Below are 270,652 nucleotides of genomic sequence, written 5' to 3' on the forward strand. Positions count from 1 at the left end.
AGGGCAGGAACCTGCATTGAGAAGGGTTTGCAGTCCAATTCTAACTAGGGTTATTCAGCTCTTTGCAACAGTGGAACACAGTTCAGCTCTCATAAATGGCCATACAGCTGCATGCAGAGAGCACTGCCAGTGGCCATTTTGGGGACAGTGCCACAAGCAGCGGAGTGCCAGAGGCCCATTGCCACTACCAGCTACCTCTGGTAGAAAAGGTAGGCAGGCAGCAGAGGAGGGGTGGGCAGGGGGAGGAATGGGGGAGTTTCTGCACAGGGAGGGAGTGGGCAAGAGGCAGAACAAGGGAAGATGGGGTGAATCTCAGCAGCATCCGCATGTATTGTACCAGGATCTTCTCTACCCTCGACCTTACTCTCCGCAAACAGCTGGTGCAGATCCAAGGAGACCCACTGGGGAAGTGGAAGCTTGACCTGAAGTAAGGGAACCAATGTTCTCCTGCATTGAGAAGTCTACTCAGGTCTCTAGATCTATACATAGAGGCAAAGAGCTGGAAACAACCTCACGCTCCTCTTCCACACATGCATTTTACACGAATTAGCTGTGTGAACATGGCTTATTCTCTACTGTAGGGGTACCGAAACCCCGACCGGGGGGCCATTTGTGGCTCTCGGGACTCCCATTCCAGTCCGCAGGGAGCCCCCAGTCTCCAATGAGCCTCTGGCCTTCAAAACACTTGCTGGAGCCTGTGCTGGCCCAACACAACTGCTCTCAGTGTGAGGGTGACTGTTTGACCTCTCGCGTGAGCTGTGGGATGAGGGCTCCCTCCACTGCTTGCTGTTTCACATTTGTGATGCAGCAGCGGCAGCAAAGGAAAGGCTGGCCTTGCTTTGTGCAAGGCCTTTTACAGGCCTTGAGCTATTGCAAGACCTTCATTCATTCATAAAAGTTCACCTTTAATATATTCATTTATGTAAACTTATGTAAATATATTCAAATTTTAAATGTAAATTAATTCTTTTTTTCCCTGGCCCCCAACACAGTGTCAGAGAGATGATGTGGCCCTCCTGCCAAAAACTTTGGACACCCGTGCTCTACTGCTCAGTGTTAGGCCTGGAAAAACAAAGCTACATACTCAAGTGGCCATCTCAGTTCAGGCAGAACACTCACCAGTTGCTCCCGCACTTCCTTCAGGAAGGCAATTTCAGTTAAGAGAGACCCAATTTCAGTCAGAAGTTTTTCTTTAGACCTAGAAAAGAGAGGAAGAAGAAGCCTAAAACTACAGACACAGTGATGTGTAGTGGTTAGAGCAGCAGGTTTATTGCGAATAGCTCTGCATTCTGATCAAATATTTACTTTTATCTGTACGTTGCCTCTTGCTATCCACTTATCACCCCAGATGCTTCAGTACAAAAGGGCAGAGGAGTTTCAGGGCACTCCTCTGCCTTTCCAATAATCTCGGCTCACTCTGTCCCATGAATAGTTCAACAACCCACATGCACAGATGGTCCTCGATTGAACTTGAGAGAGTTTGGAAGCCAGCATAAGTATGATAGCCAACATCGTATGCATGATTGCCAACATTCAACAGCCATGGGACTGAGCAATACTTCAGTTCTCCTTCCTGCCCTTATTTATTTATTCATTTATTTCCTGCCTTTCTCCCAGTAAGGGAAATCAAGGCTGCTTATAAATCTAAAACATAACAATAATACAACATTAAAAACAATTAATAGGCTGGTTTAGATTCACAGCTGTTCCAATTTTCTGCTCCCAAGTCAGGTGAGCGAACTGGATCAGTTCCAGTGTATCAGGCCCAGGTAAGTGGGCAGGATATAACTTGCATGGGTGCTTCCAATTTCTTCTTCATCCCCCCCCCCCCCGGCTCTTCCCTGATGGATCATCCATTTAGCACTGACAGAAAAATCATATCAGATAACATATCCATATCTAGCATGCAATCTACAAGTGGACTTTCTGGATTATATACAAATGTATGTATTCCAAAGAGAATCTTTCAAATGCCAACTATTTTGGTTGGCAGCCAACTAAGCCCCATGGAAAGGGACCATGCTGTGGACCACCTGTTCTGTGGGCCACTTGAAAAACAATAAGCATGGCTTTTTCATGTATCAGGAATGACCGGCACAGGAATGTTGTCACTGACCTCTTGCAGTCTTCCACGCTGTTATCTTTTTCTGGAAAGCAAAATGGGTTCATCAGTCAAAAAGCTGCACACATACACCTTGCTCCATGCTTGCAGCTCTGCATTATCTCTTAATTACTTTCCTCATCCAAGATGAGGAATGTAATTGGAGTCCTCAGAGTACTGCTACCACCACCACTACAGAGTAATGAGAAAGGTGTCCCTAACAACCTACTGAGTTGCTCCATCAATAGAACATAAAGACCTAATTAGTTGTTGGATTCCCTCACTGCCACATCCCAAGGGCTCTATTCAGCCCTCCTCCTCCTTGAACCCTCTGCCACCTCAGATGGTGTTGGCCCCTTCCTCTTTATTGACCTTTTACTCTCTCCATCCAACATGCCTCAATGCCTCTATGGTAGTTTTGCTGGAGTGCCTCATTGATATCTGATGCTCATTGTGCCCAAGACTGAACTTCTCATCATCTCTCCCAAGTCCTCCCTTCCTAGTCTACCTTCTTTATCTGTTGACAGTGTGGCCATCTTTCATCAGGCACAGGCTCTTTGCCTCCCCCTGTTCCCCACATACAGTCAGTGGCAAAATCATATCACTTCTTTGTGTAAAATATTACAAAAATATGACCCTTCCTCTCAATTCCCTCCACAAAAACTCTGGCCCAGGCCTTGATCATTCTCTGCTGCAGTTACTGCAACGTTCACTGGTCTCCCACTGCGTCACTTCAGCTCCCTCACCTCCAGCTCATATTTTGCCACCAAACCTACCCACCTCTCTCTTTTTCTTCAAAACGCCTCCTTTAACCCCTTCATTGGCTTTCAATCCACTTTCAGATCCATGATGAGGACCTCATGGGAGACTTTGTCAAATGCAGCTACAGTACACCCAAAATATTCAGGTACCGATATGAATGATAATTATGGCTACTGGCTACTTTGCTACTGTCTTGTTCTATAGAACTATTATGTGCAAGAGAGAGAGAGAGAGAGAGAGAGAGAGAGAGAGAGAGAGAGAGAGAGAGAGAGAGAGAGAGATACCTTTATTCTGCTCCTTCAGGAAGAGAACCTGCAAAAGAAAGCCAATTCTAAGAGGGCTCTTCCTGTCAGACCAGCAGAGGAAAGCAGGTTCCCTATTTCATGGCCAGCAAAGAGAACAACAAGCCTTCAAGGCTCCCCCGTTGCCCTTCTTTGCAAGTGTATTAGTGTGCTAAAGCTGCTTCATCACCCCCCTCCTTGTCCATCCAGTGGTGAACTGGAGGGGAGGGACAGCAATTCTGCTTCCTACCCCCTTACCTGGAGCTCCTGCATGGTGTCTCTGTGCTGCATTTTACTGCTTACAACAAATAGGAAGAGTGGCGCATGTTGGGAGTTCCAGGTAAGTGGGCAGGACTGAGTTGCTGAGTTGCTGAGTGCCCACTTGAGTTGCTTTTGGTGTACAGTGTCTTGTCCTCTGTGTTGTTTCCGTCTCAAATGATGAGGAGGAAAGGAGCATGCTGGGAGCTTATGTTCCACTCCTCCCATTCATCTGAAGCAGAAGCAAAGTGAGGGATGGAGGCTGTGTGCCAAAAACAGCTCATGGTAAGAGAAAGCATGGGAAGGGAGGCACAGGTGAGCTCCAGATCACCTCTTCCTGAATGTGGATGCTTTCAGTGCTTTCCATAGGTGGGAAGCGATTATCCGATTGCTCTGGTAGCACTGCCCCCTTTCTTCTTCCAGGGGGAAAGATAGGATGGGTCCTAAATTGCCAAAAAGAGTCTCAGTGCTCTGAACACATGCAGGGCGCCCTTTCAATTTGGTGGAAAAGGTTGTGAGAGATCTGAATCCTTGGGGAGGCAGTGGAGCCAGCCATGCTAGGCCAATGGTCCAATGATCAAGATAGACAGTGTTATGCGTATGCATTAGAGTAACAAAGAAAATGGATCTCACAAGCAAAAATTCAACTCCACAGCCTGGTCAGCCATGAGCAACCTGATGTGGCTGACACCAGCAGTGGATGGGAGGGGCAAAGGGATGGCAGACTGGGAGTACCCTTCACTCCGAGGCTGCCACTGGCTCCGTCCAGCCTGCTGCAGATGTGACCCACATTGGCTGCCTGCTTGCTCAGGCAGGAAAGGGATCATGCACTTCCTTACTGTGCAGTTTCCCCAAACCCGGAAGAGCAGGACTGTCAGTATTCTATAAAGGGACTGTGCAAACAAGTGGAGCTCCTTCATGCATGCAGCCCCTTTAAATAAAACCAGAAGTTCTGTACATCCAGTTTTGCAAAGCCATGTGATGGAGCACAGCAAGCAACTTTTTTTCTCTTGCACACCATGGCAGAAGCAGCAGCAGACCCAAGACAGTATTGGGTGGCATCCTGCTCCCGCTCAACACAGGGAGAAAGAAACGGGGGAGGGGTGGAAGAGGAAGATGGAGGGTAAGTTAAGAAGGAGATGTTTCACTCAGTGACATGGGTTTCATTTCAGGAAGGAGCAAAGACTATGGGGTGAAGCCTTAAACAGACAACACGCAATGCAATTAGCGCTCACAGCAGTTTTCAGCTGTTGGTTTTCTATCAGCACCTTCTTCAGCTGAAAGACAAGGGAGAAAGCAAAGGGTTAGGAGGTCTTGGGACATCTTTCTGTTTCTCTCCCTTTGGGCTCTGCCTGTGTGACAAGAGCTCACTGCTAGAGCTAAGGCACCTGGCGATGTAACAACCCAGTTGCTGGCTATGCACTATTTTACTCACCCTTGAAAGGAAGATCAGAAATGTTACAAGCGCATCATCTCATCCATATTTGGGTTGTAGGAGATTTTGTTCTGTTACTCCATTCATTTTTGGTCTGAAAAACTGGGGTGCCACCCCAGACTGTCCCAACACCTCCCCATTCCAGACTTCCTGCTACTTGCAAAATCTCCATCATAGTGAATGGCAGTCGGTTATTGTACTCCATTTGTGCTCTTGATGCTCTGTCATGGCACAGCAGTGCACTTCCACCTTTTTTCTTCAGCCATGGCAAGTTTCCAAGGAGTCCATGCAGGTACCACCAGGCCTCCTGGTACCATTCTAATGTGCATGCCACATATTCAGTAGACGTTTACATGAGACATGTCTACGTGAGTGTCCCTTTCCGAACATCTGCTAAATATGTGGCATGTACACTAGAGTGGGGGCAGGAGGCCTGGTTCTATGTATCCCTCCCTTCATAGTGTGGAAGAGGAAAAAGGTACAACAGCCTGTTCAAGCCTCCTGCACCTAAAGGGATCAGTGTGGCCAGTGAGCTAGCTGGAGGGGTTACCTGCCTTGTCTTTTCCAACAAGACTCTTTTAGCATGTAGCTTGCTATCCTAGGTTGACTTCCTTCCACACCTCCCTCCCTCCCTCCCTCCCTCTCTAGATACACAACTGGGCAAAAGATTCTCTGTCTCTCTCACCCAAATACGTAGTTCCTTCACTAAAGTTTTTCATTTCCTCATAACCACATGCCTGGCAGAGATCTGAACAGAGCTCCAAGACAGACTGCATAAACAGATGCCTTGGGGTTTGTGAGTTCCCTCTTGCAGTTGAGCTTGATGGGTCAATGGTGTCACAGTAGGAGGCAGCCTAAGGCTGAGCAGGACAGTGTCTGAAATCATCAAGTGGAATCAGAGGCATAAATGGAGGTCTCACTCACCATGCTTTCCATTCTCAGTGCTCTTTCCCTGGAAAAGAGAAGTCCAGCTGTGAAAAGAAGGCACTTGAAAAACATCCCCCCCCCCCCGTCTCCTGGGATCTGTCTCTTTTCTCTTTCTTTGCTCAGGCTCCATCAAGTGTGAATTTCTTAGGGTGCAGTCCTAACCCCTTATGTCAGTGCTTTCCAGCACTGACATAAGGACAATGCAGCACCGAAGTAAGGAAACAAACATTCCCTTACTTTGAGGAGACCTCCTTGAGTGACACCCAGCTGCAGGATGCAGCACATATCCCATTGGCACTGCTATGCCAGTGCTGGAAAGCACTGACATAAGGGGTTAGGATTGCACCCTTATTGTTATTACTGTGACTGGCATCCCAATTCTATTGGAGGCCCTTGGTGGAGGATCTCCTGATCCGCCATCATAAGTGCCACAGCAAATGCCAAGCTGTTAACATGCACTACTGAGCCACCAGTGCAAATAGCCAGAGGCTCTATGCACAAGCCTGCAGCTCCCCGACACCCCATCAGAGCAGGTAAGGTGGCAGTTTGGGGGAGAATCAGGGTGGTGAACGGGCTGAACTGGGGGTGGAACGGAATGGATCTTGGCAGCAGCACATACCAAGATTCTATCCCCTTTTCCAGCTTGGACCCATCCCCTGATACTCCTCTGACTTATGCCAGTTAGAAGTCCAGGGAGACCAATTTTCTGCTTCTCAGAGCCTCTTGCTATGCTTGGCATGCATCCAAAACATGCAGCAAGCCTTGGAAACTCTGAAAAGTCAAAAGAAGCCCCAAGAGACATACCGTGGACTGGCAGCCAATGGCTCATGGACTGGCGACTGGTCCTTAGACCACACTTGCATTGCTCTAGACCACCTTTCTCCTCCACAATGTGGGTTTACGTAGCAAAATAAATTTTTAAAAAATGCATGATCCTGTGTTGCTTCTCCTTTTTGATAGTTAACATGCACACAAATGGGTAATATATAATGGGTCTGCTGAAAAAGTTCATAAACCATAAAGTGGATGTCATTCCTTTCTCTAAGGATCGTACTCTTAACTGTTCTGTGGAACATCCTCCTAGTTTTCCACTTACCTCTCCGAGTTCTTGTCACTCCCACTGTTGCTTTCATGTTCTTTACTCATACAGGTATACTCCATCTCTGGTTGGGACCTCCTCTCCATCTTCTAAGCACCACAAAAAGACAAAAAGATGTCTAAGAACATCATAAAAGAGAGTCCACTTCTGGGCACAGTGCCAGGTATCCTGCACTCAGTGTGCCAAACTGAATGTGATATAAACCTCTTCTGTTGAATTCATCTTGGATTTAGATCCTCTGTGATGCTTAAGAATGTTGGCACTGATGTCTATTATTGGGCTTGCAGGATCATGCCTGACTGAATTTTGGATCCTATGCTTGCTTCAGCCCATTCAGGCAAATGTTGGTTTGGCTTTTGAAGTAGCCATACCTACTGCTACTGCTACTGGAAATTTGAGTTTTGACCAAACTGGGGGGATTTGCTTAAAGGGAAATACTCCAAAATTTAACTGAGGATATTAGAAGAGCACTATAACAGGTAAAAAGTAAGGTAAAATGCATCCTCCATCTATTAAAAGCTCAAACTTTTAACTGCTGTTGAAAGTATAATGTCACCCAGTTGGAACAAATATTTTCTTCTGTGTCAAATAAATAAAAAGTGCTTTGCTTTCCATATTTATTTATTTTTCACATTTTTATACTCCCTTTCCTCCAAAGAACTCAGGGTGGTGTACACAGTTGCTCCCCTCCTTTTGTCCTTACAACAACCCTGTGAAGTAGGTGAGGTATCATTCCTCTAAGTACTCATTGAGGGGACAAGAGCTTGATGGCTGAGCCGGAAGATACCCTTGGTTCTTCAATGAGCCGAAACGCTATATGAGCCACAAGAAAGTGGAGAATGGACTGGACTCTGCCTGAAATGCCAAATACATTTTCTTGAATTGTTCACTGATTGTTTTTGGAATTATATGTTTGTACCGACCCCTACAGCAGTAATTTTATTGCATGTTGAATGCTTCTCCTCTTGACTTTCAGTATGTTTGTCTGATACAGGAAGAAAAGGGCAAAGTTTGCTAATCAGAATGTAGTTTATTAATTGCATATCTTGTCTTGCCTAGAGCACTGAATCTGAAAGATGTTATTAAGTTATTCTAGAGTTGAGGATTGTTTAGGTTTGGTTTCCAGGGTGACTACATTTTCTCGCTGGACTTTTTTGTTTCCAAACTTGCTGTGTAGGAAATTATAACTCCCAATAAATACAATTTTAGTGTGTCCCAGAGGAGTGACCAAGAGATGTGTTCTATGGTATTTGTTTTCAAGAGACCAGGGCAACAAAAGAGGAGTTCAGCAGAAAGCAGCCCAGCCAAAAGCACTTTCTATGGGTTTGAGAAAAGGGTATATATCAGTCAGGTGAAATTAGTACCGCCACGTATAAAAGACTGCCTATTCCCAAATAAACCTGCTTGCACATGGAGATAAGTGTCAGAGGCCCTCTTCTGGGTACCTCAGCCTTCTGAGGTGGATGGCAAACTGAGGCAGAGGCTGATTAATGATGGTACCCCATCTCTGGGATTCTCTCCTCAAAGGAAATCACCTGGCACCGACTCTTCTGTCAGATGGTTCTGTTTTAATCCAGTCAAAATGCTGCTGATCTGTTTGGATGTTCTTTGCTGTTTTTAATAATAATTGTTACTGCTTTTTAATTAGCTTTATTATGTTTTCATTTGGTTTAATTTTCAAAGCTGCTCTGGAAATTTCAGTGCAAACTAAAGGACAGGTAATAAACAACACTGAAGTGGATCAAGCTTTCTTCTGCCCAGAACAACTGAATTAAGCCACTGAGTAGGTGTTCTTGCCCCTACTGCTTCCAGTTGGTACAAGAGGCTCTGATTTATTAAGGACGCCTCCTACTGCTGTAGGGTAGGCACCAAACCTGTGAGAAAACTCTGAGAAAGAAACCAAGGTCATAATTATTCTGACCCACATATTGTTCAGAGTAAGCAGAGTAAAAGGGGGGATTGGACTTTAAAAGTGGATTGGACAAGTTTCTGGAGGAAAAATCCATTATGGGTTACAAGCCATGATGTGTATGTGCAACCTCCTGATTTTAGAAATGGGCTATGTCAGAATGCCAGATGCAAGGGAGAGCACCAGGATGCAGGTCTCTTGTTATCAGGTGTGCTCCCTGGGGCATTTGGTGGGCCACTGTGAGATACAGGAAGCTGGACTAGATGGGCCTATGGCCTGATCCAGTGGGGCTGTTCTTATGTTCTTATGGGTGTTTCCTGCAACACAACAACAGAGACCTGGTTGTGTTTCAGACATCTGGATCTACTTGTGTCCATTTGGCATGCCAAGTCCATTGACAGCTCAGCTAGTTATGAAAAAGGCCAGACATTTGTGTTAGAGGTTGGAGCATGATGCTCTCCGAGGTGATTCGCAGTGGAAGTGTGGGTAATAAATCATGAGGTAGCCTATCGCATCTAGAAAGGAAATAATCTAGGGAATCTGTCTGGAAGAGCAGCGTGGAAGTTTTCAGTCTTGTTTGGATACCATGGGCAGCATGATATTGCCCATGGATAAACCACATGCTCATTCGGATGAGGGCTGTGTTAGGAATGAAGGAGGAGCATAGGTTTAAAAGGGAACAAAAGAATTTAACCACAGAATCATAATAACTATATACATCACAACACTATTTAATAACACAATTTCTATGCCACCTTTCACATCACAACAATTTCACTTTGGGGTGAATCGATTATTCCAGAATCTCATAACCTTACCTCCTAGAAGATTATAAGCCTATAACCTTAACCCCCCCCCCCCCCGAGCAGACAGTATAAAAAGGAGTAGGACAGACTGGGAAGGGGATGGGGTGGAACTCACCAAGTACATGCTATGGGCTGGTGGAAGAAAGGATTGGGCTGTTAATCTATTAATCTATTTACCTAAACTTACAGAATTACTGCCCAAACTTATCCCCCACCATTGGTGCCAATGCAGCTGTGCTAATGGAATGTGAGCTGCATCCAGTGGGGGTCTGTGATCAGCTGGCAGGAGGTATGAAAAAATATTTACTTACCCCCCCATGATAGGCTACCTAATTGCCAATGGCTCACCACAGAGCTATACCAACCATTTTGCTGGCATAAACCTGAGGAGAGAAACAGGACAGGGCAGCTTGATAAAGAGGGGATAGGATCTGGTGCATGCTGATGCCGCTGATACCCCCTCCCTGGCATAACTCTGCCACCGATGTGCTGGCACCAATAGAGGCTTGGGAGCTGCTGCTGTGTGCACTGCCCTACTGCCTGTTTGCGGCAGTGGTCCAGCAGCGCGCAAGAGCGGCCCAGCTTTCGGGCTGCTGGAAAGCACCCTTTGTTACTGGACCACAAGTTCTGTGCAGGGCAACCATAGGATTGGGCCCTCAATTGACTTAAGATGGCATCGGTCATATGGCAGTCATATAGATATATAAATACAAGCTTGTCTATAGGCACATCATCTGTATGAGCAAATGCACTCCTTTTTCTTTTATTTTCTTTCACAGTGTACTTTAAAACATGTTGCTTGCTAAAGAGGGAAGAGGAAGTAGCGAGTTCCCTTCCTCTCATGATAAATAAAGTCTCTCCCCAACACACACACTTACATGCCCTCCCCCTTCAACTCGCCTTCAAAATGTGTCTGCGTTCCTTTGGTGAAAGCGGCAAGCAAATGGGTGTGTAGAAGGTGCAAGAGACAAAACATGGTTGTGAATTGCAGTGGCGGAGGCGGCGCTGGTGGGAGAGTGAAGAAGAAGAAGAGCGGGTAAAGTCTTCATAGCTCTTGAAAGGGACCATTTAGTAGCTGAACATCTTCAGCCCCAGCTTGCCAAAAAGCAGGATAAGCATGGCAGTTGGTTGGTTGCCACAGCAACCCCTCAGGGATAATGGAGTCCCAACATTCTATTGATGGGGAGAGCCAAGAGAATGTTTGGGAACCCTAAAGAAACCACTTGAGGAATCTCCTCTTCCCCCCCCCCAAGAGGTAAAAGGGAAAAGAATGTAGAATTACACTTAACCTAGAAAACAAGCTGTAAGCCTGTCTGCTACAACATGGTCTCAACTGCCCTTTGAGTTCTGCCCTCAAGCTCTCCTGAATTCTTCAGCACAACCAAACAAAATCAGTTGACAAAACATGAAAAATGAATGCACATCAAATTACACAGCAACTGGCACATAGAATACGAACACACCTAACAAAGGCATGGAGGTATCAGCTTCCATAGGCGAAAGATGAGAAACCACTTCCTGGTCCATGGAAGCTGACACCACCATAAATGACTCTTAGCTACTTTAGATGTAAAGCACAGGAAAGGATGACATGGACCAGCTTAGAGGTTAGACATGAGCTTCTCTAAAGGTAGTAGTTGTATCTACATTAGTGGCATATGCTACAGCCTCACCTGTAGAGGAAAGATCTTGAAAGAGAAAAAACACACTGAAACCAGGGTGACCAGATCCAATGGAGAACACAGTGCCTATACCTTTAACCATTGTGTAGAAGAGGGAATTTTGACAGGTGCAGCTCAGCATGAACATAAGAAGAGCCCCACTGGATCAGGCCATAGGCCCATCTAGTCCAGCTTCCTGTATCTCACAGCGGCCCACCAAATGCCCCAGGGAGCACACCAGATAACAAGAGACCTCATTCTGGTGTCCTCCCCTGCATCTGGCATTCTGACATAACCCATTTCTAAAATCAGGAGGTTGCGCATACACATCATGGCTTGTACCCCATAATGGAATTTTCCTCCAGAAACTTGTCCAATCCCCTTTTAAAGGCGTCTAGGCTAGACGCCAGCACCACATCCTGTGGCAAGGAGTTCCACAGACCGACCACATGCTGAGTAAAGAAATATTTTCTTTTGTCTGTCCTAACCCGCCCAACACTCAATTTTAGTGGATGTCCCCTGGTTCTGGTATTATGTGAGAGTGTAAAGAGCATCTCCCTATCCACTCTGTCCATTCCCTGCATAATTTTGTATGTCTCAATCATGTCCCCCCTCAAGCGTCTCTTTTCTAGGCTGAAGAGGCCCAAACGCCGTAGCCTTTCCTCATAAGGAAAGTGCCCCAGCCCCGTAATCATCTTAGTCGCTCTCTTTTGCACCTTTTCCATTTCCACTATGTCTTTTTTGAGATGCGGCGACCAGAACTGGACACAATACTCCAGGTGTGGCCTTACCATAGATTTGTACAACGGCATTATAATACTAGCTGTTTTGTTCTCAATACCCTTCCTAATGATCCCAAGCATAGAATTGGCCTTCTTCACTGCCGCCGCACATTGGGTCGACACTTTCATCGACCTGTCCACCACCACCCCAAGATCTCTCTCCTGATCTGTCACAGACAGCTCAGAACCCATCAGCCTATATCTAAAGTTTTGATTTTTTGCCCCAATGTGCATGACTTTACACTTACTGACATTGAAGCGCATCTGCCATTTTGCTGCCCATTCTGCCAGTCTGGAGAGATCCTTCTGGAGCTCCTCACAATCACTTCTGGTCTTTACCACTCGGAAAAGTTTGGTGTCGTCTGCAAACTTAGCCACTTCACTGCTCAACCCTGTCTCCAGGTCATTTATGAAGAGGTTGAAAAGCACCGGTCCCAGGACAGATCCTTGGGGCACACCACTTTTCACCTCTCTCCATTGTGAAAATTGCCCATTGACACCCACTCTCTGCTTCCTGGCCTCCAACCAGTTCTCAATCCACGAGAGGACCTATCCTCTAATTCCCTGACTGTGGAGTTTTTTCAGTAGCCTTTGGTGAGGGACCGTGTCGAACGCCTTCTGAAAGTCCAGATATATAATGTCCACGGGTTCTCCCGCATCCACATGCCTGTTGACCTTTTCAAAGAATTCTATAAGGTTGGTGAGGCAAGACTTACCCTTACAGAAGCCATGCTGACTCTCCCTCAGCAAGGCCTGTTCGTCTATGTGTTTTGAGATCCTATCTTTGATGAGGCGAGAAAGGTGAGAAACAAAAAAGCTGCACCTGACAAAATTCCCTCTTCTATACAATGGTTAAAGGTATAGGCACTCTATCCTCTGTTGTATCTGGTCACCCTGGGCTGAGCAGGACACAAGCAACTTGTAGCTGGCATAAGAACCAAGCAACACATAGCTAGCTGATGAGAAGCAGATAAACTTCATCTGAGCCCAGCAGTTCCCATACCTGAAGGCCAGAAAGCTGGTTGTCACCATATAGGAAGTGGGCCTGAAGAATTAGAAAAAACCCAGCCAAAAAGGGAAGAGTGTAGATAAGAATGAATGGGTGGCAATGTAACTGGGATCACCATGTATAATGAGTTCAGGGGCAGAAACTTGCTTGCTGGTATATCTATGTAGAAATACTGAAGGCCTGCCCTAGACGGGGCAGAGACTTGCCTGCCTGCTTGCCCACTGTACAGCTTTGTCTCTCTTCTACAGAATAAGCTTGGAAGCATTCCAAACATCAAACCTGTTGCATATTGATTTTGCCACACCAGGATGAACCACACACACACACCCTGGGGGCTTTAGCAACTTGGCAAATACAAGGACAGACTGATGCTTGCTGGAAATGCTGCTAGGGACTGCAAACTTTAGTTTACCATGCTGAAGACCCAATGGCCCTCAAGAACACTGAAAAAGCTTCACTTTCTGTTGTATGGAAGTCTAGCCGTAAGGCCTGAATGACTGGCTATTTTTGAGGATTGGTTTTTCCATCATTTTGTACCTGAAGTAGGAGGGTACTGCTCTCAGAACAAGCTGCCCTTCAAAATCCTGCTGATGCTAGATAATATTCCTGGTCATACACCTTTCTTTGATTATTTTCATGCCAACATCTGGATGCGGTACTTGCCTCCCAATTCCACATCCCTGCTGCAACCTATGGACCAAGGCATCATTTCCTGTGGAGTTTGGTCACACAGGCAGTGATTGCTACAGTAGGGACACTGAGCCAGTTCTGGAAAGTGTATGATATATACAAGGCAGTCAGTAACACTGATGCTTCCTGAAGATTTCAATTTCCAAAACGAAGGATGTGCGGAAGTACACTTGCTCCCAATTTGTCCATAACTTCCCTGGATTTGAGGAGGTTGTGGCAACAGTGCTCAACAACCAGGTGGATAAGTGCAGGAAACTATAGTTGGATCTGGAAGAGGAAGATTCCCAGGAACTAATAGAATGCCACTTTCAACAGTTATCTAACACTTATTTGATGGAGCTGGACAATGGAGGATGAGATCCTGAGGAGGAACATAAGTCTGAGGAACCCAAAAGGTTCATAATCAAGGAGCTGCCAGATTGTTTCAGTTTGACTAAGAAGACAGGTTCCGACCCTCAGGACCCAAACATCAAAAGGATTAGCAAGGTATCAGCAGAAAAAAGCAACTGTGCAGACATATCTTGATTGCTTTTTTAAGAGACTGGAGGAGAAAACAGCAGAACATGAAAAGCTAGTGCAGCCTCAGCAAGCCCTGTTAGCCCACTTTTGAAGAAAAGACCACACAAGGTGGAGAACTTGTGCACACAAGTGCATTGCAAATGCATTCTTTTGTATTTCACAATATTCACAATAATGATGATGATGATGAATAATATTTATACACTACTTTTCATTACTACAAAAAGTAGTTTGCAATCTTGTTTACATAGAATAAATAATGCTTTGAGTATATGTAACCTAACATGTAAAGGCCCAATTCTATCCAGATGCTGCACCAGTGTCCATGTTGCACCACCAGGTGAAGGGGCTTCTACACCAGTGGGGCTGTCACACTGGCGTATCTCAAGGATAGGACTGGACCTTAATGCAGCTGGCTGATCTGGGTTCTTTTAAGGATGGAATCTGAGAGAGCAGGGACTTGAAACAGCTTGCCCTATAGACACACAAAAATATGTGCAATGCAATAATGGGTACATTCTAGTGATTTCACTGGGGACATGCTAAACTCTCTCCCACTGAAATCAAAGGTAAAGGAATTGTTAACTTTGGCTGGATCACACCCTAAGATGTGCCAAGCTTCAGATTGATCCATGCACATCATATCATACACCTGCTGAAATTATCTCAGAGACCAGGGGTGCCCAAACCCCAGCCCAGGGGCCACTTGCAGCCCTCAAGGACCTAATCCAGCTCACAGGTAGCCCCTGGTCTCCAATAAGCCTCTGGCCCTCTGGAGACTTGCTAGAGCCCATGGTGGCCCGACATAACTGCTCTCAGCTTGAGGACAACTGTTCAACTTCTTGCGTGAGCTGTGGGATGAGGGCACTACTTGCTGTTTCACATCTGTGAAGCAACAGCGAAGGAAAGGCCGGCTTGCTTTGTGCCTTTTATAGGTCTTGAGCCATTGCGAGACCTACATTTATTCATATATTCAATTACGTAATTTAGTTAAATTTATTCAAATTTGAAATGTAAATTAATTCTTTTTTTTTTCCTGGCCCCTGACACAGTGTCAGAGAAATGATGTGGCCCTCCTGCCAAATACTTGACCAACACGCTTGCCAGTTACCAAGACCACCATCTTGTCTTTTTGCATACCTATAATAGTTTAGCACTCAGAGGCAACTGATGGACTAAAGGATGAGGCAAATACAGAAGTGAACACTCATGCCTCCGAGAATGAATGAAAGAAGAGGAAAGGAGAACAGAAAGTGTTTGTACTACCGTAGGCTCCTTCACGGTCAGATCTTGTCAAAAGCAATATCCAGTTAACAGAGAAAAGTCCACACAACGATTCCCTGTCTAAACACTCGAAGGATCTAATACCTGATGAGGTGCTTGGCAACCTGTTCTAACTCTGCATGACATCACACATAACATCATAAGGAGAATCACAGACAGTGTAGCAGCTTATGCACCAGTCTATGGAAACAAGGCATGCTTGCCAGATCTACCTGCCTTTCACATCTGACAAATCGTCTTCTAGTTTGATTTTCCTACAAAGATTTTTGTAGCTAAAAGCACTGATTTCCAACCCATTCCTATTCTTGGCCAGCCTGCAGGGCACAGCAGCACTAACATAGCCTCTGCTGCATCTTGCAAGCCAGCCAAGGACCACAGTGTGACAGAGAGGTGAATAAACAAAATTTTTAATTACCTACTCTGCCATGCCATGACCCCCTATGTGTCTACTTGGCTCTGCATCAGCATTTTGGCTGGCACACCTCTGAGGTGATCCAAGCAGGTGAGGTGAGGCCAGACGGGGGAAACAGGGTATTGGTGAATAATAATTGCTACCAATAACTGCCCCCTGCCCTCCTTGACATGCTTCTTGGAGGCCCCGATCACCGATCCTCCCTCTCCCTGTTCACTTTCCATTTTCCAAACCAACTCACCTCCTCCGACAGTGGCTGAACACTCCAGTGGTGCATGTGGTCACCAGCCTTTTGCCCTGGCACAGGGTATTCCAGAAGTCTCAACCCCAAAAGAGGATCAGGCACCCCAAAATGTAGGACATCCAATAAAAATGTAGGACACGACAAAATAAAACCTAAAAACGTATGTATTGATTTAATGTGGTTAATTTAAACACCATATTACTTATTATTTAATGAAAACTATATCACATTTAATTTATTACTTTTAGGGCACAATCCTAACCAACTTTCCAGCACTGGCATAGCTGTGCCAATGGGACATGTAGGTCATCCTGCAGTTAGGTGGCACTCACGGAGCCCTCCTCAAAGTAAGGGAACTATCATGTACTTTGCCCTAGCACTGGGACCCACAGTAGCCAACCACAGTGTTTTCCAAAGTGTTCCAATGTCTCCAGGAAGCCCACCAATGGGCTTAAGAGGCAATGGTCCTCTCCCACTGCTGCTCTCCAGTAGCTGGCATTTATTTATTTTTTAAAATGTACCCCACCTTATATCCAGAGACTCAGGGCAACTTACATGTGGCAATTAAAATAATAACAATATAAAATAGCAACACAGAGCAACTAATCCACCATAAGACTCATAAAAGTCTTCTGGAAAAGGCACCCAGTTAGTGGCTATCGACACATCTTGTGGCCATGTATTCTATAAGTTAAGCAGTCAGGCTACAGGGGTTGCTTTTATTCTGCTCTTTGCACTGCAGAACTTTTGGGAGGGTGGAGAAGAGAGGGTTGTGGATTTAAATCAGGGGCAGACAGGCACTGAAAAAGGCTCTTCCAGACCGTCACTGGTCATGTGAAGGTTGCAGTCCTAGGAGTGCAGTTCCATAGTCTAGCTAAACTATGTTATTAGTAATGAGATTCACAGCATTGCAGAAGAAGAACATAGGAAGAGCCCCACTGGATCAGGCCCAGGGCCCCTTGAGTCCAGCCTCCTGTATCTCACAGTGGCCCACCAGATGCCTCAGGAAGCACACAGGACAACAGGAGATCTGCATCCTGGTGCCCTCCCTGGCATCTGGCATTCTGAGGTAGCTGCCTCCCAAAGCCAGGAGGCTGCAATACCTTAAGACGGTGCAGAAAAAATTTCACACAGTTCTCCGTGGAAAACACAGTAAGGTGGCACTCAAGGTTAATCAACTCACATTTGCCCCAAAGGCATCTCTTAGAGCCCAATCCTATGCATGTCTACTCAGAAGTAATTCCCATTAGAGTCAATGGGGCTTACTCCCAGGAAAATGTGGATAGGACTGTAGCCTAAGATCCCAGTCCTATGCATGTCTACTCAGAAGTGAGTCCCATTAGAGTCAAAGGGGTTCATTCCCAGGTTAAGTGTGGCTAGGATTGCATTGCAGCCTTAGGCTGTAGTCCTATCCACACTTACCTGGGAGTAAGCTACTTTGACTATAATGAGACTGACATCTGAGTAGACATGCATAGGCTTGGGCTCAAAGAGATGCCTTTGGGGCACAATCCTAAACAGGTCTACTCAGAAGTAAGTTCTATTGTGTTCAATGGAGCTTACTCCCAGGAAAGCGTGGACAGGATTGCAGCCTAATTACTTGGAAGGACCTAGTGGAGAGCCTTCTCCAGGGCAAGGCGATGCACCGAGCATACGTAGAAGGGGAGGCACAGCGCGAGCCCCGGTTACCATGGGGACACCGTTGCCGCGGTAACGGAAGCAGCAGGCATGCGCAGAAGGACGGGATTGGCGCGTGTACCCGTCCGGTCGCTAGGCGACCGCGTTGCCTCGGAAACGGAGGCAGCGGCAGGCGAGGCCTGCATCGGAGCGGAGCCGCCGCGATGAGCTCCGCCGCCGGCCCCTCCGAGGCCGAAGCCGGTGGCGAGGCCGATCCGGATGCGGAGGGGGCCGTGGGCCCCGGCGCGGCTGGCGCCGGAGCGACGCCGCGCGTCAGGGCGCCCAACCTGGCCTCGGAAGACCCGCAGGAGCGCATCGCCGCCCGCCGCCTCCGCATCGCCGCCCGCCTGGAGGCCAAGCGCAGGTCCGCCGGGGCGCCTGGCGGGGGCGGAGGAGGGGGGCCGAGACGCTGCCCCTGCACAGGCACCCCGAGGACAAGCTGCTGCCCGCGTGGCCCGCCCGAGGCTGACTGGGGGCAGCAGCGGATCCCCGCCCACCCGCTGGCTTGAGGGAGGGGAGTGGTGGGCTGGAGGGGCAAGGCCCACCAACAGCTGGCCCACCACCTCAGGTACCAGCAGGCCCAGGGCTGGCCCTACTCCCGCCCCTGGTGGAAGAGCCCACTTTGGATCCCCCGTCCCCTGTACGCCAACCTGGACCGCCAGGTGGACCTCCAGTGACACATTCCCAGAGCCAGAGCAGCACAATGCCTTTCGGGGTCATCGCTTTATGACCGCCGGCTCATATCCATGGCAAGGGGCACGGTCCTGACCAAGTTTCCAGCACTGGCATAGCTGTGCCAGAGGGGCGTGTGCTGCGTCCTGCAGTTGGGGGCAGTCACAGAGGCCTCCTCAAGGTAATGCAGTGTTCCCTTACCTCGGAGCTGCCCTGCCCTTATGTCGTTGCTGGAAAATTGGTTAGAATTGCACCCAAGGTCAGAGCAGTGTTTGCCTCCTGGATCCCATTTGGGGTCTTGGAGAGTTGGATTGCAACTTCGGAAGGCTCAAGGGTTCCAAAGCACCCCAGGCCTTTGCGCTAAGGATATACAGAACCAGTCTGGTATCAACTTCGGGGAACCCTTGATGGTTTCTAGTGTGGTCCAGGATGAATGTACTCAGGACAAATGTTTACCTATTTTCTCCACCCAGAGAGGCCCTTGGAGAAGACCCTGATGCCAAAAAGTTGGTGGAGGAGGAGCAGAGTAGGAGCCACAAACAGATAGAGGAGAGCAGACAGGTTAGGACAAAATGAGGCACCTGCAATGGACAGTCTTTTAAGTACCGTTCCGCTGTTTTGGGTTATTTTTATTTATTTATTTATTTACAAAGATTATACTGCCTTACCTGACCTAATAGGGAAGCTCAAGGCAGCTTACAATATAACAATAAATTTATACAAAACCAACAACACATCATTCTATCAAAACAATAAACATCTTAGCAGTCCAGCAAACTATGACAACACAACAATTATTGAACAGTATGTCATATATCAAAGTGTTGAGTGTTGCTCAAGGTGACCACTCAGTGACTGTGCAAAACTGAGTGATGAACGGTATGTGCAGCCATCAACAGAGGCTACAGTTAGAGCCTCTATATCATGTCATCCCAACTGAAATGTAAGTCTTTGCAGTAGAAGCCCATCACTGATTCCATTGCAAATCATTAAGAGATGAGATAGTAGGTGTCATGTTTCCATACCTGAATCAGTGTTTCATTTACTCTGGAAGATCTTAGCAAGCATGTGTTTAAAATCCTGCTCTTTCTTGCAATTCCAAATTCCATGGTGCTATGCCTTTCTTTGCTCCGGTTCCAGAGTTGAACAGGGTTGCACCGGGTTGCACCTAAAACTGAGAGCCTTTTCCACAACACAGTGTTTAATCTGGTGAAGTCTGGTTTGAATATTACAGTTTGGTTAGTGAGAGCCAACTGATGTTGAACTTGGACCTGGAAGATCCAGGTTCAGCATGAGACTGTCTCTCAGCCTCACCTACCTCACAGGGTTGCTGTGAGGACAAAAAGGGGAAAGCAACCATATACACCACCTTGAGCTCCTTAGAGGGAGGGTGATATAAAAGTGTGAGAAATAAATAATTATTATAGTGTGTTTACAGTTCGCAAGAAGCAAACACCTCTGGGCCAGAGGAATTCAGACTCACAGCAATCTCAAACATTTGAAAGGCCACACATACTGTTAAACTTTTCGTTGATGCAGCAAGGTATATTGCCTCAATGATGTTATGTCTCCATTAGCTTCACAAGATGAATGATTAATCTGTTTCTGGTATGCTGTTCCTTATCTGTTTAGAGGCTGGCTAAGCTGCTGCTTGATGGTACACAGCTTGTGACGAATATCCAGGTGGCTGCTGATGCTCGGGAGGCACACAGGCGGTCGGAGGAGGAGGAGCTGAGCAGGCAGAGGTAAGTGTGAAGTCCAAGTATCCATTGGCATTGTGGAGGATTTGGGAAACCTGCAGAAGAAGGTTGAAGCCACCTGATATTCAGAAACCTGCTTATCTAGAAAGGCCCAAGGTGCAAACCTGATATTTGAACCAGAGCAAGGGAGGCTGGAGTATGTGTCAGCAGAGGATCCTTGTGAGTCATTGGGCGCAATCCTAACTGGAGGCTGGCATAACTGGCCCGGGAGGGTCACAAATGTGCTGTAAAGCGCACCCGTGCCGACACAAGCGGCAAAGATAGGCGTGGGGGTGTGTGGAGGAGGCATTTCTGGGTGGGGGGAGGGTGAGTGATGGCCAGCCCCGGGCAGGTGCACGAGGAGCCGGGGGCAGGGCTGGAACCTAGCGGTTATGCTGGATCCAAACCCCTGTTCCCAGGGAGAACGGAGCGGCTTCAAGCCGCTCCGCTCTGCTCGGACTTGTGCCACCTCCAGAGGAGGTGCAGGTCCAAGGAGACCCATTGGGGCAAGCAGCCCTTACCCAGGGGTAAGGGGAAGAGTTTCCCTTTGCCTCTGGCTGAGCCGCTGCAGCCAACAAAGCTGCGTTGGATACAGCGCAAGCCTCCTGGCTTGCCTGCTCCAGTGCCGGTTTGGATTGCGCCCGTCGTCTGCCCCAGATTTTCACGCAAGCTCAGCTTGAGGAAATTCTCTTGCACTGGCTGCTTGCAGGGTTGAGAAGCTGGAGAATGAAGCCAAAGCCAATCAGGACAAGTTTGACGAGATCACCTCCAAGTGGGCTTCTGCCAAAGAGAAGACCATTCCTCAGGACCTCTGGGATGTGCTGAATCTGCAGCAGCAGCATTGTGCAGTGCTGATTGAGGAGAAGAACAAGCTCATTAGTGAGTTGCAGCAGGTGGGTCCAGAAGTGCTGTAGCAGAGCTGGAGCAGGCCGGCTTGGCCACCACCCCCAGTAGCTTCTCTCTCTCTCTCTCTCTCTCTTTTTCTTTGCTGTGCCTCTGCAGGCATTGTAGCTTTAGTGGTACTTGAAGTGCTGATAACTTTCCCAGTGGTCAGCTTCTGTAAACCCCATTTTTGTCTTTAAATTACACAAGCAAATGGCCCTACAACATGATATAGGGTCACTCTTTGGGAAAAGAAATGACAACCAGCAGGAACCACCCCCTGGGAAAGTAGCTAGCACTTCAGATATTGCTTCGATGTCCCTGCCCACAGAGGCACAGACCAAAAAAGTTTAAAATAAGAGAGTGAGAATTCAGTTTGCATTTGAACACATTTTCTCACTGGCTCAGCTTGTGCTGACTTTGTTTTCTCATCTGGGATTTTTGCTTCTGGCCCAGATAAGAACTGTGAAAGGTGGGGTTGGGTATCAGATCAGCTCTCCCATCTCTCATCTAACCTTTAACCTTTCCGAGTCCAAGCTGATGCATGTTTACTCTGAAGTAAGCATCATTATAGTCAATGGGGCTTATTCCCAGGTAAGTGTGGATAGGATTGCAGGCTGAGTTGCTGTTAACTTTGCTAGAATTGCTTGAAATTTGGACTCTAGTAAATTTTAAATTCTGTTGATGCTGTGCACATCCCAGCCACCATGTCCTCAGTTCTGCTGCTGGTGGGGTGGGGGTTAACCTTACCTGAGTGAATGCCAGCCTGAGGGGTGGGGGGTGCGGGGAGCCCTGCAGAAGTTTTGGCTGTGGGCACATCATTAAGAGTACTTCAAAATGTATTTCTACGCTATTGAGGGTCACAGCTGTGTGTGTGTGCTCATGGGGAAGCACACAGCAGGTGTGACTGAGGATAATGGAGCTGATGGTTGCTGGAGTGTTCATGCCAAGGAGTGTGTTTAGATTAGAAAATTGAGAATGAAGTGTTGTGGGTCTAAATCTACAACCAGTGATGGGTGAGCCCCCTTCACCTTGATTTGGATTTGTTTTTTATTTTAGTGGGAAAAGTGTGTCTGTTTTCTGAGATTCTCTCCTAAGAATCATAAGTTTGTGTATGCTGATTGTGCTGTTTGTGAGCATCATCTTTTTTTGTACGTCAAGTTTTCATTCGGTGGTTTAACAACATATCTATTTATTACAGTCCAGTCATAGGCACTCAAACTGAGAACAAAATCTAAAAAAAAAATACAAAAAAGCCATAGTTCATCTCAGCAGAATAGCATGGTCAAAACCCCCCAATTTAAATGATATATAGTAAATGCAAAAACAGCAGTAAAATGTCAACAGCCACTGGAGTTAACCAAGTCCTGCAAATGCCTGACAGTCCAATTGTATGCATGTCTACTCCGAAGTAAGTCATATTATAGTCAATAGGGCTTATTCTTAGGAAAGAGTGAATAGGATTGCAGCCTGAGAAGCTGAAGCTGAAGAAGGAAGAATGTATGTTTAACTGATGACAGGAGGTGTAAATTGAGGAAGCTGGTCATCTTGAGCACGTGTGCCACACTTGGAAAGCCCTGCTGTGCACACATCCTCCATGAGAACCAGTGCGATCTAGTGGTTGTTGTGTTGGATTTAGATGGAGGAAACCCACATCCAAGTCCCTGTTCAGCTATGAAGCTCATTGCGTGACTTCAGGTTGGTCACTGTGTCCCTCAGCCTAACCAACATTACATGGTGTTTGGTGAGGATAAAATTGAATGGACATTCTCTGAACTTCTTGGAGCAAGGGTGGGATGCCATCAGGTGAGGGGGGGGGAACAGACCAAGCAGTAGCATCTCCCTTGAGGATTAAAGAGTAGGGATGGGCATGTTTGGGGAAAAGGCTGCCAAATAATGTTCAATTGAAGGCTATGCATCTGTTGTTGAGTATACTTTTGTGTGATGTGTGCTGTTTACACAGCCAGGGCAAACTTTGAAAATGAGGGTTTACACTGGCACGGCAAGTATCTGCTCTCAATGTATAAGAGCAAATTCAATTAGCCCTTCATAGCGTGGTGGAATCATGTCCAATTGTATTGTGCAAATTTGACTCTCTAGGAGCTGAAGAGCAAAGATGACCAGTACGTAAAAGACCTCAGGAAGCAAACAGATGACATTAATTTGCTGCTGGAACGAATGGAAGAGCAGATCCGAAACCTTATGAGAAACTATCGCCGAGAACTTTTGCAGATTGAGGTATTGTTTTCTGTGCTCTCCCTCTTCGAAACAAAGCTTTTCTCCTACAAAGGTAGCTCTTTTTTTGTATCTATGTATAAGTGGTTAAAACAGAGAAGAAAACAACATTGCCTCTGATTTATTTTTTATTTGCTAACAAAGTAGATTAAAAAGGCCATAACACAGATACTAAAAATGTCAAATACAACAGAATTGAGAACCAAGAGCATCAAATCAGTTTTACTGTTCCCACATGTAACTTGACTGTTGAAAAACAGGCAATAAATGTCTGTCTCTGGAGAGGGAGTTCTGGATACCACCACTGAGAAGGCCCTTTCTGTGCCAGGGACCAGACTGAGGGTCCAATCCTATCCAACTTTCTAGCTCCAGTATAGCCACCGTACAACCCTTTGGTAAGGGAATACATGTTCCCATACCTTAAGAAGGCCCCAGTGACTGTCCCTTCACCACAAGATGCAGTGCACACAACTACATATTGGATAGGATTGGGCCCTGAGGCGGCAATCCTTTGCACACTTTCCTGGAAGTAAGCCAAGCTTAACACAATGGGGCTTACTTCTGAGTAGACATGCATAGGATTGTCCCTAGTGAAGGGGACAAAGTGCTAACACCCAATTGTATTCCCTCCACCAGCGCCAATACGGCCGCGCCAAAAAGGTACAGCCACTGCATCCTGGGGGTGGGGGTGGGGGTGGGTCGCTGACCTAAGGGCAGACAGGAGATAATTTTTATTTAACTTCGCGTAGGCCCTGGGTCTCCCTATGGGTCTCCTGGGACATATGCTGCCTATTTTGGCAGCATATTTCTGAGGAGGAAAAAGGGCAGGAAGGTTTAAAAAGGGGGGATAAGATCCAGTGTGCACCATTGCTGCTAGATCCACCACCTCCTGCCTGCTCCCTGCCCCCTGGTTCCTTCCCCTCCCCACCCAGAAACATCCAGTTTCTCCCTCGACCCACCCCCACTGCCAACTCACTACCACTGGCAGACAGTGGGCTCTCTGTCTACCTGTGTGCACATCTGCCAGCCATTGTTTTTGTGGCCTCATTCTTCTCACTAGTAGAACCTGCTGGTGGAATGCATATTCCACCAGCAGAGCCAGCAGGAAGGATTGAGCGGCAAATCATGTGCCTAGCCCTATCTTTAAAGCAGGTGGGAGAAGTAACCCCACTCCTAGACCACAAAATGGAAAATGCATTCAGTACACGCTTATGTTTTTACCCCAGACCTGAGTCTTGGCATTGCAAACAGATTTTGAGGCTGAGCTGTGGGTCTAACAAAACCCTCCTAGCTTCCCTTTCCTGACTGGGATGGGAGCTGCTCACATCAGACATCTTTTGCAGAAAGCTTTTGAATTGGAGCGCCGTGATCTACTAACAAGCAACAAGAAGAAGTGGGAGCAAGGCATGGCGACCCTCAACAAGCAAGAGGTGAGGGGCCAGAGGGAAGCAGCTCCTCAGAGAAGCCTTTGGAAATGACATGTGCACTCTGGCCCTGCTCACTGACTGATTTGCTTTGCATTATGCCATAGGAGCTAAGAACAGACCTTATGCGGTGTGTGTGTGTGTGTGTGTGTGTGTGTGTCAAATTTTGCACTTTGTACTGAGATTAGTTGAAGGCACTTGGGTCTGTGTCATTGAGGTCTTCTGTTTCCTGTTTCCTTCTTTCCAGCCTTTTTGAGTTGGGGTGGGGGGAAGAGGGGCAGTTTAGGGCAAATACACAAGGCTGTGACCAGACTTCAGTTTGGTGAAATCACGTGGCCAGCCGGGTTCGAGCATGCTCCACAGCCAAGCAGCACCTTCACCTTCATGTTCCTGCTGCTTTCCCCTCAGCTGGAGTTCATGATGGCCCGCCTCAAGAAGGTGGAGGAGTATGAGCGGGAGCTGAACCAGCTGCGGGTGCAGGATGCTGAGGAGTACAATGTTATCAAGATCAAGCTGGAGCATGATGTGCAGGTATGGAGCAAGAAGAGCTCAGAGGTCCTGCTTGGAGAATAATATGGAGGTGATAGTCTCTTCTGGAGAGAATCCCTTGTGAAGGGTCTTTTGTTTGTGTGGGGGAGAGAACTTGGCAACAGGGTAGTTCCCTAGCAGTGGGAGTGCCTGTAGCAAACTGCCTGTTTGAATGCATTTCAGGGTGTGCTAATATCCTTGCACAAAAGGGGGTATCCTGAAACCTCCTTGGGATTGTCCTGTCCCATGTGATTTAGGAGTCCCTTCCCAGATTCCTCAATGGGGGACAGAAGCAATTAGAGTCCCAGTTGTACCACAGTACCCAGTAGGAATGGGATGGCCAAGTTGGGTCTGGAAATGTGAAAGTTTTTATTACATTTGCCAACTTGAACTTCCACATCTCTCTCTCTCTCTCTCTCTCTCTCTCTCTCTCTCTTTAAATGCATATCCTGCCTTTCCCATTCTGGAACACATGCCCAAGGCTATTTATAAAGTTCTAACTCTAAAATTAACAATGTATAATATAATTAATGGAAATGATAAAACCATTGGGGAATGACTATTCTGCACTAATTGCAGCTTCTGAACCATCTTCAAGGACAGCCCCATGTTACAGTAATCTAGTCTTGATGTCACTAAGGCATGGACCACCATGGTCAGGTCCAATCAACTCAAGTATGGCCGCAGCTGGCGCACCAGTCAAAGCTGAGCAAATGCAACACTGGCCACCACTGCCACCTGGCTTTCCAGAAAGAGTTGTTGTGGGTCCAGGAGCACTCCCAAACTCTCATTCCTGCAGGGGGAGTGCAACCCCTTTCGGAGTGGGCAGATGACTCAGGACCTGCATCAAGTATATCCTGACCAGGAGGATCTCTGGCTAGTGGTGGACCTTGTGCTTCCATTTTAACTTATCCCTTGTTCCTTTGGCTGCCAGATCTTGGAGCAACAACTCCAGCAGATGAAAGCTACATACCAGCTGAACCAGGAGAAGCTGGAGTACAACTTCCAGGTGCTGAAGAAAAGGGATGAGGAGAACACTATCATCAAATCCCAGCAGAAGCGGAAGCTCAATCGGTAAAGGTTCTATATGCAGTCAATGCCATCTGGCAGGATTTAAGTCTGCTGTCTTTGATGTTGAAAAGCTAGGGCCAACCATGGTTTCCCTGCATGTCTGGTAATGTTTGGTAATATGGCATGACACACAACGCAAAGGTGATGCACTGTTTCTGCATGGAAGTGCTGTCTGTGTAAGAAAAGCCTAGTTTGTGAAGCTAACCTAAGAATGCAAGATTCTGGGAAGGATGATGAATAAATTTTTTTTATTTATTAAGTATTTTATTTATTTATTACAGATATAGGTAAGGAAAATGGGTTAGACTTTGGGCAGGTACTACACAGATTACACATGTGAATATGGCCCTAGATTACAACATGCATTATTCAAGAAAAGAAAAGCAATCAAACGACTGAAAAAAACACGATAATCTTCAATACAAAAGCTATCATATTTGCCATTATAAAAATTTAAATTTATCTGAACACTCAATATTGTTTAACTGAAATTATCTATCGAATCATAAAAAGGCTTCCAATATTTTCTTACTCTACCTAAATCTCTCTCTTTCATTCTTTCTGTTAAAACTTCCATTTCTGCTATTTCATAAATTTTGTCTATTAAATTTTCTCTAGTTGGCACATCTGTAGATTTCCATTTTTGTGCAAACAGTATTCTTGCCGCTGTAACAATATGTACAATAAAGTATTTTCTATATTGATCTTTAATTTTTGATGTCACATTTAGGAGGAATATTTCTGGTTTGAATGGTAATACACAATTCAATATCTCTTGCAAGAATTTATGTATCATTTTCCAGTATTTCTTTGCTTTTTCACATGTCCACCACATATGATAAAAGGTTCCTTCAACCTCTTTACATTTCCAACACTTATTTGATGACCCAGAATACACTTTTGCTAATTTCTCTGGAGTTAAATACCATCTATAAAACATTTTATATAAATTCTCTTTAAAAGACACTGCTTTAGTTATCTTAATATTTATATTCCAAATTTGTTTCCAGTCGTCCATCGATATATTATATCCAAAATTTTTTGCCCAGCGCACCATTGCATCTTTAACTATTTCATCCTCCATTCTTATCTCCAGGAGAAAATTTTACATTTTTTAAAATATATTTCCCCTCATCAATCAAAAATATTTTATCAAAACTTATATCTTTTTCATAAAAACCTATTTTTTGGTCTTCTCGTAATCTTGTTCTTATTTGCATTTCATTCCACCAGTCCAATTTTATTCCTTTCTCTTCTAACTCAAACTTACTTAAGGTCTCTCCTTTAATATTCAACAGATCGTTGTATGACTTATTTTGGTCTTTTTAAATCCAGTTCGGATTAGTTGCTATTTCAAGCGGTTTTATCCATCTGGGTAATTTAGAGTATATCTTGTATTTTATCTGTTCCCATATCCAAATTAAAGATCTTCTTAAAATGTGTTGTCTAAAATATCCATGCTGTTTGACTTTATCATAAAACAGGAATGCGTGCCAGCCTATTTGTAAATCATGTGCTTCTAAAATTAAAATTTTGGAATTTAGTATGAGTCCCCAATCTTTTATCCAGTTTAGGGTTGCTGCTTGATAATATAATTCCCAGTCTGATCATCCAAATCCTGCTCTTTTTTTATCCTCTTGAAGTAATTTCCGTCTTATTCTCGGTTTTTTACCTTGCCAGATGAATTAGGATGGAACTTTCTCATCCATGAAGGGTTTTAGATGCGCAGAGGATACAGCTTCCTGCTGAGTCACAGCCCAATTCTGAACTGCCCAGTGCTTGGGGCTGCTGCAGCGCCAAAAATGGCTGCCGCAGCATCCTAAGCACTGTCTGGGCAGCACTGGTGGCTCTTTGGGGGAAGGGGCAGTAAACTGGCATGCACTGTTTAGGATTGGGCCCTCAGACCACTGCTTGGTCAAATTCAGGATTACTGACTCTGTCTGGCCTTCTGCATGCCAAGGAGGTGCTCTGCCACTGAGCTATGGGTGCCTATTGCAGCCCTGGCTGCCATCCTCAAATGCTGTCTGGCTGACTTCCCTGCTTCTGCCATAAAGCCCCTTCTTCCTTCCTCAGGCTGCACGATGTGCTCAACAATCTGCGAATGAAGCTGGCCAAGCAGATAAAGCAGTGCCGTGAGGAGAACCTGACACTAACTGCTGACTACAAGCGGATTGTGGAGCAGTACAAGGACTTGCAGAGAACCATGAGGTGAGAGCTGTGTGGGGCAGGAAAGGTGGAAGGGAGCATGTGGGGAGCCCTGGTGACTTGGCCCAGCAGGCAGCCCTTGAAGTAATGCAAGGGCTTAAACCTGCTTGGAGTCTGCGCACTTTCAATCAGGAATCTTGTCCCCTAAACCCGCATCCAGGACAAGAGAGGAAGACACTGGCCTTACATCCTAATGAAGGGGAGAGCAATCTGTCTGTGCTTAGGGGCACTCATCTCCAGATACATTAAAAGCTTTGTCCAAGAGTGAGAGTTTTAAAGACAGAGTCAACTGGCAGCATGCTATGTGGGGCTGCCCTTGCAGACAGCCCGGAAGCTTCAGTTAGTTCACAAAGCAGCTGCCAGAGCACATGACTTTACAAGTTGCCAGTTTGCTTCAGGGCTCAATTCACGGTACTGGCTGTGACTTTTAAAGACCTAAACAGTTTGGAGCAAAAGTGTCTCCAGAACTACCACCCCTCCATAAAAACCTCCCCAAGAACTCTGCTTCCTCACCCCACCCTCCTCTGCTGCTACCTCTGTGAGCTGGATATTCATGGATAGACTTTCTCGGTTGTGGTACCTATGCTCAGGAACCAGCTCCCAAAAGAGGTTTCCCAAGCACTGTTGCTGCCCATCTTTAAACAATTTTGACTCGACTCTCATTTCCAGATTAGTGTGTTAACCAGATTGAAATCACTGCGGATACCTTTATGTATTTGTGCTGCAGTTGTAGTTCCTAAAGTATAAGGGATTTTTGTAGCTGTATTATATTTTTTAAGTTGTTTTTTGTTGATTTTATTGCATATGGTACTCTTTTAACTATTGCTGTATGTTGCCTTAGATGTGCTGTAGAAAAGTGGTATACAAATTAATGCATCACCAGCTTCAGCCTGTGAGGAAGGGGAGATCTAGACTGATAGACTCATCCAGGGGCTGGATGCCAAGTTTGCCAAGTCTCGCCCAGTAGGGGATGCTCTGGCTGAGAGCAGCACTCAAGGGCCTCCGGGTGCTTGCCCAGCCCTGGCATTTGGAGATCTTTGAACTGATAGGGCCAGGAACTGAACCTGGGTTCTTCTGTATGCAAAGCCTTGCTCTCCTCCTGAGCAAAGGCTCCTCCTCAACAGAATATATTTGAATGGCCCCATGAGGCTGCCGTCTTACCTCTTATGTCTGTTCAGACTGGATCTCCCCTCCAGTGTCTCTCCCACCACATCTGCCAGAGAACGTTTCAATTAGAAGTGCTGGGACCTTCTGGCTGCACAACTGGTGTGCTTTCACTGAGCTGTGGTTTCTTCTCAACACCGCAGTTCTGTCCCACACTGCCCAGTGTTGAAAGCAGCTTCCAACCTTGAATGAAACGGCTTTTTACCATCCCTGCCTTTCTCTTTACACAGACACTTTGCTATTCTGGATGCCCAGCATTTCCGGGATGTGTGGCTGATGAATGAGGAGGAGGCCAAGGGGCTGATCCGCAGAGCTCTCAATGCTGACCATGTCATCCATGCCCAACAGTTAGGTTTACCCTGGGAGGAGCCTGACAGCTGGGTCCTCCGAAATGTGGGGCCTTTTGTGTACCAGAAGAAAATGAAATCGGCCTCTGAGCTGGCCCGGGAGGTGATGACCCCAGAACGTAAGTCAGGCTTCCTTCCAGTTTCTTGCTGTGATGGCTGTGTATATTTTGTTCTGGAAGCCACATAAGTAGGGCACTCAGATTCTGTGATTAGAGGGAGTTGTGTACATAGAATTCTTTCAGTGTGCTTAGTTTTTACACCAACTCTTTTGATTCCGTGATTGCAAAGAAATGGAATATCTTTGGCAAAAAAGAGAGTGGTGGAGTGTGATGTAGTGGAGGGTGGAGAGCAGTATATGTGGACCTTTGTGTGCATTTCTCAGCAACAGAGGAGAGAAGTGTGCCTTTTGCTGGATGCTTTGGGATATGAAATTCTTCTAGCAAAGCAATCCAGATTCTGCTCCGTGAAAAGCCAAATGTTGCAGTTGATGTGCCCTTAGCAAATGTAGACATGTCCCTTTTACATCGTGAGTTCTGCTTCTGCTCAACAATTGGAGTGGCACAGGACTACACAGGCCACTTAAGCCCGCCCTTCCCTTTGCCCACTGGAAAGCTCTCCTGTTCATTCCTACCATTTCACTAGATAGTGTGTTTTTATTCAAGCAGATTTGTGAAGCCATAAGAACTTTAAAAAAAATTAAGGCTGAGATTCTCAGGAAGTGGAACCCAGCATCAGATTCTGAACTTAGAATTGTGGGATTCACACAACTGGATCGTGGCACTTGTCCGCCCTTTCCCAATGAAGGTTGATTCCTTGGCTGGCCCTCCCTAAGTAGCGTGGAAGACTGTCTCTTTTAAAGAAAAGGGGACTAAGCAAAAGTGTGAAGGAGAGCATAAGAGCAGGAGTGCTCATCAGTGTGTCTCCCTGGCTATCTTTGCTGTGTTGTTGCCTCCTGATGTGCCTCTTTCCTGCAGCATGTCAGTCACCCCAGGAGGTTGCCTCCTCACCTAGGGGCAGCCCACGAGAAGAGAGAGAAGCAATCCCAGAGGAGGAAAGCAAAGATGGAGCTTCCAAGGAGGCTGCAGATCCTGAGCGTGAGATCACAGCGCCGTGGCCGATTTCAGCCCGGACTCTCAAGCGCATCCTGGAACTCCTGTGTGACGAGTCGGTGAGCCTGTGGGGCAGGCTGGGTTGGTTGTTGACTGTGACTGCTGTTTGGGGCTGTGCCCTCGCCCTGCCATCCCCTCCTGAGCCCCTGTCCATTCCGCAGTTCCTCTGTCTTTGTGGCTCTGTACCCAGAGAATCTCTTGCCTTTTGTCTCCCTCCACTGCTAGGGTTTCCTGATTGAAAGCAAGCTGCGGGGCCTCCTCCAGCCTCTGGAGAAGCACGACCGCACCCTCATGAGCCTGGATTCCATCTTCATGGTGAGTTCCATTCTTGTGCCACTGTCAGCCAGGAGTGCTTTTGAGACAGATAGATCCCAGACAGATGGTCTCAGGAGAAAGCCCACTGGCAGTGCAGAAGAGCCAGTAGGGCATAGCAGTTGGGGTGCTGGGCCAATCCTACTCAGCCAAGACACCCAGGTGATGTTGGCCAGTCACCATCTCTTGGCCTAACTGGACCCACAGGATTGTAGTGAGCTCAAGTGCGGGTGGGGAGAGAACCACCTATGTCCGCCTGAGCATCTTGGAGGAGGGAGGGGAGTTGAAATCCTTGCCAAGCTTGATTTGGGGGCTCTGCCTGAGGTTGGCTGCCTCCACCCATTAAGGCCCTTTCATTTTCTTAAGTGATGCTCTGTTTTGAACTCTGCAAACAAGATGTAATTATCTCTCAAAAAGAGAGCTTCTTAGAAGTCTATCACATGCTCTAACGTGACCAAGAAACTGACTCACCCCCACCCTCACCCCCAGGCTGACTGGTGCTTATAAGGGCTAATGCAGTTCTCGCTGGCTCCTGTTGAGCTCTGCAGGACAGATGTCACAAGATCCAGTGAGGGGCACAAATAAGAAAGGACAAGGACTGCTTCTTGCTTCAGGTGCAGGATTCGCTGGTGGCAGGTTTAGCCCACACACACACACACACACACACACACACACACACACACACACACACACACACACACACACACACACACACACACACACACACACACACACACACACACACACCCTTCAGTGTGTGCCTTTGCTTTCTCTAAGTGAATGGCCTTTTTCCTTTGCAGAAAAAGGTGAAGTACATCCCTTGTAGAACATGTTGCAGTGGGGCTAAAGCACACTCCACCCTTGGTTTAGGCCCCACTGATGGGGCTTCCATGGAGGCAGAGGAGGTGCAGTTTGTACAGGAATACTCTACCCTAGCAGTTAGCAGGCCCTCACTCTCTAGAGTTACACCCATGAATCGAAATGATTGGCAAATATATGAGCTACTCAACATCATTTCTTTAAGTTAATTCTGTTCTGCTTTTCCTTTCCCACAGCCCCCCCCCCATCAGCTTACAATATCCTAACAATAGAAACCTTAGTACAACCACGCACCTTTCTAGCCTTCTTTTCCAAAATGGTGCTGCTCATATGCCTTTGCCAAGGGTCAGCAAAACTGTGGCTGAAAGGGAGGATGGGTTGCACTGTGTCCCCTTGGAAATGATGCTGCCACAAGTATTCAGGAAAAAGGAGAGCAGTGGGGGGATTTTGTATCTGTTTGCTGCCTCTTGCCTTTCAAGCTTTGCAAGATCAAATTGGAAAAATACCATAGCGGTCCAGTCCATGTTACTTTTTGATTGTGTGAAAGAGCTGAAACTTGTGGTCCTCATTGCTGCACTTGTAGCATGCTATGCTGCAGGTCTTGCTGCATTCATAGTTAAACACAGTTATTCTGTGAGTTAAGCATTCTCATTCTGTAAGTTAACTCATTCTGTGAGTTAAACACAAAACCCAAACTTGGGAGCGATATGAATGCACTCCTTTGGCAATTATTCTGGCCAGGGGCAATGGACCACCCAGGTGCTCCTGTTTTCCTCAGAGTTGAGGCTGACCAGTGCGGCTCACCCCTTCCCCAGCTACCCTGGGAGGTGCAGTGCAGAAACTTGCCCACTTGGACCTGGCATTGACCAGCAGACTGAGCCTATGGGCTTTCTCCACCCCTTCCTAGGCCCTGTCGATTGATAATGAAGATGATGTCTACAAGATGGTGTCATTCTTCATGAATTTCAAGGCTCAGCAGGTGACTTCTAGTTTGGTAAGAGGTGGGAGTGGGAGGGGATTGTATAGAAGCATTTAAGAATTGCCTTGGTACTCAGGCGGACTGTCTCAGTTTCCTGTCTGTTTAGCATAACCAGACAGCAGTTCTGGGGAGACTCACAAGCAAGGCATGGTGTGAATATCCCTATTCAGATGTTAGACACCAGTAGACTTATGCCACGTCCACTTCTCTTTGAACATGTCCTTCTCTTTCTCCCCTTCAGCTCCTTTCACTCCCTTGTTGGCCTGGCTCACACGTTTTGGCTCCTTTGAGCCATGATTCCTGGGGTAACCAGCTTCCCTTGGAGAGGACTGGTAGAATTGAACACATGAAGCTTCCTCCTGTGGAGCTGGACCCTTGTCCTGCCTACAGTGACTGGCAGCAATTCACTTGGGTTTCAAGCAGGCTCTTCCCAGCCCCGCTTACAGATCCAGGAAGGTGAACCTGGACCCTTCTCTGTGCAGAGCAAGGGCCTCACCACTGACTACGGTCTTTCTCCTGGTGTGCCTTGTGTCTCTCAGGAGACAGAGGAAGTGGTGGATCCAGGTCCCAAGGAAGCCCTTCCAGATGCAGTGACCACAGAAGAGAAGGAAGAAGAGACCTCTTCAGTTCAGCAAGAAGAGGATAGAGCTCCCCTGGGCCCAGTTGTGTCTCTTTCTGCCATACAAATGCACCCCAATGACATCCTTCAAGCTCTGAAAGCCTTTGTGCAAGAATTCCAGGAACCGAGGTAGACTGGCAGCAGAGGACAGGGATGGTTTTGGAGGCTGGGATGTGTCTGAAGGGGCCTTGACCCTGAGTGGTTATAATGATTGGGGGTGGGGCCCTGGTGCAAGCGCAGGTGCCTCCCACCTTTGCTCAGGGCAAAATGGTAAGATCTGCCACCACAAGGACAAATCCAGGCTGAGGAAAATGCAGAAAGCCTCCCTCCCAGGTACATGGAGAACTCCCAGAAATCTATGTTGTAGTCACTACACACTACAATGTAGTGTTTAGCCAGTGGTCTAGGAGGAGGGAATGTGCCAACTGTAAGGTTTGATGAGGTCATTGGCCAGTGTGATTGTGTATTTCACAACCACCTGATCATCCCTGCCTACCCTCCGACTCTGTCAGTGAGCTGGATTGCCCAATAGACTGGTTTATGCTAATCTCAGCAGGTGTGCGGACTTGAATCCATTGCTCTTGCTGGGTCCAGATGTGAAGGTGATCAATCCACAACCTTTCTACCTGACCATGCCATCTTTTAGTGCTATGTTTTCAAAGTGCCTCAGGAAAGCTCTTTTGTTTTGAACCCTGTGCTGGGGTTTATCCCAGAAGAAAGAAGGGGGAGAAAGTTGGGGGAGCTCCATCATCCCAGTGGTTTCCAGCAACCCTGAGATTGCTTCTGAGCAGCCACACAATTCTTCACCTAATCCCAAATTGAGACTAAGGGAACAACCCCATTTCCCCCACCATGCAAAATTGGCAGGGTGCATGTGCGAGGATTAAACAAGGATGCCTTGTTGGCTGGGTTGGTAGAGTGGTAAGAAGGCACCATATTTTTGCTGGATGTCCATTCCTCTAAGCAAGTCATTTCTTGACCCACACATCATTGGTGTTTGAACAAGACACGAGTGATGCTTATTGACACACCAGTGCATTTTCCACAGAACAGACATGTGGTGACTCCTTTTGGAGTTCGCATGCTGGATGTGAATTGGCCTTGTCTCCTGCCAGTGGCTCCAGGTGGTCAGGTTGACAGAAGGGGCATTCACAGGAGACTCCTTCCCAAGCATTGGCGTTGGGTCTGATGCAGGGGAAGGTGGCCTGTAACAGGTTTTAGCTTCAATTCCCAGCCTAATAGGCCCTTCTCCTACAGGGAGAAACACCCCATGGTGAAGAAAGTGTGTGAAGAGCGGGACAATTCCAAGGACTCAGAGTACTGGGATGCACTGGCCCACATTATCCCAGATGGAAAGCTGAAGCTATGGGATGCGCTGGTGGCTGGCTTGGAGAAATATTAGTAAGTGATGGCACCCAGCGGCTCTTGCACTTCTGTTCAGAGGGCAATTTGGGGGTGTTATGGATCCCTGTGCAGGAGAATGGGTGGAGCAGGCTGGAGTCCAGTGGCAGAGACCTGCTCTTGGTTATCAAGAGTGCACCTTGTAAAGATGTTTGTACTTAGGATGGCTCCTGATGGTGAGATGGTGAAGTGCTATTGCTTCAACTGCAGGGGTAGTTGGTCAAATCCTACTGAGGTTTCCTGATTGTAGCCAGATTCAGAGCACAAGTGCAGAGGTGCTTGGATTGGTTTGGAGTCTTGCTTTTCTTTGGCTGATTTGGCCTTTTTTGAGTATATGAGGAAGCGGAGCTGAACCTCCCTCACTCAGTGTCTGCTAAGTCCATCTGAGTTTCTCTAAGGGCTTGGGATCATTGCAGAAGGAACCAGGGATGTCTCTTTGGGGCCCAATTTTTGTTTCCCTTCTCCCATTCCTGTCCAGCCACATCCTCACTCAGAGGGCAAAGCTGATCACAGAGACAGATGGGCTACACCAACAGAACTCGGAGCTCAGGATGCTGCTGCACCAGTATCTCCACTCCCCAGTGAGTAAAGGGATGAAGACCAAAAGGAGAAATGGAGCTGCACAAGATGGGGTGTCCACGTTGGGGGGAGCTGTGTTCTGGGAGGCAATTCCAGAAACAAGGAACAGCAAAGGAGGAAAGGTGTAATCTGAAAATCTCAGTGTTTCAATACTACTTGAACTTCAGAGTATGAGGAAGCAGGGCAGTTAGGATTGGGGAGTAATGCTTGTCTCACCATGTGTCCACAACCTGGGATGATTGGGTCTTCACATGGTTAGAGCCTCCACATATGAGGCTGTGAGGCACTCCCCCCAAGTCATTGGCTTTCTCATCCAGACTAAGGTGGGGGAAACACTTGAGCATTGCTCATTAAGTCTTTAGGACAGGCTGCACAAGAGTGAGCTCATCTATTACTCTTTCCACAGGTCAATGCCGAGCTGCTGATCCCTCCCACCCATCTGCTGCAGCTACAGATGAATAAGACATGAAATTCTCTTCTGCAAGAAGTGCGGAAACCAGGTTGCTTTCCTAGCATGAGATGCTTTCCTCATCTCTTCCTTACATGGTACATGAGTTGGAGCAATTCCTGCAAGCCGTGGTGGGGGGAGAAGGAAGAGCATACTGAAGTAGGCCACATGTTGGATAACAGCCTCTGTTATGAAACGGTATTCTTGCATGACATAGTCAACCCAGAGATTCTGGCACATTGAACCTGTCTTGTGAATGTTGTGACTTGTCACCAGGTTGAAATTCCAGGCACCTTGGGAAATACACTCTGACATGTTTCAGAGCATTCACAAAAATAGAAAACAGGTCAGAAGTGTTAGTTGTAGGGTCTCTTCCTCCAGAAACCAGACATCTTTCTTACTCTGAATGTGAACCTTTCAGATCTTCCAATAGAGCTGAAGGCAGCTATGGCTCCTCCCACTCATTCCCTTGTGGGTCCCAGATGTGCTAGGGTGGTGGACAACAGGGCTAGGAAGGTAGAAAGGGGGAGGTGCCACAGCTGCCTCCTGTCCCTCACAGCAAAAGTCTGGGAAGAGCATGTCCAGCGTGTGGAGTAAAAGGGGCATCTCTAGGTAGGAATGTGGACTTCAGCAACTCTGGGAGTCTCAGGAATCAGTGGGTATCTTCCCATTGCTCAGCAATAGATCTGTATCCCTGCCTGCCCTCATAGGCATTTGAACAGAAGTATTTTGGAGAAGAGATGATTCTTGGTGTCATAAAAAAGAGGTGACCAATAAAAGGTCAGTTGAACCTTCTTGTTTCTCTTATCTTTCTGCTTCCTGAGGTGACAAGTGACTGGGGACAGATGCCCCAAGCCATTCAGTTGTGGTCTTTGGTCCTTGTGATTAAAAATGGTTTCTGTTCCTCTTGAACCAACCTGTTGGACCTATGAACCAACCAAATGAACAAAGACATGCAGACCTCTGGAAGGGGCAGAGATTAGGGCTGAAGGCAAGGCAAAGCACAGGTACCTGCCCTACAGTGCTGTTGGTGGTTGAAAATGCCCTTTCCACAGGGCATTTGCATCACAGATTATAAATAAGAGTAGACTTTGAACAAGGTGACAAACTGCTGCTGAAGCATCCATCTTTTTGGTGCCTGAGTAAACTGCTAAGAGGCTTTGCTCTTTCTTTGGGTCCCAGAATTCTTAAAAACCTGGAGCCCCCAAATTGTGGACATTGGCCACGTTGTTTGCAGCTGCTTGGGGCAGGGAAGGTCATTTTCAGGATGTCAGGACATGGGGACCTAGATATTATGTAAGGGAAGAGGGGAACTTAGTGGGGGGCTGCTATTTTTGATGCCAACTCATTGTCTTGGTAGCCTGTCGTTCTACTCTGGAGCCCAATGGATTCATTCTTCTGAAGCACCAGGCCCTGCCTAAGTCCACCTCAGTCAGATAGTCTGCCTTTTTCCTTCCATTAGCCCACCTCAACCCTCCCCACCACCCTGAAGTTATTCAGACTCAGCTCCTTTTTGGTGATCTATTTTTATTAAAGAACTTACAGATTTTTTTTTTCTTGGTCCATACAGCAAATTCCAAAAAACCCTGCATGTAACAGTGCACAGAGAACACCCCCACCCACACCAGAACTGTCTCTATGACAGTAGAGAAACAGGATCAATTTACACACACCTCAGGAAAGAAAGGCAGCCAGCAGGCACGAAACTAATCTCAGGTGTTTCAGGGCTGAAGGGCATAGCACACTTGCTCGTTTCTCCAGAGCCCTGTTGGGCTAGACCTGGGCCAATTGGCTTCTCCATCCAGTTCACTGGACCTTCTCTGCTTCATCTCCCCATGTTACAGTTAATCCCCTGCATTGTTCCCTGGTATTTCCTCTGATTGCTGGAGTCCCTATTTGTGGCTGTTGCAGTTACTGTGGCAAGCTGCCTTCTAGATACACATATGTGGGGGAGGCTCAAAGAAAGTCCAGTAGTCGTATTTAATAGACACCAAGGGCTGTTGGCTCATCCAGAAATCACATACTTGTGATTGAGATCCCATAGATAGTTCTTCCTTACATGAGGCTCTGGGTACAAGGTCTGCAGCAGGCCCACAAGAATGTGTTCCACTGATGCTACGTCTGCCCTCCCTGCTCCTCTCCCAAGTGCTGGGAGAGAAGGCAGGAGGTTCACTTCAGGATAGTCTGGAATAGGAGTGATGGTGCACTGGAAGGATGAGGCCTGGCCGCAGTGGGTTGCTGCAGCAAGGGAATGGGACCCCCTCCCAACAGTATACCATTATTAGGAAAAGTATCAGGAATATTTATATACCACCAATGAAATTAGTTTACAAAGTGGTTTATACAGCTAAATAAATGGGTCATCACTTCCATGATCCTTCATCTGCTCTTGTGCCAGAACAGGCTCAACACACCCTTTAGGCCCCAATAAGTCCTACTTGAGAAGGTGCCCAAAATGGCTGAGTGATGGGATTATCGCATCATCCAATCAGATCCTTGGTTGGTCTTCTCCCAACCCTCAGCTTGCTCAGTGACCATTATCCTTTCTTCCAGCTGGGAGCTCCCTTTTCTACACCAGCCAAGCCCAAGAGAATATATGAGAACGCTCTCAGGCTACAGCAGCTTGATGCGAAATTACTCCTCTGCCCTGCCAAATGCCAACTTATTTTGGAAGTTCTGATCAGGGAACCCTGCACTGTCCAACCAAAGCTGTGGCCACTGCAAAAATATGGGTCTTGGTGTCAGAACATCATAACTGGCAAATGTGCGGTTGCTTGCCTCACCAATGGATGATGTATTCCACTAAGCCAAAGGACACAAAAGACAGCAAATCATGTATTGCACAGAAAGGCAATAGATCTGGACTTGGTCACCAGAGACATTGTGGGACCTCTTGCCCCAGCCTGAAATGTTGCCTTTTCATTCAACTCTTTTTCTTGAGTCTTTACCGCAAGGCACAGGGAGCCAGTGAACCTGGCCAAAGATGGGAGAAACTAGTAGTCCCTCTCCTGCCTTCCCATCTGTGTGCGTGCATGTGTGACGTATGCATGTCTGCTTGCCCGCAAAGGGTTTTTCATTATTTTGTTGTAATCTTTACAACATCCCTACAAAGGAGGTCTGTGTTCTTATTCCCATGGGATGGGGAGTAAGAGTGGCAAAGAACAGCTTGCCTAAGACCTGGGCAAGATTTGACTGAGTGCTTCCTGTTTTGCAGCTCAGCCACTTTGCTACATCAATGCACCCCCCTAGTGGTGCAGGCAGTCCACCTCTGTCATGGATATATACATGTTAGGCCTTGGTTAGCATATGAAGCCTGAACCAAACTAAGTTAGTAACGGAGAAGTGGCTAGCAGTTCCTAGCTGCAAGAATGTGAGTAAACAAACAAAAAGATTATTCTCTCTCCTTTGCTGGCCAGAAAGGACAGACAACAAGAATTACAACCCATTGGAATGTTTAACACCTCAGTAGACTGAGGGGCGCCGGAATGGAATGCAGCTATGGATCTCCAGTTGGGAGGGGTAAGAACTAGGAGGGCTAGCAACCAAGCTAACTTTGGGAAGGTTCTGTCCTCAAAAGTTTCTGACTGGAGTAAGTTTCTAAATAAGTATGACGTCACCTCAGTACTATTAGTATAAGAAGTATAATAATGAGTGCCCCAAGGGGTGTGTCCGGGGCTTCTTGGGCAGAGTTTTTGGGGTGCAACATCTTGCACACGGTGAGCTCCGTTGTCCACCATGGGCATCTGGCCTCACAGGTAGCCTGGAGCTAAAAGATCTACAAGAGAAGCTGACTCAGATGAGAGATAGGGATTAATAGAGATAGCCAGTTAGCTTTATTATTTTATTGCTGATACATTTCCTAGATGTTTATGCCTCTAGCATTTGCTGCTTTATGTAACCTTATGTACTTAATGAACTAAAATTGCTTTTACTAAGTTGTTTCATTGTCTGTTGGGGACAAAGGTTCAGAATCCTGCCTAGCCGTTCAGCAAGCTACCAAATACTCATTGAGGTCTAGTGACTTGAAGACTGAAGCTTTAATTGGAGAAAGCGCTCGGTGCCTGCAAGGGATAGAATTAAGCCTAGAGGGTCTCAGTGTCCCTGGACTGAGGCACTGGCACATACAGGGTGGTGGCAGTACTACTGGATGGGGGCCCTTGAGGGCTTTAGGGTTCAAGAACCAGGAATTCTGAGCACCCCAAACCCCCTAAGTTTGCGACAACCTCCATGCATCACCTGCCACTGGTTGACTAGCCATTTGCATTGTGACCAACCTTGGAAGCAGAGGACAGCTTCCTAGCAGCGGCAGGAACCAATGGCTGGGTGACCTGAGCAGGGGCCAGGGAACGCACATTCTCCTCACCAAAGGAAACAGCAGCTTGCATGTGGAGGTGCCAACCTTTCTTAACTACTTCTCTGCTTCACACCTGGGGGGGAGGAGACTCCTGAGTTCCCAGCATCTCATGGAGGGAACTATGGCCTCAGCTATGGAAGTAACTCAAGGGGGAAAGGAAAGGATGGGAGATGTCAAACCCACACAGAACAGAAACGAGCTGAGGCAGCACCTCCTCAATATGAACTCATTTGTGAAGAATGTTCGTGATACTAGCACAGGTGAGTGAGGCCCCCTAGGGCAGTTGAACTAAGAAACACTCCAGGATGTGAGGTTAGAGCCCGGGGTTGAACAGGCTCGAAGCTCCCTCTTCCCAAGACAAAGTAAAACAAAGCAAATTCTGAGTTCCCCCCACCTCATTCCCGAAAGGAAACACAAGGATGCAGCAAAGAGAAACACAAATGAGAGCAGCACCTGAAACAGCTGGACTTGGAAAGGGGGGAGGAGTCCAGCCACGGGGCAGCTGCCTTATGCCCCTAGAAGCTTCTTGACCATGTAGCCAGGCATGGAGTAGAGGAAGAGACCCACCATGATGAGCAGCAGAAGGGCTAGGACAATCTTGATGATGAGCCATTTGTAGCGGGTGCAAATGAGGTACCTGATAGATTTCAGCGGATTTAGGAACCAAATGAAGGATGTATCCGGGCGACTGGGCAAAAGAAAGGAGAGAACAAAATGTCCACACTCAGCAAGTGCACAAATCATTTGTTGGGGAGAGAGAATGGGCTCCTTCAGGCCTTGTCCTGAGCCCCACCACTGTAGGCCTCACATCACCACTAGTGATGGTGATGGAGACAGGTACCAGAGACAGGTGGAAACACTGCTTGCTACTTTTCTGTGAAGGCACAAGTAACTCTTTAACTACGGCAATGTTCTTCAGCTAAGTCTCTGGCTTGCCCATGGCAGCCTTTGTTCTTTCAGGCCCCGACAGGCTGCAAGAGAAGGAAGGCTGTCGAGGCCCTAGTGGTTCGTCAGAAATTACAGAGGCATAAACAGAGCTTCCTTCTGTTACCTGAGATGTTCTGACCAAGGATCTCAGCCAGTGTCCCTGAGGATGCAGGGTATAACTCTCAGGATCACATAGTTCAGCTCTTTGGGAGAGCACAATGTCCAGGGGCGCTGCCCAGACTTCAGACTTTAATGACTTTCCTAGAGGCCACCTGTTCCCAAGCCACTGTTCTCTCCTCAGCCCTCCCCCCACCCCTGCATCTTGCTAGGATATCTAATTGCAGACAAGCCTCGAGTCTGGGATCCTGGCAACCCAATGTTCCATTTTGGAACTGTCATAAAGAAGATGAAGGCCCCTGGCCTTTCTAACCAAGCAAACCAGAGCCCACCCTCATGAATTATAGGGAAGGCATTCCAATGAGGCGGAGTGGTATTTTATTTATTTAAATTTATTTATTTATTTAAAGGATTTCTATACTGCTTTTCTAAAAACTTAAAGCAGTGATACTCATTCTCCTATTCTGCACTGTGACCCTGAAAAGTTGGCAGAAAGTCTCTGCCTGGAAAATTACTTCGCTTGTTTCCTACCCCCCACCCCCATTATTACTCTTCTCCCATCCCAACGTGGGCTGCTATTGTGACACCATAGACAGGAGTAGGCGGAAAAAGGAAGTACCCTAGGCACAGAGCCAGGCCCACTCAGGCCCCGAGAAGCTTCTTGACCAGGTAGCCAGGCATGGAGTAAAAGAAGAGGCCAACCATAAGGAGCAAGAGAACAAGGAGAAGGACTTTCAGCAGGAGCCAACGATACGTGTGCCAGATAAAGTAACGGATGGACTTGAGAGGGTTCAGGAACCAGATGAAGCTGGTATCTGGGCGGCTGGGGCAGGAGGGCAGGGCAGTACCAGGAGGAGAGGGAGAGAGTGAGGATGCAGGGAAGAGAGAGACAGGAAAAATGAGTGGAGTCAATGGAGGTGGAGTAACAACAGAGGCAATTCCCAATTCCTGTCCCACCCAAGACATCATGCTGCTGTTACTGCCCTCTGGGCTGTGACACATGTGCCCCTATCTGAGTGGGTTTCTGCTTGGACATCTTCAGCACCCTTCCCTTTGTTTTCCTGCTACTCACTTGGGTTTCTCCAATGGGTCGGGCTCGTTACGAGCCAGCCCGGCCGGACTTTTCTCGGCTTCCTCGGCTGTCAGTAAGTGAAGCTCAGCCTCCACTTTACCCTGTGGGAATAAGAAAATCACCCTGTTGCTTACCAAAGAGGCAGAAGGAGCCTGTGATTAATCCCCTGCATTTCCCCCTATTTTTGTCATTTTGTGAAGTTTTTAACTCTTCTATGTCATTCAGATACTGTGATAGGCTTTACAGGCAGCCTTTGTTCAATCAGGTAGCCTGTTGACACCTTTAAAGCCAAATTATAAATTTCCAAGTTCATGGGGGGCAGGCTGTTCTCTACCAGTTGCCTGAGCAACCCATTTGTTGGAAGCTCCAAGAGGAGCACCCATGTGCCGAACCACCAAGTGAAAAGGACTGGGGATTCCTTGTTTAGTCAAGGGCAGGGGTGTCCAAACTTTTTGGCAGGAGGGCCACATCATCTCTCTGACAGTGTCCAGGGCCGGGGAAAAATGAATTAATTTACATTTCAAATTTGAATAAATTTACATAAATGAATATATTACAGATGGAACTTATATGAATGAATGAAGGTCTTGCAGTAGCTCAAGGCATTGCACAAAGCAAGGCTAGCCTTTCCTTTGCTGCCACTGCTGCATCACGTACATGAAACAGCAAGCAGTGGAGGCAGCCTTCATCTCACAGCTCATGCAAATGGCCGAAAAGTTGGCACTCACACTGAGAGCAGTTGCATTGGGCCAGCACAGGCTCCAGCAAGCCTCAGGAGGGCCAGAGGCTCATTGAAGACCAGGGGCTCCCCACAGGCCAGACTGGGAGTCCTTGAGGGCTGCAAGTGGCCCCAGGGCCAGGGTTTGGGCACCCCTGGTCTAAGGAATGGATAAAAAGCTTATGCTATTTTGCATGTCTGCCATCTTTCTGGTACGCTTACACATTCCTGCTGTTCAACACATGTGATGGAGTACAATCACAGCTCCATCTGCTGGGCATTAATGATTATTGTATCATTTTGGCAAAAACCCTTTTGGCAAAAACCTTTCATGGGGGCCCCTCAGTATCCACAGGGGATCTGTTCCATGACCCCCATGGATAATGAATTCTGCAGATAATGGGGGGCACACCAGAAAAACCAGAAGTGTCCCTGAGGCCCTCCAGCTGCGGAGTCGGCACCCATGTATATTCAAATCAGCAGATGCCGAGCCCAAGGTTAAGGAGGGCCGACTGCACTTATGCTTTCTTGCCAAGCGTTTTTCATCATCCTGCTGTACTATTACTACCCCCTTTTCTTTTTCCATTTTGTTTAATCTTCTTTTGTTTAGATGTTTAAAAATCTAGTTTCATTTTGACACTTGATCTGTCTGGTTCATGTTCATGGTTAACTCAATTGATTTTTACGGCTCTTCACACTGTAGATGCCACTGTGGGATTGATTTTTAATAGAAACACCTGGGGTTTAGTGTTCTCTCAGGAGGGAGGTTTTCCAGGTGGCCTCCTCTGCCTGGTCTCTATAGCCTGGAGTACTGGCAGTGAAGACAATCTACCAAGGGTTTTATCCATTCAGCTGCTTGTGCAGTAAAGAGAAAGTGGAAGCAAGAAGGGGAGGTGCACATGCTAACCACTAGGAAATCCTCCCATGGGTCAGCTTGCCTTTTCTTGGGAGTTCCCTTCCCTGACAGAGGCATTCAAGGCTGTGCCTTCAAAAGGCATCAGAAAAGATTGACAAAGAGATCACAGATCTCACAGCCACTATCAAAGTCATGTATGGTACAAAGTTGTTTTGAAAACCTTTGCTCCTACCCCGCCTTTGGCACCTTGGTTCTAAGAGTTAGAAGCAGCCACAATCATGGAATACAAAGCCAGGCTGATGTGTCTCCCATTCCCCTCTGCCATGAAGCTGCACATTCCAACCTATGTAAGATGTTTGTCGAGGCTGTCCTTCAACCCCACTCCTCTGCATACCACATGTGCTTCACTCCTGACCTGCTGTTCCATCCCACTTCCTCTGCTACCATTTTGCCTGCCTTCTCCCAGTTCTGTTGATTCTTTCCATTCCAGACCTGGTTATGGGTTTTCCCTAACCTTGCTCTTCCCTAAACAATGAGGGCAACCCTTTCCCACAGCCCCATTACCGTCATTTCCATTTCATCATTCTCATCTCGTGCCAAGAAGGGCCACCAGCCCTTCACCCTCTTCTGCTTGAAGATAGAGACCATGGGCACCTCTATCTCGCCAGTACCCAGCTCCATGCTGCACTGCTTGGCTGTCTTAGCACCACGCGGGAAGCGGTTCAGGTCAAGCTCAATACCTCCTGTGGGAGGAAAAAGGAAGCAATTCTGCTGATTCTTTCAGTTGCAAGTTGGGTGTGGGGGGGGGGGGAGGCTGGACAGTGACAATTACTGCTTAATCTTTCTCACACACTCGTTACCCAGTCCTCTTTACCTCCCCCCATTTGACCCTGTCACCCCTTCCCAAAAATCAATGAAAAGAATCCTGTCCCACTCCAGATCTGTTCTGTGTATATACATTAGCTCTTAAGGAGTAATCCTAAGGAAAGAAGCCTCTCAGTGGTTGTAGTGGTTCCCTGTCCCCAAAGCTACCACAGGCAGCCATCCCTTGAGAGTCTCCTCCTGTCCAGGTACTTAGTGAGTGGGAGGGCTTTGGCCCAAATTAAAATCAGATTCAAAGAAGAATTTACTGAGCTGTAATGTTTACTTCTTATTTGGGGTCAGTGTTATGATCCCCCTAATTTCCAAGCCAAAAAATCTGAATTTGAACGACATCACAATTCCTAACCCATGCAATACGGTAATACAAACGACAGATAATCTCCCATGTGAGTCTCCTAAATCCTGCCACTCATCCCTGGGCCCCCCAAACTACATTTCTGGGCTCTCTCTCTCTACATCCCCCCCCTCTATGGTACCAGTGATGAGTGGCCAAAGCTTCATTACGCACCAAGGAAGTCATCAGCAGAAAAGTGGTCGGCATCCCACACCTGTAGTGTGAGTCGGGCCGGAATCTTGTACTCGGTCTCGTCCCAGGAGAACATAGACTCTTTCTTAGAGATCACAATCTTCTCCTCCGCTGCCAGGTAGTCAAAAGGAAAAATAAAGCGCCAGTTGAAGTTGCCCTCGCCAGTCAGCGAGTGGTAGTGGACATCCGTGTCCTGCTTGTCCTCTTGCTGCCCCTTCAGCCACCTGTGTGGGGAAATCATTGGATGGCGGTCACAAAAGAAGGCGTTTCTGAGGGTGGAAAGACTCATGCGGTATGAGCTACTTCGTTGCTGGAGGGGGGAGCTCCATTTGCTGGGAAGACTCACTGGCAGGGAGATGCATAATGGGAGAGGGCGAGGTACCTTTCACCAAAGGCTATGAAGTCCCTTCCACATGCCACAGACAGGAGGTGGAGGAAGTCCCAAAAGGGATGGGAGGTACGTGCAGAAGCTAATGTGAGAGTGAGGAAATGCCAGCTTGGGTTGCATTTGGTTGTTCCAAAGAATAGGGGCAGCTCTCAAGGGACTGGCTGGCCATGCCCTTTGTAGGGCTCAGACCAAAGAAACTAAGAGTATCCTTTTGCCAAAAAAGAGACAACAATGGAATGCTTGAAAATAATGTTTTGGAACCTGTAGTTTCTCTTTGTTTAAAGGCACACAGAAATTGGAATCGGCTCAGTAGGATTTAAGGAGCAAATTTCATTGTTGATCTCTATCCTCAGACATGTGTGGTTCTGAGGTATCCTTAACCCTTCTGCTATTAAAACAAAGGTCAGATCTCAACATAAAGTCATGTTTAGAACCTGGCCATTCTCAGGTTTTGGGCCCATAAGTTGGGAGTAGTACAAATGTTAGATCTATGAATATTGAGAAATTGTCCTGTCAGAACCCAAAGATGGTTTGTAAATGTGCATGTATCTCAACTCCTCTAGGAATTCCACCTAGGAATGTTCTTCGTGACTTTGGGTTGTATCTCTGAAAATGGACCTTCATCTTGAGGCCAGCAAGAGATTGTCTTAATGAGATCTTTGGTCGAAAAGTGGTGTCTCTACTAGTTCCCCCCTCTCCAGAACATGCAGCAGAAAAGCAAGCTGACTTCAACTAAACACACAGACACACACAACTACCCTTCTCCAGCCATGCCCCTGCACTTCAGGGGAGGAGAAGTGGGGCTTACACAAAGGAGGCACCACCCCCAGGAAAATGCAGTGGGACAGCAAAGAGCAGCATTCTTTTTGCAGGAGGGAGAAGAAGATCACCTCAGGTCACTCACCCAGTCAGATATCCATGCTCCTTTGGGCCCACTGCAAGTGACTATCCAACCCTCTCCCAGGCAAACACATAGCTCAGGCTGGATGGATTGCAGGGCCACACTTAATGTGGGGCAGCATGAAGCTAGCCCTTCCCTCCAGACACTCTCTGTCTCAGGGCAGAGCTTGAGCAGAAGCTATGTGGATGTCCAAACATTCACAGTCACGTCTCCATAGAACAAGCCTCTTTTCAGCCTCATGAAATAACAGAAGGCCCAAATGTGCCTCCTGGGCAACAGACTGGATCTGTCCTTGGCGCATATCTAGTCCCCACTCATGTCTGGGAAACTCCACACTGTTGGGAGGTGTAGTATTGGAAGAGAAATCTCAAGTCAGACAGAGCTGCTCTTCCTACATGGGAAATCTGTGCAGAATTGAGCAGGTCCCCCTAAACATTCTTTTGAGCACTGTCCATGTTAGGGCTGCCCAGAACCTGAGCCAAGGGTCTGTCTGCTAATGCCCCTTTTGGTGAGATGTTCAAGGCTGCAGAGCAGAAGATGAAGAGAACACTCTCACCACTAGGCCTTAACATGGTGCCACCCCACCTGGGGCTGCATGTGAGTGCGCAACAGAGGGAACATCAATTGACCTGCACCTGTGCTTTGTGAGGATTCCCCCTCCCCACTTCCTCAAAACAACTATTTTTGCTTGAGCTTTTGGAAAAAAGTCTCAAATGAACCCACCAATGTTGGCATTCCTACAGATGGACCAGGTGCCGCAATGCTACAATGGACCTCCTGTTTGAACAGAGTGCATAGCAGCAGCCACTGAAATCAGCTCTTATTAGCTCTGCCTGTGAATTGCCGTAAGCTATGGTTTTGCACCTAAGGGACGGTGCCTCCAGTGAGAGACAAGCAAGGGATCCGAGGGGAACTGCCCCGTGCATCCTCCTCCCCTGCCACACCTGCCCCAGGGAGGGGCTGTGCAGTGAGCCCCAGTCAATTACCCCCGGACATAGATGTCTGACATCTTCTCTCCCATCAGGAAAGCATCGTCTTCCAGGACCACCTCATCGGTGTTCCAAATAATTACCCGCAGCTCATACCTGGCCACCCCACAGAGTGGACAGAGGCACACAACAATAACAACAACAACACAGAGAACAAAAGAAGGGGGTAGAACAGAAAAGCAAAGTGTCCATTACTGGTGCCCACAAGGAGGAGACACCCCACCCATGAAACAATCACCCATCCTCTGCAGGGAGCACGGAGCCAGGCGGCACCAAACCACAAGAAGCTCACACACAGAGAAGCTGGCAGGCCGTGGGGCCGTACATACCCCCGGACAAATATGTCACTGGATTTCTCGCCAGTGAAGTAATCATCGTCCTCCAGGACTACCTCATCAGTGTTCCACACTATCACTCTAAGCTCGTATCTGGCAAGGAGGAAGGGAGACAAGGGGTGAGCGGGGGGGTGGGGGGAGAGGAAAAGGGATGGTCATGTAGGTACAGCCTCCCCACAAAAGTAGCGTCCTTTCTTTTAGGACTTTTAGGGAAGATCTTGAGCTTTGGGAAGACAGCTTTCCTGCCCCGAGCATACATAACCTCCTCTGTGGCTATTGCTTCCATGTATGGCTGTAGAAGCAGCAGAAGCCTTCTTAGGATGGAGTTTAATCCATTCAACTGAGATTTTGTGGCAAAATAACAGTGATGCCCACTGGAGCTCTTGGAGCTGGCTAGCATTCGGTGGCAAATTGCCACTGAATGGATGAAGCTGTCTGGAAGGTGGCCCCTTGCTCCACCCAGCTTAGCACTGTCTGCACAAAACCTGGCAGCAACTCTCCAGGATTTCAGGCAGGGGTCTTTGCCAGTCCTCCCTCCAAGGATGAAGCAGAACCTTCTGCATGCAATCCAGGGGCTGTGTCACTGAGCCACTGCTCCAGCAGCCACTGCTGCTTCCCACAGCAACAGGAAGAAAGGGCTTCTCCTAGTTAAATGCATCTAGTCGGATGTATAGAAGTTACTGTGAGGATCTTCAGACACCATATTTTAAAGGGACACATTATAGAGCTGATCCGCCAGACCTCTATTCCATAACCAGATGTTTAAATACATGATAAATCAATCCCCAGAATCAAGGCTGCTTGGAAAGTGGGATTAACTTCCAAACAGAGCAGTGGGAGGGGAGCAGCCTCTCTGAATCCTGGCTGGGGGGGGGGGGGTGCCCATGCTTCCAAGTTCCAGGTGTGTGACCCAGTTTCTCTTGAGTTGTTTTTAAGCTCAGGTCAATTTACTACCTAAAATTGTTTCATTATATTTCAATATGTTTCATTACATATAAGTATCATCCCCAGCAGCTACTCTACACTGTAGTTCACAAATGCTGAATATATGGATAATAAACAGAGAGAGAGAGAGACCCACCACCACTAGCAACACACATACTCACTGAGAGGTAATTCTCATTGCCATTTTTGAGAGGGCAGAGTCCCAACTGAATGGGTTCCTATCCCAGTTTCCCTACATTCCAATTCATGACTGAACTGCCAGCAAATGGGTCTTCACAGTTACTTGAAAACGGGGTCATTCCAGGACATAAGGAGCAGCTGTCTCCAAATTCACTGGAATATTTGCAGGACCCCAATGCCCCACCATGCTGGTTGCCAACTTCATTAAACCAAAAAGGCCAACGAGAAGCATCCCTGACTCTGCATTGCTTCACCTGTTACCAAATTCCACTCAGAAGCAATTTTCATGTAGAAATGTGGTAAGGTGCCATATAGCCCTAGGATGATGATCTCAACAGATCTATATAGCCCTCGCTCCTATGTTCATGGTCTCATGCCTATAAGGCTTTATATCCAGAGAGCCCAGATGGTTCCAGCAAGTCCAGCATCCTGCTTCTCACAGTAGCCAAACCGAGGTTCCTGGGAAGTTCACATGGAGCAGCAACCTTCTCCTGCTGAAGCCATCTAAGCAAGTGACCATCACCACATCTTGCAGGAGTGAGTTCCACAGATTAATTCTCTGTTTTATTAAGAACTCCTCTGATCTGTCTGCCCTGTATCTACTGACCACCAATTTCCTGGAGTGACCCTTAGTTCTAGTATTAGGAGTATTAGGAGAGAAAAAGTTCTATCTATCTGTTTTCTCCAACCCTATATACTTCTATCACACTCAGCATGAGCTAGAACTATCATGTCCACACTAACAGCACAATCCTGTATATCTTTACTTATAAGTAAGTCTAAGCGTGTTCATTGGGGCTTACTCCTAGGAAAATATGCATAGGATTGCCTTAGTTATGTTCTAAAATTAAAAGCCCAAACACTTTAACCTTTCTTTGTAAGCAAAGCAGTCCAATATTTAAGTCTCATATATCTTGTATGCTGCTTTTATCTGTCCATCCTGTTCCATACAAGACCAGCACACTTCCTGTTCTAGCCCTTGCTTCTTCACCTGCATGTATCCTTACTCGCTAGCAATCCATCTCTACCCGTCAACTATACACCATCCAATTTATTCTCCCTCCCTTCTGCTCCTGGAAGGTTTTCAAAGATTCCAGTATACAGGGTTCCAGGCCTTAAGGACCTGCCCCAGGTGGGCCCCTCATTCCCAATCCCCCTCAAGCCCAGGACAAGGCATTACTTCTTTGGCTTCCTTGGCGAAATGTCAATGGCGGGGCCTGGTGCCGGCATGTCCATGGGGAACATGTCCACCCACATCTCTAGCCGTCCCTGCAATGAAAGACCCAGTTAGAGGCTCCAGAATTTCCTGAGGTGCCCTATGTTGGCTTTCCCCAATCCAGCTTCTTGCCACTCACTTCATTTTGGGTCCCCAGTGTATCCCCAACCCCTTCTGCTACAATAGCTTCCTCCCATCTCAATGACAAGAGTGCTGCTGACTCATAAGAACATGAAAAGACCTCCACTAGTCTCTTTCGTTCAGCATCCTGTTCCCAACAGTGACCAACCAGATGCTTCCAGGAAGGCCACAAAGCAGAGCATCAAGTGTTCAGTCGTCTGCTTCCCCTGATGCATGCCCTCAAACATACTAGCTAACATGGCTAATAGCAACTGAATGACATTCCTTTCTCTAAAGGAATGATCTAAGCAGAAGCTATCATCGTATCTGGAACCATCCAAGTCAAGCAGTGTCAGGAGACTGGTGTGAAGAAGGATGAGATGGGATGGCCTGGAAGACATCAGTACTAGCTGGACAGTAATGCCATAGCAGGATTTCTGACCTGGGGTGGGGGTATGGGGAGCAAAGGAAGGGGCACTCGGGCAGACAGAGGACCCAGAGATGTGCAAAGCCCTGGTTGCAAGGTGAGTCCTCCACACCTCCACACCAGTCTGCTCCAGTGTGCCAGATACCTGTTCGATGCCTGGTTTGTCAGGGTTGAGCAGGGGCCTTGTTTCCACGTGCTCAGGGACGAGCTTGCAGCCCACACGGGGGATGTCTTCCCAGTGATGTAGCACTGTCAGCGCCAGGTGCTCGTCCGTCTGCTTCTTCTGACCTGAAGACACAGAAAGTGTGGCAGAGACAACAAGGCACAGAGAGACTGAGCACCCAATGCCTACCAGGCCAAGACCACAGCACAAAAAAGTCAACATAACTTGCATTTCTTACTTGAGCCCAGAAGGGTTCATACTGGGAAGGACTCTGAGATCATACAGAGGAATGCCTTGTTTTATCATGCCCTTGAAGAGGAAAAATGTGTTGGGACTAAAAATGAACAAAAACACTGTTGGGGTTTTTCTTCGCCGGTTGCACTGGGGCTGTCCATCCTTCCCTTCACCAGCAAGAAGTCCTGTTCACATGCACAACTTTTCAAAAACATGGCCTGCTAAGACAGAGCTGGGGTGAACTAGACAGCAACAAAGAAAACTAGGAGAAGCTAAAGTCTGTGTTAAGATCAGCAGAATTCTGCAACCTGTATAAGGGCGCAATCCTAACCCCTTATGTCAGTGCTTTCCAGCACTGGCATAGCAGTGCCAATGGGACGTGTGCTGCATCCTGTAGTTGGGTGGCACTCACAGAGGCCTCCTCAAAGTAAGGAAATGTTTGTTCCCTTACCTCTGAGCTGGAAAGCACTGACATAAGGGGTTAGGATTGCACCCTAAGTTGGGCAAATGAAGGGCCCAGTTGTGCCTTTTCTGGAAAAAAATATGTTTTGCTTGTGCTAGAGCAGGACATTAAGCTCGGCAGCTTATGCCCACCCCCACCACCATCCTAGCCCTGTTGGAGATGCTGTTAAGGCCTGCCAAGATTTCTCCCATAATTGCAGACCGAGCTTCAAACCCCATCTTCACAGCATTCATGGCTTGAAACATGGAGTTGCTTTGTTCTTTAAACAAAAGGATAAATCAAGCTTGGATTGACAGCACACTGAATTCTGTACCAGAATCCTGTACTTTCGCAGTAAGATCACAGAACATTGCACGATGCTTACAAGGTTCAGACAGTCCTTCCCCTGAACATACTGACCCTCCAGCTTCAAACCTCTATTTACCATTCTCATCCTCCACTTCAGTGGGGCCAGTGAACACTCGATTGGTCACCTTCACCCTGCCGCCAGGACCGTAGTGGGGCCCATCCAGTTTGCCTTCTTTACAAAGCCTAGACAGGATCTGGGTTGGCTTTTGGGGGTCTCGCCATATATTATAACCATGGCTGTGGAGAGAAATTGAAAGACAAAGGATGGTGATCTGTCGGGCACTCCAATTTTTGCTTGGCCTCTTGGGAGACTTGTGAGTTCCTTCAGTCTTTGCTCCATTTGCAAAGATATAAGCAGAGCAACTCTGAGGGCAGAGAGCAGGAACTCATCTATGGCTGTGGATCCACTGCACCACATCACATCCCATGGAGAGATGGTCTTGCACCCAGTAGAGGCCTTCAGTCAACTTGCCCCCACCCTCTGATTCTAGAATCATTCACTGGTTCCTTCCTCCCTTGGTATCAACCCTTGTGCTTATACATAAGGGACTTTACATGTGAACAGGAGCAAAACACACACAAAGTCCCATATACAGGTGTTGAATGTACAGATGTCAGAGAATAGCCAGTGGGTGTATCAGCATCTGATATGTAGGGGTGTGTGTTCAGGGGTCTCTGAGAGAGAAAGAGAGAGAGAGCGTACCAGCAGCAGGTATAATCTGTTTTCTCTCTATGCCTTCAGAATACATATGGGGAATAACTGTGCTGTCTGTATGATCATATCATGCTGCCTCATACTGACTCACAGCATCAGCTCATCTAGTTCAGCATAGCCTTCACTGACAGGTAGGGGTTGTTCAAAGCTTCAGGCAGAGAAGGATCTTTCACAGCCCAACTTGCAGGAGCCAGGGATTAAGGTTGCAATCCTAACCACACTTTCCTGAGAGTAAGCCCCATTGAATAAAATAGGACTGACTTCTGAGTAGACCTGGTTAGGCTAAACCTGGGATTTTTTTGCATGCAAAGCAGATACTTGAGCATAGAGACCTGCTGCAGCAGGTTGATAGCAAACATCTCCAGGCCTCAATAGCAACCACACTCTGTCCTGAGAGTCAGGGCCAGTCAGGAGTTCTTACATTGAGTAGGTCTTTGTGATGCCACAGGTTGCCCTGTGCTTGCTGTAATATCGGTTCTCCAGATCTATCTTTGTCTCGCCAATCAAATCATCAGAGCCCACCAAGTCCCAGTCGTAGACAGCTACTGTTAGCATGGATTCCATGGGGAATGTGGCTTCAATGTCGAAAGACCTGATTGAGAGGAGACAGAAGTTTGGGGCTGTGTAGGATCCAAAACAGCAACTGAAATGGATTCTCCCATGTGGTGAAAGAGGGGAGTCAGAGCTTGCTGAACGTTAAAAGTTTTAGAAATGGCATGTCTTCCACAAAGGAAAAGATGGGGTGCTAAAATGGACCTATCTTCCTGGAGTCCTGGGCTGATCCAGGATGCTGACACCCAAGATGGAGAATCCAATTGGTTGGTATACACACATCCACACACTCAGCAGTCCAACACAGAAAAAATAACCTAGTTCTATAACTAGCAGTTGGCTGCAGGTGATTTCCTAATATTCTCGTATTTTAAAAAAGAATAATCACAAAAATACAAAGATAGGCTTATCAGCACATAAAATAAAAACTATGCACAGAAGGGCAGAAAGCACTGTAGAGACCATACTTTTGTTGAGGCATCCTATCTTAGCACGTCCAATCCCTGTGTTCACGAACAACTGAAAGCTTTGTTTTCCATGCCAAAGAGAGAATGTGTCGTACAAGAAATGAGTGGTCTTTGCACCGAACACATTCTGTGAGTCCAGGACATCAATATAAATCAATCCCATATTTTATTTAGCTATTCAGTTTGCTGGACTGAATATATTGCCTGCCAATGCTTGGTATAAACTACTGCAGCTGCAGCTAACCAGTATAAATGGGAGTTTTGAACGTTTCCAAATAAACTTTTCTACAGAATAAGCAGAATAAAGTTTAATGGACAACAATTAGAAGACCTTGATAAGCGTGCTTGTGTCCATCTCTAACTTGACAGTAATTAATGACCACTTTCCAATATTTTCCTGCTTTTCTGGCTTCCAATCCTACCAAGGCCTTGTGCGGCACTCTGGCAGTGCAAAGTGCTTTACAGTGGAGAGAAAGCTGGGCTGCAGCTACAAATGAGCAGCAACACGGCACATGTAGCAGCAGCTTCAAAAGCCTCCGTTAGTGCCAGTACATTGGCTGTGGAGGATTGTTGTGAGTGGGGAGGGAGAGAGCAGGGAGAGTTTTGGGAAGGATCAGAGGAGGGCAGGGGGCGGATCTTGGTGGAAACTGTGTGTGCCAGATCTTATCCCCTCTTTCTCAAGCTGTCCTGCCCCTTTTCCCTTCTTGGAGCTACACCAGAAAAATGGCTGGTGTAAGTCCAAGGAGATGCATGGGCAACCAGGCAGTAGAGTTATATGTGCGTTGAGCAGGTGGTTCTCGTTGGACACACAGCATACATTGCTACAAGTTCACATGTGTGCGTGCTCTTCTGGACATCCACCTTGGTACAATCAAGAACAAGGCTATTGCAGAATCATAGAATGTTGGAAAGTATCTTGGAGGTCATGTAGTCCAGCTTCCTGCTCAGTAAAGCATTCCTGACAGGTGGTTGTCCAGCCTCTGTTTGAAAACCTCCAATGAGGGAGAGCCCACTACTGTATGAGGCAGGCTGTTCCAGTGCCAGACAATGCTTACATTCTTCTGCATGTCTAGCCTAATCTACTTCCTTGTAGTTTCAACTCACTGGTTCTAGTTCTGCCATCAGGAGCCATAGAAAGCACGTCTTCTCCTTGCTCTGTCCTTTACTGCAAACCCACCAACTTCAAAATTCATTGGCCATCACTAAATTGCCCCTAGGAAACTCCCTCATCTGCTGCCTTTTAATCACAACCAAAGCTTTGCTGCCTCCTGGGCATGGTTGGGGCTTCCACTCAATGCCGCAGAATGCAAACACCAACAAGGCCACAGTACTCCCTTACTTTCCAAAGATTGGGTTTAGCTGCTTTGAGATATAGTTCTCCTTGTCCTTGATATCCGTCTTCCCCAGCTTAATGGCCACATAAGGGTCAGCTTTGCCATTGATGTCAGCAGGATGTAAATCAGTGGCCTGGAAGGGAAAATCACACAATTAGTTCAAGTTCAATGCATACCATGCCCTAAAATCCCCTGTTACAAAGAGAGGCTGACCACCCCCCAAAACCAGGGCAATGTGGAAGCCTCTGCAAATCTTGCTGCCATTGATGGGTGGGAGAAGGCAACCACCATGGAGATCCTGCTCTATTTGTTAAGAAGGAGCTTTGACAGCCAGTCAGACTTTTTCCACCATAATCAAGGCAGTTGGAATGTCTTCAGCCATCAGGTTGCCTTTTGCCACAGACCTGCCCACCAGTTGTGGACAGAAGCCCACTCTATGCCGCACCACTGCTGGAGGGATGGCTGCTGGAGAGCAACGTGTCCTTTGGCACCGACATCTCCCAGGACACTGGCATGGTGTCTTCTCTGGATATTCTATGCAAAGCCTTTTGCTCCCTCAGTCCTTTGGGCTAGAGGAGTTTTCCCCTTTCATCACTGTTTTGATATTGTGCTGCCGCAAATTTTAAGGTTTTGCTGATCACATTTTTGCTTGTTTCTGTTTATTTATTATCATGTACAGTGAATGCTTCTTTCATTGGACATGTTACTGTCTTGTTTTCATTATTAAATTTTTTTTTCTGCTTTTAAGTTCTTTGAGCAGAAAGATATAAATATAAGTAGACTACATGTAATAAACAAAGGCTAAAGTCAGCGAAAAGGTCTTTTTAGAGAACAGCAGGGCAGATAAAAGCAGTGTTGCCCCTGGAGGGCACACACATCCTCCTATTGTCTCCAGGCCAATGACGGCTAACAGAGTCTGCCTTTATTTATTTATTTATTTTAGAGATTTATATCCCGCCTTTCTATCCACTGAAGGACACTCAAGGCGGCTCACAATTAAAAACATATTAAAAACATAAACTATACATATACAGATATAAAAGACATTAAAAACAATAAAACCATGAAATGCCATGAGAGGAAAGGCTGTGGGGGTTTGGTGTTGGGAAATGGGTTGTGTGCCCACTTTGCACCCCCAATCACTCCGTCCAACTCAGCTTTTCATGCAAATAAATAAAGACCATTGGGTTAACGACATGCACAGAAAAGAAGAATGTGTCGTTTGTGCACCCACCATGAGCAGGTTTTTGTGGTGCTCTATTTGATTAGCAACTACAGTGGGGCAAAAGAAAAAGAAATGAGCATTTGGCACCAGGGACAACAATGTCCCATCAGATCACTTTCACTTCTTTCGTAAAAACTCTTTCTGCCCATGTGGTGAGGAGGAAGAGCAGAGGAAGAAATTGTGTTTCAAACCTAATGTGAGTTGCCTTGATGGCTTCTTAAGCACTCACCCTGACAACATAGACCCGAACCAGCACATTGATGGGATCGTTGCTCGGGATTCCCTGGAACATGCCAAAATTTGGGTCGTATCCAGCCTCCTTGGTGATGTCATCAGGGAGTGGCACTTTGTAGACACAAATGGAGCCCTGGAGGATGGGAAGATGTGTTGACCCAACTAAGATGGAATGGAGGACTTGGCAAGGCAGACAGGCAGCATCTGCTACGTGCCCTCCTTTTCAGGCATCTTTACAATGTTTACTTTAAGAGATCTAACAATAAAAGATATCTGGAATCCTGAACAAAGTGCACCTTTCAAAATAATATTATAACCATCTGATCCACAAATTAATTAGGCTAATGTCATATATCAATTAATGCAGATGCTGATGTACAAATCAAAACAGGTTACACAGTGACCTACTGGGTAGTTTCCTCTGGACCTTTTGTAACACCACCTCTTATTGCTATTAACATCTGTCATTTGTTGTTTCATAACTTCAGTGTGGGACAATTAAAAAAATCAATTAATTTACACAAGACTCTTTTTCAATTTGAAAACAACAACTAAGGACTAGGCCTGCTTTGCACCCACCACTTATCAAAGTCAGCTAATTGGCCCAACCTAGCCCTTCTACTTACCCAGCGATTATCACACATTTAGCACTGGGATCCACTTTTTAGAATGAGAATCTGTCAGGACCCACCGAAAGTGATGTCATGACCAGAAGTGTCGTCCTCAAGCAGGAACATTTTCAACAATCCTAGGCTACAATCCTACGCACACTTACCCAGGAGTAAGTTCCATTTACTGTCATTGTTAAAAGCATATACAGAGTAGCCTATTAAAAGTACAGGTCTGTAACATTTCCCCAAATGCAGTCACATATCGTGAGAACAGCAAGTCTAATCTATTAAAAATAAAATATTGAAATGAATGGGGACCTACCTGAAATTGGCTTGTGACCAACCTAGTGGGTCTTGACCCACAGTTTGAGAAACACTGACCTAACAGTTCCTTTGCCCTTCTGGCTTCACCCACTGGTTTAGCAGCCTCCCTTCAAACATGTCCCCCTTTACCTTTCCTCTTCCTCCCAGCTCAGCCTACAATCTCAGAGGATCCCTCACTGTGGAGCCCCACACAGTATACTGTTTCTGTTAGGATCCCCCTGACTTACCTGTGGGAAACCTGGGGGGAACAGGCTTGCAGGGCAAGAAGTGGGCTCAAGGCAAGGAGGAGGTAGGCCCTGAGGCCAGCTGCAGGAGGCGTACTGGCCAGGAGAGCCAAGAGGGGGGAGGAGCACCAGGCCCCAGCCTTTTTAGCTATCCCAAGCAGGGAAGAGCAGGGCCTGGAGAGGCCAATCAGTCTTTTAGCCCTCCCACGGGGGAAGGGGCAGGATTTGGAGGGGCTGGTCACCAGCATAAAGCCCAACTGGGCCAAGGATGAAGACAGTCTGGGTTAGGCAGCCGAAGGGAGCAGAACCTGGTCTGTCTATGAGCCAGGACTCGCTGGGACCCCAAAAGCCTCAGCAGCTGGGGGGAAGGGCCATGGTGACGCAACCCATTCCCCCACACTCCTTGCTGAGGTCCTGGTGGCTGGAATGTTGCTCCTGGAGACAGAACCTCTAGTGTCCCACCACTGCCTCTCACAACTAAGAGGGCCCCTCACAACCCAGGACCCCACAGTAACCATCACTGAATGTCTCACAGAAGGGAATGGGCAATAGCAAATCTGTAAGAACGTGGCACAGGCTGGCGTGGCATAGGCATCGGATGCTCAGTTTGGCTACCAAAGTCTGTGCCATTCCTCCTCACTGCCAAGAGTGTGCACCCAATCATGGCAGCTTGCTACGCCAGCTTCAGACTCACCTTGAACCTCCCCACAATACGGTCCTCATCTGCTGTATTGTCATCATCATCACCAATCTTCCCACGAAAGAGGCTGAATGTGTGCAGCCAGTCCTCAAAGTTGTCAAAATCCAAATCCAGCTCTTTAGGGTACACCTGGGATGGCAAAAAAAAATCACAGGTTTAGTGAAACTGGTGTTGTCTTTTATTCCAACAGTTCACTGTAATCCCTTCCACTCCACTCATTTGCTAATGTGTATGTGTCAGGGGGAGACTCAACTGAATTGACGGAACTAAAACTGTACCTTCCACAATTGGGGCAACACAGTACAGTGGAGAACTTCTAATTCTTCAGATCCAGTAGGGCAGTGATTCTCACATTTAGCACTGGGATCCACTTGAGATTCACTTGAGAGCCACTGGGATCCACTTTTAGAATGAGAATCTGTCAGGACCCACCCAAAGTGATATCATGACCAGAAGTGACAACATCAAGCAGGAACATTTTCAACAATCCTAGGCTGCAATCCTACCCACACTTACCCAGGAGTGAGTCCCATTTACTGTCATTGTTAAAAGGATATATAGAGTAGCCTGTTAAAAGTACAGGTCTGTAACATTTCCCCAAATGCAGCCACATCCCATGGCAGCATCAAGTCTAATCTATTAAAAATAAAATATTGAAATGAATGGGGACCCACCTGAAATTGGCTCATGACCCACCTACTGGGTCCCACCCACAATTTGAGAAACACTGCAGTAGGGAAACAAGACCAGGTAATTCAGAACTCCAAAATGCTAGAAGAAATTCAGATGAATTGTGCAGTTCCCATTCACTTCCACAGGGCTTGGGCAGGAGATGTTCCCGGGGCAGAGTGCAGAGCCCAACAAGGAGCACACAAATATCTTTTATGGGGGCTGAGAGCTCACCTTCAGCTCATCAATCTTTTGCTTATTCTTCTTCTCAGGGGCTTCTGGCACTTGCTGCTGCTGCTTTTTCTTCTTGTCATCTTTGGGCACTTTGACCTTCTCCTTGGTCTTCCCTTGGCCCTTCAAGCCTTTCATAGGAGAGTCATCAAGTCTGATTTCTGAACCCCCAAGGAAGAGGTGTAGATGAAGGGGAAGGGTGGATGATGGTGGGGAGCAGGAGAAGGTGTGAAGCAAGAAACAGGACATGCAGCCATGACACGCAAGAAAGCTGACAGGAAGCCACTAAACTCTGCCAGTGCTAGGGCTGTCACACTAACAGCTCATTCTGGTTGCCTTGAACTTTCTTACTATGGGATGGATATTACTTTTACCTGAGCTGCCATGGGTTAAGAGGAAATGCACTGCAATGAATGAGCTTGCACAGGTGTAAGTTGCAAGAAAGCTGGGGCTACAATTTAAGTCAAATGAGGGGTACTTTTGTTTCAACTTGGGAGGACTGTCCCTGCTTGTTGCTTACTCCTTAATAGTCGGGCACACAACCCATTCTCAGGTCTGTAGTCCTGAGACTTTTGTGAGCGATCCATAGGAAACACAGCATCCCAGAAAAAGTTGACATTTCTATGGGGAGGGGAAAAGAAACTGGTCACTCTGCTCCCTGCCTAATATTGAAGTAAATGTGGACAAAAGTCTGTACTTTTTTCAGACTCTCTAGGGTCAGAGAGTACGCTCTCTAGGCAGGTAACACAATGAAAAGCGGAAGGAACCCTTGTAGGTCTGCAACTCTGGGCTTCTGTACTTTGGTATATAATCACAGGCCTATGAACACCTGACCAAAACTGGAAGTTTCTAGTGATGCTTGTTGAAAGGCCTCCAGGACACTGGGCGTTTTTTTCAGTGCATCAGGATTATAATAAAAGTGTATAAATTATAATAAAGTTACGAAGTCACACAGTGGTCAAAAGGATTCTCCTTGGGCTTTTAGGAATCTTGTTTGTCTATAAGATGGTGACTTTTTACTGGCTTAGAAACACATGTTTTCTGGGACACTCTGAACTCAGAAGTTGCTCTGAGTAGGGCTGAGAAGGGATGCAAAGAAAGATGGGTCTGTACAGGCTTGCCTGGAACTGAGTCCCAGAGTCAGCATGGGAGCTCTACATTTCTCACTGAAACACATGCTGCCCATTGAAAGCAGCTGCTCATCAGTCTCTTCTGCTTGGCACCATATGCCTCCAAAGTGGCTCTCAATAAATTACAATCACAATATAAAAATACAATGAAACATTAAAATATCTTAATCCAACAACAAATCATAAATTGATTTCCTCTAATAGCTGCCATGCCATCTGATGGCCTCATTCTGAGAGGCATTCTGGGGCAAAAATGGTGGCCTTCCCCAAACTAATAGACACCAAGCGAAGCACTGCTGTCATCATTGGCACCAAACACAGTGTGAAGAAATGCAAAGGCAGTAAATTCTGTGGCCTCCCCTTTCACCAAAGCACCCTCCCACCCACCCCCAAAGTCAGCTGAAAGTTCGATCAACAGAACCTGCCTAGAAAGGACAGCACCAGCCTCAACTGATCAGTCTCTGTACCAAGGGAAGTCTCCATCTGTTTGCTCTTCCCCAGGGAGGGACCCTAACCCAGACCTTTCAACTTTGAGAGGGCCCTTATCCCATTCCAACAAGCCTGACACTCCCAGCTGTGAAGTCTGAGTTTACTCTAGCCAGCTTTCATGGCCTCTTTGCCAATGGTGGTGGGATGGTGACAGTGAGAAGGGGGAACACATGCAGCAATGAAACAGGCTGGGCCCAAACTGGGCTTTTGGGTGACTGGTAGAGAGAAAGAGAGAATGAGAGATGGAATGGTGCACATACACACAGTGGTGATGCCATGAGAAGGACCTACTCTGAAAACAACAATTGTGTCAGAGTCTTCATTTGCACTCATTAAAAAAGTAGTCTGTGATATAACAGTTTCCTCTCCTCAAGGTGGCAGGAGAGAATCATCTTTCCTAGGACATTTGTCAGAATTCAGGTACTCCTGAACCTGAAGCAGCCTCCTGACACACCAGCCCCTGGCTCCCTGGCAGGGCCCTGGCATACATGATGGTGGGGGAAATGGGCACACGGGGGGACCCAGGCTGCAAGTCCATTACAATGAGGGGAAAACAAGATGAACTTGTAGATGATGCTGAGAGAGCTCAGGTGATCTTCAGATTGGTCTTTGGAGATCTGTTGCAGTCAATCAGAAGCAGCATCAGATCAGAACAAGAGCCCTTCTGAAGAGGGAGCTACTTGTCCAAACCAAGAAAAATATATTCTACATAAAACCCTTGGGATTGTAAAGAGAGAGAAGGGGGTGGTCTTCCTGTGCCCTAAAGAACTAAAAATCCCAGAGTTCCTTAGCTCCTGTTGGCATTTTCTAGGGACAGGAACTAAGGAATTCTGGGACATAGTTTTTGAGAGAGGGTGTAAACATAGGGATGCAAATTTCTCTGTTTTACTGGGCTTGGCAGCAAAAGGTAATAGCCAGAGGCCATGAAATTTCAAGGGCAGCAGAAGTCTATCCTGCTGATGGAATGGACAGGTCCCAAACAAGTGCAACGAAGGAATACTCCTTTCTCCAGTGCAAAGAAGAGCTGACAATGAACTCTAGGTTGAGCTGACCTTATCAAAGGTCTTGTTGGTGCACCTGAGGCATACATACATCATGCTGTCCTGGCATGTTTGGCTCTCAATACAAATCAGGGTGCCAGAGACCAGGGGCTGGGCTGGGCTGGGCCACTGTGCACAGCAGCTTCAAGGAGGGGCCAACACATAAAACGCATGTCCTTTGCAGCTGCCAGACCTCACTGGCTCTCTGCCTTATTTTAATTGCCTTTAACTGCTGCATTAAAGTCAGCCACCCCATGCTACAGGGCAGTGCCTGGCCTGTTGGGTTTTGCCTGTGGTGCCATTGTGAAAAGCACAAGTGCATTCAGCAGTGGGTGGGTCTCCACCATGACTCAGTATGCATTCTCCAAATGCTGGAAGGGGGCTTTCAGCATGACCCCTTTGTCCGCCAACTGTCCAAGCATTTACCATCAGTTGTCTCCATGTCATCCTTCTCCTCAGCTTCTGCTGCAGCTGCCTCCTGCTGCCGGAGTTCCTAGAAAGGAAGACTGCAGTGGGACAGCTGGACATGGCAGAGAAGCTTGCGCAAGTGGACAGTCTATCCTGAAGTGCCAGAGGCAGGCTGTCCTCCATGCCACCACACAGCCCAGATAGACACACTTGCATTGTTCCTGGGATGGGGTAATGCTAAAACAAGTGGAAAGCCCAGGTATATCTTATACAAAACCATGACTGGCATCGCCTGCCCATGAAGAGTCATGTGGATGTTAACCTGCCCAGACCTTGAAGGCTCAGGGTCATCATATTCACATAGTGGTCAAAGGGGAAAATGGGATTTCATAAATCTGCTCGGCTGTGCTGAATCTCCCCTCCCCCCACTCTGCTGCACACTGGCCCAAATGTCCACACTGCCCAACTTGAGGGGTGCTTCTTCAGGATTCTTGCAGTGCCATAAACAAGTTGAAGTGTGACTTATCAATCATGCTTGGCCATCTATGCATTCCAGGAGCTGCACTCCAGTTTCCTCTGCAACACTGTAAGCAATCTGGAGACCACCTCTTAGGTCACACACAGCTGTACTCTTAAAGCCACATGCAAACTTCCCTACAATACACAACCCCCAATTCTGTTTGGTTTGCTTGCGCAGCTACACGGTGCTCAAAACCTCACTGACAAAGCTAGTTGGTGCCTCTGAGATGCTTCCGCTCCTCTTGGACACCCTGCCTGTGGCATACACCTGAAATGAGCCTATTCCCAAAGTCTCTCTCCATCTCCAGCCAAAAACTCACCTCTTTCATGGTCTCAATGGAAGCAAAATACTTTGACCACCAGTCAAGCATGCTCTCATCAGGTTCCTCCTCCTCAATCTCGTCACCTCCTCCTTTCTTCTTCTTTTTCTTTTTTTTATCCTTCTCATCTTCTGACTGCAAAGTGGTGGAAGAGAGACAGACAACAGGGGTGGTTAATGGTCCTTGAGTTTGCTGGGCATCTGCTCTTCTGCTCCATCCATAGAACCTTTGGTCTCACAGACACACAGTCCAGTCCTAATGATACCACCATAGCTTAACATCTGCTTATCTGCATTCAATGCTCTGATCCATAAGAATGCCAAAAGTCTAGTTTGCATGAACTCCTAGCTTCTATGTTGCAGCCGAAGCTTCTCCATGGGCATAAGGTACCTGGCAGCTGCCTCCCAAAGCAAAAGAATGAAGCATGAAAACATTCTAGGCAAAAGCAATGGCTTGACAAGGGTACACAAGCATATCTTGTGTGAGACAGAGAGGGGCAGAATTTACTCAGTGAATATGTTTGGGAGTCAAGTTTTCCTGAGATTGTATCACTTCAGATTGCAAGTAGGGGGATCTCAGATGGAGTGCTCCTATATCACTCTCCAGGTATATTGACTCCCCTTCCCAAATTTCCATCTTATTTGGTTTTCCACAGACTTGAAAATATGGGTTTGCTAAATCAGAAGCATTATTTCATCAAAATGTACAAATGCCACTTTCTGGAAGCTCAGTGAAAACCATACTAACTGATGGTGATTCAGGATCAGCTCATCAAAATCAGCTCAGAGCACAACTCAGACACTGAAAATGGTAGCACACAGACATCCAGGAGAGGGGGCACTTCAGTTTCCCAGGGCACACTGCAGCACAACTTAACCATTGTCCAACAAAATGTGTCACAGGGAGGCACCAGTATGAGGCTGCTGGTGACAGGTGGAAAGGCTAAGCTGAATTCCCCCTCCAATTCTGCTACCTTGTTTCCGGGTACCAAAATTTGTGTGTGTGTGTGTGGGGCGGGGGGGTCATTTCAGGGATTTTCAGCAGAGGGGCAAAAACAGAATGAACTTACTGGTGGCACCAACATTCCTTGCATTTATTTCTTTAACCAGAAATCTCCTTACCAGTACACAGCATAGGACTTCTGGGTAAAAGGAGTGCAGCTGTGACACAGGATGCAGTGGCTACAAAAGGGGAGCTGAGGGGATCTCCAGATTTGGGGGGCGGGAGGCACCCCCCCCCCATACTAATTTCAAGCCAAAAGTTATGTTGTGAGACCTTTCCGCTCAGGCATAAGATCTGGTCTCAACAAATCCTGGAAATGTCTAGCTCACTCAAGGAAGTCATTGTCCTTCTGAAAAGGCTTATTTACTTACACTCTCAATCATCACCAGTGGGTCACTCCCACGCTGACAGGATCCCATAATTTTTTAATTGGATTCATGTATTCATTTGAGCTCTGCACTAGACAGGCAGTCAAATTCTCTTGCGCTGAATCAGGCAGGTTGGCGGGCCTATGCTGTATACAGCGCAAGGTTGGGGCTGTCTGAGGCTCAACCTGTGGCAAAAGCCGTAGCAGTCCCAATGGGTCTACTTGGATCTATGCCACCTAAATCGGTGGCACTAATCTGAGCAGCCTAGGACTGTCCCGGGCCGCCTAGGAATGGGGTTAAAATCTGGCATAAGTGCTGAATCCTGGCCCCACCTCCTGCTCCCCATCTGCCCCTGGGAACATCCACTGCATTCCCTCCCCCCACCCTGAAATGCATCCCTCCACCTCTTCCCCACCCTCCCCAGGCCCCCCCGGCCCTCGCGCTAGCCGATTTATACCGAGGGGTATAAAGCTAGTGCCTGCCACTGCGTGAGCCTCTCTGCAGAAGCGCGCATGGTCTCTGGGAACCCAGTGCCTCAGAAACAAAGTGCCAGGTAAGGCAGCGCGAGTTTAGCCTCGGTGCAAGTTCAGCAGCCGGGCAAGGAAGCCAGGGCCCCAGACACTGCCCTTCTCTTCCCTTGAGAAGAGGGCAGCAAACCAGTGAAGGGTTTTTAAGTACCCCTAAACAAACAAACAAGAAAACTATGCAGTCAGACAGCCAGCAGCAGGGTGGGGGCTATCCAGTGTTTTGCATCGAGTGCCACATGTATGACTATATGCCTCTGGGGCATAAGTCATGGGTGTGTCCTCGGTGCAAGGAGCTGCACGGAAGGCGTTCGACACGGTCCCTCACCAAAGGCTACTGAAAAAACTCCACAGTCAGGGAATTAGAGGGCAGGTCCTCTCCTGGATTGAGATGTGGTTGAAGACCAGGAAACAGAGAGTGGGTGTCAATGGGCAATTTTCACAAGGGAGAGAGGTGAAAAACAGTGGCCCTCAAGGATCTGTCCTGGGACCGGTGCTCTTCAACCTCTTCATAAATGACCTGGAGACAGGGTTGAGCAGTGAGGTGGCTAAGTTTGCAGACAACACCAAACTTTTCCGAGTAGTGAAGCCCAGAAGTGATTGTGAGGAGCTCCAGAAGGATCTCTCCAAACTGGCAGAATGGGCAGCAAAATGGCAGATGTGTTTCAATGTCAGTAAGTGTAAAGTCATGCACATTGGGGCAAAAAATCAAAACTTCACATATAGGCTGATGGGTTCTGAGCCTGATGGGTGTGACAGATCAGGAGAGAGATCTTGGGGTGGTAGTGGACAAGTTGATGAAAGTGTCGACCCAATGTGTGGCAGCAGTAAAGAAGGCCAATTCATTAGATCATTAGGATCATTAGGATGGGATCATTAGAAAAGGTATTGAGAACAAAATGGCTAATATTATAATGCCATTGTACAAATCGATGGTAAGGCTACACCTGGAGTATTGTGTCCAGTTCTGGTCGCCACATCTCAAAAAGCACATAGTGGAAATGGAAAAGGTGCAAAAGAGAGCGACTAAGATGGCACCTTCCTTATGAGGAAAGGCTACGGCGTTTGGGCCTCTTCAGCCTAGAAAAGAGACGCCTGAGGGGGGACATGATTGAGACATACAAAATTATGCAGGGGATGGACAGAGTGGATAGGGAGATACTCTTTACACTCTCACATAACACCAGAACCAGGGGACATCCACTCAAATTGAGTGTTGGGAGGATTAGGACAGACAAAAGAAAATATTTCTTTACTCAGCGTGTGGTCGGTCTGTGGAACTCCTTACCGCAGGATGTGGTGACGGCATCTGGCCTGGATGCCTTTAAAAGGGGATTGGACGAGTTTCTGGAGGAAAAATCCATTATGGGGTACAAGCCATGATGTGTATGCGCAACCTCCTGATTTTAGAAATGGGTTATGTCAGAATGCCAATGCAAGGGAGGGCACCAGGATGCAGGTTTCTTGTTATCTGGTGTGCTCCCTGGGGCATTTGGTGGGCCGCTGTGAGATACAGGAAGCTGGACTAGATGGGCCTATGGCCTGATCCAGTGGGGCTGTCCTTACGTTTCTTATGTTTCTTATGAGTTCAGCCGGTGCAAACTTACCCTGCCTGGGGCTCGTGTCTGTGCAGGAGGCCGGCACATGTCTGTGCACCAGCCTCTCTCTCCTTACGTCAGCGTGAAAGTGCTTTATGGCACTTTTGCAACAATGATGGGCTCATGCAAGGGACTTGCGCTGGCCCATCTGGCCATTTGTATTGTGCCCAAAGATACTTATGGTTGCTGCAGGGTTGGCCCAAGATGGCAAGCTGAAACCTTCGCCCCCCCCCCCTTATCTGGTGATGAACCAGCTCCTTATCTGGTGATGAACCTTCCTCCTGCTCCTTGAATTGGAAAAGGAACAGGGAGACAGAAAGAAGAGGAAGTGTGGAGGAGAGGAGAATGTTGGGCTAGAGAGTCAGAGATCCTGGCCTTTGGCCAGGAACTGAGGAAGGACCCCACTCCTCCTTTCCACCTGTCCCAATGAGGTGGGACCCACAATTAGGGATCTCATGAACCTTGACCATTGACCAGCCTGTTACTAACAAGAGGGCCACTATTGCTTGTGTCTTCTCATTTGTGTCGGATTCAATCCTGCTCACCAAGCTCGAGAAACACAATTTGAGCTTCCTTCATTCCCTTGTCTCTTCAAGCCTTTGACACTTGGCCAACAGTCTGAGGCAAAGAGGCAAAGAAGGAAGGCCCATAGCCAGGGAGACAGACCAGGGACACACTACACTTGCTCCCAGTGTGGAAGGGATTGTCACTCCCGAATCGGCCTTTTCAGCCACACTAGACGCTGTGCCAGAACCACCATCCAGAGCGCGATACCATAGTCTTTCGAGACTGAAGGTTGCCAACAACATTCCCTTGTGCCACCAAGCAGACCTTACAATGACATCAGCTGAAAGTAAAAGAAAAGTGTCATCATCACAGACAAAGCCAAGCCGAGCATGACTGCCACTTACCACATCCACCTTCACGACTGCATCAGAGTTCTGCTGCCAAGGAAAGGGGAGTGCAATAGGGAAGAATAAGCAACAGTTACCAAAAAGCAGGAAGCCCACACTTCACATTGCCTGCACCAACCCATATGTCAACATCCAGGTGATGGTGGAAGCCACAAGTACTTTGCTGGCAACAAATGAACAAGAAGGAAAACAAACAGTACAGGTCAGGTGACAGATGCCTCAGGTGGGCAATGAGGCTTGTGCTGATCTTCGGTCAAGACTCTGGGGTGATGACTCAGGGAACCATAGGTTTCTAGGTCTCTCATTATAAGAGACCTGCATGATAAGCAGAACAGGATGCCATTTTTATCACTTATACACCACCATCGTTAGGACAAGGACTTAAAGCAAAAGCGATCAAGCCGGGTCCTTGCCCCAAGCAGCTTACAATCAGCTTACAAAGGATGGGACAGAGTAAGGGATGAACAGGAGCAAATGTCATTACATAGACTGACCTGAATACTGGGATGAAGACTGGGGGACTGAGCAGGGCTTCATAGAAATGCTAGAACTTGGTTGCCCATTCAACAAGACCAGTTGGTGGTGAAACGAACAGGCAACATTTACACCTACGACAACCTCTCTGAACTCTCTGATGCTTGCTTAGAAATTAGCCTGCATTCTGTCAAAGGCTTTGTACAACTGATTGACTGTGCCTAAGATGTAACTCATGTATCCAGTACTAACAAGGCAAATGAAATCCTTGGTCAAAACCCCTTGGTTTCTTGGTGAGCTTACCTCATACTTGCTCATTGGTCCATGTCCCCTCCCCAACTTGAAAGTGGAAAATTTGGGAGTCTGCTAAGCTTAAACCAGACTGTTAGAGCTTCAGGGACCAACTCCTCAAAAAGAGATTGAAAGGAAGTGAGCTAACAGAGTCAGATTGCAAGACAATAGTCAAGTGAGGAGGGATGCCAGTGCCGTCTAGTGAGGACAATGTTGATGTCCTCAGAAGCATCTCTCTGGTGTCAGGGGATACTGCTGGTAAGTAACTTTATCAGTCAGAGAAGTTTCTAGAAAACTGGTTTGTTTCCTTTTGAATGTCCCTCTAATCTCAAGTATAAACTCAGACTGCTTCTCTTCTGTTGTCCCTGTTTTTGGCTTTTTGATTCAATAAGTCAAACCTATTTTTGATTCAGTTTTGTTACACTCAACGGAACAATTTGCCTCCATCTCTCATTACCCAACCAACTGCCACCTAGAGAGGTGGGCAAAAGTGAATGTGCATGTGGGAGGGAGAAGCTAAGTGGAGACATCAGTCCAGGCTCTTCTCTCTCTTTTCCTCTCTCACACAAGTAACAGCTCAGGAGGCAGTCAGCTACCTGCCCCCCTCCCAAGAGAGGATTGAAATATGGAGCCAAACACAAGGCAGCACGTTCTGGCTCATGTTATGTCAGAGTATGGTATATTTGGTAGACATATCTCAGGAGCAAAAGGACCTTAATGGAGGTGAGCCTAGAGTCTTTCAGCGCTCCTTGAGAGAGAACACCGCTGAGGACTGTGCAGAGGACACCAAACAAGTCAGGTTCAATGCTTTGAAACTCACCGCTTCAAGCTTCACCATGGTCTCCAGTTTCTTGACAGGAACCTCTGGCTCCATGTTGACTACAATTTCACCTGCAGGGTGAGAGTGGGGGCCTCCATTTGCCAGGGTCGCATACGCATTCATGAGCTTAGCTGGACAGAGGACAGCAAAAAAAGAGAACAAGCACCATGCACAGGACAGAGAAAGGAGGGGGGAGAGAGAGAGCACACAAGAATTCTTTCAGGAGGGAGGCATCCAGTAGGTGAGACAAAGCCAAAAAGCCTGAAGGGGTGACACTGAGATTGATTGGAAATGAAGTATAGCCCAGACTTCAAAGAGAAATATATTCACATCAGGGAGAAGCACACAAAAACAGTGAGTGCACAAGAACTTTGATTTTATGGACATCCCAAGCGGGGGTGTTAAGTAGAAAATGTCCCAGTTCTAAAAGTGCATGGGGTTTTACACTGAGATCTTCCTTCCATTCACTGAAGGGAATATTGGTGAAAATCCGGTACTCCCCTTGGCGATGGCGCCTATCCTCTATCCTAATCCCCCCCCCCACACAACAGCCTCCTCTCCCCCTTTCTATGCTCAGATTTGTGCCAGTAATATCACTGGCCAGGTCCAAGGAGACCCAATGCAAAACTGGAGGCTTATGGAGATGTAAGGGAATTTAAATCCCCTTTCTCATATGAAGTCTCCTGCTCCACCACCACCCTGCGTGCCTTTTTGGCACAGCTGTACCAGAGGAGTGGGAGGAAGAATAGAACTAGGCTATTAAATTCTGCACTAGCTCCAGAGATAACTCATCTGAAAAACTGTTCCGCAACTCATCCTCCTTGGGTTCCTTTTCCTTTCACACCAGCACCCTAAAGTCTGAGCATTTACAGTAGAGGGGCTAAGAAGCGATTCTCCTGTCAATGTAAGATACTGTTTCATGACATGGCCTCCCTAGGTCCCCCTCCCTCTCGTTGATACCTGCCATGCTCCAGTGCTGAGCCTTCTTATCTGGAGGCCTGTAGATGAATTTGCGTAAGGAGTTGACAGCATGGCTGCCCACAAGTGTGTAACGCCCAAAGGCACGGCAATCCACTACACGGATGTTCAGGGGAGGGTGAAGGAGCTCGTTTTCAGGCAGATCCTGCAAGGGAGCAGAAACAAAACTGGCAATATTCAGATAGATTGGTTGGAATGAGCAGGGAGACAAGAACATGGCACTGAATAAACATCAGTCCTGTCATTATTTGCCAATCCAATCCTGGGAAAGGAGGAATGTTTGGGTATATTCCAAGGATTGGGAAGATGGTGACTGTGATGGAAGTGGATGGAGGACAAAATGGGTTTTCAGCAGAGGCCCTTTCCCCTTTTTCTCTACTTCATTCTTTCTATTGGTCAGACTGGAGTTACTGGAAAATTGGTAGACTTCCCCTGCCACCACCCAAGACTAGAAGTCTAGACAAAAAGAGGACAAAAAGGAGTGCTGGCAGGAAATAGGATTGAGCCCTTAGAAAACTAGGCAGAAACACAGACAAAAATAGGGAGAAATTAGAGATTTTCATTCCTGTGGCTACTGGGTAATTTTGATTGGGTGGATTGATGTAGGAACTTCCAGCTTCCCAGTTGGCTACAGTGGCGATGCTGGCCAGATGTTCTCTGGACCAGCAGGGCTTTTCTTATATTCTTCAATTCTTATGTGCCCCACCTTGCCACTTGCTCACCCTACCACCCTAACTGAGGATGATACTCACCACTTCAAACCATTTGACCAGGGTGCTGAAATTAGGGTTTTTCTTGTAGTTCTGGATGAGACTGGACTGGACCCCCCTTCCAGCGCATTCAATGTCCACGCGAGGTCGATCCACCTGGGCCAAGTTAACGCGTTTCAGATCTCGCAATCCCCAGAATAAGATCTGGTGGGAAGAAGCGCTAGACAATGAGACAGAGCCTACCTTCCAGCAGGAGCAGACAATCTCTTTCGAAATCACTGGGTTGGCAAGACAGCGTCAGTTACCTAACCTGCAAAGGCCAAATCTCCAAAACTGCATGAAATGGGTGCTTAAGAAAATTTTTGAAAGATCACAAAAACTGGTCAGATCAACAGACATCAGAATGAAAACAGATGACTCAAAACAGCAGCAGCTGTGAAATAACCAAAGAATTATTTTGCTTTGCATATAGCCGGTTGCAAATTAGACACTTACTCTTCAGCTTTATGCAAATGAATTCCTATGGTTTGTCTTCACAAGGTATCTGCCATGCTTTTGTTCATGGATCATTTGGGCTATCATATACGTTATTTTAGTTTGGTGCTTCTTTGTTATGGCTAATAGCAAAAATAAACAACTACCGTTTACTTTTAAGAAGATAAAAATCAGCAACTAGATTGACTTGGACCCTTGGCAAGTGTTGCATAACAAAGTACATAGCAGTACAAAATTGTGAGACCTGCACAAACTATTCAGATCAGGGAAACCTTGAAAGTACTTGCACTGATTTATTCTGTTTCTCCTAATCTAGAAGATTAGGAAAATGCCTAATAAACAAGGTGCCCTTCTTGCACCTTCTTTATTTACTTGCACTGATTTATTCTGTTTCTCCTAATCTAGAAGATTAGGAAGGTGCTTAATAAAGAAGGTGCCTTTATTTATATATTAGAAGGTGCCCCTCCTAATAAAGAAGGTGCCCTTGTGGTTTACACAATGCCTGTCTCCCACCCACCAGAAAACTTACTTGGTCCTCCAACTAGCTTTGACATTTCCTTAAGCCCATTTCTGGGCAATAAGAGCTTGGAGTTGCACTCTTCGAAAAGCATAAAAGTGAAACCTCAGGATTTTGAATTCTGAGCCCACCCCTGGAGTATATGCTGGAGGTTCCCGCCATCTGGCAGATTTTCCACTCTCTAAAATCTATACTGCCCCTGTACAGAATCCTGTGAGTTTACAAGGCAGGCTGGAAGATTAATTAGTACAGGTAGCACTAACCACACCATACAATGGCTCCTTTGGAGGTGGGGAAGGACACTGGTTTCAACCACGCTGATGGCTTAGGTGGTGAAGTGTGAGATATTGCCATTTGGATGTGTCCTATGTCTCCAAAAGAGATGTTTCTGAACATGCATTTTCCAGAGAACAGTTCCAGTTACCTCCACTCTGTATTTGCTTAGCACAGGGCGAATCCCCAGAGGCACTGGCAGAATGGGGCCCCGGTCCAGATCTGTGGGGCCATCAATGGTAGGCAGATCTGATTTTCCAGCTGGACCAATCTGGAAGAGAGACAGAGAGCAATTGAAATATCTTCCTTTAGCTATCACTTTTAGCTATAACATGATTACCATGTTGCTTATGTCTGACTCCTTCTCATCCAGATCTCATCAGGAAGGCAAAGCTTTCCTTTCATGCACCTACTTGTTGGAATGGGTAACATTTGCAGGAGGTGAAGAGATGTCTAGAATTCCTGCTTTAAAAAGTAAAACATCACCCAATTCACATGACCATAAAAACATGGATTGGACAGCTTCATGGTTTATCTCTACCTGCCTGAGTTGGAGAATAGTTCCTGAGTTCTGCTAGAGCCTTGGCTGGGTTTCACACTAGGTCTTCAGTCTGCAATTGCCACTATTTGTTCCCTTGTGTACAACTTGACAAAGCAGTTGCCAAACAGCAGCATTTGAACATTTTCTGCATTCCAAGCAATTGCAGCAGCAGGCTGCCTAACATGGACTGGACGCTCTTCAGGATTTCTGGACTGGGACTTAAGGGCTGCCTTTTGCAGATTGCTGCCTCTCACTGCTTCTTTCAAGTATGGTGCACCATTAATGATGAATTACTGATAAATTGTTCTTTAAATGCCCCATAATTAGTCAGTTCACCTTCCTACAGGATGGGGGCTTCAACTACTGGTTTCTCCCATTGTTCCTTTTCTTTCTTTGACAGCAAAATAACACACATTAAAAAAAATAAGAGGAAGTCAGAAATTAAAGTCACACCAAGTCAGTGACACCATACTGAACAGGGAGCATTTAGAGATAGAGCTCAAGGAGGAAGCTTCTAATTAAAGTTGCAATGGACCTTTGCCAAATTGGACTTTTTAATGAGCAAATCTTATAGAAGGATCTTGGCCATGGGGAAAGATATAGCTTGATAATATAGCACTACATGAAGGCTGCAGTAGTAAACATACTTATAATGACTAAGTGCCACTGTGCACAGTGGAACCATGTAAACGATACATTGCTGAAAGTGTTGTGCAGAATTATTCTTTCAATTCTAGCTAACTATGGAAAAACAACACCTCATCCATAGTGAAGGGCTCCAGTGTGAAAGGAAGATTGGAACTCAAGAAATATCATGTGCAGGAAAGAAATTTGAGGGCAGAGAGAGGCAGCCGCACTCTGATCCCTGCTGGCCTCTGATCTTTTAGCAGAAACTGCCAACATGTTTTCTCATATGGCCAAATAAACAAAAGCTACTCTATTTTGGTATTCTCTAGAAAATGTCAAGAGGCAAGTTACAATCTGCAAATGTTACCCCAATTACGATCATGCAGGCTTGTAGGGCCCCTGAGAAGAATGCAGGGGGAGAGACTTCAGGCATGCTGGTAATTTCTCCAAGATGCCAAACGAGGAGGGGGTGACAAGAGTTTCTGCTGAAGGATGGGTTGAGCTGACACTTCTCTCCAGCAGATGTTGAAACCTACATGCCAGGTGCCTGCCATTGTGAGCAGTTCACAAATGTATAAGACACTGATTTAGGAGTCTAGGAGACAAGTGGAACTTGCACAATCTTATCCATGCAGATGCAGGGAGGTGAAAATGTGCATTTAGGTCAAGAGCAAGGGAAAGAGGAGATTACCAGAGAAATACGACAAAATAAGAATATAATTAGGATATTCTGTAGTGCAGAGAAGGCCTCAGCCTCACATGGACAAGAGCATAACAAGGAGGAATTCAACTGACTCAAGATTCTGAGGCAATAAGGAAAGCACCTTGATCTGTGGCACACAAGGATCGGTGGCTGCCAGCAAGGCCTGCCTGATCTCCTCATCATCATATGGAAGCTGAGAACATGGAAATAAGATAGAGAGAGAAAGAGAGACGGAGACAGAGATGGACAACAGATGCCACAGATGTTAAAAAAAAGAAAACCACACTCTCAAACAGGCTGAAAAACAAGCACATGGAAAAGTCACAATCCACTTTCAAAGATAGAGGCAGAGAATGTAGATATTCACATAAGTTGAGATCCTGCCTCATCAAAGTCCCATTCACACAACCCACAAAGTATGCGGGAGCTTTAGCAGAAAGATGCAGCTCAGGCAGAGCTTATTCTGTGTCATAAAATTTGCATCTTGAATGTTAAAATTATTGCATGTATTTTATCTATTTTTATGTATTTTGTTTCATGTTGTTGTTTGTTTATTGTTTTTCTTTTACTATTACTACAAATAAAATAAAATATATGTATAAAAAAAATTGCATCTTGTCCTTCCTCTGAGACACTCATAGTGGTATATCTGAGGGTTTAGGGTTTTGTTTTTCACATTATCCTCACAACAATATTTCAGTCAGGAAGGAGTGCCCATGTCTAGCCCAGAACCACCCAGCAAACTTTGGGCTGAGATGGGTGGTTGGATATGAGGACTGTCCGGTGTTTCAGTGGCAGCAGGCCATGTACACATTTCCCTAGGATCCATTTTAATATTCTGCAGGTGCCAGGGGCATTAGACGTCACCCATAAGCAAACCTGTGGCTGAAAGCTAGGTTAGGCTCTCATTCCTTGGAGGTGTTAAGGAACAAGGTGCTTTTTGCATTCCATTTCTTGTCCCTTATCCCTCCACATCACTGGACATGGAAGGCTTTGAGTCCCAGAGGCGTAGCTAGGTCATTTGACACCCAGGGTCCATAAATTTTTGTCACCCGATATGACTTAATTATTAATTATTAATTATATCGTTTAATTCATTAATTCACTTTTTATACCACCCTTCTTCTAAGCAGCTCAGGGTGGTGTACATGGTTCCTCCCCTTATTTTGTCCTCACAACAACCCTGTGAGGTAGGTGAGACAGAGACAGTAATAGTCATGACATGGAATGAATAATAATAATGACCAGAAAAATAAATGCAGTGAATATTCCCCACAAGCAATGGATGAAATTCTGCATCAAATGGTATATAACATGATGGTATTATTCCTAAAAACCACGATTTCCAGAATTTTGGTCACTCGGGTGTAACCCACCCCCCCGGATGTCTCATTGGCCTGTTTTGAGTTAAGGCAGTGGTTCTCAAACTTTTAACACTGGGACCCACTTTTTAGAATGACAATCTGTCCAGGAACCACCAGAAGTGATGTCATGGCTGGAAGCGACATCATCAAACAAAATAAAATAATTATAAATAATTAAATTAAAGAAAAACAGATAAATAAGGGGACGCCAGCCCTGTTTCACCAAGTGAATTTTGTCTGTAGCCTGCCTGCAATAACACCCCCCCCCCCACACACACACACAAAATCAGTGAGATTTTCAGCCCTCCCCAGTGTCCAGCTTACCAGCTCAAGCCTCTGGTTTATTCTCTGGGGGGGGGGGTGTTGCTGCCTGCAATATCACCCCCCCAACACACACACACACACACACAAATAAAGCAGTGAGATTTTCAGCCCTCTCCAGTGCCCACCTTACCAGCTCAATCCTCTGGTTTATTCTTTGGGGGGGCTCCCTTCTGGAGCATTTGTTGAGCTCCACATTAGAGGGCTCTAATGAGCTTTCATTAGAGGGGGACCATGCCACTAGCCTTGCATTCCTCTTTGCCTGACTTGACCAGGAGCCAAGGCACATTTGCTTACTCGTGAGTAAACGTGACCATGTGGCTTACTTTCGCTTTCCATAGAGTTCAATGGAGGGAGGGACTTACTTCTTGGGTGTTTTGGGGGGGCTGTGAACTATGGCAAGTTCGCCTACTTGCGAGTAAACACGCAATATGGCTCTGTTTCATTTTCCATAGGGTTCAATGCATATTTTGGTTTCTGGTTTTTTGGCCCTAACTTTTGATGGAAAGGAGATATTTCAATCTGGGTTTTTGCATTGCATTCCGCTGGAAATTCTGCATCCAACGGTATATAGCATGATGGAGTTACTCCAAATCTTCATGATGTTAGCAATGTTGGGGCATTTGTGGGGTTACACCCCCAAAGGGTGGTACCCGGGGCGGACCGCCCCCACCCCCGCTAGCTACGCCACTGTTGAGTCCCTTTCTGAATCCTTTTCCCCCTTCAGAAAAAGTAAAATTCACAAAACCCAAACTAGGTTTCATGCCCTAAAGTGAATTATATGAGATGAGTGTGCCTAGTCTTCTCTTGCCTCCAATATGGGTTCTGATGAAACTGTTACCTGGAGAAGTTCGAAGGCAGCCAAGAGGTCCCCAGCAGTGGAATTGCCACGGTAGACCTGGTAGTACTCCAGCTGGGGCGGGAAGCGTGGAGGGCAGTATTCCTCATCTGACATCTTCACCACAGGTTTGGCGAATGTGCGGCCCATGAAGTCAGCCTTCCCCTGAAAGGGCACAGAGAACATCTGGGTTCATAATCGCAGGAGATACCTCCTTCTTTGTTGTCCAGACCACCTGGCTTGCCACTGCTGGAGACAGAGCGCTGAGCGAGATGAAACTCATGGCAAAGGGTTTCGGTTCCTGGGAGGGAGAGTCCAAGCCCAGCCCACATTTTCAAAAACATTAGCATCAATGGGAGAGTCAAACAGATCAAGGCCACCAGATGTGTTTTCCAGCTCCCCCACTGTCTCTCTTCTCCAAACTGTCTCCACCTCACAACAGATGTTCAGCAAGATCCATGTTTTCAGTTTGTCTAGCACAAAAGCAGCATGACCAGTGAAAAACAAGGGGCTTCAGGAGACATTCCTAGGAGGACCCATAGGTTTGGAAGGAGAGGATATGAGCATATCTAGATATGAAACAGCCCAGGCTGTGATATATGCCAAGGAACAAGTCTGTCAATGCAGAAACAGGATGTGACCCCCGGTCTTCTCTTACCACTGTGTCCTGGTCATAGATCTCAATGACAATAATGGGAGGATCATCTCGCATCTCATGGGCCTCACCATATAGTTCCACATTATCAAACACCAGTAGTTGGTCCCAGGTGGGACAAAGAGTCTCGTTGAGGACCTGGAAGGAGATGGGAAGTGAATAAGGATTTTACATCTGCCCCATTCTGAAGCATTTCATGAGCCTTATCAAATCTCTTTCAGGTTCCTACGAAGTTTCTCAGATATTTTGCCCTCAACTTCAACCAAACCCTCCTTCAACCAAACATTAAAGCCATTTCACAGCTGTTTTAAAACATTTCTGGTGGTGGTTATTTTTTTTGTCTTTTAACAAGGCAAAGGATGAATGTATGACAGTACATATATGTTGTGCTTATTTTCATTTGTTTTAAATGTAGACACCCCAGCTGAACTTCAGGGACAGCAGCAAGACTGACAACTGACCTGATGATGAACTTAACAGAATAGAAAGTTAGACTTAATTGTGAAAGGGAAGCAGGAACACACAGCCCTCAGTGTCCATACATTCTGTGTGCAACTGGAAAGGTTCTATGCACACAGGAGTAAGTATGTAAGGCCCTTTCCAAAATATACTGAATATGTGGGCAACAAGGTACGGCCAGTGGCAATTGTGGAGCATGGCCAGCAGATATGCTGCTGCTCTTCTCCACTCACATTCACAGCCCAATCCTATCCTGGGCTGGCCCAGAGCATGCAGTGATGCTGGCACAGCCTCTGCTGCATGCTTAGGGCCAACCAGGGACCAGGCAGAAGTAAGTAATGTAATGGAGATGTAAGAAGTAATGGAGATGTAAGTAAAAAACATTTTTACTCACCTACTCCACTGCTGCCTTATCCTCAATAAGCCTACTTGGATCACCACCAGCTCTTTGGCTGCTGTAAATCTGAGTGGGTCCAAGGGAGCGTGTCAAGCCTTAGCCAGGGGCATAGGATATCAGCACTGCCACTGATATCCACCCCCATCCCACACTTGGCACATCCTGAGCTAGTCCTAAACACTGCTCCAATCCTCCCCCAGAATACTCCCTTTGCCAACTTATCTACCCAGCGGGGACTCTGGAGGTAGTTGGAGCATACTTGGGGTCACCAGCTCTTTGTAGCAGCAGCAGCTGTTGCTGCTGTTGCAGCAGCTGCCACACTAGTGGCACAAAGCCCAGATAGGATTGGGCCTTCAGTATATGGGTGTGAGATCAAGAGTACAGGGCCAGACTGCATGCCTGTCATAACTCATGGGAAGCTCAAAGAAAACCACGTCCATAGCAAAGGCAAAGGATCCATTGTGACTTCCGCTGAAATATTTCATCTGTCTTCATTTCCACTTGCCACCAGAAAGTTCTCAGTTCACAGTGAGATGTTCAGGCAAGGGCCTTTGAAGGGACAGAGCTCCTGCCCCAAGTACTGTCTCCAGAGTAACCATTTTACCTCAGTGCACTGGCTCTGACTGATGAAGAAAACCCGGGCAAAGGGATCGGAGAGGCCACTGCTATCTGCAGCGAACAAGCTCCTGGCCTGGTACATGTGGACTCGCAGCTGGAAGACCTGCTTCTCTGTGCAGGGAAAGAAGCAGAAAAGGAACACTTAGCAGATGGTGAGGAGAGAGGAATATAAAGAAGGGATGGAGATCTAGAAGAGGTGCCATGCCCCAGATTTGAACAGTGGCCATATCTGGATTCAAAAAGAAAAGCACTTCAATGTCTAGGGAGTCCTGGAATCCAGTGGCATAGGCTAGACACAGGCCCCACCACCAGATTAAGTCTTAGCCATTCAGCATCCCCTAAAGTCCCCTAAGCCCAGACAGTTGGGGGGGGGACAGAGCCCTCTAGAGGAGCCCTCAGCCCTCACTCTCAAGGACCCTCTTTCCCCCATGTGGCAAATATAGCAATACCTGCAGCCTGCCCCTTCATCCCTGAGGTAATGGAGCCTGTGAAGACTGTCAAAGTTAAAGCAGGAGATAACCCTGGGAGACTGTGTGCCTGCAAGGGTGCTAATGGCACCAGTCTATCCACCTGCTGCCTTATTGCCATTCTCCTTCTCTGCCAGCAACCCTCAGCCTCACTGGCCCACCACAGGAAGTGATCCCCTCTGCCCCATACTTTCCTCTTCCACTTCCTTAGTGGGCTGAGCCAGTGGAGCAGATGATGGTAGCAGCTAGAGGAGGGCAGTGGAGGTAGTGGGAGAACTGCAGAGGAGGTGGAGATGGCACTGGTGGAAGGACTTCCCATGGAAACCCTGCCCTGTTCATCATGGAGATATCTGAGGTCCTGCGGCTCCCTCTGTTGTTGTTTTACAGCTGGATGTGCCCCTTCCCAGAACTCAAACAAGATATGGGGGTGCTTCTCATTTACAGCTAGGTCTTGCCTGGCCCCAGAACAGCCATTTTCAACCTTTTTCAGCTCACGTCACACTGTCAAGGCACTAAAATTGTCAAGGCACACTCCCAGTTTTTTACTTTCATTAAATTACTGCATTACAATTAATTTTTAATTAATATAATTAATATAATTAAATTATTACATGACAAAGGGCACAATCCTAACCAGGTCTACTCAGAAGTAAGTCCTATTTTGTTCAACAGGGCTTACTCTCAGGGAAGTGTGGTTAGGATTGCAGCCAAAGGGGGGGCATTGGGGGGGAATGTGCCTGTGGAACTTACTTCTGAGTAGACATGCCTAGGATTGAGATTTGGTTGCACTCTTTTTCTCAAATACACGAGCAGCCAATTGGCACTTCTCTCTCCTCCTCTCCCCCACCCCACCCCATTCTACCTCCTCAGACAGACACATTCCCCCATCTCATAATTGCAGTTAGCACCTCTCCTACTGTCCCTTCCCTCACTCCTCCACACCTTCCAGAAGTCCAGAATCACTTGCCTCACATTCTCTCCCCCCCCCACTGCCAACTACCTGCTCCTGTATTTCAGAAAAAAGTGTGACCAAAAGCCCAATCCTAGCCATGTCTACTCAGAAGTAAGTCCCATTATAGTCAATGGGGCTTACTCCCAGGAAAGTGGGGCTAGGACTGCAGCCTCAGAGCACAAGCTGATGCATGTCTACTCAGAAGTAAGTCCCATTATAGTCAATGGGGCTTACTCCCATGAAAGTGTGGATAGGATTGTGGACCTTCAGCCATTCTTAGCTTGGTGGCCTCAGTAAATTCGCTGGCTGGCTGGCTTCCTTCCTACCTGCCTGCCTGCCTGCCCCAGCTCCCTCACTCACTCCGCCCAGACCTCCTCCTGGCTGCCCAGTCAGCACACGGGGCAGGTACCAATGGACTTGATACCCAATCCTAGGCATGTCTACTCAGAAGTAAGCCCCATAATAGTCAACGGGGCTTACTACCAGGTAAACAAGGTTGCAGCCTTCCTCTCGCTTAGCAGTAGGAGATGCAAAGCAGCTGTAGCTGCTCCTTTTTTCCCTTTTTACTGCTTTTGTCAAAGCAGACACTTCTCCTGCACACAGCTGCTGCCTGCTCCCTCTGCCCCACGGCACACCTGAGGCTGCCTCAGTGACACAGTGGTTGAGAAACACTGCCCTAGAACCTTTTTGTACTGCCAAGTTCCAGCTCTGACCAATGTAAGCCAGCTTCTGTAAATGCTTCTGAGCATGTGCAGAGCACCTCTCCCTTGACACTGACTTAGGCCACAAACCTAACCAGGTCTACTCAGAAGTAAGTCCTATTTTGTTCAATGGGGCTTACTCTTAGGAAAGTGTGGTTAGGATTGCAGCCTTAAGCAGTCAACATGGATTGGGAGATTTAGGATTTATGGCTTGCAGATCAGAGGACTGGCTATTCAGTAGTCATGGAGTCCTGAAATCATCCAAGAGATTCTCTTACTGGTGTAGAGGAGGCTGATGGGTGGGAAGGTCAGGATGCCTTGTCCTCTGGGCAGTTTCTTTTCTTCAAAGCCACACGGTAGGCCGCTCAGGAAATCTTTACGCTGCTTGTTGAGGCCCAGCCACAAATAGATCTCCATCTTGGCTTGTACCGTCCAACCAGCTGGACCAAACCCCTTTTTCCCTGGCAACTGAGAGAAGGAAGACCCAGAAAGAGAGAGTGTTCAGCAGAGCTGGGTCTGAGAGCAGACTCTCAACAAGCATCCTTCAGCCCTATGCTCAAGTTCTTAAATCAGCAGAATGTTTGGGCACAGAGTCAAGCACATTTACGATCAAGTGTGCAGGGAAATTTCATAGTTACTGAAGAATACTGAAGGTCTGATCAGATTTCCTAATTGCTGCTGAGATGGTTTTCAACACATCCTCCTGTGCTACTTTCTGTCTTAGGTTTGTTTGTTCTGGTTTTGTGACCTGCTCTACAACCGCTCCGGAATTTTGTTTTTAATTGGAAGGCGGTAAATAATCATTCCTCCGTGGATGGGAAGTTGGACAATGGTGAGATTGGTAGTCTGGCTATAACCTCTTTTCATTCCTGTGCACAGAACAGTTTGGCACAAAACACAAAAAGGAATGTTATACCATCTCCATACTGGGAAATGCTGGAAGCTGCTTATACAAAATCAGTTCCCTGGGCCCACTGAATCCAGCACTGCTTTTTCTAGCAGCCAGCAGTTCTCTGGCATCTCAGGAGAACTGGAGATGCTGTCCAGGATTGACCTGAGACCTTTTGCATCCAAAGCACGCTCTCTACCACTGAGCCTTTCCTTGCATTCTGAAAAGACGTACCTGTTGAATTTCTATAAGACTGCTCTAAAGCGGCACAGGAGCAGCTATGAGCCAAAAGACAGCTGGATGAAAGGCTTCCAGCAGCTCCATACACACCTGCCTTTTTTGTCAATGTGTATCTCACCCCACCCCCGCCATCCCTTCCTCACACATTGGCCAACTGCAGGTCAGTAAGGCCACCTTCAGAAAGACGGTCTTCACTTTTCCACAGTCTTTGCCCATTTCCTCATCCACGATGGAGTAGAGGATGTCCTTCGAGGGAATGCGGGCGTAGGCAATGCGCTTGTTGTTGCTCATCATCCAAATGAAGATGTCGGGGATGCTGTGTTGGGGCTGCCAGTTGACAGGCAGAAAGAGAGACAGACAGAGAAGAGGAGGGGGGCTGAAAAGGGCCAGGCACTGACCACCCATTCCTAGAGCCGGTTGCTCCTTCCTTCCTTCCTGCATTCTGAAAGGAAAAGCCTCCATGGGGCTCTCAGATGGGATCTTGCTTCATGCCAGCCAGCAGAATTTGGGTGAGAGGTTGGGAAGAAGCCAGCTCCCACTTTCCACCCACCCCCACTTTTCCCAGACAGAAAAACCAACTCACCACTTTGGCTTGTTGGCAATGAAGGCAAAAAGATCAGCTGAAATTGTTCATAGCTCTCCTTTCCCCCACATTCCCCTGCTTTGTCACATGCTTCTGCTGCTGCTGGAACTGGCCATAATTCCACCAAACACCCCTGTGCCCTCAGTATCAGCCTTCATCTCCCAGTTTTTCCTAGCTCTCAACTAGTGACTTCACCAAAATTCATTTTGCCAAATGGTGAGGCTCACATCATTCTTCATCAGCTCAAATTTTAATTAAAGACAGAAAAGAATTATTGCAGTCCTGCCCCCTTCAGCCCCAAGCCTCTCCTCCAAGCCACCCATGATCTTTGTAGCCTCTCCCACCCCAATGGCAGCAATTCCCTCCCTCCTCTAGCACTTTTTGCAGCCATTCTGGTGGCAAACAAAGACCTTTTCAATGTCAACTTCTGTGATCTTCAGTGTTGCTCTTATATCTGTTCTTTCATTCTTAGATTGTTTCAGTACTTTGCATTTTGGAATTCATTATTGTTAGCCATCCTGGAAATATTTGTATTACAGGGTGGACTAAGCACTTACTAGCTGAGCACACATCCATGGCTCCTGACTGTGGCTCTCCTTGACTCTAGCTCCAGTCATCCGTTCCTGATAATAGGTGCTGTGTATGGACCTGGCTGAACCTCAGCTGCTCCTGACCTTGGGTCCTGTTCTCCCAAGCACTTCTGGCTTGCCTGTTTACCTGGCTCTGTTTCCCACCACCATCTTGATGACACCCCAAAGACTCTGCCACCTGATCCAGTTAATCTAAACTGGGAGGACTTGTGTGCTTCAGCTTTAGTGTGCTTGGATGCTTCAAGCCCAACCCCAAGACACAGAAGTTGTGCTTGGTACATGTATCCAACAGGTATCCCTCACCTCATCTGCCAGGAACCGCAGTTTCTGGAGGAAGTTCTGAGCCTGCTTCAGCTTGTCCCGGATGGTGGTTTTCTTGACCTGAGATCGTAGGATTTTGGCCTGTTGGCCCATAGTCTCCTACATGGTATAAAGCCAAGGAGAAAGGGAAGAAGAGGAAAACGGAACTCAAACTGGGAAGAAGATGTGAGTTGGGAAAATGGAAGAGAGGGGTGCTTCTGCATTTCTATCTAGACACTGAAGATTTTGTGCCAGAGAGTGCCATCTTCTTTACATGGCGTCTCCATTTAAGAGAGTCTCAGGTAGGAGGGCTCTGAAAAATCCCCCTCCACTGAATACATTGGAGAGCAGCTACCAGCCAATGCTAACAGCACTGGTCTGACCCAGATGGTCTAACAATGTCTTTAGCAGAGAGGAATCTTTTGAAGTTAGGACTTTCTACGTGCAAAGCAAGGGCTGTACCACTGAGCTCCAATGTCCATACATGTTTTAGATGTTGGTCTTCAGGTGATCTTGATTCCAAATTGAAGCCCCTCTTAAAAATAAACACAAAAGGGTCACATAGTGCCTGCAGCCTTGGAACTATAGATGCAATGCAAAAAATACTACACAACACTTACCCAGTTCCCGTTGGTGTTGATGGAAAAAAGGCTGGTGTGCCATGGTAAAATTGCTCCTGCTAACATTCAGGGGGCTGACGGGGCCAGAGTGCAGCTTGCTTGTTCTGGAGAGGGGCTGGTCCCATCAGCGGCACTGTGCTCCGTGTCTGACAGAAAAAGCTTTTGCACTGATGACTGTGGGGTGGGGGGCTGCTTTGTCATAACACCAGCTACATCTTAGTCAGCCTGGTGTAGCGGTTCGAGGGCTAAGCTAGCATGAGGGTGGGGGGTTCGAATGAAGCTTGGAGGCAACCCTACTCTCTCAGGTTCACCTACTAGATGGGGCACTTGTAGGATTTTAAAAAGGGCTAGGGAAAGAACCACCCTAGACACATGAAGCAGGGCAAAACTGAGATCTGGTTTGCATTGTGGGGAATATAGATGGTGATCTGAGGGTGGAGGAGATTAACATTTGTCACTCCTTTGTCATGGACAGATAATTTTCTGGTGGGGTTTAGGCTGGTGTCTGCCTCTTACTTCTGCATAGGTGCAAGGGGGGATTATAACACTGAAGGACATAGTGTGCTAATGTGAAAGCACCAATGCAACTTTCTGTAACTTGGATGTCTGTAACTTGGGATGCAGTATATATTCAAAACAAATGCGCTAATGTTGGCTTCCAGCAGCGGGGTGGGGTTTGAGTCTAGCTAGTTTAAAGGTGGGTACATGGCTTCTCTCCACTTTGGTTTCTATTCCTGCCTATTTGTTTTTCTGCTCGTGTAGCAGCAGCTGCAGTTCTTTCCTTCTTGTATTAGTGATCAAAGAAAAAGTCAGCTTGCTGTGTGTGTGGCTGCTGTAAGGGTTACTGACTGCTGGCATTGGGCCTGAGGCAAGATGCATTATCACCCTCCCTTACTAAATTTTCCTACAAACTAGATGCTACTCCATTAATTTACAGTTTTAACTTAGCATGAGCAAGATTTGTATTTGTACTCCATACTGCTAATTTTACCTTCAAACAATGCCAAAACACATGCAGACTTGATCCAATGCCATGTGTTCTAGAGACAAGCACTAAAATAGAAGATGGTGGTGGAGCCTGGGAATTCTGTGAACTTACTGGGTGACCTACTGGAGCCTAGTTCTGGTCTAAAGGTGTAAGTTTCATTTTCATTTCATTTCACCTTTATTGGCATAAATAATCCACCAAGTAAACAAAATTAAAACATTCAAGGTTGCAACCAGTCATTGTTCAGGATCATTGTGTGGGGGCACAGAAATACAGAGGAATTTATGCCTTGACAGCACTGCAAATAAATATTTTGCAACATTTATTGAGCGACACTCATTTCTCCCATCCATCAAGTACTGAACCAAGTCCATATCCAAACCATGAAAGTTTTCCAGAAATGGGAATAGAAATTGATGGCGTAAATCAATATAGTGGGGACAGTACAATAATACATGGGTGAAGGACCTATTTGAGGAGTTTCATTTTCCTATGTTTGAACTGTAGTAATATATGTTGCTGGTTCTAAAGAAGACCTGGGCTGTGTTTCCACCACAACTTTAATCCATTTTCAATGCATTTCTATTCCCCCATGCATTCTGGTGGGACTGTAGTTTGTTAAGAAACCTGAGAGCTGTTAGAGTTACCCTTCACAAACTACAGTCTCTAGAATGCATTGGAAAACTAGAAGTGCACTGAAAATGGGTTAAAGCTGTAGTGAAAATGAAGCCATGAATAAGCTGAGAATGAGGTACCCAAATTTTGTAATAAATTTGTTTGGATTGTATAGTTTGTTTTGTCCTGGCCTAGGCCCCCTGGAAGCCCAAACCCCAGGGGTTTTGCCTCTCCTCCTCAGGCCTGGCTGTAATCCCTAATCCCTTAGTTCTGCTAACACAGGAAAGACCAGATATAAATGTGAAATACATCCACAACAGTGTCAGGAGTGTACAAGTTACATAGCCTTATTATTTCAAAAGGAACCAATATTGTCCTTGGCATGATATTCATGAGAGAAATGGAAACAGCTGTCCAAGACAATTCTAATTTCATCAGTAATGCCTACTTTGAAAAGAGCAGGGCACCCCACTCCCACCGGACATCTTCTACTTTTCTTCTCCCATTTCCATCCACCCAGAGACACTCACCAGCTCCCTCATGCAGGACTTCAGCCTCTCTCGGTCCAACCGTGTGCGAGAGTTGTGGTTCTGGTCCTTGTTGGCAAGGGTCACAAAGCGCCTGCGGGAGAAGGGCAACTCAGAATATACGACTCCACTGGGAGACAGCCTCAGCCAAGTGGATGCTCTTGGGAGATGGTTCACTTTGGAGGTAAGCCCCAAAGTGGCACTTCCAAATGATGCAGTGGAAATGCTACATCTCCCTTCCTTCAACCCAGAAAATGTTTCCAAGGTTACAATAAAGTACTTCAGTTACTACACCAGTATTCACCTGAAGCAAATAGTACAGCTCTCTATTAGGACAGAACTTAGTATTGTTAGGGGAAACTCCTTGTAATACCAATTGAGGGAAGGGGCATTTGCAAGGCAAGGGACTTGCTTACTGTTTCTTCCACCTGCTGATTCTCCCCTACAAATCCTCTCCTCCTCACAGCATCATTTTAAAATTCTCCTCCTGCCCCTGTAAGCTGGGCTCCAAAACAGGAAGTGAAGAGATCTGGGGGAACAGTAACTTCTGGTGGGTGCATTTGCAGGGGAGACTCAGTCTTTGTACGCCTCTCTCCCATCCTATCCTATAATTCTCCACTTCATTATCTGGCAAATGAGAAGTTGGTTCCACATCTAGATCTACTCTTAGGGAATTGGTTTTTGTTTTGTAAGGTGGACCAGGGATGAATCAAAGGTCCGATAAAGCTCTGGGTGATTTGTAGTAAATCAGACGAGGGTTTCTGACTCCCAATAGGTTAACAATAGCAACAACAAAAAGAGTCGTCCCCCCCCCCCCACTAAATTAGGATGCTAAAATCAAGAATGCATGGCAAGAAATCCAGCAATAGATCTTAACAGAAAACAGAAAACAGAACTCAGCTCTGCAACAGAAAACAAATTCTTGGGCTGAGTATGTATGTGATCCTTAATTCAAAGTTTTCTGTGTGACTCTTATGCCCCTGGCTTCAGATAGTGAACTATGAATTCTATGAAAGAACAAAGCAGATTCTACTGAGCTTGAAGTCTTCTCACTCCTGGTGTAAATGTACTTTTACTCAGGTATAATTAACCCAAAGGTTTCTCAAGAGACCCTCCAAGGTGTTCTTGGTAACACAGCACATGCAGGTGAGAAATAAATACATATACCTGACCCTTCAGTTCATAGCAAAGATTGATTTTAGAACCTAACAATCCCTATCTAGACAATTTTACCCTGGTGAGAATTCCTGGGTAAAGGAATGCAGACTGACAGCATAACCCATTTAAAGCCACAAGCTTGGGCATGCCAACCACTGAGCAGGCTTGGACCGTTAGTGTGCCAGGTGCCGAAGAGAGTGTTCAACCTTCAAGATTTCCCAGGAAAGAAGCCGGTGTGCTTTAGAAATGATGGCCTCAATCCTCAAAAGTCAGTCATGCTTAAGTCATGTTGAACTCAAGGGAACTAACTTTGGTTGTGACAATGAATGTGTCTCCATTGATTACAATGCATCTTCTTAAGCGTGACTAACTTTAATTGCATGGGAGCCAAAGGATATTATATGAGACAGGCCAATTATCCTGGCCTTGTGAGTCCCTCACCAACTTCCTGATGTGATTCTTATCCTCCCCAGCGCCTGACCAACTCACAACCTACAACCAACTCACTGCAACCAACTCACAGGCATCCACTGCTCAGCTCTTCCAGCACTCCCCGAAGACGGCGTTCAGGATGGGGCTTCTCTGTCTTGATCATCTCATGCACATCATTCAGTCCTTCTTCCTGGAAGAGCACGAAAACTCTGAGTGTGCAAAACAAGCACCAGGAACACTGTGTCTCTCAGCCCCCATCCAGAAGGATCAGATGTCCCTCTTTAGCATTACCCACCAGCTTGTCTGCATTCTTATCTATGATGTTTGAGTTGTAGAGGCGCCGTCTTTGGTCCTGCCACCAACTCTTGATATAAATACAAGGCTTCTTTTCAAAATACGGCAGGTGGAAATAGTTTCTGGAGCAACAAGGAGAAAATAGACTCTTCAGGAATTGCAAGGAGGGGAAGCACCTTCTCATTCAGTTTGGGGTGGGGGAGGGGAGAGGTATGGAGCTGGCTGGAGAGGTAGATCTTGGCATCAAAGGTGCATGATGGATCTTATCCCCAATTTTTCAGCCTGCCCCACCCCTTTCCTCTCCTTGGACTTATGACAGCAAAATAGCTAGTAAGGGGAGACCCACAGCTGGTAAGGAGACCCACAGGTGATCAGGAAGCCAACCAGGAGTTTTTTACTTACCTCTCGCTGGCTGGCTGTTCACCCCCTCCAACTACAGCATGCAGTGCATGCTCTGGCTGCATGGCAGAGAATGGGGGGATACGACTGGGCTCTAAGATTCATCAAAGCATGCCAGCCTCCTTCTCTTTCTCCTACCCCTTTGACAATAAGGATTTTGACACCCCCCAACTCAGTTGAGACCACTTGCCTGTCGGTGATCAAAGGTCTCAGTGGGGGAGAAGTAGAGATAGACACAAACTCTCCCTCATCAGTGCCTTCCTCATCACTTGAATTCTGTAGCAGCTCAGACTCCTCCTCGTTGCCATCCCCGCCATCTCTCTTCTTCTTGATGACGGGTCTTGACATTCCATCAATTTCATTGCCATAATTACCTGGGGAGAGAGAAGGAAAGGTTCAAATCCAGGGCAGCTGTAGGGTTGGGCCAACCCTAAACACTCGGGAAAGTGGGACATATACTGTCCTCGTGAGACCCACTAAAATGAGTCTACTCCTTAGAGCCAGGACACCCTGAGCTCATGCGACTGTCCAAGCCACACTCAGCGTAAACAAGATGGCTGCCATCTTGGTTACTAGATAAAGAACCAAACTCTTGCTAGGTGCTTTTTAGATAACACCATGTTTTTAGAAGTTGGCGAAAAATGAGATTCCTTAGCACAGATTCACATCATAGATAGCCAGCTGGCAGGAATTGGACACACACAGCCAGCAGGCCAAAATGGTAACTAAGGCTGAGATTACATGAATTGTTTCTGACAGAAAGATACCAGAGAGTGAAGATTAAATCAAACTTATGTCATCCTTAAGTGGTCAGATATATATTTCACTAAAATTTGGAAGTTTTATTACGGTTTGGGCAAGCTTCCTCAGAATGTGTTGAAGTATAAAACTGACCACACAGGGCACCATCACAAATTTGCCTTCTCAAAAATAACTGTATGAATTCTAGGGCCCACTGTATGAATTTACAGCCCACTAACTTTGCCTTCCCATTCACAGGCAGTAAACCTGAGCCATATGAGGAAGGGGTCTGCCATCCCCTCCCCTCAGAAGCTGCCTTGGAATTGTGCAAGGATGGGGCATTGTTCAGAGAAGGGCATTCTGGGCAAAATGGAGGTCACAAAATGAGTGCTGCTGCCACTGCACAACTAAGACAACCTCACTTAGCTGGCAGGAGCTTAACTCACACTCTTTAATATCTCTGTCCCATCAAATTTCTCTTCACAGTTCTCAACTGAAAATTTCACCTCCCGTGTAGCAAAGGTGATGTCCTGGTCCTTCAGCTAGGCCTGTTTGTGCCCAAACAAGTCTCCCAAATTCTGAGCCCTTTAACAAACCTCCCTTTGAGCCTGAAAGATTCCAATTTGTGCTTCAGGCTCCAGATTCAGCAAGCGACACCCAGTCCTGTGCACAGACAGTACGGAGGGCAATGGCCCTTGTCAAAGTTCCAGCCTGGCACCAACCTATTGTAACCTCAAAGTTGATGGGCTTGTCACCAATCTTCCTGTCAATCATGGTGGCTTCTAGGAAGGAACCAAAGAGAAAGAACTCCTCCATCTTGCCCGTGCAGTTCTGTGGAAAAATAATATCCAACAGTTGCCTGTCAGCTGGGCCTGAAAGAGGTGAACTTCCACACATTACCCTGCGTCTCCGATGTCAGGGTTTCCGAGAACGGACATGGCTGTGCTCATCAAGGGCTTAAGTTCACGTGGACAAAGGAAGCTGCCTTATGCTGAGTCTAACCCATGGGTCCACACAGCAGACCAACATCAGCTCTCTAAAGAAGTCTTGGGCAGGGAGAGTTCCTAACTCTGGTCCCTGTACTCTTTTTATTTCTTCGGGCAATACCAGGGAATAAATGAAATATGGAGTGGGAAATACAAGCACTATCTCAGATAATCTCAGAGAATCTTAGGTTAGTCTTTGGAGAACCAGCCGGTACATGTCATGGGGGTATTTGTCCTTATAGCACTGTCTGATATTGAGGTTATCATGTCATAATGAAAAAAAATAAAACTTTGCTATAGGAAAATGATGGTGAAATGGTCTATTTTGGTGATGCCTCCCCATCTACAACAACAGTGAAATACCTGCAAACCTCAAAATGGCTGCCGAGATGCAGGGCAGTCAGAAAACTTACATCAGTGACTGGTGTGGCTGGCTCTAGTTGGACCTCTGTGGAACTGGTGAGTTCAGGGTTGCTGGTATCCAAGATCTCCACAGCCAGACCAAGGAGTAGGCGGGCACGGAAGGAGACTCCCTCACCCAGTCCCTCATTCAAGTCCTGGTGCTCATCCATTAGGGTGTAGTTGCGGGTGGAGCCATACATATTCACCCAGGCAGGGCCAAAGGTGGGCAGGAAACCTTGCAGAGGCAATCAAAGCAGGGAAAATGACATGTACGGCTAGGTCTCCATTGAAACTGCTCCCGCTGGTTCAGATACTATGTAAGCCCATGAATCAAACTGCCAGCAATGATGGGATCTTCTCTTGCGCCCTTTGTTAGCCACTATTGGGCAATACTAGGGTGGTACCAGCACCAAAGGGTGAGAAGATTGTCATAAAGGAGGTGTGGACAAGTGCCAGCCCCGACTTCCCAACATGATGGCTTTGGTCTACCTTTCTGCCCTTTCTTCCTTGTTTGATCAGCATGCAAGCAGGTCTAAGGTGAGAGTGAGGATTGGGATAATGGTGTTGATACCTCCAGAGACCACAGGAGGACAAAAGCAATGAGTGTGAACATCATGGACAACAAGGCCTCTAACACACCACTGTAAGCTTTCTGAAAAATTATTGTCTGCTCCAGTCAAACAAAATTTGGACTGGAATATGCTAACACGTAAGGTCTTATGACAAACTCAATTATGTTATACCTCACCTTTGTCTCCTTCATTGGAGATCTTCCTCAAGTCAACAAAGTGGGTCCCTATGGCCACATCATTGACCTTGTCAGAATCACGGATCTGGACTTTGATTCGCTTACACAGTGGGGGGAACATCTCGGTGAAGACAATCTGCTCATTCCACTGGGGCTCATAGCTACTTTTCTGGACAGATGTTTTTCCCTGAGTAAGGAAAGAATGGAAGCCAATGGAAAAGTAGGAATTCACTGGATCAGGCTACTTGTTCTCAAATGAATAGACCTGCTAGTTGAGAGCATAAAAACACAGAATCATCAAAGGTTAGAATTGGCAGTGACCTTGGAAATCACCTAGTCCAACTAGCTGCTCAGCATAGGCAGCATCCTTGACTGATGGCTGTTCAGCCTCTGCTTGAAAATGCTGAACCAGATGGGCACCCTGGCTCTGAAGTGGTCCACAAAGCAAGTAAGAATTTATGGGAAGCCCCCCACTCTTAGCCAAGTGAGGCATCTAGCAGATGTCAAGATAGTTGATGTCCCACACTGCCCCTTGGCTTACCTCACAGAAAATTTTGTTATCTGCTCTAGGAAAGCATCGTCTATGACACCTGCTTGACCAGGTGGTCTATAGTAGACACCCATGATAATATTGCCCTTATTCCCCTCTCCTTTTATTCTTTTCTCAGAAGCGTTAGCAAAAATTAAACCCTAAACCCCTGCAATTCCTTACCATTTTAGTGCCTGCTAAAAATGTCAGTTGTAGGTTAGAAAGACCCTTGGATGGTAGAGCCTGAGACTTCAAGTTAAGATCTCTCAACATCCCAACGCACCTTCTGTCCTGCAAAGACCACCTGGACGTAAGGGTCCACTAGATCTTTGTTCTCCCCAATTAGTGCCTTCTTCACATTGGCCATGATGCTGGTGTTCATGCGCGGCAGACCCTCTGCTCGGTAGATCTTGAGATAGAAGCGAGCCCATTGCCTTTCTGGGGGAACTCCATCAGGAAGTAGCAGGTTTCTGTAAGACATAATTCAGGGATGAGCAGAACTACAGGTCAGGGGCAGGTGGGATGTGTAGGGTTTGTCTGCTTCAGACCCCTTGTCTAACTAATGACTAATTTCAAATGAGACAGGCATTAATGGGGACCTATTTCGTGGAGTGGTTGCCTGAGGTTATTCAGTGGTAATCTCATGGTGGTGGAAAGGGACTATGGGCATGTTCAGAGGCATTCTGCTCTACATTGCTATTTCTAATAGTTCTAATAGTTCTAATAGTTCTAATAATAATAATAATAATAATAATAATAATAATAAAGCCTAGGTGAGTTCCTAGCTCAAAGAAATTCATGTTGTCTCTTCATTTCTCGCTTCAAATCACAAACAAGAAAGGCAGAACAGCCCTGCTGCTCTCCCTCACCCCTCAATGTCATCCTCGTCTGTCTCATTTGCTTTGTGTGGCGTCTTAATGTTGTCTCCTTTGCCCACCACAGCAACATCAACCTTGAGGTAACCCTTCAGCCCGGCTGTGATGTCCTCTGGGTCTGACAAGATTGCCCACCTGTGGTAGAACTGGTGCTCTACAGGGAGAGAGGAAGAAGTCGATGTGAGATCCATCCTACGTTAGGCCTTGTGGTGGGGCATTTTCATAGACGTTGCACAGAAGTGGGCATTTTGTGACAGGCAAATGTTGATGACTGTGTTTAACCTTCATGTCACATGTTTTTCAGTCTTTATTGTTGATATACAGGGTGAACCAAAAGTAGGTGGACAATAAATGATAACATTTATTTTGAGATTACATATACAGTTATATTTTGAGATTACGTATACAGTTATTTTTATTAATACAATTAAATATAATTTAATATAATATAACACAAGCACCATAGTTATAATGAACACCATCGTTATAGTATAACCCTAACGCAAACCCTATTCCATCTATTGTCCACCTACTTTTGGTTCACCCTGTATTTTATAGATTTTTAATCATCTATTATTTTTAGGGCCCAATCCTATCCTTCCCCCTGCCAATGCAGCTACACCGAAAACAGGTGCACTGTTTCAAGTGGGGAGGAGCAAGAGGCTTTGGAGGGGAAAGGAGAACTATTTCTCTGTAAGTCTCCTGCTCTGCAATGTCATCTCCTCAGACCTGTTCTATAGCTGGTGCAAGTCCAAGGAGAGGAAAGGGGAGAGGTGGCTGCCAAATGAGGGGACAGGATCCTGCGTGGGCCATTGTTGCCAGATCCACCCCTTCCTACAGCCTCCCCATCCCATTCCTCTCCCTTCCCCACCCAGCTTTGCACCTTCCCACTTACCCCTACCCATGCCATTGCTTTATCTGCTCCAGTGGGTGCAGCGAGCAATGGTGACAGCCAGGGAGTACTGAGGTGTCTTGCAACAGCGCTCCCAAAATGGCCACTGAGAGAGTGCTCTGCATGCTGTTGGCAGACATTTTGCAACAATGGAAGTGTGTTTTGCTGACACAGAGCCCTCCAGACTGGCAGCCCAATCCTGTATAGCAGTAGTTCTCACATATTTAGCACCAGGACCCACTTTTTTAGAATGAGAATCTGTCAGGACCCACCCGAAGTGATGTCATGACCCACCTGAAGTGACATAATCAAGTAGGAAAATTTTAACAATCCTAGGCTGCAATCCTACCCACACTTACACAGGAATCAGTACTATTTACTAACATTATTAAAAGAATATACATAGTAGGTTGTTAAAAGTATAGTTCTGTAACATTTCCCCTGATGCAGTCACATACTGTGGCAGCATCAAGTCTAACATATTAAAAATAAAATATTGAAGTGAATGGGAACCCACCTGAAGTTGGCTCACAGCCCACCTAGTGGGTCCCAAACCACAGTTTGAGAAACACTATTGTATAGGATTGGGCTGTAGATCATAAACTGTGAATGATCACAGAGGAGCAAAAAATACTGATAAATGAATTCATTATAAAAATTCAGTTTGTTTTAGTTGTTACTCATAATAAAGAAATTATGCCAACAACTATCTAGTCAAATAAATAAATAAATGCAGTTATATGGACATACATATCAAGATGGCAGTCTGCGGCCTCTTTGCTAACTCCCACCATTAAGAAAAGTGTCCCAGTAGCACTCTTCTAATAATCCCACCTTCCTCACCAAGTTCAGGTTTTTCTGTGACATACCAGGCTGGGTGTAAACAGTCCCCACGTCCATTTTAAAAGACCCCACCAAGGTTCCACTGCGCAGGAGGTTCTTGGAGTGAATCACCTTTAGGTCAAAAAGGTAAAGATAAAAAAGGCAAGAGTACAATGCATGAACAAAGGAGCTGTGGTATGGGAAGGAGCAAGTGTTGGATCCAGCAAATTCACCAATGCTGTATGTATTCCATTTAGAAGTAAACCAATAAATACATTTAAAATTCCACCACCTCCTGAAAATCCACATTCTGCAGTGTGCAAATTCTGCAGGCCAAACATACCTGCATAAATTTCTCTCTGCTTCTATTCTGCAATTTTTGCAACTTTGCATAATTTATCCTGCTTTTCCTAGTCATGCAAGGTGCAAACATATTAACAATGAACCTCTGTGCCACTGAAAATTGTACTGAGCCCTTATTGATCTCCCCAGAATTAAAACAACTTCTCTGGCTCCATTCCACTTGGGAGGTCCACTTCAAGGTGCTAATCTTGACCTTTGAAGCCATACACAGTCCAGAAAAAAGGTGCCTCAAGGACCACCTCCTCCTATACCAACCTGCTCAGGTTTTCTGATCAGCCCCTGAGGCTCCAGCTCTACTTGCCTGAAGTGGAAGGGGTGAAGATGCACAAGAGGGGAAGGGCCTTTTCTCTGGTGAGGCCCTGTTTATGAAATGCCCTCCCTTCCCCCAGAGGTACGCCTGGTGCAGAGACCATATGTATTCTATTTGGCACCAGATGAAAACATTTTTATTTGCCCAATGAGCCTTCTAATGTTTTGCATTTTCTTGGCTCTTGTTATTTGCTGCTGATTCTGGTTTTATTGTTTCTTTGGCTTATCCTGGTTTATTTGTTCTGATTGTTGCATATGTCTTTCTTATGGTCACTGTTCATTTTACCTCTGTTAGCCAGAGCTGCTGAAACAACAAACACACAGCCCAGAGAGCAGCTTTAACATCAGACCCCTGAACCCAAGGAGGCAGAAAAGAGGGTCTCCCTTCTGTGGCGCCACTCAAACTACCTTAATCAGATATGTTACGGCCTGAGGTACAACCCCCCCCCCCACACACACACAACCTGGGGAAACAGGACCAAGCAGAGCTAGGAGTGGGAGAGGAATGCTGAGATCCCTAAGAGCTGCTGTACAGCTGGAAAGCTGCAAAGAAATTCCATGTTGGGCACAACAAGGCATTTTGAGGCTTCCAGGATGATGGAATGTGGTGTCAGCTCATCTCTTTCTTTCATGGAGGGGAATGGGATGGCCTATTATCCTTTCTTCTAACTGCAAATCTTCTCCTCAGGGATTACTTCTTTCTTGCAATGGGCCATTTATAGGAAGACCCCCAAGTGAAAAATGGAAAAGTGCAATGAATTTTGCTCACCGAAAATTTGACAATTTTGTCAAACATGACATCAGGGGGAACATGGAAGTCGAAGACAAAGTACTGGAAGGAAAAATGGACAGTTAGCAGAGTTTTGTCACACAGAGAGAGAACGAAGGTTGACCACATATCAGCCACAATAAAAATGAAAATTAAACAACCCATCTGTATAATTTCTCCCACTGCCAAGGCAGAAAGCATTGACAAAAAATATATAACAGTCCAACCCAACCCAACCCATTTTATTGGTGGTTGCTAAAACTGAAAGGTGGCACACAACTTTCAGCCATGGTAGCACCAGAACAACCACCACCCTCTGACAGGTGTCTCTTTGTGAAGGGTCTTTCCCACATTTCCTGTTTGGAGCTACTGTTGCTGCAAGCAAGGGGGGAGGGAAACAGCCTTTCAGAGCACCTTAGTTGTGACCTGGGAACATTTGTCTCTCAGAACCAAGGGATTTTACATATCCACCAAGAGGCTTGTAGGGCAGTGTACTTACCTCATTATAATACGGACAGTTGGTTGATTCCTTCATGGACGTATATTTCTTCTCCTCCCCGATTTCAACGCATACCACAGGGTCCATGTTAAGCCCCACCAGCTGCCGTGCCTCAATTATTGTGATGCTAACCTAGAGAGGGAAAGAAAAAACAAGCACGCATGCAAGTCTTCAGAGCTCCTTCCTGGGCTTCCTCTTCTCACTGCAATCCTTTCCTAAGGAGAGTGCTGATTGTCAGGGCTGGGGTGACAAAATTTCTCTGTCCATATCAAAACACGGATATTATGATGAATGCCCTATTATTTCATTCTCATTTTTCCTTATTTTTTGACATCACCCACCCACCCACCTTCCAGTTTCTGTGCTGGCCCAGCAGCCAAAAGGCTGCTGGGATGTCTACCTTCTATAGCCAGTCAAATGATAATATGGATTTGATTCTTCTGCATGTCTAGAGTAGCCAAACCTCCTACTGAGATTGGTATGTGCCTACCAATTGGACAGCCAAGACTGTCTGTCTCAGTCAGCCATTTTCAACTACTGGGCCATGGCACACTGGTGTGCCGTGAATGGTCCCCAGATGTGATGCGGGAATTTGGGAGAGGGTTATTTATTAGTAGGACAACTGGAGGATATGAGCCCCCCACCAGCATTGTGGTGTGCCTTGTCAACTGTCAAAAAACGGATAGTGTGCCTTGACCATTTTAGTGCCTTGCAAGTGTGCCATGAGATAAAAAAATTGAAAATCACTGGTTGAGGTAAAGAGGTGGGGTGGAGTGGCCAGGCGGGTTCCACTCATCCAATCTGGTAACCCAATGACATCATCAGCTCTAGTTTCTTAAGTTCAAGCACAAGGATACTGTGTGTGTGTGTTTTAGGTCTACCATAGGAACCAGTGCTGGTTTGCACAAAGCTCATGCTCTCTAGTTAGCTCAGGGAATGAGATTACTGGGACAATACAGGTAGCTAGCAATAGAGACTATTTTTCTAGTTAGGATTCAATTTTGTTTTATTTACTCTTCTCACTCCGAGCCAACCTGCAGGTATCACCTTTTCACAATGCACAGAGTTTTGGGTACTTTGCTCTTGAGTAGTATTCCCACTCCTTCTGCTGGGCATTACTGGTTACTGCATCTAATTTGGTCAAGATACTCCTTTGTGTCCATCCAGTTGAGTTCAGGCACATTACATCAGGCTGTTTGTTGTACTTTTCTCTTCCCCCTTTTCTTCTTTTGATTTAATAACTTTTTTCTTTTGACGTTTATAATAAATAGTTATATTTTCACTCCTTTTCTGTCAAGTCTGTTTGCTGGATAATTCAACAGGTCATCTCATCTGATTACCAAGTCACTAATGAAACTGGATTTTAAATAAGAACCCCTGGGTTTCTGTACTGTCCTAGAAGGCACGGTTTCTCCCAGATGCCCCCCCCCCCCAGCCTGGTCTTCTTAGTTTTGGATAATGGCAATGGATAGATCTACCAACTGTCTTCCCACAGTTCAGCTGCTAACACAGTAAACCTGGGAAGTGGAGAGCAGGGAGGGAGACATAAACTAGGTGCTAAACTAATGCTAGCTGCCAATACCCTCACATTGTGGCTTTCTCTGGCTCCTTTTCCTTGACAGATGGGCTTTCTGCAAGTGAGCACTGGCCCTGGGGAAAGGGTAAGAGCATAAGTCTGGGAACAGAATGGAGAATCACTGAATACTGCTGTATTGGCTCAAGGCACAGCAGATACTTGCTGGGGGTAGATGGTGGTAGGTTCTTATAGGAATAAACCTCAAATAAGGCCTGTTCTCACCTGGTAATCCATAGGCCTTCCAGCACTGGGCTCCATTTTAATATCTGGCTTAGATCTTGAAAAAGTAACAACAAACAACAACAATCAAATGTTCAATACATGTCAAATCCATGCTCAGTAAACATGCAGCAGCCTTGTCAATCACTGAAACTTTCTAAGTACTGCAGGCAGGGGTGAAGAGCATTAGACTACAGTAGTCAGTCTATATAATGAAGAATGTGTACTCCTTTCTCCACCCACACACTATGCCTTTATTATTCTGAATCACTCATTCAACCAGTTCATTAGCGGAAAACTTGATGGGGAGCACAGTAATTCCTCTGCAGCCCAGTGATTGCCTCTGTATCTAGACCAGCTTACCCACCCACTGTGGCTACTTCACACAATCACCCAGTGGAGCGGAAGCAACTTCAGTGTTGGGCATCCCATCTGACACCACTGGGGAGTATATATAAATATTTCAAGCACCTTCATTCCTGGGGTTCTTCCCTATCCAATCAATAGAATGCTACATGAGTGAGATGAAAAGATTAATGAGATTGGCCCTGTCCACAGGGTTGGAATATTCACACACTCCCAACAGTGTGGGATTGCACCATGGGGGGATGTTTCTCATGTGCTGGGGGATCCTGTAAAGGCAACAGATCTATGCCAAGCTCAGACCTATGCTACCAGCCCTGGATCCAGGCAAGTGCTAATACAGTATTAAGTTTGTCCACAATCTAGTACAGCCAGACTATTATTATTATTATTATTAACAGTATTTATATACCGCTTTTCAACTAAAAGTTTAGACTAGCTATTTGTGTTTTCCCTGAGAAGAGGAGAAGCTTCCCTAACACAGAACATGACCAAAGATAGGGTGGGTTTTTCTAAACAAGTGTGTGTCTGGGGGGAGGGGTGGGAATCCTTTATCTGGCTGCTTGCCGGATTAATGTGGGAAGAGACTCCAGGTTCTGCAAATTGCTACAGATCATGTTTTCTGGATCACTGTGAACTCCAGTAGCTGTCACTGCCTCCAGGTTCAGTTCAAACTGCTACTGATGAGTGATAAATCCCTAAAGAGGCCAGGCCCAACCATCCTAGAAAACAACATCTGCCCTTCTCCTTTCATTACAAGTGCCAAGATCAACCAGGAATGCTCTCACAAGCACATCAGGTCAGACCCACAAGCTGTGCTGAGAGATATCGCCAAGGACTTGCCAAAGGAGACGGTATCAAAATCCCTTTCCCCTAGGCATTTGTCAAAGTCTGGGCATGGCCAGCTTCCATGCAAGGCCCTTCTTTCCCCTTCAGACTGGTTTTGGATGGCCAGGGCTGGCAAGGGAGGCATATGCAAAGATGAGAGTTTTAATCATTGCTAATTGGGTTACTATTATTATTAACAGAATGTGGTTTGCTCAGAGCCCTAGACAAAGCAGGCAAATCAGTACAGTTCTGACTTTTGAGATTTGAGCTCCACCTCGGACATGATGGCATTCTTGCAGCCCTGCTCACCTTTTATTGGACACATTGGTGGTGACAGCGGTGACTGATGCCAAGGAGATGGTGTCTGGATCCAGGCCACCTCCAAGTCGCATTGCTTTCCTGTCCAGGTCTTCCGTTTCCAGGACAGCCGGTTCATCTGCCAGGGACAAAAAGGCTCATAGTTGAGTTGCTTCATTTGAGTTACCTTAGTGGGGCATGAAAGTCCTTCACTGTGTCTGAACTGCACTCTCTAAAAGAGAGTACAAGGAAGAAGGAAATTGTGGGAGTCACACAAAAAGAACAGGAATACACCAGGCCATACAGATAGTTTAGGTTTGCACACATTCATATTGGCAGGTTCTCAAGTATTTATAATATTTAGATTCTGGAGAAGGCTGGTGGTAAGAGGTAACAGGTTGTGGGATCACCAACAGGCCCCTTTGCACGCCAAAGCAAGAATTCGAAAAAGGTGGAACTAAGAGACAAATAGAACTGCACTCTTGCTTTGCCTTCCTCATGCAGGCAATAGTCCAGGGAGGCTGTGACCATCTGTTTTGGAGCCTGAGGGGAGGCCTTTCCCTTGGCTGTGCCTGAATTCTGCAACTACTCAGGTTGAGCACTGGAAAGGTCTCCTCGCTGGCAGACAAGAAGACCAGATAGGACAACCATGTACCTTGCTTCCTGTGATGGTCATCTTTTCCAGGACGTGCCTTGCCCAACTTCATGGCTGAAAAGACTCCTTTCCCAGCTCTGTATCAACAGGACCAAGATAAACATTAGTACTTATGAAATATCAGCAACATACATAGGTTGTTTTAAAGCTCAAGCAAAAAGGAGAGGTTCCCTGCACCAAGGAGCTTACAGTTTGAAGTTAGAGAGCAGAGCAGGAAGAGCAAAACTGCATCAGTCACCAATTCATTGCCAGGATCCATTTAAAGCACTGGTATCAACCTTGAAATCCTTTAACTGACTGGGACCAGGTTACCTTAATATGAACCTGCCTGAGCCTTAACAGCAGCTTCAAAGGCCCTAAATACTATCCCATCCCCTGTATGTTCATTGTGGGTGCCAGGAGCCATCATTAAGGAATACCTCTCCTGGAGCAAACTGGCAGGCTTCCTCTTCCAGCTTTTAAGCAGGCTCTGAAAACTCTTTTATTTAGACTGGCATTTCATTTATGATCTTTTTTCTCCTGTTTGAATGGCTGCAAACTGCTGAATTATTGCATGTTTAGATGGAATTTTTATTATTGGAATTATATTTTTTATATATTTTATATATAAAAAAAAATTTTAATGAGGAAAAGCAGCTAGACTTAGCTAGAAAAGCTTAGAAAAGCTACCTAGACTTAGACCAGTAAGAATAAAGCAAGGAAGATATTTTAGGACCCAATCCTATCTAACTTTCCAGCACTGATGCAGCCATGCCAATGGGTTGTGTGCTGCATCTTGGGGAGGCGCAGTCACAAAGACCTCCTCAAAGTCAGGGAACATTTGTTCCCTTAACTCAGGGCTGCACTGAGGCCGCTCCAGCACTGCAAAGCTGAATAGGACTGGGCCCTAAAGAATCTTTCCAAGGATGATGATTTCCACTGGCGAGATGCAAAGCAAGTTCTCTCCCTGGACGCTTCCCACCAAAAGTATTCCTTGGTGTACTCCAGTGGCAAATTGTGCACACCTGCTACTTCTGCCCCCAGAGTTTCAGTTTCTCAAGCAAAATGACTATTCAAATTCACACTGAAGTGACTCTCTTTCTCTGGTCTTTGCAGTGGTCTCCTCCTTCTCTCTCATCCCCCTGAATAAACAGGTGATCCAGGGATCCAAAAGAAATGTAGCACTTGCAGGTCTGTGCCTCCCCCCCATACACTGCTAAACAGTTGACTGGCAGGAAGGGGACATCAGCAAAAATGCCCTCCAACGGAGTGAACTCTCCCAGCCCTTCAATACTGCAAAAAACATGTACGACAAACTCACATTAAAAATCTGTGAACCATGCCTTGAATGTGTGAGTAGCTCCTGGGCACCCAATTAAGGCATAATGAGAAGCAAATGAATTAATGAATTATTAACATTCCTACTTAATCTAGGAAGAAGGAAGGAGACCAACTGCCTAGCTATGGCAGGATTGGTGCCAGAGGTGAGTGACAGTTGCATGAAGCAGCAACAATTTCTGCAAAATCATACACCCCACAGCGGAATTAAGACTACATATGTGTGTCTTAATTGGTGCAGTCACTATGACCTATTTGTTAGCCTACAGACCTGCGAAATCATGTGCCCCGCGGCAGAATTAAGACTACGCATGTGTGTCTTAATTGGTACAGTCACTATGACCTATTTGTTAGCCTACAGACCTGCGAAATCATGTGCCCCGCGGCAGAATTAAGACTACGCATGTGTGTCTTAATTGGTACAGTCACTATGACCTATTTGTTAGCCTATAGACCAGTGATTTTCAACCTTTTTTGTCTCATGGTACACTGACAAGGTACTAAAATTGTCAAGGCACACCATTATTTTTTTGACAACTGACATGGCACACCATGCTGTTGTGGGTGGGCTCACATTCCTCACTGGCCCGACTAATAAATGACCCCCCCCCCAACTCCCGTGGCACACCTGCAGACCATTTGCAGCACACCAGTGTGCCATAGCACAGTGGTTGAAAATGGCTACTATAGACCTATTACAGAGTGATGTTCTCAGAGATGTTTTGCATAGTTTTTTTAGTAGAGGATTTAAAGCCCCCCTGGTGAAGCAAACCTGAGGTAAAAATGTACAGCAGAGACAATGTGATGTTATACATGCTATCTGTATGTTCAGAAGTATTTGTGATTAAACTTCCCTCAGACTCCCTGTGAAAATCAGGGTACGGGGGGGGGGGGATAACGGTATGTAAAAATGTTAATCTGCTTCATGAAGGTTTCCCGCCAAAAGTTAACTGTAAGAATGTCCATATTCGGACATGCTGCCAGTATCTTCTGAGGGCAGAGTATAAAAGGCAGAAAGCTGATAAGCTCAAGGTCTCAGTATGGCTAAGAGCTCCTCAAGGCTAGTTGAGTTCCAGGAGCTGATAACTTAGGCCCAATCCTATCCAGGTTTCCAGCACTGGTGCAGTTGTGCCAGTGGGGTGTGCAGGGGCAGTCACTTGGGCCTCCACAAGGTATGGGAACGTGTTCCCTTACCACGGGGCTGCATTTTGGCTACACCGGAGCTGGAAAGTTGGATAGGACTGGGCCCTGCTAACTTTCCAGCATTGGTGCAACTGTGATGCAGATCCAAGGTGCACTGGCACAGGAAAATTGAATAGGATTGGGTGCTTAGGGACTGGTCTTTCAAGGGCTGACTCATGGTAAACTTGGTCAGCTCCACAGGCCCTTGCATATGTGTTTGCTTACCTAATAAAACCTCCTGTTGTATTGATCACACTTTGGTCTCCTGCCTCCTTTTTTCCACCTGCCCCCTCCCCCACAGCCATATGAACCCTCATTAGGCTTCCAGTTGACCTCCTCAAGAAATTTGGCCAACACTTTGAATAATATGGACAAATATTGAAGATTAGGAATTATTCTTAGAATTGGAAGGCCAGCAGGAAAATAGACTGGGCACAATCCTATCCTGCGCTGGAACAGGCAAACCAAGAGAGTTGCACTGTATCCAGAGCAGGATTGCGGCCATAAGCAACTCAGCCAGAGGCAAGGGGAAACTTTTCCCCTTATCCCTGGGTAAGGGCCACTGGCCCCTATGGGTCTTCTTGGACTTGTGCCACCTCTTGAGGTGGCACAAGTCCGAGGAGAGCGGAGCGGCTTAAAGCTGCTCTGGTCTCCCCAGGAATGGGGGTTGGGATTCGCCATAACTGCCAGATCCCAGCCCCGCCTCCCGCCGCCCCATCCACCCCCAAGGTAACCCACTGCCCACCCTCCCCTCCCCAGGAACACCTCCCTCCCGTCTCCCCCCCCCCACTTACCTTTGCTGGTTGCGTTGGCCCAGCTGGGCCGACACAAGACTTGGCAAGGAAGCTGCCACGGAATCTGGATTCAACCTCTGTGTTGAGGTTCACCGGCTTCCTGCTGAGGAGGCGCAAACGTGCCTTGTGGCACGTTTGTGACCCTCTTGGGCCAGTGCAAGGGACTTGCACCAGCTCAAGCCCAGGTCAGGATTGAGCCCATTTTCTCTGTTTGCCAAAATTAATCTGTTATAACTGAATCCAAGAAAGAAAACAACCTTACAACTCCTTCTTAGAAAGCTGACTCTTCATCAGTTACTGGAAGAATACAGCTCCTGAAGATCAGGATCATGCACCACCTGTGCTTTAATGCCAAAGATCCACATTTTAGTGCAATACCTGTATTTTATGAAAACGGACAATACCCTTTCACTTTAAAAAGAGCCCTCCGCAAAAAGATTTAAGGTTCAGAGTGAGAAAGAGGCCATTGTGGGTGTAGTGCAGCAGATGCAAAATGAGAACACTGATCATGTGAAGGTCTCAAAGCGTGTAGGCCAGCCAGGAGTCAGCCAAAGGTAAGTTGGAATCTTCTGGCAGGAGGCTGCTGGATGACTTGCAGTAGATTGGCCAGGAAGGGTCTTTGACTCCCAAATCATGTAATAATTGCAACTAAATCTCCCTCCCATAACTCCGTATTTGCATCTGCAGAGGTTATCCCAGTGCAGGGCTCAGAGTAATGAATTCTGCCTCTGGACCACCATTTTGCAGGTTGTGGACCTCGAGGTTTTAATAAAATTAAGTAGATGCTGCAAGATCCTACTCTCTGCCCATGTCTGGTCTAGGCTGGATTCTAGATCTACGCCCAAGGCTTCACATCAGTGGATGTTTGTGCTAGGGTCATACCAAGACAAGGGGAAAGAGTAGGGCTAATGATGTAGCAGAGAGAATGTTGGCAGACAGAGTGCATCTTTTCTTCTGGCAAGCATGACAACCTGAGCAGCCCAAAATTATCCAACTCTTGAAGGGGAACCCTGCAGGCCTCCTTGTCTCACTCATCACCACCTTCGGCTATCAGATGGCCAGTAATCACTAATGAACCTAAGATGGGGCCTGCACAAGGGAGCTGGCACTTAGAGGACCCACCGTTCAGCCCTCTGAGTGCATCTTTCCCCCATTTTATTTCTATCATCGTTACTATTTCTGTTACGATCATGCATTGCTACCATTTGTGCACATGGTGCTTTGCAGAGGAACAAACAAGGCATCAGGCCCCTGCCCCAAGGTATTCACAATCTAGGATTTTATCATCAGATGAAATATTTGTGCCTGTGAATAAACTTGTTGCTTTCTAAAGTTTGCATTGCTTTATAAAAAGACAAACGACTATAAATAAATACTTACATAGTGTGTTTAAAGATAGTTTAAACTGTACAGAAAATGTGGGGAGGGCAAGAAAAAAATCTTTTTGTAAAATAATCCACTAAAAACTCCTAGTGAAAATCATGAGACCTTATAATGGAATAAAAAAATTCTTTGCCTCCCAATAAAGAAATTAGCAGGAAAATACCTTTGCCAATCCATCTGACCAGGTTTTGTTTGTTTCACATACAAATTGATGCAAGGTTATCATCAGTACAGTGAGGACCAAACTAGATGTGACAAAGGAAATCCATAAATGGTACTATTGATATCTTGTTCTTTTTCAAAAAGCAGTTGGGGGACCATGTGGATCAGGGACATGACATGGCAGTGGGGCCTAATGCTTTGCCCCCTTGCCAATCCTCTGATTTAAATTGCCCCTTTCAAGTTGCTATCAGTAACGGGGGGGGGGGGGAATTTGGATCAGGGCTGCAGCATGGAAGGAAGGGTTCCTCCTTCTTTCCCCACACCATGGCCTAGATTCACCTCGTGCCCCCCCCCCCCAGCAGCTGCTTGATGAAAACAAAAAGGGCTTCAGGAGTTCCAGTCATGAATTGCCCATGTCACAGCCAGTTTGGGCTGCATTTTGCAGTATCTGAGCCAATGGTTAGTAACAGCTTATACAGTAACCTGTATTTATCGGAGGTCATTCTTCTTTGTGTCATTCTGGTGATCCACCCCCACTCCCACTTTATCATCTTTGAGCCAACAAAGTTTTTTTCTGCATATCTATACCTTCTAACTTTGCTCACACAGCCAGGGAGTTAAGACCACTCCTGTGAGGTGCAGTTTTATACTAAGCAGTAATAAGAAACTCATCCTCTGGCAAATTCCATAGGAGTCAGATTGTCCATACTCCCTAAGTAATCTAAAACTCAAAGCCCCCTCCCCACGACTCTTACCCCAACCCAATTGGATGTTGGCATTTCATATTTGCCAAGGGATACTCTCCCCACACACAGAGATCAGAAAACTCAGACAATCACCTACCTGTCCTGGGTAAGACAGACTCTTTACCTGTGTCTCACGGCTATCATCCCAGCTGAGGATAGGGGTTTGGGGGCACAGGGCACCTTGGATTGGGGTGCTCCTGGGACAGGGAAAGGGGCTCCTGATCGGTCACACACACCCACCCTGTTTCTGGCCACCTGTGGCATTAAACTCAGGCCCCGGTGCCCCCCATTTTACTCCAGCAAAATACAGCAGCGAAATAGCGCTGCTGAGGGGAATGGACTGGTGCAAACAGGAAGCCAGCAGGAGAGAACTGACACCATCCCCATCGTGAATATTGGATGAGAACACCTGAGACAGCAAAGCGTGCTCGGGACAGCAACTGTTCTGGGTGCCACTGGAGAAGCCTACCGACACGCATGCCACAAATTGTGCTCTTGCAAGGAGCTTCAGTGATTTGGTAACTCAGCTCAGAGCCTGTCACCTTGCAGGTTTCCACATTCCTTCTTCTTTCAGTCAGTTGCCCCTGAATCAGTGCTCAGAAAAATGCACTCAGGAGACATGCTAGCACTGGAGAAAGATCAGGGGGAGGGCCTGGATGCCTCTTCCGCCTGTGTTCCAGATGGACTCCAGGCTAGATCTGATTACAGGCTGCAAATGAATTATTCACTGCTTCTTCTGCCTTTATAATAACAGGAGGCATTTGTTTTGTGGAGGGATTATATCTTTTAAGATGCTGTCCTCACTCTGACACATGATCAATGAGACAGAGAACTGGCTTCAGAATCCAACAGTAGGGCCACACACATGCTTTTCATTGCTATTTCCAGAGATAGTAATCACATTTGTCCATGGGTAGCTTGCAAGAACAAGATGTTTTGTCCAGCAGTGGTCTTGGGGAGAAGAAGGGGTGCCAAGCCTACTATCCTCTCTTTTCACATTACACTAAGGCCCACTAGCTGGAAGCCCACTTCAGAAAAGGGGCAAGAGGGAATACATTGAACGTCAGCAACACACTTGAAGAGAAGTCATTGCAGCTCCTCCTAGCTTGACACACTGGTTCATATGGCAGCTCCCTCCAGAGCTGACACATACTTTTTTAGAGTAGGGCGAATGCCAAAAACATATAATGAATCTAAACCTGAAATTCCTAGCATGCAGCGGTGGAGTCAGTACATGCAAGATGTTTTGCATGCACGGTTGAGAGAATAACAATCAGTGTGGTCAACTTTGCTAGCAGAGGAAGACCTGGGTTTGCTCTCTCTGTGTGTGTCTCTCTCACACACACTTACACACGTGTGAATGACACTATCTAAAAGGATTGCACAGACTTAAGAGATACATGTGTTTCCATGTGCAGTCCTATGTGCTGAATGAGGGGTTGTGTCTTTCCCCATCATCTCACTCAGTCCCATAACCTCCACAAGGGAACTGATCCAGCAAAAGGCCTCAGTTTGGTCGGTGCTGAGTCAAAATTCAGCATAAGGTAAATGAGTGAGAACTCAGAATTTCCATCATGGCTACAGACAGAGGGGAAAGACCATTGGAAAGACTTGCATCACCAACATCCTGGGGAAAAAACAAATTACAGGTAAGAGGGACCCATCATACCTGAGAGACACAGGCATCAAAACACATGAAGGTCAAGAGATCATATGTCAGTGTGAAAAGAGAGGTGAGAAAGGGATAGCATTGAACCAAGAATCAGATAAATCAGAGGTGCATGGGGTAAATCCTGATGGCTGCCTAGAGAATTGCAAAGGGAAACACTTTTACTACCATTAGGAAAGAGACAGCACTGCCAGAGATATCCATACTGGAAATTTGGAGACCAGCCATCCCACTCCAGGGGCAGATCTCATTTTGTTTGGGAGGAGATGCAGCCTGCATCAAAATAAGAGAATGACTAGGCCAGTGTTTCTCAACCAGTGGTACGGGTACACCAGTGGTACTTGAGATGTCTGGTGGTGCTCACAGGACCCCCGGACACCTGCTGCCTGGCAGCAAGACCAGGAACGCAATGCAGCAAACAACAGTAGGAGGCTCGGCTCAGTGGGCAGAGCTCCAAAGCATGCTTTCTGAACTCAAAAAAACCCTCCCATCCACCCTGAGCCTCTTGCTGGTGTTTGCTGCATGGTATTTGGCCTCCCAACCCAACCCCAAAGTAACTGACCATGGCCCAGATTCTAACCAACTTTCCAGCACTGGCATAGCTGTGCTAATGGAATGAGTGTTACATCCTGCAGATGGGTGGCACTCACGGAGGCCTCCTTAAAGTAAGGGAATGTTTGTTCCCTTACCTTCAAGCTGCATTGCCCTTATGCCAGTGATGGAAAGTGGGTTCGGACTGCGCTCACTGATGTCATCGCCAGTTACATCGCCAGTACTGGTGGTACTTTGAAAAGGTGGACCACGTGAAGCGGTACTGCAGAGGACAAACCTTGAGAAACTATGAACTAGGCCATCCTCACCATTCTCAAGGGCTGCCTGGTGGTTGTACATAATGCATGTCACAGGAAGGTTACAATTCTATGCAAATCTGCCTAGTAGAATATACAACAGAATATACTTCCAAATAAACATGAATAGGCCAGCACTCATATTTTTTTATATCTACTTGGGGAATTTTTTAAAAATCTAATTTAATCCAATTCATCTATATACGTTTGTTTTAAAACTACTGTACAGGTTGAGCCTCATTATTCATGTGGGTTCTGTTCCAAGCACTCATATGGATGGCAAAAAAATGCACTATAGCAAATCAATTTAAAAAACAAAGTTTCTTTGCTCCTATGATTTAAAAACAGCCTTGCTGACCTCAGCCTTGAGATAAGAGTCATTAAGAAGACAATCCATCAATCAGTCCTCCTAGAAAGGCACTTCACTCAGCCCCTCCCTTCACCAATGCAAAGTGATCACCTTTCTTTCACATGCTCAGGGGAAGGGAGGGGCCACTGCAGAGTGAAGGACTGATGGATTATCAGTCAGCTGCCCTCTCCCTCTCATTAAGGAGGCTATTGTTAAAGGACTGTTCAGTTTTTTAAAACTGATTTTAAAGGGGTGCATTTTCCCCCTTCTCCAAGGATCAGCACATTCCTTCTCGTTTGCAGGGGCCATTCAAGTTGAGTCAAATCCTTGTATAAAAATCAGTGTATAAAAAGGCTGGACCTGTATTGCAATTCACTCCAAGAGTTTGGGATGAAATGAGCAAGGTCTTTAAATGAAATTTCAAGGGAGAAATGAGGGCAGGAGAAAAAAGCGCCCCAAGGAAGGAATTTCAGTTTGCATGCCGGGCTATGGTATGGGGGAGTGTCATGGCAAGCTCCTGTAATCAGAAATGTACCACTACACCACCAAGCACAGCAGCATTAAGAGCCCAATCCTATGCACACTTTCCTGGGAGTAAGTCTCATGGAATACAATGAGACTTTCTTCTGAGCAGTCATGGATAGGATTGAACATAAGAACATAAGAACAGCCCCACTGGATCAGGCCATAGGCCCATCTAGTCCAGCTTCCTGTATCTCACAGCGGCCCACCAAATGCCCCAGGAAGCACACCAGATAACAAGAGACCTCATCCTGGTGCCCTTTCCTGCATCTGGCATTCTGACATAACCCATTTCTAAAATCAGGAGGTTGCACTTACACATCATGGCTTGTAACCCGTAATGGATTTTTCCTCCAGAAATTTGTCCAATCCCCTTTTGAAGGCATCCAGGCCAGACGCCATCACCACATCCTGTGGCAAGGAGTTCCACGGACTGACCACACGCTGAGTAAAGAAATATTTTCTTTTGTCTGTCCTAACCCGCCCAACACTCAATTTTAGTGGATGTCCCCTGGTTCTGGTATTATGTGAGAGTGTAAAGAGCATCTCCCTATCCACTCTGTCCATCCCCTGCATAATTTTGTATGTCTCAATCATGTCCCCCCTCAGGCGTCTCTTTTCTAGGCTGAAGAGGCCCAAACACCGTAGCCTTTCCTCATAAGGAAGGTGCCCCAGCCCAGTAATCATCTTGGGTTTGTAAGTGGGTTGTAAGTGGGTTGTAAGTGATCCGCCCTGCAGTGCAAAGGACAAAGGAGTTCTCATCCATAGGTTCAGTTGAATCCCACCCTAAATTGGCATCACTGAGTTCAAGGTGGGAACCTGTCTCCCAAGTTTGGAAAGGAGAAGATGCTGCAGAAGGAGAGCTGCAACCTCAAGAGAAGCAGTGAGGGCCACACTTACTTGTGAGTCTTCTCTTTGTCTTTGCTGAGATTGGTGAGCAGTTGTCCAGGAAAAGCAGGAAAGTCAAATTAAAAATGGTACAAAACATAAAGCACATGAGGGGTTATGCGGGGGTAGGGGTGGGGAACTGTTCATCTGGTGATCAACAAGTAAACCAACCAACTAAACAAAACTTGTAAATAAGCCAGAATTTCCAGCCGATCTGGCTTATGCCCTCACTGTACAGAAAATGACAAGCTTCTGTGTTGGAAAGGCCATTTTACAGGATAGGAGCCATCTCAGAGTCTGGAACCTCACAGCCCCCAGAAATTGTGATACAAACCAGTTTCTGAACCAGCATGGCTAACAATAAATCCTAGAGTGGCAGCCTAACCCCTGGATCCATTTGTTTTGACAAGCCATTGGACACTCTGGCCCTCAAGCTCTTTACGGCACACTTCACAGCCTGCCAATAAATCGAGATATCTTGGTCACACTCTGGTATGACCTAATTGCTGCATCTACTCTAGGGAATGAGTCTCCTGTAAACTCATGGGAAACATGTCAGATAACCAGTACAAACCATCACACGTGGGAGTGGGAGAAAGAGCAAATGATAGCTGACTGCCAGCTACATCATCCATTCTGAGGGGGATCCTGGCAGTTCATAGCATTGCAATGATATCCCAGAGACTTTGGCCAATTCATTATTGAACAAAGGTTGAGGACGCTTCACAGTCTGTCAGCCTTCCACCACTCTTTGCCTGGCAACAGTTGGCCCTCTGAGGCCTCTGAAAACGGGGTTCTATTTAGCTATCATGGCAAACAGCAGTTGAAAGATCTCTTGCTTCGGTGAATTTGTCCAACCTCCATGTAAAGCCATTTAAAGTCTCAGTCTAAAAAAGAAAACTTAGTGCCCGGTTCTATCCAACTTTCCAGCACTGATGCAGCCACGCCAATGGGGTATGTGCTGCATTCTGTGGTGGGTGGACAGTCACTGAGGCCATCTCAAGGTAAGGGAACATTTGTTTCCCTACCTTGGGGCTAAATTGTGGCTGCATCAGTGCTGGAAAGTTGGATAGCATTGGGCCATTCACAAATGTGGTGAAGACAGGGACAGTTCTGGAGAGGGCCAGTTGTGGCACTGTGGCTGAGAACTAGAAACGTAAATTGGGAACTGAGCAGGAGGGGGTAGATTTGGGAAATATCACAATACCTGAATGGCAAATGTAGGTGTTTTTTCTCTTTTCCCTTAGCCTTATTTCTGCAAGTATAAAAGTCAGGTGATTCAGAAACAATCCATGTGTTCACCGCAACTGAAACCCTCCTCTAGACACCGAGCCCCCTAAAATAAGCGATATAAGACCACCCACACCATGCAACAACTAAGAATTGAGAACCTAAGAACTGAGAAACCCTGTTGCATCAGACTCACGGGGGTCTCTCTACACCAGCATCCTGTCTCTCACAGTTGCCCACCAGCTGCCCCTGGCCAACTCGCCCCCCCTCAGCAAGAAAGAAAGGCAGGCGCCCACCATTACTCCCCTGCAACAGTCCTCTCCCAACAATGCCTTTCAGTTTCTACTGGCATTCAGAGGCACATTGCCTGGGCACCCAGAGGGACAGGGAGCCATCACGGACAGGCGTGCCCTCCATGAATTGTCTAATCCCCCTTTCGAGCCATGAGTAGCCATCGCCCAGTAATGAATTTTACAGATTTATTATATGCTATGTAAAAAAGTTTTTCCTTTTGCCTGTTCTAGAAAACCACAGCAAACGCATGCAGAAAAAAGTCGGAGGTAGAAAGGATAGGGAGGAAAGAGAGCATACAAGCAGAATGTGCTAAGAAATCAAATCCTGAGATGACAACTGAATTTGGCAAGTGGGAAAAATGAGGCAAATCAGGCACATCTGCTTTAACATTGCATAATTACTTTCCCACTTCTACTGTTTTCTGTAAAGAATCTGACTTTCGTTAGTCACAGAGGAAGGACAAGAAACTATACAAAGATGGCAGTTATTAAGATTTTCAGATCAGTGAAATACTGTTGATTTAAATACAGGCATTGACTTCTAAATACATTTCTGCAGCCTCAGAGTGATGAGAGCTTCCTGCCAGCACTGCGAATGTATCCTCAGAACTCAAGCTGGGCTTCAGAGATACTCAAAGCACCTGGGAATCTCTGCTTGATGGGAGAAAGATGCACTGGGGGAATGGCAGGGATAGTGGCCAGCACAAGTTCTGGCTACCCACCCAAAAAGTGCAGTCAGAAGGCCGGCTATAGGGGCAGGTGATCACCAGAAGCACATCTGATATTCTTGAAACAGATTCTAGGAAGCTTCTATAATCAAGAAGAAATAAATTGATTCTTATCTGCTTGACAATGGCAGGAACAAATACAGATTTACAGATTCATGCCTGCAAAGTTATCTTCTATGAACTTTGCATGCAGATGATATACCCATTGTGAAAGGGACTAAATGCAGTAAGAAGAAGGTGTTCCAAAGCTGAATAATGGAGGAGGTGTCCAAGATGTGCTTCGCCTGGCATACCCTTTTGGTCTAGGGCCAGTCCCACGTGGAGCCTAATTCTAGGTAATACACTCCAAAGTATTTAATTACTCGCATGATTATCAAAGCAACACGGCAGATATTTAGCGACACATGCATGAACACACACACATGCATATGCCAAAGAAGGGGAAAAATCACAGCTGAAAGGGTTGGCTGGTACCTGGAGTCTCCAGGATCCAGGATGGAGTCACTGTTATGCATGCAAAGGGAAGGGGAAGCCATTCACATCATGGAGACAAGGACATATTTCCAACAGCTCACCTGATCCTGGTTTGGAACAGATTTCAAACCTCATGCCCCCAAATCCTTTTATTATAGATTACATCACCTGCAATAACTGCCACACAATGCCCAGATACTTGCACAGTCAAGAACACAGATGAGAATTTCCATTCCACCCATGAGCAAATGTGGGGGGATGGGGGAAGGGAACATTCTCTGGCCCGTAACCACACGGAACATGAGAAATGCAGATTCAAGTGCCTTGCATGGGCTGCACTGCAAAAAGCAGAACTTGGTGAACTAACTGCCCAATCCTGAGCTGCCCAGTGCCCAGGGCTGCAGTGGCACCAAAATGGCTGCTGATGGATCCTATGGACATTGGGCAGCTGCCAGCGGCACCTGCCATCTCCGCGGGGGAAGGGAACAAACGTCCCCTTCCTCCCAGTAAGGGAAGTGGCCCCGCTACTGTGGGCTCCGCTGAGCCAGCGCCCACACTGGCTGGGTGGTAAGTGTCACAGGCATCTCTGACAGCACACTTGTGACACTGTGCGCCAGCGCTGAGCCAGCGCGAAACATTCAGGATCGGGCCCTTTATCCATTATGACCTTGAAATCTCTACTGTGGTGGGAGGAGCTGCTCCTGCACCCTGCTCAACACTCCGCCCAAAGCATAGAAATTCTGACCACACAGGAGGTGGCAGTTCCTAACAGCCCCCCTGGATGGTGGCCGTTGGCTGTTCCTTGCACTTTCCAAGAAAGCCCCCTCCACATGCACATGCAAACTGAAGGAGATACATACTCTGCCCTTTTTTGCTACCTGGACCTCCCACGTACTGTCTGAGTGCAATTTATTCAGTGGTGCAGGCAGCACACTCTTTACTAGCTAAGTGGTACATATTTTTCTTCCTAATTCATGAGTCCCAGAGGCAAACCTTGGCACTCAAGACAGGTTCTGGGCTGAAACTCAGCACAAAGGTGGACAGGACAGGATACAGTGTAGACCAAGACAAGGCCAGAGAGATTGCTCGGAAGTCTCCCACTGTGTCTTAATACCTGGCTATGGATTTGTATCCATCTTGGCTCTTATTTCGGAATCCTGATAGTTTGTTGCTAAAGACATTGCAGGAAAGAAAAACATCATTAAGGGATATCCCATGGCAGAAATGACAGCATTTTTCATGCAGAATGCAACAATTTATCTTCACTGCACTCACTGATCTACCTAAACAGAAGATCACATTTCAGTGCTGAGATACAATTCATTTGGTGAATGGGGTATTTAGTCAACTCTCATTTTCTCCACTTTTTTCAGATGATTATTGAAGTATAAGTTAGCTGAAGCCAATCACCGGATGCAGGAGGTGAAACTGCAGGTTTATTTATTTATTTTTTCCAAACCACAGTATAAAAGGACTGGCTGTGTGAGTCTGCCCCTTCCTCTGTCTCAAAGGAAAGAGACAGAGGAAGAATGTATGATAATACCTAAGAACCTCACACTGGAGGGATGCTCCAATTATTTGCTCCTTTGAGAATGTCATTTAGACATGGATGGGAGTGATAAGGGTGACAACACTTTGGATTTTAAGAAAATGAGCTCAGAATGTGCAGCATTGTTTTGGGTCATTTTCTAGAGTACAATTTCTAGCCAGAGCTGACACAAGATAGAAAATCTGTGGAAGAAACATGGGGCGTCCTTTTCTTTTTCATTCTTAGACTTAAGTATTTGTGTGGGGGGGAGGAGCTGTTTGCCACTAGTGCTGCTCCTGAATTGCATGTCTTAGGAATACCATATCTTGGCAAATGAGACTTCTCAGGTGCAAATGTGGGAGCCAGAAGAGAAGGGGAGGGCAGAGTGGCTGCAGGGGAGAATGAGGGATTGAAAAAGATGCTTATCCTTTCCTGTCCCCACAGATTCTCCCTGCAAATTCTTCCTCAAACGATTTGCCCTGCAGCTGAGCTTGCTTCCACTTTTGGAGGGGACAATAAGCAAACTGGGGAAAGGTTGAGGACTCTCTCTTGTCCTTACTTTGCAAGCCTTCCCTAGCTCTTGCATTTGTCACAGAAGAAAAAGATGGCTCTCCACATCTTCCATGCCCAATCTACAAGCAGTTCTTTGGATATAATTGCTAGAGTTGCCATAAAATGTTGAAAAAAAATAATGGAAATTTAGGCTGGTTGGAAGGCTTCCATTCAGGTGGAACCCAGAGTGGATTTTTAGAGGAACTAATCCACATCCACAGAGGGTTCTGATTAGCCCCTGGATGTCTTGGCCACACTTTTGCAGAGACTAAGCTGGAAACACATAGAATATAGGAAGTTAGAGTTGAAAAGTACCTTGGACATTATCTAGTCCAACCACCTTGTAAGTGCAGAAAACTGCAACAGCATCCCTGATAATTGCAGTGAGTCCCCATGAAAAAGTGTGATATTCAGTACATCACAGTAGTGCAGGAATAACCAGGGTCTTTTAAAGGCTGTTACCTGCTTGTCAGTGACTGGGTGCTCTCTGCAATGTGAAAATGGCTTCATAGGTCATGATGCCCAGAACCTTAGCTGCAAATCTGAAGAGGGGGAAGGAAGCAAGTCTCTTCCACTTATCTAGTAGATTTTACCAGTGATTCTAACACATTTATTCTAGCATACAGATGCTTTACAATCTGCACCCTCTTCAGTCTGACCATAGCACATACTGATGTCTCTGTTTTACAGATGGGGAACTGAGGCTGGGAGAATGAGATGCCCAAAACTAAGCAGTGGATTCAACAGAACCACTGAATATGTTCAAGGCTTTCTCTGAAATGAACTATTGGCCCAATAGTTGACAACTGACAGTGATCCACTGCCATAAACACCAGGCTGACATTGTAAAACAAGTCAATGATGTGTGTGACTGCCAGTGCAGACCCTATCTGGCACATGCCAGTGATTCACCCATCTTGCACCAGAGCAGGAAAGGTGGTGGTGGGGATGGTTTGGGGGAGGATCAGGGCAGAGTGGGCTGAACTGGAGTGGAAAGGGATGAAAGAGGGAGGCAGAGCATGCCAAAACCTGCTTCCCCTTTTCCTGGCCAACATGCCCCCTGAGCCTCCTCAGATGTTTGCAGGCAGGTGGCATACTGGAAGGTAAGTAGAAAAGTTTTTTCTTACCTTTCCTGGGCCATCTGATCATTGCCGCCACCTCATAGCATGCAACATATGCTCCACTGGCAGACTTGCATGCTCTGGGCTGGTGGGGGATAGGGCTAGACTGTCCATCATATGCTCTTCTCCCAAAGTTGCCCAACAGAAGCAACACACAAAGCAGTGCTTTAAAAGCACACAGAGCAGCCACCATTCTACTTTAACTCTGAAATATCTGATTCTTTAGTATTTCTGTCTCAGGATCTGAATTTTGCTTCATCTTGAAGGCTTAAAGAGGACTACACCACTCAGGCCCAAATCCTAACCAACTTTCCAGCACTGGCATAGCTGTGCCAATGGAGCATGTGCTGCATACTGCAGTTGGGTGACACTCACGGAGACCTCCTCAAGGTAAGGGAATGTTTGTTCCAGTACCTTGGAGCTGCATTGCCCTCACCTCTGTGCTGGAAAGTTGGTTAGGATTGCGCCCTCAGTGTATTAAGTAGTCCATGGAAATAAATACAATACATTAAATGTAACAAGGGTTCAAAACTCTTCCCTCCAATCAGCTGCACCTTAAGCAATCAAAACCCAACCCACGCCAACAGGTCCTCTGTAATGTGCTCTGACTTGGGCTTTGGTGAGAAGCCAGGGCAGGAAGCTCCACAGTTGGAAGGCAGCCATGAATAGCAGCTCTTTGCAAACTCCTGTAGTCTTTCTTGGCAAAGAAAAATGAAACACAGGCAGGGGGTCTCCTTGGAGAGTGAAACAGGCCTTAGGAGTAGGTGGTCTCATTACTTAAATGGAAAGCACCCTTCGAGACTGCAACCAGAAATTGAATCTTGGACAGGGCTGCTTAAACCCTTCCCCTCTTGAAAATTTCTCACTCTAAATCTCCCCATCCCATCTGCTTTGTAAAATGCTGTCCCATGTATTTTTCTCTGCAGGGAGAAAAAACAGCTTTAAAAGAGATTTTGAGTAGATAAATGTTGGGAGGATTGAGCATCTCTTTCCCCCAACACATCCTTCTCTCCATTACCATTCCTCATGAACTGGCAGCCTCCTGCAGCTCCTTCTTGGGGGGGTGATTTTTTTTTGGGGGGGTGATGTGTTTCATGTGCTTTCTCTGTATCATCTACTAGTTTGCCCTCATAAGGGACATCACAGGTCAAAATCAGCACCATGGACAGTGCCAGGAAGACAACAGAAGCCAGCATAGCAGGCACCTGAAGGGTACCAAGAGGCAGGTGCATCATAATCATGCACAAGAAAAGGAAGCATGAATAATTCACTCGGGCCAGATTGTGTTCTGCTCCAGACTCCATCCCATCCATTAATTTTTAAAAGTAAACAGTGATCCGGTAACGCTTCCCAATATTGACTTTCTTGCCCAGGAATACAAAAGAGGTCAGCCTGAACTTCAGGATCAGGGGCAATTGAGCATCACTCCTGTGGTTTAAAATTATTTAAAGGATGCTAACTGCAGTATCAGGTCAGCAGGTCTAGCCTTGTATCAACGGGGCAGTGGCCTGTGGACAAAGTTTCCTGAGCAGTTCCATTCAAAGGAAGAGAAGCTGAATTCTCTCTTCCTTCCCAAGAGGTCGGCCAAAATGGCTGGCGGAGTTGAAACAAGGGATCCCTTTTTCTGTGATTTTTGGGGAGGGAGATGTGATCAGGGGTGGGAGGTTCTTTCAGGCAGCAATTGCCACTTTAAAAGGGGCAATTCACAGTATGATGCTCATACTGTGCACACTGCCAAAACACATTCCCACTTCTTGGCAAAAACCATGCCAAGAGAATGGGGCGGTCATGCTGTGAACTGTGATGCAGATTATCTCCTTTAAAGGACAGCTGCAGTGTAGAACCCCCCCCCCCCCGCTTCCTCCCTGGGCACACACTTTGCCAAAAGAAGGAGACAGTCACTACATCCCAGCCTAAAGTTCTCTTTCTCTAGCGAAGCGCTCCTCCTTCAGATAAAGCATTGTACCATCACCACTCCAAAAATAAATGAGGGAAAAAATGCACTTTCTTTGCCAAAAAAGAAAAAAAACACCCTTGAAAATCAGTGCAGACCTAGGAGTATAAAATCTTTGTGACTGTAGATCACAGAGGTGGGTTCAGCAGGTCCTATATCTGCATGCTTGGGGCACCTCAACTTTCTTGATATCTTGTGAATATTTTCATAGTTTTCTAGCATGCGGGATAATCTTTCCAAACCCTGATTTTCAGGTCCAGGAAAATGCTGATTGAAGCTTTAATCTTTTCTACTGCTAACTCCAAGCAACATCAATGATCAGTTCCTTCAAAGGAACACAACCTACCCCAATCTCATCTGAATGGGGGACGTTTATAAGTGTTTGTCTTGTTGGAGCCAAAACCTGTCACAAGCTAAATAACTGATGAGGTTTAGAACATTGTTGGAAAAAATGGAAAGGCATTGGTTTGGATGTGGAAATATCCTCTATTGTCTTAACCTTGTCAGACTTTTAAAAATTTAGCCACAAGAAGAAAAATAAATATTCCTGAGCAAAAGCCAAGCCTCAAATCTGATTGTGTAGGAGTTGTGGCCAGGAGATACAGATTCACAGACTCCCTCTGAACCACAGTACACCTGTAGGCAAATGGAGTTCATCTATCACATTTTACAAACAGATATGAGATGGACTCAAGAGTAATGCAGAATTGTCTCAACAAGGATGAACATTAGAAAGGTTGCACAGCACTCGCAAATCCCCCCCCCCAAATTCTCTGTGAATGATTAAGAAACACTGCAAGTCATAGTCTTCCCTCCAGTCGCTCTTGTTTCTGTTCATGCACCACTGCACACCATATTTACCTTTCATAGTCTTCTCCATCTTCTCCCAAACTGGTTCATTTATATAAACAAATACAGAAATGGAGTTTAAATAAAACTGCTTGCATTAAAGGGAGACATTATTTCGTCTTGGTATTCATTAATGCTTGTGGTTTAACCCATGAGCAAACACACACACCAAATATAAATTCAGGTGTGAACACTGCTGTTTAGGGATGATTGAGGTTAAATCCTTTGGTCACCTAAGTGTTTTTCGAATACAATCAGGACTCAGCATTCCACTTCTGGCCCTCCTAGATCATAGAGAGGATCACAGAGAGGCCGTAGTGTCTGCTGTACATGCTCGACTTTCAGGCTGTATGGCAGGACTGAGAGGCAGGAGCAGGGTGTGAGATTTGTTTAGATTACGGAATTACAGAGCTACCCTCCTGTAATGCATAAATATGAATGTGGAAGGAAGGAAGGAAGCCACAGGTGGGAATTATCACTCAAAGAGGAGTCCAGCATGAATGAGTCTATAAAGTGCCACAAAAGGAGACCAAAGGAAGGCAGCAAAGTCAACTCCACTTCACTGCAAATGCACAAGAGCACACATACTACCTGCTGAATCAGACCTCAGTCTACATCATCCAGTGCCATGTCTCCTGGGAATCTCACAAGCAGGGTATGAAGGCTTCATTTGTCCCCAGCACCCAGTCATGAGAGAGACTGCCTTTCCATGTGGAAATCTCCTTTGGCTTCCACTCATGATGAAGCTTCCTGGCACAGAGGCAGACTAGGGGTCCCTCGAGCTTTGCATTGTCTCTTCTGACTGACAGCAGCTCCCAGGGTTTCAGGCAGGGGGATCTGCCCCTAAATGGCTAATTCACCTTTCTGAAGCTTTTCTCTATTGCTTGATTTCAATAGATTTAAAGTCTGTTTTTAAATTATGCTGTTAGCAGTTCTTACAGTCCCTGCAAGGATGGGAGGGTAGAACATAAATGTTTTACATAACAAGATACCTGCAAATTGTAGACTGTACCCTGATCACGGAATTGGGTTTACTTGGTGCACAGTGTATGCAGCCCCTAAATATAATCCAGAAAGCTAGTGAGGGGCAAGAGGAAATAGTTTCACGCATAATGATCTTCTCATGTAGTACAGATGGGGGCCCTGCTCAGCAGAAAGCTGGAATGCTGATTAATCACTGGGACTACATTTCGTAACTGATGCTTTGAGTCTCTGCTGCATAGACACAAAAGTGCTTGATCTTTGTTTTCCAATTTGGCAGTCTAGGGCTGCAGTTTGAGCACAGCTGGCCTAGAATCAGACCCATCCCTGAACACAAAGGGATGAACCAAACATATTGAAGAAAAACACAGCAGTCCCCTTGCAGGGATGAGCTGCTGATCTGCCAGGGCCCTGCAGTGCCATTTATAGATTATTTTCATGCCAGGGTTGTTTGGTTTTCCTCCCAGTGGGAGAAAAAATTAGCTGATTAATGAGACATCTTTTCCAAAGATGTTGGAAGTGCAAGCAGTAAATGCCTCTTTCGTGAAATCTGCAGGCAGTGCATCTCTGGCTGCCGGTGTTGGGGCTAGCTGGACGAGGTGATTGTCTCCTTGCACAGTGGATATCATACTGATGAAGCACTGACATCATGGCAATGACGCAAAAACTTCACAGTGACATCAGGATGCCTCACAACTGGTTGTGCTGATGTTTTCATGGGCACTGAAGGTGCTACTGGGAGGGGCTACACCAGTTGCTTTGCCAAGATGGCTTGGCATAAGGCTTTTGTTGTGCTGGCATCAGTGCGCCATCAGCATAGCATTGCCAGGACAGCCTCAGGATATACAGACATTGCATCATAATTGGATTGGACTTTAAGGCTGCAATTCTAAACATGCTTACCGGGAAGTAAGGCCCATTGAACCAATTGAACTTATGTCTGAGCAGACATGCTTAGGATTGTGTTATATCTCAGCTAAACATAGGAGTTTCAACAAATTCCTGATATGCCTGGATGATAACTTCCTCCTCCAGAAGGTGGGGAAAGGAACTGTCTTTGACTTGGTCCTAACCAACAGGGAAGAATTGGTCAAGAAGGTTAAAGTAGTGGAAGTGACCCTGAAATGCTGGAATCCTCAATCTTATGGAAGCGAAGGGCTTGCATAGTGAAATCTGTGCCTTAGATTTCAAGAAGACTGATTTTAATAAGCTCAGGGAAATGTTAGACTAATGTTAGGATGTAATGTAATGTAAATGTTAGGACTAATGGGAAAGTTCCTGGAACTCCTGAGTAAGTTACTACATGCACAATCAAAAACAATTCTGATGAGGAAGAAAAGGGAGAGACAGATTAGGACTACCAGGGCCCAATCCTATTCAACTTTCCAGCACTGATACAATGATAGTGCAGCCCTGAGGTAGGGGAACAAACATTTCCTTGCCTTGAGGAGGCCACCGTGACTCCCCTACCCTACCACATGATGCAGCACACACCCCATTGGCATGGCTGCATCAGCACTGGAAAGTGGGATAGGATTGAGCCCACAGATGGTTAAAACTACCTAACTCGTCTAAATGAATTCAAGTCATTTGGACCACAAGACTGCACTCTAGAGTACTGAAATACTTGCTGATGCACGCTCAGAATCTCAGTCAATTACCTTTGAGCAGGAAAGCAAAAGTGCCACAAAACTGGAGACAGACTAATATTGTTCCAATCTTTAAAGGGGAAAAAGGACTGAAGTCAGATCATTCTGACTTCAGTAGCATGAAAGATATTAGAACATATTATAGAGTAGTCTGTGCAAATCTTGATGTCAGGGCAGTGATTACTAGAAGCCAATATGGATTTGTCAAAAATAAATCTTGCCAGACAAGCCTCATCTCCTTTTTGATCAGGTTACTGGACAGTGAGAATGCTGAGGATGTACTTTACCTTGATTTCAGTAAAGCATTTGACATGGTTCTCCATGATATCTTCTCTACTGCACCAGCAAAATAAAGGCTATGGTACAACTATTATAAGGATTCACAACTGGTTGGACAACCATACACAAAGAGTGCTTGTAAACGGCTTCTTATCAGTCTGGAGGATAGTTTTGAGTGGAGCACCCCAAGGTTCTGTCTTGGGTTTGGTTCTCTTCAATGTTTTATCACAGTTGCTGATGACACTAAACTGGGCTGAAATTAACAAAATGAAGTACAACACGGGCAAATACAAGATTCTGCACTGAGGCAAAACACATCAAAGACACAGGTATAGAATGGGTGATACCTGGTTTGGCAGAACAGCATGTGAAAGGGATTTTGATGTTGCAGTGGATCGTAAGCTGAACATGAGTAGGCAGCGTGGCATGGTGGGAAAAAAGACTAATGTGATTTTGGGTTGCATTAGCAGAGTCATAGCTTTCAAGTCCCAAGACACTGTGGTTCCACTTTAGTCTGCACTGGTCAGACCTCATCCAGTGTACTGTGTCCAGTTCTGGGTGCCACATCTTAAGAAGGATGCAGCCGACCTGGAGCAGGTTCAGAGAAGGGCAAAAAGGATGGTCAAGGGTGTAGAAAACAAGTCCTATGATGAAAGGCTGAGAAAGCTTGGAATGTTTAGCCTGGAGAAGAGAAGGCTGGGGGCAACATGATACCACTCTTCAAATACTTGGAGGGCTGCCATATGAAAGAAGTCAAAGATTTGTTCTTCGCTGCCCCCAGAGAGCAGAACTATGGGAACAGCAGTTTGACAGAGGAACCAGATACTGAGGAAAGTGGCAGGTTCTCCCAGAGGCTCAACAGGCACCTTTTAGACATGCTCTAGAGAAAATTTGCTTGCTTGTAGCAGGAGGTTGGACTAGATGAAGACACCTTCCAACTCTCTGATTATTCTCCACATGCCCCATTCCCTAAGAATCCTTGATGCACTGAGGCACAATAACTTAGATCTCCTCCCATTCTAGCTGTTCCCAGTACTCTAAGCAGTGTTTCTCAAACTGTGGGTTGGGACCCACTAGGTGGGTGGCAAGACAATTTCAGGTGGTCCCCCATTCATTTCAATATTTTATTTTGAATATATTAGACTTGATGCTACCATGGTCTGTGACTGCATTTGGGGAAATGTTACAGATCTGTACTTTGAACAGGCTACTCTGTATATGCTTTTAACAATGATAGTCAATGGGACTTACTCCTGGGTAAGTGTGGGTAGGATTGCAGCCTAGGATTGCTAAAAATTTTCCTGCTTGATGATGTCACTTCAGGTCATGACATCACTTCTGGTGGGTCCTGACAGATTCTCATTCTAAAAAGTGGGTCCCGGAGCTAGATGTGTGAGTACCACTGCTCTATAGTGTTGAAGTTCATCGTATGAAAAAGATTCATCCCACGTGCATTTGTACTTCATTACACCACACTGTACACTCTTGGGAAGGGTTTACACAAATAAGAGAAATCTCACTACAAGGTGAGAAGTCTCTATAATCAGACCATGTTCTGATAAACAATAACACCTCACCCCCATCCACCCCCATGAGAAGCACAGATAAATTTTCATTTTGTGTTTGGATTCACCATGTGAATTGGTGAATTGGTTTGGATTCATTCACCATGTGAATCTGCATTTATGAGAACATGTGAACCACCTCATGGTGAGATCTCCTGGGAGGAATGGACTGTGTAAACCCCATCCTTGTCTCCAGCACAGCAACCCACACAGTAGGCCCAGGTGCAGCTGGACCCTGTACCTGGCATTGAGGGAGCCTTGGCTGATGGTGTCTCCCTCACCGAGGAGTTCATCGTCACTGTGGTAATACATTTCATCCTCTTCTTGCCTACAGGAGTGAGTGGCAACACAGAGAATGCAGTTCTCTGGAGTTTCTGACACTCTGAGTCAGTGGAATGTAAGCCGCAGCCACCCCCACCCCGGGCTGTGCTCGGCTGCACAAGGAGACATGGCTGCCCAATTCTATGTTCAGCAATGATGTCATTTGCCAAGTGTCAGGATTCTGCAAGATACTGGCCACAGCTCAGGGGATAACATTCTCAGGGAAGGGTGGGAACAAGGGTGGTAGGAAGATTTAAGCAGAGGGAAGCTAGGGGACACAGCCAGCCTATCCATGAAGCCAAAGGAAATGGACACATCGGGCAGCAGATTGACAGAGGCACTTTAACCACTGAACCTTTGAGCATCATAGTTGGGGCCAGGAAGACCCTCTGTCTGTATCCCCTTCTCCAGCATCTTACATAAATAAACCCCATAAGCAGCACATCCTCAGGGCTCTGCTGGTTATTTCTGGTGAAGAAAGATGTCATTTTCCACCCCATTTGATGCAAACCCTCCCCCTTGGGAGGAGGTGGTAGGGGGTGGGGAGACCACTTGAAGTCAGGAGGGATTGTCTGTGGTTACAGGATCACCTGTACACACAATGAAATGAGCACACAATGAAATGAGAAGGAAGTTCAGCAAACCGAGCTCAGTTAGTATACTGAATGGGAGGTCCTGGATGGCCATTTAGTGAACATCTCGTAAAGTTCCAGTCGTGTGTGGCAGAGTGAGCTTATTCTGAGCCATCTTTAGGGCTGAGGGGATCTCTGGGATGACATTTGCAGGGAACACTCAGAGGTGCTGCTCAGGGAGGAAGTCCTCCCACTTGCCAATTCTCCCCTACAAATGCTTCCCCTTCCAATACATGCCAGTTTGGGAATTTGCATTTGCCAAGATGGTTTATCTGTACCGCCACCTTTCGTGACAGCATTTTTCCCTTTTCCTATACGGAGTGACCACCAGAGGGCACGATACACAAAACGAAGGTTTGTTCCACAGCAGCAGCAGCAGAATTCCTGAAAAAGATCCTGGGAGCTGCCTGGAGGCAGCAGAGCCTGAGTCACAATGCTGCAAAATGATTCTTTTCTCTCTCTCTCTCTGGCTTGGTCCCAAATCCTGGACTACCTGGGAGTTTGCTTTGGCTCGGGGAATCTCCGAGATGCCTCCTACACTTTTCATTCCGTGGGTTATCTGTAAACTCCACAGACCTTCTGTATAATCACCACAGGCTCATGAAGCAAACCTCTGCAATGACCAACAGGAACGTTGTGACAACTGCTTTGGAGTCTATCTATTTCACTACGGTCAAACTCCACTGTGCCCAGAACTGGACGTGTTCCAATAAACAGATTCCTTCAATCCTTTCTACCCAGAGATGCCACAACATGTCTATACCTACACAAATGAAAACTGTTTTCTCCCAAGAGAACTGAAGGGCTGAACCTGTATCCTTGAGGAAGCTTATCTATGTGTGCATTCCTGTTGTTGCAGCTGACTGCTGAGCCAGTCAACCTTGTGCTGCTAATAAAATAAAAGGGGAGAGAAACTCCCTTTTCCCTGTAGCTGTTGGAGCAAAACCACCCGCCCAGCCAGTGACTGGAATCTTAAAAGTGAAAGTGGTTTGGGAGATCATGGGAGCTAAAGAGAGGGGTTTGGGCTAGGAGAGAAGCAAGGACTTTGTCTCTTGCCCAGATTTTAAGCAGTGCCTGAACAAAACTTGGGGCCTCTTTGCAGTAAGCCCCTAGAGCTGAATCCAGGCTTGAGACTGCTGAGCCTCATTGGCACCACTGGAGCCCAAGGACTGGGGCCTTACACTGCCAGAATCCTAGTTCTGGCTGTGTGTGGCCCTTTATGTTGGCAACCTTCAGTCTCGAGAGACTATGGTATCGCGCTCTGAGAGGTGGTTCTGGAACAGTATCTAGTGTGGCTGAAAAGGCCAATTCGGGAGTGACAATCCCTTCCACACCGGGAGCAAGTGCAGTCTGTCCCTGGTCTGTCTCCCTGGCTATGGGCCTTCCTTCTTTGCCTCTTAGCCTCAGACTGTTGGCAAAGTGTCTCTTCAGACTGGGAAAGGCCATGCTGCACAGCCTGCCTCCAAGCGGGCCACTCAGAGGCCAGGGTTTCCCATCTGTTGAGGTCCACTCCTAAGGCCTTCAGATCCCTCTTGCAGATGTCCTTGTATCGCAGCTGTGGTCTACCTGTAAGGGCACTTTCCTTGCACGAGTTCTCCATAGAGGAGATCCTTTGGGATCCGGCCATCATCCATTCTCACAAAATGACCGAGCCAACGCAGGCGTTTTACAACAGCATTAAAGCCGGGCTGCCATTGCACACTTCCAGGCCACTGCCACAAATGGTGCAGCAATGGCACCAAAAGCCTCCATCAGCGCCAGTAAGTTAGCAGCAGAGGCTTGTTGGTATTGTGAGGGGGTGGGCCAGGGGGAGTTTCAGGATGGACAAGTAAGAACAAGGGGCTGGGAGGGGGAGGAAGGATCCTCTCCCCTCTTCTCCAGGCCACCCTTCTGCTTCTCTCTCTTTGGAGATACACCAGCAAAATGGCTAGCATAGGTCCAAGGAGACACACAGGCAACTGGGCAGCCTACCAGGGGATAAGTAAAAATATTTTGACTTGCCCCCTACTGGCTGTTTGATTCCCCACCACCAGCACTGGATGTAGCATGTGCTCCAGTAAAGCTGCATTAGCACCAACGGTGGGGGGGGGGGGAATTGAGCAGTTATTTTATTTTAAAACATCTCAGTCCCTCCTTTCTTGCATATCAGGGCAACCCCAAGTGGCTTACAACGGATTAAAAGAAGTAATAATAATAAAAAACAAAACAATGCAAATAAAACAAAGCTAATGCAAAAGGCAGCTTAAGACTAAACCAAACACCACAAGAGAAAAGTCACTGCTGAGCCACACTTCCATCAAACATCACTCCTAGCAAAACACCGAACAGAACAGCTAAATCTGAACATGTCTCCTGAAGGCAGGGCAGGTGCCAAGCAGACTTCCATGGGGAGGGGATTCCACAAGGTAAGCACCCCCACCAGAAAGGCCCTGCTTCAAGAGGATAACCACCATGCCTCCAAAAGCAAAGGCACCCTGAGCAAGGCCTGATATGAGGACTAGTGTGTAGAGGGAGGTGCACATGGAGAGAAAAAGTTTCCTCCTTCAGGTTTCCCAATCCCAAACCATTTATGGCTTTACAGGTCACATAAGGCACTTTGAACTGAGTCTGAAAACACATTGGTAGCCAAAGTCATCCACAGACAGTGGCGGTGATGCAATCCCACCAAGTAACCAGGTTAACAACGTGACAGCTGCACTTTGTACCAACCAAACATCCAACCATTTTTTTGAGGCAGCCCCACGTTAAGTGCACTGCAGTAGTCCAACCCAGAGGTGTCCAGAACATGGATATCTGTAGCTAGATCAGGTCAGTTTTAGCTGGCGAATCAGCTAAAGCCCCAGATTGTGAACCTGCTCTGAAAGGGGAAGCACCAGCCCATCCAGGACAGCCATCTTGCAGTTCAGTGGGATACCCAAGTAACAGCACTTTCATCTTGCCTGGATTCAGTTTCGGCTTGTCCTCCCCCATTCAGTCCTGTACACTGACAAACGTTGGTTCACGGCCTCTACCACTTCCCTGAGATCAGATGAAATCATGAGATAGAACTGATTGTTTTCAGCACACTGATGACTCTGCAGCCCAAATCTCCGGACAACTTCACTTAGCAATTTCATCATATAGATGTTATTAGCACAAGGAACAAGATGAACCTTATGGAACTCCCCAAGGCAAGGACCAGGGGGCCTCATTGAAGTCCCCCTGTCACCATCTAATGGACTCTGTCCTTGAAACAATTGACAAAGAATTCCTAAGATTTGAATGCATGATTCCAGAAACTCCCCACTCTCCTGATCTGGGTGAAATGAAACAGTGCTTGGACCCCCTAATCGAGGATTGCTGGGCCATGCTACAACTAGTACATGATTCTCTCTATAGCTGTACATTGTGTCCCTGCCGGGCAACAAGAAACGTAACGTATTGATCTGCGAGGTTGTGCTACAGCTCCAATTAGACACCTCAGCCCCGTTTCGTGCAGCAAATTGGCTATTTACTGTGGCACTGCCAGACCTCCACAAGGGTCATCACTCCATGATCCCCAATAAGCAATAGTGCAGACTGTTTGTTAGCTTGCAAAGCTAAAAGTATAGATGGATACATCCCAAGGGAGGATTGATTCTGATTGGCTGCACAAGAACAAATGAGCTGGGGAGGCAAAGCCAGGACCGCTCATATGCATGCTGCATTCAGAGACACATGAAAACAATCATCTGCTACCCTAGCTGGCTGCAGGGTACCCAAGATGTACCCTGTCTGGTTCATTGCAATGATCCTGGAACCCAAACTTCAGGATTCCTAGGGGAGGTTGTGCAAAAGGATGGCATGGACAGTTCCAGAGAAAAGAAGGAAAATGTGTGTCTTCCAAGACAATCAGGTTGGACTGTCCACTGCAAACACAGTGCTGTCTACACTTTCTAAAGTGGATCAGAGGACAGAATTCGTGCGTTCTTATTCATTGTAAAGAAGAAAGAATACAGTTCCCCATATGCCCTTTGTTGTAAAGAGGGTGGAAGAAGCTGCATCAGCTGAAGTTCTGTTTTCTGCTCAAATATGAAAGAACCAGGATTCCTGTCCACCCCAGCATCTAATCGTGCTGGTGCTCACGCAAATAATTAATATGAATGGATGCAGCAGAAGTTGTAGGCGTTGCAGGAGAATCAGTGGCTGCACTAAATCCAAGACAAAACAATCACCATTTGAAAGTCTCAAAACCAAGAGTCAAAGTCTTTTGGAACTGTGCCAAGTCAAAGAGAAAGCCCGTTGCTCATTGGGGCTGTGTCGCCAGAACTTTATTTATCCCTCCTCCTCTGCTCCCCCCCCCCCAGGGACCCAGGAGAGGGAGGAGGGAAGGATGTTGCCAGGGTTGCTAAGCAACTGCAGCCTACTGTCCCCAACCCTGTGCAGATCAGGAGGTGGCTGATAGTTTACTCTACAATTGTCTATAGTGACAGGTGACACATGTTCACACACATACCCACACACATGCACTTCTCCATGCATTGGCTCAGAACAGGCTGAACTCTTCCCCCCAGAAAGAGGGAGACACCTGTTCTGAACCAATTCATCAAACTGAACCACAACAGTATCCAGTCCCTCCCCCAACCTCCTTCCACCCCACAACCCACCCACTTTCCTAGTGGTGCTCTGGCTCTGTTAGGAGAAAGGGGTGGGGGGAGATAAGGTAGTTAGGAGCACTAACAAAACAATGTCGTTGTCCCCTGTACTTTCAGCAACTGGCTCATTGTTGCAGCATCATCCCACCCCTAGCTGGTGGGTAAGTGAGAGTTGGAGACTCACAGGTGGGCAGTAAGGAGGCAGGGAAGAGTCAAGTTCCTGACAACCAAGCTGGAGAAGAATCTGGGTGCATATTCAGCAATGGAGAGGCACCAAGGGTCATGCTCTAAGACTTAAGAATCAGGAACGCTGCCAAGATGTCTCGCTGCCTAGCAAATGCTCCCTCCTTCCTTCTCATATGCTGCCAAGTCGGACTTTGGCGATGGCAATGAAATTGCATGATTTCATACAGTTCATGCCAGTTAAGGGACACACACCCTTAACTTGCAGTCAAGCACCTTTTGGTGCCTGGAAAAACTGTGCCATTCCCTCAGAGGATGGGTAAGACCTGAAAATGTAACAACATACCTAGTCCAGTTGGGCAATGCACACGTTGCAGTATCTGCAACAGGGAGAGAGAGTAACCTGCTGCCAAAGAAAGCCTGTGACTTCATTGCTCACACAGGTTGTTTTCTTTTTTATCTACCTCTTTTGGACTCACATGTCAGAAAGAGAACGAACAGTTGCAGCCAGCCTGCCAGCCATGTTAGACAAAATGCCCAGCCTCATGAATCAGGCACTGTAATGAAAAAGGTGCGTGAAGGAAGTTGCATTGGGTGGCACATTTGAATTGTTACCTCCGCAGAGCCCTCTCGGCAGCGCTGGCCTTGCTGGGGGACTGCCGGTGGCCAGGAAGCAAGCCATCCGTCTCATAGGGGTTCCCCTCAGAACGCCCACTGGGACTCTCCAGGAACTCCTCATCATTCCAAGCTCCGACTGTGCCATCCATGGCCTGGTATCGAATCTCAATGGAGACGCTGGTCTGAAACAGAAACCACAGGTATGTGGGCGGACAGGTGGTTCGCTTCCCATTCCTCAAGGGCCAACAGCAGGTCACAATGTTGGGAAATCATAGAACCCCCAGTTACAATTACCCTCATCTTACCGGTTTGATCCCTAACTCCAAAAACTATCTTTATTTTTTATTCATACTGAAGCATGGCTGCTTCACCAAGTGGGGATGGCTGGCTTCCAGTTGTCTGCCAGCTAGCCAGGTCAATGGGCTGTCTCATCCCAGAGCCTCACAGTCCTCCACCTTTCTGGCAAATCCCTCCTGGCCCACAGCCAGCACGGGTGAGCTGTCATGGCATAGTATGGGGGCCCCAGTATGAGTGGGGCTCCTTCCTATGGAGAACCAGGCCCAGAAGTTGCATTTCTTGTTTCTGGGGCTTCCTCTCAACAGGTGGGGCCTGGCTCTGCCCAGAAGTGGGAACAGGTCCTGGGTCCAGCTGGCCGCACACTCTGGACCTGAGCTATGTCACCACTTCAAGGGTTCTCTCCTTTGGATTTTCTGCCCTGTGCTGTGGCATGTAGGAGCTGGGGACAAGGACAAACCTTCCTTGATCCCATCCAGCAGCAGGCCTTTTCTTCTTCCTGACTCTCCCAACATTTCATAACAGCCAGTATGCCTTTCACAGGAGATCAGGCAAAATCTTTGGAGGATTCTGAAGCCTCCCTTGTGGCACTGTCTAGATTGAAAGTCCCCTGGGAAAGGGATCTGGATTCTCCTGCCTTGTTAAGTGCCATGAGCAGGAGCAGCACTAAATAATATTAATTTCATATGAGGAAAGCAGCAGAGAAGTACAACAATAACCACTGCCACAACAACTGTGAGCCATGACTGCATAGCGGAACATCCAGGAACACCAGTTGCTGGAGAGCATCAGTGCAACTCATTCATGCCCTGCTTGGGAGCTTGCCCAGAACCATCTAGCTATCACCTGTTGGACACAGGATGCTAGGCTTGATGGTTCTGGTTTGATCTTGCTCATCCCTATCCTTTGCAAAATTGTGTCCCATCCCCAACCGCTTTTAATAACAATTCCTTCTCTCTGCCTATATTAAATGCAGGTTGCTTGAGCTGCAGCACAAACAGAAAAACACAAAAGCCAGGAGGAATTTTGTTAAATTCCCTGCTTTTGAGTGGTTGCCATGGTGACTGCATAGGGGAGTCCAATGTGTTCTGCATTTCCTTACTGATACATGTGAGGGTCTGCCAGACCCCCTGATTTTGATAATTTGACAAACACCCAGGGGCTGAGAAGATGAGTACCATGAAACTCATCAGCATTCCAAAACTCCTGGCTCTATTGGGATGTAGAAACACCAGTTAGACTAGGACCTGGGTTTAAATCTCCACTTGGCCACAAACTTATTGAATCACCTTGGACCAGTTAACAACTCTCAGCCCAGGAAGGACAAAAGGGGAAAGGAAATGCATGAATGCCACTGTGCACTCCTTTGAAGATGGGCACGATGGAAATATAGTAAATTATTCAATACTTCCTGAAGTGAGCTTCCTGAAGGATAAACCATAAACAGCAACTGTGTACTTGATGCCAGTAAGTCCAAATGACATTTCCACATTGCAATGTGGGGGGGGGGGTGTCCTGAGGCACCAAGACTCATGTCTATCTGCCTCTCAGTCCAATCCTAAGTATGTCTACTCAGAAGTCTTCTGTTTAGCTCAATGGGCTTACTCCCAGGAACAAGAGGATGATTGCAGCCTCTTGCTTCTCTGCAGTTCACCAGCAGAGGGCGGTGTTGGTGTTTGGAGTTTAGAGCAGCAGAGGCCTGGTGGGACCCGGACCTGGAGAGTTTGCAGTAAGAACTTTTTATGATTCCAGGATTTTGGCACGACAAGTCTTCTGTAAATTAGATGTTCTTTCACCAAATTGGCAAGCTCTATTCTGCCACACGGAGGTCAGGAGCGAGGACAACACGCCATCCAGCTCCCCCTCACAGACACGCGTGTTCAAAGAACACCCAAAAAGGATTTCTCCCCCCAACAGAAGCTGAGGATCCATCTATTCTCTTGGTTCTCCAATCACACAGGAAAGCCTTCACTGTGAGAAGCAACAGAACCCAAAACAGTTCACCGACCTGGTTTTTTAAAAATGAGCACAGAGCAATTCGCCTTTCAGCAGAAAGCTCCCACATGGTGCTGAGACATGCGACATTTACCCGAATGGCAGCATTGTTGTCGTCGATTAGCGTGTCCGTCACCTCCAGCAGCTTTTCTTCCACCACCTTCTGCAAAACCATCTGAAAAGTTCCAATGAGTCTAGGAGGAAGCAGAAAACACCAGTCAGGAACTTGGGAGATGTGGCAACTGGCCTCCTTCTGAAGGCTGCCAAGGCACCTGCCAAAAACTTCTCTCCGGCATCACCTGGCGCCACATACTGAGGCAGGCCCTTGGTCCCTCTCACTGGCATTGCTGACTCTGACTGACAGCAGCTCTTCCCAGCTCGAGGCAGGAGTTCTTGCTCTTCTCCAATTCTGCTGCTGCCTGAGATCCTCTCACCGGAGGCTTGGGGCTGGGACTTTCTGCCTGCAATAGCTGTGGCCCTTCCCCAGGGAGTCAGCAAAAGAAATCACAGATCTACAAAGACCTGGTGGGAGATGTGGAAGCATCCTAGGAAACACGGTAAAGCAGTGTTTCTCAAACTGTGGGTTGGGACCCACTAGGTGGGTCATGAGCCAATTTCATGTGAGTCCCCATTCGTTTCAATATTTTATTTTTAATATGTTAGACTTGATGCAACTATGGTATGTAACTGCAGTTGGGGAAATGTTACTGATCTGTACTTTTAACAGGTTACTATTTGTATGCTTTTAACAATGATAGTAAACAGGACTTACTCCTGGGTAAGTGTGAGTAGGATTGAAGCCAAGGATTGTTAAAAATTTTCCAGCTGAATGATGTCACTTCTGGTCATAACATCACTTCTGGTGGGTTCCGACAAATTCTCATTCTAAAAAGTGTGTCCCGGTGCTAAAAGTTTGAGAACCACTGTGGTAAAGCAACTGACACAGAAGTGGACAACTTTCACCATGAAGGACTAGAAGCATGACTGGGAGTCAGGATTAAAAGACGGGTGCTGTGATCCTGACAGTGAGGAAAAAAGAGGGATGAACGACACAGTACACACACCTAAGTGTTGTGAAAAAATGCAGATGGCTTAGGGAGGGGGAAACCTAGACTGCAGATTTAAACATGGTGGTGGGTCATGTTCAAACCTTTCAATACTCCCTGCTGTTTCTCAATTCAAAATTGCTCCTCCTCCCCCAAAACTTTCAAGAGTGGAAAAAGCCTCCAGGGTATCATTTGGAGTAGAGAAAATGTGAGTAAGGAGAGGATTAAACCCCCTCCTACCTACCCCAAGCTGTCTTATTTTTAATGCTTGCATTGGGACTTGGCTATGTGCATCTAACCACCTGACTGCAGCAACTGTTACCCTGCACATGCCTGATCTTGTCTGATCTCAGAAGCTAAGCAGGGTCAGGCCTGGTTAGTACTTGGATGGGAGACTGCCTGGGAATACCGGGTGCTGTAGGCTTATACCATAGTCTTTCGAGACTGAAGGTTGCCAACCATGTGCATCTGCATGTATGATAAGAAACATAAGGCCAAAAGGGACCTGGCCACTCCAGCATCCCGTTTCCAAGTGTGGCCCACCTGCTGCCACAGCGAAGCCCACAAGTCAGACCTCCACCATTGTGTTCCTTTGCAACTGGCATTCAGGGGCAAACTGCTGCTGAAATCAGAGGTTGTATACAATGACTACAGCCCTTGATAGACCTGTCCAGTGATGGACTTGTCTGCCACGAATGTGTCCAGTCTGCATTTCAGGCCATAGAAATTAGAGGCCATCACCACATCTTGGGATAGTTTATGCCACAGGCTAATGATCTGCTGTGCAAAGAAATCACACAGCATGCAGTCAGTCCCAGAGAGATGAGTTTAATGAGCAGAGGCGACCACATCAAACAGAGACAGGAGAGAACAGCCGGAAGAAAGGCCAGAGAGAGATCAAATAATACTAACATGCATGTCTGTAGCACTTTGGACTGTTGAGAGCACTCTGTATACACAGACTAATTCTTGCAACAATCTTGTAAAGTAGGCTGGTCGTAGCATTATCCCCACACTGCTGCCAGGGGCAGAGAAAGCAAAGAAAGGCTTAAAAAGTGACTTGGGAAAGGCTGGAGGTGAAAGACAGTTTACTCGGAGAGGAGAAGGCAAGTGGAAGGAGGGATTCTGCCCATGGTCTGCACCCTCATGTCCCCTTTTGTTTTGCAGCAGGGACAATGGCTGTCGGAGAACCAAGAATGTGGCACATCACCAAGAGCGGATTAGGTTGCAGGGATATCATAACATGGAAACCTTGCATCATTAAAATTAAAGAGCCACACTGATCAAGAACTCAGGCACATGATCCTAGGCACACAGTCCGAGGTGGCTCCGTGGAGCCACATCCTTTTCCAGCATGCTCAGAACTGCACACTCTTTTCTTTCAGAACTGCAGCAGGTATGGCGTGCTTGGTGGACCCCCCCTTTACCCCCACTGCTCCTGCCATGACTTGCTGGATCTGGACATGCACCTCTCAAAGATGGAGGAGCAGCACAACAGTTTGCACAGGCAGTCATTGTGCTGCTCCTTTAGTTGCTTAGACTGAGTCAGAACCTGGGTCCAGCTAGCCCGGTTCTGCTCTCTAGCGACTCAGGCAAGACCCGTTCCCAGTTCAGGTCCTCAGACTGGTCCTGAGGTTTTCTGCATGCAAAGCACCCAGCTACAGCCATTGCCAGTCCCTGTCACAATACCCCCCGGGCATAGCACTTGACGAGGGAGCAAGAAGACTCCACCCTGATGCCACCATTTGACACAGGGAAGGAGGACCCAGGCAGGGCAATTGGCATTCACTTCATCTCCAGGCTTTTTTTTAGTGGGGGAGGGCCTGCCTCTGGGGAGGAAGCTCCAGGCAAAAGGGGCAGCAAAGCAGGAAATTCTCTAAGAGTTTTGAAAGCAGCCAGAAAACAAAAAGACCTGATTAATTAAAAGTCTGACCATTCCTCCAGTGGAGAAGTGACTCACAAGTGCTTCGAAAAGCATATCTGGAGAGTCCTGATTACACAAAATAATGGTAGGAATTTGGAAGGTGTCAAAAGAACGTTAAGAATATTGGAGAACATCCTCCAGGGCCTTCCATCTACCTGTGTTGGGCAAACATGCAGGTGACAGCATTCAGCCTGCTTGTAGACGTATCGAGTGACATGTAGCCCATTAAAAATGAAAGGCTTGTGTTTGTGCCTCCCATTCCACCACCTGTAAGATAAATTAGGCAGCCTTAGAAGCCTGTTCTGCCTTGCAAGCATGCTTGTCTTTTAATTCTTTTCAGGCACCACTCATGCTGTCAACTGCGGTCTAGAGCAAAATGTCCTCTGTAAGCCTTACTGAGCTCCGGCCACATGCTGGGGCTGCAGAAAATGCAGGAGTGACGTTGCGTCTCCCAAGCAAGGCAGGGCAAAGTTAGAGTCTGCAGCATCTATACCTCCCCCCCCCCGCCGTCTCTTGGGGGCACTTCTTGCTCCCCTTGTCTCCCAGCTTCCCTCCTGATCTTGTCCCCATCCCCTATCAACATCAACATGTAGCTTCCTAGGGGTTGGGAGTTTGTTTGTTTGTCACTTTATAAAGTGCCAGGTGCCTCAGTGGTGCTGTATGAGTAATGAGTTGCTAATGACAAGAGGCAGTACTGTCTCCTGCTGCTGTCTGGCTTTGAGCTTTTCCTGTGCTTCATTTGGGGTTGCTGCTGCAAGCGGAGCCTAATCAGCCATGGGAGGAAAAGAGGAGCTTCAGGGCACCCGGTCTGACTTGTCAGTCCCCTGCTGGCTCCCACATTGCTGGAGGAAATCTCACCTCCAAAGAGAGCCTCAGCTTGGTGCCAGAAGTGAGTTGCCCTGGGATCCCAGGCATAAGTAAGAGCGCAAAGGCTGCTCATGTGGCTTTCAGGCACAGGGCTGACACAACATCACAGCAATCAACTCTTTGAGCAGCAGTTCCATGCTGCAAATCAGAAATCAATAGAGTTTTGATTAGCCGAGCCCAAGTTTACACAGCCAGGCAAACAGCAACACCTCTCAGCAATTTTAACTCTTGGCTGAGGTGGGAAAATGACAACATCTGCTTATTAGCGGAGACATTTGGATCAGATGCAGGCAGTGGTTAAAATCCCCACAAAGAGAACCAGAAGTGCATGAGAAGAGCTCCACTGGATCAGACCGACAAAGGTGTGCCTGGCCTACCAGCCTGTTTCCACCAGTGGTGTGCCTTCATGCCCTGGCTGTGGGCTTCCTAGAAGCCCCTGGCTGGCCACTACTGGAAACAAGAGGATGGATAAAATGTCATTGTGTCCTGCTTCTAAGACCCACAACCAGAAGGCCTCAGGGTGAGAAAGGACATATGAGAGAACTGGGGGAACCATCCTCAGGTTTATAGCAGAAGCCTGAGTGAACAGGGCTTTCTAGATGGTGGGCACACACACCCAAGGCATGGGGAGGCCCTGCTCCAACAGTTCATGTGTGGCTCCCATTCCATCTTGGTGAGACTGTGAATTCTTGAACCTGCTTTGACTAGAGCCTCACAGTGTTTTTAGGACCTCTACTTAAGAGCAAGACAGAAAGCTACCTTCGCCAGGGTCAGCCTGTTGGACCATCAATTGCAGGATTTTCTTCCCTGACTGGCAGCAGCTTTCTGGGGTTTCACATGGGGGTCATTCCAAGTGCCTGGAGGTGCTACCAGTAACTGAATGTGCAAAGAAGGGGCTCATCCACCAAACCACAGTCCCACCCAACTGTGCCACAGATGCAGGCACGGATACACTTCAGGCTCAGTGTCTCCTGTCATTTCTGACACTGCTGGGACATGCAAGCAGCTGAGATTGGGCTAAAGTGGTCCAGTGCACTTGGAATAAATAAATAAATAAATGAGCTTAATACCACCTATTTTGGCTGTTGCTTCCCCACTATTCCTTTCCATCCTTTAATCTTCCATTTCCACCAAAGCATGCTTAAGCTTCCAGCATTTTCCTTACAATGGAAACTGATTGCCAAAGGCTGCTCTGAGCAATTTTGGGCTTGGGAAAGAGCGAGGGAATGTATCTGGTGGATTTATCCTCACTCTCCTTTCTTCTCCACCAAAGGCAGCCCCTGAAATCCCCTGTTGCCCTTTGAATTCTCCATGTTTCCAGATTAGCTCTCTGTATGCAGGTGAATTATTGAAGGCTGCCTCCTCTCATTGCACCACACAGGAGTCTATCACATCCCTCAACAGCCAAAGAAGATGCAAGCAAGATGAAAAATTCAGCTGCTTTTGATACATCATTCAGCCTGCAAAGTTTCTATAATTCATCCTGCTCCCCCGCCCCAAGACTTCTACTGATGGAAAGAAGCTGTGCAGACTTTCTTCCAGCTGCAGCAAGGTCGGTTCTGCATGCCTGATCACCAGGACTGAACAAAGACTTGTAACAAGGTCACAAGCCTTGTTTGCCTTCGCCTTGGAGTGAGGGATTTGCCATAGGAGGAGTGCTGTGGCTGCATCAGACCAAGGTGGGTACACCTAGTCAGGCATCCTGCTTCTCACAGAAGCCAACTAGATGCCCCCAGGAAGCCCACAAGCAAGGCAACAAATAGCCCTCCCTAGCCACCCAGAAGTCCTCAGCATGTGGTACATAGCGGTATACCTGCTTCTGAACATGAAACTTCCACTTCTGACTATAATGGCTGATCAGATCCTAAGAAAAGCCCAGCTAGATCAGCCAAAGTGGGCCTATCTCATCCAGCAACTTGCTTCCAAAACAGGACAGCCAGGTGTCCCCAGGAAGCCCACCAGCTTCACCCTCTCCCACTGCTGCTCCTCAACCTCTTTGGGACTCAAAAGTCTACCTACACTGGGGACCCTAGGATCACCTGTCCCTTTACATTACTATTTAATTTATGCACCGTGTTTCAACAAAAAAAGTTCTCAGTAGTAGCAAAAAGTCTGAGTAGAGGGTTCGCTGTCTCAAAGCAGCTCACAGTGACACAGATGGTGCTGAGATGAACAGAGACAGTCAAGCTTGCCTCTCCCCCATCCCCGCAAAAACTATCCTTCAGTGCTTTTGTTTCCTCATTACCAAAGCAAGCAAAAGCTTCCTTTAGATTCCCTGGGAAGCTGCCACATACTTCCCTCAGAGGGATACGATGCTGAACTGCGGGCTAGAAATCTGGCAAGAGTTTGCTTCCCATCTATGTGCACTGCAGCTGCTCTTCCTCTCCAGAAATTTCCCTGTACAACTGCAGTGCTGCCCTACATTTGACGAGGGACATGAAACACACTGGCTGCTTATGGCTGTTTTAAACATATTAATATGCATCCCACCGCACCAAGACACCCAGAGAGACTCTGCTACAGAGGGGAGATCATCATGGGGAGAAGGAGAAGCAAGACTTAGTGTAAATTTTTAAAGGATCAATCTTTATGGGAGGAAGAAAATCATCTGCAGTTCCATTAAAGGAAGGGGGAGACAATGGAGCATAAAGACATGAATTCATTTGGGGAGGACTGAAGGACAAGGTGGAAGATTTACCAGGTGCTATCAGAGAGCCAAACCCACATCAAACACTCACAGAGCATCTGCCTCCTCTTGGTGAGGACCCTCTGTCAGTAAGGGGGCTCCTAGCACCTCCCCCAGCACTCCAGACTACTGGTTTAAGCCTGAGACTTGCCTGTCCTTGAGCCTGAGCACCTAACATGTTGTTTACATCACCTTGATTTGCAGATAATCATCAGCACCTTTATTACTACTAGCTGAGCACTGCATGCACTTACAGAAGCAAGCAAAGCCCACTGCGACTATGCCAGTCCCCAGCTCTTTGTTGACAGTCCCAACAGATCAACAGTCAAAGCCATAACTCCAGTGTACAGTGCCACATGTGGCTGGGGATTCAGCTTCCATAAATAAACACCTTTTTCAACCACTGAAGCAAAAGCCTCTTTGCTCTTGTAGATAAGTGTCCTGAACAGCTGCCACAGTTTTGCCTACCGTGTGGACCTGGAGACACCATTCACAAGCAGGGTACAGCCTGACCAAACCTGGAGCAAGAGAAGTGGGTGGAGCCATTCCAACAGCTGCTGTTGCTGCTGATCCCCAGCTCACCACGTCTGGGGAATGCATCACCAAAACGTCTCTCTGGAGGGGTGCCTTGGCCACAAAGGACTGGGCAAGCAAGCTTCATGCTGCCATTCCTGTTCTTGAGCACAAAAGAGGAGGCGGCAGCATTCAGGAACACCTTGGCCAAGCCACAGCCAGGTGCATCTCCTTTACCTCCCCTTCGTGCTCAGAAGCAGGGAAACAAAGCAACAAGGGGTCCTTGGTAGGCAACCACAATTTTGCCTTGGTGACAATGGCCAAACCAATGCTGTGGGCCAAGGGTCCTGAGCAAGCAAGATGAGGGCAGTGCTTTTCAGTGGGCAATGCTAAGGATTAACTTGGCCAGGTGCAGCTGCCTGCTTGGGGACACAGGAAGCAGTTCCCTGGTCAGGTGTGCAACAGCCTCATCTGTGCTTTTCAGCAGGAAACAGGGGCACAAAACAGTAGTTTGGAAAGCTCAAGATCTTATTGCGCATAACGTCGTGTTTTTGATGTTCATATGGTTTTTAAACTGTTGATATATGCCACCTGCTGGAAGATTTTTTTTAATTGAAAGGTTATCATGTTTTAATTAATAAATATAAATAAATTACAACTCTACTCTTGCAGACACGTGTTGCAAGTTTTCAAGAGATTAAGACTTATTCCTACTCGGTATCTCTTTTAGGGCTGAACCAAAAATGCATGCATGTGCATGCACAGAAAGACTGCAGTGTGTCTGCTACATCTGATGGGCAACTATGCCCTTTTGTCAGCCCAAGGCTGTGGAGTTGCCCCCCTGGGACAAGGGTGGTTGGGGCACATGCTTCAGAGCTGAAGAGTATAGAGGCCATTCAGTTCTTTCAGGCCCTGTTCATTTTTCAGGACAAAGAAAGACCTGCCATGCTTTGTCACTGCAGTGACCAATTCAACTTTCAGGGTGTTGTGGGGAAAAACATGGCAGCCAACACGAGGTGGATGTTTGGACAAGCTCCAGAGTTTTAGAGGCCCTTTTTGAAAAAGAAAGGTGGCCACTCTGCCATGCCACTCCATCCTTCATGCCTGAACCTGTCTCCAAGATACTTCTTTGCTCGCTTCCATCTAAACCCCTTCTTGAAACCCACCTTTTCTGTAAACTCTTTGGAACCATAGTTAGTTTCCTTTCCCTGCAGTAGGTAACCTAAGTACATATAACTGAAACAATTACATATACAATTGCCTCTGCTTACCTCTGCCTCCATTTCCTTTCTCTCTTGTCTTCCTTGTGTCAATATCTAGACTGCAAGCTCCTCGGGGCAAAGACTTGACTTTGCATTCTATGTGAAGTGCCACACACACCAGTGGTGCTATACATCCAGCACTAATCACACAGGCCTAGAAAACTGAGGGTCAGAAAAGTTTTTCCCAAACTTTATGGTGGTTTGATATGAATTTAGGGTGCCGATTCCAAAAATGGCATCCGTTTTGCCCTATCAAGTCTAGTTTTGGAGTATAGCCTCATTAGTGAATGGTTCAAGCAGCTTCCTCATGAGGAAGCTGCTTGAACCATTCACTAATGAGGCTATGCCATGTCTCTAAAACTAGACATGATAGGGCAAAATGGATGCCATTTTTGGAATCGGCACCCCAGATATTCCCAGGAATTGGTGTAATAAGGAAGCAAAATGTGTGTTGGCCTGTGTAATAGTTCATAGTGAAGCAGAAGACATTTCAGGGCAAAATGAACAAAGGCTTAAACAACAAAAATAAATGGAATGCCAAACTGAAATGCCTTTTATCGCACACACCCCTAATAAAGAACAGCGACATTAATTCAACTTGAAAAACCACCACTACAGCCCTTGCTCCAGACACAGGCTCATGCATCCAAGGCGGGGAGAATCTGGTCTTTTATTTTCACAACTGTAAGCCTGACCATCCGCAGATGTAGGATATTGCGACAGATGGGCCAAACTGGAGGAAGACAGTTTTGCACTTTCCTCCGCTGCCTAGTCCACTCTGCCACTACTGCCCCATGTGTACAGCAGGCCCTGAGCCTGGTTTATCACTTCCGGGTGGCAACTTCGCAGTGCACAACTAGTGTACTTGGACCAATTTTCTGAGAGCTCACAGTTCAAGCTCTCACCCACATGCCAATTCAGTTGTGGTCCAAAGAGCAGGCAAAGCCACTGTATCCTCTTCCCAGCTGCCACTGACAATTGGCACTCCAAGACTTGGCTCCTAGTGCATCCTTCCATTGCAGTAGCCACCTGATATCCCACTCTCACATTGTCTTTTAACAAAGCGCCATTAACCAGGAGCCCTGGGTCCCGGAATGCCTCAACGAAGGAGGATTGTACAAAGGAACTGAATTCCACAGAGATCTTGAGAGCTACAGGCACAAAGTGCTCCAGAGACAAAGGGACAAGACAATGCTTTTACTTTTGTGCTGCAGAGATGCATTCAAAGGAAAAGGAAGCCAACCTCTTTGTGCCTCCTGGGAATGAGACACAAACCTTCACCTTCACCCGCTCCTGTTTAAAGTGGGTGGATGCTCAGAGCACAGTTTCCCCCACCCAACGTTTAATTTGAATCATGTTGCCTCTGCATCAGACACTAGGAGCACTGCTGCAGCATCCCTTCTCCAGAATCTGGTGCAAGCAGAACTCAGATCGTGGCTGAACACACTCAGGGTCAAACAACACTTTACAATAAACAAGCAATGTGACCTGGTATTATTATTATTATTATTATTATTATTATTATTATTATTATTATTATTATTATTATTATTATTATTATTATTTTAAACAGAGCACTGGGTGGTCTGAAATGGTGTGAAGCCACAGTGATGGAAAAGGGGGCTTTAACATTTTGCTCCCCGCCACAGTTCTGATCCCGATCTTGTCCCCCAGCACTATTTTCAGGCAGAAGAAAAAAAACTTCTTTTGGTTTTTTCCCTCCTGAAAACAGTGATTGGAGAGCACAACTGATTTTGGAGTAGAGGCAAAGTGCAAATGCCCCCCCACTCCCCACCATGGTTCCACCCCATTTCACCTCAATAGTGTTTTCACGCTATTGGTAACCGAAAAACACCAGACCACATTACAGAGCAGGGCAGAGACAGAGCAGGGGTGGGGCTACGGAGTGCATTGGCTGGTGCTGGGGGGGGGCAACTTTCCAATACACGCTCATTTCACGGTGGTCACCGTCTACCATTACATCCAAATGGAGGGTCACATAGCGCTGTATGGTCCAGCAATCCTTGACCTCATGGTCCAGCCCCTTCTTATTTGTATGTAAATCCCATTAAACCATTTCTGCCCAAGGTTGCATATACGCTACAGGGACCAAGTGTGTGGTCACACCTGTGGGCAGAGCAGAAATGAGTTAAGCCACAATCTGCTGCAACTCTATTGAGAAACTTCCTCCTCAGGCCTTCTGTTTCTCTTTGCCTCTTGTTCAGCATCAGGCCCAGTATACCTGATGCTCTTCGGCCCAGACTCAGATCATGTTGCAAGCTAATTAGCCACTAGCCGATCTGTGGCTGGGAGGTGGCATGAGGGCCCCATCACAAAGCCGTACAGCAGATCTTCAGAGGGGCCCTATCAATAATTCAGGCCTGGGTGTGGATTGCATGTCTGTCTGCGTCTCCAGCTTGAAAGCAGATAGCCCTTGACAAGCATCTTTGGGTTATTCAGCGGGCTGTCACAAGCACGTGTACAACAGTCCACACAGTTTGTTGATCATCCCTGACCCTGCGTATCTATGCCACACATAGGCACACTTGGTGTGCAGCATGACAGAGTCCAGAGGGCCCAGGATAACATGCCTGTTGTTGCATATATAATTGGCATAATTTGCATTAAGCATTTCTGACAGGGCTAGCAGACAAGGAGACAGCTACACACTCACCTCCTAAAAGACCGTGGACAAAATCAGGAGCATGAGGTTCTTTTTGTGAAAAGAACATCCTCCCCCCCCCCCACCCATGGCTCCATTATTTATCTGCAAGAACAGCTGAATTGCACTCTCCCACAGCTGCGATACAAGGACATCTGCAAGAGGGATCTGAAGGCCTTAGGAGTGGACCTCAACAAGTGGGAAACCCTGGCCTCTGAGCGGCCCGCTTGGAGGCAGGCTGTGCAGCATGGCCTTTCCCAGTTTGAAGAGACACTTTGCCAACAGTCTGAGGCTAAGAGGCAAAGAAGGAAGGCCCATAGCCAGGGAGACAGACCAGGGACAGACTGCACTTGCTCCCGGTGTGGAAGGGATTGTCACTCCCGGATTGGCCTTTTCAGCCACATTAGATGCTGTTCCAGAACCACCTTTCAGAGCGCGATACCATAGTCTTTTGAGACTGAAGGTTGCCAACTACAGTAGGATGCATGCAGCTGTTCTAGAGTAAGGCATCTGTTCCTCAACCACCTTATAGGAGTATCTGACACACTTTCATCATGGTCCAGGAGAATGCAAGCAAAGGAAGGTTTTGGAAAAAATGAAATCCATCTGGGGGGCAGTTTTAGAATTCTTATTACAAAATTCATCTCCCTTCCATTTTAGGTATTTGGACACCACATATCTGGTCGTTGCAGCCATTTTTGTGAGTGACATACCACGCTCTCAAATGTTAGTCTTTCTCATAAACTCAGCTTGCTTTGCTGAACCAGGCTAACAAAGTTCTAGAATCTATCATTTGTTTTCTGAATTCTGAGGTGCACTATCAACAATTTTTTAAAATCAATTGATTTAAAACAGATTCGGACCTTGATAAAAATCAATAAACTGTGAATAGGGTGGAAGAAAGAAAAACAGACAATGACACTCTCTCAAAGGACAAAATGTTCAGGACAGAGAAGGTGTCACCCACAGAAGCTGATAGGAAGGTTGTTTCAAGGCACAATAGGCCTATGGAACTCATTACCACTGGAAGACATGATGGCAATTAGCGCTGTTTTTCAAAAGAATTAGGAAAGCAACAAAGCGATACATCTTGGGGGTTATTGTACTAGGCATTTGCACTTGCAGGACAAATGTTGTTTTCAGAGACTGTGTGGCTTCAACTTAGCAGCTGTTGGGATGGCTGAACATGGGCTTGCTGCAGATTCCATGCCCTGCTTCTTCTCTAGGGCATCCCTCAAGTTCTTGAGATGTAAGGTGGAATATTGAGCTAGTCAGTGGTTCTCACACATTTAGCACTGGGACCCACTTTTTAGAATGAGAATCTGTCAGGACTCACCAGAAGTGATGTCATGACCTGAAGGGACCACATCAAGCAGGAACAGTTTCAACAATCCTAGGCTGCAATCCTACCCACACTTACCCAGGAGTAAGTCCCATTGACTATCATTGTTAAAAGCATATACAGAGTAGCCTGTTCAAAGTACAGATCTGTAACATTTCCCCAAATGCAGTCACAGACCATGGTAGCATCAAGTCTAATATATTCAAAATAAAATATTGAAATGAATGGGGAGCCACCTGAAATTGGGTCCCGACCCACAGTTTGAGAAACACTGAGTTAGACGGATGTTTATGGTATGTGGGTGCTCTGGCGGGATATCTGAATGCGGGACAACTGGGCTTCCAGCTGGAGTCTCCCAGGGTTGTGCTCCTGGAGAAGTACACACAGGGAAAGCTTGCAATGCTTTTGAAGAGGATTTGGTCTTTGAAGAGAGACGCTTCCTCCAATCAGTGATTCTGCTCCACCAGCATATGAATCTGGTTACCTGCTGCAGCCCAGGATCTTGGTTCTCCCTTCCCTCTTTGCTCACAATCCTGCTCTGTCTTTCAGTCCTGTTTCTCTCTTCTTAAAATTTGGAAAAGCCCATTCTTTCTACTCTGTGGATTTGGGTTTTCTGCCTGTTGATTCTTCATTGTTCTAATCTACACTGTCGTTTTTCATTGCTTCCTGTATAATTAGCCATCCTTCTTATAAGCTGCATTGGGGGGGGGGGGGTGTCCTTTGGTTGAAGATCATACAATACTGCCAAATCAAGAAATATAGTCTGAGAAAAGGACTGGAGGCAGGACTGTCAGAGACCACATGCTCTGCCCTTCCCTGCACAGCTCCTATTCCATGGGCTTTGCCATCAGTCATTGCTCCCTCCCTCCTCCCTCCCTCCCTCCCACTCAACTAGTCTCCCTCTGCCTAAATTCCAAATTCTTTAAAAAAACGACCCTGTATCCTGCAAGCAAATTATAAAAACATACATCCCATCCATGTGTGAATAGTTTCTTGATGGGCACTTTATATTCAGAATGTTAATTTTGTGTTCTTGTCTGTGCAGAATTTGACTCCTCTGGCTGAGCTTTGCAAGATCTGAGCTGCTAGACATGCAAACCCCTTGTTGCAGCTCAGCTTTTTTACAATTTTTTAAAAAAAAGAGCTTTGCAAAAGCCACCCTGCTGGACTCAGCTCTGCCATTAATCTACGTTGCCTTTGCAAAGATCTGATGCTTTTCCTGAGTAAAGTGGGCAAGAATGGGGGTGCATGCTGGCACGAACCAGACATTGATAGGCAATCTTTTTCCCCCCACAGAACTTTAGTATCTGAAGCTGGCAAATCAGCACAAGCAACACAACTTCTTCTGAGGGTTTCACACACCCTTGGTATCTATGCATACAGCAACTGCAAGAACAACCTCTGCAGATGTTTGTGACTTTCATACAGGCTGGCTCCAGGCTTGGCAGGGCCTCAGCAAGACTTCCCTCTCCTACCATGGTAGCAAGTTGATGGTAGGTGCAGGTGGCTTTTCTTCTAAACATTGCCTCTGCCAGCAGCAGCACCTTTAACTAGCTGGCCTCCACCTGCCACAGGTTTTGTGCCCCAAACTGCCCCACATAGCATTGGGTGAGGATATGCAGTGCTGGGTGGGTCATCATGGAGAACAAAAACACAGTGGGCATTAGCTGGCTAGGACACTCCTGATGCTACCATGGGCCTAATGCTGAAAAGGAAAGAAAGCCATACCCAACAGCACAGCCCTCACCAAGGCAGGAGGAGGCAGCTCACTCAACTGACAGACTGGGACCAATCCTCACCAGGTCAAGCAGCAGCTGCCTGGGGTGTCATGCGGTGTTGGTGACCCTACTTTCGTAAGCTAAGAGAGAAGCAGGCAATGCTGCTCAAGAATTGAGAAGTAAAATTATAACAGGAGAGGAAGAGGGTTTCGGAGCACATACACAGTGCCTTTTCACCTCTAACAAAAATGGCTTGAGAACCGCTTCATCTGCTACTAGCAAACTCTTTTGTGCTGCTTTCAGAGACATCACTGATTCTGTTTATGTGCTGAACCCAGCAGTGAAACAGTGTGGAAAAACGATGACCACATCTGAAGCTGCCTTGGGCTGTGAAGGGGGCCCACCCAGTGCAGGACACCATCCAGTTCTCAGGTCTCCCCACCCCTGCCGCTTGAGAGCCTGAAGGTGCTGACCACTGGACAGAAAGCTTCCATGCATGCAATACATCTCACCTGCCATTGAGCCCCAGACCCTGTCATCTGTGTAAGATAAAACAGGAGGTGAGAGGCTATCATTACCAGCAGGTTTAAGCTCCCTTAGCCCCTCAGTTAACACTGGAAGAAGGAGATACTTTTTATTTTGTGTCTGTTCCTTAGGTGAGCACAATTAACCCAGGAGTCAGAGATAGTCAGCAGCATCCCTGCTGCTCAGGCCTAAGCCCAATGAAAGATGGCCTTTAATAATGGTTTGTGAGTTTAGTTTAGGCAAAAGCTTTGAACATAATTACATTGCCATTAAAGACCCTGAAGGGATCACCTTAGCTGTAGATTGCACTACCAGGTGGTATGTGAATTAAATTTCAAATTACATTTCCAAAAAAAAAAAAAAGAGAGAGAAGTGAAAAGACAAGCTAATCACAAAGATACAAAGGAAAGATACCAAATTGTTCCCAGGACGTCTTTTACTGGGACAACAGAAGGACAATGCGCATGTCCAGCCATCCTTGTGCCTTAGAAGCTGACACAAAGGTAGGGCACAAAGTGTTGTTAACAGAGGAGCACAGGTTGAAAATCATGGTTCTCTCAAAGGGAACATTGTTCCAATACGGAAGGCAGCTTTTACTACCAGCTGTAGTACTTTGATTAAATCTCTCGCATGTCTATCTAGGAAACAGAATACAGTAAAGTACTTGCATTCTCAAAGCCACTGCAGCCAGCCTTGTTTTCTGGGATATCTGAATTCTCATGCCAAACCAACTCCAGTAATCTTGACCAATCAATTTCATCTCCACATTTAAAATGGTGTATGCATATTCATTTGGGGAGGGGGGGTTCATGCAGCTTTAAGACTATACAACCCTTGGGGTGTTGCAATCACCAGGAAGTACACCCAATGACTTCTGGAGATTTGAATTGTGATGAAGACTGGAAAATGGAAGATCACATGGCTGCCTTGAGCACTCCATGTATTCAGACAGAAAGGCAGGATATAAATCATTTAAATAAACAAATGCAAGCCTTCTAGGGACTCAGTCAAGCAGTGTCAGGAAATAGAGAGCAGCACAGGAACTTCTTCTGCAGCAGGAGAGGTATTCAGCAGCAGTGCTTAGATGCTGCCTTTTCAAAGGACCTGCTGAGAAGAAGTATCAGGCTCAGCAACAGAGAAACTGAGACATGTGCATGGGGGCAAAAAGGCCTGACCACCAGGTACACATGAATGATGGTTTAGGAGAGGAGTGCAGATAGATGGAAAGGGATGGGGGAGACAGGATCATGCCCCCTGGGGAGGGGAGCAGGGGCTCGTTTGCTTTATTTCACTCAATGAAGAGCCCCAGGAGAGACCTGGTTTTTGCCTCTCCTCTGCTTGTTGTTGCATGGAGAGATGACTCTGGCAAAAAGGAAGGCCCTCAATGTTCAACAGAATTCACAGCCAGGTAAGTTATAGGACAGCAGCCTTAGAGATGAAAACACTTTAACGAGGACAAGGACAAACACTTTAACAGTCCTAGTGGGGCGTGACCATGTGCAGTGTGGTTGTGGGGTCATGACAACTTGAAAACTGGCCACAACACCACCGCAGCTTGCCCAAAGCTTGCATTCACCATCAGAGGACCTTCTCTAGGTCCACTCCCACACCCCATCCTCTGAGGCTAGGCAAGTGGTGAAAAGTGTTGGGGGGGGGGGCCTTCTTGCTTGTGCTGCTTCTGATATGCCAGGGCATTCACCTGCCTCCCTATCTGATTACTTTTCAGCACCAAGTGAAAACATTTTTTTTAAATCTGCCCAGGCATTCCAGCAGGTCTGTATTGATGGTTTCACTGATCTACTTGATTTCAGACTGTGTAGCTGCTGCCATTGCTGCCACCACCACTCTCTGTCATTTTGCTTGAATTCATTGTGCTGTTTTATTTTTTTATTATTGTAATGGAGGAGGCCTTTGGAACTGCAACAGAAGGCATCTATCTCTGGACAAGATCAGACGGAAAGCTCTTCAAACTCTCTAGACTGAGAGCAAAGTCCAAAGTCCAGCTGAAATATCTGTGTGATTTCCTCTTTGCCAACAATGCAGTTGTCACTACCCACTCTGCCAAAGATCTCCAGCAGCTCATGAACTGTTTTAGCAAGGCCTGCCAAGACTTTGGACTGACAATCAGCCTGAAGAAAACACAGGTCATGGTTCAGGATGTGGACTCACCTCCCTGCATTGCAATCTCTGCACATGAGCTGGAGGTTGTCCATGACTTTGCGTACCTTGGCTCAACAACCTCCGACACGTCTCTGGTTACCGAGCTAAACAAACGCATCTGGTTACCGAGCTAAACAAACAAAAGCAGCTACCACATTTTCCAGACTCACAAAGAGAGTCTGGTCCAACAAGAAGCTGACAGAACATACCAAGATCCAAGTCTACAGAGCTTGCGTCTTGACTACACTTCTGTACTGCAGTGAGTCATGAACTCTTCGCGCACAACAGGAGAAGAAGCTGAACGCTTTCCACATGCACTGCCTCCGACGCATCCTCGGCATCACCTGGCAGGACAAAGTTCCAAACAACACAGCCCTGGAACGAGCTGGAATCCCCAGCATGTATACGGTGCTGAAACAGAAATGCCTGTATTGCCTTGGTCATGTCGTGAGAATGGGCGATGGTTGGATCCCAAAGGATCTCCTCTATGGAGAACTTGTGCAGGGAAAGCGCCCTATGGGTAGACCACAGCTGTGCTACAAGGATATCTGTAAGAGGGATCTGAAAGCCTTAGGAATGAACCTCAATAGATGGGAAACCTTGGCCTCTGAGCATTCTGCTTGGAGGCAGGCTGTGCAGCATGGCCTTTCCCAGTTTGAAGAGACACTTTGCCAACAGACTGGGGCAAAGAGGCAAAGAAGGAAGGCCCATAGCCAGGGAGACAGACCAGGGACACACTACACTTGCTCCCAGCGTGGAAGGGATTGTCACTCCCGAATCAGCCTTTTCAGCCACACTAGACGCTGTGCCAGAACCACAATTCAGAGCGCGATACCATAGTCTTTCGAGACTGAAGGTTGCCAACAAGTGTATTGTAATGTGTGGGCTGCTACCCTGGCAGCCTTGGGCTGAAGGGCAACTTATCACTTTTAATAAAGACATTAATGCCGCCTCCACTGTGGATTCTATTCACAGCAAACATGTTCAGAACACAGCAGAGTCATGGCACAAATTTGACTGAGCACTGGAAAGAGGGGAGTGGGTTACTTGTATTCAGATGGCACTCCTGGACTTTCATTCCCTCCCCTCCAAACTTCACAGAATATGGCTGGGAGGATCTGCGCAGCCATTTGTGGAACTGGGTGAAGACTATACCGTCTCCTCAAAACTCACACCTTTTAATCATCTAAAGGATGAGCAAGTACGTTGCACAGCTGAGCTCCTCTCTGGATTCGGGCCGGATCCTTGCCGAAGTGAGATGTGATTGAGTCACATGTGCTTATATTGTCGATGATGTAAACTAAGCATCTCTCCCCCCCCCACCCCACCCCCAGGAGAAACCATCTGTCTCCGAATTTTTGTTTCAGAATGTCTGTCTGCAAGTGGACATGTGTTGTGTGGTCTGCCTTTGATTTTCCTTTAATGAGATAATTTAAGTGGAAATTAGGAAGATTACAAGGCCAGAAGAAGAAATTGGGGCCTAGGAAGCTGAAACTTGGCCTTCATTTAAGAATTGCACACACTTTGGGGAACCAAAACCTTTTAAAGTTATATGGCAAGTCAGTGACTGTGATCACAGTAGCTCTCCATTACAGTGACCTTCAAACTTTCTGCCTTTAGATAATCTGTTCCACATTAAGAAAGGCCCTGCTGGTCTACCTAGTTCAGCAGCCTGTTTCCAACAGTGTCACAAGTCATTTTAGGGTTTGATTTTTAAAATAGATGCTAGATGGATGACCCAGAGGATGGATGGATGTTTGTGAGCAGGAGAAGAAGATGACTCTGATGCAGCTGAAGACAGCAAAGCTGAACCTCCAAGGAAAGCAGGTTGCCCTCCAGCTCCACAGGAAAAAAAAATCTTAGTTGTAACTAAGACTTAGTTGTAACTAAGAGAAACAGTTGCAATGTCCACAGACGCTCAAAGAGACAAAATGTTAAAGTGACTGAGGTGAGTAGTCAAGCTGTGCAAAATGAAAGGCCTTGTGCCCCTGGACTAAGGTTCAACTGCTTGGGGAAAGGAAGAGGCAACTGCTTGGGGAAAGGAGTTGGCAGTGAGAGGCATAAGGGTTGGTTTAAAGGAGCACAAAGGAGTAACATGTAGGAGACTGCTGACCAAGACAGAGGCAATATGCATATGGCAGAAGTCTGACTTGGAAGACTGTGTTTGATAGCAACTAATTAGCAAAATAACATGATAAGTTCTATATCTTTTTAACCCAAAATAAAGATCCTTTTCAAGGTCAGCATTGCTATCTCCAGACTAATTTTTAAACAGTAACTAAGAACCTCTCAGTAAGATCCCTGGGTCAGGCTAGAGGTTGATCGCTGCTAGGCTGAACACAGCAAACTTTGCGCGACATCAGGTGTTGTCAAGAAGGACACAAGCAGAGCATGAAGGTAACAGTCCTCTCTCCCAAGTGCTTCCCAGATGCTGGTATTCAATTCCATTCTGCCTACGAGGCAGAGGTTCATCTATCACGATTAGTAGCTATGGACCACCCTGTACTCCATGGATTTAAGCCCATGTCATGAATGGGATGCTGGTACAGGTCTAGTACCAGCATTCTGTGGTGCACATTACATTCTTATGGGGCACTTATGGGCCTATTTATCCCCACTGTTGCTCTGTGTGAGCTGATGCAGTGCCCTGGAATAGAACACAAGCCTCTACAAGAGGGAAAGACTGGTTGTAACAGACAAGCTGTCTTTGGGGGAAGCTAGTCCACCATGTCTGATCTTCCCATGAAGGATGCAGAGGGAGAACCCGCATATCTGCAATGAGAAGGAGATTTTGCTTTTTTCCATCTCAGCTGTGCCTGGTATTGCATTCTGTGTGTACTTCATCACTATCATCAACATATACTCATCTCACAGAATGAAATGGGAGTCACGGTGAAGCAGCACACTAGCCCAGTCTTCAGCATCCCACATGGATTTTGGCAAGAGAAGATAAGTGCTCAAGTTTGCAGAAGGTGGAATGTGAGAGCCATTGTTGCTGCACTCCCATTTGTGGTCCAACATAATGGGCTTCACTTACAGACCAAAGTGATAGGATTTGCAAGGGGCTGTTTTGGTTCCCAACTTGGATCACGCTAGGCAAATTCATGGGTTAGGTCTATTAGCCATGATGGCTAAATGGGAGAGCCATGAACAGAGGCAGTCTGTCTCTAAACTGGATGCCTATGACAACAGACAGAAAAATCTGCAAACACAAAGCACGTAAGAGCATCAGCCCTGCTGGATCAAACCAAGTGCTCATCTAGTTCAGCTTCCAGTATCTCACAGTGGCCCACCAGATGCCTCAGGGAGCATGAAGATAATAAGATACCTGTGTCCTGTTGTCATTCCTTGTATCCAGAAATCAGAGATAGGTGACATTTGAAACCAAGGCATTGCATATAGTCATCATGGCTTGCAACCTGTGATGGACTTTTCCTCCATTCCTTTTCCAGCCACTGTGCACATATCAGAGGAAATGATAGCTCTGGAGCTCTGTAGAGCTACCCTCACATCTCAAGTAACTACCATCTGTGTCCAGCCAAAATCATTGTGGTTTTGTGCAAGAGTGTTAAATTTTGAAAAAGCAGATGACCTTTCTGAAACTCCTGTTCTCCTTCCATTGCCTTTAAGCAAGAAAAAACTAGATATCCTTTTGGCAGGCACCCAGTGAGGAGATGAACGGCTCCAAGCACAGCAGAAACTTAAAGACACAAAATTTCCAATAGCAATTAAGTGGATTCACATCAATAGCGACAACACCACACTTTCTGCTACCCTGCCTTTTCATTACTAACAGGGCATTGATAAAGAAAGACAGTAGCAATGATGAGTCAGTCTCTGATCAAAGTTACTTACAGTCCAATCCTATGCTTTTCCCCACCATAGCAAGCAGCTGTGCCAAAAGGGGCTGTGCTGCATGCCATGGTGGGGGCGCCCATCGGGGCTTGGGAGGAGAAAGGAAAAGCATTTTCCCTTCCCCTCAGTTTCAATGGGTCTCTTCAGACCTGTACTAGCGCTTTAGCTGGCCTGAGTCTGAGAAGGCAAAGGGGGCATGTCAGCTGGCACCAGAGGAGATAGCATCCAGTGCAAGTCACCTGTGCTGGGTACCACCTCCTCCCATTTCCAATGTACCCAAGGCCCTCTCCCATTCTCCCCCATTACACCCACCCTGCTGAGTCAGCCAAACTCCATCTTCCTGCCACCACGTATGGTGCCTCCATGGTCTCTCCAGGGGCAGTCCAGGCTACATGCTTTGCGACTGTCAGAAAGTGCATTCCACTGCCAGAACACCAGTTCTGGTAGTGGCAGCAGCCCAGAGGATTGGGTTGTTAGTAAGTTCAGGTCAAAAACTGAAAGGCAAAGGGGAGACGGGTGAAACAACAGGATGCAGACACTTCTGGGTCAGTGAGGAAGCTGGATTTCATGGGCGGCTACTACAGGTGGCGATTGAGGGGGCAGAACTAGGAGGAATGGAGTCTTGCTTCACAGGTGCACATCGTACACTAGATGTGAGGTATGTGTGAATGAGAGACTGCATATCTATAGGAAGCATCCTCAAATGCCTTTCAGTGGTCTTAGTATACTTATTCAGTTTCCAGACAAATTAAGCAATATGCTCGGTATACACTTATGGAAACCAACCTGAAGGTCCTGTTTAGGACCTGCTTCCGACATTTCAGCCCCATTTGCAGGCACGGCCAGCAGTCTGGGAGCCACTGTTATGTGGTGCGATCCCAGGTGACATGGCTGCACAATTGGGAAGGCCAATCACGCAGATCCTTCATCTGCAACTGTCACCCCCTTGGAAGGGTACCAATCAAGTGTGAAAGACCTATACATTTGGAATCACCCGCATGATAATGTTATTCACACTCACATCTCTGCAACATGGAAGCATGTCACACGGAAGCAGCTCTCGTACTGCTAGCTGTACATGAAGTCAAATAATTCTGAGACCTTCCTTCTCTCTAAACAAGAACCAACAAGGAGCTAGACACTGGGCAGAATGTAAAAGCAGTAGAGTCCTGAGCCAGCAAGCCACCTAAGACAATGGAGAATCTGAAGTGGCACAAGCTGGGATTCAGACAGGACTTTTTCAGACCTTCATTCCAGTTGCTCAATAAATGTGCAGTTAGTACTCATCTGCTGTGGGGAATCTAAGCATCTTTCTTGGAGCTAGCACTAGAGGGATCCATTTTTCATGGGAGCGCAATCCCAAGAGAATCCAAAGGAAAGAGGAATGAAATGTGGATGATGTGCAGAGCACTGCTTACCTGTTAGAGAAGACCTTGCTGTAGTTGAACACCTGGATCTCCAGCATCTCATTGACTTCAATGCTGCTTGCAATGGGCCACCGGAATGTCTATGGACAGATAGTCAAAAGAGGTATGAGCAGGCATGAGACGTTGGCATGCACAGGTCATTGATGCTGTACTCTCCCTCTCTCACACACACACACCTCCATTATTCAGTATGCCATGCCAGTCAGCCAGACCTAAATACACACTATGCACCCATGTTTTGCTAAGCAAATGTAAATCCTAGCTCTTATAAGTTCATAAAGAAAAATATTATATTTGTACATATAAACCTCTTATCATACGTAGTAGTTTGTTAAAAGTACAAGTCTATAACATTTCCCCAAATGCAGGCACATATCATGGTAGCATTAAGTCTAATATATTAAAGATAAAATATTGAAATGAATGGGGATTCTCTAAACAAAAGAACCCCCAACACTGTAGCCTTTCCTTGGTGCAGGGGGGAAGGGCCACTCACTGCTATAGCTTAATTCAAACCTTGTTTTGGTCTTTGAGTACTTTTTAGTTTAGTGCATCTTAACTTTTGCCTCAGTCATCTTTTACCATCAAATTACACAGATGTATCATTAGTTTGGACACAGGATCCCTGAGCATGACTGTTTCTTTCCCCCCCCCTTGTGTGTACAGTACATGTTACATGTGTTTTTAAAAAGCAGTGTCAGTGCCAATATTTTATACACTACACAGTCTAATTTAAACCACGTTCAATGCTTTTAAAAAATACAATCTGTCTTCCCAACATGCCTGGCAGTCTCTGTATCTCCTCCTGGCAGCTGGCCTTTCCCCATCCTCATTTGCAAAGCTGCAGCCCAATTCAGACCACACTGGTCATTTTTCCCTTCTCTCTCTCTCTCTCTCTCTCTCTCTCTCTCTCACACAGACACACACACACACACACACACACACACACACACACACACACACACACGCCTTTGCTGGGTGATGACCTCAATATGCCCACAGCGGAGAATATCACAGGGACACTCCTGTGGGCTTTTGTTCATGTTGCTAATATTTGCTTGCTTGGGAGAAATGATTGCACAGAAAAGGTTAAGAACCCTCTTCCAATATCCTGGCACTGTAATGCGCTCTCCTGCTCTCCTCCCATCAGGAGCAACGCAAAGCCCTGATACCGAGCACCAAACATGTGATTATGGGAAAGCGAGGAGGGAGCTGAGATGAGGCTAAGTGTGAATGTGGAAGTGCTAAGCATTTCCAGGTGAGGGTCAAATTCTAAGGATCTCCTTTAATATTATATCACAGGGATGCCCACACACTAGACCAGTAGACTTTCAATCACTGTGCCATTGCACATCCATGTGCATGGTGAATGGTCTACAGGTGTGCTGCGGGAGTTTGGAGAAGGTTCATAGAATCATAGAGTTGGAAGGGGCCTAATAGGTCATCTAGTCCAATCCCCTGCCTTAGGCAGGAAATCCTCTTAGAGCAGGGGTGCTCAATAGGTGGATTGCGATCTACCAGTAGATCGCGAGGCAAAATGAGTAGATCGCGGAGTGGCAACCCCCCCTTCAGGCGCCTCTGGGAGGAAACGCCGGGAGTAAGGCCCATTGTACTCAATGGGGCTTACTCCCAGGTAAGTGTGGCTAGGATTGCAGCCTCACAGCCTAATCCTAGGCATGTCTACTCAGGAGTAAGTCCTGTTATACTCAGTGGGGCTCAAGGTACACCAACATACATTGTACACATAAATGTTATATGTTATAATGGCGCGAACATTGTAAAAAAAACTCTGGTAGATCTCCGGGCCTTGCTGGGTTTCAAAGTAGCTCTCAAGCCAAAAAAGTGTGAGCACCCCGTCTTAGAGCATCTCCAACAGGTGCTTGTTGAGCCTCTGCTTGAATATCTCTAGTGAGGGAGAGTCCACCACCTCTCTTGGCAATCTGTTCCACTGTCGAACCACCCTGACCATCAGGCATTTTTTCCTGATGTCTAATCGAAATCTCCTCTCTTGCTGTTTGTACCCTTTGGTTCTAGTTCTACTTTCAGAGACAGCTGAGAATAAATTATTCCCTTCTTCCATATGACAGCCCTTTAAGTATTTGAAGACAGCTATCATATCCCTTCTCAGCCTTCTCTTCTCCAGGCTGAACATGCCAAGTTCCCTCAACCTTTCCTTCGTAGGGCTTGTCCTCCAGCCCCCTGATCATCCTCGTCGCTCTCCTCTCAACCTGCTCCAGTTTGGCTGCATCCTTCTTAAAGTGGGGTGCCCAGAATTGGACACAAACTCCAGGTGAGGTCTAACCAGTGCAGAGTAAAGCGGGACCACAACTTCTCGTGACTTGGAGGCTACGGCTCTGTCAATGCAGGCTAAAATTGCATTTGCCTTCTTTGCAGCCGCATCACACTGCTGACTGATGTTCATCCTGTGATCCACCACAATTCCAAGATCCCGCTCGCATGTAGTGCTGCCAAGCCATGTATCTCCCATTTTATACCTGCATCTTTGGTTGTTTTTGCCCAAGTGCAGAACTTTGCATTTTTCCCTGTTGAACTTCATCTTATTCATTTCAGCCCAGCATTCCATTTTGTCTAGGTCTTCCTGAAGGCTTCTACTGTCTTCTATTGTGTTTGCTACTCCTCCCAGTTTGGTGTCATCTGCAAATTTGATGAGGCTCCCTTGTATCCCCTCATCCAAGTCATTGATGAATATAATAGTCATATATTAGTAGGGCCATTGAGGATAAGCCCTCTGCTGGCAATGTGATGTGCCTAGTTAATTGTCAAAAAACTGATGGTGTGCCTTGACAATTTTAGCACCTTGCCAGTGTGCTAAGAGATCTGTGTCAGAGATGAAAAAGGCTGAAAATTGCTGCACTGGACTGTCAATAGCTACACCATGATACAGTAAATGTCTTCAGTTTGAAGTGTCCACCACAAGACTATTGTAGCTCCTTTAGCTAGCAGTGCCAGAAGGAAACCTCAAGTGGATGACACTGGGTGGGGAAGGGGACATTCAATGGCTGGAATAATTAGAGGCCCCCTTCTCCAACCTGAATGTCACCAGCAGCTAATTCAAGTCATATTTTATTTAAAAAATAAGGATAATCAATAGAGCACTGAAAAGAAATCAGCCCCCCCCCCCTTTTTTAAAAGCATTCTGAACACAAATCAAGCCTGTTGCAGATATTTCTCTTCAGCTCTCTTTTGCAGCTTACATTGGCTCTCACACACAAACAAGCATGGCTGGGGAGTGTGAATGCTGTTCTTCTAGAGACACCAAAATGAACAGCTTGGGAACAGAGCAGAACAAGGAGGACAAATGCTTGCAAATACCAGAGGCATTTGCTGGCTGACAAATCCTCACAAGCAAGCATTCTCAGAACAAAGTAGTATCTGCAGGAGTAAAATCCCAAAGCGAAAATGCTGGGCAATCCACATTCTGGGCAGAGAAAAAAATTAATTTATATCAATTATGCACTTTAAGAAGATAAGATTTTTTTTTCATTTTGCATAGTTCATTCTGCTTGGGAAGGAAGTTCTATCACCACCACCTCTGCAAAAAGTATGAATCATCCCCCACAACTACCCTCACTTTTGAGATGTCATCAGGTATCATCAATGCACTTTCAAGGATAGTGTTGTGGCCAAAAGGCTAGAAACTTTGTTTTTCCCCTTCTAAATGCCAGTGGAGGTGATCAGGAAGCTGAATTAGATGTCCATCCATATTGCACTTATGTCCTGAAGAATTTCCACAGAGTTGCAGAACATGGACAGACCTGCCTTTAGCCACTCCTTCCCACTCAACATGTCACAACACACTAAGGGCACAATCCTATCTTGCACTACAACAGGCAAGGCAGGAGGCTTGCGCTGTATCCAGTGTGACATAGGGCACAACAGTGGCTCAGCCAAAGGTAAGAGGAAACTCTTCCCCTTACCCCCAGGTAAACCACTGCAGCCCCTATGGGTCTCCTCGGACTTGTGCCACCTCCTGAGGGGCCGCCCACCACCCACTCAGGAACGCCTCCCTCCCTCCTCCTTCCCACCCATCCCAGAATCTTGCATCAGCCAAGCTTGGCCAATGCAGGGCTCAGTTCCTTCATCAGCGCAGAGACTGAATCCAGCCTCTGAATTCAGTGCTGCTCAGGGAATCCAGCATAACTGCCGGGTTCCAGTCCTGCCTCCCACTTCCCACCTGCCCACGCCTGGGGCCACCCACCACCCACCCTCCCCACAGCCAGGAATGCCTCCCTCCCACCTCCTCCCCACCCACCCCAGCATCTTGCATTGGCCGAACTTGGCCGATGCAAGGCTCAGTTTCTACATCAGCCTCCACGAGCTGGCGACCCTCCTGGGCCAGCACAAGGGACTTGTGCTGGCCCACAGGGAACTCAGGATTGTGCCCTAATTTATCTCCGCCAGTGGGTCCTGAAGAAGGCCATGCTCACCTACGGCTTTCTGTATAGTCACCGAAATGTTTCAATAAATAGATGGAAAAATATCTTCCTTGGAGACCATTTTAAAGCAAAGATGAGAATTAAAGGCTCCAGTTGATTATAGGATGGATATTTTCATTCTGGTATATTACTATAAAAATGTTACAGTCAACAAAGGGTCAATTCTCTCACACTGAGAGAGAGAGAGAGAGAGAGAGAGAGAGAGAGAGAGAGAGAACAGGAAAACAAACATGGTAACTGAAGGGGTTCGATGGATAGAAGAGGTACAGCCAGCTGTCCTTTCCTTATTACGGACAACTTCATTGTACATTTTTTTTAAATGTTGTACCCTTATTTTGGTAGGGAAAGCAGCTTTGTGCTTTTGCTGGGTGGAGCAGAAAGGGCAAGATATAAATCTTTTATAAATAAAATGAATGTAATAAATCACAGGAGGAGGAACAGACTTCAGGAAAAACGCAACTTCTGACCCCGAGGGACCCGGCAGCTTTCAAAAGCAATTACAGCTCTTCAAAGCCATTTACAAGTTGCTCATGAATTATTACCACGACACAACATGGGAGCTTCCTTTTTGTGCACAACTCATTGATTACGATACAAGAAGTAACTACATTGTAGGCTGAGACCTTCATCGATTGCAGCGCTGACAGGGACTCTGCAATCAGTCAGCCACGCAGCTCAACACAGATCTAGCCAGGAAAATCTGAAGCTTGGAACAGAGTGGGCAGTTTGAAAACACGTGAGAGTGAGAAAGAAAGAAAGCCACATACAGGTATATGCAAGGACATTCCCCGAGTATCCAAAGACAGTACTTGAGTGTGTACTCATGATGTTTTACAGTTTGATGATTATAGCCCAAACCTAACCAAAGTCCCCTGCTTTGATGCAGCAGCACTGGCACCACCTTTGCTGCATCCTGCAGGGGAATTTTGCAGGCTGAAGGTCTCCCTGAGGTCAGGATACATTTTTCTTTTGCTTGGGAGAAAGTCCCAGTCACCTCAACGGACAACTAGGAGCTGTGCCTGCCGAAACACTGGCACAAGTCCACATTCCCCCATGTCGATGGATCAGGTTCAGGAAGGAGCTAAGACTCAGCATAGACCACTGCCATCAATTCCACCCCCTTCCGGGCCTGATCCACCCAACCTGCCCCATCAACGTCCTTCCCCACCCCATTACACCTTAGTGGCATACTAAGGGAGGGGATATGGTCCACCCCAGGTGTCAAGTACACCCAGAGTATCGAACATGCCACTGAGTGACCAGTAGACCTGGCCTCTCCTGGGGGTCTTGAAGTGAATGCCAGGTCTACCCATCACTTTGAATAGCTATATGACGCCTCGAATGACGCTATAGTCCCCTGGGGGCTGGGGATAAGAATAGGCCCTCAGTTTGGCTGTACTTGTCGTAAGAGGCGACTAAACAGCCACCGGGTAGACGGGGCTCGTCAGCCTGGGAAGGCAGCTCATCTGAGAGAAGGAAAACTCTGATCCCAAACCTCCACTGCCTTGTGGCTACATTCAGTTATGGAAAAGGCTTCAGGAGTCAACCTCGAGGCAAAATCTGGAGCCGGAGTCCCTGAGGCAGTTCATGGCTGAACACAGTCACGTTCTGGCAACTCCTGCGACACCGCTGGAACCAACCGTATTGGCCTCTGCCTTTCCATTGGACCATTCCAGCGACATGGAGAGGGGGGATTTGCTGCATGGGTAACAGCCTATCCTCCATACCTACTTTACCCAGGCTTCGCGCACTGGAGAGGACACTCTGTTCCAGAACCACCATTCAGAGCGTAACACCATAGTCTTCTGAGACTGAAGGATGCCAACAACAACATGAAGCCTCGAGTTATCCTGGTGGAGGCCAGGTGTACTGGCCACTTGAACCAAGGGTAGACCTGGCTTCCACCAGGGGATCTCGAGCAGATGGCAAGCCTACCCATGGTTTCACCACAGCTCAGCTCACATGCCCAATACCATAAGTACACCACTGGCATTAAAAACATTCATTAGGAGCCTGTTTTTCAGGGTAGACATTTTCCATTGGTATTGCTTAACAAAGTGACCTTTCTGTTGCTCACATTTCACTGTCAAATTGTAAGGCAGTTTTTAATGACTGGATGCAGTGTTGGAGACCCACAGCTTACGCCGCCTGCAGAAAAGCAGAGCCCTGTTACGTGACATATTCATGACACAGGCAAGGAAGGGGATAGGATTGTGTCCACTGGCCTTAGCCCTGAGCTTCGTGCACTCCGCGGAAGATGTAGACGGAACCAATGTGTATGCGAAAGGAGCTCAAGTGTGGGCCAGTGTGCATGACCTTGACCCCTGCCGCACAATTATACTCTGACCCAATCCTAAGGGCCACTTAATGCTGTCAGAATATGCATTCCGTTGGCGTAAACAACTTTATGGCTGTTCTCAAATGCGATGGCACCAGTGTGTGCAGTCTCGCCACCGCTGCAAGTTGTAAGCAAAGACAGACGCTGGATGCCCACCGCTGCAGGTAAGGCCAGCTAGGGGATGGGAGGGAGGCGGGGAGGGGGTTGAATGGGGCAGGGTGGGCAAAAGGGGCAGATTGGGCCCAGGAAGGGAGTGGTTTTGGAGGCAGCAGCGCCCATTACATCCTAACCCCTTTACTGGACCCAATCTTCTTTCTGGCATCAACACAGATTTGCACCAGCTATCAAGCTGGTGCCGCTGCATCGCTGCGTAGGGAGTTAGGATTTGGCTGCCTGCTATTCAAATAGGGCTGTTGGAGGGAACATGAGAAGGTGTTGGAAAAGATTACGTTTGACAGGAGCCGGTCCTCTGTATGGCAATGTCATTTTCACACATGTCACTTTATGTATTTATTTGTATGATTTACTTCCTGCCTTTAATACTCAACATAGGAGGGAGGCAGGCAGGTGGGAACTCTGTGGCTCAAGGCTCACACGTGTGGGTGGTAGTACGTGTGGGGTAAGGAGCACTTCTTGCCAAGTACAATGAAGTGACTTCCTTCTAAAATAAGGCAAACTGGAGGTTCTTCACAGATGGGTGCAGCCCTTGGCACCAGAAAACTTTTGCAGACTGCTGGGCTTACTCAAATACCAAAACGAGACTTGCAAAGAAACTTCTGGGTTGCCTGGCAACCAGCAGAACGCCAAAGCCCAGAAGGGTGAGCAGATGAAGGGGACCAGCTGCCTCAGAGCCATTTATGATGCTGATCTAAGTTCTAAATGAACAAGTCAGCAACTAGGAGGGCAGGGCCTCCATCACGAGCACTCCCAGAAAGTGCAGAGGCCCCAGCATGAGGTCTTTCAAGGGAGGGAGGCCACCTTTGAACATGGAGGCTGCCCTTAGGAGTAAGAAGAGCCCTGCTGGATCGGGCTAGCCTGTCCTACATCCTGCTTCCCACGTTAGCCAGCCAGGCATCTCTGCAAAGCCAACAAGCAAGGCAAGAAGGCAATAGCAAAGCCCAGCCTAAATTGCTCCCCCACCCAATGCCCAAGGCAGCATGGCAAGCCCCCCCACCACCAGTGCACATTACTGTGGCCAGCACTCTGCACCTGCGCACTTCCTCCCACTCTGCTCCACACCATCTACCTTTGAAAAAGACAGGGAGCCTGACATACTGCCAGGTTGGGGGGGGGCAGGCTGGTCAGCCAATGCTATCTCAGTCACTACACCTCTGCAAACCACCACCTGAGGCAGCTGCCTCATCATCTGAACAGCTCAGAATACTCAGAGGCAGTCTGTCTCTGAAGATGGAGGCTCCATGTAGGCACCTAATGACTAAGCTTCCAACAACCCCCATCATCAATAGATTTGTTGCATTAGCTGGGTTATTCTAGCCTAGTCAGGCATTATGCTTCCCATGGAGAGCATAACATATGAGGGGCTCCCTGGGGTCTGGTGCATTAACCTCATCTGCCAATGTACCAGGTACCCACTCACCCTCACACTCTATGTCCAGAAGAGAGGGTTTCTCCCAATGATTGACACCATCTTAGTTGCAGGGAGGGGGAAGCACAGAAAGCGCACACGATCTCACTGAGCCCTCATGCATTTTCTCTCCCCTGTGAATGTGAAGCCTGACCAGGGCTTGTAGCCTAATAAGAATGCAGCAGAACATACAATTCATGTTGAAACCTGTGAAAAGCCAAGGACAGAGTCTTCTGAGTGTGGGGTTTTTGTTCCCCAAAAAGTCTTTTCCCGCATTTCAAAATTCATTTGCTACAGTTTGTGCAAAAGCATAGTTGTGTACAGGAAAACGCTTTAAAACCTGAAGCATCTAAGGGGAGATTTATGGAAGGATAAGAGAGGTAATGGCTTTTCCCTCTGCAGTTTGTGACTGCACTGCTCTGCTCTCAATACGGCACTTGCAACACTTCACAGAGGGTGTTTTATTGTAAAGAACGCTCAGTCCTGCAAGTTAAGGCCCTCGGCATCCTTCCACACCCCTACTATACTCAGTTACTTGATAATGATCACAGCCACATAAGTCTTTATTGAACGATGTGGCACCAAACACATGTTCTTCCTTTTTGACCCAATCATGGCATTTCTTTAGCAAAACTGCATTATAAACATACTACATTTCCTTGATCAACTGTGAAGTTGTTATTTTTCCCCACTGTTTTTGACATTTCCTGTATTTGTAATCCAGATGTAAACTTAAGAGTAGTTAGCTAGAAAAGTTCCAAATTTTCAATTCTTGGGGCACAGGCACTGTGCAGATTACAACAGCAGGTAGGCTTTGCACTCCCACTCAGAATGATGCTTAGCTGTAAACAGCTCCCAGAACTGGCAGGTATCCTCTTGGCAACCATGAGACGGTCCAGTTAAAGACATTCCTTCCTCCCAGTGCTCAGTCACACACACACACACACACACACACACACACACACACACACCCTTTGGCCAGCTGGTCAGGGCTCAGGGTCAAGACCTGTTTTGTGGGATATGATGAGTTTCTGGGATGCCCCCACACGTCAGCTATAGAACAAACCTGATCAGGGAATCTCAGTGCACCCCTGCCTCCAGATGAGATTACTGCCCACTTACTGACAGAGAGGAGGGGAACAATGTTGCACGGGGTCACCCAGGTCTGCTGGGCTTAGAGCTGTGAAAGTGTCCAACAGGGAGGCTTCCCTAGGCATGTTTAGCTCCTTTGGTGGCACACAGCAAGGCCAGAATGCACCATCAGTCATTTATAAGTGGCAGGACATCCTTTCAGGTCAACACGCCTTTAGATCAGGTTGAAAACATCAGGCTTCTATAGAGTATCTGGGAAAATATAAGAAGGACCCCTTAGGGTGGCACTGCCAATTATAATGAGTGGACAAGATAAAAAAACAGAACATGAAAATGATCAAAGAGAGCATTACAAAAGTCTAATAAGATTAGAGTTTCAAACCAAGAAGGGTGCAGAGCTATGCTTTGTTCTAAAACATGATAAAGTAATTGGTTATTACATTCTGCTTTCATCTGGACTGTTGAAATGAGGACCGGCCCATTAGGAACTTCTTACAGATAAGCTCTCTAAAATAAATGGGGGCAAGGAAACTCTTCATGGTGGGTTTGTCAATGAGGGAACTGAAGAAGTCCCCAGCCTACATTTCCCTATTTCTCTATGGAGCCCTGGACAGACAGGGAAGCAACATTAAATCATTTGATTGACTCTTTTATATATTGTTTACCCACCAGGAGACTTGGTTGGATTGAACAACCTCCCAGTTCCCTATTCTGTGCTGGTTTTGGGCAGCCCAATTCTGAGATTCCCAGTGTCTACTGGAGCAGAGGTGTCAATGCAGCTATTGCTGTATCCAGCGGGCACCCGGAAGCAGCCGGAGATCTCCTCAGGGAAAAGGACTTTCATCCTTTAGTTATTTGATTTTTCTCTGTAAACCGCTTTGTGAACTTTTAGTTGAAAAGCGGTATATAAATACTGTTAATAATAATAATAATAATCATAATCATAATCATAATCATCATCATCATCATCATCATCCTCCTCCTCCTCCTCCTCCTCCTCCTCTTCCCCCGGGGAAAGCCCCAAGCCCTGCAATTTGGCTTCCCAAGCCTGTGCCGGCTATTTCACTGTCACAGACTTGAGAGATTCTGTGTCAAGCCATAGGAGCTGTGACAACAGAGCAGAGCTCTGCCAATCCCATTCCCCTCCCACCCTGGTTCCTCCCACACCCCATCTTCACCCCCAGAGGCTGTACCACCACCTTGCTGTTGCACTTACCCTGGCAGTGGGGTGTCCTCTTCCTGCCAGTGCTGGGCCTGGCCTGAGTGGTTCACTGGGTGCCATAAACACACTTTACAGCCTATTTACAGCACTCAGCACCGGTGCTAGGACTCAGCGTTGACCCTGGCCCAGTTTAGGATTGGGCCCTAAGTAAACAGCACAGAGGTGGTTGGGGGTTCCACACAAACACAGAACTCCTGAGCAGTCAAGATAATGATGAGAGAGCTTGACTAGGACCCCCAAGGATGCCCTGCACAAGACATGCAGAGCCAAAGAACCAGCCTGGGTCAGTGGCCTCCCAGGTCATGTGAAGAAGACATTCTGGTGGAGGTGAAGAGACATTCATCTGGGGCTGGATAGACCCCACAGCCTGCATAGGGGGATGACTCCAGGTTAGGGAGCATTCTGCACTTTTCTAAGTGTCCAGTTGCATCAGCAGCAAGTAGAGACCTCATCAGGCTGGTTACACTGAGACAAGGAGCCATATTACCCCTCTTCTAAGCAATGCAGGCTGGTTCCAAAGGGTGCAGGGCAGCAAAGTTATTTGCAGAAATAGAGAGAAACCTGCTGCAAAGAGTGAGGAGAAGGAGAAGAGGGTTCCTTCGGCTCCTGCAACCTGAGCAGGTTTTAACGGCTCGAAGTGGCGAAGCAAAAGAGACCGTTATGTAAGGTTTGCAGCACTAGGGCTTTATATAACAATAGAGAAAGAGGGAGCTTTGCAGATGCAGGGTTAGAGAGAGAGAGACAGAGAAAGAGAGACAGAGAGAGAGAGAGAGAGAGAGATTCACTACAACTTCACCACTGTCACAGTGAGCAGGGATTAATGTCAGTCGAGAAATCAATTTTGAATGCCAGGTCTCACACCTAGAGTAGGTGAAGGATTAATAATGAAAATACTGTAAAAGGAACACAGAGCATGCGCAGAGTGTTTGACTCCTCACAGATAAGAGCCCGTGCCCAACAGGTATGCAAGTACAGGGCTTGCAGGTTCAAGAGAACAATCTCCAAACAGGCACTAGAAAGGCACTCAGGTACAGTATCTAAGGCAGGTTTTTTTTCAAACTTTCATTACTCAGGCAGTTTTTTCTTTCACAGGATGAAAATTCATCACATTTACGTCCCAAAATATATATATATACAGCGTCAGAAAGGAGTCCTCCATCTCCTGTGCCCACATAATCAGGGATTGCACTTTTGGGGAAAAGTAATCCCCTGCACCCATCAGCTGCCACACATGTGTCAGGGTATCCTGGCAAATCCTTGTTCCCATTCTCAAGGTGGCATCACTGTCCTGATGCCTGGCAAAGAGAACAAGGTGGAAATGGATGCTCTGCACAAATTCCCTGCAATGGCCACAGGGTACGTGATGTGTCCAATCTAGTGGCTGACATTTTCATGGCAAACAGTTTAGGCATTGGTGAATTAGTGCCAAGGGAAATGATGCAACTGGTGCAACTTCTATTGATGGATTTTATGCTCTTCCTTTCTACTAGGCACTGCAACAAAATCAATTCTAAACAAGAAAAACAACTAAAAATCACAAAGAAGCACATCGTAAAACACTAGCAGACCTGCCAAGCATTGAAAGGGGTAAATGCCCCAGGTGCAGAGCCTGGCGCACCTTGAGGACCGCGCAGAAGCCTCATTGAGGCTCCCAAAGTGGTCAGAAGCTATGCTTCCAGTTTGTCAGAAGTACAAAGAGTGCGGAGAAGCCTCAGATGGCGTCCCTAATTCATCCTGGAGCCACCTGAAGCTCCATTTCACTCCAGGTGAGTGTGTGTGTGTGGGTGGATTCTGCGCTAGAGTTGGAGCATCTCACAGGGGGGCAGTATTGCGGACCATTGCCCAGGCGCAGGGACGGAGAAATCCGCCACTGTCATAAAATATCCAATAAGAACACAGAATTATAAAATAGCAATTGGTTCAGAAAGTCAGGCACTTCCCTCATCCCCCACAGCTGAGCATACCATCCACAGCAGCCCAAAGTCAGGACCTTTCCCATCCAAAGGACTTCCTGAATTTGAAATCTCCAAAATAACAGGTCCTGTTCTCAAAGAGAAACTGACACATTATGAAAGTTCCACTGTTCTTTTATTTCCAAATGTTGCCGAAAGCATTATGCTTGTGTGCAGTTTGTCACAGCTGGAAGTTGCTGATGAATTCCCCGTCCCAAGAACCCCTAGCATATCTCTGTTGACAAAGGGAAAAAAAAATCCAATCTGGATGCGATTGTATGAACATTGGAGACAAATTTGAGGAGGTGGTTGTCAAACATAGGCGCACGTGTGCAAATTGTAAAACATGCAAAGAGAATCTTGATGCAATCAAATCTTGATTGCTGTTTGGTCATCCAGACACACAGACACATCATTAATGTAGAGTGTGGGGAGGGGAGAAATAAAAATAAACAGAAGGGCTGAAATTATGGTAAGTTTTGAAATTTTCCCAATTAACTAAAAATTAAATTAAAGGGGACACAGAGCTGAGTGTTCTTGTGCAACAAGAGTGAAATGGGAAAAATCCACACAACCCCAAGGACTTACCAAGCACCTGGCAAAACAGAGTATATGGCTAATATAGCAGAGCATGGAAATTGTGTGTTGAGAAGGTCTGTATTAGCATAAGAATACACCCACCCACTCTTTCCTCCATGCTAGAGGAGGAAGCCTTACCTCATCAAACAGGGCTTCATCCTCACAGTTCTCAAGTACTCGGGTGTAAAAGGAGAGGCCTGTAGAGAAGAGAGAGAGAAGATCCACTGAACGTTTGCTGAACACCACAGAACTCAAGAGGCCACATTTGCAGGGCAAGTAGGCAGCTGAGAGGAAATGGGGCTGGCTTCCAACACCACAGTTTGTGGAGGATGTGAATAAGGTAGGGTTAACCCTGCAAAGCTGGGTAAAACTTTTATTGGGTCAATGGTCTTTGATGGAAGAATATGCAGGCTCCTGAGCCACACAGGAGTCTTCCTCAGGCAGAATGGAAAGACTAAGCTAAGGAGAAAGTGTGTTGACTGGGTTACTTGCAGAAACACTTCTAACCACTTCCAATGCAAGTAAATAACCAAATAAAGAAAACAGCCTTTGTCTAATGCTTTGGAGTGTTCAAAGCATGTTGTGGACATTAGCCAGTAACATACAACCACACTGTAAAGTAGGCCAGCATTATTACCTCCATCTTGTTACTGGGAAACTGAAGTTGGGAGAGAATGACAGCGACTGAGGCAGGTAGACAAGAAAGACATGGTCTGACTCACACTTGGACAGCTCTATGACAGGGCAAGTCTGTCATGGAGGTGGACCATCACCCATCGCAGAGAACCTGATTGCAGGAAAGGCACCCCAGATTCATACCTGGCAGCATCTCCATGCAGAGTTGAGAAGGCCTCTTGCATGAGGGGGCCTTTTGGGGACACGCCCCCCAAAGATTCCACATACAACCTTCCTGTGATTTCCTGCTAGACAGGACTTAAACTCACTGTATGTACCCCCCCCCCCCGGCTTTGAAAAGAGAGTGGGCCTCCCAGCTCAGGAAGGAATAAGGATTAAAGAAAGAGCCCCATGGGATCCTTTGCTCTCTGGGCAATTTTATTAGCCCTCTTTGGTGTCCAGAAGCTCAGCAAACTTTGGGAGGCAGTGAATGGAAATGGGACCATACAAGACGGCAAAGCATTAACACGGCCGGATGACAGATTAAGAATTGTCGGTTTTAAGAGAAACTGTTCATCCAGGAAAACGGAGCATTTGTGTGTGATTGTACATATTTAAAAGAACCCAGATTTTTTTTTTCTACATCACAAAGACTTTGATCTCTAATTCCATAGCATGACCGGAGGAGAGAACATTATTAAAATGCTAAAATTTATACCTCCCAATCCAAATTAACCTTCTTCCTAAGCCAGTAGGCTTTGGCGGTTATTAAACGAGTACCCTTCCAGAAAAGAATTATATTTGTTTTCTCATTTTAATACTCTCGTACAGCTACCTCGGTTTACATTTGGCACAGGCCACTGCAGTTGTGAAGCTCAAGAGAGCTCAGTAGGGCTACTCCCGACAGAAGCTTGCTCCTCTGCAGCAGACAGAGACAGTCCCCAGACAATCCTTTGCTCTCATTAATACTCTTTCCTCAAACTTAAATCTCCAATATAAGCAGGGAAGTCACCGTGAAAGGAACACTGATTATTGCAGGGCATAAGAACGTAAGAACAGCCGCACTGGATCAGGCCATAGGCCCATCTAGTCCAGCTTCCTGTAACTCACAGTGGCCCTGTGTCCTGAGTAAATCCTGAGTAAAGAAATGCCTGAGTAAAGGCATAATCCTAACAAAGGTCTTAAACTTTGCTGCATTGTGTCCGGGCCTTTTTTCTTGCCTTATAGGACAAGTTCCAGATTAAAAGCTGGGCCACACTGGTCCCCTCTCTAGCCACAGTCCCATAAAACTATTTGCATGTACAAAGTAGAATGATGCACACAGCAAGGAGGCCAAGCTGCCACTGCCCTCGTTTAAGTGCTAAAAAAGCAAGACACTTTTCAGTTTAAGAGTCTGAATATTTAAACCCAAGAGTGGAATGTCTCTTCAGCATGGACTGGAAATTTTAGTGAGAGCAACAGGGCACTTGGCTGGTGTAAGTCCCTTTCACCAGCCTGGGAGGGTTGCAGACATGCTATAAAGCATGTTTGCACCTACTCCTGAGTCAGCTGGGCCGGCACAAGGATGCGCACCAGCCCACACAGTCTGCATCCAGTCTGCACTGTGACAACAGAGGGTAAGTTCACACTAGCCAAGCTCAGTCAGCGCAGGGGTGTGGGGAGAGCAGGGGGGAAATGGGAAGGAGGCATTTTGGGGCAGTGGGAGGGCAGGCACCGGGCGGGCAGCCAGAGAGCAGAGAGTGGGGCCAGGACCCAGCACTTGTCTCAAATTCTGACCCCATTCCCAGGCAGCACGGCGCATCCCCAGGTTGCTTGGATCTGCAGCACCTCTTGAGTGCTGCTGTGGTTCTCCCCGGAGTAAGGGGAAGCATTTTCCCCTTGCCCCAGGCTGAGCTGCTTGTAGCCCGAAACTCACCCTGGATATGGGGCAGGCTTAATGGCCTCCCTATTCCAGAGCAAGTGAGGATGCACTGCCCAAGGTTTGGCACCTTTTCTCTGTTTTCTTTGTGCTGTCAGAAGCAGTGGCATAGCTAAGCGGGTGCAGGGGGTAGCAGTCTGGGCATCAAGCTTTAGGGGGGCAACAAGCTGAGCTTGACACTAGTGACCAAAATTGTGAAAATCTTGGTATATATGAATAATACCATCACGTTATATATCATTGGAAAGGTAATTTAATGCAGAATGCAATGAAACAAACTGCACTGGAATATCTGTATTCTATCAAAAGTTATGGCTAATTAACCAGAAAATGAAAACACAACTGCTGTGGAACAAAAAGTGGATTTGCTTAACTCCAAACTGACGTATAAGACTGATTGTTCTGAGTGCCAATGAGATGTTATTATGATACAGCATGGAACCAATCACTTTTTATTTATTTACTAAATTAAATTTGATTTTATCATGTGGGGGGGGCAAAATCTTCTTTGACCCTGGGTAGCAGATAGATGCCTTAGCTATGCCACTGACTGGGGGGAGGCAAGAGAGTAAGTGGGTGGTGAGCTGCTGGAGGGAGGAGGTGGGTTCCTCCCAATTTTCACTTTTTAAAAAGCCTGGGTATGATGTCACTTCCAGTTGTGACATCACTTCTGTGGTAACATTTTGAACTTGGCACTGGGCTACATGATCATTAGCTACGCCACTGGTCAGGAGTCATTTGTAACATTCAAGAGTGAGCATGGACTGACTTCCAACAGCATCACCATGGATCATGATGGTGATTTATTTAAAAATAGTTTTATGCCATCTCTCTACCACATGGTGGTATTCAAGACAATTCCCAAGAGGGTACACCCAACTTCAGCTGGTGCTCCAACTGAGACCATACCTGAGCCATTTGGACCTGGCCACATCAACCCATGCTTTAGTAACTTCAGGATTGTAGCATGCTCTACATGGGTCTACCCTCGGAATGACAGTTCGGAAACTGCAATTAGTGCAGAATGTGGCAGCTTGGGTGGTTAGGAGGGCTAGACGATACGACTCTGCTGGGCCATTGCTTCAGAAGCTACGCACTGGCTGCCCATTCACTTCCAGTCCCAATTCAAGGTGCTAATTCTAATCTTTAAGGCCTGCCATGATTTGGGTTCAGGCTATCTGAAAGATCACCTCCTTCCATACATTCCAACCTGCCCTCTTGGGTCATAGAGGGGCTCTTCTACAGGTACCGCTTGTGATCCAAGTGAGAGGGGTGGCAGCTCGGGGGCAAACCTTCTCTGTAGTGGCACCACAACTATGGAATTTCCTTCCAGGGGAATTGAGAACCACTCCCTCCCCTGTGGCTTTTTGTCCAGGGCTCAAAACATACCTGTTTTGCCAGGCATTTGGTTGCTGAGTAGATATTGTCCTGTGCCTCTGAAATACTGCTGTGACTTGTACTGCCTCCCTGGACTTAACAATATGTGTTAGGGCTTACTTTGTTTCTGTTTTTATGTTTCACTGTTTAATGTTAAAATTAATGTTTTTAATGCTTCTTATCTGCTATGATACTTTGCACTTTATTATGAAAGGTTGTAAGCAATCTTAGGCATTTGCTTCGGCATAGGAAAGGTGGGGTATAAATTTCTCAAATAAATAAAATAAATGAAAATTGTTGCAGAAATTTCCCCCACAACTGGGAACTTGTAGGAAGGCAATGTATGAGGAGGGACATGGCAGGATGATATAAAATGGTTAATAAGTTTATTAAAAGAGGGAAAGGCAGCAAAGGCAAGCAAAATTACAAACAAAACCCTAACTTGTATCACCTCTCCTATATGGCAAAAACATGACCCGAATGCTAATGAACTCATGCACAATGGAGAGCGGAGAAAAGTGGAGTGCCCCAAGGATCTGTCCTGGGACCTGTACTTTTCAACCTGTTCACAAATGACCTGGAGACAGGGGTGAGCAGCAAGGTGGCCAAGTTTGCAGATGACAACAAACTTTTCCAAGCGGTGAAGACCAGAAGAGATTGTGAAGAGCTCCAGAAGGATCTCTCCAAACTGGGAGACTGGGCAGCAAAATGGCAGATGCGTTTCAATGTCAGTAACTGTAAAGTCATGCACATTGGGGCAAAGAATCAAAACTTTACGTATAGGCTAATGGGTTCTGAGCTGTCTGAGACAGATCAGGAGAGAGATCTTGGGGTGCTGGTGGACAGCTCGATGAAAGTATCGACCCAATATGCAGCAGCAGTGAAGAGGGCTAATTCCATGCTTGGGATCATTAGGAAAGGCACTGAGGATAAGACAGCTAATATTCTAATGCCGTTGTACAAATCGATGGTAAGATCACACCTGGAGTATTGTGTCCAGTTCTGGTCGCCACATCTCAAAAAGGATATCGTGGAGATGGAAAATGAGATGGAAAAGAGAGCAACCAAAATGATTACTGGGCTGGGGCACCTTTCTTATGAGGAAAGGCTACAACGTTTGGGCCTCTTCAGTCTAGAAAAGAGACGCCTGAGGGGGGACATGATTGAGACATACAAAATCATGCAGGGGATGGACAGGGTGGATAGAGAGATGTTCTTTTCCCTCTCACATAACACCAGAACCAGGGGACATCCAAGAAAATTGAGTGTTTTCTCCCGAGTTAGGACAGCCAGAAGAAAATAGTTCTTTATCCAGTATGCAATTAGTATGTGGAACTCCTTGCCATAGGATGTAGTTCATGTTGCCATGCGCTCCTTGGAGGACAGGCAGTATGTAAGAACAGCCCCACTGGATCAGGCCATAGGCCCATCTAGTCCAGCTTCTGTATCTCACAGCGGCCCACCAAATGCCCCAGGGAGCACACCTTATAAAAAGAGACCTGCATCCTGATGCCCTCCCTTGCATCTGACATAGCCCATTTCTAAAATCAGGAGGTTGCACATACACATCATGGCTTGTAACTCGTAATGGATTTTTCCTCCAGAAACTTGTCCAATCCCCTTTTAAAGGCATTCAGGCCAGATGCCATCACCACATCCTGTGGCAAGGAGTTCCACAGACCAACCACACGCTGAATAAAGAAATATTTTGTCTTGTCTGCCCTAACTCTCCCAACACTCAATTTTAGTGGATGTCCCCTGGTTCTGGTGTTATGTGAGAGTGTAAAGAGCATCTCCCTATCCACTCTGTCCATCCCCTGCATAATTTTGTATGTCTCAATCATGTCCCCCCTCAGGTGTCTCTTTTCTAGGCTGAAGAGGCCCAAACGCCGTAGCCTTTCTTCGTAAGGAAGGTGCCCCAGCTCCGTAATCATCTTAGTCGCTCTCTTTTGCACCTTTTCCATTTCCTCTATATCCTTTTTGAGATGTGGCAACCAGAAGTAGTGGATGGAATAATTCCCCTTGCTCAGCAGGAATAATCTGGAGTATTTTATTTATTTATTGCAGCATTTTGTATCCTAACCTGTAACCCCCAAAGAGTCCCAAGACAGCCAGCAAGCTCAATTAAAAACATAATATGAAAATCAAAACAATTATAAACAGCAAACACTAACTAAAATGCAGTGCAGGGAATGAAAAGTACATGAGGGAGACAGGATGCGATCATTACCTACTGAACACTCACAGCCACTTCCCCGCATCACTGGGTCTTTGTATTCCCAAGCAAAGAGCACTTGGCAGGCACCACAAATGGGGCCTCCAACAACTCTCCAAAGCTGTTCACTTGAGATGATCAGACTGCTGTTCGTATCCCCTCCCTGAAGGTAAGGCAGAACAGATAGCAGCAGGCCTGTGCCACTTGGACTGAGCTGTGCAGGGCCTCTGGAAAGAATTTTATCACCGGGCACGACATTTCTTTTGGACCCTTTCCAAATATTCCAAATAATTTCATTTGATCACTGGATCATAGTTTCTGTGAATTGTGATATATAAAACTATGTGATATATAAAACTATAAAACTTACACAAATATGAATACTAGTCTTCACACATTGTATGCAAACATTTTCCCAGGAAATTTCTGGCTCCCCTCTTTCGGCTCCTTTCGGACCCTAGGCTCAATTTACCCCTTGCACTTCCCTCTCATGGAACCTGGTGCTGTGCCAGGAGCCTGCCCTGCCATCTTCTCCCACCTCCTTGCGATAGGCAACAAAACTGGGGAGGAGGACAACAGAAGCATCCAGGAGGCCACAAGATGTGGCCAGGCCCGCGCTTGGCCCAGATGATGGCAGGCAGTGAAGGCTGTCATGTGTTTTGTCATGCAATCCAAACACACTGAAGGGACGCTGCCAAAAGATATGGAGATCACAGCATCTAGATAAGTTGCTTCATCTTGTTTATAAAAAAAAAAAGAATTATCCAGTTTGTGAAGAAAGCTCTGCCATAAACCAAAACTGCTAAGAGAAGAAGACAGGCCAGTAGCAGGGCAGATGCCACCACTGCTCCCTGTGCCTTTCAAAGGGAGCTGTACCCCTCCCTCAAAGAGATTCACCAAGTGCCCTACAAAGAAGGGGCTGCCAACTGGGGTTTAAGGCCACCTGGATGGCCTCTTAGGGGGTGAAAATGCAGCAGGCAACTGCCAAAATAAAAGGAAGGAAAAGAGGGACAAGCTCTGTTTAGGGACAAGCTACCTTTGAGTAGAGGGACTTTATCCCACTCTGGTCCTTCTGACTCACCTGTTGTTGTGCCCCACATCAATGACCAGGATATTGCTTAGAGTGAGGGTCAGGCCAGCCTCCTTCTTCCCAAAGCAGTTTGGGCTGGGGGGCAGGAAGAGTGCAATCACCCTCTCCCCACACACCCAGTGTAACTCAGTCAGGGGCCTAAGTGAAGAGGTGCATTCAAGCCACGCAGGTCTAGGTTAGCAGGAGAGGAAGCTGGCAAGCAGACCCTGTGCAGTGTGGCTAATATGTCAGGCTCAGCAGAGACCTGGGTTCAAATCCCACAAGCCTCACTGGGTGATCCGAGGTCCATGATGATCAACCTGAACTACTCACAGGGCAACTATAAGGCTTAAAAGGGGTGAACTATATCTGCCACCCTAAGCTCCATGGAGGTTGGAGGGAGTACAAACGTGTGCAAGAACAAGATGCCATCTGCCTTGAGGAACCGTGGTAATTGGTGCCCATCCCCTTTATGGTTGCCCTCTCCAGGGAAGTCTTGGGGCCCTTGCACAAGATCACTGCTTCTCATAGCCACAGCAAAAGCCAGAGTCACCTCCTTGCTGTGCACATGAAGTTGCTTTTGCTGTGTCTGCCTGGCCCATCAAGCCCAGAACTGCCAGCAGCTCTGTGGATCAGGCAGCAGAAGACATGCAACTTGCTGCTTGGGATCAGCTCTTAGACCTTCTGCACTGAAAGTCAGCACTCTGCCACTGAGCAGTGGGCCCAACCCAAACACCAGCTGTGGGGCAGCAGCATTTTCAAGGCAATATTTATTTCCCGCTCTTAATGGGTCTACCCCACTTTGAAGGGTAAGAAAAAGGGTGTCAGATGTGTGAATTAGCATCTCCACAAAGTTGCTTTGGATACAGAGATGTGCCTCTTGGATTGTGCAGTATTTCAAGCAGTATTTCAAGGGAACTTGGGCTGCATGACCAGGCTTTGCACTATAGCCACCTACCACAGCCAAATACCCTGCTCAGCTTCCCTGTGGGCCTTCCAGTGACAGCAAACAAGCAGGTCTAGGTCAGATGTCTTGAATTTTGGCTCTGCCGTGAACCCGCTCAGAGGTCTTAAGCAAATGGTTCTTTTTTGGCCCTTCTAACTACCATTTGCAATGTGGGGGTGATAATAAAGCTAGCATGCCTTAGAAGTTTGTTGGAAGGATTACACCAAGAGCGCTTCGAAGAATGGCAAGTCAAGCATCTCTGCTACTGTGGCTCTTTCCAGCTGTCTTCCTACTCTATTCCAGGATGCCACGCAAGGGCTACAAGCGTGACCTGCGTGTCAAGAAATCAGCAACCAATCAATCTGCAGCCCTTTGTTCACAAAATATATGGCACCTACACCTGGATCCCCCCCCCCCAAAAAAAAACTTGAGGTGGTAGCCGTTGCTCAGCACCAATTCAGCCAAACCAGCAATTTTAGAGCCCTGAATTTGAACTTCTTGAATGACTTCCATCCTGACCAAACTGGAGAAGGTCTGAAGCTCAGTGGCAGAACTCCTGCTTCGCAGGAGATTTCCAAGGAGGGCTAGAAAAGCTCATTGCTTGAGACTCTGCTGAAGGATGTAGCTATACATTCTCCAGTTTTGTTTGGGGTTACTTGGTGGCCATCCCATCTGTAACCCCAAACAAAACTGGATGTGATGTTCACTGTCCAAACTTCCAGGCTTGACAACAGCACATGAGGGAGGGAGGGAGATTCTGCCACAGAGGAAGTGGACCCAAGACAGCATCAGGTGGCATCCAGGTTGCACCGCTTGTGCCACCAAGGACCACCAGGTTGAGTGGCTAGAGAGCAATTTCAATTCATTATGACTTTTATTGAATTCTGATTTTATAGTCACCAATCCCAAGCCTGGTGGCCATATAAACAAAAAGAATGACCATACCATCCCTTGGAACTGTCTCAAGATCATCACCAAGTACAGAAATGGTTGTGTGAATATGCTTTTCCAGACTGGCCTTCCTTCTTTCTGCTTGTCCCCTTTTACTGAACCAATGCAGGGCATCTAAGAACTGAACTGGGAAATGGATTTCACCAGTACTTCTGTACTGCAGTGAGTCATGGACTCTTCGCTCACAACAGGAGAGGAAACTGAGCGCTTTCCACATGCGCTGCCTCCGACGCATCCTCGGCATCACCTGGCAGGACAAAGTTCCAAACAACACAGTCCTGGAACGTGCTGGAATCCCTAGCATGTATTCACTGCTGAAACAGAGACGCCTGCGTTGGCTCGGTCATGTCGTGAGAATGGATGATGGCCGGATCCCAAAGGATCTCCTCTATGGAGAACTCGTGCAAGGAAAGCGCCCTACAGGTAGACCACAGCTGCGATACAAGGACATCTGCAAGAGGGATCTGAAGGCCTTAGGGATGGACCTCAACAAGTGGGAAACCCTGGCCTCTGAGCGGCCCGCTTGGAGGCAGGCTGTGCAGCATGGCCTTTCCCAGTTTGAAGAGACACTTTGCCAACAGTCTGAGGCTAAGAGGCAAAGAAGGAAGGCCCATAGCCAGGGAGACAGACCAGGGACAGACTGCACTTGCTCCCGGTGTGGAAGGGATTGTCACTCCCGGATTGGCCTTTTCAGCCACACTAGACGCTGTGCCAGAACCACCTTTCAGAGCGCGATACCATAGTCTTTCGAGACTGAAGGTTGCCAATACAAAGCTGAGCTACAGGGCAGGTTTTGAGTACTGACAGAGCTCCTCCTTTTCCCCTTGTCTGACAAGGATAACAGCAGCAGCAGTTACCTTTCCCACAGGGGAGCTTTGAATATTCATTAGCAAGTGTCTGAAGTGGTATTCCAAGCCTGAAGTGCTAAACACTAACAGAACACTTGAAATAAAACTCACCCACTTTCAGGCAACTGGTGGCTCTGCAGGGGATTCCCTGCCACTAGGACACCTGGCTTCACACTGTGTTTCAGAACAAGCAACCAAGCAGATGTGAAGGCATGGGGCAGGGGTGGGTGGGAAGGAGAAATGACACCCAAATGTATTGTAACTACAGAGAGAGCAGGGGCTGCAACCTTGACACTGCTATCTAATGCATGCTTACCTGGGACTAAGTTCCATACAGCACAATCCTACGCATGTCCACTCAGAAAATCTCACTGTATTCATGGAGATCACTCTCAGGAAACTGTGGATAGGATTGCAGCCTTAGAGGAACTTACTTCTCAGTAAACATGCATTCAGATTGCACTGTTGCAGTGTAAAGTAAACCTGCCAACCGAGAAGGAAATACCTCTAAATTCTGTGGGGCTTACGGCCAGCTAGACATGATGTGGGGGGGACCTGTGACTGTAATGCCCCATGTTCACATCAACAGTAGCCATGGAGGCCCACCAATCAGAGTAAGACCCACTGAGCAAAAAGACTCACTTCCAAGTGTGGAAGTGAACTTCCAAGCACAGGACTGAACTCCACAGGCCAAACTGAAAATGACAGCGAACTCCTGAGGACTTGGGGTTTCTTTTATGGCTTTAATGAAACAGCCTTTGAGTGGAGGAGCAGCTGAGCTGGGGGCAAGGGAAGCATCTACTTAACTCTTCCCATTCCTGCTGTTGCTGTCCCAACGCCACTGGTTACTGGTCCATTCCCAGGCACAATTCAAGGAGGTGCTTATCTTTCAAGCCCTAAATGGCCTGGGGATAGGAAACCTAAAGATAAACCACACACACTTTAGGATCTGCTGAGGACCAGCTTTGAGCTGTCATGGCACACAGTGAGAGACCTTCCTGAGGTTTTTGGACTTGGTGGCACTTGTGTTCTCAGTCTTCAAAATATTTGACCATTTTCAAAAGGAATTTTTTTTTTTTTGCTTTATTTTGGCAAGTCCAAATCCCACCTTAGTTGGAATTCAGTTTTAAGGTCAGCTCCTTCCCCCTTTCTGTCTCGTGATAACATTGACCACAAGGGATTCATTCCAACGAAAGGGCATTCTTTGTGTTACTTATAGCACCCTCACAGATCCTACTGATTTCACTGGAACTTACCTTCCAATAAGCATACTTTAAGAAGTACCTTTCTAGCCATAGCTGTGGATCCATGCAGCTACAGGAGACATTTTTGTGCCTTAGGAATGCATCAAATGATGAGCCCTTAAGAGCCAAAACAGCTAAGTGGAACCACCAGGTCCAGGAGCAGAATACCTGTATTTTTAACAGTCTGATGATGCCTCTAAGGTAGGAACAAACTCATTTCCAAACCAGCTTGGTGTTCTGCTATGATCCACCAGGGCACACAGAGAAGGGTTTCCCTCAGCTAGCTTGTGCTGCATCCCTTTCTAGTCTGATGTGAGCACTTTTGGATGCTCCTCTCGGCTTGGGTTTTGCTAGAGAGCCCTTCCACACATTTCAAATTGTCAGTTGACTCTGGAATGGTGTGCAGCTGTCCTCTGCTGTTTGATGGAGGCGGTCTCAACATTCACCTAAGGGCAGTTGGCGCTGTGGACAGGAGTGACCAGGTAACTTACAAGTCCCTTCTGCGCCCCTTGATCTGGGTGAAGCTTTGGGAAAGTTACTTTGGGTATCCTTGATCTTTTGCCTTGGAGAGGCAAAAGATGGGGCTCTGCCTCTTGCCCCCACAACATTCAAGAAGCAAATGCCCCGAGATCAGATGCAAGCCTCACCCTCTTGTATCTTCATACTTAGAGAGGTTTTTCAGCAAACACAAAAGTATCCCCTCTCCCTAAGCTGGAAAGAGCACAAAAGTCTGAGCAGTGTTGATGCATGCCTGTGCCTTGGCTGCATGGGCCACTATGAGGTAAGAAGTCCCCAGGGCCACTCTCACCCTTGCCACGGGTGGCCTCAGGCATCCCAGCCTCAGTGGGCCCCATCCCTGAAACAAGGGGACAGGAACGCCGCCCTATTTTACACACTTGCCACATATGGAAAATACCTTCAACTCTCCAAAGTGCTACAGAAATGCTAAGATGATGGTTTCATGTGAAGTGCACATGAGGGGAATGATGCCTTCCTGGGGTGTGTACACAGAGCCCAATAAGTACTCTGCACTCACAGGATGCTCTGCACTTTTTCATCATCATCATCATCTGTATTCAGGGTGACCAAATGTAATAACCAAAAAAGAGGATAAGGTACCCCAAAATGTAGGACATCCAAGAAAAATGTAGGACAACAACAACATAAAAAGCTAAAAACGTATATTGATTTCATGGGGCCAATTTAAACACTATAATACTTTATTATTAAATTTATGATTATATTACAAATAGTTTATTAATTCCAAGAAGGCTATGCACTGCCTTCAGGAACTGGCTCACTGGGTAAAGGAGAACATTTAAGTTTTTCCAGGTTAAAATAGAGGGCATGTCCTGGAAAAAGAGGACATCGGTTACCCTGTCTGTACTGCACTTTCTGAGTGTGTCAAGGGCTTCACACAGATCATCCTGATAGAACCTCCCTGGAAGGCAGAGAAGCATTCTTATCCCCATACCGCAGACAGGGAAGAGTGAGGCTAAGAGGGCGGGGCTTCCCCAAGGCCACTTCCCCCAAATCTGTGCCACCCTCAAGGGCCTGTGAAGCGGTTCCTTCACTTTTAGGAGATCTTGGCTCAGCTCTTGCAGGCGGCCTCCCCCACCACCCTCTGCCCCCAGGCTCAACGCCACCGCCTTTGGGAAGACGCGCCTGAACGCTGCGGGGCTTGTGCCGGAGCCGCTGCAGAGCCAGGCTCCAGGGGCCGGGATGTGACTGGAGAGCCCTCCTCCAGCCAACTTTGCCAAGTGCCAGAGGAGGCGCCCATCAGTTCCTCCGGCTGCCAGCTGGGGAGGGGGGGCTGAGCTCAGCAGCTGCCCAGGTGCCTCTGCCCCTCCCCGGTTCTTGCCCAAGAACTTTCCACCCCCCCCCCCCCGAGCCACCTGCGGTGCGGAGGGCAGGTACCTCGGAAAGCCACTTTGGCGATGCGGTCTCCCCTGCCCCGCAGGTCGGTGACGGTCTTCAGGTGCACGATCAGGGCCATGCTGCGGAGGGTGCCCGCCCGGTGCCAGGGGGGAGACGTGCAGCCGGGCTGGCTCAGCGCTTGGCCGCTCTCCTCGCCTCTCGGCTGGCCGGCCCGCGGGGCGCCGCTCTTGAGCCCGCGGAATCTCCTCCCATCGCGGTCCCGAGCGGGGGCGCTGCCCGAGGAGCAGCCTCTCAATTATTCACCAGCTCGCGCCTGGCGCAGCGGCAAGTCCCGCTTCGCGGCGCTCTGCACACGCCCCCGGGCACCCTCGCTCCCGCTGCAGTCTTCCGCCGACCCTCCTCTGCTCGCCCGCAGCTTCCCCTCGGGAGGGTCTTCGCTCGCGGCCAGAGGCTGCCTTTAACCCCTTCGCGGCCGCCTTCCTGCTGACCCACTGAAGCCAAGGCGAGGCTTGGATTCTCTCCCAGGCAGTCTCCGCACACAACCAGCCACTTGGTGCAGTGTGATGGGGGGGGGGGGAGAAGAGAAGGCAGGCAGAGCTGAAGATCCTCACGCGGAGCTCGTGGCTCACACGTGTTCCAGCACCCCGAGAAGCTCTCCCATGGCAACTTCAGCTTTCCCTGCCTCCTTCTGGAGCATTCACACGTTCTGCTGATCAGGAGTCCGTTCTGGGCTAGCAGCCGCAGGGTGACCAGATCCAGGGTGCCTGCACCTTTAGCCATTGCATAGAAGAGGGAATTTGGGCAGGTGCAGCTTTTATCTGGTGTGCTCCCTGGGGCATTTGGTGGGCCGCTGTGAGATACAGGAAGCTGGACCAGAGGGGCCTGATCCAGTGGGGCTGTTCTGATGTTCTTATAAAGCCCTTCCATGCTGCGTTGCACCTGCCCAAATTCCCTCTTCTGTGCAATGGTTAAAGGTATAGGCACCATTGCATCTGGTCACCCTGCTTGCAGCAGTGCCCAGATCAACACCCCCAGGAAGCCCACAGGGAGGGAGGCGACACGGGGGTCTGCCACCCCTAAGTCATTCGCCCAATGGTCATTCCTGAAAGCACCAGGTAATTTGCATTTCATCTCTACTTTATGGTGACATGATCCCTGGGAGATAGGTTGGACCAGGAGGCGACGTGGCTACTGCGTTCGCACGAAGTGGGCCATTTCTATAGGAGCTTTGCCTGGAGGTGGGGTGTTTCAAGGAGAGTGTCCACCCTTTCTCTTGGCAGGGCTCCCAGAGTGTGAGAGTTGGAAGGGGGCTAGGAGGCCATCTAGTCCAACCCCTGCCAGGCTCATAGCTAGAGGGGGGTCAGGGTGGGCATTGTCCACCCTGAGCCAGCATTTTGTCCACCCTTGCATTTTGCACACCAGTATATATACCCAACATAATTGCCCACTCTGGGAAAAAAAATAGTCACCCACCCGCCTCTAGAATCCTGACTATGGGGCTGCCCCCTGCTCAGCACAGGCATTCCTGACAGGTGGAAGGATAACCTCTGCTTGAAAACCTCCATCAAAGGAGAGCCCCCCCCCCCAAGTGCATGAGGCAGACTGTCCTGTGCCTTCAACACCTGCATGCAAGGCAGAAATTCCACAGGTGTGGAAATTTCCCCAGTATCAAGTTTCAGTGGCAGAGAAAAGCTTACCTACTGAATTTGAACCTGTTAGCTATTCAAAGTGCAGGAGTCCTAAAAACTGTTGCTGCTACATATGAAAGATTTTTGGTGAAACTGCAGGGGGAGGAACTGTGACACGGCAGACAATTATTGGTCACTCAGTAATGCATTGAACCATTACACCAGTCATAAGCCTAGCATGTTAATTTAGCACTTGAGACATTTCACACAAATTAACTTGTTGTAACCCTCATAACAACCCTGTAAGGTAGGTCAGTATTATTATCCCCATATGGGGGGGGGGTTGAGGGTAAGACAGAGGGGCTTGCCTGAGATCACCCTCTGGGCATGGCACTGGCAGTAGCACTGGTTCAGGCCAGGGACTTCCTGCTCCTCCAGTTTCATATAGCTCAGCTAGGGGTGCTTGGAACTTCCCATGTCATCCTTCGGCAAAAGCAGCTGCAGGATTGGGTTGCTTTGCACAAAGGCTGTGGTGTAGGAGGAGGATTTAACAGCTCAGCAGCCCTAGTCCAAATCCCCCCATGGAGGGGAAAACTTACAGGCACAAAAATGATGAATTTGTAATGATTTTTGGATTGCTTTGTGGATTGATATATTATATATTTGTGCAAAATTGAAAGCTGCCTTAAGGTGACTTCAGTCAGGAAAGGCAGGGTATAAATCTATGCATTATATACAAAACAGCAGTTGAGGGATTTAAGTCAGGAAAGGGGTACAGGAGAGGAAGGGTTTCACTCCCTCTCTCCCACTGCAGCCCCAACTGAAATCAGGTCCCCCTGCCTCCCTGTGGCCTGCTTCTGAAGGAAAAAAAAAACGTTCCTTATCAGGCCCCTGTCAGAGGTGCAGAATCAAGATCAAATTTCCACCTGACAGTGGAAATGTAACATGAGAGGGGCTTGTGTGTGGGCCACTGGGGGGATGGGCAGCCCACCCAGAATATCCAAAACAGCCCAGAAGGTGCAACAAGAGGGAGGCACAGGACCTTCCCCAGCAGTTTTAAAAACATTTTATTTTATCATGAAAATGCATACGATGCTGTTTCCCCTCACAGCAATGCCACGGGAGGATATTGCCTCTCCTCCAGGTCTATTTTTGCTATCAGTTCAAAACCCCACCCCACCCCACTGTCATTTGTTTCATTGGCACAGGCAAAAGATATTTCTTTATTTCTGTATTTCAGAAATGTGATGCTCACTGTCCAGCATAAGTTTCCAGGATCACATACAGTTTTTTTAAAAAAGCTTAAAGCAACACAATATGAATCAGGAAATTGATGAGGCACCATGAAACCACAGGCACTGCAAGGATCATGAACTCCCCGCCCCCAAACCCCATGAGAACAGTAACATCAGTGTTGACTTGAAGCAGTTACTCCATGTGCTAGAAGTGCTGGGTACACCTTCTGTGGGAAGGGTATTCCAAATGGCATTTCACAAATGAACACCTCCTCTCTGTTCACCATTCATCTGTGTAGGATGGGGGTACAGAGTGCAGAGGTAGGTTTATGTGGTGGAAGGCAGCCAGATCCCCAACCATACACGCAAACATAGAGCAATATGGGATGCTCTTGCCCACAGGTCTCCCCCCCCCCTTCCTTTTCCAATCCAGAGAATAGGAAGAGCGAAGGCTGGCACATTACCAGGTAAGGGGGTGGTAACCTTTGGCACACCATCTCAGACACTGGGAGGACTTGGGCCAGCTGTGAACACTTGCTAATCTGAAACATTTGAAGCAGTTCTGAAACATTTTCAAAGCCATTAGGGGAGGAAAATTATATGCTTAAAACCCATTTCTGCCCAGCCTACAGATGTATGCATTTGATCCCTATTGCATATATGCAAAGTTGGGCAGAAATGGCTTAAGATGGAAGATGAACACTGTAAGACTTTCCTTTCCCCCAAATCCTCAGTTTTGTACCCTGCAACCTCTCCACCTCCTTGCCTCTTCGTGTTGGATGGAATGCCAGCACTGTTGTACCCATGTGTGCCTTCTAACCTTGGCTGCCACTGTGCCCACAAGCATCTGCCATAACTCTCTCATTGGTTTGGAAAAGTATTTGAAGCAAGTTCAGCAAGTGCTCTCCAGAACCGAGCTGTGTGGGGTTGGCATCCCTAATTATATGCATCGGAGTAGGTGGCACACAGTGTTGCAGAAAAGGTGTGTGGGTCGCTCTGACGCCTCAGGCAGGTGCCTGGAGGAAGGAAAAGGGCAGCTAATTAAGGGGAAATGACAACCTGGTTCAACTGATGGCTACGAAGGAAGAGAGCATAGATTGCCCTTGGCTTTCACATGGTACCACTGTCTAGGGAGCAGTGTCCACCTGGTAGTCTGCAAGCCAGATCAGGCTCCCTGGCAAAACTCTGTGTGATGTTCACATCAGTGTTTCATAGACGCTTCTGGTGTGCCCTTGCAACCGGGTTGCCCAATGGCACTCTACTGTCTCTAGCAGCTCCCCTCCCTTGACTTTCCCCTTCTAGCACCCACTGAATGATTTCATTGCTCACCTAGCTTAGGGTATCCTAAAGGAGGACAAGGGAGGCTGCCTCAGGCCATGCCTCTGGCCTAGTCTTGAGGCCAGAGAATGAAGGTGAGGCTTTGCTCCTTGCCAGTGTTAGTTTGCTGGGGGTGGGGGGAATCAGGAAGATGTTGGGGTGGGGCATGATAAGGCAAGGAGGCTGGAGCAGGAACACACCTCAGATGAGTGGAGCTCCAGAACCTGAAAGTTAGGGAGGCAAGGAGTGTGTGTTTGTGTGTGTAAGAGGGGGGAGGAGGAGCATGTGCACTAGGTGTGAATAACAACAGAGGAAAGTGTGTGAGCAAGAGGAGGAGGGATCAGATCAGTTCTCCTGCTTTCAAGAAGCAGGTCTAGCACAGTGAGGTCTCTGTCCAAAGGGAGCAAAACATGATCAATAGATGGCTGCATCGCTCTCTCCATCTCCCTTTCCCTGTAGTTCTTCCATGTCTGGTTCCCGTTCTTTGCCCCTTTCCCTTTCTCATGCAGCTTCATGTTTACTTGGAAGCCAAATTTCTAGTGAAATTTCAGTACAGTGAAATATACTCCCAAGTAAAGTGCAGGCAATTGCAGTCCTGTTTCCCAGCTTCTGTGCTGTTTTTCTAAATCCATCCATCCCCTCGGAATGCATTATTTCCCATAACTTTCACACCCATTTTCTCTGTCTTCCCTCTTATTCTTAACATTCTGTTTCACACTCCTGTTGCAAATCATCTTTCCCCTTATGTTGCACAGGAGCCACCTGTTACTCAGAAGCTTAGGATCCCCGAGCCCTTAATTTCTCACTTGAGAGCCTGAAGAAGAAAATCGAAGAGGCACCCTAGCTAAAGGCCATAATCCTCTGACAACTACCTCAGAAGCCCCACTGAGCAGCCATGCTTTGCAAGAGCCCCATCGGTTGGCAACCTTCAGTCTCAAAAGACTATGGTATAAGCCTACAGCACCTGGTATTCCCATGCGGTCTCCCATCCAAGTACTAACCAGGTCTGACCCTGCTTAGCTTCCAAGATCAGATGAGATCGGGCACGTGCAGAGTAACAGTTGCTGTTTTGCCCATTCCACATGGTTAGCAAACTTTGCAATGCAAAGCATAATGAGTAGGTCTTGATTTAAGGCTTCTGACAAGTCAGGGTCTGGCAGCATCTCACCTCCTGTGGCATCAGCTCTTCACATGGAGCACTGTGGTTCAAGGGTGCCCTCTAGGCTGTAGCAGCAGTCCCCCAGGGCATTCAATCAGCTGACCCCTAAGCAAGACTGGCCCAAGATCTCCCAGCACTTGTGCCAAATGCTGCCCCCTCCCACTTGATGTTGCACCAGCCCACGCTTCTCCCACTTTCTGGATTAGAAAAGGAAGAGGGGAACAAAGGTGGAGAGGAAGCATGGAGGAGAATAGAGTGGTGGGCTAGAATACAGGAGTTGTTCCCAGAGCTGTCTGAAACCTGCCCAGGGGTCAGATCTGGGGTTCAGATGAACCTGACTGCCCGATGAGTGGACCTTACCATTCCACCTGGGTGCTGCATGTAGGCCTCATCAGTTGGGAGACAGGGATGCTCCAGGCAGTCGTGCCTGCCCAGACGTCCTGTCACGTGGCCTTCTGGGCCACCCGGCAGCAGACACAACTGCCCAGAGTGTCCCTGTCCCTGATCAAGGAGGACTACGACTACGTGTGGCATCTGGGTGGAACAGTAAGATGTAGTCTAAACAGGAACCGCATTTCCGTGTGCAGCAGTGGCGAGTTTGGCCACCACTGTTCTAATCCATCATTCTGTGCTTCATCCCTCTCTTCCTTTTCCAATCCAGGAAGCAGGAGAAAGAGAAGGAGCAGCAGAGGCGAGTGGGTGGACAGAGGTGGTCACTGCCTACCAATCTGCTGCCAGAGGTAACTACATAAGTTGGCCTTATGGATGGGCCAGCCCTGCCCCCAATCATGATCTAACAAGCCTCAGAGCTCAACCCTCAGTAGGAGTGCACAGACTCTGCCTGGCTCTGTGTGCTTCATTTTCCTGCTTTGGGCCTTGCCTTCTGACCGACCTTGACAAAGTAACCTGCCTCTGGCCCCTCTGCCTTCAACCCATTTAGGCTGACTGGCAGCCTGCCTCCCCAAAGCCTGCATTGGGGTCTCAGAGCCCAATAATCCAGAAGCCGAGCCCTGCTGAGATCTGTCAGGGGTTACCTATGAAGTGTCCCCTCCTGTGGGTCAGAATGATTTCTTCCCCCACTGTGTCACCTTTAATGACACCTGCAGCATAAATGGAGATTAAGTGGAGACTGTGGTCAAAGGGAAGAAAAGGGATCCTGCATCAGGGATAATCTGGGTTGAGCCCCCTAACCTGTTCACCCGAAATGCGAACAAGCCCAGATGTTGATTCTGCCCCATACTACCCCCCCCCCCCAGCATTTTTAGCAGCATTGGCTGCTGTATGGGAAGCTCACTGCATGCATATTTGGTTCTGCCCACCTCTGTTCAGACATGCAAATTTCCTGTTTAGAAGAGGGAAAGCTCAGAAATGCCTTTCATAATGGGTGCCTGGGCAGAACTTCCTTGGCATTTGGCTATCATCATTCTCATAAAGTCTTCCCCAACAGTGACTAGCAGGCTCTCTCCGCACCTGCTTCAAGCAGCAGCACATTCCTGCTCTCTCCTTTGCAGTTGTTTTCTAAATTCATCCTTGACTGAAAATTAAAACCTGCTGTGATAAGAACCAGCCTCCTTCCCTTTCAATTAGGAACCCATTGTCAGCGTGCTAACCTGGGAGCGCAAATCTTGCTTTGGAGAGTGATGGTGAAAAGCTGTTATTGCACAATAAAAAATTAAGAAAATAGGAAGGTGAGTTAACTCTTTCCAAACACTAGGAAGGGCTGGTGTTTACCAAAGACCTTGCCGTATTTTCAAGCCGCCGATTCTTATCTGGAGCAATGGGGATCTCTAGACAAACATGGATGATGCCTTTGAGTGTTCAGTCAGGAATGAAAATGTTCAAGTGAGAAGAGGCTTCCTGACCAGCAGGGATCTGAAGACCAGTAGTTTCCAATTGCTCTGCTTTGTAGGAATTCTTACTACATCAGCTTGTCTATGAAGAAGCTCTGAGTATCTGCCCTGGGAGCAACCTCTGCCATTTTCAGAGCGCTGCCCAGGACTATTGGGCCTTGCCATCATCCCATGTGAACTGAGACTGTGTCCTAGGATGCATCCAATGCACTCCCCCTGACTGCACACTGAAAGGGAAGAATAGCAATGGTGGGCAAGTAGCCATTCAGCGAGGTTTGTCTGTCACACTGAGGAGCCTTCAGCCAGGGGCAGCCCAGCCACAAGGCCAAAGCATTTGTTTTGCATGGCAGCCTGGGTGAAGCAGAAACTAGCACTGACCCATCACCTGCCTGGCCATTGTCCTCTGGATGGGGGGGGGGGGGATGACATACCTCCTCCTTCAGAGTCATGTCTTCCCATTCTCCCTGCCACCAGTTTGGAAGAAGAAGTGCTAGAGAAGGAGGATAATGAAAGTGGCATGTCGGGGGCGGGGGTTACTGCTGCCTTACACTTGCACTGGGTGGGGGGGGTGCTAATACAGATGTGTGATGCTGCCAGGGGCACACTTTGGTGCCAAATTAGCTTGAGCTGCTATCCCTGTCTCCAATAAGCTAGTGAGGAATCCCCAGCTTCCCAGAACACAGTTGCTTGAAAGCCATTGCTAATGCAGAGCAGAAGGAATACGGAGCAGGGCCAAAGAGGCACAAGAACATCAGAAAAGCACATGGTAATTGTGCAAAAACTCTCCCCAGCAGCTGGTGTATACAGTGTCAGCCTGTCTCTGCATCTGGAGACTCCAGAAAGCCATCATGGCTAATAAACCAACAGCCATTGACAGATCTCTCTTCCTCCTCCCCTCCTCTTCCATGCATTTGCCTTTTTGCCACTGAGGCTGGTGCCCATCACCACATTCTAGGACTGTGAGTTTCGTGAAGTGGTTTGTGTGAAGAAGTCCCTTCTTTGGTCTGCCTTTGGCCTTCTGCCACTCAGGGTCATTGGACTGAGTTCTGGCATTACAGGAGGAGAAAGGAACCTGCCTCTATCTACTTTCTTTACACCATGCGTCATTTTATAAGTATCAATCATGTTCTCCCTGAGTCATCTTGTCCAGGCCCAGGATGAAGCCCCTTCCTCCCCCCTGCTCCTTCCATGGAAGCTAAGAACATAAGAAGAGCCCCACTAGATAAGGCCATAGGCCCCACTAGATAAGGCCTAGTCCAGCTTCCTGTATCTCACAGTGGCCCACCAAATGCTTCAGGGAGCACACAAGACAGCAAGATACAACCTGAGTCCAGGAGCCTTCCCCTGCACCTGGCATTCTGAGGTAGTCCACCTCAGGAGGTTGCACATAGCCATCATGATTTGTAACCGGTGATGGACTTTTCAGAAATTTATCCAATCCACTCTTAAAGACATCTGGGCGAGATGCCATCACCACATCTTGTGGCAAGGAGTTCCACAGACTAACTACATGCTGAGTAAAGAAATATTTTTTTGTCTGTTCTAACTCTCCCAACACTAAATTTTAGCAGATGTCCCCTGGATCTGGTGTTGTGTGAGAGGGAAAAGAACATCCCTCTATCCACTCTATTCATCCCCTGCATAATTTTCTGTGTCTCAATCATGTCTCCCCATGCACGCTCTGAAGAGCCCCAAACACTGTAGCATTTCCTCATAAGGGCGGTACCCCAGCCCAATAATAATTTCAGTTGCTCTCTTATGCACTTTTTCCATTTCCACTATATCCTTGAGATGTGGTGACCAGAACTGGATGCAATACTCCAGATTGTGGCCTTACCATCGATTTGTACAATGACATTATTATATTAGCCGCCTTATTTTCAATACTTTTTCTAATAATCTCATTGAAGGATTATTCCATCGGGCAGCATGGAATTAGCCTTCTTCACCACTGCACATTGGGTCAAAACCTTCATCAAGCTGTCTACCAGCACCCCATATCTCTCTCCTGATCTGTCACAGACAGCTCAGAACTCATTAGCCTATATGTAAAGTTTTGATTCTTTGCCCCAATATGCATGACTTTACACTTACTTACATTGAAGCACATCTGCCATTTTGCTGCCCAGTCTCCCAGTTTGGAGAGATTCTTCTGGAGCTCCTCACAATCTCTTCTGGTCTTCACCACTCAGAAAAGTTTGGTGTTGTTCACAAACTTGGCCACCTCGCTGCTCAACCCTGTCTTCAGGTCATATATGAACAGGTTGAAAAGCACCAGTCCCAGAACAGATCCTTGGGGCATACTACATTTCACCTCTCTCCATTGTGAAAATTGCCCATTGACACCCACTCTCTGCTTCCTGAACCCCAGCTAGTTCCTAATCCATGATAGGATTGCCCTCTAATTTCCTGACTATGGAGTTTTCTCAGCAGCCTTTGGTGAGGGACCATATCAAATGCCTTGTGACAGTCCAGATATATAATATCCACTGGTTCTCCTGCATCCACATGTCTGTTGACCTTTTCAAAGAATTCTAAAAGGTTTGTGAGGCAAGACTTGCCCTCAGAGACTTGCCCTCAGAGAAACCATACTGATTCTCCCTCAGCAAAATTTGTTCATCTATGTGTTTTAAGATTTTATCTTTGATTCCACCCTCTTACCTGGGACAGACATTAGGCTGACTGGCCTACAGTTTCCCAGGTCCCCTCTCCTTTCAAAGATTGGTGTGACATTTGCTATCCTCCAATCCTCTGGCAGTGTGGCCATTTTAAGGGACAAGTTGCATATTTTAATCAGGAGATCGGCTACTTCATTCCTCAGTTCCTTAATAACTCTTGGGTGGATGCCATCTGGGTCCAGTGACTTATTGATTTTTAATTTGTTGTCGGGGCCCCTCCCAGATGCCCTGACCCCCAACTTACCATGGAGCAGGCACCCCATGCCCAGGGTGGGGAGGCTTCCCTGCCCTTGAGGGGGGCAAAGAAGGTTGGCTCACCCCAACCAAACAGAGGGGGCTGGCAGGGCAAACCAGGAACACAGAAAGAAACAAGCCAGGAACAGGAAAGGCCTTTTCTGCCACACCAGGAGGAAGGGGAGGGGCCAAAAAGGGGGCAGGCTTGCTCCATAAAACAGGGAAGCCAGGGATGAGAGGGAGGCAGTGTGAAGTAGGGAGCTGTGAGATGAACAGCTCCTGCTCCCAAGCCAGGGGTGGCAGCTTTGCTAAGGAGGAGGACAAGGGGTGCTGGAAAGCCCCCCCCCTCCAGCCAATCTGAGGCCTCCCTGGGGGTGGAACAAGCCTGCTCCAGGCCCCTCCAGGGGTGGGCACCTACATTTGTCAGTTAGGTCTGAAATGTGTCCTTTTAGGGCACCCTCTCAGCTCTCTCAGGGCATCCTGTGCTGGGTCTCACACTAGTTTGTTGACCACCAGCAAGGGTTCGGCTGAGAACTTTCTTGGCACAGCTCCCTTTCTCAATTGGCCACTTGTTTATATGCTCTGCTCAACAGCTGGAAAAAACAAAACAAAAGAGTGACTGGCCAGGTGGAGGCTATTACAGACTGGCTACAGGGGATGGGGGGGGGTTGACATTATCTGCTGCTCAAAGCAGCTGCTTTACCTGGCCTCATGGTTGGGCTAGTCTTGATCTTTTCTCAGTTTTCCAAAGTACCAAATACTTTAGCCTTTTCTCACAGGGAAGATGCTGCAACTCCCTCCCCCCTGCCAGCCCATCCATGTAGCCACCTGATGTGGGTTTCGTCAGAGGAAGATTGCAAGGGGTCCAAGGGGGTTGAGGATTCAGAGTGCCTTTCATGCTGAATCTGCCACTGCCGCCTCTCTCCAGCCCACTGCCAATGCAAGCCCCAATGATCTGCTTCTTTCATGCTTGAGCAAGAATCAGATCATTTCATTCCTTACTGTACTCCTCATGTGCTATCATCAAACCTGGAAGTGTGGGACTTCCAGTTTCATTTACAGGGGCAGTGTGTTTGCATTTGTGCTGTCCTTATAAATCAGGGGTGTCCAAACTTTTTGGCAGGAGGGCCACATCATCTCTCTGACACTGTGTTGGGGGGGCGGGAAAAAAATTAATTTACATTTCAAATTTGAATATAATTACATAAATGAATATATTAGAGATGGAACTTATATGAATGAATGAAGGTCTTGCAATAGCTCATGGCCTATAAAAGGCTTTGCACAAAGCAAGGCCAGCTTTTCCTTTGCTGCCACCACTGCATCACAGATATGAAACAGCAAGCAGTGGAGGGAGCCCTCATCTCACAACTCACACGAGAGGTCGAGCAGTTGGCCATCACACTGAGAGCAGTTGCATCAGGCCAATGCGGGCTCCAGCAAGTCTCTGGAGGGCCAGAGCTCACTGGAGATTGGGGGCTCTCAGTGGGCCAAATTGGGAGTCCTCGAGGGCCACAAGTGGCCCCACAGCCAGGTTTTGGGCATCCCTGTTATAATTGAAACCTGAAGTCCCATTCTTCTGGGTTTGACAGCAGTGCACAAGGAGCATAGTAAGAGGGGGTTTTTTGGTAGAACAAAGGGGGCAGACCCAAGATGTCTTCAGGCAGTGTTCCAGGTTGTGCTTGTCCTGTCCAGGACCATTTTGGATGCCTTTTTCTGAATAAAGGTAATTGGTTGTCATTATCTCTGTAGCCTATTGAGCCTTTCCTAAACCGAATAACTGTTGAGGCTGTAATCCAATACATGCTTATGTGGCAGTAAGTCTCATTTCACTCAGAGGGACTTGCTGTCATAAGAATATGCTTACAATTGGACTGTAAAACTGACTGTGGCAGGATATAAGTAACTTCCTCCTGCTCTCACACAAGAGGTACTTGATGGATAAGTCTGCCCCTGCCTAATCACCACCACCTCCTCTTGCTTGGCAGGAAGAAAATAGGGCAGGCAAGGTGGTGGCAGAACGAGTGGCAACAGAGGGCAATAGTGTCAAATTTTCTTAGCCTCAGATGCAACCTGCTCTTGAGCTGATTCTGCCTTTCCCACTGCTGAAGCAGAGCTGGAAATGGGGTGAAAATGGAGGTTCTGCAAAGCCTCCCAGAATGTCTGCCCACTACTAAGCCCTGTCCAGCAATGGGCCATAACAAGTTTCATTTTTTAAAATCCTGTTTACAAGCCCTGCCCATTATGTTGCTTCTGGTTCACCCTGATGGATCAATTTGCAATGAGTAGCTATTGAACTGACCGGAATCACCCTTGTGTGAATGTCAGTTTCTTTTACCTCAGTGGGGGGGGGGGGGGAGATTCAGGGCCCAATCCTATTCAACATTCTAGCACTGATGCAGCCATGCCAATGAGACATGCGCTGTATCCTGCAATGGGGGGACAGTCACAGAGGTCTCCTCAAGGTAAGGGAACATTTATTCCCTTACTTTGAGGCTGCATTGAGGCTGCCTCAGTGCTGGATGGTGGTGCTTGACTTGCATTTCGATGCATCAGTGCCCTTGGTGGTGCTTGACTTGGGGGCTCTGAAGGTCTCTGCTTGCTGACTTCAGAGGAGGGTCAGAACCCCAGCCTGGCATCACTGCAGTCTATGCTACTGGACTTGGCTGACTCTTCTTTTGTTTCAGTCTCCTATCAGTTCTGGAAGTTTGGGTCATGAAAACGTCAGTGCAAGGCTTGATTATTTCCATTGTAACAAGCAACCTCCCCTCCCTAGTAGTGCATCTACTGTGATCTAAATTGCTCAGGTGGGTGGATTATCCTTCCAAGCTAGAAGGAACTGTCTGCCGGACATGATCTTCAAGTGAAGTCCAACTCAGTAGGGAAAGGTTTTTCTCCCTCCTACCTGGAGATGCTGCTGGGATTAAACCAGAAACCTCCTAAATGCAAAGCATTTGCTGGACCGCTGACCCCGTCCCTAATTCTGATGAATCTAAGGAGAGTATCAGCAGGGCAAGGAAACCGCACACTGGATCCACTTACAGTCCCCTGGAAAATTAGCACTACCTGGGTCACAGCTGCAGATCAACTGGGTAGTGCCTCTCAGGTTTGATTACAAGTTGCAAATTCCACAACCTGTACCTTTCCCAAATGGCTGTGCTGTATGATCCCAGAGATGCTGAAAAGAGGCAATCTTATACAAACATATGGAGCTGCCTGAGTTGAAGCATCAGGCCCAGTGCTGTCAACCGACTGAAAGTGCTCTCCCCGAGTGGCAAGTTTTCTCCAGCTCTGCTGCTACAGAAGATACTCTGCTGCTCCTGGACTACACAAATATGTGCAATCGAGAGGTTCTGAGCCAGGTTGCAAATGCAGCTGAGCTGCACTGCAGAGGAAAATATGAACCTGCGCTCTGCTGAGCCAAACTATTGTCAGTCTGCTTAGCCTAATATTGTCTACTTAGTTTGGCGGTGATCCTCTGAGGTCTTTTCATTCAGGGGGACTTTCCTATTATGTGACAGTCACTCAAGACTTGACATGGGAGCATGGGACATGGAATGCCCAACACACTTTTTCTTTTTCCAGATGTCAAAGAAAGGAGACCAGGAGATGGAGGGTTCTATAGTTAAGGCTGCCAATCCATGCAAACGTATACAGAAGTAAAACCTCATTGAACTCATGGCCCAATCCTATGTGCTGCCATACAGTGGAGCAAATATACATTGATTGGAAGGCCTGCCCCATCCTGCCAGTGCTGAATCCAGGAACACTGCCCAATGGAGTGGGTAAGCTCCCACTGAGCAGCACGGGGGGGGGGGGAGTTCAGACCTGGGAGTGGGTGGGATCAGCGGTACTGGCCTAAGCCAAATTCTATTTCCCCTCTTGGGCTTGAAATCCCAACAAGGAGCACTTGGACTTGCATCGGCGATTTAGCTTTGGCAGAACTGAGTAACCCCATTCAGCAGTCTGGGGCTCTACACAGAGTAAGGGAACAAATGTTCACTTACCCCATGGGGAACTCCAGCCTGCTCGATCCCAGCACTGGATGCAGCATGGGCCAAGCATCCTAGCTGCGCCAATGCTGGTTAGGATTGGGCTGCCCATGGGATTCATTTCTTCGACAGACATAAGATCAGGCAGCATATCTTTGAACTGTGGCCATTTTTTGCATCATTGCACTTTCCAGTGATTCACCCAGTGCTGTTTAGAGATGGAGGTGGGCAGGCACATTCCACACTAGGAGCTTGTGAACAGCCTTCAAGCGCAGTCCTCGAAAGAGTGATTTTAGTAGTCTAGCTTGTGGCTTATGCCTAAAGCATCAACATTCATGTTGTTGAGGAAGCATGTATCCCAAAATGTTCATCATGTTTGCAAGAATCTGATGCATTCTGTGATGGAATAAGGTGGTATGACAAAAAGAAATGGAAAATTCAGCAGGGAAAATTGCTTGTTAGATACTCATCTACTTCAGGAGCACCTAAATAGTTGCTATTATGGGACACTGAAGACTTAATGAGACAAGACAATAGACTTTGTGAACTCCTTTTCCTGATTATCCATTTTAAAAATAATGCAACAGTTGCCCACCTGGGAGGAAAAGAAAGTGTGCCTCTGAGTAAGAAGATATTTATTCCAGTGTGATGAGAGAGCGCTGTTTGCAGAGGCACCGTTTGTGAAAAATCAGTTGTGAGATGGAGAAAGGAGAGTAACCTCATTTGTCACTCCCTTGCAAATAGTTTCAAATGAATCAATCCTCACTTAAATTATCAGGCATTTTTTTTCTTCATCTGATTTTCCTCCTCAAAGCAAAGATTCCCAGTGACATTCATGATGACACCCACCTCATATTTGCCCTGCACTTTAAACAGGGGAAAGAGGGAGGTTATATAAATCAGCTAAGGTCCAAATCCTAACCCACTTTCCAGCACTGGCACAGCGGTACCAATGGGACATGTGCTGCATCCTGCAGTTGTGGGGCACTCACAGAGGCCTCCTCAAAGTAAGGGAATGTTTGTTTCCTTGCCTAGGAGCTGCATTGCCCTGATGTCAGTGCTAGAAAGTGGGTTAGGATTGCACTCTGAGAGTTTTAGTCAAGATTTATTTTATTTATTTATTGAAATACATTCCTGTGCTCCCTCTTAACTGCAAGGAGTCACGAAGCAGCTAATTTTATACCAGCAATACAATTTTCAATTATCAATATAGTGACAGAGTTTATGATATAATAGCAGTAGTAGCAAAGCCTATTAATAGCTAAAGAAAAAAAAAGCCGGCATCTTTTGTAGCAGGGTGGGGATGGTTTCATTTAAAAATTGGCAAAGCACAAACCTGGTGGAAAGATAGTGGAAATAAGCTCTGGAGGTAAGGAGTAACAGCTGGAAAAGCCTATCTAAGACTTCCTAGCATCTGAGCTGTCAAGTCAAATGTTGCCCCCTCTGAACGGTTATGTGACAGCTGCTGGTTCTTCCATTCCATGGTTGTGAAAGGGAAGAGGGGGAGAAAAAAATGAAGAATGGAGGGGAGGACAGTGCTGGGCTAAAGAGTGATGCTTTAGTTCAGTGTTTCTCAAAGTGTGCTCCGAGGAGCTTTGGGGCTTTATGAGACCCCTTCAGGGGCTCCAAGAGCACACCATAAGTGGCCACCATCTGTTCCCTGCCCAGTTTGGTCATCTATCCCTCTCACTTCCCCAGTTCGTGGTTCTCCTTCCTCATTCTTCTCCTGTACCGGCTCTTGCTGGTATTCAGTTGGGCTTGATGCACATGCTCTGGGGCTCCCTGAGCCTCCACACATGCACCAGCAGGGCTACACAATATTCTTTTTAGGCACGTAAAGGGCTCCAGAGACTGAAAAGTTTGAGAGCCACTGTTCCTCCGCACTTCCTCTTCTGTTCCATCCCCCTCTTCCCTTTGTAATTCAGGGAATGGGAGAAGCAGCAGTGGAGGCAAGTGAGAGGATGGAGGTCGGTGGCCCATGTCAATCTTTTGCCTGAAGTAACTGTTTTAGTGGGCCTCATGAATGGACCAGCCTTACTGAAAATGGAGAAGTACAGTGGGCCCACCATATCCACGGGCTCTGCATCTACAGATGTAACCAACCAAAAATTGAAAATTAAACTTTTTTTCACATACCCTAGCCCCTTGCCATTTTACAGCTCTCTCTGCACAAGTTAAGGTTATTTGCACAAGTTCAGGCAATGTATGCAGCTTACTCAAATTTACGCCATTTTGTTAGTGTGACTTCTGTGGACTTGAGCATACACGGATTTTTATAGCCACATGGTGTCCCAGAAACAAACTCTCATGGATATGTCTGGCCCGCTGTATTCTCACCAGACCATCTAATGAATATCTCTGTGTCTAAGAAATGCAACAGAATTGATACAATATGGTCCCTTATGGCACTACTTAAGGTGTTCCAATTGGACAAGCCTGAGCCAGCCATTAATCACACAGGAAGGTGTGTCAACCAATCAGGACTGGACCAAGACATATCCAAACAATAAAACCATGCTAGAGATCTAAAAAGCCAGCAAATTCCAGATTTGGTCTGGCTCTACCCATTATGTGACAGCTTCTTCTCTGGCTTCTCTCCTTGTGCCTCCACTCAGGACATGCTGGCACACCAACTTTTATGCAGTCTTTAGCTGTTCTGACTCTGCCCCCATTCCACTGGCAAAGGCATCCTTTCCAAAAGCAACAGTTAGCAACTCTACACACAAGGTAGTGCTCAGATTGCAGAGAGGCCAGGCAAAAGGGACCTGATCCCCCTAACTACTGTTTTTAAAAAAACTACAAAGAGGCCACTATTTGGTTAAAATGGGGGGGGGGAGGCAAGGGTAGGACTTTTGTTAATGGTCCCCTATTCTTCTTCTATAATTTGAGGACTGATATACGTAGATCACAATCTTCTGGGAGGTTAACCTATATGCTCTTTCTACCTGCCTCAGGTTGTGCTTACTGGGTATGAGTAGACATGAGCAGCAAACCCACCTCACCATCCCCAGTTCCCAGACAGGAGTGCAGTCATTGCTGAGATGGAAGAAAGCATTGGAGTGTCTTTCTTTCATCCATATTTTATGCCATGAGCCACCTGATCCGTGCTATCAGTGAGCCAGATGAGAGTACTGAGGCAGGTGTCTTTCCCTGCTTTGATCAGCTACCCTGTCATGGAAGTTATTCCCCAACTTGGCCTTTCTGATGTTAGAAAGGAACGGATCTGCCTCACCAGGGAGCTGGGCCCTAAATAATCAGGGAGTTATTTAGAGCCCAGATTCCAAGGTCTTTGCACATCTAATGTTCATTAATCTCCCTCATAAGTGGCAAGGAAGACAGTCTGCAAGTGCAGATGGCTTCAGTGGAGTCTTGGCAGATCTGAATGGTACGTCAGCTTTCACTGCTCAAGTCAGTGTTTGCTACCCAAAATGCAAAGCCCTTGTTCCTTTGCAGAGCAGCAAGAAAAATCTTGCTCCACAGCTGTCATGGCTATTGCAATTAGAACCATCAAGCAGACTTCTTTTCTAACACATCCCCGAGTGGTGGCATGACTCCTTGTTTCCATGCTTTGTCTTGCACTGAATGCTGCGCTGAAGAGTTGAAGGGTGTGATTTGGTCTGACACACACAGACTGCCTTGACATGTCTCATGTCATGTCACTTTCGCAGAGGAGGTCAGAGCTATTTCCTCAAAGGCCTGGACAGGTCTTACAAAGGGATCTGCTCCAGTGTAGGTGGCCGGCCATAGCAGTGGGCCTCAGATTCTGCCACTGGTTTGTGGTAGTGGCTCACAAATGGCTGCTGTAAATCCACTGGAAAGTCTGGGTCATAATCAGTAAATTGCTTGGGTTGGATCTTGTGATTTTTTTTAAATGATAAAAAAGATAGTAACAGCACACGGGGGGGGGGAGAATATCCTTGTATGGCTCTTTGAAGGTTATGCAGCTCACAGTGCTGTATCTTTTCAAGAGGAAGAGGAATGAGTAAATGATTCCCTTTGTTCATAAGCAACAATACACAACCAATATTAATTTGGGAAAGTAAATTTGGAATGTCTTTCTACCTGGCTCAGGGGTTGTACTTACTGGATTCATGAGAGCAGCATACAACAGTCTTGTTCTCATAACTTTATTTATTGCTTACTGTGTATAAAACTCGGGTTGGTTAAAAAGAATTTTTAAGAGGTTACCTATTCACCATATGATCAAGCCAGCACCTGTGGCACCGTCACCTTGGGGACATGGTCACAGAGTTAGTTAGTTAGTTGGCAACCTTCAGTCTCGAAAGACTATGGTATCGCGCTCTGAAAGGTGGTTCTGGAACAGCGTCTAGTGTGGCTGAAAAGGCCGATTCGGGAGTGACAATCCCTTCCACACTGGGAGCAAGTGCAGTCTGTCCCTGGCCTGTCTCCCTGGCTATGGGCCTTCCTTCTTTGCCTCTTAGCCTCAGACTGTTGGCCAAGTGTCTCTTCAAACTGGGAAAGGCCATGTTGCACAGCCTGCCTCCAAGCGGGCCGCTCAGAGGCCAGGGTTTCCCACTTGTTGAGGTCCACTCCTAAGGCCTTCAGATCCCTCTTGCAGATGTCCTTGTATCGCAGCTGTGGTCTACCTGTAGGGCGCTTTCCTTGCACAAGTTCTCCATAGAGGAGATCCTTTGGGATCCGGCCATCATCCATTCTCACGACATGACCGAGCCAACGCAGGCGTCTCTGTTTCAGTAGTGCATACATGCTAGGGATTCCAGCACGTTCCAGGACTGTGTTGTTTGAAACTTTGTCCTGCCAGGTGATGCCGAGAATACATCGGAGGCAGCGCATGTGGAAAGCATTCAGTTTCCTCTCCTGTTGTGAGTGAAGAGTCCATGACTCGCTGCAGTACAGAAGTGTACTCAGGACGCAAGCTCTGTAGACCTGGATCTTGGTATGTTCCGTCAGCTTCTTGTTGGACCAGACTCTCTTTGTGAGTCTGGAAAACGTGGTAGCTGCTTTACCGATGCGTTTGTTTAGCTCGGTATCGAGAGAAAGAGTGTCGGAGATCGTTGAGCCAAGGTACACAAAGTCATGGACAACCTCCAGTTCATGCGCAGAGATTGTAATGCAGGGAGGTAAGTCCACATCCTGAACCACGACCTGTGTTTTCTTCAGGCTGATTGTCAGTCCAAAATCTTGGCAGGCCTTGCTAAAACGATCCATGAGCTGCTGGAGATCTTTGGCAGAATGGGTAGTGATAGCTGCATCGTCGGCAAAGAGGAAGTCACGCAGACATTTCAGCTGGACTTTGGACTTTGCTCTCAGTCTGGAGAGGTTGAAGAGCTTTCCATCTGATCTGGTCCGGAGATAGATGCCTTCTGTTGTAGTTCCAAAGGCCTGCTTCAGCAGGACAGCGAAGAAGATCCCAAACAAGGTTGGTGCAAGAACACAGCCCTGCTTCACGCCACTTCGGATGTCAAAGGGGTGTGATGTGGAGCCATCAGACAACAGTGCCCTTCATGTCCTTGTGGAAGGATCTGATGATGCTGAGGAGCCTGGGTGGACATCCAATCTTGGGGAGAATCTTGAAGAGGCCATCCCTGCTGACCAGGTCGAAAGCCTTCGTGAGATCTATGAAGGCTATAAAGAGTGGCTGTCGTTGTTCCCTGCATTTCTCCTGCAGTTGTCTAAGGGAGAATACCATATCAGTGGTGGACCTGTTGGCTCGGAATCCACACTGTGATTCTGGATAAACGCTCTCTGCAAGTACCTGGAGCCTCTTTAGTGCAACTCGGGCAAACAACTTTCCTACAACGCTAAGGAGAGAGATGCCATGGTAGTTGTTGCTGTCACCCCTGTCGCCTTTGTTCTTGTACAGCGTGATGATGTTTGCATCCCTCATGTCTTGAGGTACTCCACCTTCTCTCCAGCAGAGACAAAGGATTTCATGCAGCTCAGTGATGATGATCTCTTTGCAGCCCTTTAGGACTTCAGCAGGGATGCTGTCTTTTCCAGGTGCCTTGCCAAAGGCAAGGGAGTCCAGGGCCACGTGAAGTTCTTCTAGGGTTGGTTCACTGTCAAGCTCCTCCAGCACAGGCAGGCTGGAGGACAATGTTCAGCGCTTCTTCGGTGACTACATTTTCTCTGGAATATAGCTCAGAGTAGTGCTGCACCCAGCGTTCCATCTGCTGCGCCCGATCCTGGATGACCTCGCCTGTTGCAGACTTCAGAGGGGCAATTTTCTTCTGTGTTGGACCTAGGGCCTGCTTGATACCATCATACATCCCCTTGATGTTGCCCGTGAGTCACAGAGTGCCATTGGTCACAGAGTGACCATGTGGCAACCATTGTGGCAAGTGGTTCAGGGTTTCACAGCAGCAAGCCTCCCAAAGGGCCAATGCACACAAACACCAAATATGTCAGGATACAGGTCAGGTTTTGAGTATACCTAGACCAGCTTAGGTCCTGCTATTGCTTTGTTGTGTTCAGCCCACATCTTTCAAGCCAACCTCATCCCAAGACTGGAATGTTTGTACTAATGCAAAAAATGGGGGTTGAGTTGTGATTCAGGTGTGCAAGCAGTCAGACAAGCCCTTTGTTATCACAACATGCCAAAGAACATTTGTCTTTTTTTAAGGCTTCTAAGAACTGATCAGTGCAGTCATAGCATGTGGGGCTGGTTCAGAAGATACAATTCACTGGCTGTACTCACAGTGTGATTACAAACAAGGATGTTCATGATTTGCACCCCCATTCTCCTCCACATACTCATATGGAGAGAGCAGAACATCCAAAATGCCCCAAATCATGTGGTCTAAATAATTACTTTAAAAAGAAATTTAAATCATGTGAGCAGAGGGCAGTTCAGACATTCCATGCTCCACATGAATGTGAAAAGCAGAATGGTAGACCAGGTGAGAGGGGCAGGACCATTGTTCTTTAAGCTGCACAGACATGCAAGTCAAAATCAAACAAAGTTGCGCACCATGCAGCTCGAAGCTTTGCACTCCCAGAAGTCTGGCGATGATGGCTGACACATTGCTGTGTGTCCAGAGCTGCTGTGCAGCAAGCACAGGGGCCTGTGCAGTGGGATGAATCCCTTAATGGAAATACTGGGCAGGAGAACTGCATTTATAATAATGTGGTGGGTTGAGCCTGCAGATTGTATCATCCAAACCAGTCCACTGAAAAGTCTATACAAAGATGGGGTATGATACCAAGAAGCAATGGCACACATTGGTTAAATAACCCTTTTATTTTATTTGCTATGATTTACACCACAATCTTACACATGACTACTCAGAAGTAAACTCCACTGATTTCAATGAGATGGACTCCCAGGTAAGTGTGTATAGAATTGCATTGTGTCTTTTTCATTATTTTTGTTGAACAATTATACGTACATTTTAAAAATAATAAATTATCATACAAGAAATGAACAAATCCTAGAAAAAGCTCACTGTAATACTTACCAAGATTCAAGTCAATGCAGCTGGTGATGTTCCCTGTTGACCAGGCAAAGGGGGCCCTCTGGAGGCATTCTTGCTTCCTGGCCCAACACATGTATGCAATTTGATGTCACTCATTTGAGAAGGGGTGGTCATCACTACTCCTTGAGGTTTTCTCCTGTCCCAGCTGCAGCAATTAACCAATAATATTTGGAAGGTTTATTGCTAGAGGTGTTTGTTTCCAGTGAGTAAGACAGAACTATGTCTTACTGAACACAATGGGGTTACTTCGGAATAAAATAAATAACACTGTTTTCAAACACCTCTATTTATTGCTTGTTTCCTAAATTGAGTATCTTCTAAATAGCATTTTAAGAGAGTGAAACCCTCTTCAGCCATTCAGAGAATGCCTTGTCAGAGTAGAGTGGCTGCACCATCAAGCCCTGCCCCTGGCACAACACACTCTACTGCCCACTAGGCTTACAGATCTTGTCTGCACTTACAAATGGTATTCTCAGGGAGAGATTCCCTGTGACAAGGGATATGGGTAGATGGCACTATGGAACACTTTGGCAGGGCTTCCCAATGTGTTCTCATCCCCTCTATAACTGCTGCAAGCACAAGATGGCTGGACAGAACTTATGAAGACGTCTACAATACTGGAGTCATTTTCTCATGTCATGGAGCCTGTCCATTATCACATTGGCCCAGATAGGTCCCACATTGGGACAGCTTCCTGCTGGTGCTGCTCAAACCCTGAATTTTCTAAGGCGCATCCTGGTAACAGATAACAGTCACTTCTAAGGTGGTGTGAATAAGTCCTTGGCCGACCACATCAAGTGGGTGAAAAAGAGGTTCCCATTTTCTCTGGGTGTTGTGCCATGAATCCATGACCACCGTTTTCTCACCAGACAGTCATGGCCTACCCTTATTAAAAACACATTTCTAAAATGGCTATCTTACAAAGAGGTATAAACAAACCACTAAAATGATGTACAATAAAATTTCATTTCACAACACATATTAACAGCAGAGCCATTTAAAATCTCCATTAACAATTTCCCCTCTTTGCTTTAGTTTCACAGTGTCCTTTATCCTTTTTACAGTTAATATTTTATATTAATATTTCACAATGTTTTGATGAGTTATTTGTAACTGAACTAGAAGTTAAACTTTTAGCTATAATGTGTATGAGACCTCTCTAAATTAAAACATGTACGAAGTGTTGCTGCCTTTCCATATGTTTTACTAGTTTGAACAGAATAATATCCTTGTAGAATTATAGTCAGAATTGGAGGATGGGAAGCCAGACAAAATCCCCAGTGAGCCACCTTGCTGTTAGTGTGCATTCATGGACTGTTAGAAACATGCCAGAACACTAAAGCGTTTCTCAACATTTGTTCCCCACTGTACCACTTTGCATGGAAGTACCATACCTATTGGAAGTACCACCGAAAGTAACTGGTGATGATGTCATTGCCAGTTACTTCCAGATTGGGAGCAGAACACAATGAAACAAACACTGGTAAGAGGCTTAGGGCAGATGGGGTGACTTTTCTGAGTGCAAGAAAAGCGCAAGCTGGAGGTCTATTCACATATAGTCCAATCCTATGCATGTCTACTCAGAAGTAAGTCCAATTAGAGTCAATGGGGCTTTCTCCCAAGAAAGTGTGGATACGATTGGGCTGTGAGTCTCCTACTGTTTGTCGTGTTGTAGTCCTGGTCTTGCTGCCAGGTGGTAGGGGTCTGGCGGTCCCATATATACCACTGGACACCACCTCAAGTACCACCAGCGGTGTGAGCACCACTGGTTGAGAAACACTGCACTAAAGTATCGCATGGAGAATGGCTGCAGGGCAATCCCTGACAAGAAGAAGGGTGAAGTGGGATACCGAAGGTGGCAAATTGTGGGTTAGTTCTCAGGGAAAGCAATGCACCCCACCCAGCACCCTCTCCATGGGTGGAAATGGTGCCAAGCTGCTTTTCCTCTTCCCTTCCTAAGAGAAAAGGAAGGGGGAGAGCACTGGAAGGAAAGAAGGAGGTGTGACCAGGAGAAAAAGAGAGAAAGAGAAGGCCAGTCTGGTCTCTCACTGGCTACCAGTCAGCGGGTTATGTGCAAGCAGCAGCATGCCTCCAAACACTGGCTGCAGGGGAGACAACTGCCCCTGTCCCTGGTTTCTTATTAGTAGGGTGACCAGATACAATGGGGGACAGAGTGCCGATACCTTAACCATTGTATAGAAGAGGGAATTTTGGCAGGTGCAGCTCAACATGGAAGGGTTTAAAAAGCTGCAGCTGTCCAAATTCCCTTTTCTATACAATGGTTAACCATATCGGCACTCTGTCCCCCTTTGTATCTGGTCACCTTACTCATTAGGGTGGCTGGTGGGCCACTCTGGAAGACAGGGTGCTGGGCCAGATCAGCCCCCTTGGGCCCAATCCATCAGGAGTCTTCTAATGTCCCCAAAGGAGGACACACCAGTGGTGCCTCATTCAGGCAGCATAATGTTAGGGCTGCAACTGGTCTGTGCAGTGAGATGCTCTGTCATGGATGCCAACACAGGAGCAAGACAAGGGTCAGGGATGTGCAGTGGGGAGGAGAGAGGGGAGGCAGAGCCTCCCCGCCAGAGTCCTTAGAAAAGCACTGCCATGTGAGGTGCCAAGCACCCACAACCTATGCACTCTGCACTCCCTCTCTCCTCGCTATGCGCATGGGTTGTGGGTGCTTGGGCGCCTCACAGGGCAGTGGCACTTTTCAAAGGACTCAGGTGGGGAGGCTCTGCCTCACCTGCCTCCCCACCCACCGCACTTCCCTTGAGGGAGTCAGAGCCCAAACCTATGCATGTCTGCTCAGAAGTAAGTCTCATTCTAGTCAATGGGCTTACTCCCAGAAAAGTGTGCATAGCATTGCAACCACACAGCCCACTCCTATGCATGTCTACTCAGAAGTAAGTCCCATTAGAGTCAATGGGGCTTACTCCCAGGAAAGTGTGGATAGGATTGGGCTGTCAGTCCGCACTGCATAATGGTCGCGGGGGGGCGCGGTGCCCGCTCTCGAAGGCCTCGGCGGAGGCTCCGCAAGGCGGCTCGTGGGGGGGGGGCAGCTTCAAGGCCGGTGTGAGGAATCAGGCAGGCGGGGCCACGAACAGGTCTCCTTGAGCCACAGGCAGCGCCTGCGCAGTAAGGTCGTCCGGCCTCGTCGCCATGGCGACGGCTTTGTGACCGTCGCGGCCTAGTCGCACCGTGGCCGACCAGAGGCCTGGGCCTCGCCTCACCAGGCTTCCTCTCGCCCTTCCTGTTCGTCGGAGCCATGGCATCGCGCAGCGCCGGGACCCTCCTCCCTCAGTACAACGCGGTCTACGTGCCGCCCGGGCTCATGCCTGGGTGGGTGGACGGATGGATGCGGATACAGAGGCGGCCTCTCCAGGGCGGCCGAGGTTGCCCTCCCTGCATATGACCCCCACCCCCTGGAAAAGGCTGTTGACTCGTATTGCGGAGCTCAGGGCTGCCGGCTCAGTGCAATACTCGCTCCCCCGATCCTCTTCGACCCCCCCCCCCCGCCTTGCTATCAAAGCAGTTGCACTCTGCATATGCTCAGAGGCAGCCTTGTCCTTGCACGGATTTATTTTGAAAACAAACGCTGAGCCCAGTTAGAGGGGAAAGGCACTCTAGACATACTCAGAGGCACGCAGCCCCAAGGGTCAGGGTTATTGGGGGGTGGATGGGTGGGAACCAAGCAGATTTGGGGAACAAAAAGTAGTGACTCGTGCCACCACCATGTATGGACCCCTCCCCAAAATTTCAGCTCTCACCACCTGGAAGCCTCACAGTCGCATCCTGAGCAGGGATGTGCAGTGGGTGGGGAGGCAGGTGAGGCAGAGCTTCCCCATCGGGATCCTTTGAAAAGCACTACCACCATGTGAGGCATGCAAGCACAGCCCCCATGCCTGCATGTGGGTTGTAAGTGCTTGCGCACCTCACATGGCGGTGGGGCTTTTCAAAGGACTCCAGTGGGGAGGCTCTGCCTCACTTGCTTCCCCACCCACCTCATGTCCCTGATCCTGAGATGACCGGCACCTGTGGCACACCCCATCCACCTTCCCCCATAACTGGCATTACTAGGAGAAAGCCCCTTGCCCATTTTTCCTTTCCCTCACCACTGATTTCCCAAGTTGATCAGGTTAATCCATCTTCTTGATTCTCTCCCCCTTGAGAATTCTTCATGGGAAAGACAGGTCTTTCAGCAGCTCCCATTTTACAGGTCAGCCACTGAGGGCCATGTTCCAGTGAGATCTGAAGCCAAGTTGCCTTGGCATGCCCTTGTAAAATATAAGCCGTTAGGGAAGGTGTGGAAATGGAAATTATTTATCAAGGTACATTGAACATAATCCGTCAACAGGGTAATCTGTTGGGTTGTAGACATTGTTGAGTGTTGGGCAAAAGAGGACATTTCTGTAAATGTGGCTTGTTGTCCAGCAATGAGAAAAGGTGCAGGTGCCAAAATGCCCTTTTTGTACAAAGTGACAGATTTTCCAGAGCATCTGTTTACCCTATTCCTTCCCCCTGCCCATTTTGAAACATTTTTCCCCACACACATCTCAAATTATAGAATTACTTCTCTGGGGATGTGGTGGCAAACCACTATCACAGAGAGCTTTTCAAAGCAATGATTCTGGTGTGTTGATGGGCCTGAAAAAATCATGTAATAGATGTGCACATATTCAAATAAAGTCTCACAGGCTTAGTGAGATGCAGTATTGTATAATGGTGGGAGTGGTAGATGAGCTCTTGAGTGGCCCAGGTCTCAATCCCCACTGGATAGCTATTTGCTATTTATCTGCCTCATACTTTATAAGATTATTGTGAAGATAAAAGTGAGGTGGGAAGAGCCATGTATGTAATTGGAGCTCTTTGGAGAAAGGGTGGGATATATATGCAAGAAATAGATAGTGGGAGCAACAGGTGAGACAGGGTGGTGCCCTTGCAGCTTCACACTGGATCTGTGCATACAATCCTAAACAGGAAAGCACATTCAGTCACTGAATACTGAATATATTCAGTGGGGAAAGAGAAAGTCAGGGACATTTGACCTTGGAGATTCTGAATTTCAGCAGCAGTCCCTCCCCTCCCCCAAAGGTCTACCATGTTTCTTTATTTGACCCAGTGCCTCCTCCTGGGATGTCCTGCTCCTGCCTCATGTGTGAAAATGGTGGATTGCAGCACTGATCTAAAGCAACTCAGGAGCAGTCCTTAGTGTTTTCTCTGCAACTGGAGAAGTGGCATAGGAATCACTTGGTTCATGCAGTCATTGTATCATTTCCCCTGGGGGCTAGGGATAAGAATAGGCCCTCAGTTTGGCTGCACGTGTCTTAAGAGGCCAGGTAGATGGAACTCATTAGCCTGGGAAAGCAGCTCATCTGAGAGAAGGAAAACTCTGATCCCAAACCTCCACTGCCTTGTGGCTACATCCAGTTATGGAAAAGGCTTCAGGAGTCAACCTTGAGGCAAAATCTGGACCCAGAGTCCCTGAGGCAGTTCATGGCTGAACACAGTCAAGTTCTGGCAACTCCTGCGATGCTGGAACCAACCATATTGTCCTCTGCCTTTCCATTGGACCATTTCAGCGACGTGGAGAGGGGGGATTTACTGCATGGGAAACGGTCTATCCTCCATATCTACTTTACCCAGGCTTCGCCCACTGGAGAGGACACTCTGTTCCAGAACTACCATTCAGAGCGCGATACCATAGTCTTTCGAGACTGAAGGATGCCAACAACATGTGGAAATAGATAGGGTTATGCCTGCAGAGCACTGAGTACTGTGGAAGTGACTGATGAGTCAGGAAAAGCCTTTGTCCTTTCCAATCTTTCCTTTCTGTCCTTCAGGTACCGAGGGCATGTCCCCAATGTGGCGTATACTTTTGGAGACACCTATGGAAATACCACCATGAAATATTTTCAAGATTTCCGCAGCCGTGCCATGGAAACCAGCCACAGTCCTTACAGCAAAGGTGGCCAGTTCCCCACACTCTTCTCACCTGACCCAGGTCTGGTGCTGGGGGCAAGGGCATTGGGCTGGGACAGGTGGCTGCACACGCCAAACTACTCTCGCTTCAATTTGGATATCAACCGTTCAGAAGAACTTAAGGAGTTCTTCAAGGTAAGGCAGTTCTGGATGTCTTTGTGTGGTCATTGATGCCTAATTGGAATGGGTCAGGTGATTAATTTCTTGCTTTACAACCTACCTTGGCTGGTAATTACCCTGCTAGCACCTGTATGGAACACCCAAGGAGCATGGTTCCTGCTCAGCAGGTGTACAGCCATTCACATTTGCCACAGTGTAGATGCAAGTTTGAATGGCTATGGCAAGGTATTTTCTGCGGTGGTGCCTGGCTTGTGAAATTTGCCCCCCTTAGGGCTGTCCACTCCTTGCTGGACTTCTGTAAGGGTCTTAAGCATTTTTTTCCCCTGCCTGACTTTTAATCAGAGCTTTGGGTCTTGTTTTGTGACTGTTTTTGCTGATTGTTTTTTGTATTTTTGTATTTTAGCTGATTGTATTTTGTATTTATGTATGTTGTCTTGAGCTCCCACAAGGCTGGAAAGGTGAGGCATATGTTTTTCAAACAAGTAAATTTCTCCAGGAAGCCTGGAAGCAAGGCATGGAGGTAGCAGCTTACCCTTGTCTCAGCAAGTGGTATTTAGAGGTACACTTTCTCAGAACATGGAGGTTCCATTGAGCTGTTATAAGAAGAGCACTGCCCTATCAGTGCAACGGTCCATCTAGCCCAGTACCCTGTTTCCCACAGTAGCCAGTCAAATGCCTCTAGCAAGCACATAAGCTCACTGAGATTACTTTGTCCCCTGCCTGAGCAATGTGGCTGAAGTTTAGAAATAATCAGAAACAAGAACAGAAGTCTGCATCAAGCACAGTTGTGCATGTAAGGATGTGGGTGGGGTGTGGAGCACAAATGGCCATGTCTGATAGTGGGCCAGTCTGTCTTCTTGAATCCAGAAACAGTCCCCTGGGCAAGCCCTGCTGTGCTGAGCTCAGCTTAGTTCTTGTTGCTTCTCAAACCTGGAGAGGTATTTTTATTATCCTTTTCTTTTTCCACCATGCTGTGAGTCTGCTGCGATTAAACAAGCTATAAATAATTAAGAGTGGGTTGCCAAAATTAATGAGTTGAGAACAGGCACTGTTTATCCAGATCTTCCTTTTATTTGTTAGTGCCAACAGAGTGGAGAGATCAGGCTGGCCATGGAAGCCCTTATAAAAGTAATTACTGTATATTTTATGCTTCAGGAGACTATGGAGGAGCAGCAGGGTGGTGGTGGTGGTTAACCCTTACCCTGCTGGTTGCTTTTGCACTCAAAATCACCCATGCCCAAGCTGCTCCCCTCTCCTTGGGTACTCTAGTAAAAAGCACAAGTTAGAACAAAGCAGAACCAGAGATATAAACCGTTACAGTATAATCTTATACATGTTTACTCAGAAGTAAGTCCCACTATGTTCAAGCGTGTATAAGAAATGCAGCCTCAGCCCTCTTGCCCGCACTATGTTTGGTTACCTCTTTTGCCCAGTTTATACCCTTCCAAATGGAGATCTGCAAACATTCACAGATCCACTTTAATTTGTTTATCTGCAGTATTTTGCCTTCCCCATTCATTTTCATGCACACAGGTTTTACACATACAAACCTATTCACACTACACCGTGCTACTTCCTTCCTTCTCTGCGTCCCTTCCTACTAACAGCCCCATCTAACAGTGTTTTGTAAAACTTCTAAGCAATTGGAATGTTCAGACATATTCTGTAACACCACAGCTGCTGAACCACTGGCTAGGGGGAGCCACTTTCAGGTAACAAATGCACATATGGCGCTTTTTTTTTTTTGTCACATTCATTTGGTGGGGAAGGGAGGTGATACTTTTTCTTCTTTTCCTTTTTTGCAAATCTGAGTGCTGTGTGGAAATTCAGTTCCTCATTCATCTTTGTAGCCAAGGTGATTGTCCATAGCTGGCTTTTCAGAAAAAGATGGAGAAGTTGAAAGGAGCCATGTGCTATCTAGTTGATACCTGCCTGGCTTGTAGGCAGAACTATACATTTACTTGCCCCCTACCCACTTACCTATGCAGTCTGGGTCATAACAGGAAAAGATCTGCAAAGCACATAGCCCTAGATCAGACTCTGTATAAGTTGTGACTCTCCAGACCAAATACTGCCCATGAGGCAAGGATGGGGGGGGGGGCTAGTGCTGCATTTGGTCTGGCGGAGCATAAACTGCACATCTGCTTTAGGCAGCTCTAGCAAAAGAAATAACCTCCTGCCATCTGTACATTTCAGTGGGAGGGGAAACCATTGTCTCAAGCTGTCTATTGCCTCAAGCTCATGCTTGGTCTTGTCCTCCCTTTTATTGTCACAACAGTTCTGTGAGGTTGATTAGGTGGAGAGTGACTCACCCAAGCTCACCCAGTAAGAGTTGTGGCTAAGCAGAGATTTGAACCAAGTCTCTCTAACCAACTCTTATTAGTACTCCACATAAGCTACTTTGACTTGGGGGAGAGCTAACATCTTTTCAGATGTGGGGAATGATGCTGTGTGCAACTCCAGGTGTCCCTGAAACATTGCAAAGCTCAGTCCCATGTTAGCATGCCAGCCCTTGACCGGTTTGTATTTAACCTGTAGCTTTCCCAGATGCATCGCGAATATTACAGAGACAAGACTGGGACAGTGCATCAGGTGCCTTACTTCATGCTGCCTGTGAAGGAGAAGGACAAGTACCCTCACCCTCTTGATCTGTGAGTCCAGTGGGCAAATGCAAGAGTGGGGGAGGAGCTCAGTTGGTCAGCTTCCTGTCAGAGAAGCTTTTTGAGACTCAGCTGACTTCCTTGTGAAAAGGTTTTGTGGCCTCATGATAACAAACCTGGCCTAACTTCCTCAGAAATAACCTGAAGAATATCTTGGGTCAAGTCAACAGAACTTAATTAAGACCTTGAGAGCCAGCCAGAAGCCTTGAGAGCCAGTCACAAATTAGTCCAGCAGTTCCTAAACTTACCATGGCCATGGCACTCTTCCCTGATGGTGCTCTGTTGTGACAGTGCTGTGCATGAGATCTCAGAAGAATTGTGTGAGATCTCAGTCTGGTCAAGATGGCAGCACCCAGGACAGCTGGCAAGACGAGGCCACCAGTTACATCCTGGGGTGCCCCTGTAAGTTTGCTGTAGTGCCCTGAGGTGCTGCAATGCACAGTTTGGGAACCATTGGGCTAGTCCTTTGGGCCATATGGCTTACACATGCAGGCACTTCATGGTCTTTGGAGCTGCTCCTCCTGCCATCCATCAACATGGATGGCATGTTTTTTTCTTTTTGATATGGAGAGGAATAGACCAGGGAACCTCAAGAAGTTGTTAGTTTAAATCTAGGGAAGGCAGGAGTGGGGGTTGTTTGCTTGTTTTGGTGCTGTCCTTGTTTGGAATTTAATTTTGTCCTTTATCTTGCCATAGGTCTGATCGCGTTTAGCTCTTTCTAATCCCCCCCCCCCCCCAGCAAACATGTTAAGGCCCTGAAAACTCCACCCTGGTTCTCCGAATGGACTCTCTGTCTTTCCTTGTACTTCTCACCTGGCTCTTCAGACTACTCATAGATCTTGGGAGATGCTTTACATTTCAATTGCAGCCTCTGGATCCCTTCAGAGGAGAAATTATACTGGTTGGCAGTGACGGATGAAGCATCTGGAGCTTATGGAAGACCATGTGCTAGGAAACTGGAAGGGTCATTTGTGTGTGTGTGTGACAGAGAGAGAGAGAGAAAGAAGTCCACTCTGACTGGCAGCAGATCTTCAGGGACTCAGGCAGAGGGAGGCCCTTCCTAGCCCTGGTCAAGTGATCCCTAGAACTGCAGATTGAACCTAGGATCTTCACCATGCAAAGCAGGAGCACAGCCACTAAGCTATGGTCCCCTCCCACAATATTTTACAGCACGTATGGCCCAGTCTTATCAAGGGCCTACAGCAGTGGATCTCACAATCTGCTGCTGTAGGCTCTGTTGCAGTGGCACAGAATCTGTGCTGCCATCATAACCACAAAACCACTAGTGGAAATGGCCAGCAGCACCACATGTGCACCAGACTTGCCCAAATGCTCTGCTGGTCCAGGTGACAGTTCATGAGTAGTTCAGGAGAGGTTCAGGGCAGGGATGGCAGGGAGCGGGGAGTGAGCTGGAGGGGATGGATCTTGACAGCAAAGGGCATGCCAGTTTCTATCCCCAAATTAGCAACCTGCCCCACTCCCTTCCCCTCCTTAGACTTAATGCTAGTTAAGTAGATGGGTCTGAGGAGCCCATAGGCGATCAGATGGCCTAACTGGCCAGTTACATGGCAGAAGATGGTGGAGGTTAGGATTGGGCTTTCATTCAAGCTTGCATTCTTAAAATTTAGTTAGGCCCTAGCCCTAATAGACCTGGAACAATTACCTCACCTGAGGGTCTGTACTCATAGTAATTGAAGCAGAGGAGGCCTAATTATTGGAGGAGGTTCTGAGTTACTACCTCAGTAATGGGCTAGATGAGTGTTAACAAGCTGAAATTAAATCTGGAGAAGACAGAGGTGCAGTTAGTCAATAGGCCTATGATCCGGGTTATGGACAGTCAGCCTGCCCTTGAAGGACTCGTTTGAGGGTGTTCGAGACCCAATACTGCTTGATACATCTGTGTCCAGCTTAAGATGGTGTGCGAACTGTATCCTTTTCTTTCTCATTCACCCCAATATGTAGTCATTCCAGTGGCTACTACTGGTGTTTTTTCCTGTATTTTTTAGATGGTGAGCCCTTTGGGGACAGGGAACAATTTGTTGATTTATTTTACGATGTAAACCACTTTGTGAACTAATCTTTTTGAAAAGTGGTATATAAATAGCCATGCACTGATTACATTGAAGTTAAACTATAGGGGGGCCCCATATCCACATCCATGGATTCAGAGCAACAGATTGGGACTGGGGTCCCCCTCAGTGTACACTCTAGCCTCCAGAGGGGCTTCTGAGCTCAGCAGAGGCCAAAGACATCCGTCCCCAGCCTCTGCTGAGATCAGATGGAGCTCGGCAAGCAAAATAAGGTGAGAAAATAACGAAGAAACTGGAAGTGACATTTTTAATGCCTTATAAGACATTGGGAGGCCTGGGGAAGCCCTCCAGCTCGCCTCTGAAAGGAGGTCAACCCCCCAGCACTATGGGGTCGAACATTTGCCTATATCCACAGTTTCAGCTATCCACAGGGTGTTTCAGAACAGAACCCCCACAGATAAGGAGACACGCCTGTATTGTAATATGCTGTACATGGGGCTGCCCTTGAGGATTGTCCACAACTTCAGTTGGTGCAGAATGTTACTGCAGGATTCTTGGCTGGTGTCAGGTAGTATGATCATGACATATCAACTACAAGTCCATTTCCAGGTGCCATTCAAGGTGCTGGTTGTGACCTTTAAAGCCCAAAACAACTTGGGGTCAGGTACCTGGACGACTGGTTCCTCCCATATGAAACAGCTAATCCAGGGCTTTTCAAACTGGGGCATCACAACACACCAGCCAGAGAGCCCTGGCCACTTTCCCCTTAAGAGGCAGGGGCAGGGGGGAAGGCAACGATCCCCAGGATCGCATCACTAAGGGGGCTGCAGGGACTGGGATGCCCTGGGGTGTTGGGAGCCCTGTGCGACCTTCTGCAGGGCTCTCTAGGTCTTAAAAAGTGAAAGTGCAGCAATCACACTGCACTTCTGGTTTTGCGGAAGCGGAGCACAATCTCTCCACTTTCACTTTTTAAGACCTGGGGAGCCCTGCAGACACTCGTGCAGGGCTGCTGCAGGGACGTGAGTGCATCCCAGTCCTTGCAGCCCCCTTAGCGACGCAATCCTGGGGATCGCGTTGCTGTCTCCCTGCCCCTGCAAGAACTTACTGCTGTTCATACTCTCCCTGAGAGTTTGAAAACTGCTCACCTAGTCCCTTGAAGTCATCTGGAAGGGTGCTCTTCCACATCCCACCACCAGCAGTAGTTTGGCTAGTATGAGAAGGGGGGACCTTCTCTGTGTTGGCATCTCACATATGGAATTCCCTATTGGTGGAGTTCAGGATGACTGAAAACCCACCTTTAAAATATGTGTGTGCACACGCACGTTTTGGTAAGTGGCCTTGCAAGGGCACCTCCTTTGGTAAGTGGCCGTGGGCTTTTTGATAAGTGGCTTTGGGCTTTTTAGTAAGTGGTCAAGTGCTTTTGGCAAGTGGCCTTGGGCCCCTACTGATTGAAGGGAAAAGGTAGACTAAAAATACTATAAATAAATAGAATTCCCATTTATTCTAATAATGAACTTTAAAAGGAGTGGGGGAGAAATCCTCCCCTTTACCAAATGGTGAAAGGGTGTTAATGGATAACTCCCCCCACATTCTCTTTCTAGGCAAGGTTTGATTCAGTGATGGAGTTCCTGTTTTTCATGCTGATAGCCCCAGGTTCAGTTTCTAGGTAGGGCAGAGAAAAATTCCTGCTTGGTGCTCTGGAGAGATGCTGCCAGTAAACATTGACAAGACTGAAGCAGATGGACCCAGAGTGACCTCACTTGGCACAAGGCAGCTTCCTGAATTGTGTCCTTTTGGGCTTCCCCTTCTTAGGGCCCAGTCCTGTCCAAATTCCCAGCACCGATGCAGCCGCAGTGCAGTCCTGAGGTAAGGGAACAAACATTCCCTTATATTGAGGAGGCCTCTGTGACTGCCCCCCCCCCAATCACAGGATGCAGTGCATGCCCCACTGGCACAGCTGCACCGGCACTGGAAAATTGGATAGAACTGGTCCGTTAGTTGGCTGCTTCTGGGTTTTAAGATTGTCTGTATTTTGTTGTAATAGTTTATATTGTACTATTCTTGATTATTTCTTATGATTATTGTACTTTATGGTTATTGTATTTTATGCCTATTTTTGCATTATGTTTTGCACACTTAATGGTTCTCTTTATGTTACGTGTTGCCTTGAACATTCTGTTTATTCAGAGGGAAAGGTGGGATAGATATAATTTACATGACTGAATGAATGAAAACAAAAATATTGATTCTCCTCTGCCAATACACACATACCCTGTCACTCCTTAATTGCCCAGCCAGATTTATTTTTAGTTTTAGAACTCAGCTGGAGAAAGCATAAGTAAAATGACCAGAAGAAAGGGGAAACTTGCAGGGCAGGATCAGTAGGCTGGGGAAGGGCTAAGCACTCCCCTCACCTGCCTGCTGATTATCCCTTAAACTGTTCAGTAGGACCTACAAAAATAATAAAACTTGAGCTCCAACATGCTTCAGGGCACATCTCTTCTTGCATGATGGTGTCTTTGCCCTCTACCCTGGGGTCAAAAGGAGAACCTTGCTTACTGGCTCCCCCTGTCTGTACTGTGTAATTGGAGGGTGTACAAAACAGAGTGTCTTCTTCCCCATGCAGGCAACAACCTCTTAGATTCACTGCTAGGGAGAGCAGTCACTTAGTTTTGTGTGGTTGTTTTCAGTATATTGTTTAAAGGCTGCATTTGTTGTTTAATTGTAATTGCATTATTTTAGATAATTTGAATGTAATTTGATTAAAATTATGATATAAGCTGATTGTAAGCCACTCAGAGTTTATACGAAATAAGCAGAATATCCAGTTTTAAATAAACAAGAAAATAGTGCAGAGGCCTTTTCCGTTAGGGGCAGACTAAACTTTAGTGTATCTGTGTGTTTATGGATCTGCCCTAATAATCTGGCCAGAGAAAGCAAGGGGTTCTGCTGCAACAGCTACTCTCCCAGCTGGGTGTTTTCCATTGCAAACACAGTTCTGGAACCTTGGTTGGGGGACAGGCAGGTACAGGGAGTAGGAGGTTAAACATGTTGGGGGAGGGAAAGCTCAGCATCCACTTGTGTGCTTTCTTGCCCTGTCACCTCTACAAATCACACCTTCCCAATACATTTGAAGCAGAGAGATGATAGCTGGGTGTTGGATGCGCAAGAAAGCAGGTAGCATGCAGTTCCCACCAGCCAATTTTATTAGTTCCTATATGGTCACTGTGAGGAGATGGACAAGGCCTGGATGAGGTTCCTTGCTCAACAACCACGTTTCTTCTGTGTATTCGCTAAGCACTGTTTTGTCTGTTTATTGTCGGTTTCATGCAAGCTCATATATGTAACTTTAATCTGTAACTTGGAAGTTGATTTCTGCAATTCCTAAAGAATGTGAAAGCTTGTGTAGAACACCTTCTGTTCATAACCCAGGGCTTATCTCTATGTACAGAGATGAATTGTTTTGAATAAAGCTTGTAGGGCTTGGCTTTTAATACTCTAAGTTCCTGTGTGTGTTTTCATACGGAGGGTAATCAAAAATCACTGTACCTTGAGAATTTGACAATACTGCTGAGTGATAAACCCTTCCCTGGATGAATGTGTGAATGGTGAAATAGCCAGTAGCAAAGTCCTCTGGACTTCAGGCTCATCAGCAACCTAGTTTTTCAATATAGTCCCTGAAATGGCTTTTGCATTCCAGAATCATATACGGTGTATCCTAGTCCTCCTGTCGTGGCATAACATGACGTATGTGACTGAAGCAAGGTTCCAAGAGCAGATGGTGATGCAGACCAAGGGATTGTGATGGGAGAATGTTCCTGTGATGGAACTGTGCATATTCCAGTGCATGGAGGGATGTCAACCAGATGGCAGCCCCCTCCAATGTTCATTCAGCCCCAGTGGTTGTGAAGCATTGTACAGAACCTGGAAATGACACAATCCCCACCCAAAAAGGACACTTCCTGTGATATGTTTTTCTGACTTGGTTCTTAAGAAAAGCAGAGGGAAATGGCCTAGGAGGATGCATTGAAAGAGACAATGCAGGCTGGCCATGTCTTGTGTCCATTGAGCCTTGCTCTGTCCAGGACACATTGTCCATCGTATTCAAGGCATAAATTCAGGCAGTAATGAAGAGAAGCTGTGGTCTGATTTGCTTATGACAAGTGGAAGGGTGCCATTTACTGCATGATTGCCTTTATGGATCCAGTTATTCCAGCTGAGAAGCTTTTGCAGAGTCAGACCACTGGTCCTTCCACCTGAGGGTTGTCTACACTAACTGGCAGGGTGTCTTGCAGCCCTACCAGGAATTGATCCTGGACCAAAATGAAGCAGGAACTCTCCCTCTGAACCCTAGCCTTAGTTATCACCAGTCAGTGCTTAGTGGGCTGCCCTGATCATTGTCTGGTGCATGTTTGCTATGCTTCTTGGCCTGTGCTGGGGTGGATTTGCACATCAGATGGTAGGTGGAATATTTTGCAGGGTGGGAGGTTCTCTTTGTAGCAGCTGGGGTGGCTTGAGATAACTCTCAAAAGAGCTACAGGCTCTTTGTGATGAGTTGCTGTGGCTGAACTTCAGTGTATGGAGACCAGGGCCAGGACTGTTGCAGCATGCTGATGCAGCCAAGGCGTTTCTGTCTTGTCTCACAGTGCTGGGCCTGTGCTATGAACAGGACAGGATTAGCAGATGAGGGGCACTCTCAGTGCTCTGTGTCTGTGCTTTGCCACTCTGCTGTTACAAGTATAGGTTGAGCCAGAAGAAAATACTGGTGACCTTCATCTGGACAATTGTGCCAGGGTAGCAAATTGGCTGTGTAGGGTAAAGCTGCTGCCTCTGCACTGTTTCTGCCTACTAAAAAGGCCTGACTTTTCCGTGCCTGTTCAGAGTGGTTAAATAATGCAGAGCATCATCATTCAGCCTGCTAGTCCAAAGCAGCTTTTTCATGGTGGCGTCTCCAGGGCACACTGGTGTTCATCACGAATGACTGGCTTCCAGATGCATTTTCTAGGGCAGACTACTGTTACCTCTGCTGGCAGAAAGTAAGCTGCCTACACTGGGTTGTCAGTGCTTGGCAGGGAGCAACGTGTCATTGCTGCAGCAGTAGCTGAAAGAAAATGCCTCCTTTGTACTTGTCTTGTGCTGAGGGGCTCTCTACTGAGGACTGGCTGGAGGGATGCAGACAAGATGCTGCTTCGACAGGCATGGAATTTCTCCAGTGGCAGTGGGAGAGGGGAGGGCTTATAAACTGAGGTCTGGTGTAGAGAAAGTGAATGGTGGAAACAATTCTTGGTCTGTCTACAATTGTGCTAGAACCTTGGGTCACCAAATGACACTGGGGCGAGATTGAGGCTGCCATCCTATCCACACTTTCCTGGAAGTACATCTCACTGAACACAGTGAAACTTACTTCTGAATAGACTTGTGTAGGTTTGCAGCCTGAGGCAGACAAAGAAAGGACTTCTGCACACAAGGCATTGCTATGATCCTAGGCCATGGTCTGAAGGCAGGTGATGATGGCAAGCTGAATCTGGTCATCTCTTGAATGGGAGACCCCTCTGGGGACCCTGCCTGGAGCTCCAACATGGAAGAAAGACTGGGATATAAATAAATGAAGCATTGGTATATGGAAGTCACTGCCACAGAGTGTGGTGCTGGCCACTGTGTCAGGTGGCTTTCCAAGGGGATTAGGTGCATTCATGGAGGGAGAGGAGTCCCGGCAGGGAGTATTAGTCCTAAGAGCTGAATGGGACCTCTAGGTGCTGGTGGACAAACTGGGGGTGTCTGTTGCCCTCATGCTCTGGTAGTGGCCTTCCAGAAATACCTGGCTGGCTAGTGTGGGAAGGTGAATACTGCAGTAGATGAGCACTTATTGTTAGTTCTTCAAGATACGTCCTCAGCAAGGATGAATGGAGTATCAGTAGCATCTTATATGGTCAGGGATGCAAGGTGAGAGAGTGGCTTTCTCCTGTGTCACAATGTGATGAGCTGTCTTACACTGAGTCAGGCCATTGGTCCACTGAGCCTTGCGTATAGCCCACTCAGCCAGGGCCCTTCCCTGGAACCTTCTGCATCCAGGAAGGTAGGGTGCTGCTGAATGGTACTGAGATCTTCTCTGCTCGGTCCCTCTTGACACTGGAACTGACACAGTCCCACTCAAAAAGCACACTACCTGTGATAAGTTTTCCTGACTCAGGGCACAATCCTAACCAGGTCTACTCAGAAGGAAGCCCTATTTTGTTAAATGGAGCTTACTCTCAGGATAGTGTGGTTAGGATTGCAGCCTTAGTTGTTAGGAAAACCAGCAGGGCAGGCTAGAGAGAAGATGCATTGAAAGAGACTGTGGAGATTGGCCATGGCTTACGTCCAATAAACCTGAGGACAGGTTTTGCCCATGAGGAAATCAGGAAATAATTTTCCTGCAGGTCAGACTGGCCATTTTGCCTTTCTCTGTGGAAGGTGCCTTGTGGGCTCTCTGGTGTGCATCCTTTCTGGAGGACTGCCCCCCCCCCCCGCTTGCCTCTACTGAGAGGAGCAGAGGCTGGCACATCACCTAGGAAGGGCAGGGCAGCAGGTCTCCAGCAGGTCCTGGGGTGATTAAGTGGCAAAGTGCTGTCTCAAATGCCTCCATGCTTAGACCCCTGTCCCCCTCCCAAGGTATGTACTCCATGGTTCCACCCCACTCTCTCCACAGACATCCTTGGTCTGCACAGGCAAATGCTGCCTATTGGGAGAGCTCCTCCCTGTGGTTGTGAACACTGAATCCATTTCTGGGAATAAATTCTCCTCCGGGGCAACATTGTCCTGTGGCAACAAATGCTGTCCAGAAGGAAAGCAGAGGGTGGGCAGGGCTGGCTGGTGCCCTCTTTCTGCTCATTTCCTCCTCACAGAGAAGGGCCAGGGCTGATGGGCTGCTCCTGACAAACTGATGGTGACTGGCCCAGCCAGGAGTGCCCCCTGGTGGTTGAAAGGTAGACAGCTCTGTGCCAAATTATTTGGGAAAACTGGAACAGGGAAGGAGATGCAGAGTGAGCAAAAAGCATTTGCCTTTACCCAGTTACATGTGTGAAATGGGAACTTAACGCAAGCACCAGCCGCTCTGTATGCAGCATTAGCGCATCAGTTTGGCTTCTCTCATGGCCTATGAATACGAAGCACACAGCTGAAGAACCTTTCAATATAGTGTCTGGTAGTGTGTGCCCTGTATTCCTGGAAGCTATTCATGTAGCCAGCATCTTGCTTAAATTGGTTAATCGGTGTGTAAATTTTGGCTTGTGTTCCTCTGCTTTTCCCTAACTCAGCAAATCCCAAACTTTTTTGGCTGGGGGCCATTGGCCTCAGCTCCCTATTAGGGCTACAATCTTATACATTGTATAGGGTGGTGTGTTTTTCATGATGATTCTGTGGCTCCCCTGCCTAGTTTCCATGACTCCCCAGGGAGTCATAGCTCACAGCTTGGGAACCACTTCCCTATTAGAGTACTATGTTATCCCCCCCTTTCAGGAACAGTAAGGGCAAAGAGGCCCCCCAGCAGCCGGGGGGGGGGGCTGAAGTCCCAGTAAGTGGTCAGGGACAAGGGGTGAGAAGTGGTTTCTGAAGGCCTTCCATCCTTCTGCTTAAAATTATTTCATGTTGTTTATTAGATTGCAGTGTTTTACTTTGATGTTTTTTAATTATCGTACATGTATTGTATGTTTCTTTGATTGTTTTAATTAAAAGCAATTAAAAGTGTAAATGAAGTGAACAACATCATATGGCAGAGAAAATCCAGACTTGGGATCAAGATCTGGGAGAGTGAGAACAAGGGGATGCACATTGGAAGGGATTCAAGCCTGGAGACCCAGAACTGTTGGATCAGGGCTTTCAGAACCCTGGATAGGTCACTAGGCAGAGTATGTGGCTGTCCCAGCCTCTCTCTCTCTCTCTCTCTCTCTCTCTCTCTCCCTCTCCCTCCCTCCTTCCTTCCACTGAGCATTGACATCCCTCCTGAGCCTGAATCCCCTCAAGCTGCACCCCCTTGCCCAGCAATGCAGAGCTCCTCCCAGCAATGCAGAGCTCCCAAGTGCCCTGGCCCTAAACTGCTGCTCTTTGCTTTCTATTTCTTGTTATAATCCTTTTCTCCATTGTTTGCTTGCTTCCCCTTCTAGCCCACCTCTGAGTGCCAAAGCCAGGTGGTATCTCCATCGGGCATCTCCAGAGAATCTACGGACATACCAGACTTTCCCCTCAGGGAAGAGGGTGACCTCACAGGAAAGAGAAGTCCGGGACAGCTACTTTGAGTTCCGGGCCTGATCAAGTGCACCACCATACCCCAAATGCCTTGGGAAGGAAAGTTAGAGCCAGGGAAATAGAAGTCTTGCATGTGGGGTAGCATAAACTGATTTATTCTTCATGTGCCACCATGTCTTTTTGCCCAGGAATATCTTGGATAAGCTGCAGCCCACAGACTTTCCAGGGTTCTCCTGGAGAGCTCAGCAATGGCTAAAGATTTGTCAAGTGGCTTGCTTAGACAGTTGTTCAGTCTGGCTCTTTGACTATTGCTCAGTATGCCATGCTAAGGTAGCAAAGGAAAAGTTTGTCTGGAGGGGGGAATAGATTGTGTGGAATACAGAAAATGAGACAAGGTTGGTGAGTGCCAGTGGCACTGTACAATGACTGGAATGAAAGCCATAGCTAAGGGCAGCAGAGGGGTTAGATTCTGGATGATAGGGAGTGGTTAAACCTCCTCTTTCCGAACAATACAACTGCAATCCTATACACATTTCCCTGGGAGTATGCCCCATTGAACACAATGGGACTTACTTCTGAACTGACATGCATAGGAGTGCACTGTAAGACTTGGTGAATGGGCTGCTGATCCCCATACCCTCCCCCCCCCCACTCCACTCGAATTGACTGATTTGAATGGCTTTGTCTGTGTGTTTGTCATCTTTGGGTCAGCTTGGCTGGCTTGCTGAAAGGATTTGAGGCTCCAGAAGCACTTTTTTTCCCCCTCCAGTGTCTCCACCTGCCACCAGCTTCTGGAACACTGCATGGCCTGAATTGCACAAGTTGGTTTCTAGGGAGTTGGTCAGAGGATGACCCTGTTTTCTAGGCAGTGGAGGTTGGGTGACGTGGCCCTAGTGGTCATTTCCAACCCTGTTAACTCTTTTTTCAATAGTGGTGGCATAGAGGTTGGCCATCCACTCTAGTGGCAGTTGAAGGACCCAGTGGCACATGGGTGGCCCAGCTGAGACTTGCTCCAGCTCCCCCACAACCTGGCACCAGCACTACTCTTCACTCCATGCTTCTTGTTGTCAAATAGGTATTTAATATGACCTGTCTCAACAGAGACATAACTCTGCCCCCCTCTGACACAGCATCCCATGTTCCACTGCCTGGTGCTGTCTTATCTTCATTTAAGATGGCAAGACCAGATATAGGGTCCAAATAGATACAGTACTATTTTAGGGAACCTTCACCAGGCCCTGGCAAGAGCAGACTTCAGGGAGTTGAGTTTCAGGGCCTGGGAAGCCAGAAGCAGGTGTGGAGGCCAAGCAGGCAGGACGGAGCACCAGTCGGGGCAGCGAATGAGGACTGGAGGGTCAGAGGCAGTTGCATAGTCAAAGGCAGGCAGGAGTTTAGGTCCCAGGCTTGAGGCACACAGTCACATCTCCCCCTCAGAGCCAAGCTGTTAAGACAAAGGGGTGATATCTGAGGCTGGGGATTTATGGAGCCTGGTGAGCAGGGACTGGCCTTGGGGAGACCAGCCAGCTGGGTGCTTGGGAGGCTGGTCCTGCAGCCAATGAGGTGCTCCCAGACCACAGAGGCAGCCTGCTGGTTTCACACTGGAAACAGCACTGGAGACTGATTGCTGGAAACTCCTGTTTGAACACCCTCCTCTTCCCACTCCCAGCACTTTACAGCAGCCCAACTGCTGATGCAGCAAGAACTGCAAAGGTGTGTGTGTGTGGGGGGGGGGACCACACAGGAGAGAAGTGTATTTTTTTCAGCTGCCTCATTCCCAGTTTTGGAACCCAGTTTTGGGGGGGGGGGTGGATGGACCACCAGGGTCATCTTTGCAGGAGAGATGCTTTCCCTTTCTTCTGACCCATGAAGATCCAGGCTTTCTTTGGCCTGGAAGCATCCTCCACAGGACCCTGATTTTCCCTCCTCATAACATCCAGTTTTGCTCTACCAGCAGAAGCTGTAGATGTCCACATCCTCATCCAGGAACTTGAGGTCTTCATTCTTAAGCAAGGCACTCATCCTGAGACTCCCTCCCCCAAACCTGCAACAGGAATAAATATAGTGACCTACCCTGTAAGGTTGTTGTCAGGATTAGTTCAGTAAAAAGCTTCCAATAAGAGCCAAATGCCCTATTAGCCCCCAGAGTTGAGGGTTGTACAAGCACACAAGAGTTCCTGCATCAGTGCCATCTGCTGAGGCTGCCTGGGGCAACAGACAGACTGATGGCTGCCTGCAATAAGGCATCAGTCCCCATGACTGGGATGGACTCCTAAAAAATGCCCCACTCTGATTACATTCTGCACATTAGGCAGGAATAGTGACCCAAATCCCCACCACTGGATTTCTCAGCATGGTCCATATCTGTGTCAGAGGTTTGGGCAAAGAGATGCAGGGCTAGCCAGAGTATCTCTGCAGTGACCAGCCTGGAGTAGATGTTGGGCTGGCCACACATTGCCAGGCGCTGCTGTGATGAACATTCACAGCAGCAGCAAGCTGGGAGCTGGACAGGGCCTGGTCATTTCATTTGACTGAGAGAAAGACAGAGAGGGATGAGAGGAGGCCAATGACATTGAAGTGCTGCTCTTAAGTGATATCGCAAAGCAGGTTTTCTTCCCACCATGAACAGTGTGGGAGCACCACCTATGGCTGGGCATACAGATCATGTCTGGAAGCCATCCAAGCAGGTTCTGTCCCCATCACTTCACAAGTATGCAAGCAAGGCACTCAGGTGCCCTAGGCACAGGGATGTGCAGGATTTCCTGGCAGGAACCCCTGAGGGGCGTGGGGCAGCCTGAGGATACTTCTTGCTATATGCCTGGCTCTCATGGGTGCTGGAAGCAGAGGCTGGGCCAAATCAGGTCCCTGGGACTATAAGGGGGCCTGTGTTGATCCATCCACCTGGGGAGAAGCACTGCCTATCCTGGAGATTGTTTGCCTTTCTGAATCTGTCAATAAAGTTCTTACCACAATATAGGCTCCTGCTCTGATTTCTAAAGGAGACAGTGGAGACATTGCCCAGAACTGTCTACAATGAAGTAGTTCCCTGACCAGTAAGGACCCTGAGGTTTGCTCCTTGAGAATGTATAGTTATACTGCAGCTGGAAGGCAGTAGCTTTTGCACCTTCTCCCTTAGAAAGGATGGGAACTCCCTCCCCACGGCCTTGTCTGTATGTGGCCAGGTACACTGTGGAGGATTCAGCAGAGTGCTTTTGGGCCCTGGCTGTCACCTCATATGACCTGTGAGTGCAGCCGAAAACACAAACCATTCCATGCCACAGTGTGTGGTGGGGACAAGCTGGCCAAGGTGGGCAAGCTGGTGTATCATCCTTCAACCAGTCCACCAACCTCTCTGTTGCAATGAAAAACCCACAGCTCTCCAAGACAACTTTAAGTGTGGGCTAGAAAACAGGTAGTTGTAAAAGAGTCTATGCCTTTCTTCGGAGCAACCTTTTATTCCTACACCTGCTGAAAAATACGTAACTAGTTGTTTCCTCCCTTAAAAACCATGATGAGAGCTGCTGGAAGATTTTATCGAAGGCATCTCTTCTCATGAGCTGTCTGCACCTGGCATCCTATCCCTTCTTCAGAAGTAGATCCTAAAGGAGCTGGGAAAGATGCGTTGTTAGACTCCTGGATTAGGTGACCCCTGCTTGAATCCTCATAAAGAGCAAGAGCTGTTTTGTGCTCCCATCAGTCCAAAGTTTGCATGACATGTGCCTGGACCACTCATGGCAGCTGTAACACACCAGGCAGAACCTCACTATGTGAACCTCTTGCAACATTGTTTTGTGGTGTGATGTAATGTGCCAAGACATTAGCTTTGTCAAGCATCACTGCAAGTGCATATGAACGTAAGAAAAGCCAAAGGTCCTTCAGCATCCTGTTTCCTGCCGAGGCCCACCAGCTGCTCCTGGGTGTCCTCAATCAGCCCACAGAAACACTGCATCAGAAATCAGGACAGGGCAGTCATCAATTATATTTTAAGGTATTTTTATTCTGCCTCTGAAGCTTCATGGAGGTCCAGCAGTCTATCAATGGCTATGAATTGTGTTGACTACATGCATTACCTCCAGGGTCTATGACAGTGCGCCTCTGTTCACTGGTCGCAGGGGAGCAATGGTGGTTTTCCACTGGGGCAGTTGGTGGGCCACTGTGGGAAACAGGATGCTGGAGTAGATGTAGTTTGATTCAGGAGGCTTGCCCTATGTTCTTGAATTCTGAAGCTTCACAGGTCAGCATTGAAAAAATGCCCTAGTCACTTGCACTCTCTCTCCCAGCCAGGACATGGTAGATAACTGGCTTTTGTCACCTTCCACCAGCTCCTTAGGTACTGAACAAGGCATCGCCCAGGCCATTCAGATAAACCAGGAGAACAAGAGGATGAGTGGGTCCTGCAGCTCCACTCTGTGTGTGTCTGTTGCTGGGCAGAAATGAAGCCAGAAGTTTCCCTTCCAAGCCTGGGAGCATAACAGAAATGGTGGCCAGGACAGAAGCAAGATTTTGCTTGATTTGGCTCATGATTTTGGGTACGTCAGCTGCCACCTCCACACATACTTGCCACTAGACCCTGGGGAGAGCCCAAAGACAAGAGCCATAGAGTAGGCCAGAGTGGCCTTCTCCTCCACTTTGTGTGGCATACTCTTAAATTCATCATTTCTGTGCCAAACAAGATTCATAAAGTCTTGCAAAGAAATGAAAGTGGTTGCTCCTACTTTTGGAATTTCTCCCCCTGACTAGAGACCAAACCTGGCTAGAGTTTAATTCAGACTTGCCTCTGGGGACCAGGGATAAAGAAGCACAGGCAGAAGAATTGGCATATTCTGGAATAAATGGAATATGGCTGACCAACTTCCAATCCAAATCAATCTATTTTATGCTTCCCCAGCAGAATGGCAGCCCAATCCTATTCAGGGCATGTGGTGGGTCCCTCAGTCCTGGACCAGTGGTGCGAAAGTCATGCTACTGGGAGAGAGAGGGTCTCAGCAGCAGCCGCACATGCCAATATCCCATCCTCCTTCCTCCCTCCCCCCCAATATCCCCTGGGTCTTCTCAGAGTTATGCCAGCTAAAGAGCTGGCTTAGGTCCAAGGAGACCCATTGGCAGGTAGACAATCTACAGGGAGATAAGGAAATCTTTACTGACCTCTCCCAGGTCATCAGGTCCCATCCCGTCCCCCACAGCATGCAGCATGCTTTCCAGCAGTGGCTTTGCATATTATGGACTGGCATGGGATTGGATTGGACCCTTAGTTATCCCTTTGGCTTCTGGTGAGTCTGTGGGAAAGACTCCCTCCACAGAACTCCTATCCAGTGCTTCCTGTTCTCCAAGAGACTTTGAAACATTGGTTGTCTATGTTCTATCAGGTTTTTGTTCACAGTTCTGGGAAAGCTCTGTGGCTGACACATTCCATAGGAGTGCCTGTCATTGTTCAGGAAGACACCCTGCAGGAGGGTAAGCCAAGATGGAGCACAATAGAGTGGGTGGGGGGTCCAGCACTGACCAATGGGCGCATGGGTCGTGGGCGCACAAGCAATGGGGTTATAGGACAATAAGCAAATTGGGGTATGTGGCACCTCACTGGAGATCAGCTCTTACTGTAGGAAGTCTGGAGACTTGGTCATGGCATATTCAAACTCCGTCAGAGACAGCAGTCTGTCATTATCCGAGTCAGCTTCTTCCAGAATCTGCTTAGAACACAAAAAATATGTCTCTGTCACATACACATTCCAAAGCAGGGAAGCAACAGGAGGCCTTCTAACAAGCCACTCAGCACTGGCCCAGGAGGAAACAAGATCAGTTTCCAGTGGTGCTGTGACCCAGAATGCCACCAGATACCATCTTGTGTCCCCCATCTCTGCACAATGAAAAACAAATAAGAAGAGTCCCACTTGGAGCAGTCCAAAGGCCCATCTTGTCTGGCTTCCTGCATCTCACAGTTGCCTCAGATGCCTCAGGGAACACACAAGACAACTATATCCTGTTGCCACTCCCTTGGATCTGGCATTCTGAGGTAGCCCACTTCTCAAACCAAGAGGTTGCACATACCCGTCATGGCTTGTACTCAGTTATTGTCCCCCATGCCACAGGAGAAGCTGCTGCTGCTTGCCTCCATCTTGAAGTCTCATGAGATACCATTAAAAAAAGGGCTGCTCTGGGGATACGCACATGGTTGGCCAGGGACACAACTTCGTCCTCAGTGAGAGTATTCCTGTTGAGCAGTCTGCGGATGACATTTTGAAGGTCTTCCTCATCGATAAAACCATCTTCATTGAAATCTAGTGAAGTGAATCATTGCAAAATATGGGAGTGGGACTTGGGAGAAGTGCACTAAGATACACAATCCAAAATAAGACAAAAGAAGGGCCTTCTTAGTGGCTCCACCTCAGCTGTGGAACTCCTTGCCAAAGGAAGCCCGCTGTAATAGCCGGTGCAAGGCCCAGCACCCACCTTCCATCTTGTGCATCTGTCAACTATTTTCTGTGTGTCTCCCAGTCCCTGGGAGCTGTCTATTTCTATAAGAAGCTTGAAAAGTTGGACTCAAAACAATGACCTTAACAGCTGCACCTGCTCAGAGTTATGAGAATCGGGTGATAAGATGTGTATCTACTTCAAAACCTCGGGCTGTGTTTATTTTTGCATGCATTACTCTAGATCAGGGGTGCCCAAACCCCGGCCCTGGGGCCACTTGTGGCCCTTGAGGCCTCTCAATACGGCCCTTAGGGAGCCCACAGTCTCCAATGAGACTCTGGCCCTCCGGAGATTTGTTGGAGCCCACACTGACCCAACACAACCACTCTCAGTGTGAGTGTGACTGTTTGACCTCTCGTGTGAGCTGTGGGATGAGGGCTCCCCCCACTGCTTGTTGTTTCACATCTATGATGCAGCAGCAGCAGCAAAGGAAAGGCCAGCCTTGCTTTGTGCAAGGCCTTTTATAGGCCTTGAGCTATTGCAAGACCTTCATTCATTCATATAAGTTCATCTTTCATATATTCATTTATGCAAACTTATGTAAATTTATTCAACTTTTAAATGTAAATTAATTCTTTTTTTCCCCGGCCCCTGACACAGTGTCAGAGATATGATGTGGCCCTCCTGCCAAAAACTTTGGACACCCCTGCTCTAGATGCACCTGCTAGAAAGCCCCTCTCTCTAATGATGAGAACATCTCTTGCTGGCATCAGTCAGCCTGGCCCTTATCTGCTACACATGTCTTGATAAGATGTCTCCTAATGATGAGAACTCTCGCAATAGCAACTTTCACAATGACATAAATCACTTTGCTGTCAATAAGTCTATTTCTAGCCAATTAGCACTGATTTCCTGATAAGTGAGGCGGAGGAAAGAGCTAGCCTATACAGTATATGGCCCTATATTGGTCCTTATTGAGCACTGGAAGTCTCCCACCAATATTTCCTACAATGTGTGGTGGGAGGGAGACAAAATATACCAGAAGAAAAGCTGAGAAGCAAAGGGGCAGCAGGGCATCTTCCCTCAGGGTTCTTTCTTCTTTCTTCTTCACCGCATTCTAAAGCACAAGAGAGGGAGTGCACCGAAACCTTCCACATACTTGTAGATTCTGCTAAATCAGGTGTAGGTGCTACTACTTGGCTGGAGATTTTGCTCTTGGTTCCTCTGTGTCTTTGCCCATTCAGTGACACTCCTGAGCCCAATGCATACTGCCAGGCCTTTGGCTCTTACCTACTCACTGCAAGCCCCTGCCTAAACCCTATCCTCTGACCTACAAAACACCAATCTGAGGCTTGGTCTTGCACTTAGTAGACCTGGCAGCCTGCAAGGATGGAGGGAGGAGAGTCACTAAAAGCAGAGGGTGCCCGACACCACACTGCCCCACTGCCTCCCCTTGTTGAGGAGCAGAGATGCCTGCAAAGCTTGCCCCTGGTGGCCCTGCTTCTTCACCCCATTGCCCCCCTGTTCTTCCCTCTTTCTTCCTCCTCCTTCCCACATTCCTCTCCCTTGTGGCTGCCTCCCCTGGCCGAATGCTTCCTCCACCCTGTACTACCTGCCCATTTGCCCTCAGTATTTCCTCATTTATGTCCATCCCCCAAGCTCCAACCTCCCTGAACTTCCACCTCGCACTGCCTTTGCTAGCTGATGTGATCATGGTGATGATGTCATTGCGGGTTGTGGTAGACAGACTGAACAGCTGTATGGAGCTCCATCCATAACAGAGCCAAGGCCCACAAGACCCTTGGGAAATGTAGTATTCTCAAGGGCTACTGATTACCAACTTCAGATTGGTAAACATCTGAACATATTCTGAAAACAGAATAAATAAACATCTCTGATATTTTGGGCACAAGCTGAGCCAATGCAGTGGGAATTATGGAAAAGTGCATCCATTTCTATCCTTACCTTTGCACCTTACTTTACCTTCTATCCTTGACCTTTGCACATGGATTTGTTTATACCAGTTAGGCCACTGGTCCAGTGAGCCCAGGATTGCTTATTCCAACTGGCCACTGTTCTTCAGCAGAGGAAAGGACTTGCATAGCCCTGAGTTCAAGTTGCTTGTAAGTGAAGAGACCAGGGAATGAACAGAACCTGAGACTTTCTGCAGACAAGGCTATAGGTAACCACTGAGTTATGGTCCCTCTCCATGCTTACTGCACTTCCCCTTGCACTCCTGACTGTGTGCTCACTTCCACAGACTCTTTGGCTTTAACTTTGCCTACACTTAGATGTGTAAGCTGGCCTCTCCCTTTAAAAAAAGTTGACGCCAAGACTGCTATCCCATCCTTAGCTTCCTGACCCATTCCCAAGGTGCCAGCTGAGATAATGCCTCTCGCCTGACATTTGGGGTTTCAGTAGGCCTTATCACAGACCACATAGAGGGACTATCATACCATATATTCGAAAAACATATTCAATCTTAAGGTCAGGACATGCCAGGTCACTGAAGACAGATGCCATCCCAAGGACATCCTCAAATGTAAAGTAGCCATCAGTGGAGAACACTTTGCAGATCCTATCTCTGAATGGATTGACCTGTTTGGAAAGAGGAAGACTAGGTATTAACAGCCTTTGGAAGTAGGCCCCAGAACTTCCAAGGTTATAACTCCCTTTAGAGGGAGGTTATGTAGCCCTTCAGAGGGCTTTTGTCTAGTTCCTGAGTTTTTATTCCCCACCATTCCCAAAAGGAGACTCAAATGCTCAAAACTCAGTATTTGAAAATCAATTAAAATGTTCAGTAAAAATCAGATAAGACCAAACGTCCTCAGAACGTTAGCATTTTTAATAGAGTTAAGCTATAGGCACTAGCAAAAAAGCCAATATTTCTGTTTATTTCTTGAAAGAGCCTGTGACAGGCCAGGCTGGGCAGGCCACAGGGTTACACAGCAAGCAAGTCCCTTCCACCTGACTTTCTGATAGTGAAGATCCATGACTTTTTGATGTCATTTGTGATTGGCCTGCTTTGCTGTCAGGGTGAGGTAGGGAACGCTTTTGGGAGGGGGACAAGCTGTGTGCAATGGATTTAGACTGAGCTGGGGGATTGGACTGAATGGCCCTTTGGAACCTCTGACTTTTTTTCTCCTGGAGTGGGGAATAAATAAACATCTCTGATATTTTGGGCACAATAATGGGTTTCAGGGAACGAACTCCAAGTAACACACATTATTGGGATGGCTGCGGAAAGCACTTATTTTCCTTTCAGAAGGAACAATGGAAATGGAGATTTCACCTGAGTTTTTTTCTAGCTTACTTGTCATGGGACGGTTCTGATTGGCCCTGTCCAAGGGTCTAAATCAATTTTAAAGAGGGAGCTAGAAGACCTCTAGCAACTGCAAACCACACAGGCTGTGCTTGCAGGGAAGCACTGTGAGTCCTGAAAAATGTGCCCCCATCCCCCCTGCGTGCTGATACTGAACTTATTTATACCATACCACACACACACACACACACACACACACACACGTATTACAGATTTAGACAGGCAACAGAGAAAGGTCTGTACTTCCAAGGAGCCTACAATTTAAAATAGGAGGAGTTGTATGGCAAAGGGAGCTGGAACTGCATAGAGATGTGTGTGATCATAAGAACATGCACAGAGTCCAACTACTGCTGGCCTATCAAGACACAGCTGGGCCATGTAGTTCAGCATCCTGTTACCCAGCTAGATGCCTCCAAAAGGTTCACCTGCTGTTTGTTCCCAGGAAGACTGCCCCTGCGCATGGAAGCTCCAATCAGCTTCCATGGTTGTTGATGGGCCTGGTCTATTGCCTAATCCCCTCTCAAAGCCATCTCAATCAGTGGCAGCATCACCTCATCCTGCAGCAGCAGCAACCACAAGTAATTGTTCAGGAATAAAGATGTCCTTCCTTTCACCTGTCCTGAACCTGCAACCTGTCACTTTTCACTGGGTGACCCCAATCTCAGCATTGCACCACAGAACCTTCTGTAGCATTCCAGGTTGCTTGATTTGTATGCATCCTTGGCATGTCCCACAGATATGACCCACATGCTCTCTGCGCTGAGGTCTTGTGTGCATTCTGGAAACCAGAGATCCCTAATTCATTTACTCTCTTATGTAAAAGGGGGTACAAAAGAAAAGTTGTATCTACTGATAAAATTGCTCTTTGAGGCCCTGCCTGAGATACTCACTGAGGCTGGTCACTGACTCTGAGCCTGCTTCACAGGGCGTGCTGTCAACCTAAAATGGGGGCAGGAGCAAGTGCTACATATGCCACCCTAAGCCTTGCACAGTGGTGGGATGTGGGTGTAGGAAAGAAAATTCTCCCTGACACAACCCATTGCATGCCACAAGAAGTACGAGCTTGAAAGCTTCAACTCAAAGGAAGACAGTTGTCATTGCACCCTCTTCCCTGCAGATGGCAGCACTCCATCATAGAACAACCTGGCCTGTATCAAGCTCATGGAGAACCATGTTCAAAGCAGTTAAATAATCCACTCATGTCCAAAGATCAGACCTAGACCTCCTTCCCGCGACCTTCTTTTTACTGAGGGCTTCTTCCTCCCCCAGCTTTTTTTTTCAAAAAAGAATAAAGACAGAGGACGCGATGTCCCTGTCGGTGTCAATGGAAAGAGATTTGTCTTTTGAGCCACTCGCCACTGGCCACCATCGAGAGAATTGCAAGAGGCAAGTCCAGACATGCAGGGCTTTCTTGGTTCCTTTTTCCAAGCAAACAACATCTCCCCCCACCCAGTTTCCAGGGTGGCTATATGGGAAAGAGAGACAGAGACATTCGTTCTGGAAAATAAAGCAGAGATGCCTTGCTATGCCTGTGCACTGACTGGATTGTGGCCATGATGTTCAGCCAAAGAACCAGCTGGGCTAATGGCTCCTGGACCCATGTGCAGCTGACCATGCCTCCTGCTGGCCATAGAGGTGGGAACATTTGGTTTATGTGCTGAAACCAGAGGGGACACAGCTTGCATGGGGTGCAAACCTTAAGGATTTTTGGACTTGCTTGTATTCCAGTGCATGAAAGTCCACCTTCTTCAGGTTTCCTCTTCATGTCTTAATTAAGTTCCAATCTATTTATGAATGGAAACTCTTTCCCTTGTCTGAGAAAGGCCTGTTTACCTCTATATTGAAAATATTTCTCTGCCACTTTTCTGTTCCATTTAAGGGATCACTGAGAGGGCTTATGTTATGCAATAAAATGATCATAAAGCAAAGCAAATACAAAGTATTGCTTAGAACCTGCCCTTTAAAGCACACATAGGTCTGTGTGGGGGTGAGGGAGTTGTCCTCTTTCTTACGCCATGCAGAGCAACACATCTTCACAGCAAGCACATTTGTGCACCTCAGACTGGAACTTTGACAGGAACTTTGCTCAGTCTTGCCAGAAGGAGTTTTGGAGAGCCAACTAAAAGTGTTACTAAAAGTTATGCGTTTGGAGGTGGGGGAGGTGTCAGATTCATTGCAAGAGAGTTTGTGCAGGAGAAGCTCTCACTGCATTGTGCCTGGAGCCAAGTCTTTATTCGCCCCAAGCATTGCTGAGCCATCCTCTGTGCAGCCCCATAACCAGTGGAGGGCAGAAGAAGACCAGCAAGAGGCTGCAAGGAATTCATCAGTGGCTGACCTGCAGTCTCTTTTGATCTCCAACTGTTAAGTGGCCTGCAACTGAGATTGGCTAATAACCACCCCTCCTCCTAGACAGAGGTGGTTCACACACACCTCCTGATGGAAGCAAGAGAGATGCTATTTTCGAAAGTACACACAGCATCCCTAAGGCCAGTGCAGAGACTCTCAACCCATTTGATCAGTGTAAATTTTGGCATTTTATATTCTGAAGAAGTGCTATTGCCTGCAGGGAAACTCTTCATTTAAGTATTGACAGAGAGACTGTGTGAAAGAGTTACAAAAAAGAGCTTGAAAACATAGTGGTTTGTGCTTTTCAATGTCGGGGGGGGGGGGGAATGAAACCAAAGGGGCACACTGTATGGAATTACTGAAAAGCAGAAGTTTGTAGGGAAGGTTAATGAAGGAGACACACTTACAAAAAGAACAAAAGCTCTGGGAAAAGAAATGGAAAAAGACAACACAGGAGGCAAGGAAGGACTTTGAAGATCACATGGACAGCAACATTAAGACCAACTTCATGCTCAGGATAATTAAAAACAGAATTGAGAATAAATGGCCAATATTACTAGCTATTGTACAAATTGATGGTAAGGCCACATTTGTAGTATTATGTCCAGTCCTGGTTGCCATATCTCGAAAAGGATATACTGGAACTGAAAAAAGGTGCAGAAGAGAGCAACCAAAGTAATTACTGGGCTAGGGCACCTCCCTTATGAGGAAAGGCTACAGAGTTTGAGGCTCTTCAGTCTAGAAAGAAGGCGCCTGTGGGGGGGACAAGATTGAGACATATAAAATTATGCATGCCATGGATAGAGGGAAGTTCTTTTCCCTCTTGCACAACACCAGAACCAGGGGAAATCCACTAAAATTAACTGACAGAATCATTAGAACAGATAAAGAAAATATTTCTTTACCCTGTGTGTAATTGAGCTGTGGAACTCCTTGCTACATGACAATGTGATGGGACTTGGCCTTAGATGTCTTTAAAAGGGGATTGGACAGACTTATGGAGGACAGGTTCATCACCTGTGACAGATCATGATCACGGTATGCAGTGATTTTAGAGGTAGCCCATCTCTGAATGCCAGACGCAAGGGGGTGACAACAGAATAAGGCATATTGTTGTCTCGTGTGCTTCCAGAGGCATCTGGTGGGCCACTGTCAGATACAGGAAGCGGGCCCTTGGCCTGATCCAGTAGGGCTCTTCTTATGTCCTTAATTCTGTGTTAGTCCATATCATCAGGAAAAGAGGGGAAAGAGAAGAACATGAGAATTAGCAATTCTGGTTAACAGCCATTGATAAACCCACCCTCCTTTATCACTGTATCACTTCATTTTTAAAGTCTCCTAAACTTTTATACACACACACACACACACACACACAGAGAGAGAGAGAGAGAGAGAGAGAGAGAGAGAGAGAGAGAGAGAGAGAGAGAGAGTGTTCTAAATTCTGGACACTGACAGAGTCTTCAGGACCTTGGAAAGTTCCCAGAGAAGGTAGATGTTGCTTCATTAGCAATCAGAGATCTCTAAAGTTGTGATGCCACCTGCTGAGTGGCATCACAGCTGAAGTTTCACCCTTCAGTTGGAAGCTTATGAGAATTTTCTAAGGGCTTGAACTCTGCACTCCCATGTTGCTTGGTGGCTTCTAGGTGCACTCACTGTCTTCTCAGTTAGAAACTGCGGCTGAGGGGTTTGGGGCAGCTGATGATGATATGGAAAAACTGCAGACTCCCATTCTTTCCTCAAAGAGTCTCAGCCTCTGGTCCTGGGAGCAGAATCAGGTGTCAGTTTCTCTTTCCCAATATGATTTGCATAGTGCTCTACCTCTGACTGGTCTCAGGTGTCCAGGACTCACTGAGGGAAGAGTGGGTGCTTGACAGTGAGGGGGCACCAGACACAGAAGAGCCCCAGAAGCCTCAACTTGCCCTCCTAGGAATGGCCTCTCCTGAGCTAGACTCCTATGAGGGGTCAAACCCTGACATACTGGGAAACTATCCCGTTCGCTGCCTCCCTGTCAAAGCAAGAACTCATCAAGTGAGAGACAACAGAGGTGGCACAGTGCTCAGCTCCAGGGCTGGAGGCTGCCCCTGTGACCTCCACTCAACAGCAGAAGGGCTGAGCCTGTTGGAGGGGGCATAGTCAGAACCTGGAACCTCAGTTGGAGATGGTTCTCTATGGGTTCATGGTCTTGTCACTCCAGCTATCTTGCCAGGCTGGGTCCCTGAGAGAGACTGAGATGGGACATCAGGCAGGCTAGGGGAATGTAGGGTCCAAGGAGGATTCCTGAAAATCCACATCTATTTAGCCTCCTTTGGACTCAGTGCCATTTTTATGTGTCTGTGAACTGGGACACAATGTGGGCAGTAGTGTGGCCAGGATCACATGTTTGCTGGTCACATGGTGCCCTGCACTGACCTGTCACCACCAGCTTATTCAAAGGCAAACCATCATGGGATTCACTAATAGGGTTGACCCAACATACCCCAATTTCACCACACGTTCACAGGCAGTGAAAATGAGAAGCCATTTTAGCAAATGGACATAAGGTTGGACAGAGGAGAGCCACCCGTGTTGGTTCTCCATTTCCCATCAGTCTTCTGGGGGCAGGGATACATTATCACATCATACTGCTTTTCAGGGACTGACGGGGAACAAGTCACAGCTGCGGGCTCCCTGGGGGTGTGTCAGCACCACAAAAGATGAGCTGGGGGTAATTTGTGGGCACTTTTTGTTTTTTCTCCTTCACCAAATTTGGACCCCCAAATCACATTTGAGCTCAGGATCAAGGAGAGAGGGCCATTCATTCCAAATGCTGTTTCCTTCCACACTCCTGAATGCTGAGGCAGCATTTTACAGATGACTTTTTAATGAAAGCCAAAAGCCAGTCATCTATTTGTGTTTGTTGACACGGCTCGTGAATGTCAAGAGGCAATGCCGAAAATAGCCGACTTCTGCAACACAGGCTAATTAGGGAGGGAGCTGGAGAAACAAGAGCAGAGAACATGCATTGCAACGTGTTTGGCAAGGAGAACAGAAGCCCCTTTTGTCTTAATGAGGCTGCCTTTTTTGCAGTCAAGTTCGGAGGCGATAATGGGGCAAACGGTGCCCATGCTGAAATGAGAACACATGTCTGCTACGGGGCTGGTGCAATTTTAAATCCTTGATCTAAATGAGGGTTGTCATCCAGCTCGAGAAGGTTTATTTTTAAATCCAGTAACTGTCTGGTTTTTATTAACCAATTAATAAATAAATAGATTAAATGTGGCATGGGAGCAAATGCCAACTCAAATATTTCCATTTCCATCAAGTTCAAGAACTGGAGCATTCCTTGTTGCAGATACACACGAGAGATAAAATAGGTTTGGAAAGGGCCATCCTCTATGGAAAGTTCAGGTTTACAAATTGCATCAGTAGTGATTGTGATCAGCACCGGTTTAGCTCTTATTAATTTCATAAATATGCACTAGAAACAAAAGGTAAAAGCATCTGCTGAGATGCCAACCTTTAACCTCATCTCTGCAAATAATGTCACAAGGGCCTGAATGGCTTGTGGGGGTGAGGTGGAAAAAAAAAAGCCTTGTCGGGTTGACATTGTCTGTGCCCATCTGGACAGCATAAGAGAGAACTTTTCATATGGGCCACTAGGAAGCTCTCCTGTCCAAATACTATTGAAATGAATGGGAGCTGTGTAAGAGCAGGTCCCATTCATTTCAGTGGGGGTTGCATAGGAGAACTTCCAAAGAGAATGTGTTTCCAGCAGACTGGGCAGTGTGTGTCATTCCTGTCTGCCCTTCACTTGAATGTGCAACACTAGAATGCATCTCAGTGCTGACCAAACCTTTCTGGGCCGTGTCATCGTACAGTTTATTAGTTGTATCATATTATGGCAGTCTGGTTCCAGGTCATCCAAAGGCTTTATAGGATCCCATAGATGACTACCTTGTAGATATGTTGTACCATACACACAGCCAGATCATCTTCCTCAACTCTAATCCCGACTACAAAATCAAGATATTATTTCAACATTTTTTTAAGCCTAAGCTTAAACTTAGGCTTTAAGCCTGTCACCAGTTTAGAGCCCAATCCAATGCATATCGACTCAGAAGCAAGACCCATAATAGTCAACTTACTCACTGGTATGTGTGGATAGGATCGCAGCCTTAATTGATCAAGCTTAATAAGCTTAATTAATCAAGTACATTAATCAACTAAAGTTGAGCAAGGCCTGGAAGCTGAACAGTGACTGGTTCTTCAGTACTTTGGGGAGCTCCCAAGAAAGGTAGATGTTGCTTTTACTGGGATATTAATGGAGGTAGTTTTAAACAGTGGTGCGAGAGTTATGCACCACCCTAATTTTTTTTTCTTTTGAGACCTATTTGATTCTGGTATGTTACTGCAACAGGGAATTTAAAAAAATAAATCAAATCTGGCCTTTCCCTTCAACTTAGATTTTGTTTTGTGCATTGTCTTCACAAAGCAGGAGGTTGAACTAGATGATCTCCAAGGTCCCTCTTAACTCTAACATTCTATTGTTCTATGATTAATTTGCATTTTCTTACACTTCTTTCAGTACTACTGAAATGTGGGTATGCATATGAAGGCGCTGTGAGGATGCAACTGAAGCACTAAAAGAGATTGGATGAAATAGTACCTCATTTGAAAAAAAAGACTGGGGCACAGCTTTCACATGAACAGAAATGTCACCTTGCATTAGCAAAGCAGTGAATGGAGCAAGTTCACTTTTGTCACTCAGTCTGGAATCCTTTAAGCTCCTTCCTTCCTAAGCACCTGCCCAATTTCTAAATAAGGATCATTTGGATGTTTTCGACCACTGCTAAGAGAGGATGCTGCCAAAAAAACCAGGCAAAGATGCTGAACACATCCTGGATGATTAATTTCACTCCACAAAGACTGCCATTCAGACAGCTGGGAGCAAGATCTGGGATGTTCGACACAACAACATTTGGCAATGAACACCCTCTTTGGGAACCTCAGGCTGTGTTATCAGAATGAGTGCTGCTGTTGTGGATTAAGTGCCTAGCACTCCAGGTGGCAAAATGGAAATGGAGGGTTATCTAGGAGGTGGCACATTGGAACACACAAACCTGCCTCACATTAAATCAGACCATCAGTCCATCAAGGTCAGAGAAGCATAAGTATCAACTAGCAGAGGTGTTGCTAGGTCATTTGACACCAAGGGACCATACATTTTTGACACACACACACCCGTATATGGCAAAATTATTTTCAGTAATAGTTATGACATGAAATGAATAATAATAATAATAATAATAATAATAATAATAATAATAATAATAATAATAATAATAATAATAATAATAATAATAATGGCCAGAAAATAAATGTAATGAACATTTCCCCATGAGCAGAGGGTGAAAGTCAGTGCCCTTCCCTGCTCTTGCTTCCCTGTATGCAGTACTCAATGACATACTAACCCTGCATCCGGAGGTTCAATGTAGCCATCATGGTTAATAACCATTTAAAGACTTACAGTCCACTGTGATGTTTAGACTCCACTTTTAAAGTCATCCAAACCCACCCCACTTCCCACATTAACTTCCAACCCCCTCCTCTTTTCAACAAGCTGCAGGAACTCTGGGTCACCTGAAAGATTTTGCATACATGCAAAACTCATGAGAGCATTTTTTCCCCTACAATATTATAAACTTCACATAGTTAGACTTCCATGGAGTTAAACCTTCCTCCCATTCCCAGTGCCCATTCCCACCAGAATTCACAATTCAATTAAAGACCCCCAATAACAACGCTTCCACCCATTGGCAATAAGGGTTCAGAAATGCAGTTTTCCCAGCATGGTTGACATTTGTGACATGAGGCTACCTACATCATGAGGGAACTGATTTTGGAACTGAGCTCTGAATGAACCAACCTGTGGTATATGCAGGGGGAAAACAGTTGGGTTTGTCCAGGGCCAATTCCAGATTAGGAAACTCACAGCCCAATCCTAGGCATGACTACTCAGAAGTAAGTCCCATTGTGTTCAAAGGGGTTTACTCCCAGGAAAGTCTCTATAGGCTAGCAACCTTAGGCTACTTCCAATGTTCCAAAACATGTTTTTTAATCACTTTCTGGAGGTATTTTCAGATGGAGTGATTTACATTGCTCTCCCCCACCCCTGATAAATGTTGCAAATGGCTTGGATGACTAGGAATGCTGCCTCATGCACCCTTCTGTGCAAACAGCATTAATTAGATGTGCAAAAAAGGTAATCATGCCCACTGTAATCTAAATTGACAGTGGAGCTAAATATATGTATTTCTTGGATTTTAATTAAAGCCTCCAGTGCTTGAATCTTTAATAAACATGACTTGCACACACTCCCTCTGTCTTCTCACAAACATGTTTTGATAGTGGATCAATGTAAACGATCCACCGTAACGGTCCATATGTCACACAGCATGGTTGAAAAGAGCATTACCCTGAGCGCAGCTATGGGCACAATACATCACGAGACTTTATTGGGGCATATCCATTTTGGGAGTTTTCCTACCCTGGAAGTTGAAGTGCATTTTCTGATGTGATGGGAACATTCCTAATCTTGGATTTGGATGAGGCCAGCACCAAATGTTCAGGACCCTAGACAAGGACCCAGAAATGGGCAACACCACCTCACATGCCCAAGTGGATAGCCTGGTCCGCAGTGACCTCACCATATCCTGTCCTCTTTCTTTTTGCCGGGCAGTTCACTGGTACTGCTACCATCTGTGGAGTGCTGTAGAGGCTTTCCTCTTGTCTAAAGGAAGCACATTGGAGTTGCCAAGCAATAGTCATATACAAGTGAAATTGGCCCTGAACTAATTCTATCCTTAACTGATAGTACAGCAAAGAAAGGGCTCGTCTTCTCCTTCCCATGGCCAACATTTGAGGAATATAGTATGGCTTTTAATGTTTGTTCATGCACCTTCTTGTATGCTCACACTGATCTGACGAAGAGATGTGGGACATGGAACACTATTTGGTCATGCCACAAGGTCCTGCAATGGTCCACATCAACTCTGGCTAGCTGAGGGTTATGTGAATTGGAACTTGTGGGTTGATCTAGCAGTGGTAAGAGCAGAAGTTGCATGTTTCTTAGATAGCTGCCACACAACTTCTTCCCCAGCTAAAACAGTATCTGGACTTCTTGCCAGTATCCTTTGTGTCTGTGTTTTCTTTTCAATTGTGAAGGACAGGGAGTGTGAACCCACTCCCTTTTGTGACGCTATAGACCTCATTGTGACATTTTCTATAGACATTCTAAATATTAATTATTCTTAACCCAGATTAGAAAACAGGCCCATGTCCTCTGAAGGGACGGTGCTGCTCCAGCTCTTCACTAAGCAGTTTTTCTTATCAGAAGTTTCCCATTAGGAGAAAATCTCAAAAATAGAAAAACATCACAGTCCAAAACTGACTCAGATCCAGCAAACTGGGGAGTGGATCCAAACTCGTGATAATTCACAAAACAAAATGGTAAAGCAGCGCACATGCCATGTCCAAACCGAGTCTTGAAGGGCCATGGGACAAAAATGCACTTTTGTCAGTGGGGGGAAGTACACCCTGTGAGATGGCCCATTGATCAGTATGCACTGCAGAAAACACTGGAGGGACAAAATAGACCTGGACTACTTTTTTTTCCTGGGCACTGCACCAGAAGAATTGTGACAAAGAGAGACTAACCAAGAATAACGTTTTAGGACTGAATGGAGACTTCGGAGCTGATTGGGTCCACTGTAGAGCTTCATTCACTCAACCATGGAACTCCTTGGGTGACCTGTGGTCAGATTATCTCACTAACCCTGGCCTACTTCATACCATTGTGAAGCATAAAAGGGGGAGCTATCTACGGGACCTCATGCTCTTTGGAGAAAGGGCAGGATAAACATGTAATTTTTAAAAAGCGTTAATGAGGAAGGACGGCATTCACTGCTTCTCAAGGGAGAAAACAAGTTTTTCTGAGGAAGTAGTCCAACTCCACAGAAAAGTCTTGGCTCACTGTCCTTTCAAACTTCTTCGAGTATGTCAACAAGCAGCTAGACAAGGAGTTCTCATCCACCATTGTGCACTGAAGGAAAGTGCTTTGACAAAGTCCCTCATGATTAATTATTATTAACAGTATTTATGTACCGCTTTTCAACTAAAAGTTCACAAAGCAGTTTACAGAGCAAAATCAAATAACTGATAGCTCCCTGTCCCAAAAGGGCTCACAATCTAAAAAGATGCAAAAGAACACCAGCAACAGCCACTAGAAAAGACAGTGCTGGGATGAGGAGGGCCAGTTACTCTTCCCTTGCTAAAAAGAGGAGCACCCACTTGAAAAAGTGCCTCTTACCCAGTTAGTAGGGGTTAAACTCATCAAAAACTTGTGATTAAAATGAGCAGGCCTGGAATAAGAAGATGGACCCTCACAGCTTTAGTGAAAGCCATAGTGGGCAGATCTACAACACAGATGGAAATGGGTTTCATAGTCATTCCTTCTCCCCAGGGACCCTGGGAATCATAGCTCTGAGACTAGGGGCTCCGTTAGAGAACTCATAGCACCTTCTCCAATCTGTAATTCCCAGGATTCTTTGAAGAAAGCCACAAGATGCATCAACTAGTATAAAACTGTTATAAGTTTGTCTGGAAGATATACGTATGTTGCGGCTGCCTGACTCTTTTAGAGGCAGAGATTGCTTGATTAACAGCACAAGCCTGTGCATGACTACTCAGAAGTAAGTCCCACAGCATTCAGTAGTGTTTGCTTTCAGGTAAGTGTGCCCAGGATTGCAGCTTGGGTGGCCCACAAGAGCCTTCTGTTGGCTCAAACTAAGACCAAGTTCTCACCAATGAGTGAATTTGTTATTTAGAATGTAGATGTTTTTATCACATTCTGAATTGCCTTAAGGGCTTTGGACAAAAGGCAGTTTAGCAGTTTTACAGATGACTGAAGGAAGGAATGACTCACAAAAATCAGTGTCAGGATGCCACCACTCTAAACTGTCAATGGGGGCCCATGTGGTGGAATGCGCTGGCTATGAAACAGGCCATATCCTGACACATAGAAACTTTGTATGCAAGGGGGAGGCTAGGCTAGAACCCCTCCTTGCTGACATGTTAGTTTCTTTTGTAGGTGAGAGGAATATTCTTTTGTACTGTCAGTCATGCAAGCCCACACCTGTGATGTGAAGAGGGACAGCCCAGGCACAAACCGACTCTCTCTTCTACTGTCTGTGAGAAGCAAGAATGAGGCCAGAATGTGCAAGAGGGCACAAGGTGCTACACACCCTGAGAGCCAGCCATGCCCAGCATTATTTTATGAGACTTTGGGATGATGGGTCTTAATGTTGCCTTTAAACACCTGAGTACCCCAGGCCTGTAGCCACATGCCCACCAGGCCTCAGCATGTCACCAATGGAAGCAGAATGCTTGTAGCCCCCTAATTCTTACATCAAACATCACAACCTGAGCCTGTTTCTCCCCCTCCCCATTACAAATTGCTGAAGGCTCTCCTCTTTCAACCGCATGCTGTATTGGTAGAGATGTTTGAAAACTGTATTATTTACCTTACTCTGACCACTGTGTTCAGTAAGACTTGGGCTATAATCCTATCTTACTCCCCAGAAACAAACACCTTTATGTATTGGTTGACTCTGCAATCAGCACTACCCCAGTGATTTTGAATTGGGGGTGGAGGGGGACTGATTGCATTTTGAGTTAAAGATATTCTAGAAAAGCAGAACAGCCTCACTACATGCTCTGCACAATTCCAAATGCTCCTCCTGGCAGGCTCCTCCACACTTTTGAACTGCCAGGCAAGGAGAGCTAGGAGGCGCAGGTGGGCACTAGCCATTCTGGCTCCTTCACCATGCCGCTGCCACCAAGTAACAGGGGACTGGGACATACCCCTGAAGTGGCACTGGGGAATCATGGACATGCTGGCGCTAAGAGGGAGGCCTGGACCTTGGGGAGGGAGTTGAACAATGTGCGCCATTCATATTGACCACATTTTACCAAAAGGCGAAAATAGGGCCAAAACAGGGCCAGTGATTTACAAGGAGTAGGTAACATGCAAACCCCAGGAGCTGTTCCTTTAAAATTAGAAGGGTTGTGCTGCAGGTGTTTGGATCATGATGTTGTGAGGCAAATGCTCTTCTGAGGTGTCAATAGAGGAGCTGCAATGCTCTCCTGTCTTTTGTTTAGCTCATGACTGGATGTGTGTGTTTCCTTAACGGGCACTTTACCTACAGGGTGAGATCTGTGTATTTTGCTGCCAGCTCATGGGCAGGGTCAGTAAAAGAAGCTAGCAGGGAGACCAGTTTTCCTTTTGCAGCTGGCTTGAAGGAAGTGGCTTTGGTATTGCAGGGAGGGGTTCCAAGGGCATGTTGTTTGCATAGGAGAACTGATACTACTTGGCAATCAGAAACTATCTGGGTGCCTGACTCTCCCTTCATGCTCAGTTCTGTTTGTTTGCCAATACCATGTGTATAGACCAGCCATTTTCCACATGTGCCGCTAGTGGTCCACAGGTGTGCCACAGGAATTTGGGGGAAGATCATTTATTAGTCGGGCTAACGGGATTGTCAGCCCCCCACTGGCAGCATGGTGTGCCTTGACAATTTTCGTACCTTGTCAGTGTGCCATGAGATGAAAAAGGTTGAAAATCGCTGGTACAGATGTTCACATCAGACCTGGTAAGCCTCCTGGACCTCTCATGCCTGCAGCATTTTCTTTGAATGTCTCACCCACCAGAGAAATGCAAAAGTGTGTCACACAGTCGTTTCTCTGGCAGCATCTGGGCTTACCTTTAGCTGTGGCCAGGTGCACACCTGCTCGATGGTGAGTTTCTCTTGCTTGTAATCCTTTCCTTGTGGACATGAACTACAGAAAGTGTCATGGATGCTGGTGAGGAAGAACATACCAGTCTGTGGATATGGCTGTGCTCTCACTAAGCTATTGGGGTTGCTTCTGGTGCATGTTTTTACTTTTTAATTAAATTTAATTTTTGAATCTTCACCCCACAGAGCAGCTTGCAAAAATCTCATAAAAGATATGAAAATAATTCAACACATTAAAATATGTTAAAGACACAACAACAAAAATAGTGTGCAGTTCATACTGCAGGAATCCAAAGGCGTTAAAACAACTAACAAGACCAAAGAATAAATCTGGGCAGTACCAATGCAAGATACTCTTCTCAGGTGCACTGAAAGGCTCCTGTGAAGCAAGCACAATAAAGAGCTTCTCTAGGGAGGAAACTGCATGCTCTGGGGGCCAGGATTAAAAAGGCCCTGCCCCTGATTGGGCCAGCAACCCCAACAGGCAAGGACAGTGCTCAAAGCAGGGCCTCTTCTGGCGATGCAAACACATGCGTGGGCTTGTCCTGGAAGAAGCTTTGTGCTGGGAAGTGAACTGAAAACATTGGAGGGTGTCAAACTTTGCAATACCAGGAAGGTCAGAGTGCAAGCACGAGACATTTGAATTTTGAAGAAGTTCATAGGATCTTGGCAGGATGCTCATGTCTGGACTTTGACATTGCAAAGATACACAGACAGCTCAGATCCTTCCTGGATGTTTCCCTTCAGTGGTTTATTGAAATCCAAGCAGGGAACAGCAAAGTAGAAAGTAGGTCATGTAAGCAATAAAAAACAAATTGGTTTCCTCTAATCCTGGGGATGCTTTTAATTGTGAGAACTGTGCTCCTCAAGCTCAGACCCAGGTGACAGACTAGATTGCCCTCAATCCAACCCTGCAGGCAGGGCCTGTAAGCATCCCTGGGCAAGCTGATCCCCTGACTCCAAGTGTTTATCAAAGTGGTCACTGTTGGGAGAATCTGGGCTCTGGGTGGGGGTAAGTCAGCTTGGCTAAGTTGCAGGCTGACTGAGGGTTCAGCTGGCCAGGCCAATCCCTGAACTTTCCATGCTGTTGCTGCTGATGGTTGGAGCACCCAAAGCATTGTCAGGAGGGGGCTGAGGAGTGCCATGGGGTGCCAGCAAAGACTGCATTACACTGAAGGTGTCTGCTCATGACCAGAGGCTGGGTGGAAAAAGAATATAGAGATGGACTCACCGTCTGATTTCCTCCTTAGTAAGAAATGTCAGCACCTGCAGCAAATGACAGAGACACAGTGCTACAAAATGACCTACAAATCTGATGGGTGGTGATGCTTTCAGCTGCTTCCATTTGTATGCAGTGACTGCAAAAGGAACATCAGCCTCTGTTTGATGTCACACACGTGACTAAAGGCTTATTGAAAAATGCATCACTTGAGAAAAGTGAATATTTTGTGTCACTTTGTTCCATTGTTGCACCAAGACTGGACAACAAGGGCATGTAGGCCAATTGTAATCGTGAAAAAATGTGAGCATGCTTATTGATTTTTAATTTTTTTTTGAAGTTATTCTGCTGTGTTTGTTATAATAAGAAATGAAAAAGGCAATTTTAACAATGGCTGTTGCTTCAAACCAGAGTGGAATCCCTTGTTTATTAAGCTGTACATTATCTCACACTTCCTCCAACACCAGCAAAATACAGTAGTGACATTTTCATAATACGTGATCTTAGTGCAATCCCTTAACCCGATGGTTCCCAAACTTTTTCTACTGACAGCTCCCTTGACCAACTGAGCCACTAGCCGTGGCTCCCCATTAGGGCTACAATCTTATACATTGCATCGGGCTGCAGGTTTTTCATATAGACTCTGCAGCTCCCCAGCTGGTTTCCCCAACTCCCCAGGAACCATGGCTCACAGTTTGAGGACCACTGCCTTAACCAATTAATCAGTTAAAATGAAGATGACCAATCAGCTTGAAATGGCTGTTCAACCCAATTCTATGTACCCACCAGCCCAGAGCATGCTGCACTGTCGACAGAGTGCCCACTGCATGCTGTGGTGGGTAGGTGGGTGGGCGGGGCAATCAGATGCCCTGAGAGAAGTAAAAATCTCTTTTTACTTACCACCCCATAAGCCACCTACCCACCAATAGATCTCCTTGGACCCATATCAGCTATTTAACTGGCATATGAGAACCTCAGGGGGCTTACCACGTTGGGAAAAGAGGAATTGGATCTTGGCATGCACTGCTGCCACCGAGATCCTCCATCTCATGCCCTCAGTTCAGCCTGGTCCCTGCCCCGATCCTTCCCCAAACTGCCCTTGCTCCCATTTTACCTGCTCAAGTAGCAGAGTTTGAGGGCTTAAAGCACTGGTTCACGAGATCCACTACTGTAGGCCTTCAATAGGCCTGGGCTGTAACTTAGGAACCTAATGACACCAGAGGAGCCATGCTGGATCAGGCCAAGAGCTCATCTAGTCCAGTTTCTCATATCTTACAGTGGCCCACCAGATGCCTTGGGAGCACATGAGACAACAAGATACTTGCATCCTGTTGCCACTCTCTTGCATCTGGCACTCAGACTAGCTCTAAAACTCAAAGGCTTTAATTAGGAAACCTAATTATGTCCCAAAAGAACTCCAAGGGACATTTGGAATCTGGCTCAGATGAAACATCTGTAGAGTTTTCAAGAGAGGTGAAAAGAATGTTGATGTGGGATCTGTGGTATTTCTCCAGGGAGTTTTTCAGAGCTGTAGTGGAGAGCAAGGTCAGGTGGCCTGAGGTAACAAACTCCTACACACCTTCTTTGAGGTGTCTAGAACAGCAAGCCAAGCATCTGTAGTGCTGTTGCCATGGAAATGGCAGATGGACTTCATGGCAGGATCCTCTGAGGCCTGGAAATAAGCCCATGATGAGGGGCATGGCCTTATGCCTGTCTCATGACTTGTTACTGAAGGGACTCACTATTTAAGATGATTTCTGATTGGGCAGAGGTGGGACAAATAATTCTAGATTTCTGTCAGGCTGGTAAGTGAGATAACACTTCCTGTTGGGATGTTGGCTGCTGCTTTATAGTGAGGACTATACCAGGTGTTTTGTCTGTGGCAAGACTTGATGGCCTACTATGGAGTGGGGCAGGGACCAGACAACTCCTAACCTGATATTCTTCGAGCTCTTCTTTCTTCAAAGAATGGTTTATGCACTGGCCCATTTCGCCAGCCTGAAATTTCAACAGCCAGAAGAAGAATAGAATCAAGGTGCTGGTAACCCCGGTAACCAGGTATACAGCAACTCTGCAGGCACCCCCTGGGAAGTTTGATGGGCACAGAATGGCTCCTTCCTATGAAAGACCATCATCCCCTTTCGCTGAGAGCTGGCACTGAGCCCCAGGCAAGATGCCTGATTGGGCCCCCCTTCCTAAATTTTCCCACACAGGGTTGAATCCAGTGTTTGTGTTTGGGGGGGGAGGGAAGTGGTCATGAGCACTACCTTAACTCCAGAGTCCAGGTCATTCAGGCTGTTAGACCTGAGCTCCCGGATGAACTTTCTGGCCTCTGTGGCCAAGGTTTGCTGGCCAGGTAGACTTTGGCTCCTGCCTGGACTTGGAGCACAGATCTACCTGCTGGGTAGACCTGGGCTCCCATTCCAACTCTGACCTTTGGATGTCTCTTTCAGGCAGGTACCTGGACTCCCGGCCAGGCACAATCTTGTTTCTGATGCCTCATCTAGTGGGTATTCCCTTGGTGCCCACTCCCCATCCCAGAGGGCACCCATCCCTATTGGCACAACAGTTTGGAGGGGGTGTCATGTCCATGGCGGTGTTATGTGTAAAACTTGGGCTCAGTCTGAGGAGGACCAGAGGGAAAACTGCTGCAGGAGAGGAGGCTGCAGTACCAGTGGAGGGAAGGTAGAGGCTGCTGTGTGCAGAGGCCTATAAAAGGGGCTGCACAAGCGAGAGCTGGGGAGACCACCAGGGAAAAGCTGCTGTGAGGAGCCTTGGGGAGCAAGCTCTGTGGAGGAAGAAAGATCACCAGGCGAGCTGGGAGAGAAGGAGCTGCAGAGCAGAGCTGAAACCTAAGAGCTGAGGAGAGAGAGCTGCAGCAAGGAGCCCCTGAGACAGCCACTGAGAGCCAGGGAGCAACCAGCCAGCCTTTGCCTCAAGTCCTGCTGCCTCCTGCCTGCCTAGTGTCTGCCTCAGGTCCTCACTCAATCAGGGAATTTGGAACGAGGGTGTTATCATTTTGGTTCAGGTTCCATTCCTCACAATAAAAGCCTTTAACTTACATTGGTTTCAGTGGTCTCTGTCAATCCTGCATAACAGCGGCATGCCGCCTTCCCCCCAGGTGGTCTGGAGCTACAGTATAAGGTCCCAGGGCGCAACAGACTTACCCCTCCAAGGGATGGACCACAGAGACCTTTTTCCAGCTTTTCAGAAGCTATTTATTCTAGTGAGCAATTTTACATTCTTTGGGCTCTCAGGGGTCAGCATTCACAGTCCACTATTTAACAGGAGTTCCAGCAAAGGTGGGATTCACAACCCTGTTGTGATCCTGAGGGTTGGGTTGTGCTGCCTGTTGGCAGCTGGACCCCTTCCTGAGGGTTGGGCTGCCTACCTAGGTGCTGCCCTTTTCTGCTACTGCTTTCTCTCTCTTGGACCCCTTTCCAGGATGGGAGAGGGGTTGCTGGTGTGTTGCACCACTCTCCCAGGTGCAGCCAGCAGCTCCCCAGGGGTCCGGCTCCTTCCTGCCTTCATCCGGTTCTGTGGGGCAATGTTCCAAATGGAGGAGCAGATTCCACCCCTCCACAGTAACAGACAGGCCGAGTAAAGTTACTGGGGGTGCCGTGACTTCCCCCAGCCACCCTCCAAGAGCCTGAGCCCAAGGAAGAATGGCGTCTCTCTCTGGCAGCTGGGCTGCTTATGAACCCAGCAGCCAGCCCAGCTGGTCCCACCCCTTCCAACCATGTGACAGGCCTGAGCTCTCTGAGAACTCAGGCCCTCCTCCCTGAGAGACCTCCTGACTGGGGCTGGATCCATGTGGATCTTTACCCAGCGTGTAATTAGTTTGTGGAACTCTTTGCCGCAGGAAGTAGTGATGGCATCTTGGCTGAATTCCTTTAAGAGGGGATTGGACAAATTTCTGGAGGAAAAGTTCATTATGGGTTACAAGTCATAGTAGGTATGTGCAAGCTCTTGGTTTTAGAGGCAGGTTGCCTCTGCCAGATGTAGGGAAGTCACCAGAACGCAGATTGTGTCTGTTGTCTTGTGTGCTCCCTGCAGCATTTGGTGGGCCACTGTGAGATACAGGAAGCTGGACTAGATGGGCCTTTGGCCTGATCCAGCAGGGCTGTTCTTATGTGGTACTTATTTAGCTCTCCTCCTCCTGAGTAGTCCCTTGCTCCTGTGTAGCCCCTTGCTCCCGAAGAGGTTTGTGTTGCCAGGGCTGAGCCCTGGTGACAGGGGGCTATGCACCCATGCCCCCCCCTTTGGATCTGCCCCTTTTCCTGCATACCACATGTTACTACAACATTTAATTGACTGTTTCAACTTATGAGCAAGATTGAGGGCTCAAACCTATCCAACTTAGCACTGAATGCAGCCCCAAGATAAGGGAACAAACATTCCCTTACCTTGAGGAGGCCTCCAGGACTGCCCCCCTCACCGCAGGATGCAGTACATGTCCCATTGGCACAGCTGCATCAGTGCTGGAATGTCAGACTGGATTGGGCCCTGAAACTAAATGAAAACATTGATCAGAATTGAATAACTTACTTTGAGTAGTGCTACTGTGTTTCTTTTCTTCTATCTCATAAAAGTTCTCAATTGCTTTTTCTTCTCCTAATAATGAAGGGACATCCAAGGACTGGCTTTCACTATCTCTCCCTCATTACTTGGTGATGATTTTGAATCAGGTGAAATAAACTTGCCTGGCCTTTTTTGATTTTTCTTTTTTTCCTTTTTTCCCCTTTTTTCTCCTGTACTCCAGATATTAGTACTCCATGTTGCTAATTTCACCTTCAAACAAGGCCAAAACACAAGCAGACTTAATCCAGTGCCATGTGTTCTAGACACACACTGAACTTGAAGAAGGGGTGGAGCTGACTATTGGGGCCTGAGAATTCTGTGAACTGCTGGGACCTAGTAGTTCTGGACGGAAGGTGTTAGGTTCAGTTTCCCATGTCTGAGTCATACTAATGACTGAGTATGTCTGAGTCATACTAATACATGTTGGTGCTTTTGGAGAAGACCTGGGCTGCATTTCCAATACAGCTCTAGGCTGCAATCCTATCCACACTTTCCTGGCAGTAGACTCCATTGATTATAATGGACCTTACTTCTGAGTAGACAGGCATAGGATTGGGCTCTTAATCCACTTTCAGTGCACTTTTATTTCCCTAATGCATTCTGGGGGGACTGTAGTTTACTAAGAAATCTGAGAGCTGTTAGAACTACCCTTAACAAGCTATAGGGCACAATCCTATGCAGGTCTACTCAGAAGTAAGTCCTATTGAGTTCAATGGGACTTACTCCCAGGTGGTTAGGATTGCAGCCATAGTCTCCAGAATGCACTAGAGCTGCGGTTTTCAAACTCTCTGGGAGTTTAAAACCCGCGGTAAGTCTTTACGGGGGCGGGGGGAGGCAGCAGGGGCAGGGGGAAGGCATCACGTCGCTCAGGGGGCTGCAGGGACTGGGACGCACTCACCAGCCCCTGCAGCAGCCATCCGCAAAAGCGGAAGCAGAGCGCGATCGCCCCACTCTCCCTTTCCCTGACCTGGGGCACCCTGCAGGCGCTTGTGCAGGGCTCCCACACACAGGGACGCACAGGTGCACCCTCCAGTCCCTGCAGCCCCATCAGAAGGGAAAGCGGCGCGATAGTGCTCCGCTTCCAGTTTTGCGGAGCATGGTGTGATGGCTCCGCTTTCACTTTTCCTGACCTGGGGAGCCCTGCCGAAGTTTTCGCAGGGCTCCCCGCACCCCTGGGAGGCTGCAGGAGGCTTGGGCAAGTGCAGCCAAGCCCCTGCAGCCCCCCTGAGCTGCACAATCCTGCGGGTTGTGCCACTGCCTTCCCTCTGTCTCCTGGCTGCCCCACCCCTTAAGGGGGCAGAGGACAGGACCCACAGGCTGGGGCGTCGTGATGCCCCAGTTTGAATACCACTGCACTAGAGTAACAGAAGTACACTGAAAGTGGCTTAAAGCTATAGTAGAAACGTAGCCCTGGATCAACTGAGATTGAAGTCCCCAAATTTATTTTGTATTGTATAGTTTGTTTTGTCATGTCCCTGGCCCCCTGGAGGTCTGGGCCCTGGAGATTTTGCCCCCCCTCCCCTTCTCTCCTCAGGCCTGTCCCCTTTATTGTGAACAGGATGCTCTGCATTGAAAGGCCAGCACAGCTGAGTGCCAGAAGGCCTGGTTTCAAATCTCTGCTCCTTCATACACTCCCTGGCTGGTGTGGGGCAAATATTTACCTGGCAGCATCAGTTCTCCCATTTGCAAAACAAGAGCACGAGATTTGAGAAACTGTCTCCGCCTTCCTGAGTTTAATAATAATAATTAATAATGATAACTGGGTATTTATATACCGCCTTTCTGGTCATCAGATTACTCCTCTGACTTTATTCAAGGCGGTTTACATAGGCAGGCGTTTCTAAATCCCCGAGGGGATTTTTACAATCATAGAAAGTTTCTGTCTTTCAAGAAACACACAACATTTCAGATGGATCGTTTTGCTCCCCTCCAGTTTCTGAGCAGAAGCCTCCAGCTGGGGACAGTGATCTTCTACCCAATGCAAAGGCCCAGTCACTGTGCATGCCCCCCCCCCATTGTGCCAAATGCCACCAATGCCACCTCAGGGCCCTGCCTGTGCACAATTACAACCTCTGCTTACAGCCTCTGCCTCTGCTTACTCTGCTCCTCTCATGTTGTTTCTTCAGTTGCAGCGGTGCCAGACTGTAAAGGGAATGGGCAAATACACATTCAGAATTCATTCACATGGTCCTTATGAATCAAATTGGAAATTGAGTACTACTGCATTTGAAGCAGCCCCACCAGGAATAAGGTAAGGAGGGAGGTGATCCATTTTCCACTGGCTTTTACTGAGCAGAAGGTGCCTCAGTGAGGGTTGCAGCCACAGCAGGCTGAAGGAATGTGGTGGCAGCAGTAGGCTAGGGGTGAAAGATACCCTGAATCCACTGCCTCAATGTAGCCCACATCACCTTCCATAATACATGCTTCTATTAGGGGCTATTTGGAACTATCGCCAACTTTTTCCTTACAACAATGTTGTGAGGTTGGCTAGGCTAAGAGTGATTGGTCCAGTGGGCTTATCCAGTAAACATCATGGCTGATCAAGCAATTTGAACCTGGCTCTCCCCAGGCCTAATGAACACTCTCATGCCACTACCTTCTTCTGCAAAGTGGCCCTTCTATAGACAACTGAGAGCCCAATTCTATGCAGAATTACTCAGAAGTAAGTCCCATTATAGCTAATGGGGCTTACTTCCAGGAAAGCATGGATAGGAGTGCAGCCTGAGTAATAGCTTTGCATTTGCAATAGCTTTGCATTTTCTCTGTCAGTGCTGCTTGGAAGACTTGAGTTTTCCAAAGACATCACAAGCTCTGCAGGCTCCTTGTGCCACCTGCAAATCGAGACATCTGCTACCATCTTGCCTGGCAGTTCCAAATGGGCCACCATTTTTCACTCCATCTTGATAGCTCTCTTTTTGTGGGGAAAAAAAAAAAGATATTCTGTTCTTCAGGGCAGGAGGAAACTAGGGCTGTGTAGTCGTTTTAGTTCTTGCCTGTCACATTCCAGTTGAGCAAACATATGGTCTTTATAGATAATTCAGCATTTAACCACGTTAGGGATGCTAAAAATAGTCCCCCCTCATCATTGGCCTTGCTTTTCTGCTCAGTGAGGGCCACATGGCTGCCAAGCCAGCTGGGAAATGGGTCAGAGTGGGGCCCCCATTTCCATTTCTGCTTTCTGGTGTGCTGTTTTGTTGAAAGGAAAACTTTGCCCAACAAGGACAGATGGACATAGAAAATGGGATGGGAGTCTTGCCAGATTCCAGGCCTCAGCAGAGCCAAGCAACAGAGCAGATACAGTGAGTTTACACAATACCTTCGGATGCAGATTGGTCCATTAGTGATTTTCCTCTGCCCCCACCCCACTACTGCCCCACACTTGAGTTAAGCTTTCTGATTAAGGCACGCCCCCCCCCCCCCCAAAAAAAAAAATGTGGTCAGAACTTCATTACAGTCTGATTGGAATTATTTTCAAAACAGGTTACTTGGATCTGTTGCAATATCCAACTCTTGCAACTGGACTTCAGCTCGCAGATTGTGCTCAGCAGATGCCTCTATCATACCATCTTCAACAGCAAAAAACAAAGAGACACTTTGCTCCCACCTCAAGCTTCCAAAGCCAAGAAAGGGCATGACCTATTGCTGATAGTTCCCGGTCCCAGAACGAAGGCTCACCTCTCCAGAGTGTGCAAGGCTTCCTGAAAGTGGCCTCTGGCCTTCTGTCTCCAGATGGAAAGTCATGTGGTGGCATGATTTGGTTACTTTTGGATTAGTGACCTGTTTATGAGCCTCCTCCCTGTTGGACCCTCAGGATAAAAAATGTGGAGTCTATGAAGCCCCTCCTGAGCATTTGCTTGTGTTCAGATGTTATCAGGGTCTGCCCTTCCATTCTGAAGGGTGGCAGATCCAACAAGCTTTCTTAGCTCAGTATATTTTAACACTGGGGGAAGGGAGTGCAGGGGAATTTTCAGCTTCAGGATCAAAATGTCTTAACACTGTACTTAGCATTTATTAAGTTCAAAGGATTTAACATTTGTTCTCTTTTTCCAGTCCTTCCAGAAACCCTGCAAAGTTCACCATCCGGCACATGGGGGGAGGGAAAACTAAGGTCGAGAGGCTTACCTAAGGCCACCTATTGCAATCATGGCTGAGGTAAGAGTCAAAGTGGAACTTAGAAGAGGGTATGCAGAGTAGACCAGTTTTGTCAACACAAACTGGCAACAGCTCTCCCAGGTTTCAGCCTGGATGTTCCCTCTTCCCTCCTGGGATACCTCACCAGGGATTCAGCCTGAGATCTTTGCCACTGAGCCACAGCCCCTTCCCTACCCATGACCTCCTAGTTTGGTAGACAGGTGCTGTTCGACACCAGCTCTCTCAGCTGCCTTGGGCCACCTCTGAACAGAAGTCCACATGCTACTCAGTCACAAAAGGGTGAAGACCTGCCACCCTACAGGGACCACTTCCTCCTCCTTTCACATGCAATTGGTGTGTGCCTGACTGGCCACCCTCTTTCACTGCTGTCAGTCAAGATGCTTCAAACGGAGCTAAGCTTGAAACTTCTCTGCATAGGTAATTGAATTAAGCTTCTTAATAAAGCTACTTGCGATTTCCCTAATTCCTCTCCAGACGCACTAATGCTATTACCCCAAACAGAGCTCCGTTTAAACAGCTTTGCCAACGGAAACAGCAGTGCTTCCTCAGCAGTGAGGCAAGATGAAAGCACCAGGCTTCCTCCTGGCATGAAATCCAGGAGGACCAGCTAAGGAGAAAAGAACCTTTGTAAGCAGCCTCCTTCCACTGCACATTAAGGTGAGCTCGGTGGTACAGGTGGAGGCTTTCTTGTGCCTGTTCCCTGGAGGTTTACCATTTCACTTTAGGCAGCTGTTGGGCACCTGGGATTAAGTGAATTGGAGGAGGAAGCACCAAAAGTATAAGGTTTGCTTCTCCCATCGCTAATTAACATATTGTTTCCCACCTGACACTTCTCAGACAGGGTAAGTCATTTCATTCTATTATCTTCTTCTAAAAATGTGTCTTTCCTTTCAGTTCTAATAATACAACCAAATGGCTCACATAACAAATTAAAACCAATTTCAAAATCTTTTTTTTTTTTTAATACAAACAAGAAAATGAAAAGCAGCAGATAAAACATCCTATATTAAGGGTGCAATTTTACCAAAACCCCAGTAAAGAGTTGAGATAAGAAAAGAATGTTCAGGCATCAATCAGGCCAAATCCTGCCAAAACAAAAAGGGATTTACATAGTGGCAAAAGAGGCAGTCTCCTGAGGCAGGGAATTACTGCAGCAGAGAAGCCAGAGACTCCCTGGCTGTGAGCCCTGCTTCTATGGGGGGGGGGGGGGGCTGCTTCCCCATCCCAAGTTAGCTGAGCACTCTTGTTGCATCTACAGTTCTGTTGGCCAGCAGCACCTCTGCTCCCAAAAAGATTCTGCACCTCTGCTCTTCTCAGAAATGAATCAATACAGCCCTTATATTTATTTCTACGTAGGGAGTCCTCTATATTGCACATGAAACTGTACTGAACATGAAGCATAGATGGCATTAGCATCACCTTCTGTGAGGTTCACTCATACCTCTGGAACTGTGTTCCTGTAAGCCAAGCTACACATTCATTTCACAGACAGACAGACTGACTGACTGATTTTTCTTAGAAGGAAGCTGCAAGGTCCTTAAGGGCCATGATAGGCTTGTAAAATTAGACCTGACGAAAATGGGAAGATGTAACTCTTCTTTCTCCTAATACGAGTCTCCAGAGATTCAGGACAGAGGAAAGAAAGGTCTTCTTTCTTCCACAAAGCATGACTCATTTTTGGAATCTGCTGCCAGAAGGTGTAGTGATGGTTGCTGTCTTTGAAAAGGGATTCTGCAAGAGGGATCTGAAGGCCTTAGGAGTGGACCTCAACAAGTGGGAAACCCTGGCCTCTGAGCGGCCCACTTGGAGGCAGGCTGTGCAACATGGCCTTTCCCAGTTTGAAGAGACACTTGGCCAACAGTCTGAGGCTAAGAGGCAAAGAAGGAAGGCCCATAGCCAGGGAGACAGGCCAGGGACAGACTGCACTTGCTCCCAGTGTGGAAGGGATTGTCACTCCCGAATCGGCCTTTTCAGTCACACTAGACGCTGTTCCAGAACCACCTTTCAGAGCGCGATACCATAGTCTTTCGAGACTGAAGGTTGCCAACTAGCAAAATGCAAAGAGAGGTGTCTGCCACTTGTGATTAGTTGTCGTAGTGAAAGGGAAGTTCCACATTCAGAGGCCACTGAATCTCAGTGACTGGGAATCAAGAATGGGGAGGGCTGGCTTTGCACGCCTTACTTGTGGCCCCCGGAGGCATGTTGCTTGTCTCTTGGGGAAGCAGGAACTTGAACTGGACAGCCCTTTGGCCATTCTTTGTGTGCTTTTCTTATGCCCTTGCAGCTGCTGCTCAGCAATGACCTGTGTTCTAAGAGAAGCATTGTTTGCTCTGATTATTGCTCTGAAAACCTGATCCTCGCTAGGTCAACTGGGAACTGTCCAGCAACAGAATCTCCTGAATGAGAGGATGTCACAGCCCTCTTGATGAATGGAGAGTGCAGGAAGGAAGCTGAGAATTCTGGGAATTTTACCAGTGGCCAAGTTCACTTACATGCTCCAATCCTCACCAAATTTCAATCGGGTTTGACCCTAACTGCCACACATGCATACACGCACATGCAGAGACAGTCTTTCTGCACTCATTCTTTGCAAGACTGCATGGACTGATCTATGGAGACATGGCCCTTTCTTTAGGAGAAAGGACTGGATGGCCATTTGGTCCCCAGCTCTGTGGTTCCCAGTCCCCATTTGTGTAATGAGCTGTAAGGTCAATCCTCTCTCCAGCCCACAAGGACAACTTGTTCACCTTGCAATAGATGCTCCTTGAGAAAGAAGAAATTGCTGGGAGCTCCAAAGACAGAGTCCCATTCCTCCCCCCCCCCCCACACACACACAAACACCATAGAATAAAAGAAGCAACACCAATTTTGGAAATGAGCAGCCATTGAGAACATGCTAGAAGAAATGGCATCCCCACCGTCACTCTCCTCACTATAAGAATTCATTTAGGCTGCAATCCTATACACATTTACCTGGGAGCAAGCTCCATTGAATATAATAGGGCTTACCGGTACTTCCAAGTAGGTGTGCATCAGCTTGTGCTATAAATCACTGAATCAATGGTATAAATGGCAGGTTGTGTGTGTTTCCTTTTCTACATTCTGTTTTGCCTGTTTTTGTACAATGAGTTTCAATAAACAGATATCAAGTTTGTTAATCTGCCCTGAGACCTTGGGAGGGATGGTGCTATAACTCCCCCCCCCCCAAACACACACAGTTATCCAGCTTCGGACCTGCAGTCCCATTAGCATCTACCAGGCATATTGGAACACTCCTAAATGGAGAAGCTTGTAGCATTGCTAAAGAGAAACAGAAGGGGATGAAAAAGTCCTTTCCCTGAGAAAAGATTGTCGAGAAGAAAATGGAACATGCTCTTCTAATTAACTGTCTTTCGCATTTTCCAAAAGGAAAAATAAATACGGTTCCCAAACTCATCAGGGATGCCTGGAAGTCATGGCAGGAGAGAGGCCCAAAGGTTATGTATCCCAGCCCTTGCTCACTTTGTGATAACTCTGAGGTCCACATGCTTCTCCCTGTTCTCAGGACCTCTTTGACCCCTTTCTTTCCCACCCACCCCCACAACCCACCTCCCAGCCCCTCAGGACCCCTTTGTTCCAGGCTCATTCCTGACAAGCAGCTGTTCTCAGTTCTTTTGCCAAGCGAAATAACCCAATTCCCACTCTTATGGAAATCACTTTTCCATAATAGATAGCCTCCTCATTTTGGGAAAATCACCATTTAGAGTTTAAGGAAAAGTTAGTGGTTGCAGCTGGTGTTCTGCATACCTGTCCAGTCCTACCACCCTGGCTCACTGCTGCAATCCCACCCCTTCCACTTGTATTTCTTTCACAGCTCTAAGACCGCACCCTACAGAAGGACAGATAACTTATTAGAATCAGGTCTCAGCCCCCACCCCCAAAATTGTTGTATGTGCTTAAAAAAAAAAGAAAATACTGTGCCTCTGAGCATAGGCAGAGTGGCACTCTCCTTTGAGTTGCTACAGCCAGCCTGTGCACAGCTGGAGTGGGTAGGGTGGGGTGGCATTACTTTTCCAGGTCAGAGAGATTGACTCCCCGAGTCTTGAACTTTTCTGAAGCACCCTGAATGTTCTAGAAAAGGGAACCTAAAAGCTCTTAAGGTTCAAGTGTGTTTGCAGTGCAGAAGAGTGAGTCTGGAGTGGAAGCCCCTTGGGGATTAGAAAGTGTCATATTTAGCATGGTGGTGCAATCCTGACCCCATTGGAGAAAGCACACCTGGAGATGATGGACCCCAGAAAGTGGAACCATAGATAGATAATGTGGCCATCTTCTAATGTCGAAAGTGAAAGTCGCTACTCCAGTTTCCCCCTCTCAAATTTTCAAAATGAACATTGATTTCAAAATCTAAAATCAACATTCAACACATTGAAATGTGTCATGTTATGCTTGGATTTTTTTTGTCTGCTCAAAGGATTTGTGTGTGTCTTTATTTATGTTCCAAGTGTTGCATGAGGATCTGGGAGACTTGGATTTAAGTCCTCCTGTCACCATGAAGGTCAGCAGGGGAATTTGGGTCACTGCTTCACTCTCAATCAAACTTTCCTTACCAGGTTAGAATGAGGATAAAACAGGAGAAAAGAATTTCTTGGAAGAAAGGTGGGATGCAAATATCAACAATAACAATATACATAAAGAATATATAAACTGCTTTTTAAATGAATGTATATAAACTGAAAACAAAGTCATAAATTCCCCCTCTTCCCCCCCCCCCCCGCCGATGCAGTCACACCATAGTGTGTGTGCACTATAGCATGTGCAATATATCCTCAAGGTAAGGGAATATATATTGGTCAGGCCTCATCCGGGGTACTGTGTCCAATTCTGGGCACCTTGGTTTAGGAAAGATGCAGCCAAACTGGAGCAGGTTAAGAGAAGAGTGACAAGGATGATCAGAGGTCTGCAGAACAAGCCATATGAGGAAAGGCTGAGGGAACTTGGTATGTTCAGCCTGGAGAAGAGAAGTCTGAGAGGGGATATGAAAGTGCTCTTCAAATATCCAAAGGGCTCTCATATGGAGGAAGGGACAAATTTGTTCTCAGCTGCCTCTAAGGGTAAAACTAGATCAAATGGGTACAAACTGCAAGAGAGGAGATTCTGGTTGGATATCAGGATGGTAAGGGCAGTTCGACAGTCAAGCAGTTTGCCAAGGAAGGTGGTAGATTCTCCCTCACTGGAGATCTTCAAGCAGAGGCTTGACAGGTACCTGCTGGAGATACACTAGAAAGATTTCCTGCTACAGCCAGGGGGGTTGGACTAGTTGACCTTATGGGTACCTTCCAACTATCTGATTCTGTGACTCCAACTTGGAGCAAGCCTCCACTTCCCCAACAAGTCTACTTGAACCTGTGTCAGCCCTTTGAGGACCTGAGGAGGTGGTTTGAGGCCATGAAGAGGGATAGGATATTGGTGGAGCCGCTGCCACTGATAGCTGCCCCGTTCCCATCCTTGACACTCCCTCTCTGCCCCAGTGTTCCTACTGACCACCCTTTTCCACCCACATTCTGCCCACCATTCAGCCCCTTACCAGCAACTTACCTGCACAGGGGTATCCTGCAAAGCTGCTGTTGCACAGCCACCACTGCTCACTGTTTCTGGAGGTGGCCCAGCTGCACACAACAGCGCATCTCATTTTGCGACACTTGAGAGGCCACTGCATTGCCAGAATGTGGGTGCCCATGGCACAGGGGCCTGTTAGGAGTGAGCTCTGAAGCAGCAAGAAAAGACAATGGCACAGAAAAAAAAATCACCTCCCAAACTCATAACAAAGAAAACCATCTTCACCTGCTTGGAAAAGAAAAAGGGAGGGAGGGAGATGAGTGAACTTCCCAGGGAATGGTTTCTGGAGTAAGTACAGAAAAGACTTTGAATGACACACAAAACCAATTTGACCTCCACAACAGCTGAAATGTGCATCAGGCGAACCTCCTTGGTTGATTTCACATCTTGGCAGAGGCTGGTTATGGGAGAGACCTCATCTTGATTGATTGCAATTGGCAAAATAATTGAATGAAGTCATTGCAAGACTGACTCAATGCAGTTGTAATTCAGCTGCTGGCTACTGTCAAATATCACCTGCCACGTAACATCTTTGGAGCACTGGGTATTTCACCAAGACAAAAAGATTTCAATCCAAAGTATACAAAAATTTTAATGGATATTGATACTAGCAACTGTATATTGAAAGTAAGGGCCTACACGTTTGGACCAGAGCTGAAATGCATCCTCAGGTTGCACACAGTTGGTGAAACTGTGTGCATTTCTGCGGTTTAGCAGGGGGCAATATTGGCAAAATGGGGCCTGCTCTCTGGGGTTGGTGGCTTTCGTCTTCCTGTTCCCCACCGTTCCTGTTAGAATGACACAACGTCGCTCCATTCCAAGTGGAATTGTGGATAAAAAGAAAAGTGACAGCTTCCAGTTCCTGAGTGCTACCATGAGACAGCTGGTGGGAATGAAATAAGGTGAGCTGCTGGGGACAGTTTGGAGATTCTGTTGTGTCATTGTGTCCATCCCCCCCCCCCCCCCATGAGCTGAATATTCTCCACGATAAGCTTTGGACTCCTTTTTATGCAGATCTATAACAAGTCAATTCTCCATCCACGTGGGCTTGCGGGAAAAGGCTTTTATAAACTCTTGCCTAGATGGTAGAATATACCAGGAAGTCTCCAGAAAATCTGCTGGAGATGTCAAAATGACAGAGGTACCGGTATATTCTGCCTTGCCTGGTGGGAACGTATGCAAGACCAGCATTACTGAAACTTAGAAACATTTTATTAAAAAACATTTCAGAGATGCCAGGATTTCAGAGATTCAAGCATCCCTGAAATCCTACAACTGTTTAATTTGGTTATGTCAAATGTCAGGTCTCAAAAGTGAACGCAGCGTGTTGTTGTTGGCATATAAAGCATGTTGTAAGCAAAAACATGGAAATAGCATCAATTACCATTGATGGCCAAATGGAAATGAAGAATCTGGGACATCATGCTGATGAACAAATTTCTTGCTTTTTTTCCCCAATAGGAAGAGAACAGTCAATCAAATTAAAGACTTCCAGACATCTGTGACTTGCTCTTTTTTCTGCTGGTATAACCATAAGTTGTTTCTGTTTCTTTATGGAATATCCTTTTGTTTTTCCTCCTGATTTGGGGGTGTTCTTTTAAATTGTATACATTACAATTTAAAAATTCAGATGGCTTCTGTGATTCAATACTGTTAGATGTTTATTGCTACTGAACAATCCTGGGTGTCGAGTGTTAGTGTCAATGAATATCAAATATTTTCTTTATATCTGTGCATTCAGACTTGCTCATAACATTTACAAGTTTGAGGAGCAAATGCATTTTGAGTCCAATTTCAAGGTCCTTACATCCCCTTTTCAGCCTCCAGAAAGACTCTTGTCTGTTTCCTGAACAACAGTGCATCAGTAACACAAGTCACTAGCGACATTGAGTGTTTCTGGAAAGGAGAGTCAAGAACTTGTTGCAAGAAAGAGAAGAGGCCCAGACGAGTTTGAAATCCGACTTTATTTTGTTTCTAAAATGAAAGTAAAAGAGCAGTACAAATATGCTTTGGCATGAGAAAGACAGAATATTTGTCCAGGAGTATTTGATTCCATTCTTCCCCCGCCTCACCCCACCCTACCAGCTGCCCTCCAATTCTTCTTATCTATGGGTGAAAAAAACAGCTTAGAAGAAAACTCTTCCAAATCAATCAAAAGCTTCTCATAAGTCTCCTCTGACACTCTTCTGCAAGAGTTAGATCTATATTCATAGAGATATGGTGTGTACATAGCATCATTTGTAATAAATAGCTTTTTAAAAATCCCATATCTAACATTATGTACATGTCAAGTACTGTATTCAAAATTGGTGGGTTTTAATCTTTGCTTCTTAAAAAATAGCAAATGCAGGTTTAGCTTTATCACCTTCTAAACAAACCACACTGTGATCATTTTTTTTTTAAATTTTTCCAGTGCCCCTTGAGTTCACCAGAAATAAATACTGGTTATAAAATAAACAGGAAGAGAAAATTGTCACTGTGCTGGGGGCCTGTCCTGCACACAGTCTCAGCAACTCTCTGTCTTGATTCCCAGTACCCTGTTGCTTGAGCAATGGAACTGCAACATCTGACTAGTCAGGAGGTAAACCAAGAATTCTTTGAGAACTGAACTAGGCAGTCGAAATCCTTGGAAATGGGGGAATTGGGGAGGATCAATTTAAGGGCAAAGCTCACTGCTACCTTTGGAGCTGGCAGACACCATCTTCTCCCCAAAGCCACATGGAACAACACTACAGAGAACATCATGCTCCTTTGGGGGGGGGGCTTCTAGGGGACAATTGAGTCCCCTAGAATCATCCTCACTCCCACCAGATCCCCTTAATGCCTCCCACTTTCACAGCCTGCAAACCAGGGCCACAAAACTGGAGGGCCAGTTCAGGTCAGACTTAATTTCCTCATTTTCAGATTTGGCAATCTGCTTTTTTGGGCACAGTATTCATCAGAAAAGAAAAAGAGAAGAGCTCTTTGGCAAAAGAGAGGCAGGGCAAGGGGCTGTGACTGCACCACTTACACAGGCTGGGCTGTGGGCAAATTCCACTAGCTTGTACTTTTTTCTCAAACACACTTTATCCTTTTTCAGCAGTCTTGTATATTTATTCCAAGAGAAAGATAACTCTCAGAAAGCTCTCTTTAATGTTTGTGTTAATACTTCATGTTTTATCCCTCAAAAAACAATGAGTCCAATGTTTATTTTTCAGTGGTATTTTAGGGTCACCTTGTCCAGTGGAGCATCAATAGAGCATCTATTCAGGGTGATGAGTTTGAGGGCTACTGTGAGGACAACCAGTACCTCCTTCCCTCTCCTTTTACTCTCATCAGTTGTACCAACACCCATTATCAACCTCTCAGTTGTCCCACCACTGTATATTAATTCTACCAGTGCTTTCAATGGTTAGAAATAAATTGCAGCTGTAAACCTAGAAGTGGCAGGGGATCACTCATACAGTTGAGTCTGTGATCTATGCACCACATCATGTCCCTTGCTCTCAAGTGCCCCTCTTTTTGTTCATGCTCTTGCTTGTTTTTGTTTTTCTGATTGTACCTTTTTTTCATTAGCCATGAATCCCTGAGATATTTTCCTTGCAGCAAAAGATCCCCAATTTGAACAACAGAATATTTTACACCAAAACTGCATTTCATTTGCTAGATGACCTCCCTCTTTGTCTCAGCTGTTACAGCAGGCTCACTGCTTATCATGGAGGTGGTGCATCACCCCATGCTTCTTTCCATGATCTATTAAATAACAATGCCTTGACTTGCTTCTATCTAATTTGTTTACATTGCCAAGTGATTTAGTAGAGGTGAAAGACAAAAAAAAAACTTGAAAGCAAGGGCAGGAGCCTCTAAATAAGTAGGGTCTCTTGGTTTAAAAGAGTTTCTGGATAACTAAGGGCTTTTGAATTGCCTCTGTTTCAGTCTGTGGCGTGCAACAAAAGTACGCCCATTATCTCCAATATCCCAAAGCTGGTGGAATTTAAAATCCATCTGAAACAAACAGTGACATGAGGCAGGGGATTGGGCACAAAAGGGTGTAGCACTATCTGCCCTAGTATTGTCCAACTGAGGCTACCATATGAGCATGGGCCAAACTCAAGCAATATGGCCCTGATTGAGATTGTATTTGCAGTACTTAAGTCCAACTGAAGTCAAGTGACCTTCAGTTAGTTGTGACAAATTGGTTCCACTGGTTGTTCAACAACCCAGCTTGAGTATAACTTTCTTCAGTTCAAGGCCCTCCAGTTTGTTGTAAAGATAATTACAGAGGCCTTCAAGATTCATAGTTTCATCACAGTTCCACATGAGCCACTTGCAGAGTTATTGGCAGCATTCATTCATAAGCAGACCCCAGAAGCATCATACCCCCCATTTCCCACAGTTGCCAGTCAGCCGGATCCATCCAGGAAGCCAACAAGTACGATGTACCATAAACCAGTTAGTGAGGAAAAATTACAGGGTTTTGCAGAAGCAAAACAGGATTACATACTGTGTGGTACATACCATGTAGAATGTTACCACAGACGTAATTTAAACTGCAAGAAATCTCTAAGGGACCTCCTGTAAGATCATGTGGCATAAAAAGGGAACCCTCAGAAGCAAACAGGGCACAAGGATCATCCGTGTAGACTCCTCTTGGCTGGTGAAAAGGGTGCGCAGGTTGGGGGAACTGCATCAAGCAACCGGAATTCCCCACAGACCTTGCCCCCACCCTCCTGGTGTGGGACAAAATGTTGCATATTGGAAACGCTGACCCAAAGCAAAGGCACGAGGTGTGGGTAAGAAGGGTGCTGGTGAGGCAATGCAGCCACAGATGATGGAGCTGGGCTGGAAGAAAGAAGCAAAGCAGAGACCGCCCAATGTCTGTGATGTATGCCTGTGTGAGAGACCTTTCCGCTGAGAGCTGGCTTGGTCATGAGCCAGGCAGCTTGCATGCTGAACTCTGTGGCCAACTCCCAGACATCCCACACCTGCAATTTCCAACTGGTGTGCCACAGCACATTGGTGTGCTGCAAAAGGTCTGCAGTTGTGCTGCAGGAGTTTGGAGCACAGCGGTTGAAAATAGCTGAAGAACACTTCCAGGTTCTGCAACTCTGTTTCTAGGGCAACTGTCTGCAGTAACCAATTGTCTGTCCCTCTTCCTCCGCCAGCAGAGGCAGAGAGACTGACAATACCTTACTACAGACAGTTGCCCTAGAAACACAGCTGCAGAACCCTGATAAGTCTCCTGGAAGCCAGAAGTGACATCACAAGAGGTGGAAACAATAGAGGTGGAAACAATAGAGGTGCCAAGAGAAGAAAAACATTGAAATCACTGTCGTATGCAATGCAGAGAAGGGACTGGGAGGTGACACAATAATGGAGTCTCTGTTTCCTGGAATAGTGTGGGGTACCCAAGTCTTTGTCGAGATTTCCCTCTTGGGTTGCTAGATTTCCAGGTTGGGCCAAAGGAAGGCACCTGCCATGGCCCTCTGCACTATGGCAAACATCTACACACTGTCTTGGTTGTGTGAATTGGCCTTCACAGATTTTCTTTTTTTCGTGGTGGTTTATATTCTATAGAGATTGTTGAAAACGAAATGATGCCATAACAGCTATGCTGAGGACTGTGTGGTCAAACGATGGGGTACAAATCTTCACAACTGCATAAAGAAATATCCACAAATTGGATAAAGAAGTCATGTGATGAGGAACGTGTGATGGCAAAGCAGTCTATTGCAGAGAAAAGCTGCCAAATTCTCTCAGCCTAGTGAGTGACTCTGCCCTGAATGCTCCTTCCACTAGAGTCATAGTGGCAAATGCATCAGCCAGCTTATGTCCTTGTGTCAGCTTGGGTGGACTCCCATTCTGCCAGTCTCAACCAAATGAGTCTCCTTCCTGCCTGTTTCCACTGAAAGCCCATGGAAGTTTTTTTTTTCTATTTAAAATGGCACATGGGGGAGTCAAAACCATGGCAAAGCACTAACTCTCCTGTGGGGCTCCCCAGCCCCTGGCCCAGGTTGGAGGGGGATTCTCCTATGTTGCACTTATGGTACCTTCTTGCTGGGTCACAGGATCCCCCTTCTCTGCCCACTTAGGGAGAATCTTGTTGTCCAGCCTGAAGCACCTTCCCTTGTTGACTCTGCTTGGCTTTGAGAAGGGAGGGATCATATTGACTGAGTCAGACTTTCATTGTGCCACTTCAGCCCCCTCACTGGCACTGACTGAACCCTCTATACTGCAGCCTGCCTTATGGACATGTGCAGGCCCACCCCTTTCCAGTCCAGACCCCACTTTCTCTGGGGTCCCAGTTGCCCCAGCCAGGACCTGGCTTTGGCCCACCTACTGGCTGCAGTGCAAGCTGGAAGGTCAGCAACTGGCTGGGTAGCAGGGCACTTCTCAATTGTCTAGGTAACCCCAGCATGGAGCTCAGTGGCCATGCACAGAGGGTGTCAAATTCTCTTGGGGAGCTTGGTGGGCATAGGAATGAGAGTGGCAATGCTTCTCCCAGACACCCTCCACCATGATTCTGGTCTGTTTTGGACCCTTCCCCAGGGAATTGTTTAAGAAGTCAAGAAAACCACACTGGTGGTCAGGGCAGCTGGTTTGGGGACACACCGGGTTTGCTTCTTGTTCAGGAGCAGTGAGATGAATGAAAGGTCTAATGAAAGTTTCCACTAAAATTGAGTGTTGGGAGAGTTAGAACAGACAAAAGAAAATATTTCTTTATTCAGCGTGTGGTTGGTCTGTGGAACTCCTTGCCACAGGATGTGGTGATGGCGACTGGCCTGGACGCCTTTAAAAGGGGATTGGACAAGTTTCTGGAGGAAAAATCCATTACGGGGTACAAGTCATGATGTGTGTGCGCAACCTCCTGATTTTGGAGGTGGGCTATGTCAGAATGCCAGATGCAAGGGAGGGCACCAGGTTGAGGTCTCTTGTTATCTGGTGTGCTCCCTGGGGCATTTGGTGGGCCACTGTGAGATACAGGAAGCTGGACTAGATGGGCCTATGGCCTGATCCAGTGGGGCGGTTCTTATGTTCTAGTCTGCAGATGAGACAAAGCCTATGATCCTACTCTGAGCGGGCTTTTTAGCCGCAATCCAGTCAAGTGTTTATTTGAGGAAGAGTCAGCAAGGTGCAGCAGTCTCAGAAGGAACAGTAATGTAAGTAAGAATGTATTGGGAAGCATGGGCAGAGTGCTTGGCCACCTGCACACAGTTCTGCTTAGGAGTGAGGGTATCTAAGGAACCTTGGCTCCTAGCCTGCATTTGAGAAATGAGGACCTGGCTAAGAGGCACTGCAGTGACTGTATAACTTTGTGCCCTTCCTTATTCATAGATAACAAAATGGGTCAGTAACCTAACTGTTCTCTCGCTCTCTGCAATCTTCTTTACTGACCTGGGTGGGTGTGATTGACAGCTGAGAGAGCACAGCCCTTCCCCCAGCCTCGTTTTGCTTCCTTTCTCAAGAGATGGGAGGATTGAAGGGTTTTATCATGAGTTGCAGCAAACACACTCTTTGCATGTCCTTTCAGGAGAGTTCTCATCCCTCTGTGGTTTGCTGCTCCAGAGCCAGCCCCCCAGCCCACAGAGGCACCCTTGAGGTCTTGTCTGCAAGCCAGCAGCCAGCCTTGCATTTTCCCTCTGCGTACGTGACGCCAGGCTGGTTGCTTCTGCCACCAAAGCTGAGGTCACATGAGCAGGAATAAAAAAAGCTTTAGCCTAAGACCGTCTTAGCCTGATTTGCTTGCTGATGCGTGAGCCTGTTTTAGCCAGGAAGCCTGGCTGTCCTGTGATCCCCTCTCTGTACTTTCTTTCTGCTCCCCCCCCCCCCAACTGCTCTAGTCCCCCATACTGATGTTACTGACTACAGTGTAGGAAAGGAAGAGCAAAACATGCTTTGGGGAAGTTTAATGCTCTTAGCTGCAGAGCAGACGGTCATAACCATTGATAGAGGGGAAGAGGTCAGTGGAAGTTGCCTGGGGAAAGCAAGGAGTCAGGGCCAGGGAAGGCACTTGCTCTCCTCACATGAGACAGAAGAGTTCCCTTACTTCAAGGCAGCAGGGCATTCTGTGCTTGGGCAAGGCAGTTTGCCAGATCTCTCTGCTGCTTGTTCCACCACCCTTAAGGCAGTCAAATCCACCCCAAGGCCAGTCTGAGGGCCAAGCTAGGAGCATGAATATTGTGCTGCCGAGACCTGCTTCCTGGAAAAAGTGCCTCCTTTTTTTTCTTAAAAGCAGCAGTGGGGAATTAACGTCCTGCTGCTGGTGGGCTTTGTGGTTGTAACTAAGGGCCCCCTACCTCTTCCACCATAGTTCAAGCACTGGTCTGAAGCCTGAAGCCCTGAACCTCATGCCATGTGAAGAAGCCACCCACAGAAATCACAGTTGTTTCTCTTGCAAGGCAAGCAGGACACACATGTTTGAAAAAAGAACTAAAGCAGTGGAGATGGGGAAAAATGTCTTTCGCTTGAAGGTATGATTCCATTTGCTTTGACCCAGACTGGCGAGGCCAATTCACACAACCATTTTGTTTGTGATGCGGTGAGCCAGGATCAGATCTTTTGACATATCTCCAAATGGCGAGTGGCCATGGTCTTTCCTCCTGTCTTTGAAAGGTTGGTTGAGCTGACATTTCAGGATATGTCAAACCCATCTTCTAGGTCATTCCCCATGGCGTGAAGTCAGCTCAGGCTGGGGTATCACTGAAGTTCTGCAATCCTTTGCCCTTTTCAGAAGCAACGTAAATTTCTGACATCTCCAGCAAAAGGGGCTTCTCAGGAAACAATACTGGGGAAAGAGCTGAAATGTGTGCTGAGGAGGTGGGCCAGCACTAGTTGGACTGTACCACTTCCGACTGTTGGGGGAGAGTCATACATTTAAAGCTCTCCCAGGTAACAAAGCTCCCTGACCATCAACCCCCACCCCTCCCAAAAATGTAGCATGTTAGGAGAAGATATTGGACCTAGTCTTTTCCCTGACATGCTAGCTTTCTGTCTGCAAGGATTTTAAAATATGAAAGTGCAAAGATGCCTCCTGTGATGCTTCTGGTCCTGTGCTTCAGCTCTACAACAGAGGCTGCAACAGGCTCCAGCTGAAATACCCCCCGCCAATGTTTGCTGCCCAATTTCATGGGTGGAGAAAAGAGGAGGGCCATTCGGATTATTTTGGGGGCTGGATAAATTCCTAATGGGGAAGGTAGTGTGCTATGGGCAGCAGGAAGCCACCCTTCTCCACCCCAAAGAATGCTTTTCCAAGCAATGGTATGTGGTCACGTCCATTGATTCCAAGGGGCATTCTGGGGCTCAGAAAAGTGGCCAACCCCCAGGAGGTGCTTACAGGAGCACTTCTGGAGCTCTAACAGTCCTCTGACTGTCAAGGAAGGTGAGTCTGCCCACTTTTCCCCAATTCTCTTTGGAGAACTTTCATCCTAGTTCCAGCTGCTAGTCAAGGGTTCACAGAAAGATTGCTGGCCCTATCAAGACTCCTCAGTCCCAAAGGTCATCATGGATTAACAAAGGTCAGTGGGAGGGAACTGTTTCAAAGAGCTGATCTTCCAACAAGAACTGGTCTGGGCCTGAGTCGGTGATGTGTGAGCAGCAAAGCAGAAAAAAAATGAACTTCTTTTGACCTGGCAGGCACAAACCGCACCTGCTTTGCATGGATATTATGGTTTTCACAGCACGTCTGAGGAAAATGGAAAGTTCTTGATGAAAGGGATGACACATCTCCGTATGTTCTACCTCCAAGTCCCATCAGACTCCAAGTGCATTGCTGTGCAAGGACAACACATTGGGTCAATGTGACACACCCTGAATACTGGCACATGAAAAGATCGACCCCCAAGTCCACACACTGAGGGAGAAAACATCTTTGAGTAGAAGTGACAGTAGCATTCCCTTTTTGAAATATGGCTGAGGGCATGAAGAAGATGGATTAAGAAAGGAAACACCTGGGACACATTGGGTGGGATTTGTGGGTATTGGATGGGTAATGTACCCCTACGGACCTGCCTGCATGCATGGCAGTGCCAAGGAAGGGCACATGCTTTGTGTTACATATATCCATATACACATATGCAACTGGAGCTGCTTTGTACTCTAGAACCTATTCTAGAGTGCAAAGGGTGGCAAACGAATTTATTTGGAAATGGAAGGTCATATATAAATGGCAGCTTTTACTGAGCAGTGCCCAGCCTGTACTACAAAAATCACTGTTTCTATACATGTGCTCCATTCGTAATTGACACCATTTGCATGCATTCTGTACTCAGAAACAGAGTCCTTTGCAAGATCCCTCAACATCAGGGATTTTTATAGTGCATGGCACACTAGGGATGGGGAAGAGAGGCAGCCCCTCAACATTGAAATGGGTGGTTTCGAAAGGGTGGGGCACTGCTCTGCTTAACTCAGCGATTTTCAACCAGTGTGCCATAGCAGGTTGGTGTGCTGCAAAAGGTTTGCAGGCGAGCTGCAGGAGTTTGGAACACAGTGTTGAAAATAGCTGAAAAACTCTTCTGGGTTCGGTGGAAAAACAGAGTCACAGAACCAGGGCAATTCTTCCAGAAGCCGGAAGTGACATCACAAGTGGCAAAGACTATAGAGAAGACCATTGTGGTCAGTGTGCTGTTAGAAGAAAAATGTTGAAAATCGCTGGCTTCACTCTCTCCCGTCATCCCCAAACAGAGGAGGAGAATTGCTAAGTCTTTCTATCAATCCATAGAGGTATATATCAAGATGCAAACACACAGCTATGAGAGCCATCCCCTCCCTGTCTTGCCCCACCCAGTTCTCCTGTAAGGGTGCAAAA

The 270,652-nt window shown here is 47.1% G+C and overlaps 4 protein-coding genes and 2 pseudogenes across 7 annotated transcripts; 3 read left to right on the forward strand and 3 right to left on the reverse strand.

Moving 5' to 3' along the window:
• The first annotated feature begins 17,819 nt into the window (after nucleotides 1-17,819).
• Nucleotides 17,820-36,410, forward strand: DRC1 (dynein regulatory complex subunit 1). Its single transcript, XM_066623817.1, has 17 exons — nucleotides 17,820-18,220; nucleotides 19,002-19,089; nucleotides 20,161-20,273; nucleotides 20,977-21,160; nucleotides 23,250-23,387; nucleotides 24,728-24,814; nucleotides 25,217-25,339; nucleotides 26,271-26,410; nucleotides 28,481-28,615; nucleotides 30,007-30,246; nucleotides 31,180-31,291; nucleotides 31,458-31,547; nucleotides 33,271-33,342; nucleotides 33,882-34,090; nucleotides 35,219-35,362; nucleotides 35,841-35,943; nucleotides 36,348-36,410. Exons 1-17 carry the CDS (start codon nucleotides 17,820-17,822, stop codon nucleotides 36,408-36,410), a joined length of 2,442 nt encoding a protein of 813 aa, XP_066479914.1.
• Nucleotides 36,411-41,250: 4,840 nt separating this feature from the next.
• On the reverse strand, nucleotides 41,251-180,967 carry OTOF (otoferlin). 4 transcript variants are annotated; one of them, XM_066611992.1, is made up of 47 exons: nucleotides 180,889-180,967; nucleotides 167,927-167,985; nucleotides 154,555-154,643; nucleotides 132,671-132,770; nucleotides 130,285-130,469; nucleotides 108,584-108,628; nucleotides 100,858-100,934; nucleotides 100,215-100,341; nucleotides 98,718-98,772; nucleotides 96,920-97,051; nucleotides 96,421-96,483; nucleotides 95,027-95,111; nucleotides 93,260-93,419; nucleotides 92,674-92,860; nucleotides 91,862-92,048; nucleotides 91,125-91,348; nucleotides 90,448-90,556; nucleotides 89,175-89,358; nucleotides 88,587-88,707; nucleotides 88,381-88,481; nucleotides 86,705-86,795; nucleotides 83,955-84,071; nucleotides 82,653-82,805; nucleotides 81,628-81,817; nucleotides 79,216-79,340; nucleotides 77,759-77,893; nucleotides 77,104-77,265; nucleotides 72,858-72,977; nucleotides 71,464-71,625; nucleotides 70,694-70,856; nucleotides 69,734-69,804; nucleotides 68,146-68,175; nucleotides 63,743-63,877; nucleotides 62,922-62,988; nucleotides 59,840-59,967; nucleotides 58,931-59,065; nucleotides 57,073-57,210; nucleotides 55,624-55,751; nucleotides 53,687-53,857; nucleotides 52,627-52,787; nucleotides 51,488-51,630; nucleotides 50,760-50,848; nucleotides 48,449-48,547; nucleotides 45,824-46,065; nucleotides 44,998-45,176; nucleotides 42,860-42,960; nucleotides 41,251-41,431 (listed from the first exon to the last, which is right to left on the reverse strand). In XM_066611992.1, exons 1-47 carry the CDS (start codon nucleotides 180,965-180,967, stop codon nucleotides 41,251-41,253), a joined length of 5,985 nt encoding a protein of 1,994 aa, XP_066468089.1. The 4 variants fall into 4 exon arrangements, with proteins under 4 accessions (XP_066468089.1, XP_066468088.1, XP_066468090.1 ...); XM_066611991.1 differs by lacking the exon at nucleotides 108,584-108,628 and having other exon boundaries at nucleotides 69,734-69,864; XM_066611993.1 differs by lacking the exons at nucleotides 41,251-41,431; nucleotides 108,584-108,628 and adding an exon at nucleotides 42,430-42,610.
• LOC136638016 (5S ribosomal RNA) lies at nucleotides 133,927-134,046 on the forward strand (annotated as a pseudogene).
• A 5,014-nt stretch (nucleotides 180,968-185,981) lies between the features above and the next one.
• On the reverse strand, nucleotides 185,982-186,098 carry LOC136637318 (5S ribosomal RNA; annotated as a pseudogene).
• A 19,569-nt stretch (nucleotides 186,099-205,667) lies between these two features.
• CIMIP2C (ciliary microtubule inner protein 2C) lies at nucleotides 205,668-221,477 on the forward strand. Its single transcript, XM_066611994.1, has 4 exons — nucleotides 205,668-205,741; nucleotides 208,243-208,516; nucleotides 211,040-211,152; nucleotides 221,333-221,477. The coding sequence occupies exons 1-4, from the start codon at nucleotides 205,668-205,670 to the stop codon at nucleotides 221,475-221,477; spliced, it is 606 nt and encodes a 201-aa protein (XP_066468091.1).
• Nucleotides 221,478-224,997: 3,520 nt separating this feature from the next.
• Nucleotides 224,998-247,530, reverse strand: CIB4 (calcium and integrin binding family member 4). Its single transcript, XM_066612126.1, has 7 exons — nucleotides 247,477-247,530; nucleotides 245,554-245,588; nucleotides 244,290-244,386; nucleotides 230,279-230,420; nucleotides 227,580-227,689; nucleotides 227,010-227,098; nucleotides 224,998-225,019 (listed from the first exon to the last, which is right to left on the reverse strand). The coding sequence occupies exons 1-7, from the start codon at nucleotides 247,528-247,530 to the stop codon at nucleotides 224,998-225,000; spliced, it is 549 nt and encodes a 182-aa protein (XP_066468223.1).
• Nucleotides 247,531-270,652: the final 23,122 nt, after the last annotated feature.

The sequence above is a fragment of the Tiliqua scincoides genome, chromosome 1, assembly GCF_035046505.1.
Source record: "Tiliqua scincoides isolate rTilSci1 chromosome 1, rTilSci1.hap2, whole genome shotgun sequence".
NCBI lineage: Eukaryota > Metazoa > Chordata > Lepidosauria > Squamata > Scincidae > Tiliqua > Tiliqua scincoides.

Coding starts and splice junctions, on each gene's coding strand:
- CIB4 (XM_066612126.1), bottom strand. CDS start 247,530: ATGGGCCAGTGCATAAACCATTCTTTGAAGAAAGAAGAGCTCGAAGAA. Junction 245,589..247,476: donor AAGAGCTCGAAGAATATCAG/GTTAGGAGTTGT, acceptor CATTTGCTGCAG/GTGCTGACATTTCTTACTAA. Junction 225,020..227,009: donor AAGTCTCCAGACTTCCTACA/GTAAGAGCTGAT, acceptor CATCTTTCCCAG/CTCCTTTAGGATCTACTTCT.
- OTOF (XM_066611991.1), bottom strand. CDS start 180,967: ATGGCCCTGATCGTGCACCTGAAGACCGTCACCGACCTGCGGGGCAGG. Junction 90,557..91,124: donor CAGCCACACCAGTCACTGAT/GTAAGTTTTCTG, acceptor ATTTTTCCACAG/AACTGCACGGGCAAGATGGA. Junction 71,626..72,857: donor TAAGCAAATACAGAGTGGAG/GTAACTGGAACT, acceptor TCTTCCCACCAG/ATCTTATTCTGGGGATTGCG.
- DRC1 (XM_066623817.1), top strand. CDS start 17,820: ATGCACCGAGCATACGTAGAAGGGGAGGCACAGCGCGAGCCCCGGTTA. Junction 23,388..24,727: donor GAGAACTTTTGCAGATTGAG/GTATTGTTTTCT, acceptor CATCTTTTGCAG/AAAGCTTTTGAATTGGAGCG. Junction 25,340..26,270: donor AGCTGGAGCATGATGTGCAG/GTATGGAGCAAG, acceptor TTTGGCTGCCAG/ATCTTGGAGCAACAACTCCA.
- CIMIP2C (XM_066611994.1), top strand. CDS start 205,668: ATGGCATCGCGCAGCGCCGGGACCCTCCTCCCTCAGTACAACGCGGTC. Junction 205,742..208,242: donor CCGCCCGGGCTCATGCCTGG/GTGGGTGGACGG, acceptor TCTGTCCTTCAG/GTACCGAGGGCATGTCCCCA. Junction 208,517..211,039: donor AACTTAAGGAGTTCTTCAAG/GTAAGGCAGTTC, acceptor TTTAACCTGTAG/CTTTCCCAGATGCATCGCGA.